This window comes from Panicum virgatum, chromosome 5K (assembly GCF_016808335.1).
Source record: "Panicum virgatum strain AP13 chromosome 5K, P.virgatum_v5, whole genome shotgun sequence".
Lineage (NCBI taxonomy): Eukaryota > Viridiplantae > Streptophyta > Magnoliopsida > Poales > Poaceae > Panicum > Panicum virgatum.
Window position 1 is genome coordinate 48,867,224 of NC_053140.1, and position 280,835 is coordinate 49,148,058.

General features: G+C 48.5%; 21 protein-coding genes, 2 long non-coding RNA genes and 4 pseudogenes across 39 annotated transcripts; 11 read left to right on the forward strand and 16 right to left on the reverse strand.

Annotated features, from left to right (window-relative positions):
- Nucleotides 1-17,645: 17,645 nt before the first annotated feature.
- On the reverse strand, nucleotides 17,646-20,500 carry LOC120708083. Its single transcript, XM_039993191.1, has 3 exons — nucleotides 18,813-20,500; nucleotides 18,635-18,729; nucleotides 17,646-18,033 (listed from the first exon to the last, which is right to left on the reverse strand). Exons 1-3 carry the CDS (start codon nucleotides 20,392-20,394, stop codon nucleotides 17,944-17,946), a joined length of 1,767 nt encoding a protein of 588 aa, XP_039849125.1. The 5' UTR covers nucleotides 20,395-20,500; the 3' UTR covers nucleotides 17,646-17,943.
- Nucleotides 20,501-25,909: 5,409 nt separating this feature from the next.
- Nucleotides 25,910-29,289, forward strand: LOC120708084 (basic leucine zipper 6-like). Of its 4 annotated transcripts, none has more exons than XM_039993195.1 (5): nucleotides 25,910-26,754; nucleotides 26,858-26,948; nucleotides 28,485-28,611; nucleotides 28,814-29,044; nucleotides 29,154-29,289. In XM_039993195.1, exons 1-4 carry the CDS (start codon nucleotides 26,303-26,305, stop codon nucleotides 28,954-28,956), a joined length of 813 nt encoding a protein of 270 aa, XP_039849129.1. In that variant the 5' UTR covers nucleotides 25,910-26,302; the 3' UTR covers nucleotides 28,957-29,044; nucleotides 29,154-29,289. The 4 variants fall into 4 exon arrangements, with proteins under 4 accessions (XP_039849129.1, XP_039849128.1, XP_039849127.1 ...); XM_039993194.1 differs by having other exon boundaries at nucleotides 25,911-26,754; nucleotides 28,814-29,070; nucleotides 29,137-29,287; XM_039993193.1 differs by having other exon boundaries at nucleotides 25,911-26,754; nucleotides 28,814-29,064; nucleotides 29,134-29,287.
- A 1,426-nt stretch (nucleotides 29,290-30,715) lies between these two features.
- LOC120708086 lies at nucleotides 30,716-32,217 on the reverse strand. Its single transcript, XM_039993196.1, has 5 exons — nucleotides 32,098-32,217; nucleotides 31,751-32,023; nucleotides 31,376-31,509; nucleotides 31,129-31,212; nucleotides 30,716-31,049 (listed from the first exon to the last, which is right to left on the reverse strand). Exons 1-5 carry the CDS (start codon nucleotides 32,098-32,100, stop codon nucleotides 31,025-31,027), a joined length of 519 nt encoding a protein of 172 aa, XP_039849130.1. The 5' UTR covers nucleotides 32,101-32,217; the 3' UTR covers nucleotides 30,716-31,024.
- A 7,103-nt stretch (nucleotides 32,218-39,320) lies between these two features.
- Nucleotides 39,321-40,300, reverse strand: LOC120708087. Of its 2 annotated transcripts, XM_039993198.1 has the most exons (2): nucleotides 39,771-40,300; nucleotides 39,321-39,668 (listed from the first exon to the last, which is right to left on the reverse strand). In XM_039993198.1, exons 1-2 carry the CDS (start codon nucleotides 40,187-40,189, stop codon nucleotides 39,662-39,664), a joined length of 426 nt encoding a protein of 141 aa, XP_039849132.1. In that variant the 5' UTR covers nucleotides 40,190-40,300; the 3' UTR covers nucleotides 39,321-39,661. The 2 variants fall into 2 exon arrangements, with proteins under 2 accessions (XP_039849132.1, XP_039849131.1); XM_039993197.1 differs by having other exon boundaries at nucleotides 39,321-40,300.
- A 1,915-nt stretch (nucleotides 40,301-42,215) lies between these two features.
- LOC120708088 (la-related protein 6A-like) lies at nucleotides 42,216-47,891 on the reverse strand. The gene is made up of 10 exons (XM_039993199.1): nucleotides 47,434-47,891; nucleotides 47,193-47,274; nucleotides 44,714-44,808; nucleotides 44,516-44,587; nucleotides 44,361-44,440; nucleotides 44,177-44,261; nucleotides 43,849-43,896; nucleotides 43,505-43,744; nucleotides 43,122-43,215; nucleotides 42,216-42,645 (listed from the first exon to the last, which is right to left on the reverse strand). The coding sequence occupies exons 1-10, from the start codon at nucleotides 47,770-47,772 to the stop codon at nucleotides 42,527-42,529; spliced, it is 1,254 nt and encodes a 417-aa protein (XP_039849133.1). The 5' UTR covers nucleotides 47,773-47,891; the 3' UTR covers nucleotides 42,216-42,526.
- Nucleotides 47,892-51,499: 3,608 nt separating this feature from the next.
- LOC120708089 lies at nucleotides 51,500-55,560 on the forward strand. Its single transcript, XM_039993200.1, has 4 exons — nucleotides 51,500-51,820; nucleotides 53,923-54,090; nucleotides 54,178-54,513; nucleotides 54,664-55,560. The coding sequence occupies exons 1-4, from the start codon at nucleotides 51,712-51,714 to the stop codon at nucleotides 55,254-55,256; spliced, it is 1,206 nt and encodes a 401-aa protein (XP_039849134.1). The 5' UTR covers nucleotides 51,500-51,711; the 3' UTR covers nucleotides 55,257-55,560.
- A 5,827-nt stretch (nucleotides 55,561-61,387) lies between these two features.
- On the forward strand, nucleotides 61,388-64,180 carry LOC120708090 (annotated as a pseudogene).
- A 938-nt stretch (nucleotides 64,181-65,118) lies between these two features.
- LOC120708092 lies at nucleotides 65,119-65,822 on the forward strand. Its single transcript, XM_039993201.1, has one exon. It carries the CDS (start codon nucleotides 65,301-65,303, stop codon nucleotides 65,529-65,531), a length of 231 nt encoding a protein of 76 aa, XP_039849135.1. The 5' UTR covers nucleotides 65,119-65,300; the 3' UTR covers nucleotides 65,532-65,822.
- Nucleotides 65,823-76,589: 10,767 nt separating this feature from the next.
- On the reverse strand, nucleotides 76,590-77,610 carry LOC120708093. The gene is made up of 2 exons (XR_005689221.1): nucleotides 77,317-77,610; nucleotides 76,590-77,242 (listed from the first exon to the last, which is right to left on the reverse strand). It is a non-coding gene; the product is annotated as an uncharacterized LOC120708093 (long non-coding RNA).
- An 11,699-nt stretch (nucleotides 77,611-89,309) lies between these two features.
- LOC120708094 (gibberellin 2-beta-dioxygenase 3-like) lies at nucleotides 89,310-91,539 on the forward strand. Its single transcript, XM_039993202.1, has 3 exons — nucleotides 89,310-89,871; nucleotides 90,005-90,353; nucleotides 90,685-91,539. Exons 1-3 carry the CDS (start codon nucleotides 89,474-89,476, stop codon nucleotides 90,925-90,927), a joined length of 990 nt encoding a protein of 329 aa, XP_039849136.1. The 5' UTR covers nucleotides 89,310-89,473; the 3' UTR covers nucleotides 90,928-91,539.
- Nucleotides 91,540-100,017: 8,478 nt separating this feature from the next.
- On the forward strand, nucleotides 100,018-104,099 carry LOC120708095 (katanin p60 ATPase-containing subunit A-like 2). The gene is made up of 12 exons (XM_039993203.1): nucleotides 100,018-100,311; nucleotides 100,413-100,556; nucleotides 100,670-100,725; nucleotides 101,498-101,563; nucleotides 101,650-101,757; nucleotides 102,092-102,158; nucleotides 102,378-102,462; nucleotides 102,679-102,839; nucleotides 102,992-103,093; nucleotides 103,183-103,405; nucleotides 103,542-103,694; nucleotides 103,773-104,099. Exons 1-11 carry the CDS (start codon nucleotides 100,309-100,311, stop codon nucleotides 103,685-103,687), a joined length of 1,161 nt encoding a protein of 386 aa, XP_039849137.1. The 5' UTR covers nucleotides 100,018-100,308; the 3' UTR covers nucleotides 103,688-103,694; nucleotides 103,773-104,099.
- Nucleotides 104,100-104,743: 644 nt separating this feature from the next.
- On the reverse strand, nucleotides 104,744-107,739 carry LOC120708096 (calcyclin-binding protein-like). Of its 2 annotated transcripts, none has more exons than XM_039993206.1 (5): nucleotides 107,479-107,739; nucleotides 107,183-107,308; nucleotides 106,291-106,530; nucleotides 105,199-105,258; nucleotides 104,744-105,102 (listed from the first exon to the last, which is right to left on the reverse strand). In XM_039993206.1, the coding sequence occupies exons 1-5, from the start codon at nucleotides 107,593-107,595 to the stop codon at nucleotides 104,998-105,000; spliced, it is 648 nt and encodes a 215-aa protein (XP_039849140.1). In that variant the 5' UTR covers nucleotides 107,596-107,739; the 3' UTR covers nucleotides 104,744-104,997. The 2 variants fall into 2 exon arrangements, with proteins under 2 accessions (XP_039849140.1, XP_039849139.1); XM_039993205.1 differs by having other exon boundaries at nucleotides 104,744-105,123.
- Nucleotides 107,740-111,442: 3,703 nt separating this feature from the next.
- Nucleotides 111,443-113,369, reverse strand: LOC120708097 (interactor of constitutive active ROPs 4-like). The gene is made up of 3 exons (XM_039993207.1): nucleotides 113,108-113,369; nucleotides 112,860-113,016; nucleotides 111,443-112,747 (listed from the first exon to the last, which is right to left on the reverse strand). Exons 1-3 carry the CDS (start codon nucleotides 113,119-113,121, stop codon nucleotides 111,755-111,757), a joined length of 1,164 nt encoding a protein of 387 aa, XP_039849141.1. The 5' UTR covers nucleotides 113,122-113,369; the 3' UTR covers nucleotides 111,443-111,754.
- Nucleotides 113,370-120,075: 6,706 nt separating this feature from the next.
- On the reverse strand, nucleotides 120,076-123,640 carry LOC120708100 (pentatricopeptide repeat-containing protein At4g21190-like). Of its 4 annotated transcripts, XR_005689223.1 has the most exons (7): nucleotides 123,475-123,640; nucleotides 123,238-123,358; nucleotides 123,047-123,145; nucleotides 122,605-122,748; nucleotides 122,058-122,270; nucleotides 120,725-121,131; nucleotides 120,076-120,415 (listed from the first exon to the last, which is right to left on the reverse strand). XR_005689223.1 is itself a non-coding variant. In XM_039993208.1 (6 exons), exons 2-6 carry the CDS (start codon nucleotides 123,355-123,357, stop codon nucleotides 120,787-120,789), a joined length of 921 nt encoding a protein of 306 aa, XP_039849142.1. In that variant the 5' UTR covers nucleotide 123,358; nucleotides 123,475-123,640; the 3' UTR covers nucleotides 120,442-120,786. The 4 variants fall into 4 exon arrangements, 2 of the variants coding, with proteins under 2 accessions (XP_039849142.1, XP_039849143.1); XM_039993208.1 differs by lacking the exon at nucleotides 120,076-120,415 and having other exon boundaries at nucleotides 120,442-121,131; XR_005689224.1 differs by lacking the exons at nucleotides 120,076-120,415; nucleotides 123,475-123,640 and adding an exon at nucleotides 120,562-120,641 and having other exon boundaries at nucleotides 123,238-123,357.
- A 114-nt stretch (nucleotides 123,641-123,754) lies between these two features.
- Nucleotides 123,755-128,735, forward strand: LOC120708098 (annotated as a pseudogene).
- On the reverse strand, nucleotides 128,732-133,397 carry LOC120708099 (annotated as a pseudogene). The gene is made up of 10 exons (XR_005689222.1): nucleotides 133,217-133,397; nucleotides 132,915-133,101; nucleotides 132,635-132,765; nucleotides 132,176-132,243; nucleotides 131,991-132,058; nucleotides 130,377-130,530; nucleotides 130,212-130,301; nucleotides 129,992-130,131; nucleotides 129,695-129,784; nucleotides 128,732-129,155 (listed from the first exon to the last, which is right to left on the reverse strand). The product of XR_005689222.1 is annotated as a bifunctional riboflavin kinase/FMN phosphatase-like (transcript).
- A 1,073-nt stretch (nucleotides 133,398-134,470) lies between these two features.
- Nucleotides 134,471-135,512, forward strand: LOC120708103. The gene is made up of 3 exons (XR_005689225.1): nucleotides 134,471-134,608; nucleotides 134,777-134,964; nucleotides 135,406-135,512. It is a non-coding gene; the product is annotated as an uncharacterized LOC120708103 (long non-coding RNA).
- Nucleotides 135,513-135,805: 293 nt separating this feature from the next.
- On the reverse strand, nucleotides 135,806-136,671 carry LOC120708102 (heavy metal-associated isoprenylated plant protein 28-like). Its single transcript, XM_039993210.1, has 2 exons — nucleotides 136,395-136,671; nucleotides 135,806-136,281 (listed from the first exon to the last, which is right to left on the reverse strand). The coding sequence occupies exons 1-2, from the start codon at nucleotides 136,398-136,400 to the stop codon at nucleotides 135,823-135,825; spliced, it is 465 nt and encodes a 154-aa protein (XP_039849144.1). The 5' UTR covers nucleotides 136,401-136,671; the 3' UTR covers nucleotides 135,806-135,822.
- A 22,628-nt stretch (nucleotides 136,672-159,299) lies between these two features.
- On the reverse strand, nucleotides 159,300-160,575 carry LOC120708104 (dof zinc finger protein 5-like). Its single transcript, XM_039993211.1, has one exon. It carries the CDS (start codon nucleotides 160,336-160,338, stop codon nucleotides 159,685-159,687), a length of 654 nt encoding a protein of 217 aa, XP_039849145.1. The 5' UTR covers nucleotides 160,339-160,575; the 3' UTR covers nucleotides 159,300-159,684.
- A 7,507-nt stretch (nucleotides 160,576-168,082) lies between these two features.
- Nucleotides 168,083-174,603, reverse strand: LOC120708105 (phosphoenolpyruvate carboxylase, housekeeping isozyme). 3 transcript variants are annotated; one of them, XM_039993213.1, is made up of 11 exons: nucleotides 174,400-174,603; nucleotides 173,862-174,069; nucleotides 172,755-173,146; nucleotides 172,347-172,431; nucleotides 171,980-172,202; nucleotides 171,742-171,845; nucleotides 171,570-171,660; nucleotides 170,621-170,775; nucleotides 169,419-170,417; nucleotides 168,729-169,115; nucleotides 168,083-168,566 (listed from the first exon to the last, which is right to left on the reverse strand). In XM_039993213.1, the coding sequence occupies exons 2-11, from the start codon at nucleotides 174,027-174,029 to the stop codon at nucleotides 168,270-168,272; spliced, it is 2,901 nt and encodes a 966-aa protein (XP_039849147.1). In that variant the 5' UTR covers nucleotides 174,030-174,069; nucleotides 174,400-174,603; the 3' UTR covers nucleotides 168,083-168,269. The 3 variants fall into 3 exon arrangements, with proteins under 3 accessions (XP_039849147.1, XP_039849148.1, XP_039849149.1); XM_039993214.1 differs by having other exon boundaries at nucleotides 174,304-174,520; XM_039993215.1 differs by lacking the exon at nucleotides 174,400-174,603 and adding an exon at nucleotides 174,163-174,288.
- Nucleotides 174,604-181,316: 6,713 nt separating this feature from the next.
- Nucleotides 181,317-190,471, reverse strand: LOC120708106 (phosphatidate cytidylyltransferase 1-like). 2 transcript variants are annotated; one of them, XM_039993216.1, is made up of 12 exons: nucleotides 190,287-190,471; nucleotides 189,078-189,177; nucleotides 188,677-188,930; nucleotides 188,398-188,549; nucleotides 187,669-187,810; nucleotides 186,860-187,016; nucleotides 184,091-184,138; nucleotides 183,921-184,007; nucleotides 182,737-182,865; nucleotides 182,591-182,647; nucleotides 181,880-181,963; nucleotides 181,317-181,771 (listed from the first exon to the last, which is right to left on the reverse strand). In XM_039993216.1, exons 2-12 carry the CDS (start codon nucleotides 189,153-189,155, stop codon nucleotides 181,685-181,687), a joined length of 1,275 nt encoding a protein of 424 aa, XP_039849150.1. In that variant the 5' UTR covers nucleotides 189,156-189,177; nucleotides 190,287-190,471; the 3' UTR covers nucleotides 181,317-181,684. The 2 variants fall into 2 exon arrangements, with proteins under 2 accessions (XP_039849150.1, XP_039849151.1); XM_039993217.1 differs by lacking the exon at nucleotides 190,287-190,471 and adding an exon at nucleotides 189,631-189,780.
- Nucleotides 190,472-197,848: 7,377 nt separating this feature from the next.
- LOC120708107 lies at nucleotides 197,849-199,328 on the reverse strand. Its single transcript, XM_039993218.1, has one exon. The coding sequence runs from the start codon at nucleotides 198,742-198,744 to the stop codon at nucleotides 198,121-198,123; it is 624 nt and encodes a 207-aa protein (XP_039849152.1). The 5' UTR covers nucleotides 198,745-199,328; the 3' UTR covers nucleotides 197,849-198,120.
- Nucleotides 199,329-230,899: 31,571 nt separating this feature from the next.
- LOC120708108 lies at nucleotides 230,900-233,821 on the forward strand. Its single transcript, XM_039993219.1, has 3 exons — nucleotides 230,900-232,263; nucleotides 232,377-233,264; nucleotides 233,380-233,821. Exons 1-3 carry the CDS (start codon nucleotides 231,184-231,186, stop codon nucleotides 233,416-233,418), a joined length of 2,007 nt encoding a protein of 668 aa, XP_039849153.1. The 5' UTR covers nucleotides 230,900-231,183; the 3' UTR covers nucleotides 233,419-233,821.
- Nucleotides 233,822-241,738: 7,917 nt separating this feature from the next.
- LOC120708109 (plant cysteine oxidase 4-like) lies at nucleotides 241,739-246,900 on the reverse strand. Of its 5 annotated transcripts, none has more exons than XM_039993223.1 (7): nucleotides 246,636-246,900; nucleotides 246,383-246,448; nucleotides 244,912-245,146; nucleotides 244,115-244,278; nucleotides 243,831-243,981; nucleotides 242,429-242,629; nucleotides 241,739-242,336 (listed from the first exon to the last, which is right to left on the reverse strand). In XM_039993223.1, the coding sequence occupies exons 3-7, from the start codon at nucleotides 245,009-245,011 to the stop codon at nucleotides 242,212-242,214; spliced, it is 741 nt and encodes a 246-aa protein (XP_039849157.1). In that variant the 5' UTR covers nucleotides 245,012-245,146; nucleotides 246,383-246,448; nucleotides 246,636-246,900; the 3' UTR covers nucleotides 241,739-242,211. The 5 variants fall into 5 exon arrangements, with proteins under 5 accessions (XP_039849157.1, XP_039849156.1, XP_039849155.1 ...); XM_039993222.1 differs by having other exon boundaries at nucleotides 246,514-246,900; XM_039993221.1 differs by having other exon boundaries at nucleotides 241,828-242,336; nucleotides 246,383-246,531; nucleotides 246,636-246,851.
- Nucleotides 246,901-248,898: 1,998 nt separating this feature from the next.
- LOC120708111 lies at nucleotides 248,899-254,633 on the forward strand (annotated as a pseudogene).
- Nucleotides 254,634-254,894: 261 nt separating this feature from the next.
- LOC120708112 (tubby-like F-box protein 9) lies at nucleotides 254,895-255,652 on the reverse strand (the record flags this gene model as incomplete). The annotated part of the gene is made up of 1 exon (XM_039993226.1): nucleotides 254,895-255,652. A coding segment is annotated over one exon (573 nt), but the record flags the coding sequence as incomplete, so codon positions are not given.
- Nucleotides 255,653-260,979: 5,327 nt separating this feature from the next.
- LOC120708113 (protein DOG1-like 2) lies at nucleotides 260,980-262,440 on the forward strand. Its single transcript, XM_039993227.1, has one exon. It carries the CDS (start codon nucleotides 261,330-261,332, stop codon nucleotides 262,197-262,199), a length of 870 nt encoding a protein of 289 aa, XP_039849161.1. The 5' UTR covers nucleotides 260,980-261,329; the 3' UTR covers nucleotides 262,200-262,440.
- Nucleotides 262,441-280,835: the final 18,395 nt, after the last annotated feature.

Consider the following 280,835-nt stretch of genomic DNA (forward strand, 5'->3'; position numbering starts at 1 on the left):
GGAACACACGATTTAGAGTGGTTCGGGCCGCCGGAGCGTAATACCCTACGTCCACTGGGAGATGTATTGTCTTGGTTGTGTGAATGAATCTATCCTCTGCTGGTCTTGGCTCTTACCCAGCCTGAGGTTTTCTAACGGCGCTCTCCCCTTTTATAGATCAAAGGGGGGGGCGGATACATAGAACGTTGATGCCCCGACAGGTGGGCCCAACGTGACTGTGGCTACAGTGGTAGCGAATCTTTCCTTCGATATGCGTACTGCTGCTCTTCTGACACAGGGGGTCTTCTCTTGTCCCGTCAGCGAGGCGCCCGTTGGAGTAGCGTAGCTTGCGGCGTGGCCTGCTGAGGCTATTATGTAGCGTCATAATGGGTGAAGCCGAGCCGTCGTATCCGACTGTTACGGCAGACTGGCAAACGCGGCATGGGCGGCGCCATCGGCTCCACTGCCTTGGTAATACGCGATCAATAGTGCCCCCTGGTCAGTCAAATGCCTCGGCTTCCACTATATCAAAGTGGACGTCCACCTACCGCAATAAATGCGAAGGTAGGTGGACCTCAATATGGAGACCAAGGGCCTCATACACGTGTCGGCCCCGGACCACCCTGAGGCGGGGCGTCCAAACTTTTCCTTGGAGAGGGGTCCGGTTGCTATCCAGGACCCTATGAGGGGTCCGGGACCCCGCGGGGGTCCGGATTCCTTGGGAGGTCCGGAGCCCTGGCTGCTTGCACTTGAGCGCCTGTTTTTCCTGGGACACGTGGCGTTCCCAGACCTTCCCCGGCCGTGGAACAGGTCCGGACCTTTGTCGGGAGGACAGGACTTCGGACTGCAGGGGTCCGGCTGTTTGGTTGTAGTCAAGGATGACTACAAAGGCTCTTGCCTAGTCACAGCAAGAGGGGGTACCCCAGTCCTGGGGTACCGACAGTGGCCCCCGGGCCCACCTCGGGAGAGGTCCGAACCCGCGGGTGGGGCCACCACCGTGATGTGTTCCTACGCAACTTGATTGCGTTGGTGTGCTCTTGGAGAGAGTGGGCATCCCGGACCCCTGAGGCCGGTATGCTTGTTGCCTGGTTTAGGTACTAGAGTGCTCTCCACGGGGCGACGAAGGTGTAGGCTTAGGGTACGGAACCAAGCTAAGCGGCTACACGGACTTCGGATCGCTCAGGGGGTAGCACTACTTCCCGGACCCGGCTTTTGTCGACCGTGGCGAGCGGTCTCCGCCGGAGCGGGCCACCGGAGTGGACTTGGAGCGACCGGGGCGAGCGGTCTCCGCCGGAGCGGGCCACCGGAGTGGACTTGGAGCGACCGGGGCGAGCGGTCTCCGCCGGAGCGGGCCACCGGAGTGGACTTGGAGCGACCGGGGCGAGCGGTCTCCGCCGGAGCGGGCCACCGGAGTGGACTTGGAGCGACCGTGGCGAGCGGTCTCCGCCGGAGCGGGCCACCGGAGTGGACTTGGAGCGACCGTGGCGAGCGGTCTCCGCCGGAGCGGGCCACCGGAGTGGACTTGGAGCGACCGGGGCGAGCGGTCTCCGCCGGAGCGGGCCACCGGAGTGGACTTGGAGCGACCGTGGCGAGCGGTCTCCGCCGGAGCGGGCCACCGGAGTGGACTTGGAGCGACCGGGGCGAGCGGTCTCCGCCGGAGCGGTCGTTGCTGACAATCCGATGAAGCATGTTACCGGACCTCATAGTAAGGTGCAAAGAAACCAAGCCTTATACTAGAAGAGAGCCCGGGACCTCTAAAGTCAGCAGTCCTGGATACTAGAGTACTTGTAACAGGGTAGTGAAGTACGTAAACTTAGGGTACATTACCAGGCTAAGCCACGCGGAGCTTCTCTACCCCAGGATACAAATACCACTTCTCCAGAGCAGGTCCCTAGGGGTCCGGACTGCCTTCCAGCTAGAAGGGGTGTCTTCACCTGACCACAAGCCAGCAACTCAACTTGGATTGTTAGCAACAATGGTAAAGACTCTGTTTGGGAGGAAGAAATGGTCAACCGAAAAAACAGCCATCCAGAATGAATGAATGTAACCGGGGTGGAGCCTAGATAAGGTCAAGAAAGAAAATCTCCTTTATCATTGTGGTTATCACGGTATACATCAGAGGTCGGGATTACGAGGTCGGACCTCCACCGCTCCGGACCGCTTTTGCCTGTTTGTGTGATAGGGCCAGAGGCCGGGTTTACAAGGTCGGACCTTAACCGCTCTGGACACACACATAGACACCACGCTATTATAAAGGAGAAATTCTCTTATTCCTTTCTTAGGAGTAACCTACGGCTGCATGCTATACAGCGTGTTCTTCGGAGGTGAAGGCACCTTGGACGTGCCTGAACCGCATCATCCAGGATCACCTCGGGAGCTCGGGGGGCCCCTCCTTGCCTAAGAGCTGTCACATGCTTACATGGCATGAGACAAATTCTTTGGCCTTGAATGGAAGAGGCCCCCTCCCCCTGCCGTCGCCGTTGCCGATGGAAACCAGAACCCTTGCGCAGCAGATGGACCGGTGCGACGCGTGGAGAAGTGCGGTCGTTCGCCGGCTTGTCCTTGGTGCTAGCGCCAAGGGCCCCCGCGCGAGGTGGCGGGGTCCTGCCTGCAGCAGCACCGAGCAACGCTGAGGTGGATCTCCGGTGCTGCTGCGGCAGGAGGTCTCAGTCAACTTCCTCCGGGATGGCTGTCGGCTCTAGGCTCCAAGTTGAGAGAAAGCCTTGAGCCGACGTCATGCCATCGCAGAGGGGGCGTGGCCGTTGCTTGAGAGAAAACCTTGAGTCGACGTAGGAGCGGCGGCGCGCAGCGGCGCCTCCGCTGCATGCTGCTACGCCGGCTCTGAGGTGTCGCGGTGGCGACACACAGCAGACGCCGCTGCCGTGCGCCGCCACACCGAGGTCGTCGGAGCGCCGGTGCCATAGCATGCGGAGTGAGTGTGCCTTCCTTCATCTTCAAGTTTGCCGTTGCAGAGGGAGAACGCAGCCCAGAGGCCTGAAGATCCAGCCAACGCCTGTCTTCCCCACGGACGGCGCCAAAATGTCGCGGGGATTTTCAGGGGTACCCACAGCCGGGTGGCGGAGCGCACCCGCCTATTCCCAGTGAGGGAGTACTCGGGGAAGTACTAGGCGATGGGGCTAGATCTACGCTGAGATTGGGACTCAGGAACACACGATTTAGAGTGGTTCGGGCCGCCGGAGCGTAATACCCTACGTCCACTGGGAGATGTATTGTCTTGGTTGTGTGAATGAATCTATCCTCTGCTGGTCTTGGCTCTTACCCAGCCTGAGGTTTTCTAACGGCGCTCTCCCCTTTTATAGATCAAAGGGGGGGGCGGATACATAGAACGTTGATGCCCCGACAGGTGGGCCCAACGTGACTGTGGCTACAGTGGTAGCGAATCTTTCCTTCGATATGCGTACTGCTGCTCTTCTGACACAGGGGGTCTTCTCTTGTCCCGTCAGCGAGGCGCCCGTTGGAGTAGCGTAGCTTGCGGCGTGGCCTGCTGAGGCTATTATGTAGCGTCATAATGGGTGAAGCCGAGCCGTCGTATCCGACAGTTACGGCAGACTGGCAAACGCGGCATGGGCGGCGCCATCGGCTCCACTGCCTTGGTAATACGCGATCAATAGTGCCCCCTGGTCAGTCAAATGCCTCGGCTTCCACTATATCAAAGTGGACGTCCACCTACCGCAATAAATGCGAAGGTAGGTGGACCTCAATATGGAGACCAAGGGCCTCATACACGTGTCGGCCCCGGACCACCCTGAGGCGGGGCGTCCAAACTTTTCCTTGGAGAGGGGTCCGGTTGCTATCCAGGACCCTATGAGGGGTCCGGGACCCCGCGGGGGTCCGGATTCCTTGGGAGGTCCGGAGCCCTGGCTGCTTGCGCTTGAGCGCCTGTTTTTCCTGGGACACGTGGCGTTCCCAGACCTTCCCCGGCCGTGGAACAGGTCCGGACCTTTGTCGGGAGGACAGGACTTCGGACTGCAGGGGTCCGGCTGTTTGGTTGTAGTCAAGGATGACTACAAAGGCTCTTGCCTAGTCACAGCAAGAGGGGGTACCCCAGTCCTGGGGTACCGACACTCTTAATGTAATTAAGTAGCATGTTCTTCCTTTTGATTCCCAAGTCACGGGGAATACTGTAGGAAGAATTGAAGAAGTGCCCAAGAAGGCTGTTGTTGTGGCGAGTACTTCCCAAGTCATATCGGGAAGTGACTTGCCAAGAGAGAAGGTGGAGCTAGCTTTCAAGCTGCTGGAGGTAAGTAGTCGAATACTTCGATTACTTTTAGAGTAGATCGAGTAGTATACTGATCTTTTTGTTTTGCAGGAGGCACTGGGACGAAAGGATGTCCAGTCGTCAGATGAGACAGAGCTAAATGCTCTCAAGGAGAGGGTTAAGACGCTCTCATCTGAGAAGACTGCGCTTAAAGGGAAGCTGAAAAAGCTTTCCCAATCTAAGAAAGGTTAGTCTTTAGCATTTGATATGCACTCGACTAGTAGATTCACTTGGTGTTTATAAGATTTTCTTGTTAATCGAGTACACAGCTTGTGCCAAATCTTTAAAGATTCAGGAAAGCTTGGTACTGGATTTAAAGATTCTTATGTACCGAAACACAGATGAAATAGAGAAACTTAAGAAGATCAAGGAGGACTCTGACCGTGAAGCAGCGACAGTGCTGCAACAGCTCAAGACTTTGTCAGAGTCTCGAGACTCGATGCAGCGTGAGCTCGAGGAGCTGAAAGAAGTCAGAGATGCCTCCCTAGAGGTAGCCGAGGCCATGGATATCCCAGTTAGAGATGGAGATGAACCGCTCACACTGGCAGGGCGGCTTTGCAAAGTTCGCGGAGCTTTTGAGAGGTTTGTTTCAACCATCACCCGCCAGTACGTGGGTCATGTACTTGGGTTGATGAAATCTTATTGGCCAACCACTCATCTAGATGCTCTTGGACGATGAGCCAAGGCTGATAATACTAATGATCAGTTCCGTCGGTATTTGGCGGAAACATCCGGGGTGGCTGATCAGATTGTAGAAGCCTTGAGCAGAGCAGAGTCTCCTTAAGCTTTTATTGTATTTGAGTTGGCGTGTGAGACAGAAGTACTTTGAACAAATGCTGAATGTTTGTGTAAAGTCAAGTACTTGTTAGGATTGTGGAATCCCTTAATGTGTCGAGTAGTTGTACTCGTGGGTCCTGAGTGTAGGCAGCATTGGGTCCACTTAGTCATAATAGTAGATACGATGCATTGTATCCGTGGGTGCCTTAGGAGGCAACATATTCTCGAATCAAATCGAGTTTGTATGGTTCTGAATCATAACCATAGTGCTGACCGGTTAGGATTGAATCCCGCAGGATTAACCAAGTGGGAATAACACTTAAAGGTGTGAGAAGCCATAGCTTAGTATGAATTTTCTTTTTGGAGGAAAAATTTTCAATTAGCACGTGGCTAATATGAACATTGTTGTCCAATCGGGGGGAGAACTCTTATTGAGTATTTTAGGAGGTATAATAAGTTTCTTGATAGATAAGAAGACAGGCAGCTCTCGACAACTACTCAGAGTACTAAGGGAAAATAGGAGTTCTTTTTGTATCTCAAGCAAGCGAGTAGTACCCGTCAAGTACTCGAGGCAAAAAGATTCTATAACGGAGATTCCCATAGTAATCCAAGCAAGCGGGAAATTTGTGTCAACTTATTTTAGAGTATCAAGGGCTTATCTATACTCTTTGAGGAGTTTTTGTAGTTAACCATTTAGGATAGACCTTGTTTGGTTACCCAAATAGTATGCAGCTATTTACGAAAATGGCCCGAACTACTCGATTGTATCGAGTAGTATGTCGTATTAATGGACTTGATTGATTTCTAGAATAGGACTGTTAGGATTGAACTCCGTCGAGTTAACCAAGACATGAATATTCTAGAAACGTCCCAAACTTACTCAAGCAGAGCGAGTAAGGTGTCCTGCCTGAGGACTGGAGTAACTCTAAGGCAAGTCTGTTAGGTACTAACCCCGTCGGGTTGTCCAAGATGAAGGTGCCGAAAGAGTATCCAAGCCCTACTCGAGCCAGCGAGTAGGGTGCCCTTTAATCAAGGACTGGAGTAATCCATAAGACAGAACTATTAGGTACGAACCCCGTCGGGTTGCCCAAGACGTAAATGTCGAAGGGACATCCAAAACTTACTCGAGCAAGGCGAGTAAGGTGTCCTTTAACCAAGGACTGGAGTAATTCTTAAGACAGAACTGTTAGGTACGAACCCCGTCGGGTTGCCCAAGACGTAAATGTCAGAAAAATATCCAAAACTTACTCGAGCGAGACGAGTAAGGTGTCCTTTAACCAAGGACTGGAGTAATCCTTAAGACAGAACTGTTAGGTACGAACCCCGTCGGGTTGTCCAAGACGTAAATGTCAGAAAGATATCCAAAACTTACTCGAGCAAGGCGAGTAAGGTGTCCTGTAACCAAGGACTGGAGTAATCCTTAAGACAGAACTATTAGGTACGAACCCCGTCGGGTTGCCCAAGACGTAAATGTCAGAAAGATATCCAAAACTTACTCGAGCAAGGCGAGTAAGGTGTCCTTTAACCAAGGACTGGAGTAATCCTTAAGACAAAACTGTTAGGTACGAACCCCGTCGGGTTGCCCAAGACGTAAATGTCAGAAAGATATCCAAAACTTACTCGAGCAAGGCGAGTAAGGTGTCCTTTAACCAAGGACTGGAGTAATCCTTAAGACAAAACTGTTAGGTACGAACCCCGTCGGGTTGCCCAAGACGTAAATGTCAGAAAGATATCCTAAATTTACTCGAGCAAGGCGAGTAAGGTGTTCTTTAACTAAGGACTGGAGTAATCTTTAAGACAGAACTGTTAGGTACGAACCCCGTCGGGTTGCCCAAGACGTAAATGTCAGAAAGATATCCAAAAACTTACTCGAGCAAGGTGAGTAAGGTATCCTTTAACCAAGGACTGGAGTAACTCTTAGGGCAAGTCTGTTAGGTACTAACCCCGTCGGGTTGCCCAAGATGAAGGTGCCGAAAGAGTATCCAAGACCTACTCGGGCAGGGCGAGTAGGGTGTCCTACCAGAGGATTAGAGTGTCTTTTAGGACAGAATTGTTAGGTACGAATCCCGTCGGGTTGCCCAAGACGTAAATGTCAAAAAAGCACTCGAGTGAGAACCATAAAAACTACTCGATAGCTGCTCTAATGCTGAGCAATACTTTCGAGGTGGGGTATTGGTCGTGTGAGCGAGAGCCAAGTAGTCGATATAGGAGAAATCAACTTTATTTGGATTTGTCGAAATTACAATAACTGTAAAGTGACGGACTCTGACTCTTAAGACCTACCCCTTACTCGTTGGATGTGAGCAATAGTTTACATAACTGAATAAAACTTATTCGAAGATAGTACTAGTCGATATGGGGGTCGACTAGATTTGGGGTAGAGCTAGTCGATGCAGAGGTCGACTGGATTTATTGGTGGGGTCTCCTTCAGGAGAGGTGCCCCAAGAGCCTTGCGGAGTGAGTCACACCGGAAGATCGTGTGAGAGCTCTTTGGGTGGATAAAACACTTGCATAGCAGTGCTTTATTGATTCTGTTTCTGTTCTGAGACGGTTCAGCTTGATGCTGGGTGCGTGGTTTACCCTGAGGACGGGTAGTGAAAGTTGCCGGCTTGTACTTCTTGAAAGATGCGGAAGCCTTTGGCGGGATGCGGTAGTTGAAAGAAGGGCTGTATGCCTCGACTTCCTCCCGTTCCTTTCTTCTTGAGATGATGACATTGCGTGCATCGCGCCCAATATTGATCACACTGCGGAGGTCGCATTTGGAGTAGTCGTAGTTGTCGCCTTGTTGTTCTTGTAGGGTGTTAGCGAGACGCTGACGCCTGAACGCCCTCTTCTGGTTAAGCTGGCGGCGACGTTCATAGAGATCTTCTGCTGGATGCTGCTCGTCCAGTTGGACGGTGACGGTCACCGCTGGAGGAGGAGGAGGAGCAGGTAGATTCTCCTTGGTAGTAACTTGTGCTTCTATGATTGTAGGAGGAGTAGTTTCCGTGTTGTCGGAAAAGTACTCGTTGAAATCATCAGAATTATAATCGTCGAGGTTAATACGCTCTGTGGGATCGCCCTCAGGTTCTTCGGCGATACGAACCATGAGGATTTCACAGCAGAGGTCTTCAATTTTTTGGTCTTGTTTGCTTGAGGACGGGTCTAAAGGAGTGCTCTATTGATAAGACAGATCCGCTAGCTGTGAGGCAGAAGCGTTGGGATCTTGTGCCTTCCTGAGGTGCACTGTCCGTCCTTGCGGCGTTGCACATATAATCAAATTAGGGAGGGAGTCCTGATCGGACTTGGAGTTCTTAGCCGAGTTAGACTCGACTTGTTTACTATACTCGATTAGGTTGTCCAGCTGTTCCTCCGGACCGGAGGAGTACTCGGATTCGGAATCGGTTAGCCCACCGATTTTTGAGTATATATGCTTTAGGTGAGCGAGAAGCGGTATGCCCATCTCTATACGGAGAGCATTCTCGTTCATCCAGTGTAGCCATGATTGAGTAGGAGTTAGCCCCTCAGGCTCCTTGATCTAGGGTTTATCATAGATTGAGTTGATGAATTGTTCTGGAGCCTTGGCTTTTCGTTTTTTAAGCTTGGCCAGTTCCCAAAGAGCGTCAGCATGCTCGTTTGGTTTGGTCATAGCGTCCATGAACATCTTGACGTTGTCTGACCACTCTTCAAGATCGTCGAACGGTTCAAAGTTCTCGAGACCGTTCATGAAGCGATCAAAGTCCTGATCGAATTTAGACTCCACTAATTTCGGAGTCCGAGAGTGAGCGGATTTCGGTGAAGGGCTCTGAGGTATCCTGGAGATAGAGGGTCCCATCCGAACAAGCCAGGGGTTTATCTCACCTGCCCCTCCGCAGATTTCTCCTCCCGACTTCTGCTCTTTGTTTTGCAGAGTGCTTTCAGTCATCTTAATGCAGTTAGCAAGCTTTGAATTTACCCGATCGATCCCTGAGAGCATGTCGCCCGACCTCTTCTGCAGTGGGTTTAGTGATTTAGGGTTATGCTGTAGCGCAGATGAGCTAAGAGCGGTTTCTGCTAGTTTGATGCAGCTCTCTATCGATCGTGAAACTTGATCCACTCCGGCATGTAGTTCTGAGTTTTTGATCTTGGGGCATTTGATTGTCTTCAGATGGGTTAGGTATTTTCCAAGAGTTTTGGAAAAGTAAGGCTTTTCGGAATCAGAATTTATGTCGAACTCGACCAAACCAAGAGTTCGGTTTTGAGTTGTCACGTTTTCTGGGTTGTCCGAGTCGAGTTCAAGTGGAACTATTTTCTTGTCGAGATCCGCGGACTCGCGGATGTCGGCGAGTTGGGAGCGGGTTTTCGATTTAGACGGGTTAGGCGTGACAAGGTGGCTGGAAAAGCCTCCCATTCCATCAGCCGTGCAAGCCCAGGAACCGAAAACAAAAGTCGTGCCCTCTGGCACGCTGTTGGCGTTGCTTGATCCGGCCATCGAATTTGTTTGTGAACTCGGCAAATCCCCTACCTGGCGCGCCAGCTGTCGGTGTTTACCGCCAAGCCTGCTCAGGGATACCCTTAGCAGTAGGGTTTGTAGGTAGGGATCGACTGCTCTAGAACTCGATGGTACAAAGAACACAAAGATTTAGACAGGTTCGGGCCGCGAGTTTGCGTAATACCCTACGTCCTGTGTGGTTTGTATTGTCTTAGGTGTTGATGATTGTTTGGAGGGGGTCTCTGCCCGCCCTTATATATCCGGGGGGGACAGGGTTACATGGAAAGTCCTAGCCGAATATAGTTGGAGTCCTACTACAACACAATCAGGTAGTTTCCTTTGTACTGCAGCTAGTTCTACGTCTATTCGGGTAGTTACAAAAGAGGTAAGGTACATCCATGAGCTATCCCTTACTCTAGAACATTCTATGTCTATAAGCAGTCCCGCTGTCCTGGGTTTGACATCATCTTCGTGTGATTGTGGTTTTGTAACTATTAATACAAAGGTATATGATGAATTTATAGTCAAAAATTAATTTTACATTGTCAAATTATAAAAGTGAATGGAGGGAGTATTGCGACCTACTTTCCATGTGCCTCAAAATTAAAGGTTTATGTACTTGAATGCTAAATTTTGCCAATCAATATTTTCACGTGATCGCGAAATGGCCTGTAGCCTAGTGGTTACAAGAGTCTCGGTAGCACCTGAGGTCCTGGATTCGACTTCCCATAGGAGCGAATATTCTGGAATTTAACGGTGTTGTGCATTCAGGTCCTGGATTCGGCTTCCCATGGGAGCGAATATTCTGGAATTTAGTGGTGCTGATATACTGTGTAATCTCAACAAAAAAAATCGCAGGATCCTATGGCCTATGGGAGAGGTGTAACAACAAACAACAAGTTAAAAATCCATCTAACGCAACTCGACTACAAACATGCTTCACGTTTGGTGAGTAGACAAATGGTTCGAGATCCCGGACAGTTCTAAGGCCGCTTTTGCAAGTTGGCAGCATTGTGCATGAGCACGACAGCAGTCCCTACATTTTCCGAACCTACTATAGTCGACGCATCTCTACAAAAAAAAAAGGTGCAAATTGCACGTGACGATGATGGTCACATACAATGGCCCTTACTCGCCCCATAAAGCAGTGCTGTCAAATTTTACATTCAGAGATTAAAGAAAACAACAGTGGATGAACATGATGCCGCATTCCGGATAACCTTACTATCGTCTAGAAGCACCACGCATGGAAGGTTTGACCTTCGCGTCAATTCCCCTTTCCTCTCGCGGCCACGCACTCCCCTCCCGTAACCGTTCCCATTATAGAATTCGCACGCGGAGTGACCGAGTGAGCAATCACACTACACGAGTGCTGGTTTCACATAGGACTAGCATGCTCGGAGCTCAGAGGTGTCCACACGAGTCAACGCCAGACCAGCCAGCACCCGCCGGAGCGGGGGCCGGGTCAGCCTCCTCCAGCGCGACGAGAAGACGTCGCGCCCGTCGCCGTCGAACAAAGGACTCCCGACCCGCTGGTTCTCCGCGCACTTGCTCTCGCCGAAGTCTTTGCATCTGCTAGCGGAAAAGCAGGCAGCCGGGAGTGGCCGTCCGACGCAAAAGCTGCGCGCTCCAACGCGAAAGTTGCGGCCCGTGACTTGGAAAGTCGCCGGTGACGTCGACGTACCGGCGGGCCAGGAAAAATTCGGTTGGATCGCCGGAGCGGAAAAGAGATCGACGGGAACGGGATTCCGACCGGCCGGCCGGGCCGGCCACACTAGACTAGCCCCGGGCGGTGCGAGTGGGTAGCTGGGCGGGACCGGCCGGCCGGCCGAGCAGCATCCCATTCGCGCGAGCAATTCGGCTCGAGTTCCATATGCAATATGGGGACGGCGTAGTGCAGCCTCCAGTGAATCCGACTGAATTTTGAATACGATGATCTGGTACAGAGAAACGAGGCATCTCCGATCCGTGTCCGGGAGCCAGAGCAAGATAAACATGCCGAGTTCGCGCCGTGATTTCTAATGACGAGCGGTTTGCTTTGGTTTAGTAAGTAAACAAGCTTTAGGGCATGGAACCTTGCCGGACATGAAAAGTTGTTTGTGCTCAGATGCTTCAATTTGAACCAGTCGATGGCACTAAGCGCTCTGGATTAGCAGGAATCGATTCGACCATCGAAGATTATAGTATATGGATAAAGCTAAGATAATCCTCACCAGCTTCATGCTTCGCATGATTAATACTACCGCCACTCGACTATAGTGATTACTACTAGTATAAAACTATGTTAACCTTAGGTTAGCAGGCAGGCTAGTCCAGATAAGGCGGGGGATAACGACATCACATCAGGAGTTCAGGACTAGCAGTACTAGTAGCCTGTAGGCTGCAGGTAGCGTGAACTACTGGAAATCAGATTGCGGATAACCCTCACAGCATCTGTGTTCATTTAGGCCATAGCTTTTTTTTTTTTCCACCCGGGTGATCACGACTCTTCCTTTTATGGATGGAGAGAGAGGGGTAAAGACTCTCCTTAAGAGAGACAGAGAATCGATAAAGAATGTCCTTAAGAGAGACGGAGAATCAAATAAGCACCGCGAATCCCAGAAAAAAAAGGAGAGAGAGCAGTACCTGAAAGCAGCTTAAAAAGGCACTATGTCTTCTTACTCTGAACAAGTAGAGTTTATCTGAAACCAGGGCTGGAGTTATCTGAAATCAGGTCTCACCGAGTCGGCCAGGTGCCACATCAACAGATCCTGCGCTGATCGGGTGCGTCTTCCATGCACTGATGCACAAGAAAAGGCAGGTTTTCAGAGCATGTCAATGGAGCTCTGTAAGGACAAAATTCTGCTGCAAATGGTAACGCAAATTGGTAGCAGCATCAAAGCGCAAAGAAAAGCTAGATGCTCAAGATATTTTCTACTACACAAAAACAGCTCAACAAAAACGCAGGCTTTATCCGCTGGAGTAGCTGTTTCCGAGCACACAAAGATATTTTATCCGTAATCCACGGAGAGATCTAAAACTAGTACTACGTACTCGATATGCTTTGGGCTCGATCGCCCCAACTTGTTTCATGGTCCCGATTCTCTACTGGGTAAAACGACAAAGAGCTCGGCATGAGCTGGGAGTAGCGAAAGGGAGTGTGGTGTGGGACCGACCCGGTGGCGAAAGAGGAGCAGGCCCAGAGACCGACGTGACGACGATTAGTCGCATCACAAGACCGCACGTATCTGGACGGGACTTTCAGCGCGATCGCCTAGCCCAAGCGGCGTCCTGCTCGTCGGACTCGCGAGCCGGCCGGCGACCCCCCGAAAAGCGGCGAGGCGAATCCATCGGAGATCGGACAGCCGACCGGGATCAACTTGCGACGAGTCGGTCGGGGCCGCATCGGAACGCAACCGTTCGTGTCACCAAAGCCGCCTTGCAGGCCGGCGGTCTCGGGCTGGCCGCCGCCATGGCTCTGCTCCGGTTTCCGTTCTGTCTCCGACAGCGCCACCCGAGCTGGGGTGTGTTTTAGATCTAAATTTTCCAAATTTTCCGTCACATCGAAATATTAAATATAACAAATAATTTATGTATTAAGTACTAAATGTAGGTAAATAAAAAAATTAATTGCATAGTTTTGATGTACGTCGCGAGACGAATTTTTTGAGCCTAGTTAGGTCATGGTATGACAATATTTACCATAAATAAACGAAAAATGCTACAGCGTGCTACAGTGTCCGATGTGACTTTTTCTACCCGTTTTCCAGAAATCTAAACACACTGATCGTAACCTCGCTCGCTCGCTGCCAGGAGGGATGAATCATATGATTCATGGGCCGTGTTTGGATAAAACTACGAAAACTTTTGCAAAAAAGACGAATGTATGCATGAAATATTAAACGAAGTTTATTTGCAAAACCTTTTTAGAAATGAGTGTAACTTTTCGAGACGAATCTAATGAGCCAAGTTTCATCATGATTGGCTACAGTGATACTACAGTAACCGCGTTCAATCATCCTCTAATCGTACGGTCAAAGACCTCATTAGTTAGAGCAACTGCTACAGTACCACAGTTGTGGAGGTAATTTTATAATTAGACTTTATTTAATACCACTAATTAGTGGTCAAAACTTCATTTCTCTCTCATCAAAACTTTTCTACCCTTCAACCAAACAAACATGGCCATGACATGGATGGGTGGCGTCGTTCGTTTTGGTTTTCTATGGTGTCGTGCTGCATGCTGCTCCCGTGGACATGCTCTGCGCCAACGGAAGGCAAGCAGGGGGCAGTAATGCCGGCTGCCGGGATGAGGGCCCCACGCCATTCAGACTCATGTGCATGTTGTTGGGCCCATCTGATTGCTACTCCATCTAGGTTTATTACTTTTTTTACATATCACATTAGGTTTACCCTAAATCAAACTTATTTAACTTTGACTAAATTATATAAAAATATAACATCAATACTACCAAATATATGCACTATCAAAATAAAATATATTCCATAGTGGATTTAATTAAACAACTTTGGTGTCATAGATGTTATATTTTACTATAAATTTTTTTAAAGTTGGACAAATTTAATTTGGACAAAAAAAATGTGAAATGCATATAAAAACGGAGGGAGTATGAACTAGCTAGCTAAAAAGGGTTCTTGGTAGATAAGCAGAGAATTAGGAGGGCTGGGGAGGAAGAACACGGATGGAGCCCGTGAGAGAGGAAGAACATCGAGAAGAGTTCAGGCTTTGGTTTCATTCTTCATCGATGTTCAGTTACCGAGTTCACAGCGCGTTACGCTGGGCTCAAGCGGTCAAGCCCATGACCACACGAGGCCCAGATAAGCTTCAACAACTAGTCTACTACTCACCGTTCTGATTTCTGAGTGTTCTGAACATCTGCAACTCCGGCATCTTTAGTCAGCAAACATTTGGCTTTCCAAGCTGGGCTGTGTTCACTTTCAAAATTTCTCTCTCCAAACTTCACTATTCACCTATCACGTCAAATCTTTTATTTTATGTATAGAGTATTAAATATAGATAAATAAAAAAACTAATTGTATAGTTTTGATGTACACGACGAGACGAATCTTTTGAGTCTAGTTAGGTTATGGTAAAACAACAATTACCACAAACAAACAAAAAGTGCTACAATGTGCTACAGTGTCCGATATAACTCTTTTTACCACTATTTTACGGATCTAAACACAGTCCTGCTCTCTTCTGGTGCTTCTTCCTGGCTCTTTGCTCTTTGGGTCATGATACTGATCCCCCACCAGCTTCAGGTGGAACTATGGGAGGATGCCATTCAGACCCAAACGCCGCAGCTGGACAGTGGACAAATTGCGCCCAACACTTGACTTTTGCGTGCTGACCCCAACAGGAGTACGCGCCAGGCTTCAGCATCCGGTCAGTTAAAATTGCTTTGTTTGGTTTTCCTAGCGCACACAAACTGAGAAAAGAATCTCGCATACATGGAGTGCTAAATGAAGTCTATTTGCAAAACCTTTTTAGAAATGAGTATAACTTTTCGCGACGAATCTAATAACGGTAATTAATTGATAATTGGCTACAGTGATGCTACAGTAACCAACCTCTAATCGCGCGGTAAAAGACCTCATTAGATTCTTCAGGGTTCTTAGCGCAGCGGTTCTGGAGTTGATTTTGTAAACTGGTTTTATTTAATACCGTAATGTACTTCCTAGCGCAGGGAAGCAAACAGGGCCATTAGTACATCACTGATGATGACGTGTGACACGGAGTGGAAGACGAAACATGTTGTAGGATAAACTTTAGCTGAACGCTGATGGTTGCAGTGTCTTCTTTCTCCCACCACCAGATCCCTACCATTCTGCTTTGTGAGTGTAGGCAGCGACAGCAAATGTTAGAAGGACCGGGATAACGCGCGACCTATCGCGCAATAGGCCAGCGCGCGACCCCCTGCTCCACCGCATTTCTTCCCGACAGCGCATGACCCTCCTACCCCTCCGCAATTTCTTCTTCCGGTGCCACGCCCCCCGCCACCTCCGGCTCCGGCGGCCTCGGCCGCCTCCGCCGCCGCCCACCACCAACCGCACGCTAAGCGCTTTCATTCCTCGCCCCCGCCACCTCCGCCGCCGCCCACCACCGTCCGCACGCTAACCACTCTCGTTCCTCGCCCCCGCCGCTCCCGCCGCCCACCGGCCGTCTCCCACCGCCCGCTCCGGTGGCCTCTCGGCCACCTCCGCCTCCGCCCAGCGCCCGTCGCCTCCGCCGGGCCGGCCGCCGCCCCCGACCCCTTTTAGGCCTGCCGGGGATGAAGCTCCCCAGCAACCCCGGACCCTAACCCGGCGGTGGGCCAGCGGCGGCGGCGGCGCGCGCGTCGCAGGCGGGTCGCGCGACCAGTCGGAATGCGGTGGGGGGAAGGGGGGATAGATGGGCCGGTTTTGCACGCGGCCTGATGGGCTGGGCGGTCGCGCGCTCGCCCAGGAGCGCGACTGGTCGCCATTTACCTTTTTCCATGTTAGAAGTCATACATATGTATGATTGGTAATCAAACCATCACACAAGTTGGAACATTTTTTTTTTTGCTGTGGAACATTTTTTTTGTTGCTTCAACTGTTTTGCAACAAAAAATTGTCTCGGCAATAAATTCGACGGGATCACATATATGAACTCACTTGTTGAGTTGGTTTTAAGCCCAAAATATAAAATTCTGATGGGATGGTTGCTGCGATGGCTCTGCTCGGGTCACGCGCGACCCGAACAGCGCTCGGCACCACGGATAAAACAACAGAAGCCAGGTTTTGACTGTTCTGGTGCTTGGCCCAAAACAGCGGGCCAAAATCCACATCTAAAAGAACAATGGCCTACCCTGGAGCTTTAGTTCTACGCCTCCATCAGATCCATACCATACACAAGCTGTCTCGCAGTCACCATCACGACACACAACGAGTGGGGGCATCGCCACATCCGCCGTTGGACTCTTCCTCACTCGTCTCCTCGCCTCATGCTGGGCTCTCGCCCCGCCCGCCTCGGCACTCGCCCCGCCCGCCTCAGCACTCCGAGTCGCAAATCCGTCGACAAAGTCACTGCCAAGATGAAGAACTGTGTTGCCCCATTACCAAGTTTCCCATCAGAAACAAGAGGCATACCCGGCGGACGACAACATCTCGTTGCACCACCCGCGCATACAACCTCCTCCATCATGCCAGCAGACTAAACTGTTGTCCGTGCCATCTTTCGACGATGTACCGCACCAGAATCACCGAGCGAGGCAGAGCAACCCGCCGCAGTCCACTGCAAACCATGTCTTCCCACGGCGCCGTTGTTGCGAGCGCCATCCTCCGACGTAGTACCACAACAAATTGGCAATTGCTAAGCAACGCCAGCCGCCGCGGTCCTCTGCAAACAGCCAGAATCAACACCCATGCGAAGAACCGTAGCTGCAGGCATAATTTTGGACACCGCCACGAGGGCTTGGCAACCCCCTTCGAGCCAACCACGTGCACCAGCTGCATTGCCACGCCACCAGCACAAGCCATCCATGACCACGGCGACACCGGCAATGCCCCAGGCCAAGATGGGTCTATGAAAACGACACCTCCATGGAGGTGATGACGCCGAAGGCGCCACCGTCACCAGAACCCGTGCAACAGGGATGGGGATCCTAAATGACGCCCTCTACGAGGAAACTCATCCACTGCACAAGCTCAGCCTAGCATTTCGGGGCCACAGCCATGGGAGGGCCCACTGCACACGCTCAGCCTAGCATTTCGGGGCCACAGCCATGGAGGCCCTCCCAGGTGCAGCGCCACCACAGTACCTCATCGAGCCGCGGCCCCTCCAAACAGCCGCACCTCCCCCCGCACGCGGCCACAGTCTCGCCGATGGCCACTCAAACTGAATTCGTCAATCACCAACATGATCTAGGAACATTTCTAGTCATATGATCAGTCCTAACTGCTCCCTCCTTCCCAGATTCCCCTATTTCAGGGCAAACCCAAATCAACTTATATGCCTGAAAAGCCCGAACAAGAGAAAAATATGAACCAGAGCCAACTTCAAGCTCCAATACCAAATCCCATCACAAAGAATGCTTGAACTAAACCAATCTACTACCTTTAAATAGAAACATTTCTGCTTTTCATTCAGACGGTCAAGTAGGATGCACCTATGTTGATGGCAATGCCAGGACACATTGCTTGTCAATAGTTCAATACTAAACAGAACTAATACATGATACGTAAACTTTCAGCTGATGTCCAAACCACAGCACCACCCCTGCCACTGGTTAAACCATTCTTACACACTAATAAGTTAGGGATAACCTTGTATAATTATACCACTATCTAAGGTTCACATGACAAAACACTGGTGCAATCTGATCAGCACTTTCACATGATACTAGGTTGCACACAACCAACCGTTTAACCAAAATGCAAGCAGATAACTTTTTTTGCCTAGCTTGTGCCCAGTGAGGTTGCACCAGCATAGCATGCTTCAGCGCTGAACTCCATTGAGATCCACGCTCTCCCTGGTGTCATTTCTCTGATCAGGGTTTGCTACCAATTCAACAAGCTGCTTTCCTGCCTGGACCACAATACCATGTGATATCATGTTACGCCAAAGTGTCAAAAATTGAAAATTTCACGATGAAGCTTCATAGTAGTGAGGTAGCCAAAAATAAAATACAATAAATCCATACATTGGATGCAGAAACATTGGGGTCTGTTTATTAACCAAACTAGACCAAGTAAATTTATAGTGAATATCCAAGTTACAGAACATACATGCCGCGCCAGCAAAACAAATAAAGAACTGCCTAAACCATGAATGGTCAACGGTGCTTTCAGATTTAGTTGCACTGTCAGTATATCCATTGTCACTGCCTTAACTTGGCCACATTTCCAGTTTTCCAAAAAGGCTCTACTGGCCGTAAACAGGATTAACAGACTACACAAAAAAGCAAAGAAGTAGCGAGGCACACATTGTCGATGAATATCTCATTAAGATAGGCACTTCTGCTCTTGCCAAAGCCTAAGAAATCTACCAGAAAGAGTTATTATCTCCAAAAAACTAGCACCCCACATCAAAGGGCCAATTATCATTATAAACATATCAACTTCAAGAGTAAACCCCTAATTTCAGTATTTCACCACCTGAACAGCCGTGTTCACAACCCTCAACTCACCTGTGTGGTATTGCTGACATGACATCCTTCACTTGCCCAAGATCTATCCTCCATCTTGCTCAGGGATGCTTCACCCTCACCATTGTCTTCCACGCCTGTGATAGAATGCATCAGTTGAGATATGAACATTAGCATTTACCTAAAGTGCATATACCAATAATTTATAGTTGGGGCTTGCCATTGTTAAGGTCTGGAATTGATCTGGAATAATTTAGTCTTTGTACTTCATGATTGAGCTTCACCATGCTTGTCTCCACATCTGTAATCTTTGTCGGAAGCTCCGAAAACTTCAAAGAACATGTTTGATCAATCATGCTAATCGTCTGGCGAAGATAACGACGCATTCGTTGCACCCATGCACCATTCTGCCCACCAGAGTCAGCACCTTCCCCACGCATTATCCTATTCGCATACTCCTGAGATTCAGCCAAAGACTTCTTCAGCAACTTGTCATGTTGTTGAACACTGCGGTACGTCAGATCCATGTCTGCTTCAAGTTGGCGCATTCTAGCGCTCCTCACTCTAAACTCATCTTGAATATCACTCATAGTAGCTGCAATTAAGTGGCTCTTTTCCATGACCATTCTCTTAATGCTTTCTGCTTCATCTCGAGTGTCCCTGCAAGCCTTTTCCACATCCATGTATGCACTCTTCATGACAGTTACATAACCTGGGATTTGCTGCATACAGGCTTGGAATCGCGAAAGTGTTCGGTAATTGCAGATGCCCCCCACCTCTTGCGGTTGGGGAAGATAAGACGAGTTGTCCAGACCAACATACGCATTGGCATTGATGTCATTTTCATCTTCAATTTGAATAGTGCGTTGCAGTTTTGATTTAGGTTGATATTGGGTCATAGAGATCACCTGCTGTGGGGTCAAATCATCTTGCTTGGCAGAATTCCGGCTACAACCTCCTTTCCTGTCGTCACACTCCATCTTATGGCCCATAAGCTTGACATCAGAATAGAAGAAATTCCGTGGTCCAAGATCAGCAACCCCTTGGCTCTGCGCATGGATCTCTTCTCCCTCAACAAATGCTACGTTCGTGCCCACACCAAAGATCGGCATGTCCTCCAAGTCCCCAATGTTCTGGCTTCCCCCATAAACCAAGGAGGCATCTTCCTCCTCCTCATCCAACGCAAGGAACCCAACATCATCCCAATGGCATTGCTGTAATTCCTGGCCTCTCCGTCTCCTCCGAAGAGGCAACCTCCCGTCAAGCTCGGCGAAAAGCTCCGGCCTTTGGTGCTCCATGAGATGCAGGAGGTACGGCGCGTACCGCCGCGGCGTCCCGGCCACCACCTCCCCCGTCACCAGAGCCCACACCAGCCTGCCCCAGTCCACCTCGTACGCCTTGCCTTCCTCCACCAACCGCAGCGCCGCGGCGACCTCCCCCGACGCCGGCCCCCCGTACCCTCCGCCTCCCAGAATCACGCGATCGCGGACGAACCCACTCACGGCGGCGATTGCCTCGGCGTCGGAGAACACGGCCCCATCCAACCCCTCGGCGAGGCCAACCGCGCCCGGCGGCAGCTCGAGGGCGTACGCGAGGTCGGCGGGGGAAGCGGAGATGGCGGCGCCGAGGACGGAGACCAAAATGCGGCCCGAGGCGCCGTCGTAGGTGGCGGCGAGCCCGAGCTCCTCGGGTGGGTGGTCGGGGAGGGCGAGCCGCGCGAAGGGCCCGAGCCCCACCGCGCTGAGCACCGCCGCGTGTTCGGGGCCCCCGCCGCCGTCGCCGGCGCTCCGGCGGAGCCGCATGGGGGCTTCTTGGTGCTAGGTTTGGGTGGGGAAGCGGGGGTTTGGGCCGCCGGAGAGGGTTTTTTCCGCAAAGGGGAGGCTGCGGACTGCGAACCGCTGGCTCAGGAGGACTAGATTGATTTGAACAAGAGGTGGGAGAGTGGGAAGGGAAAGGGGCGCCACTCTGTTCCCGGCTCCTGATCTCCTGTTCCACTGTAAGTGGGCCCCAACGCCGTTCACGGACCATCTGTCAGTGTCATGGTATTCTACAGGCGGGTACGTCTAATGAGTTGGGTACCGAGGGATACGGATTTCGGGGCTTTTCTCCAGTCTGACAGGCGGGCGCCACTGGTGGTGGTGCCCGGATGTCAGTGGGCGTGCGTTGGTATGACCGATCCGTACCTCTGTTAATAAAAAGGCTCCCTCTGACACGCTGAAGACGTAGCACGAACCCGGGAAGCGACGAGACGGGAGGGAAGTTGGCTTTCCACACACGCTATCAGTAGTCTGCGCACTAGTAGCCTAGTAGGTAGGAGTGGTGCGGGGCAAGCAAAAATTTACTGCTCCTTCAAGTCGTTCATCCTACACGATTGATGAAAGCTTTTGAATTGTCACGACAGAGTTTTTTTTCTCTATCTTGCTCCGATCACTTGTTCATAAAAAAAATGATTATAAAATTACACGATACCCCTTCTAAGTCCAGGCAGATTATGTGACATTAGCATAACTATCCGCCCGTGTTCCAATTTTTACACTATTAGATGGGCCCATTTCACATGCGACCCGGCTGAGTTAATCCGAACTCTGAGACCAATCTCAGTAGAAGTGCCATAAAAATATCATGTATATTAATTTTGTGACACTCTGTTCTGCTGGCAACAGTATTTTTCTCTCCCAGTAAATCAGCACCAGACACAGCCAGATGAATATAGACATGGAAGCTCCATTATGAAAAGAGAGGAGGGTGAATGTCATGAATGTAAGAGGAGTGCTATCACTATGACACTCCCCTAAGATCGACCTAAGTACCGTCTATACTTTCTCACCAACTATAATTCCAACCCGACTACTCTAGGGGAGTACGTCTCTTTTAATATTCAGTAATAACAACACTAACAATTAAAAGTAAGGTCAATAATACATCGGACTGCTGGTTGTAAGAATTTTTACAGTCTATCTCAACCCACTTATATATTAGTTAACTCTTTACCATTAGATATGTCTCAACCCACTTATATATTAGTTAACTCTTTACATTAGATATGGTTCATTTGTCTCTCTCATAAAGTTTCTTAATTTTTATGTCGAAGCCAGTATAGTGCTCGCTCTTAATGTTTTCAATAGCGGGTATAACCTCACTTGCCAATTCGACCGCTAGCCACCTAGCTCCATCATGTTGTCACATTTTGTCATTTTTCTCCATTGTGAACAGAGGGGTGTGTTTAGAGCATCTCCAAGAGCTCTTGTATAATTTTATTTAAATTTAAAGTTTTACAAGTTTTGTAAAAAGATAGAAAACCTCCAATAGCATGGGTAAACTAACAGATTCTTTAAATCTACACTCTCTATATGTAATTTTCCCAATGGACTCTACATGTCATACTCATTTTCTTATCTTCTTCCCCACCTCCTCTCCTCTCGCTCCGTCGCCGATGAGCTCCAATCACCGGCAAATCCGCCACCACCTACCCCCGCGTGCGGCACGTCTCATGGATGGCCACCGTCTTCCCCGCCCGCCCCGGGCTGCCGTAGCATGGGCCTCTCCCCCTCCTCCCTCTCCGAATCCAGCACCAACTCCCCGCCGTGCCGTAGCAGGTTTCTCTCCCCGATGGCACCGCCGGCGCAGCCGCCAACGACCGTGCCTGTGCAGGTCGCCGCGGGGGGGGGGGGGGGCATCGACAGTTCCTCCTCCTCCTGCCTGTTCGCCCCGCCCGTGCGGGACTAAGCGTAGAACCTGCCCGACGAGATCCTCGCGCTTCTCTTCACGGTGGCCTGCGCGACTGGCCGGCGTCGAGCGTCTCTTCACGGTGGCCTGCGCGACTGGCCGGCGTCGAGCGTCTCCGGCGCGGCGCTCCAATGGGTCACGGGTGTGGGGCGGGAGGGCGGGGTATACAAAGCCGATGGGCTCTTGCATTTTTGCCCAGCGGCACCCCATGGATACAAAATGAGGATAAAAAACGCGGTAGATACAAGAGCTCTTGGATGGATTTTTTTTTGTCTCCTTTTCTTTTTTTTAGCCAACTTAGTCAAAATAAAAGAGCTCTTGGAGATGCTCTTAGTTGGTGAAAAAGTTTGAGTTCTGATACTGTAGCACATTTTATTGTTATTTAACAAACAATATCCAATTATGGACTAAATAGGCTTAAAATATTCATCTCTTGGTAATCATCTAGACTGTGTAATTAATTACTTTTTTCCAACTACATTTAATATTCCATGCATGTGTCGAAAAATTCGATGTAACGGGTACTGTAGAAATTTTTTTGGAACTAAACAGAGCCCAGTGGAGGCAAAACTAGGTTCCGACCCCGTTGCATGACGAAAGTTCTCAAGATCCGATGACCAGTCAAGCGAAGAAGCACCGTGAGTTATCTAGCTTAGAGCATGGCTAATGGTTTAGCCAGCTACCGACAAAATGCAACAGCCACATCACATGAAGCTTTCAAACACAACCCGTCCAATGGTTTAGCCAGCTACCGCATTTAAGAGCAAGCACTTAATATAGCCATATAGATATAATCACTCTGTTCGCTGTTTGGTTCCTCCAGCCAGCTAATAGTATTTTTCTCTCACATAGCTCCAGCACCAGCCTCCAGTCACCAGCCAGCCAACAGTATTTTTTTCTCACACCACTCCAACACCAGCCACCAGTACCAGCACAGCGAACAGAGTGAATCTGATTTAAAGGGGAAGGAGCCACCAGAAGAATCGCTGACGACGGGTTGGGAACGAGCGATTTTGTCTCGAGTCTACCGCTTCGAGCGAGCGAGTCGCGAGCCGCTCATTCTGTCTCTTGCTTCTATTCGGATTGAGCTGACGTGGTGGATTGTATTTACCGGCTGACTGGACCCAATATGCCTGCTCTTATAGCCTCCTGGTAGACAATTATCTGCAATTTGGCCCTCCTTGCTTTTCTATCAGGGTCCGCCACCGATTGTGGATGCATTCTACATGCATGGTTCTATCCGTGAGATAGGCGACAAATATCGATTTCCTTCATCATCTAATGATTCAAATCAGCCTATAATATTTTTTTTGATAAAAAATTCTTGCTTTTATAGGAAGCATATGAAGTACCTCCTAAATAACTATGTGCAAAACTGGATAGTACTCCTTCCATTTTAAATTGTAAGTCATTCCAATTTTTATGGAGAGTCAAACTATTTTTATGTTTGAATAAAATTATAAAAAAGATTAAAATGATTAAAAGCACCAAATAGTATACTATGAAAGTATATTTAATGAATAATCTAATAATACTTATTTGATACCATAAGTGTTAGCACTTTATTAATTGTATAAATTTCGTTAAATTTAAATTATTTTAATTCTCCAAAAAAAGTTGGAGTAATTTGGAGTACTCTTCCGGTGGCTTTTGGAGGTAGTGACTAGTGACTAAGCAGCGGCATGCGGATTTCTATTCATGGAGTCGAGCTCATGTCTGTAACCGGGGTTTGCTCCCATTAATAACGTTGTTGCTTCTCGCGCGTGCTAATACAGTGGGATTACGACATGAGACTATGCGAGCCTCGATGTACCGATGTAGGGTCATGATCTTGGTTGTTGTCGTATAGTTGTAGGTCTGACTATGTACGTGAATGTGATTGAGGTGTGTCTGCAGGGGTAGCGAGACATGATCAGGTACCATAGCTCTCTGCCTACTTTCACTGTGTTCGGCAGGCTAGAGCTGGAATGGTGTGAGAGAAAAATACTGTTGGACTGGCTGGAGCTGGAGCTGGAGCTGATGGCTAGAGTGGTGTGAGAAAAAAATACTATTGAGTTGGAACTGTAGCTGGCTGCCCAACGGAGTGTTTGCCTAGAGCCCAGAGGCGATAAAAAAGCACGTGCGGGCACGAGAGAAAAAAAAGAAAGCAAAGGTGGTCCGCTTGTGATTTGTCGACCCAGGTGCCATGGGGCGCCTGGGCTGCAACCGTGGCCTGTCTAGGTTTTCGAATCAGGCCCAAATGCTACTGCCCATTAGGCTGAAAGAGTTGCATGAAGGGACCATGGGCCTTTTCTTTAGGGCAGCATCTGGGCCTTCGTCGGCATATATAAGGAAATGGTACAGCGGTCCTCGCTAGTGCGTGACCACATCCACTCATCATTTTTTTTCGCATTTTTCTGCAAGTCCTGTGCCAAAGGCTGTGTTTAGATCCCTGGGAAAGGGGGAGAAAAGCCACATCGGACACTGTAGTACACTGTAGCACTTTTCGTTTGTTTGTAGTAAATATTGTCCTACCATGACCTAACTAGACTCAAAAGATTCATCTCGCAACGTACATCAAAACTATGCAATTAGTTTTTTTTATTTACCTACATTTAGTACTCCATGCATGGGTCATTTGCTATATTTAATATTTCAATGTGATGGAGATGTGATGGAAAGTTTGGATTTTGGGGGGGTTTTGGTGGATCTGAACACAGCCAAAGCTAGAAATTACTGTCAGCGCCCGTACAGAAAAGACCTTCGGTTTGATGCGCACAAGAGAAGATTCCCGAGGAAAGCAGAGCAGGCAGCGGGGAATTCGCGAACATGCCGCTGTCTGACGAAACGATACGCGCGCGCAGTGGTTTTTCGGGGGGCGCAAGGCAAAACCGCCACGAGACGGTCCTTTGTTTATCCCGTCCATCTCTGACACGGCCCAGCCGCGCCGCCGCATGCCGCGGCACGGACTAGAAGACGCGACGCGAGCGCGCCACGCGCGCCGCTCCCGTGCTCGGCAACCTCTTCTTCTACCGGCCCGGGCACTTGTGCTCCGTGCCTCCATGTCCGCCGCTTCGATCGGTTCACCTCCGGATGAAGAACGGGCCCGGCGCGGCGGCCTGCTCGCCAGCCACCGCCACCAAACACACCAAGCAGGTCATCACTCGCCCATGGTGGTGGTGGTCCAGGGCGGGCCCTGCGTTCCCGTGACGCCCAGAATGAAAACCAAGCCCAGGTCTCGGCATGTGATCACCAACGCCGTGTGATCAAATCACTCTCCCTAATCACCCGGTCAACAGTCGCTCGGTCTCAGCCTCTCAGGTACTACCCGTGCCGTGCACCGCGGCCGTTGGCGGCAGCAAGCGAGACGCCGCCATTTCCGGGAGACAACGACGGCGAGCTAGCAGGTCCATTCCTAGCGCCCCTCTCGGCTCGCTCTCGCCACGCCCGGCCGCCGATGCCGCGGGCGGGCGCACGGATCCGGGTGCGGCGGCGGGCGGACAGCGGCACGTGGACGGGGGATTCCCTGCCCACCTACATACTGCCTCGCCTCGGCGCCTGCCCCTTTTCAGCTTTCGCTGCCACTTGAAACCGCCGTCCACCACCAACGCCTTCCCCGGGGGCTACGCGTAGCAGCACGCTCCACTCCGCTGGATCCCCACCCCGCTCGCTAGAGAGGAGACGGAGCCGGAGCTAGCTGGCGCAGGCTGTCCTCATGTTCCAAAAGTCTCGTCCCATGTGACCCTCCAATTCCCATCCCCTCCCCTCACCCCGGCACAAGCTACCCGGGGTGCCAGGACGGTGGTGGGGGTGCAGTCTAGCTAGCCACTGATGCAGCTGCACCACTATAAAACAGAAACTCCGGGCGCGCCGGCGCCCATCGCAAGAGCGAGCGCGCACTGGCGGCGGCGGAGGCTGAGTTAACACAACACAAGAGCTGGGTCACTCGCTGCCGGCCGGCGTGCGCATTGCCAGACAGCCAGCCAGCTAGTCGCGCGCGCGCGCATGGCGCAGCTGCCGCCCAGGATCCCGGCCGCGGTGCACCACTGGCCGGAGGGGGGCCACCACGGGGCCGCGGTGGCGTGGGCCGACGACTTCGCCGAGTTCGCGGCGTCGCGGCGGGGCGCGCACCGCAGGTCGCTCAGCGACTCGGTGGCCTTCGTCGAGGTGGCGCCCGCGGACGGCGCGGCCGGCGAGTTCGACCGCCTCGACGACGACCAGCTCATGTCCATGTTCCCCGACGAGGTCGGCGGCGGGTCGTCGTCCGCGCCGGGCTCCGAGAACGGCGGCAGCAGCGACAGCGACGGCGACAAGCGCGGCGGCGGCGGCGCCCCCGCGGGCGGCGCCACCAATGGCTGCGACGACGAGCGGAACGAGGCCGCGGACGCGCAGGCGCCGGCGACGGGGCAGCCCGCCGCCTCCACGGAGCTGATCCGGGACCCCAAGAGGGTGAAGAGGTGAGCCCGATCGAGCCCATGCATGCAGACGCGTCTTCTGCAAGCAACCACGGCTAGCTTGATGTGTAGCCTGAAATGCTTGTCCAATTAATGCTGCTGCTAGGATCCTGGCCAATCGGCAGTCGGCTCAGAGGTCGCGGGTGCGGAAGCTGCAGTACATCTCCGAGCTCGAGCGCAGCGTGACGACCCTGCAGGTATGCAGAATCATCGCATCGATATATATTCAACTTGTGCCAATCCTTGAACCAACGTAATATAAACAAACCAGGCCTGCAATTCCAACAATTGGGACTAGACGATGTCAAGGTAATCTCATATGGAAATGCACTAGTCAAAAAGCTGCCATATGCGAACTGAGCTACTGATCGATCACCACCCAGTTACTCAGAATGGACCTATCGAAATCGTGTTGATAGTAAAACTGACACGCGCTTCACCGATCCCTATAGACCTTGGCCAACATTCTTTCCTGACTCGGTGCAAACAGAGCAGCGCACAAAGCTTGCAGTGCAGGCGTGGAAACTAAAGTAGTAGTAGTGGCCGCAGCAGCATACAGGATCGCGCGAGGAATTACATGCGCATGCACGATGCGATCCGGCAGAGCTCCGTTAAACACACACTCGATCCATACAGACTAGATGCATCATGAGTTTTGCATGCATGATGATCAGGAACATTTTTTCTTACATAAAAAGCTACCTTAGTTTCTAACTCGAAAAAAATGCAGATGCTGAGATGCACTCTTTGATGCACCGGCGCGGCGGCGCCAATTGTCACGGTATCGTAATTCACGGGCACATTAAGCTGGGGGGGGGGGGGGGGGGGGGTTAGCTTGTCACATCCGCACATGCACACAGCTAGCAGGCAAGGTAGACGGATGGATCATGGATGGATAGATAGATCGGCATGCAGCGCGCACAGGCTGGCCAGCAATAGCAACAGCGCCCGCAAGTGATGAGCCCATGTGCGCGCGGAGGCCGCGCCGGCCGGCCTCGGCGTGCACCCACCCGGGTAGATCGATCATGGATGGAAGCAAGCAACCAGGCCGCGGGGCGCAGGCCGGCTCTCCCCTCGCTCCTCCCGTGGCCGTGCGCGCACGCCGGTGTCTTTACCCCTCTCCTCTCCATCCCGCCGGGTACTACCAACCCCACGTAGCGCGCCATGATCCAAGTGCACATGCCTTCGCGCATGGCCGTGGTGGTCCCTGCCGTGCGCGTGAGCGAGTGCTCTAGCTGGATCGATCCGCACGCAGCATGCTGACACACGGATCGATCGTCGAGCTGGTGGTAGGACACGAGCCTTGGCGCCTCCTCCTCCTCCTCGCGCGCGCGGGATCTGGTGGCTGGCTGGTTGGTTACCGAGGGTCTCACGCAAAATAGCAGGAGCAATGGGGGTCCAAGTGTTCTTTATTTATTCACCGCTGCACATGGCGCGCAAGCTAGGTACAGATCAAAGGTTCCGCGGCTGTCCGGTTTCCGTTGGCATGGCATCGCCGTGTTCCAAACCACTGGATTAAGATTTGGCTATTACACGGCTTAAGTTGCACATGTACGTATACGGAATCTGGAAAATGTACTGTTCCCTCGAGGGGGAAATTCAGAACAGTCCATCGGCATCTACCAACTCGATCACCAGCTGCGATGCGGGCCTGAGCTTTCTCGGCGTTGCTTGCTTGCTTGTTTGCCCTGCCAGTACTGGTTTGTAAAATCGACGGTTGAATTGCTTTGCAGAACGAGGTGTCCGTGCTCTCGCCGCGGGTGGCGTTTCTGGATCAGCAGCGGACGATCCTGACCGTCGGGAACAGCCACCTCAAGCAGCGGATCGCGGCGCTTGCTCAGGACAAGATCTTCAAGGATGGTGAGTACCATGCTTTACTCGGGGCAGGTGATCATAATTTTAACTAGTACTGCAGCGCAGATGAGATGGTTCATAATTCATGGAGAGAGAGAACTAATAATGCATGCCACTGAGAGTCGGGCTTCTTGGGGGTTACATCTCATCATGCTTCAACGGACATCACTCATAACTGAATAAACTTTTTTTCTTCCTTTTTTTTCAGCTCATCAAGAGGCGTTGAGGAAGGAGATCGAGAGGCTGCGGCAGGTCTACGAGCAGCAGAACCTCAAGATGTCAGCCGGCGCTGCAGCTTCTGACCACGGGCCGCCACCCCCGGTGCGCGCAGAGAAAGAGCTCATGAGCTAGCTCATCCATGCCTGTCCGCTGTGCAGTCTGCTTATCATTAACTTGGAGGGAACACTGCATCATTTTTTTTTCAGATTCTGTGGATGTTTTCTTCTTCTTCTTCTTCTTCTTCTTCTTCTTCTTCTTCTTCTTCTTCTTCTTCTTCTTCTTCTTCTTCTTCTTCTTCTTCTTCTTCTCCTCCTCCATTGACATGTGCATTAATTCTTTGTACTTTGAGTTGGATTGGTTTACTGTGCAAATTGTGGTAGAGTCGTCAGGAAAACTGAACTTTCATGTAAATCATTTTTGAAGCATTACATCGATCTCTGGCAATCTGGATAGCTCTTGATTTTCTTTATGGTCCATGTTTCTTGTTTGGCCAGATCTCCCTTAATATTGGCAGGTTCAACGTAATTGAATTTCCTTTGTCCAATAACTGAAGTTGGACTGTGTGCCTTCAGGCTGGCAGTTTTAGCAGGTTATAGGCAAACCTGTAAAACAGTACTCATAGTTGTGGGCTTTGTCGCGCAGCGCCATAAAAAAAAGAAGGTTTACTGTGCCCACCGAACCCAAGACTTTGCGACTGGGTATACCATATATAAAAAAAATTCAAAGCAAATACGCAAGACAATGAACGATAAATTATTAATGGTCATAACAAATTCATAATAGTAATCAAAGTATAAACTCTAAACATGAATAATTAAATAATATTATAAAATAGTGGTCCGAGGAGGGCCACCGGTCGGAGGATCGTAGAAGGTGCGCTGCTCAGCACCTTGGCCGCCGGTGCCATGGTGGGCCGGTGGCTGGCACCTTTCGTCCTTTGCAACTTGAGCTAGGAGGAGAGGATGCGAGCGATGGCCAATAGGGGCGAGGATGCGAGGCCATCAGGTCACCGGTCCTCGTTCGCCGGAGTGGGGGAGCGCCCGAGTGGGGAGCCGCCATCCCGCGCGAGCGCTGACCGCCAACAGGATAGGACACGGGTGGTCAGACCGTCCTGCCGAGTGTTGACCGCCGATTGGACGCGACTTGCAGAGTAGGATGCGAGCGGTAATCAATAGCGACGGGATCACGAGATGGGCTTTGTTCGTGGGCTTTATTGTATTGGATCTATGAGCCATATTTTGACAGTATTTTTTCCTCATTGCTAGAAATAGAGATTTTAATAGAAAATATCCCCCAACAACTTCTCTAATTGATTATCCAAACGTAGCCATCGTTCATTCTGCATTTCTCACTAGCCAAAGATAGATAACAAAAATGGCTTTCTAGAATGTACACAAAATATAGAAAATTTAAAAACAATTTTTATGCAGAAAGCTCTCCAAATGATAATTTAGATAGTGTAATTTAGAAAGACTCTTGAATATGCTCTAAATTTGTGTATATTTATTAGTAGTTTCTTTCAAATCTTGGGTATGCCAAGGAATACAGGGGCATACCCCATAATTACATTTTTTACACCGCATTGCATCTCTCATTGCTGCATTGCATTCATGTAGAAACGAGAGCTCCAAGATGCCGTAGGAGCCGTTGTTCAGACCAAGCTCCAATGCAAGAAACCTAACTTTTTCAGGATCCAGGCAAGCCTAGGTGCATTACCCCTAATTTAATTATATCACTATGTAGGTTGTGCATTAAATTTATAGAAGTTGATTGAAATCCACCCACATGGTCCCTCCCAAATTCAATCTTTAGCTGGGATGGATGTTCGGGTACTCCTCTGAGTGCTGGACGGACTACCGGACTTGAACTGTTTTAAGTGCACTAGCTCGAATTCGCCAAGAATATCGATTGGGGCACTAAGCCAGTTTAAGTTGGGCAGTTCCACTACATTACATATCCAAATGAAAATAACTTCAGATTGCTTCAAGCACAATTCGGTACACGACTAATTTACAAGGAACAATACAAAAGCAATATCCGTTCAAAAGTTATATAGAAAGCATCTCAGACAAGTCAGCTCAAAAAACGACTACTTCAGAATGAGTATGTATCCACCAACGTACACGAACTTGCAGCCGCTGTCTAGGACCCTGCGTTCATATTCATCCAAATAAGACTTCTCAGGTTCATCTGGCTCACGTCAATATGGCCGAGGTACTGGCCACCTGTCATTAGTTTGCACGTATTACACAAGTTCATGCCAAAAAAAAAAAATGCAATTATCAGTGAAGATAATCAGCGTACCAGTTCAGACGAACACAGCAATCTCCTTGAACACCTCCTCCACCCACACCATTTGGATTAGACAAACTATCAACTCCACCAGTCCTATTTAACACACAAAAGAACTGATTCAATAGACAATTACGCTCGACTGAGCCTTCTTCTACAAGATTCTTAGAAAGTACGGACCTGACAGCTTCAGTGCAAATTGAAACCATACGTCACTGACAAGCACTTAATAAATACCAAAAAGGAAAGGTAGACATACCATTTTTCCTTGAAACATTCCAGGATATCAACAATATCATTACAAGACACAGCTGGGGTGCCTAATTTCGGGTCATAGAAGTTCATGCCAATGAAATTCCCATCAAAATCAACAAGAGGCCCTCCAATCCCAGCCTAAGAGGGTTACATTGAGAGTTCTCATTCGTAATGCCAAATAGAAGTCAGCCTCATTTTCTGTTTTGAATTGAAATTACAGTGTGCCTAGCCGTTGTGAGGGGGGTGGGTCACTACATGATGCCACATGGTTTTACTGTGCCTATGCGTTGCCAAGGCGCAGAGGGGGGAAGGAAGCCACAATGCCACAAAAACTATGCGCAGTCATATAAAGGTAGGGGGAAATAACAGCAGCTATTACCTTGGTGATTTTACATGTGGAGTAGAGAAGCAATTTGCAATCAAGCGAGCCCGACCAGGCAACCAGTTTCCCACCTGAAGCCATTAATTTGCCCGTTCCAAAGCAACACCCTACAGACACCACCTTAGAAGACTCATATATCAAATTGCGTTTACAAATTGCAAGAGGGCAGGCATTATAATTCTTGACACTGACTAGAGCCACATTATAATCTAGATTATAATGTATTAGCGACCCCTCTAGTAATGGCCCTTTCGAAGGTTGCACTTGAATCTGCAAATGATTCAGTGAGAATCAATCAGAACCTTGTAAGAATCAACAATCACAAAATAATTAGGAGCACCAACCATCAAGCTGTCGATAACCTTATTTTCACCATCGAAAGGATCATAATTTCTAACCAAGCTTGCAGAAGTCAGAATAGTAGAAACATTGCTATCAAGACGTTTGTCATCACAGTAAATAAAAAATCATGTGCATGCAAAAAATCTCTTATTTCCTGGACACAGTAATTTTGATCATTAGGTAGTGATGACCATACAAGGTATGAAATGTTTAAGAAAACACTATTGTAAAATCACCATTGAAAGAAGCAAGGGAGACAACATTTCCAGATATTCCTTCAGAAACTCTTTTCTTTAGTAGCTTCCAGACACCTCGACAAACATCATTATCATATACATCACCAAAAGGCTCTTCGAAAGAATTTACCAAGATCATGTCCCCTGGTTGAAGATGCATGGTAAGTTGTCAGTGGTATGGCATAGGAGAAAAAAGGGGCAATGTAAACGAAAAGACTCACTCTTTGACGGCCTGGGATAACCCAACCTTTTATGAACCTCATATTCCTGGTCAGTGAGAGCATCTCTATATGCTGGTGCAACAAGATGAAGTGTTTATCACTTGTATATGCTAATACAAATATAGTAAGTTCACATAAAATTCCAGACATAATTTCAGCATGTAGGACTTTGAATGGTATAGCAACTTCTGCAATCCCACATCAGAAGGGAATCAATGAACATGATCATGAACATGCCTAAACTTTTAAAAGAGCCAGTGATTGTTTTGGTGTGCTATACGCAACCATGAATATCTTGTGGTTGGTTTTTTCTACACATGTGCAAACTAGTAATTTATTACAAAGCATGCAGCTTAGCCCTATTTGGATGTGTAAACATCACTACACATGGACACAATGCTACTACGAAATAATGTTAACTGGTTGGAGTCAAAACTCCAAATAAAACAATAATCACTACAGAAGTACAAATGTAAAGTTTTGCACCTCTTGAGGACCTTACAAATAAAGTTGTATAATAAAACATCATTAGTGATCACAGAGTGACCACGTACTCACCTTCAGGGATATCATTTGCAAGTCCTCCAACCCTATGGAAGAACATAAATGTGAGTAACTAACAGAAAAGTAAACAGAATAAAAAGGACACATTAATATGCAACACAACCATGAGTAGACTTGTAGGAAAGGAATGAAACAGACGCTTGATGTTGTAGGGACATAAATATTTCAGAACAAAACACTATTGAACAAATGTTAAACGATATCTTAAGTCAATAGCACCACAGTCCCTCCTAGAGTAGTCAATGAAAAATTTCCTTATTAGGCATGTCAATAAGGTTAATATCATTATAAACTGACACATGCCAATAGCACAGCTGGAGCTGGTGCAGGAGACCAAATTCTGATTCAAGATAAGCATTAAAAACTAAAACTACAAATCACGAAAAAGCAAAGAAAAGGAAAAAAGATTAACACTTCAGAATATTGTAAATCCACTGAGCCTCATACATTGTTTGACCAATCCACCGAATCTCATGCAGCAATGGGCAAAGGGATAGCTGAGAGTAGATGAGTAAGGAGAAAAATAGACAAACAAGTTTACATTTGAAGACATACCTCACCATGTTCAAATATTTAACCCATGACAGAAATGCATTCCTTTTCTGAGATGTCCGAAGATTCTCCAGTCATTCGATAATTATATTACTGGGCATGAAAAAAGATCCTTCCATAGATGAAAAAAGGTTCATGCCAACAAAGCTCCCAGAAAAATAAAAAAGTGGCCCACCTTCCCAAACCTGGGACCGATAAGACAAAAAAAAAGGCTAAGGACTTCAATGGAACACAAAGCGATTTGGAACTTTATCCCTGTCACCAAAAGTCTAGCACAAATTTTTAGCAGGTACTACAGTAAATAATTTAAAGTCATAGCGGTCAAAAGTTTTATTTGTCTCATAGAACAAGAATGAAATACTCAAACTATAGCCAAGCCGTACCTTAGATAATTTACAAGTTGAGAACATAAGAGATTCACCATAACTACATCCACTTGGGTCGCAAGTAAGCTTCCCATTTGTGGCCATTATCTTGCCAGAGCTGTCATGCCCAACAGAGACTACCTTAGAATTGAGCAGAATGGATGGTGAGCTATGGAGAAGTACATTTTGAGCATCAAGGCAGGACATGATTTTGACAACTGCAATGTCATAATCTAAATTATGTTCTTCAAGAAAGCCTGTGATAACCCTCCCTTTATGACGCACTTCAATCTATAAAGAAACAGCAAGGAAACAGCTGGGATGATCAATAATATCTTAAATTAAAAAAGCAACATTCATGGTGATTAGTAGGGCCAACCTTCACATTAGCAAGTCCTTTTTCTTCATTGTTTAAAGCTCTAACCAAACTTGCTGAAGTTAGAAACCTTGAAACATTCACATCGCACTCTATAGCTATGCCAGAGGATGCAAATAGCACATTGTGTCCTGAACAACAAAACATAAATCATTCATAGCAAGCAATGTTTAAACATATATTTAGAGTGAAATACGTTGTGGGGCCTAAACTTGTCAAAGTTTGTCACTTCGATCCACAATGTTTAGAATATAATAATTAGGCAACTAAACTCGTTCAGGCAGTTCACCAAAGGCACAAACAAAGCATGCAACAAAGAGCCCAGCATATAGCATGGTCGTTCGGGCTCGCCAGTGTAGACAGGTTAGAGAATAGATAACTTTGATGGTGAACTTCATAATCAACACCTTGCATATCTCTATAGATTGGAGGAAATGAATTAATCAGGCTAGCTATACAGATGGTAAAGAAAAAGTAGATGTAAGCGAGGCAAGGTTACTGACACCTTCTATTGGATTGGCCAACTGATTACATCAGATACATGGTTCTGCTTGTAAGCGTAACTGCATCATTATATTATCTTTTTAGAATTACAGCCAACTGCATCAGATTCATGATTCTGCTCGTAAGCCTAACTGCAGTATTATCTTTTTAGAATCACAGCCAACAGTTTGATGCTTCCAGTGGATGTGCACGAGTCACATCTGCCATGGCTGCATATTATACTTCTGGTGGAAGCGTTAAAACAATCTGATTATGGCTATGAGATCAAGGTATGATTGTTTTATTGGCTTATTATATAAATAAACATCACATGAGGACCAAAATTTTAGTCGAATAGATGAGCCAAATCCTGCCAAAACTTTCATTGGGCGAGACCAAACAGGTACATCAGCAACCAGGTTCCACAAGGCAAGCTTTGGGACCTTGAGTTCTTGACCACTAGTTTAGTGACCTAATTATGCTGTTCTAAACATCATGACCTAAGTAACACCTTGACAGGTTCAGGAATCCACAGCATTATACTTTACTCTATTTTAACTACAAAAAAAAGTGTTATAAGGTACTCACCATCTGATAAAACAAGCGAGACAACACTTTTAGACAAATTCAAAGTAACTTGTTCACTCAGCTTGCCCCATACACCTTGCTTAGAGTCCAAGAAGTCACCTGGGTACACATGCAACTTTAGATTACAGAAATTATTTTCTAAAACTCTTGCAGTATATATTTTTTTGTTCTGTGCCACTCGGCATAATGCTATTAGTAATATTAACTGGTCGAGCCAAAACCTCCACAACAAATTAATAGTCACTAGACAAGTACAGATGTAAAAGCTTTCACAGCTTCTGAGGACCTTAAAATAAAATTGCACAATGAAAAAAAACTAGTGATCGGAGTAGCCATGTACTCACGTTCAAGGAGATCATCTGTGAGTCCTCTGATCCTATGGAAGAACATTGATGTGAGAAACTCACCCAAAAGTAAACAAGATCGGAGCAGTACATTAATATGCAACACCACCATGAGTAGTATTGTAGGGAAGGAATAAACAAGGCACTTGAAGTAGTTGGATAAATATTTAAATAGAATAAGACATTATTGAGCAAATGTTACACAACATCTCAAGTCAAGCACCATAGTCCTATCTAGTGGTCTGAAGTAATAATTTCTTGTTAGGCATGGCAATATGGTTAATCTTAGTATAACTATGAGGCACCGACACATGCCAATAGCACCACTGGCATTGATGCAAATATCTTGGTACAGGAGACAAGTCAAATTCTAATACATGGTAAACATTAAAAACTGAAAGTACAAATATCGAGAAGTTAAAAAAGAATAACAGCTTAAAAATCCAGATTATGGTAAATCTACCAAGCCTCATATATTGTTTCACATACAGAACGGAAGGGGATAGTTGAGAGTAGATCAATAAGTAAAGGGACAAACATATATAAACAAGTTAGAAACATTGTAAGACATACATCACCGCCTTGAAATTTTAGTCCATCCCAGAAATGCATTCCTTTACAGAGATGTCCGAAAATACTCCAGCCGCTCCATAATTATATCCTTTGGCATGAAAAAGGATCCTCCCATACATGACAAAAGGTTCATGCCAAAAAAAATCCCAAAAAAAATAAAAAAGTGCTCCACCCTCCCAACCCTGAGACAGCGAGACAAAAAATAAAGGGCTAAAGACCCAAAGGTTTAATATGAAACAAAATACAGTGATGTGACTTATTCCTGTCACCAATTTTTGCCCCATACAAAATTTAACAGATACTGGTTAATAGTTTAAAGTCAACAGCGGTCAAAAGTTTTTACTTGTTTCAGTGATAGAAAGTTTCTCTAACATAGATCTAACAATATAAATCAATTCATCTGAAATGAACAATGTCTGAGTCAATAGCAGTCAGAAGTTGTGTAGAGCAGTCATTTGCAACAAGTGAAAGGATATAGAACAAAAGAACATCAGCATTTGTATTGAAGGTAAGATAAGTTCAGTGCATATCATAACAGAAACAGATTACATTTAAAATACTCAAATTGTAATGTAAGTGTACCTTAGATAAATTACAAGTAGAGAACATAAGTTCACAATCTTCATATCCCCTTGGATCGCAAGTAAGATTCCCACTTTTGGCCATTATTTTGCCAGAGATGTCATGTCCAACAGCTACTACCTCAGAATGGAGCATAGTGCCCAGGGCGCGGTGGAGAAGTACCTTTTGAACATCAAGGAAGGATGTAATTTTGACAACCGCAATGTCATAATCCAAATCATATTCTTCAAGAAATCCTGTGGCAGCCCTTCCTTTATGACGCACTTCAATCTACAAAGAAGCAAGGAAACAGTAATGATGGTAAATAAAATCTTAAGGCAAATGGCAAGATAAGTGGTGCTTAGCAGGGCTAACCTTCACGTTATCATGTCCGTTTTCTTCATTGTTTAAAGCTCTAACCAAACCAGCGGAAGTCAGAAACCTTGAAACATGCGCATCACACTCTATAGCAATGCCAGAGGACGCAAATAGCACTGTGTGTCCTGAACAATATCATAACATAAACCATTCATAACAAACAATGTTTAAACATAGAATTTGACAACAGGAAGAGTAAAATAGGACAATCACCATCTGATAAAACAAGTGAGAATGCTTTTAGACAAATTTAAAGCAACTTGTTCACTCAGCTTGCTCCAGACACCTTGCTTAGAGTCCCATAATCCATCTGGGTAAAGAAATGTGATACAGCACAACTCTGAGTACTTAAAGCTGCTGAAAGAAAGAAGCAAAAAAGGAAGAGGAAGCAGCAGACCTGAAAGCAATGGCTTGGTTGCCTCTCGTGCGGCAAAGCAGGTTCTGTTATTCCCATTTAAGCTTCTTGAGATCGCACCACCACTCCTTTTATTGGCCACCATCTTTCCAATACCAAAACAGAAGTAAAAGAGGATGAATATGGGTGGTAAACTGTTGAGAAAATTGCATAAACCACCCAATACGTGGCATGGAGTTTGAGATTCACATTAAATGATGAATAAGTCTCATCTTGAAACAAGTGTGACACAGCTAGCTTGATCTTTCCTAACTCAAAGCAGAATCGGCCAAAGTATGTGCGTATTTGGGTGGTTTATGCAACAAAATTCAGTAGATGGGTGGGCATTTGCAACAAGAGGTTACGGGCAGTGTTCGACAAAGGCGGAATTCCAGTCACCTCGTCTAGGGGGGGTTGGCGGTACCCTAGGCGGCGCAGACGCGGGGCAACGCCAGCAGAGGAGGGGACGACGGGCGGCGGAGGTAAGGTCGGCGCCAGCAGAGAGAGGGAGGCGGCGCGGAAGGAGGCGGAAGATGAGGGAGCGCGAGGTCGTTCACGGGAGGGTGACGGAAGGAAATCGTGGGCACTCGCGGGCTTATAGACTAGCGAAAATTAATCCCGCGCCGCTGCCAGGTACTGCTCGACTCGAGTTGAGCGCGGAGCGCCGGCCCTCGAGCGTGAGCTCGCTCGGTCGCTCAGCTTGCTCCAGACACCTTTGCTTAGACAAAGGCGTGGTCACATGTAAATTCCCTCCCTGCTGCTCGCGAACAGGGAACAAAAGAGGGAAGAGCGAAAACACGCTCGAATTCTCGAATTATACTCCATCAAAACTCCATAAATTCAAAAGAATTTGAACAATAAATGCGTGGTCACAAGATTTAAATGAATTTTATATTGACACACTTTAATATTTTTATAATTATATAATTTTGATTCAGATTTAGAAGTTACTTTAATATTTAACAATGATATAATTGGATAATTTATATGCAAATTTAGGAGGTAATTTACATGAAGATTAGATGTTACTTTTGATTTTTTTATAATAGCAGAGATGAGTAATTTAGATACATGTTGAAAATATTATTTTAATTTATTTTCATAATACAGAGGTGAATAATTTATTAGAAAATATAACAAATCCAATGACTATTATGATTATTGTTGCTGGATTGATGGTCCGATGTTTTTACTTTTTTTAGCTTAAAAAAATACTTTTTTAGAGTGCTCATCTAGAATCATAGGTGGCTTCAAAACTTCAAAAGAAGTCTACAGTTAGTAATAGTAAGATAGTATACTTGAAGGCTTGAAGCAGCACACACACATTCATGTAGAAAAAAAAAGAATGTCTACGGACTAGTGAAACTGTATGATTAGATACAACATCGCAAAAAAAAAATACAACCTTCTCCAACAGTTTCCGCTCTCTCATTTTATTTTGAGGCTCGAGCACCCCAACACAAACATAAGTTTTGATCAACTAAAACCAGACAACATTACACAGAGCATAAACCATCTGACCACAGCTCTAGAAAAGCAATTTAAGTACAGGCTTCTGAGTCCCTAGAACAGAGCACAATCGAAAAACGGTACTCATCAAGAGTTCAGTTCTCTATTTCTTCTCTTCAGCAAATTCAGACTCTGCCAAATTCGCAACATGAAGATAGAACACAACAGTGGTGCGTGGTAGTTAGTTACAGGCAGGAGCGGGTCCAACGTGGGGCGAGGGGCTCGAGCTACCCCTGCGCCGCAGAAGTGGAGCCCCCTGGAGCCTCTGTTGCTGGAGATTGAACAAGGTAAAATTTACCCTCCTTTTTTTTTTATTTTCTAGATCCGTCGTGCTTGGTTACAGCGGCAGTGCGGCACACATCTACTGAGTACTGAGCACATCTACTAAACACTGACACGTGGACACGACTCCACAAGTTCGATCACTCCCACAGCGGGCTGCCGTACACCTGCTCCGCGCCAGCCTCGCCGCCGTAGCAGGGCCCAAACGAGAAGGCGGCGCTCCCCTCGCCGCCCTCCTCCTCCCACTCCATGGCCATGACCATGCCGTCCATGTACCAGTCCCCCATGCACCCACCGGTGAACGGGCCCATGCCGGCGTCGGCCGTCTCCGCCCACTCCAGGGTGTCGTCGTGGTCGAAGACGACGTACGGCGCCGGGTAGCCCGGCCGCGGGCTCCCGTACTCCTCGAAGTCGGACAGGATGGCGTCGAGGTCGCAGTCCTCGCAGCCCTGGTGCGTGTGGACGGCGCCGTCCAGTTCGTGGCTGCCGATCCAGCAGTCGCCGCCGTCGATCACGACGTCGGCCGCGAAGCCGAGCTGCGGGTTGCCTGCTGCATCCTCGGCGGCGAGGGACGCGTCCAGGAGCTCGACGAGCAGGTCGCCGTCGATCTCCGGCACCTCCATGACGCGGTCTCCATTCTGCCGCGGCTCGATGCTATTGCTCTCCATGTATGTGTACTAATGGATAGTCGTAGCCAACTTCTAGCTGCTCCTTTTACTGGTGCGGGGAGTGGGGGCGAGGAGGAGATGAGTGACCATGGCAGGGTGCGGGATTGATGCAGCGGGGAGCTCCTGCTTTATAGCCTGAGGTGGGGACGTGCCAGCTCAGGAACAGTAGCTGTGGGTAAGCTGAGTCGGCCATGACAGGAGGACCAGGTCACCAGCCGGTCTCGCACCTACGCGGCATGTGGACCGAATGCCACATGACAGTGACATGCCCGATCAGAGATTGCTTGCTGGGAACATGACAGTGACATGCCCGATCAGAGATTGCTTGCTGGGACTGGGAGCAAGCGTGGATCAAGGAGCAAAATTAAAGACGTTCAAATCAAGTTTCTGTAGCTGGAGGTGTCACTCTGTTCTGTTGGCATGCTCTAGCACTAGTCAACAGTATTTTTCTCTCACACCAAACCAACACCAACTACTAGCCACCAGCCAATAAACAGTAATTTTCTCTCACAACAGTACTGGTCTACATCGTTTTGTACGAGATTCTGCATGCATCGTCCAGGTACAGACAGGGGGGCTGGAGGCGCCTAGCAGCTCCAAGAGCCGGCCTGCTCGCCATGAATGTGGCCGCCGAGCTGGGTTCAGGTTCAGCCGCCCAGGACGTTAGTTCAGTCCTTATCCATTTCACAACGTCACGGCACTGCCCCCACCAAGCAGCGCCAACGGCGGCAGCAGCCAGCCGGCCATTGTTTCGTACTGTTTGACTAGGGTCAAAAGTGAATCTGAAACGGGGAACTGCAGCGTGAATTCAGCAATCAGCATGGTAGGTACTAGATCTGAACACAGCGGCAGGCCTCAGGCCTGTGTTCCCGCTGGCATCAATCCTATCGTTACTGTGCTGGTACTCCTAGGAGGCTAGCGAGGCCCCAGCTGAGCAGGTGCCACGCCAGCAGCCGAATGATCGCTTCCAGAAGATATCATCAGAGGCTGGTGACTGGCGAGGAGTGAGAGACACTGTACGGGCGACGCAGCAGGGCGGGGCGTGGTCCGGTGTCGTCGCGGGCGGGTGTGGCCGTGGACGGGGAAGATGGGGTGCAACGTGGGCGGTGGGCGGGCGAGAACATCTCCCGTGCTCCCCTACTCCCACTTTCAATAGGCACGTCAACATTTTGTTTCTTCTTGCACAAAACTATTTTCATCCTCAAATTTTGCATGGGCATGCATCTTTACATCATCTATGCATTTATATTTTTGGATGATTTTTTCGTACACATTTTTATAATTTTTGAAAGTGGGAGCACGGGAAGGGGTGAGAGAGCACAGTTCTCGACTCGAGACACCAGAACCCCATTCCAACGACCAACAGGGTCAGCCTAGGTTCAGTCGGTCAGCCCCACAGGGTCTGCTCGATCAAGATCTAACATGGCGTCAAAACATGACAGTGACAGTAAATCGCAGTGACTATGCCCGCGCTGTGCAGCTGTGGCTTGATCAGAGGGGCGGTGTCATCAATCACTGCGTTCGGCTGCTGGTTTACCCTCCAGCGCTACAGTATTTTTCTCTCATATCCCTCCAGCTCCAGCCAAGCCAGATAATAGTATTTTTCTCTCACAACACTCCAGCTCCAACCTCCTGCTCCAGCCTGTCGAACGCAGTGATTGACGATTTACAAGAGATACTCCACCATCCCAAATTATTAACCATTTGGCTTCTTTATACATAGTTTTTTCTTTACATCTAGATAGTCCAATATTCATAGTAAAATCTATACATGTTGAAAATTTAAAATAACTAATAATTTGAAACGGACGAGGCGACAGGTAGGACCAAAGTTTATTGGCATATGAACGCAAGGTAAAGGAATCAGGAACCAACGGCCAATAACAGGGTCCCAACTTGTTACACCCTCCTTCCACAGACGGTGCAGGTCCATGACCCCAGGCCACACCCACAGGAAGGGCAGCCTTACTACCTTAAGCAAAGAAAATAAGCGGCATGATATATGACAGCCCGCAAATCAGGATACAACAAGCAAGGTTTAACTTTCATTTCATTCACAATTAAATATCCTAGAGAAAACCTAAAAAGCAGAAACGGGTGCTTCAGAAATGCAAGCGCAGCAAAGTCGTGAAACCAAATTTCCCAGAACGGATGATCGAACGAGTGTATTAAGATCCAACACAAAACTGAAGTTCTGTACAAATCATTCCTTTTGTTTTGTGCTCCATCTCTCATGCAGAAAACAGCTCAGATATTCTCGCGCGAGTTTTTTTTTGTACAAAACGTATGTCTTCACGGTTCTTCAGTTAGGTTTTTAACAGGCATCTTCGGGTAGCTCTACTCTTCAGCCTTTTCAGATTTCTGTAGTGGAAGAGTTCTACCACGCCCCATTGTAAAGCCCTTTGTTCCATCTGGCATTCTTGGTCCAGGAATAGGCTTGTTTAATGACTCAGAACCTGTCATACAGACATTAAAAAAATAAACCATGTTGAATTGTTGATCCCACGCTAGCAGAGTTCCACAACTCATATACGACGTGAATATGCTTTTTAAATGTTTGTTCTGAAGCCATAGGATCACATGGAAGGAGATCAGGGTTCTGTGCACAAGTAACTGGAAGTGTTTTTAGGATAACCATGCTAAAAAAATACTGAGCCTAGATAATCCCAGGACACTAGATAAAGGCGGTAGAGGCTGTGGCTATAATCTTATAGGCCAGGAAATCATCAGGTACATAAATAATCTCGCTGTTCTACAGAAAGAAGTTCACAACTACACTCCCCATGAATGAATATGAGAATTAACTAGTATTGTCTCTCAATGGCACAATATAAGAATACACTTCATGACACCATAAAAGAGACACCTTGTTATATCGCTACTAAGAAAATAGCATACACAAACTCAGTACAACATGTAAGTGTATAAATACCTTGTTTGTTTGTATTTTGCTGAATCTGACCGTGACCTTTGTACTGGCCTTTTCGCCCTCCTTTAGGATTTGGCTTTTGGTGTTGCTGTTCACTCTATATGTACAAACAACAGGCCATAAGAAAACTATATCCAGGATAATGATAGCAACATTCAAACACTATGCAGATATAGTCATAATATTTCAATAAGTAAAATTCTACTAGGAAATAAATGTAAATGGACTTTTCACAGCATTTGTATCGTTCAAGAACAAAGGCCCAAATTATCAGCAAGAAAGCGCATACTTTAAGTGATGCACTAAACAAGCTAATATGCACCATTCTCAATCAGATAACTTTATAGAGCCAACAGAAAAATGGAAGTATATGGAAAATTTCAGACCTCAGTGGTGAAAGCAGAGTTCAAATTTTCCTTGTCCTTAGTACCCTCCACTGAGTCACAGGTGCTGTTCTTTTCCAAGGCTGCTTGCTGGTCTTCTTTTCCATGCTGATTCTGAATGTTCTTTTTGGAAACTGTATCCTGATTTTCTTTTGACGATTTGCTATGTTTTCCTGATCCCTTTGACAGAAGCCTGACTTTCATCCCAGTTCTCCAGTTGCTCTCGTCACTTAAGGTAGTAACCTAATATTACCAGAACATATAAACCAATTGAAGTTGATTATTCTAAACTTAGAGCTAACAATACTTTACCAAATCTATTATTAGACAGGATATAGGTAACTCACAGCCTTCTCAGCGGCCTCAATTGCTTCATACTCAACAAGGGCATGAACCTGTGCAAATCTGCTCCTTCAACAACTTGTTTGGTGGAAAGGATACACCAAAATGATCTAACTGTAAAAAACAATACTGAAATCTAGGGATCCTATTTTGCGTTATCAAATATATCTTGCAATGAATGGCTGTTCGCAACAAGTGGTAATTGGAAAACACAGATTTGCAAATGACCATGGTTAATATCAGTGAGTATGAGTCACAATTTTAAAAAAAATCCAATTAAATTATTAGCAATAGTTTAAATAATAAAAAGACTAAATGATGTTGAGATCATACCTTACTACTTAAAATGAAGGCCGGCTTCTTAGCAGTAGAAGATTCTTTCACTAATTCTGGATCATTAATTGTTATGTTCACAACTCTGAGATGTAGAAATGTAAATTACAGCGTCAGAATATTACAAAATCAGTCTATGACATGTTATAGAAGCACAGACTATTACAATGTCCAGATAACATACTTGCCAACTGTACTGAACTTTTCCTGTAGACTCTCCATGGAGAAATCTGGAGGTAGATTTTCCACCAAAACTGTGCTTTTCTGCAAATACAATATGGTTACAACTCCGATAATCTAATACAATACATTCCAATAAAAAGGGATTCAGCTATTCACCTTTGAATCTTTCAGTACATTCTGTGGCAATGGACCAAACCTCCTGACCCTTTTCCCATCTGGACTTACAACCTAAAAGAGCATAAGTGAAAATTCTGTCTAAAATATATATAACCATGACATATCAGCCGTACATGAATTAGTGACAAACATCCGACATTTCAAATTGCTAAAACAGAATGAAAAGCAAAATATTACCAGCTTTGGTGATGTCCTGAGTGCAGCTGCAATTACTGAGAGGTCTTGAATGAGTTTCTTCATCCTTCTAAATGATGCGATAGTCTCAATAGGAACTATTATCAAAACAATTTTCCATTAGAAGAGAGCTTACATTTGTAATACATGCTGCATATAGAACGTCCTGTGGCAGCACAGTGTGAACTGTGAAGTGAACATAGAGCATTAAAATTGATAAACAATGATTAACTCGTATTATATTGCTCATGCTTCTGATCCAAGCAGCAAACAGCCGCAAGTGTGCAATGGGAGAGTACTAACATATAATGGATTTTATATAAAATTCAAACCTATGTGGAGAAACACAAAAGAATAAAAACCATAACACATAGCCAAAAGGGAAAAAACATATTGTCGGTACCCTGCAACTGGGGTACCCACTCCTACTGTGCCAAGACTCGCGTAGTTATCTGTAACTATGCGCTAAGGAGCTGAGCAGCCGGACCCCTGGGGTCCGACTCCATCTCACCGGACCAACGGTCCCGGACCCGCTTCCCGCTCGGGGACGGGTCCGGTGTCACCACGTGTCCCAGAGGTGGAAATGCTCAGCACCTGTGGCCGCGGACCCGGACCCCCGCAGGTGGGTCCGGGACCTCCACGTGCCATCCAGACTCCCGTAGATGGGTCCGGGATCTCCACGTGCCTATCCGGACCCCCGTGAGCTCTCGGCTCAGCTAGCTGCTCGGGAGGGGTCCGGAGCCGCCACGTGTCACGCAGACGCGGGCGCGGGAGCAAGCCTTCCGCTGGAAGCTCCCTCATCCACCCGCATTAAGTACGAGTGGTTGAGGCATGCTCTGCTGCCGCTGGGCACGGGGCAGCTTTTGTCAGTCCACACTGTGGATCGCCAGTTACCGAGACGGCTCGTCAGTTACCAAGGCAAGCATTAAAGACTCATCGCCGCGCGCATGGGCGACGAGTCATGATGACCAGCTACTGACTGGAGCAACAATGCACGCTGCTACAGTGGACTGAGTCAGTAGTTCGGCGCTTCATCATGACCTCGACGCACGGCTGCAGAGGCTAGACTCTATTCCGACAGGACAGCTCAAGACCATGTCTGGTCAGAAGATTCGTACGTTGTAAGATAATATATCGCCGGGTCCACATGTCGGGGCCCCGCTCAGTGTACATGCTCCCCTTGGACATATAAAAGGGAGAACACGCCCGCTAGAACACAGGTTCACACAGGCCAGACTCTCGGGAGACTCAGCTAAGGCGAGAGGAAGGCAGACACAACACACAAGCTCGGATTCACTCCGAACAATCCCGTTCTCAACCTCTTGAGAGCGCAAGCAATACAACACACAGTGGACGTAGGGCATTACGCTCCGGCGGCCCGAACCACTCTAAACCTGCTGTGTTCATCGTGTTCTTCCACCGAGATTGGGCTAATCCTAACTAACCCCCGAGTACTCACCCTCTGGGTTTAGGCGGGTGCACTACGCTACCCGGCTGTGGGTTTGCACACCACGACACATATGAAACCAAGACCAACAACAACAAAGCATGCCACAAAGGGGAGACATCAGTTTAGTGACCACGTCTAAGTGTCGTTCATTTCGGAGAAAAAATTGCATACAAATTCATATTAAAAGTGTTAGGCCATCAACACTGCAAGGACCACACATAAGTTATGCCAGTTAAATAAAGTTAATACTCTGCATATCTCTGTGAATGGTAACATAGTGCCAATGAAATTACATAGTCATCATAAATTCGCACCCTGTTGGCGATCAATAAGATCTGTTGAACAGCAGTTCTGAAGAATATAAACATCTATACTTTGACACAAGAAGGACAACCACCTCAAATTTAATCAACATTCAGTTTCATCAAATACAGCGAAGGGACAAATCAGATGAGTAAGGGACATATCATTTCCTGATGGCATCAACCAGACTCAGCTACCATGGCAGGGCACCAGGCAACATTCGTCATTACAGGATCAGAATGAAATCTCTTCATGGTCCCACAATCAAGATAATTAAATCTAAATAATGGAGTGAATCAGACACCAACAAATTTGGTATTCATGGAGACCTAAACAAGCTTCTCGGCACAACTTAAAGAAAGCTGCACCAGGAGTACCAATGCAAAGGCCCCATCATAAGTACCTGTCACATTTCATCATTTTCATCTCCATTGCACATGTATGACTGATAGGGCAAATCAAACCAGTGGCATTTTAAATGCAGTAAAACCAAAACGAGAAGCCAGAAATGCATCATGCTCAATGAAGAACCAGATATTTTGATCCAAGCATTTTAGTGGAAAACAATTGCGATGTACAATAAAACAAAAACACATGCTAAACAATAAAAAGGATCCAAGCATTTCATCATAGCTACAGTCCCAGTACACCTTGCACAGCTAGGTAACTAGAATATCTGAGCTATACAGCATGGCATCATCAGTGTTTAGGCTAGGAAACACTACTCACCAAAGCCCTTCTTGTTCTTCTTCACACATTTCAACAGGAACTCGTCGGTAGGAAGATTCTCATCACTGAAATAGTACTCCACCTGCAAGTTTGAAGAAATTCGATTTTCATTTCGCACATTTATCAAATAACCCATCTATGGCTGCACGCCTATACTGTCTACAATCCCTGAACTGAATTACCCATTACAGAAACATCGCGCGAGAGAAGAGAAAAAAACAAGGTCGAAAGAGCGGACTACCTGCTTGACGATCTGGTCACGGAGCTCGTCGGTGAGCTCAACGCCACCTGTGCCAGCCTCGGGCACCCCCGAAGTGGCGGCGTTGACGGTGTCGGGCGCGACGGGTAGGGAGTCCTCCACCTCGCCCGTCGGCGAAGGAGGAGGCGGCAGCTCGTCGGACACGGCGAGCAGACCCGGCGCGACGCCGTCGAGAGGCGGAGCCTGGCCGCCCATACTTGGGGTTGGGGGTAGCACGTCCTCCACCTCGAGAGGAGGCGGCGGCGGCGGCGGGAGCTCGTCGGCGACTGCGAGTGGCTCGCGCGCCACGGCGTCGAGGGGAGGTGGAGCCTGGCCGTCCATTCCCGAAGGGGGGATCAGGGGAGCCGAGGCGCCGCCGCACCCGGGCGCCGCCGCCGATCGTGGTCGTCGGCTGGCGGCTTCGGGGGTGGAGGCGTGCGGCCGCGGGCTCAGGCGGTTCGGTTGGCGATCTGGGCTACATATACCGAGAGAGAGAGAGAGAAGCGCGAGGGTTTCCTTTCTCTCTTGGCGGCTGAACGGCCCACTGGGCTGTGGATTCCGTCGGTTTGGTGTGGCGGGCTCTCTCTGTAGCAACTAAAGCCCACGCGCTTTATGACAATTTGGCCTGGTTCGACGTGGATGGGCCCTGAAATGTGGTTGAACTGGCCCGATTTTGGAGACGCTTCAACAGCCAGCTACTCAATTCCCAACCCAGCAATGCGATTGCTGAAGGGAACGGAGCAGTGCAAGGGCAATGGCGCAATGGTCCAAACGGCCCCAGCTCCGTTGCCTCATCCAGAGCTTGCCGGCCCGGCCGGACGCAAGAGAGACGTGGATCACGTGGACAATCATTCGGCCCCGACCAGCGGCAAACGGCGATCATTTTTACCGACTTTCTCCTTTCACTTTTCCGGGGCTGCTGCTTTGCCTTCCTAACGCACAGTCTTACGGTCACGTCACTAGCGATGGGCGAACCCTGAGTAACAATTGAGCCCAGGCTCTTGGTAAGTTTTTTTTTTAACTCAAGTGAGATGCCATCGGTAAGAAAATCAAGCAAGAAAGAACATCTGAGTAAGTCTTATTCTAGTTTTCTGAACAATTTGGTGGAGGAGACGGAGCATGCATTAAGGCGCACTGGACCAGGCAAGGTAGTCTTGCAACTGAAGAAACCTTTGTGTCGGAAAAGCCGGGCAAGGTCCTGTCCTTCCCAACTAAATAAGAGAGAGCTTGGTCTCATCTCTAATGGGCCATTTATATGTTCATGTATAGACTGTTGGACACCTGTTAGATGATGAGGATTTCGTCCCCATACATTGCTAGCGTAGATTCCTTAAACGATGGAAAAAAGTGCTAGTTTCTGACTGGTCGATTCATTTGTGTTTAATGAAACATGATCGGTGCATTTTAGGTTATGCGTTTTACCAGAGCATTACTGTTCTAAATCCACGGCAAGAGATTGCTGTTTGCAACGGGTACGGACGCCAGCCCCAACCGAACCAGGGCGGGGGGAATCAATGGAGGTGCCATAAGAAAAGGGCGATCAGGGCCGGTAACGCCTGTACCCTCCCGTGTCCGAGGACGGAACGAAAGATCGCGCCAATCCGGCCGTGATCCTTCACCGCGCCGGCACCCTCGCCACCACTGGCCAGCTCGATCGCGCCCGGGAAAACGATGACGACGCGCGCCGATCCGGGCCTCCTTTTTTCAGAGCGGGTCATGTGACCCTCGCTTGGATCCTGTGGTTGGACGGATCGGACTGGCATCATTGGCTGGATGGAGCACGAGCATTGGAGCTGCCAAGTCCCTTGTCTGCCTCCTTGTCCTCCATGGCTGGCTCCGGCTTCCTGGCTCCAGTGCTCGCCGACGCGGCCCAGCACGAGCAGTGAGCACCAACCAGCGGCAGTGCGGCACGAAGACCAAAAGCTTTACAGTGCTCTCATCTAGCTTTCGTTTTCTCTCGCCGTCAACTTTTTAGCAGGGTAACTGTGTGTGTTAAAGATTACACAGTTACCCTGCTAATTACCCACTGTGCAGATTTGCCTGTGACGGCAGCTCTTTTACTGGCAGTAGAAGTCAAATACTTCACATGTGGCGGGGCGTCTGGCGCGTACCCCGCGTCCTGAGATGCCCCCGATACGGAATTACTCCACGCCGCTGGGCGAATCTGCGAGGCCGTAGCCGCCGTAGAGCTCCACTCCACTGCAGAGTCTGACCTGACGGGCGAGTACGGTGGCCACGCGCTTTCATGGCCTGGGCGCTTGGGCAATGGGCAGGACTGCAGGAGCAAGACGAACGCAGCGCCGCTGCCGGCTGCCGCCGGTTGTTCACCATACTGCCTCCATGTGAAAGGCAGGAAATCGTGTCGCGTCTCCTCCTGCCTTCGGTATCTGAACTTTAATTAAGCCTGAACTTTAAGGTTTGACACCTAGCTGCAGGCGCTGGTGTGAGCGCCGAAGCGAACGAGTGCTCCGCGACGCGGCCGCCGCGAGTCCCAAAGATGAGGACAGGACCCTTAACTTGGCCTGTCTGATGATTGGCTTAGCCAGTCAGGCAGTCATCAGTGCCGAGCTTATGATACTAGTTTGGGAGTACTGCCCGTTTACGCTGGCTAGCACGGTGACGCTCTCTTGTGCTTGAGCAATACCCAGCGTCCTAGCCACCACTGCTGCTGCGCAGTTTCGGGAGTGGGCGGCATGATGGATTAAGGATAGCCCGCTGTGGATTACATGAGGGCGGACGGAATCCCCGGCATCATCACTTGTTCGCGCTTAATAGGCGTCGCTTTTGGAGATGCTGATGGTTTTCAGCCGCTTTGTCTCCGCCCACCTTCCTAAAGCGAAAGCGCATACACGGACGGGGCTTACCGGCTTGTCGCTGAGTTTCATAAGCTCGCCGTACGCGCAATCATGCACCTGGGAGAAAGAAAAAAAAAGATCGCTTTCAACCAGCGAAAACACATTTCGCTTCACCGTAAGTGGACATGCAAGAGCTCACTGCATGGGAGATCCTGGAATGCAAGAGCTGAAAGATGGCCAGATTACATGACAAGTTCTTGCTCGCCGAAAAACAAGAGAGTTTTAGACTTTCCGAGTGATACCGGGGGTGAAAGAAAAGACTTCACCTTGGCCACGGACTCGATGAAATGAGCACGGTGCGTGCCCTTTCCCGTGCTCGACAAAGTGGTACCAAAACGGCTGCAAAAAGAGAAAGGCAGCGCACTCTACCATGGCATGGGTCTCTAGAGCCCTGCAGCAGTATTGACCACTGTTGCCACAATCCACACGCAGGGGCCCTGTGAAAAAAAACAGAGGCCTTGTTTGGTTTTGGTTTGGGGTGAAAAAGTTTTCATAAAAACTTTTTGCTCCTTTGATCACTAATTAGAAGTATTAAATAAAATCTAATTATAAAATAAACTCTCCAACTATGGTACTGTAGCATGTGTTGTAGCTATTAAGGTCTTTGATTGCACGATTAGAGGATGATTAGATGCGGTTATTGTAGCATTACTGTAGCCAATCATAGTGGAACTTGGCTCATTAGATTCGTCTCAAAAAATTACACCCATCTGTGAAAAGATTTCGAAAATAAAATTCGTTTAGTACTCTATGCATACATTCGTATTTTTGTGACAAAATTTTCAAGATCCTAACCAAACATGGCCGGAATAGCGGGGAGAGTGGCCATGCCAAAGGCCCTGTCGTTCTCTGCGCGCAGGTGAGTGCTAGTAAATTTTGACTGCCAATTACGATGTTAAATAAAATCAGTTTACAAAATCAACTTCAAAACTCTTACGCTAGGAATTCTGAAGAATCTAATCAGAACTTTGGCCGTGTGATTAGATGATGATTACTGTAGCTAATAATTGATTAATTACCGTCACTAGATTTATCGCAAAAGTTATATCCATTCCTAAATTTTTTTTATAAATAAACTTTATTTAGCACTTCATACATAATTTCTCGATTTGTGTGCGCTAAGGAGAACCAGGCCAAAGGAAAAGGAATCGCATCAGGCCTGTCTGTGTGAGGATGTGACCCCATGAAAAGCAGGGGAAGGTGGGCGGGGGCAGAGCTGCCTCCAACCCAGACGAGACGAGGACGCGGCCCCGGCTCGGCACAGGCCAGCACAGTGCTCTCTTGTATCCTTCCTCTTCCACTCCACTCGGTGGCCGCTCACGCTACCACTCCCCAGTTCCCACTCGCGCCCCCAGCCAAGCTCTGTGCTGCAGAGTCAGAGCTGCTGAGCGGGGAGGGAGCGCAGAGGGGCCGAGAGGGCTAGGAGATGGAGCGGGGTTCGCCGAGGGAGAGGCGCGCATTGCTGGCGCTGTGCTCGGCGCTGCTTCTCCTGGCGGCGCCCGCCCGGTCGGTATGGGCGGCTCCGGTGGAGGATGGTACGCTGCTGCTTCTCTCTGTCTCCCTCTGGTCTCTTCTCTTCTCGCCGCCCTTCCTCCATCGATTGTTCTGCTCCTGATGCGCGCCTCGCTGCCGCAACCGCTCGTCCGCTCGTTTGGGGGCGGGTTGTTTTGATGCACCTCTCTGTCCGCGTTAGAATCTGGGGGGAGATAGATGGCTTTCCTCTGCCCCTGCATCAGATCTCGCCACCTGAGGGAATGGGATTTGTGCCATGCCCCCTGTTTATCTTGGCAATGCCGAGAGTATGAGCATCCAAGGCGCACTAACTAGCAAGTTTTGGGGGGGGGGGGCAACGAAAAGTAGCGTTGGTAGTGTTTGCTTGTTGCGATGTCTGATGTAGGGCAAGCATGCAACTTTGTGCATTTGGGGCATAATACATATGCTTGCACACGCCAGAAAGGTGGAAGGAGATGTGCAAGCTGCAAAGTAAAGTGAAGCCGTTCCTCCCCTCCTTTCTAGCATCGTTCAGTATGACTCGGTATATAATGGTATACCGAAGTAAAGGTTTGCTCATAGGTTGGCAGGATCAACAGGATAGCTAGCTTCAAAATACTGTGTTGTCATGGCTTACATCCTTCAGAGCTCAGAGGAAAAACGTGAAGCGCCTATCTGTAACGATTTGGCCACGTCCTGTTGCTTGTGTCACCTCTGTGTAACTGCCAAACGGGCCTGTCCCTGTGTTTGACCACGCTTGTTTCACCTGTTGCTTGGAAGTGCCTTCAGTTTTTTCAGGCATACCAGTTGGACAAAACTTTCCGGTTTGCAATGCATATGGCGCTTTGCTGCTTCCATTGTGTTACCCTGTTGTCCAAGTGCAGCATGTGTTCTTTTCCAAAGGAACATGTTACTATGGCATGGAATATTTTGATGTGATGCCTCTTATGTCTGAAAATGACTAGTAACCCCCCCCCCCAAATGAGCTGCCCTGTAAGTTGAGAAAGACGTTCTGTTGGGCACAAAACAATCTAAAAGCACACACGTGAGAAAGGCACCTTACAAGAAGTGAATCCATGTTTGTTCTTTTTATTAAACTGAAACACTAACTACTCCCGTTTGAATTGATTTTATATGGAACTACTGCAAAGTCAAGAGGAAACCAGAAATGGTGTAGTAAACCCTGATCCTCACAGAACAGCTCAGCTCATAGCAGCACCCTCAAGGAATCCTCCCATAATGGTCAAATGGCTTGTTTAAATGATGGACGTGCCGTGGAGGTCCATGCCTATATATTTATGTCCGTACCTTCGTCACCTTCCTGGATTCACGCCATGATCTATGGTGCATGGGACATTTAGGTCTGGGGGTCTGGACCAGTACATGGGGTACCCATGGCCATGGGAGGACGGTTGGTAGATGTTTCACTTTCACGGCCTCACCATAGATAGATGAGGCGGAGTCACATGGCTGTCCTTGTGAACAATGAAGCATATTAAAGCGGTCTACTAGTAGTGTGCCCCGATGAACTGCATTGGATGTACAATAGAAAAACTTAGACATATTTTCCTAGTGGTTCGACCTAGGCACTTTTGATTTCACCCATGACAAATGATTCTACAGTTGAGTTTTAACTGACTTTCTACACTTGCATAAGAGACTAATTTTCTCATCCATGTTTAATGATGGTTGATTCAACTCAGCAAACCAAATTTCACCTGAATGAAGTTATAATGAGCACAGAATTGTCCCATTAAAAATATCCTGGGTAAGATCTGTACTGGGTTTCCTCACTTTGATACTGCTGTAATACTTGGCTGTCTGCATTCAGTGTCATTAAATTCGTTATGGTGTTCTAATTTTTTTTTCGCACCTATCACATATGCCATAAAGAGACTCCAGCACATAGTGTACTAGACTTCACTGGGTCAAACCTATGATCCATCATATGCAACAAATGCTAGAGTTAGACCCTTCTTATAATTTCCTCCAAGAACATGGTATACCATGCTGGTGGACTTCAGATATTAAGTTGAGGAGCGTCTTGATTCTTGAGTTGCCGTAGCAATGCAGCATTGTGTTCGTAGTGGATTATTGCCAAAACTTGATACTTACTCTAGTGACTTGGTGATTTCTTACCCAACAGGCCTGCTCAGCAATGGTGACTTTGAGACCGCACCAGCCGGTGGTTTTGTCAAATCTGCATCTGTTGCTGAGGGTGCATCATCAATCCCTGGTTGGACGATCAATGGCACAGTTGAGCTGATTTCAGCAGGCCAGCACCAGGGTGGCATGATCCTTATTGTTCCACAGGGTATCCACACTGAGTCCTTGTCGCTGAATAAATTCTTTGAAAATAGTTGTCCATAGCCATGTTTAAACATCTCAATTTCCATGACAGGGGATCATGCTGTACGGCTAGGAAATGATGCTAGTGTTGGGCAGGTGGTGGAGGTTGAGAAGGGCTCAGAGTATGCTATCACATTCAGCGCTGCCCGTACATGTGCTCAGCTGGAGGCACTGAATGTGTCCGTGCTAGGTGGTGTATCACAGACAGTGGATTTGCAGACATTGTACAACATAGAAGGCTGGGATGCGTATGCCCTCGCTTTTCAGGCAACAGATGAGCAGGCACATATTCAGTTCATGAACCCTGGCATGGAGGATGATCCAACCTGCGGGCCTATCCTTGACAATGTCGCCATCAAGAAGCTCTTCACTCCAGACAAGCCAAAGGGTACGAGATTCTAGACTTATTCAAAGTTTAGAATGATATGTGATCTCAGTTTCAGCTTCCATGTTTTTTTGCTACGTGTAATTAATTTAAGTAAATTTTGGACAGTTAGAAGTTATTCAAGCTTATATGTGTTGTCATTGTTCTCAACAGATAATGTGGTTCTCAATGGAGACTTTGAGGAAGGTCCGTGGATGTTCCCAAACACAAGCTTTGGAGTGCTGCTCCCGACCAACCTCGATGAGCAAACATCCGCCATACCTGGCTGGATGATAGAGTCAAACCGGGCTGTCCGCTTCATTGACTCTGATGAATACAAGGTTCCACAGGGGAAGCGCGCCATCGAGCTTCTGTCAGGCAAGGAGGGCATCATCTCCCAGATGGTGGAGACAACCCCCCAGAAGGAGTACAGCCTTACGTTCACGCTGGGGACGGCGGGGGACTCATGCCAGCCACCAATGGCCATCATGGCGTTCGCTGGCGACCAGGCCCAGAACTTCCACTACTCGCCGATGGGCAATGCCACCAGCCAGGCTGCAAATGTGACGTTCACAGCGCGCGCCGAGAGGACACGCGTGGCATTCTACAGCGTGTACTACAACACGAGGAGCGACGACCACAGCTCTCTGTGCGGGCCGGTGATCGACGACGTCCGCGTATGGGGCTTGAATGCGGCCGCCGGGTTGAAGGCAAGTGTTGGGCTGGTTCTCGGCATTGTTGGTATGGTCGGCATGGTGCTCCTCTGAAATCTGAATTTCCCTGCGCTGTGATCTTGGGTGTGGGTTAAGGATATATATATAACCTCTTCTATAACTCTGAGGAGGCTGCTAGTTTTGGTAGTAAGCTTGAAGTTTCTACGAGTTTGATTAATGTGAGCATAGGCTGAAGCTACCAGAACCTATATGTGGTTGCTTGTGTTACTTCATTTGTGATTCAGGAAGTAGCATGCAATTAATATGGTCTTGTGTGGTCTGTGTGCCAGGAGCTTGTAATGTGAAATCTCAGAAATGTTCCAAGTTGGTCTCTTCAATGTATTAGAAAATTTGAAGAGCTCAGCATCTCCAAATTACACTAGTCAAATCCCATATAGCGCTATTTAGCTACCCATTTATTTAGCCATCTAAAGATATCTGGAGCAGCTACTGTAAATTGCATCGAAGAGGTGCGAAGTGCGAACAGGAAGAAAGTCCAAGTTTAATCTAGAGCGGATAATAATGCCTGCCACTGCCAGCCACAGAGGGCCCATACGACGAATTGCGGCGCAGCAGAAGATCTTGGGCAGTTGGGCTGGGCGGCTGGCCCATACAAAATTGATCCTTTTTAAAGCGAGTAACCTGGCTTCGTTTGGAAACGAAGGGAGAGTTAAACCACTAGGGAATTGGGTTGACCCCTCTACCCGCCACCTGATCCCCGCCCACCTCTTGTCAGGGAAGGGCTTGTAGAATTGCAGTCGAGGTCAGCGAGAGAGTCGGCGGATGCGAAGGAGACACGGTGATAAGAGAACAGACAAGCAGCGAGTCGCAAGACGGAGATTTCGTTCCGGCCTCGGGCGAGGATTTTTTAGCCCCCCATGGTTTGGCGGGGTTTGGATGGGAAGCGTCTATGCCATTTTCACATCTCTTTCTATGTTCTTCATGAGCACTTTTCGACTACACAAAACAGTGATCAAGCAAATAGATATGTATAGAAAGCATTGTCTCTAGAGGGGAGCAGATATACATGATAGAAAACCAGCTAAGGCTGCTTGGGAACTGACATGTTTGCCAAAAAAAAAAGGAGGCTTGTGAGTGTTAAACCTACAAACTCAGAATGATGCTCTGTTGTTAAAAAATCTTCACAAATTTTTCAATAGAATGGACATACCATGGGTCCAACTAGTTTGGGAAAAATATTACAATGATGGATCTCTACCTTCTTCCACCAGAAGACAAGGGTCTTTTTGGTGGAAAGACTTGCTACAATTGGTAGATTCCTTTAAAGGATTAGCAATGGCTAATGTGGAAGATGGAAAAAGTTGTCTCTTTTGGGAGGATTTATGGCTAAGCAGAGTACCAAAAGTATATTTTCCGCAACTATTTTCTTTTGCCAAGTTGACTGGGATTTCGATTCATGCTGCTTGCAATGTTACTGGACCTGATGCACTTTTCCATCTACCATTGACCCAAGAGGCAGCAATGCAATTGCTAGAGCTAGCTCAAGATATGAACAGTCTGTCTGGTAATAATGAGCATGACACATGGTCCTACATCTGGGGTTCTTCATTCTTCTCCACTTCGAAAGCATACAAACATCTTACTGGTCACTTGCCAACCCATCCTTTTTTTCGCAGACTTTGGAAGACCTATTGTCAAAACAAGCACAAAGTTTTCTTTTGGCTTCTACTAAGGGACCGATTGAGTACAAGACAGTTGCTTAGAAGAAGAAATATGCATCTTCCATCATATAATTGCGAATGCTGCTCCATGAACATAGAAGAGTCACTATCACATTTGTTTTTATCTTGCCCTTTTGCTCAGTCCTGCTGGATCAAACTAAATATTGTCTTGGTGGAGATCGACCCTTATTTGGCACTGGAAAAGATTCAGGAACAACTGAACGTACCATTTGCACTGGATATCATTATACTTTTCAGTTGGAGCATATGGATGCAGCGAAATGATTTAATTTTCAAAGGGGTATCGACGTTTCAAGAAGGAATTTTCCTTAGCTACTCTAAGAGCAAAGGCTAGACATAAATCAGCTATGATAGAATGGCTAGAAGCACTTGTGTAATTTGCATGATTTTCTTTATCTCCTTTTTTGTTTCTTTAGCTTTTTGTAAAGACTTTTCCTTCTTTCTCTTTTAAATATATTATAATTAGTAGGGGTTCCCCCTTCTGTTTCATAAAAAAGAAAACGCTATGCCATGGGAATTCTGCCCCTGCGTGTATCTGGTTCCACGGGTGGCGTGGATTGGGGCCTCGTCCGCGCCGATCCACAGCCTCCCAAACGAAGCTTTAGACGTGTTCGATTATATAGGATTAGACAATTAAGCCCGTGCATTGTTACGTACAAAATTGATATAAGTATCAAATACGTATTAGTACCCGTGTGTTAATTTGTAGGGATCTAGACGGAGGGGATTGTCCGACTCATATAGGAGATGGAATAAGACTCACCTGTCAATAACACAGGTGTACCAAACTAACGTACCAAACTAAAATTTTAGGTCGAAACCTTACTCGTTTTAATAATAGGTATAGATATAGATTTTATTCCAGGCCAAATAATAGTTATAACAAAAAAATCATAATATATACAACAAGGGACCAAAATTTATTCTGAATCAGAAACTAATTGCAATAAAATAGACTTATAACTAGAATTCGGAATAAATCTTAATCTCTGGTTGTACTATCATTACATCCCCGACCCGAAATAAATCCTATATAAAATCCACTTGCATCAATTACTACTTCACTAGATACAACCTGTGCCCCGGCCAATTATGCCCTGAATGCATGCTGGTGCGTCGCGGCGGATCTGACGCTACTCTCGAAGCTCACGAAGATCTCGACCATGTGGTGCCACACGACGCGAACCCGACTACCAGCTAGGTGTGCTGACCATGCGCGGCTCGCTATCTGCGGCCAGGTACTCGAGCTGCATAATACTGGCCAGCCAAGGTCTGAGAGGGTCACCAGAGGGAGACGATATGATTGATGTGTTTTTGTGCCGCGCGCGCACGCAACGAACGAGGAGCCAGGCATTCCATTCCCTCGCTCAAAGAAGCCGGCGTGGCCGGGCGGGCGAGCTCTCGGTGCTGTCATTTCCTCGCCGCCACAGGTCGTCGCAGCACCGAGATCGAGCCGGCCGGGATGTGTCACATGCGCTGCCGCGAGGCCTGCGAGCGAGAGGGTTCGATCAAACGGCCACCAACCTAGGACCGGCCGGGGTGGCCGAGTGGGGAGAGAGATGCAGCTCGTGCTGCTGCTCCTGAACTGCACTGGCCGGTCGATCGAGGCCAGTTTGTCAGTGTCTTTGTCCGTAAAAGCTAGCTGCGCCCCTCGGTGAAAATGGGCCGGCATTTTGACCCCGGTGGAGAGGTGGAGGTGCCTCCAGTTGGTGGGAGGAGACGACAGGCTCCGACTGATTTGATTTGATCCATCGGCACGGGCGGGAGAGCTAGCCAAAGCCGGAGGGGAGGGCTGGGTGTTGTGATGGTGCACCGTAAAGGCGCATGATCCTGGGGCAGTTGCCTAGAAGAAAGACGGGGGCACGATTGATCACACGATCCAGCTTTCAGCGTTAGCCATACGTAGCACGTCCGGTGCGCGACGGGTGCACTCCAGGTGGGTCGTGTCGCGTGCACGATCCCGGACGCGCACGGGGGCTTCCAAGTACGCCCCGTTCATGCGACGGCGATGGGACCGGACCCGCGATCATGATGGTAGCTTTAGCTTCAGTGAGCACTAGGCTGGTGGTTACGCTGGCTGTTTCTTCGTCCTTCTCGGTCCTACTGACAGATCGACAGGCCTGAACCTGCTAGTATAGTAGTATCGTTGCCGTGCATCGTTGGTGATGCGTTGGCACATGTGTTCCCAGATGAGGTGCCTGGTCCTACGAGTGAAATCGATTCTGCCACAGGGGAAATCGCAATCGAGCCTGGGGAAAGCATGGATCGTGTCCCTGCAGCGGGGATTTGGAGTCCAAGACGGGCTCGAACGGATGCAGTTTCCGGCCAAGAACAGGGCGCTGGAAGTCATGCGCGATCGAGGAAGACGAAGACCTGCTTCCGCTTACATATGCCGTTGCCGTCTCTCCCTTGGCATTGTCTGCACTGATTGCCGGAGCCGTCCCTTCTCGACGGATAAGAAGCAAGACCTAGTGCGGGATCGATGCGGGGAAAACGGCGGCCGCCATTGTTGATCCTGCACTCGACGAGTCACAGATCAAATATCGCCCCCTGTTCATGCTGAACTGAAATGAAAGAATAGCTACTCTGATGCTGAAGTTTCAGAAACCGGGAAACAAAATTCAGGACTGAAGTCACGATTTCACTGTCACAGTCGTCGACGTGCGTCCACCTGAAGTTAATTGCGAGTTTGTGACCAGATGTCACTGTCACAATCATCGACATGACGGATCTTCCCCTGTCAAATGACGGTCAAACACACAGGAAAATTACTGCAGGCTGCTGTGTGCTGTACTAGTACGCCATCCGTCCAACCGTCCATCTAAGAACGTATTCCTATCATCAGCTCAAGAAAGTGCAAGACATAGCCTCAATGGAATAACAAGATCTTTTTTTCTCCCCCTTTCGTTGCTTAACAAATCCAAAAGTGAAAGCGCTGATCACTTTAGATATTCACCTCAGAATGAGCTTCATGGCTGAAAAAGGGCCAGAAAACACACACAGGGCCCGTGCTTCTGTGCTATGCCGAATGGTTGGAGACGAACTAAAGATCACTTTTCAAAAGCTCATCGCGATCCTCCTATAAGAAATTCTTTGGGGATTCCATGACTAAAGCATTGGTTAAACAACGTGTAGCATATATTTAGGGTGTTGGCTTCCTTTTTTGTTTACTGTTCTTTTTTAATTACAAGTTGATCCGTTGCCTTTAAACAACAACTACTCTGTCCCAATAAAGAATGCAATTCTAAAGTATACAATACATCTGGACGTCATACTGTCCGCATACATAGCCAGAATTGCATACTGCTATTTTTTTCCCCTCAATTCCAGCACAATGATATTCTCCCCTCACTCGAGCCATTATATATGACTGCTAATATCAATTCTGTCCTGGCACTTGAGGCTATAGTTATCCAAAAGCTTTTCCAACATGACATTGATAATATCTTTTGGGGGCATCGAACAAGCATAAACTGAGTCTCAATCGATTTTGACATCCATTTAGTGTCTACTGCATGATTGCGCCGTAGATCATTCTAGTTGGGAAAGTTACCGGGAGGCATCGCTGATTGTTGTTGGGATCGGACAAGCCGACTCCAAGCAGAAATGGGAAACAACTAGCACGATCTCAATGGAGTGTAAAATATATGCTCTAAAATCTTCAAAAAATCCTCCGTTACAGTGGTGAAAGGGAGGGCATTTATACCCTTCCGCCTTGTTTACATAATTTTTAGTGGTAGTGGGACCGACTCGTCAGACCAATCCATCACCCAGACAGCTAACTAAAATATACTATTAATTTATAGTGCTCTTTATTTTGGATTCCAGCATCGGTCCCGTAACGGTTGCCTCGATGCCTGAACCGCCTCTCTCCTTATTCATAGTCTTATAGCAGAAGAAATATAAAAAACCATACCTCTGTCTGCAAGGACCATAAAAGAACCAGAAAAAAGAAATTGTTCACGTCGTTTTTTCTCTCTCTCGAGAATACATTCGCGCCGCTTATCAACAACGCATGGCATTGGAATCACCAGCCTTTCACGAAATACAGATAAGCCCTGGATTTCCACTTGTAAACCTGACTATCACTGGACATCAACTTCATAACTAGCATGCAACTGAAACCGAAAGGTTATGCCTGCCTTTTCTCGCACTGAAAAAAACGTATAGTAATTAACATAACACCCGGCCTCTGCATTCGCCCACTACGGCGATGGCCGCGCCACCAGTGGCCCCCCGGGCGCAATCGGGGATCGACAAGGAAGCACCCGACAATTCCAATTCACCATCACCATGTCTCTGCTAGGAGACAAGACCCAAAGCTGGATACTGTATCGTTTTTACACTGATGTCCCACAGACCATTTGGTCAGAGCCAGAGCACAGAGGCGCACAGGCCGTTTGGACTTTGGAGATGCACGGTGGGCCTCGTGTCCCTCCCGGCCTCCCTCTCCAGTATAAATACGCCATGTTGCCGCGGCGTCCCTCTGCAGAATTCACCAGCACACGATCGGCGACCTGCTGTGAAAATGGCATGTCCTTCCTTTTGCACGAGCTCGTGGGCGCCACGCCTCCCATGCTTCGACGGCGACAGTAGCAGCAGGTTCCGAGGCCGCAACCTCTCCGCCGGCGACCTCCCGCCGTCGCTGGGCGCGACGACGCAGCAGCCTCCCAAGCTCAGGAAACACCTCGTGTCACCCTACGATCCCCGTTACAAGTACGAGCTCTCGCATCGCATTGCTGTATGTCTGTGCGCGATCAAGAACCGAATTTATTTTCTGCCGGCTTGCCCGCAGGGTGTGGGAGATATTTCTGATCCTCCTGGTGGTGTACTCGGCGTGGATATGCCCGCTGGAGTTCGCGTTCCTGAGGTACCTGCCCAGGGCCCCTTTCATCGTGGACGATGTCGTCAACGGCTTCTTCGCCGTCGACATCGTGCTCGCCTTCTTCGTCCCGTACGTCGACAGCAAGTCCTACCTCCTCGTCGACGACCCCAAGAAAATAGCAGTCAGGTGCTAGCTAGCACTTCAATAACTTCTCCGCAGTTTCTGAACAATGGCACGCCCTGCTTCTGAACTTGGTGTGTGCTTGCATTCTTGGGCTGTCTCTGCAGGTACCTGTCGTCTTGGTTTGCCTTCGATGTCTGCTCGACGTTCCCGTTCCACTCCATCAGCCTCCTGTTCAACCGGCACGAGCACAGCCTTGGACTCAAGTTCCTCAATGCTCTCAGGCTTTGGCGGCTGCGTAGGGTCAGCTCCTTGTTTGCAAGGTAAGCACTAGCAGAACACTGCACAGTGCACACTGAACATTCATGACACTGGTCAATGCAAAGCAATTAACAACAACAGTGTCATGCTGTAGGCTCGAGAAGGACATCCGGTTCAACTACGCAGTGATACGCTGCACAAAGCTCATCTCGGTACGCCAAAAGCATTCCTCCTCTGTCTGTAGACGAACCGTGTTCATCATCGCCGCGCAGGATCATTTGATGGGGTCATCGCGCAGGTGACCCTGTTCGCGGTCCACTGCGCCGGGTGCATCAACTACCTGATCGCTGACCGGTACCCGGACCCGAGGCGGACGTGGATCGGCGCCTCCATGCCGGACTTCCGGGAGGCCGGGCTGTGGGCGCGGTACGTGACGTCCCTGTACTGGTCCATCACGACCATGACCACCACGGGGTACGGCGACCTCCACGCCGAGAACACCCGGGAGATGCTCTTCGGCATCGCCTACATGCTCTTCAACCTCTGGCTCACCGCCTACCTCATCGGCAACATGACCAACCTCGTCGTCCACAGCACCAGCCGCACCAGGGACTTTGTATGTGCCCATGCCGCTCGGCGCTTGATCTGATCATGTGTTCATGACCTGACTTCATCCTGACCCGCGTGTGCCTGCTGCGTACATGGAAATGCCGCAGAGGGACATGGTCCAGGCGGCTTCAGAGTTCGCGGCGAGGAACCAGCTGCCGCGGCAGATCGAGGAGCAGATGCTGAACCACATCTGCCTGAGGTTCAGGACGGAGGGGCTCAAGCAGCAGGAGACGCTGGAGATCCTCCCCAAGGCGATGCGCGCCAGCATCTCGCTCTGCCTCTTCTTCCCGGTTGTGCAAGGGTCCTACCTGTTCAAGGGGGTTTCCACAGGTTTCATCCAGCAGCTGGTGAGAGAATCCTGCCAAAAAAATTATTAAAAAAAAAGACAACTAACACGCAACGGCGGAGGGCTCATCACGAAGTTGGCGGAACTGTAACGTACAGGTGACGGAGATGCAGGCTGAGTACTAACGCCCCGAAGGAGGATGTCGTGCTGCAGAATGACAAACCGTCAGACCTGCATCTTCTTGTTTCAGGAGCAGTGGTACGTCGTCAGTGTGTAAATCTCCTTGAGCTTTTGATTACACCACGGTGACAAAAATGTGTGCCCATTTCATCCGCAGGACGTTCTGGCATTCCTTGACGGAACAGAACAGGTAATGTGGCATCCTCTCAGTTCCTCACTTCATTTTTTTTAGAAAATGGATAAAGATCCGACCTCTTGCATGCCACACGCACACTGGCTACTGCTGCATGCTAACGACCTACTATACTCCAGGTCTATGGAAAAGCAGCCGAGGGAGAGCTACTAGGGGAGACCGGAGTCATGTTCAACCAGCCACAGCCGTTCACCTTCCGGACTACAAAGCTATCTCAGGTTATGAGGATCAGCAGGTCCAAGCTCATGGACATCATGCAAGAAAACAGAGAGGACGGTGAGATCATCAGAAGCAACTTCCAGCAAGTAAGCGCTTGAGCACGATCATCGTTCACGTTTAATAAGTTAGTATGAGCTCAGACAATCTTACGGCTTCCTGCATCGGATGTGCAGAAACTCCGGATGGAGCGGAGATTGTACATTACAACGCACCAAGACGATCGGGTCAGTGCGTTTGAACAGAGACTGGATCCCTGAGAGGCTGAGGCGGTCTTCACCGGTCGAAGCGCGCATCATGTTGAATTAATTGTTCCAACGAACTTACCGCTAAAACGCATATGCTAGGGTAAAATCAACAATAAGTTCCAAGTATGTTGCGTGGGGGTATGAATTTTGTTGTATTTTAAGCGCAAACTTTGAAGAGTGTGGTAGCGCCTTCAGTTAAAATAGCAGCCAGCAGAAGACCAAGAAAAGATGGGCGGAAAGTATTGTTAGTTTTCGGCTTTTCGGCCCTGGAATACTGAACGGGCTCGATTGGCGGTTATCGTTGAATAACAAGTTTCATGGGCATCTTGACAACAAAGCTACTAGGCCTACTTCTCAGAAGAAGAAAAAAGTTACTAGGCCTACACGCCAGACATGTCCAATTTTAATCTGCTATCTGCTTCTGGGCTAGGCCCATGATCACGGGGGACGTGATTGGCACGATCTGCTTGGAGGTACATCAAGTTCGCAACCACCGTATACTACAGCTGTACCTAGATGATAGATGAGAGGCATAAAAAAAATTTGCAACCACTGTTGCACTAGTTCATCGTGCCAAAACCACTTTGCTTGTCAAATACTGCAGCCTAGTAAACTTTAAAAAGAGAGAGAGAAAATACTGCAGCAATCCCTTACTCCACCCACCGTCATGATTCTGCAGGGCGCTGCAGGGAACACGTTTGAGTTTGAAAACCAAAAGCGGACCCCTCCGAGAGAGTCCTGGACGGCAGGCACACCACTCGAAGGGCCTGTTTGGGACCGTTTATAATTGGATTCTCGACGGAGAGAAGTGAGCTGACGAAAAAATCCCGCCAAACGCTCGGCGTTTTTCTCGCTTCTGTCAAACGCAGCGGCAGCAAAACGCGAAATTTGTACTGCGGCCGGTGAAAAACGGAAAGCGACTTCTAGCTCGCTTCTCCGTGCCGCGCGTCCCCAGCCAGCCCCCGCGAAGCATTCACCAGGCCAGTGCTGTAGCTTTGGATTCCCTCCGCCGGCACGCGTGGCCGAGTCCCGGCGCAACGGCTAGCTGCTGACCGCTGGCCCCGGCCACCCGCCTCCCCCCACTGCGCCTCCGGCCTCCAAACTTTTAAACGGCTAGTCCACTCTCTCCCAAAGACCAGGCGTCCGGGTAAACAGAAACAGGCAACGCCTGGTCCCCCTCGGCCCCGCCGAATTCGAACGTTTCCGAAGCTGCCGCCGCGCCCGCCCCGCCGCAACGGCTAAATCCCCTCGTCCCCGCTATAAATCCGCCGCTCCACCCCTCGCATCCCCACACAACACTCTCCAACCCCACTCGAGCGCAGCAGCGAGCCCCGAGAAGCCGACGAGAGAAGGGAAGTGGGAGCCGTCCGCCGAGCTCCCCCCCACCTCGCCAGCCCGCGGGCCTCGGTTTTCTTGCTCGCCCAGCTCCTTCTCCGTCCGTCCGACCGTCTGTATCCATGGCCGCCTCCACCAAGACCGCCGCCGTCCTCCTCGCCGCGGTGCTCCTCGTGCTGGTTGCGTCCGCGGCGGCCAGCAGGAAGCTCGAGGAGGAGGACGCCGCCCTCCTGGGCAGCCTCGCCCCGGCGCCCGCGCCGGCCATGGGCGCCGCCGCGGGGATCGCCGCTGCCGCGCCCGGGGCGTGGGCCGTCGCCGCCCTCGTCTCGCTCGTCGCCTTCCTCGCACACTGAGCGACAGATGGAAGGGAAGGGGGCAGAATCCTGTGATCTGGATTGGCTGGGAGAGGAGAGGGGGATGTTTGTGTTTGTTCTAGGCGTTCCGGTGCTGCTGATCTCTCTTTTGCCTGTATAAGAGAGGAATTGTGTCTTTTAATAATATCATTTATTTGTTATTCTTTTTATAATCGGTGTTGTTCTTTTGCGTCGATCTCTTCGATTTGCATTTCTAGTGATGCCACAGCGGGACAGCGGCAAAATTCATGCGACGGCGAAGAGGATTCAGAACGATCTTGTACGTTTTCACTCTGACTGGACCTCGAATTTTCACCCCGCTTTCTTTTTCTTTTCCCCTTGAACTGAGCATTGGGCCTAATCCCACTGGTAGCCTAACTACATTGACCTTTATTCCTTTTAAAAAAACATGGACTTTTTTTCCCTTAGGCCCATTATGTCTTCAAACCCGTAGAAGACAGACTGAATTTGCTTGGTAGGGAACGTGAGATCGCTCGGCCCGCCAGGAGCCTGATGGGAACTCGGACTTTTTTTCATTTTTATATTAAAAAAACAAAATTTTAAAAATAAATGCCGAATAGTCAAATTTTCGAAAATGTGTGCATATCGTCCATTCAGTTGGCGACAGAACCTAAATATAAAAAAAATTTACATTTAGGTCCTGGCACCTAGGACGCATTAAACAAATTTGTAAAATCGATATAAAATTGGAAAAAAAATTGGAAAAATACAAACTCAACTGTTCTGGATTATATGAAATAATATCTACAACTTTTGTTACATAAAGTTTTTTCATTTGATCAATGTATCTAAATCAAGAAAAATAGTTCTTGTACCTAGAAAAATTTAAAATAATTTATTTGATCTAGTTGTGCTTATCTAAAATTTACCGAATTTTTTTTATAGCTCTTAGGAAATAAAATAATGGTACTGGAGAAGTTATGGCTTCTAATACTCAGTATAGCAGCATGGATAAATAACTCATTTAAACTAGACATATTGCAAGATCTAATTTAAAAACTTATTCTAGAAATGTTTTCTGGGCCTACCAATTTTGTACAAGCCTATGCTCACCATATGAAACACTCTGGCCAAAGATGACATGCATCAAAAGGATGGATCTTGAGATTTAAATAAAAGTGCATTAAACTAGTATTTAAAATAGAGCAAAATACATTGATCAAATGAAAAAAAAATTATGTAACAAAAGTTATAGATCTTGTTTCATAGAATCCAGAACAGTTGAGTTTGTATTTTTTTTATTTTTCTACGCTTTTATATCGATTTTACAAGTTCACTATTTAATGCACCCTGGACGCCAGGACCTAAATATAATTTTTTTATATTTAGGTCATGTCGCCAACTGGATGGGCGACAGGCACCCTGTCGCCCATTAGGGGGGCGACAGGCACCCATTTTTGAAAATTTCCCTATTCGGCATATATTTTTGAAATTTTGTTTTTTTAATATAAAAATGAAAAAAAACACTGGACTAAAATAAATGGATAGGATGCAATTTGGCATGAGGAAGTGCACGCGCGCACGCCGTAGGGAAGGTGGACAGCTGTCCAAGCACAGCTGGATGGTGGAAAAAAGGTTGAGACTCCTTTTAGATTGGATCGTACACTTTGCTTTCAATTTTTTTCCAAACCGTAAATGCTTTTCTGATTCCGTTTGAACCACCGTGTTACTTACAATTTATGCAATTAAATAAGATGCAATATGAATATATTTTAGTTTTTTAATATTGTTTTGAAAAATCAACATTCGTAATGCATCTTTCACCAATTTGAATATATATGTTCAACAATTTATATATACTGATTCAACATATACTTTATAAATGTTGAATTAGTTCATTAGAATTGTTGAACTGGTTTTTTAAAATGTTGAGTACAATAGTTTAAAATGTTGACTAGCCTGACACTTCTGCATGTATCATCTTGGAGTATTCTTTAGCAAAGGAAACAATTTAGCATATCAGAAATCGCACCTATGACCTGCTACCTGCTATCTGTATCCACATGCAAATCGTAGTACTAGCGGTTGTCTGTCCAACGTGCTGCTTGTGTACTGTAGACATTGAAAGAGTTATGGATCGTACCTGAGCCGTGCGATGGTACAATTATTCATCTTCCCTAATACAGATAGGAGCCCCCGCCTCCGGCCGCATTCGTCGCAGGGGCGGAGACAGGGGGCGGGCAGGGGCCTGGCCCCCCTATGATCCCCAAATTTGCACTACAAAATTAAATTTTGATTAAATTTTTATATAAGTTTGTATGGTTGGCCCCCCCTAACAATGAAAAAAATCCAATTCTGGCTCCGCCCCTGATTCGTCGTCTCCCTCGGCCGGTCCCTCTCCCCTCGCCGCGCGGCCACCACCCACCAGTGTGATTCCGTGGTTTCTCAGCTCCGCATTGGCTGATTGGCGAAACATTTTTGGGTGCCGCCTCCTCTCCGGCCGGGACCATCCTCCGCCGCACCCCCACCACACCAACGCCCCGACCCTCCTGAGCAACCACCCGCGGGGGCTCCAGGCAATAATTCCGTGACCCGCCGCAGCCTTTTTTCCGTGTCTCGGAGTGAAGGCTGTGGCGCCCCCCTCTCCGTCAACTTGAGAATGAATTCAGATCCAGGCGAAAAGAGAGGAGGCGCTAACAGTGCCGCACGTGCTTTTAATCTTAGGGTGATCGCCGGCCAGAGAGAGAGAGAGAGCTTGCTTGCTCGCTTGAGGTGACGGTACCGCTAGCGCGTGACGACGCGCAATGCGCGTCGGGAGGAAGGAGGAGACGGCCGCCCCGGGGGGTTCGTCTTCATCTCCTGCCGCCATTATCGCCCACGCTACTAGTTGTTGATGAGACACCCCATGTGTTCAGATGAACCTGTGCGGGGTGGAGCGTTTCTTTGGTTTTGTGGCTGTAGTGGCGATCAGAAGAAAATTTCCTTCTCTTCAATTTCTTGCCATGATCATCCTGTGCGGCCCAGCCCTGGGCCAATGACTTGACCAAGTGGAGTATAGTATAGTATAGTATATATATCCCCAAAGTTGGTCACCCAAAGAGTAGCGGCAATAATTTTATTTGCCCCAACAAGTTTGCCAAATTTTGCTGCATTTACACAAGCAAAGCATTGTCGGTTGAGGTCCTGGCGGTGAGGAATTTCGACATGTTACCCGTACCAGCATTCAGACTTTTTTTTTTTGAAAAACCCAGCAAGAGCGCTGCCAAATCATATAAGAAGGCAAAACAAATGTTCACAAGAAAATGCTAGATATTACATAAGACAAAAAGACACACGCAACCGTAAAGAAACAGCAGCTAAACATAGAAATTAAGATACACTCGGTACTCTCAAGGTTGCTTGCCGTAAGCCAAACTCCTCCTTGACAAAAGCAAAGACCTGTGGAGCAGACGCCAAAAAACCTTCAAAAACCCTTCAATTCCTCTTCTTCCATATGTTCCAAGCTGTATATATTAGCAAAGCTGCTACAGTCCTGCGTTCATCCTTCGGCAGATTTTTGAGGGAGTTCTTCCACCAGTCCTCGATCTCCGCTCCCGGCTCTGGTACTTGCACAATCCCTGCTGATCAGTCCCTCACCATGGGCCAAACTTCCTGTGCGTAAACGCATTCCAAGCACATGTACACAACCGTCTCTTGTTCTTGGTCACAAAGTTGGCAAACTGGATCACACGGCCAGTTCCTCTTGGTTAACTTGTCAGCTGTGAGTATTTTGCTTTGCACCCAAAGCCATGCAAAGAATTTGTGTTTTCCTTCTGCATGAGCCTTCCAGATGTCATTTCCTTGAAATGTAGCATAAGAGCCTGTGAACCGTGCCAAATAAGCTAACTTGGATGAGTAAGCTCCATCCGCACTCCAGCTCCAGCTAATTTCATCGTTCCTATCAGTAAGCACTACTTGTTGCACTAGGTCCCAAAGAGTCACAAATTCTGCCATTTCTTTTACGGTGCTCACACGCCAAAGCCCCCTCGTCCAGCTTTGATCTTGCGATTCATCTTTCACCTTTCTATTTTTCCTCCATGCCCGCTTGTATAGACCAGGTGCAATATCAATTGGAGCTCTTCCTCCTAGGGAAGAAGAGTTCCAGAAGGAAGCTTTTCAGCCATCCCAATGGTGACAAGAGTACTTGTCCTGAATAGCTGTCGATCAACTGCATCCCAAGGCATTGTTGTGCCGGCCCAAGGTCGGTCCTCATCAGTCCACTCCAACCATAACCAACGTAATCGCAATGCCCTGCTAAACAGCTCTACGTAATCGCAACCACCATAACCAGCATTCAGACTTGACACCGGTATATATGTACACACAACAGTTTTCACGTATTGCCTGCGTCCCTGCGCCTCCAATCAGATAGCAACAAGTGTCCTTTTCCGCATTGGCCTGCAGGAGCAACTTACCCTCCCAGTCTCCCACACTGCTGTCCCACCGTGTCCTGACAACTCGTCACTCGTGGCTGGGGCACGCCGAGCACATTGCAAATGGCACGGCGCATGATTGGTCGACGCTGGTAGGGCGCGGGCGCGGGCGCAGAGGCAGCACAAGCAGGAGGCCGATGCGGTGATGATATGACGTCGATCGGTCGGCTCCATCGAGCTTATCTTTGACACCACCCCGCCGGCCGGCCGGCCGGTCGCCGTAAATTAAACGTGGTGGATCGGATATGCAGATGCGCGTGGCACTATCGGGCCACCATCCGATCGCCGGGGCAGCGCTCGTACTGGCTGTTCGCCTGTTCCTCCTGCCCCCGCGCAAGTTGAGAGTTGAGACACCCACTTCTGACGAGACATGGCGCGCAACGATAATACTGTCCGGACTGATGACAGGTGCTTTACCCGGCGGACGCCTGAACCAATGGGTGTAACACCCCGATATTTTGCCTCTATGCGGGAACTCGATATTCTGCTCCTGTGCTTGGTTGGTTACTGTGACCAATTTGGCCACGGCAACGCCAGAGCGCTGTGCGCGCCGCGCGTCTCGCGCTGCTGCTCGCCGCTGCTCTCTCTCCCCCTCCATCGCCTTTCTCTCGCGTGCAGATGCCGCCAAGGCCGCGCCGGCTGAGCCTGCCTACGCCGCCTGCCTGCGAGCGCTCGCCGCCGCTCGCCATGGCCGCCAGTCGCCGCCGCACGCCGCGCGCCGGCACCGCCCGACCGCGCTGGTGCTCGCCCCGCCCCACAACGCCGCCATCTGGCCCTGTGCCAGCCGGGACGGCCACGCCGCCACGCCCGCCACGGCCGCCGCCCGCACCTCCACGCCGAGCCGTCGACCGAGCTCGCCCCGCCCTCCACCAACCCCCGAATCCGCTTGCTCTCGTCCCAGCGAAGCTCACGGGCCCGGCCATCACCTCCACGCCTCTCCGGAACGCCCCCGCAGCGGCACAGCACCGCCGCCTGCTGTGGAGCCGCCGCCACAGACCACCTCCTCGGCTCCTCGCGCTCCATGGCCACCTGCAGGTCCACGCCGATCTCCTCTCGCTCCTCCACCCCTCCCTCGCCGCCAACAAGCCCCCCCATGGCCGGAATCGCCGTTCCCCGTTCTCCCCTGCTTCAAAATCGCGACCAGGGACCTTGTGCGACAATTGAAACAAGTTCAGGGGCCTATCTGCACAACCGTAGACTCATATGAATAGTGCTACGAAGGGTTATTTTGCAATAAATTGGCTGAAACTTTGAAAAATCATAGTAAATCATAGAAAAATCAGAAAAATGCAAACTAAAATTGGTTGTATTCCTTGTTCTAAGATCTACAACTTTCCTTACAGGTTGATCTTTAGTTTCTAAATAGTTTTTGCTCTAGTTTAAATATTAGTGGTGGTAAACTTTGAAAATGCATAGTAAATCATGGAAAATCATAAAATAGAAAATAAAGATGTTTTGGAATCCTTGTGATTAGATCTATGCAATGAACCTATAATATGATATGTGTTGATAGAAAAATATTGTCCTAGAATTTTATTTATATTTGTTAGGAATAAATTTATATTTATAGTTATATTGCTCCATTTGCTATGAAATTTTTTATGGTAGGCTGTTCATGTGATGCATATGCTGTGGCAAAGGTGTTAGATTTATTTGGTGCATGTATACATGAGTTAATGATTTAATGTTGATGCTTTATCGTTTCTTCTATTAAAAATAAATCCCTATGGATAAAAATCATGAGACTTAGTTCAAGACTTTAATTATGTAACATACATCAGTTTTGCATCTTTACAGGATCATAGGAGCTATAAGTGTTATCCGGTGCATTTCATTCTTTTTGGATCAACGATGTTGTATTTAACAATAGTACTTTATAAAAGCTATTAAAAATCATCCAAAATATAGGCTCTGTATTTATAATCAAAACCCCACTTTAGAGTAGTAGTATTTATTTTTGAACCAAAGCACCTGTGTTTATGGAATGTTTGCAAATTTAGCTTGGCTTTGTAATTAAAATGACCGTTAAGTAGTAGTAAATATGACTTTATTTTAGTCTGACAAAATAAACAGTGCTATAGCTCAGAGCAATGTCTGTAAGTGCTGGTTTTAGATGATCATTTATTGATAAATTTGTTTATGATAATTATATTCTTTTCGAAGTGTGATTCATCTTTTCTTTAATATCAAATGATATATTGTATAGTGTGTTGCACTTTTATGAATGCTTTGCGCGTTGTACTTTCATGCATTTATACATATGCATTATTGCACCTCATTTAGGAACGATAGATGAACCACGTGAAGGACGTGATATTAGAACCGAACACGAAGACGATGTTTGGTGGATATATCCAGAAGAGGCAAAAAACCAGGAGTACATGCTTGGACCGGAATACTCGCCAAGCGAGTGTCATCAAACAAACACTGACCTAGTGTTAATCCCAGGCAAGCCCCGGTGCACATCCTATTATTTGAAATTATGATACATATATATGTATTTATTACTTGTGCATTACGTTTCAGGAGTTGAGTGGAACCCTAGTTGCATGATCCCTAGGTTTTCCTGAGTTATACTAGCATGTATAGGACGATAGAAATGCTATGTTTAATAGTTCTCGATAGAAGTCGAGTGCCTTCTTGCACTCGCGAGATATAGGATATTTAGAAGTCGAGTAATTTCTAGTTACTCGCGAGATATATGTTATATACTTATCTACAGTACATGAATTGTTGAAATTGATATGGAAATATGAGACCGGGTGGGAAATGATGATGATATATAGGTATGACAGCAGGACAGGGTTCCTGTGTGTCTTAGTCCCGTCTGTGTCGGTTAAGGACCGTCCGTTGTCTGGCCCTGCTGATCATGTTTGAATTGTACTAACCGCATGCCGGGGGTAGGAGGTAGTCGAAATCGGTAAGCCGAGTACTGCCTTGTTTCGAAAATACAGAACTTCTACCCACCCCTTAGGGCAGTCGAGTGGCTGCGGAGAAGTGGGATGCATATGTTTACTTTATGTGATCTCTCGTAGGACTCGGTTGACTATATGCAGGTGGGGCGGTTCTGTAGTTCGAGGCGGGGAGGGGAATTGTTGGTTCGTGTTGTCCGACGGGGTAAATACGTACCGTGTTGGTTAGGTCCACCTTGCAAGGTTAAATCGGATCGATTCGCCGTCAGTCGCTCTCGGATATGAGCACCTTGATCGTAGTACCACATCGTAGTAATGAGATGGAATATTAATATATATGTTGAAGGAAATATTGAGATTACTAATTGATCTTCTATTATGTTTGTTTTAGAAAGGGTTCTGCAAATGCCTAGAGGATATTAATTTATATAGAATGTGAGCTAAAATATTGAAATTAAGGATCCACCCTTAGACGCTTTTCTGCAAATAATCCACAGTCAGAAAGTCTTGCATGTCTAGATAATGAGCTATGTATACCCATAGTCGGGTAAGTCTTGCTGAGTATTAGTATACTCAGGGTTTGTTGTTTACCCTGTTTCAGGTATAGAAGCTAACTAGAATTCGCATCAGTGGCCTCGATGTGACGTCCTCACGTGTTCATAGTTCTCGTTTTGTTTTATTGGTTCTCAATCAAATTTCCTTCTCTCAGGTCATATTCTCTTCCGCTGCTATCATTTATTTTATGTAAATTCTAAATTTAAAACTGTTTTGTAAATATTTATGTTATTATCTATTTTTGTGAAATTATATTATGCTGGTACCGTCTGTACTCGCCGTCGCGCGAGACTTCTGGTGTGTTTCGATCGGCCTGTGGGTTGGAAACAGGCTGTCAGGTTACACTTAATTAAGTTAATGCGTCTGATGTGTTTAAATGATGGTCATTACGCTTAATTAAGCCGTTTAACTTCACGGTTCTGTCACAATGGACAGATCTGAGCTAGGCCGAATCGGATCTGGCCACTGCGAGCAAATAAAGGGATTAGCCGATTAGGACATGACGGAGCCCTGCGAGAATCCGGCCTCAGCTGTCACTTTGCACCCGTATCTGACCGCAATCAGAAGCGCTGTTACCGCGTCTCCTCCAAGCAGCATGGAGCGAGCGAGCTAGCGTGGTGGATCCGCCCCGACGAGTTACCGCACTCCGCGTGATCGATCTCTCTCAAAAGCGACGGGCCGGACGATCAGCTGGTGGTAGATCGCGCGCGATCTCTTTTGCTTTTCCAGGAGGATTTGCATGCGTTGCCGAGGAATCGGCTGCCTCTTCTCGCGGGCACGCACCACACAAGTACGCGGCCGCACCACTCGCAAAAGGTGAACACACAGCCACGAAATGGCAAGCCTATCGTTCGATCGGAATTTAAAATCGCTTTTACGTACGATCAGATTAGCCTAAAGGCCACCCAGCAGGAGGAGTGATAGATACTCCGTGTCCGAACACAGGAATGCAGCTCCGTGTATAGATACCGACCACGCTGAGAGCTAACCGAGAGTCACCCAGTGCGTCACCCCTAGGCCCTAGCTATACCTAGGCTAGCTTGGCATCGTCGTACACAGCTCGCCAGCCGTACGAATCGGGTACTAGGTTGAGGTATCTGAATTCATATGGAACAGCTCACCTTGCGGTCATGTCAGCTCGCGCTGTATGCCACAAACTGGCTGTGCTTTTGTTCGCTCGGTGCACGCAGTGTGCGGCGGTGGATGCGCTTATTCCACTGTTGCCACAGGCCACAGATGTCCCTGTTCAGTGCTCGACACGGCAGTTCCGTAGACGGCCGGATGATATACGGCTCGTGATGATATAGTCCTGGTGCTGGATTCGGCGGTTCAGATTATTTCAGACAGCGAGACCCCACGTACTGTTTCAAGTGGACGTCAGAGCTGAGATTATATATTATTCTAGCTAGAGAATATTTGGGCGCGCCGGCGCGCACAGCTTATTTTGTCGCTGGGGAAAGAAAAACAATCCTGCGTCTGTGCTTGATTATTGGCCGTCGTTGCATGATCATATTATCATGTGTCTATCCCCCTATCAGGCTCAATAAAACAAAGGGAGAGCCGGCGGTGCCTGTGGTGAAGATGCGTACACATCGCTAGCTGCGAGCCTGTAGCTCGTGCCGCCTTGTTGCGGGGATTATTGAGGCCATAGATGGATAATTGCAGGAACAGTGGTGCAGTGCCCGTCAAAGAGTTTCCGCTTCAGCTAGCTAGCCCAGATACTCTCCTACCTAACGCGGGCTGATCCTTTCAGCACATGATGATGAGGGCCTCAGTGAGAGAGAGAGAGAGAGAGAGAGAGAGCAGATGGCTTATGTCAAGAACTAGAAAGATTGGCGCGCTTCGCCGCGCCGGTGATGCCTGTGTGCGCTAGCGTGTCATGTAGTACCGACGGAAGGTACAGGCCTGCGCTGCTGACATACTGGCTTGTGCAGTCCATGCAACAAAAAGCAAGACCTTTTTTCAAACGGCCGGCAAATGAGTACTTAGCACACAGGTAGTATCAAGTGACTCCGAAGAATAGAACTCTAAAATTGACCTAAAGCCGTGCAATCATTGGTCTTAACTCATAAAGACAAAATAAAGATAGGTCAATTACAAATGTAGAAATGATAAAGCACAAATAACTGCATACTCGTTCGACGTTGGCCGCCCTTCTTTTAAACTGATACCTGAAAATGTAGTACTCAATCTCGAAGAGCAGACACATTATAGCATGAGACAACATTGATACTTTCAGCAAGAAGACAACAATAACATGAGATGAAAAACTATAGCATTGTGCGAGATATGTAACCGTTCAAAATATCAGGAACCAAGATTGCTGCCTTAGATCTTAGAACCCAAAAAATCTTGCAAGAAAGACAGCAATGAGAAAAGAAATTGAACTTTTAGAATCAAAGGCAAACTAATACCACATACCAATTTCATTATTGCACCTAAATTTTTTAAAAAATGAACTTCTTTATCATTCTCGCTCTTTGGAATTGCAACTCATGGGGTAAAGTCTATAAAGGAAGATATATACATGAAATCAGTAAGTAACCCCTTAATGTAATAATCAATACGAATAAAAACACATTGCTACATATGGTTGATGCCTTGTTGGGTGCCTTGAGCAACATTTGAAATCCAATGTGTTTTAAACATATATAATCTGGCACTACCATGGGTGAACAAAATAATACAAAAAATAGGAGAAGAAATGATGAGGAAAAAAACAAATTTATCGTGGTTTGAAATGAAAATTTGAAAGAAAGAACAACTGACTGTACCTTCCTATCTTATGAATTTCTACTATTCTAGTACACTAAAATGATAGAAAATTGAGATGGAGCTAACACTAACTTGAGATGGAGCTAGCACTGCAGAAAATTAACTTGAGATGGAGCTAGCACTGCAAAAACAAATTGAAATGAATATTCTACTATTCTAGAACAACTAACTTGAGATGGAGCTAGCACTGCAGAAAATTGAGTACCACAAATTGAGAGAGAATTAGACATGTAATGTTTTTGCTGTCTTGGCTACTTCAGAACATTGAGTAGCACAAAGAGCTGAAAGATATGTCCAAGTATATCATGAAATGATTTTTTAATAAAAAAAACTCACTGGAATTCGTAATTAATAAGCTCAAGTCAAAGCAGGATCCACTCAACTACGCAAACATTTGATATCTGCAACTTTTTCTTATGTAAATGTTGGTTCTCCCTGTTCGGCCAAACAGAGGTAAATGAAATTATAGGGATCAAAATTATGGGCACACAAAAGGCTACGGATAAGAATTGCAGATTAATTTGAGAAACAAAAGAGGGTACATGAACTATTTGAATCCACTACTACACCATTTGAGGAGGGAGGGGGGCTAATTGTACCCAGAACTGGTAGCGGACCCGTGAGGAGCAAATATGATCGGTTGGCACACGCCTGATTAGCTGAATTGAGGCAGACAGACTCCACCAGCGTGCGTGGAGACGTTGCTGCTGGCCTGCCGTAGGATGTTGCTCATGGGAAGGAGCTTGACGGTGATAGGTTGAGGCAAATGCGAGCAAATCGAGATGATGCCGACGTCAATTGGCAATGGCGGGGTTGCCGCCAGATGGCTCGCCTGCTGAAGACGAATCTATGACCATGCAGAGCATGTACAACATTACGGCCTATTATTGGAGCGAAAAGAAGACTGCAGCTGCGGCACCTTCGTCGTGCCCCTCCGGCCCTTCCCCCTTACACGAGCTGCCGTTGTGTCTTCTCTGCGTCCGTCCAGTTGAACGGGTCCACCAATGTGCACTCACATGTCAAGCGCCACTGCGAGCTGCTGGCGCAGGAGTTACTGTGTCCGATTTGGATGGAGATGGAGGCGCTGGCAGGCAAATCAGCAGGACTAACCTGACGCGAAGAGTAGACGCAAGCTTCGTGCGACGCTCCAAGCAGGGGAACCACCACGCAGAAAATCCCACTTCACAGACCGCCGGGGACAGCGCCGGCGCGGAGAAGAAGGCACGGAGGCCCGGCACGGAACAGGAATGAAAGGGTGAGCATCAAATCTGAGAACGGCTGCGCAATCTGAAGGATTTAATCACTGAGATCTGGAACGTACCGCAAGGACGGAGCGAACAGGAGGAATCGCGGCGGAAATCCGAGTGGTCGGAGTAGGACTGCGCCTGCGGCGGCGGCCGCCCGGCGCACCACCGGCGTCGGCGCCGGCGAGCTGGCCTTCTACCGAGGCGATCCCCCCCCCCTTAAAACCCTAAACAGCCTCCACAAGATGAAACCAAATAAAATTTCCTTCTCTCCTTCTTGTTTCTTTTGCTCTGCCCGGCCACATCTCCTCACTGTTCTCTGTTTTCTCGGCCCCGCATGGTTCTGTTCCGCCAGTTCCTCCTCCTTCCTCTTCTCTCTCCTTTCTCTTGCTTCCAGGTTTCTACCTGAATATGCTTGTTGTAGTTTTTATTTTAGTTAGTCGTCACCGTAGATCTGCTTGCTCGTGTTGCGGATTTGCCTATGTTCTTCACATGAATGAATTTATGCGGTCTTTGCTTGCTAATTTTTGTTGTGATTCCGGTTTGCTTCACATCTTTCCTTGCAACTTTTTTTATTGAAGCAGCTTTGAGCCTATTTCTTTCCAGGTTCTCATGGATCTCAACCGTTTGTTGTGTTGGAAGCCTTCCCATAGATTTAAGGACTTTGCTTTTCTTCTCGCTGGCGCGTTTTCATCTGCATCCTTGGGTCGGAGGTGTTGGTCTTCGTCGATGGGATCTTCCTCTTCAAGCCTCCTGGCAAGCTTCAACGACACTGGCCCAAGCATTATTATGGGCCAGTTTGGATGTCGGTTCCTCTAGTAGCCTTCAAGGCGAGCTTCATGGTAGTGATGACAATGTTTCGCAGCTTATTTATGGATTCATCTAGGTTTGCGCTTCTGTGATGTGTGGAGGTGTTCATGTGTGTCTGGCCATTTGACCGGGTTTGTAATTGGCTCCTCTTTGAGGTGCCTTTATATAAGACCACAACTTCTATAATATATGTTATAGGTTTATTTTCTTAAAACCGTAGCATAATACAGTCAATCCTCATCTTCATCAATTTCTTTTCATTATCAGATGAGGTTGCGACTTGACACATCTGGTGTCTAGAGGTTATGCTTCCCCTATCATCTAATTATACTTTGCAACAATGAAGTGTTGTCTAATGTTTAATTTTTTATGGAGTTTTATTAAATGTAGATCAATAGCTCATTGCAAATTTATCTATTTACTAATCATACTTGGCATAGACTCCTTGGTCATATCCTAATTTTCTTAATCCTTTTAGTTCTGAAATTATCTATTTATTAGTTGTATTTGATATTCACCCTTAAGTTTTCTTCTTTTTCTAATTCCAAATTTATCTATTTATTAATCATACTCAGTATGGACTCTTTGGTCACATATCCTAATTTTTCTTAATTTAATTCCAAAATGAGCTATTTATTAATTGTATTTGATATGGACTCTTAAGTTACTATATACCGTTAGCTAATCATATTCAATATGTACTATTTTATCACGGGCTAATTTTTCTATTCTTTTATTATGAATTTAGGTATTCCAATCATATTCATCATGTACTCTTTGATCAAGTCCTAGTTGTTATTTTTTAAATACCAAATTTAGCTAGTTATCAAGGACTCTTAATTATTAATCAGATTTGATATGGACTCTATAAGTTAGTTTAGATTGTTAGATCTTCATAAAATCCAATAACATATATTTTTCTCCTTTTTAGATAATTTTGAGTAATTTTAGACCCTCTCGGCAAACATGGTGACTTCTAACACTGAATCTGTTGTCGCCTTTTGACTTGTTATTGGTCTTGAAGTTACATTAGGATTTTCGTCATCTTTAATCTACAAATTTGCTAGCTACTTCCAGTAATGTCATGTCATGTCATTCCCCTTGTGCTTGCAAATGGAAAGCGTTGAAGGTGGCCAGTGATATAAGGATAATAAATAGGAAGATACATGATGCTAAGTCTTTTTATGAACTTTGCCGGTTTGTTAGGTTGGTTGGGTGAAGTTGTCCACTCGGTGCGAGTATTTGACTCAGCATGGATGCTTGTATTTTCTTTAGATTTATGCTAGGCATTAGCAATGATATCTTAAGTGTGCACAGCAAGTCTCCTAAAGTAATCTTTCTTAATCTCAAGATCAATCGGCTCAGTCTTTCCGAGAGTGCACATAGAGTAGTGTCAAGCGCATATTCGTAGAATTAATTAATCGTGAGCATATGTGTGCTTCTGTGCTTTTACTTTGTTTTATAAAATTATTTTTTATAGCTGGTGGATAAAATCAAATAAATTAGTTTGTAAAAGAGAATCATAGGCAGCCGAATTCCATAATAAGCTATTGACGTGTATTACATAAGGTTTACACTAAAAAGGTAGATTACACGCTGCTAGTAGAAGAATGAAGTTACGTAAATTAGAACCCACCTGAAGTCCGTATCTTTGCAATTTCTAAATTGGTAATTTAGCATCACATATTTCTAAATTGCTAATTTAATATCTCATACCATAATAAGCTTCTCATACTAAATGATATGAGATACAAATTTACTTCTTTTAAAATTTCTAATTGTCTAGTCGTATTTGATATGGACTCTTTAAGTAAGTCTAGATCCATCGTATTTTGTATGGACTCTATGAGATAGTTTAGACCGTTAGATCTTTATAAAATCCAACGGCTTAAATCCTTCTCTTTTTTAGATTAACGTGGGAATTTTTTGTTCCTCTCGGCGAACGTGGTGGCTTCTTCTAACACTCAAATATGTATATAATGACTTAAATATGACTTGACACATCTGGTGTCTAGAGGTTATGCTTCCCCTATCATCTAATTATACTTTGCAACAATGAAGTGTTGTCTAATGTTTAATTTTTTATGGAGTTTTATTAAATGTAGATCAATAGCTCATTGCAAATTTATCTATTTACTAATCATACTTGGCATAGACTCCTTGGTCATATCCTAATTTTCTTAATCCTTTTAGTTCTGAAATTATCTATTTATTAGTTGTATTTGATATTCACCCTTAAGTTTTCTTCTTTTTCTAATTCCAAATTTATCTATTTATTAATCATACTCAGTATGGACTCTTTGGTCACATATCCTAATTTTTCTTAATTTAATTCCAAAATGAGCTATTTATTAATTGTATTTGATATGGACTCTTAAGTTACTCTATACCGTTAGCTAATCATATTCAATATGTACTATTTTATCACGGGCTAATTTTTCTATTCTTTTATTATGAATTTAGGTATTCCAATCATATTCATCATGTACTCTTTGATCAAGTCCTAGTTGTTATTTTTTAAATACCAAATTTAGCTAGTTATCAAGGACTCTTAATTATTAATCAGATTTGATATGGACTCTATAAGTTAGTTTAGATTGTTAGATCTTCATAAAATCCAATAACATATATTTTTCTCCTTTTTAGATAATTTTGAGTAATTTTAGACCCTCTCGGCAAACATGGTGACTTCTAACACTGAATCTGTTGTCGCCTTTTGACTTGTTATTGGTCTTGAAGTTACATTAGGATTTTCGTCATCTTTAATCTACAAATTTGCTAGCTACTTCCAGTAATGTCATGTCATGTCATTCCCCTTGTGCTTGCAAATGGAAAGCGTTGAAGGTGGCCAGTGATATAAGGATAATAAATAGGAAGATACATGATGCTAAGTCTTTTTATGAACTTTGCCGGTTTGTTAGGTTGGTTGGGTGAAGTTGTCCACTCGGTGCGAGTATTTGACTCAGCATGGATGCTTGTATTTTCTTTAGATTTATGCTAGGCATTAGCAATGATATCTTAAGCGTGCACAGCAAGTCTCCTAAAGTAATCTTTCTTAATCTCAAGATCAATCGGCTCAGTCTTTCCGAGAGTGCACATAGAGTAGTGTCAAGCGCATATTCGTAGAATTAATTAATCGTGAGCATATGTGTGCTTCTGTGCTTTTACTTTGTTTTATAAAATTATTTTTTATAGCTGGTGGATAAAATCAAATAAATTAGTTTGTAAAAGAGAATCATAGGCAGCCGAATTCCATAATAAGCTATTGACGTGTATTACATAAGGTTTACACTAAAAAGGTAGATTACACGCTGCTAGTAGAAGAATGAAGTTACGTAAATTAGAACCCACCTGAAGTCCGTATCTTTGCAATTTCTAAATTGGTAATTTAGCATCACATATTTCTAAATTGCTAATTTAATATCTCATACCATAATAAGCTTCTCATACTAAATGATATGAGATACAAATTTACTTCTTTTAAAATTTCTAATTGTCTAGTCGTATTTGATATGGACTCTTTAAGTAAGTCTAGATCCATCGTATTTTGTATGGACTCTATGAGATAGTTTAGACCGTTAGATCTTTATAAAATCCAACGGCTTAAATCCTTCTCTTTTTTAGATTAACGTGGGAATTTTTTGTTCCTCTCGGCGAACGTGGTGGCTTCTTCTAACACTCAAATATGTATATAATGACTTAAATATGACTTGACACATCTGGTGTCTAGAGGTTATGCTTCCCCTATCATCTAATTATACTTTGCAACAATGAAGTGTTGTCTAATGTTTAATTTTTTATGGAGTTTTATTAAATGTAGATCAATAGCTCATTGCAAATTTATCTATTTACTAATCATACTTGGCATAGACTCCTTGGTCATATCCTAATTTTCTTAATCCTTTTAGTTCTGAAATTATCTATTTATTAGTTGTATTTGATATTCACCCTTAAGTTTTCTTCTTTTTCTAATTCCAAATTTATCTATTTATTAATCATACTCAGTATGGACTCTTTGGTCACATATCCTAATTTTTCTTAATTTAATTCCAAAATGAGCTATTTATTAATTGTATTTGATATGGACTCTTAAGTTACTCTATACCGTTAGCTAATCATATTCAATATGTACTATTTTATCACGGGCTAATTTTTCTATTCTTTTATTATGAATTTAGGTATTCCAATCATATTCATCATGTACTCTTTGATCAAGTCCTAGTTGTTATTTTTTAAATACCAAATTTAGCTAGTTATCAAGGACTCTTAATTATTAATCAGATTTGATATGGACTCTATAAGTTAGTTTAGATTGTTAGATCTTCATAAAATCCAATAACATATATTTTTCTCCTTTTTAGATAATTTTGAGTAATTTTAGACCCTCTCGGCAAACATGGTGACTTCTAACACTGAATCTGTTGTCGCCTTTTGACTTGTTATTGGTCTTGAAGTTACATTAGGATTTTCGTCATCTTTAATCTACAAATTTGCTAGCTACTTCCAGTAATGTCATGTCATGTCATTCCCCTTGTGCTTGCAAATGGAAAGCGTTGAAGGTGGCCAGTGATATAAGGATAATAAATAGGAAGATACATGATGCTAAGTCTTTTTATGAACTTTGCCGGTTTGTTAGGTTGGTTGGGTGAAGTTGTCCACTCGGTGCGAGTATTTGACTCAGCATGGATGCTTGTATTTTCTTTAGATTTATGCTAGGCATTAGCAATGATATCTTAAGCGTGCACAGCAAGTCTCCTAAAGTAATCTTTCTTAATCTCAAGATCAATCGGCTCAGTCTTTCCGAGAGTGCACATAGAGTAGTGTCAAGCGCATATTCGTAGAATTAATTAATCGTGAGCATATGTGTGCTTCTGTGCTTTTACTTTGTTTTATAAAATTATTTTTTATAGCTGGTGGATAAAATCAAATAAATTAGTTTGTAAAAGAGAATCATAGGCAGCCGAATTCCATAATAAGCTATTGACGTGTATTACATAAGGTTTACACTAAAAAGGTAGATTACACGCTGCTAGTAGAAGAATGAAGTTACGTAAATTAGAACCCACCTGAAGTCCGTATCTTTGCAATTTCTAAATTGGTAATTTAGCATCACATATTTCTAAATTGCTAATTTAATATCTCATACCATAATAAGCTTCTCATACTAAATGATATGAGATACAAATTTACTTCTTTTAAAATTTCTAATTGTCTAGTCGTATTTGATATGGACTCTTTAAGTAAGTCTAGATCCATCGTATTTTGTATGGACTCTATGAGATAGTTTAGACCGTTAGATCTTTATAAAATCCAACGGCTTAAATCCTTCTCTTTTTTAGATTAACGTGGGAATTTTTTGTTCCTCTCGGCGAACGTGGTGGCTTCTTCTAACACTCAAATATGTATATAATGACTTAAATATGACTTGACACATCTGGTGTCTAGAGGTTATGCTTCCCCTATCATCTAATTATACTTTGCAACAATGAAGTGTTGTCTAATGTTTAATTTTTTATGGAGTTTTATTAAATGTAGATCAATAGCTCATTGCAAATTTATCTATTTACTAATCATACTTGGCATAGACTCCTTGGTCATATCCTAATTTTCTTAATCCTTTTAGTTCTGAAATTATCTATTTATTAGTTGTATTTGATATTCACCCTTAAGTTTTCTTCTTTTTCTAATTCCAAATTTATCTATTTATTAATCATACTCAGTATGGACTCTTTGGTCACATATCCTAATTTTTCTTAATTTAATTCCAAAATGAGCTATTTATTAATTGTATTTGATATGGACTCTTAAGTTACTCTATACCGTTAGCTAATCATATTCAATATGTACTATTTTATCACGGGCTAATTTTTCTATTCTTTTATTATGAATTTAGGTATTCCAATCATATTCATCATGTACTCTTTGATCAAGTCCTAGTTGTTATTTTTTAAATACCAAATTTAGCTAGTTATCAAGGACTCTTAATTATTAATCAGATTTGATATGGACTCTATAAGTTAGTTTAGATTGTTAGATCTTCATAAAATCCAATAACATATATTTTTCTCCTTTTTAGATAATTTTGAGTAATTTTAGACCCTCTCGGCAAACATGGTGACTTCTAACACTGAATCTGTTGTCGCCTTTTGACTTGTTATTGGTCTTGAAGTTACATTAGGATTTTCGTCATCTTTAATCTACAAATTTGCTAGCTACTTCCAGTAATGTCATGTCATGTCATTCCCCTTGTGCTTGCAAATGGAAAGCGTTGAAGGTGGCCAGTGATATAAGGATAATAAATAGGAAGATACATGATGCTAAGTCTTTTTATGAACTTTGCCAGTTTGTTAGGTTGGTTGGGTGAAGTTGTCCACTCGGTGCGAGTATTTGACTCAGCATGGATGCTTGTATTTTCTTTAGATTTATGCTAGGCATTAGCAATGATATCTTAATATGTATATAATAGATAGATGTTTTTTTTGAACGACACGGAAAATAATGTAAAATTATCTTTAGTCGCCACCCACCAGCATTTGTTTCCCTTTTTTTGTAAAGGCATATCTATTTAATTTCCAACCTGAGCATATGTCACAAGTGACTATATTTTTTATAGCTAGTAGGTGTCTAGTAGGACTTAGATCAGTAATGGTCTAATAATGGAGACCGAGCTCGATCAACTCAGCTCAGTCAAAAACTAACCTGGATAATCAGAAGTTCTTCAGAACCGGGCCACTTCTTTCTCGAGAGCACGCTTAAGCTTGCGTGTCCTCGCTTTCCGTCGAAGAGCCGCAGTGTCACTTCCAATCAACAAAGGTTGCCCCACTGAGATCAATTATACATGCTTGGTGATGACCAACTGACCTTTGAAGGGGACGTCCCGTCAACAAATAAGCACGTCAATCCATCCATCCTTCATTATTTGTTGGTTTTTGGCAGGCTTTGTCAAGCCCTCCATATTGCGCTATGCTCGATGCTCCTTCCGGTTTCTAAATATCTATAGATTTTTTCCTATTTTTTTTAAAAAAATTTCTACATCTTCTGATGCGCGTATTCAACATATTTTGATTTTTCACCTCAACATCTACTTAAATATTCAAAATTGACTTTCAAAAATGGCGCGGGTAGATCTGCCGCCTTCGATAGTACAGTATACATTTTCTACATCTTAATTGTGTTTGATATAGAATAATATAGTGTTTGGTAAAATTTGTGCTCGACCCGTGAGTGCTGAGTGGTGACCATATCTCGCTGTCCGACACGACAATTATTTGAAGGCCGGATGGAGGGAGAAGATGATTTGGACGCGCAGGCGTGGGGGCGCCGTGCGTGCATGGTTCGAGACCCCCCGCCGGGCGAGCTAGCTTTACTTGCTGGCCGTCCGTTCCCATTCGAGACCCAAGTGCTAGTTGCTAGCTGGAGAGATATGGTGGTGTGGGTGTGGTGCGCGCGACTTTTGAGGCGACATATATTCCCACGTTGGCTATTCGGCCATGCACGACACTGACCGCCGGGGGTCACTTTCACGGATGGTCGTGTTCCTGGTTGAACCACAGGCCGGCCGGCCAGCCATCGTGAGCAGTTGGTGGTGCCTTTGGTGCGATCTGTGGGCGCTGCCTCGGGTCATGTACGCTAGCACCCTAGCTGCTACGACTACACTAGCTATAGCAGCTGAACCCCTAGCTACTGCTGCTGCTCCGTGCGATGTGGCCTCCGTAGTGGACTGCGTAAAAGCGACGACGCGCCATGCCCATGCACATCGACCGATCTCCCGTGTGTCGCGTGGGTCATGCGATGGCACGACAGCGCGCGCGGGAGGGCACGATGCGCAGTGCACAACTGTAGCGCCCGCCGTGGTAGTGCGACCTGCGACGCGTTCCGCGAAACATCCAGGAGGCGCGCGGGTAGTAGTTTAAATTTTATTTGTTCCCGCGTCCCTTCGACCGAGAAATTAAAGGTGCCGGCCGGCCGCGAGCTGGTTTGACCAGCGAACCAACATTCCCCTCCCTGTCCCCACGAGAGCACGTAGAGTACGAGGCCTGGTAGTACACAGTGCTGCTGGATTCCTTTTGAGCATCTGGATCGCTTTACAGTTTCGGACGGAATAAAGAAACGGCGGAGAACGCCCGGGGGCTCCGGCATACACACCCCGATTTCCTCCGGCATAAACCTTTTTTTTTTCTCGGATCCTGAAGCGGCGATGCTTCCTGCTGCACGTTGCAACTTGCGGCATGCTCCGCGCCGTTCTTTCTTTCTTCTTCGAGTTTCGCGCACCGGTAAGCTTGCCCCCTCATCAAGATCGTAGTCTCCCCCCGGGAGAGAGAATCAGTGAATCACAGATCAAGCTTCTGCTTTCGGTGATGGCAGAGTCAGATTTGTTACAGGAGTTCACGAGAGAGCAGCCCTAAGGCTTTGTTTGTTTCCACCGACTTTTTTAAGTCGCTGTCACATCTTGCTATTTTAGAGTATTAAATAAATTATTTTATAATTTTTTTATAGCTAAGTGCTAATTCGAGAGACGAGTCTAATGAACCTAATTAATCCATAATTTACTATAGTGATGCTACAATAACCATTCGCTAATCATGGATTAATATACCTCATTAGATTCGTCTCGCAGTTTAGCCCAAAATTCTGTAGTTAGTTTTATAATTAATCTTTATTTAATATTTCTAAATATTAAAATTCTCTTTGATATAGTATGAATTAAAGTTTAGCCCCTCAAACCAAACAACCCCTAAAACTAGCTCGACGATCGAATTGAACCAGCTAGACGAAGCACATGCCATCGCCAGGGCGCTCTAAGCCCTTGTTTGGGACCGAGTCTGCGTCGCTTATAAGCACAAGAAGCAAAAAAAATCCCGCCGAACGGCCTGGTGTCTAACACGCTTCTTCCCGCCGCCACCGCAGCAAAACGCGGAAAATAAACTGCGTGCGACAAAATCGCAGAAGCGTCCCCTAGCCCACTTATGGCTTATAAGCCTCGCGATTTTGTGGGTCACGATCCCAAACAGGCGCTAAGTCCAACATCTCCACGTCAGGAGATATTTTTTTGGAGACTGCAAGTACAGTATGGTACACAATTATATTATTGCACCGAGGTGTACCATGGGTCCAGCTCTATCCTCAAATGGTCGGATCTGGTGACTGGTGTTCCTTCGGCAACACACGGTCAATGCGACCGGCCCGGTCAGCCTCTGTAGTCTCTAGTCCGTGCCCTTGGAATCTCAGAGGAAGAGAACTGAGCGGGTCAGGTGAGCGGGGGCTCACGCTGACCGCCGCGGTTCGAGCGCCGTCTCGACGGGGTGTCTCATGTTCTTCTTAAACAATCAGCCAGTGCTCCTGACTTACTTCAAAAAAAAAAATCTCAGAGGAAGGCGGTTTCGGGATCGGAATGTCTGTCGCGCGCCCGTGCATGTATGCCAGGGCGCCAGCCACCAGGCATGCATTTCTGGCAGGTGCGCAATACAATAATTGGGGAGCAGCAAGCACCACCACCAGTCCACCACGCAGATGATGTTTATGAGCTGCGGTAGCAAATGCCAACTTGTTTTTGCGCGCCCAGCACGCCGGGTACGGAGATGTTTATTACAAAGCTGTCTGAAACCATGAGAAAGATTTGACCACGGCGCGCTTGTTGCAAAGTTGTTTATGGGATGGGATCGCAGCGCGCGCGCGCCCGCTGCGGCGCTGCCGGTTGCCCCGCCCCCCAACCGCCGTTTCAAGCAAGCGTCGCGCGACCCGAGGCCAACAACCCGCCGTCGCGCCGCCTGGCACCGTGCCTTGTCAGCCTTGCCGGCGGCGCCGCGCGGCGCCGCTGCTCGACTGCGGTTTCTATGTGCTCGTCCGGTCGGATCGGCGGAACATGCGAGACGCGGACGAGGATTCGAGCGAGCTCACGAGAGTCCTGCTGTATGGCCGCGGGCAGGATAGGACCATCGAGCCGCCGATTATTGGTCGAGCTCAGCAAGGCCAAGCATTGCTTCCCATTTCCCAATGCTGCGGTGGCCTAGGCGAGCTCAGCGCATCGCAGCTGAAACTACGAGAGATGCGCTGTGGGCTGGACAATGGTCGACCGGGTCTACCTCTGTTAAATGAATTTATTTTTCACTGCTCCGTAGGACAGTAGGAGTGTACTCTCTTTTTACCTGCTCTGGCTCCGATCTTATCACTTACCCACTCTAATTACCTGGCGACCTCTTCTCCAGCTAGCAGTGCTTATCCGCTAACTAGGGCGTCAAACAATGCGCGCCTGGGTTTGAGAACATGGACATGGACGGTGTGGAGTGCGGCGTGGACTAATGGGGCACGTATCGTGTGGACTGTGGGGACCCGACCCGGACCCGGAGCGCCACCACACAGAACCGCCTTTTCGCGGCGACACAGCCGCCTAATTCCCGGCGCTGGCTGCTGCTCCAGCGCCGATCGGTGATCCCCCAAGGCGACAGCGGGAATAATTCAGGGAGGCGCGGGAACGGGTTGTGAGGAAAAGCCTGACAGCGTCACGGCCGGCGCCGTTCGGACCCAGCCGTGCCGGTTATTGATGGGCCGAGTCACCGACCTGCCCAGAAAGGAACCGGGATCGAGGGCAGGTTCATCTCATCTGAGCTCGTGCATGCGTCGCCCTAACCGAACGCCACCTGCGACGCTACACGCGCCCTGGTCTGATCCGATCGGTGGCCGGCGCCGGTCCCTACCGCGGCTAACGGGAGGAGCAGGAGCTAGGGCTGTGGAGGGTACGGCCATTGGTCGCCCCGTATGCGCTTCTCGTTGAGCCATGCATGCCCCCCGGACGCTGCCGGTGGATCGCGTCCGGACACGTCGCGGCCCCGGCCCCCGACCGCCCTGGCTCCATCGCCACCATGCACCCAGCGCGAGTCCGACCCGGTCCCCCCCCCCCCCCCCCCCCCCCGACTCATCCTTTTCCTCCCCCTGTGAGCTGGGCCCCCGCCGGGCCACGGCCAGGCGCCGCCCCTTTGCTCCGGGCGGGCGCTTCCCCGTCCGCTCCCCCTCCCCCCTCCCCGGCTGATCTATATATACTCCCCCACGAGCCCTCGCACTTCTCCCCCACATGCACTTGCTGCGAGCAGCCGCAGTACACACACACGCACACCACCTCGACTCGACCTCTCCCCTGTTCTCGGCGTGCCTGCCCTGTTTCGAGCTCTGCTCCGGCTCGCCTGCGCGCCGTACAGACCAAACTTTACCAGACAACCATGGTGGTGCTCGCCAACCCGCCTGTCGTCGACCAGATCCCGCTCCTGCGGTCCCCGGGGCCCAGGGACAGCTTCGCCGCCGTGCCGGTCGTCGACCTGTCCAGCCCCGGCGCGGCGCGGGCGATCGTCGACGCCAGCGAGCGCTTCGGGTTCTTCAAGGTCGTCAACCACGGCGTCGCCGGGGACACCATGGAGCGGGCCGAGACCGAGGCCGTCAAGTTCTTCGCGCAGGCCCAGGCCGACAAGGACCGCGCGGGCCCGGCCTACCCGCCGTTCGGGTACGGCAGCAAGCGCATCGGCCTCAATGGCGACATGGGGTGGCTCGAGTACCTCCTCCTCGCCGTCGACTCCGCGTCGCTCTCCGACGCCTGCACCGTCCCCGCCGCCGCCGCGTTCCGGTGAGTTCTCACGCCGGCTTTGTGCGGTCGTCTATGTACGGCCACCGGCCACAGAGCTCTTGAGCCTTCCGGCCGGGCGACAGACAGACATCGATTGACCCCTTGCTGCTTGCTGCTGCTCTTGTCAATACAGGGCCGCGCTGAACGAGTACATCACTGCGGTGCGGAAGGTGGCGGTGCGCGTGCTGGAGGCGATGGCGGAGGGCCTGGGCATTGCGCCCGCGGACGCGCTGAGCGCCATGGTGACGGAGCAGGGGAGCGACCAGCTGTTCCGCGTGAACCACTACCCGCCCTGCCCCGCGCTCCAGGGCCTGGGCTGCAGCGCCACGGGCTTCGGCGAGCACACCGACCCGCAGCTCATCTCCGTGCTCCGCTCCAACGGCACGTCCGGCCTGCAGATCGCGCTCCGCGACGGCGCGCAGTGGGTGTCCGTGCCCTCCGACCGCGACGCCTTCTTCGTGAACGTCGGCGACTCCCTTCAGGTGTGCGCTTTGACACGTGACACCGCTATTTCTTTTTCTTTTTCTCGGTGTGTGGCCCTCGAGATTTGTGGCACTCGCTTTCTACAGTCCTGCTCCAGCAAGCTAGGTTCTGCGGTGATGTGGATACTATTAGAATTTAGTGCCCGCGTTGTGAACAAGTCAAACTGAAACGGCCACACACGGAATGCCGGCCAGTCACTGCAGAGCCTTGAGCTCAGATCACCATTATAAAATAAGACAACCTTTTGCTCATCGCCGCACCAACGAACACATCGTTGATGGGCTAGCTTGATCTGTCTGACAGATTACATGCTGGTCGCTGTGTACGCAGGTGCTGACCAACGGGAGGTTCAGGAGCGTGAAGCACCGGGTGGTGACCAACAGCCTCATGTCTAGGGTTTCCTTCATCTACTTCGGCGGGCCGCCGCTGGCGCAGCGGATCGCGCCGCTGCCGGAGCTGCTCGGGGAGGGCGAGGAGAGCCTGTACAGGGAGTTCACGTGGGGCGAGTACAAGAAGGCCGCGTACAATACGAGGCTCGGCGACAACAGACTGGCCCAGTTTGAGAAGAAGTAGCGGCAGCGGCAGCTGCGCGCGCCGCTGGCCGGCGGGCCGGTCAAGCACCACCAGCTTTTTTACGAGACAGCCAGGCAGGCAGGTAGCTAGGACTAGCAGCTCCAGCAGGCGCCGGCCGGCAGCAGCATATGCCGCGCACCATGGGCGTGTGGAGACGACGAGGAAGTTACCTGCACTGCGGGTTCGGGATGATGGCGAGGTAGAAGAAGATGCGGATGTGTACAGCTGGGGATCGGCCAGTGTAGTAGCTAAGCTAGTACAGTAGTAGATCTTTGTGGTGGGTGCAGGGTTCCCGCTAAGATGCTAACGACCTGTGTTGGTGAGGCGGGGCTACTTGCCTGTTTCGGCATCTGCTGCATGGCCAGGGCGGGCGATGGGCGGCCGCCGGTAGCTAGCGCTAACCGAAATGGCATGGAGCTAAAGCTAAGGGACGAGGACGAGACGATCATCTCTCTCTCACACACACACACCAACTTTCACATTAGGTTTCTGCTTTTGTGTGTTTCGTGTTCGTTTCTCTCTGTTTTCTTCTGTACTTGGGGCCGGTAGTGCGTGTATCGTGGTGTAAAGCACTGTAAATGGAAGGATCTGTGTGCGCCTATGTGGACCTCCTGTTTGCCTCTCACCAACGCGGCCCCGATCACTTTCGGCCAGTGGACTTCCCTGCGAGCTTTTCGGCCTTGTTTGGGTATGCTAGAAAACTAGCACGCACGCATCCTGAAAAAAAAATCTCGCATGCATGAAGTACTAAATGAAGTTTATTTGCAAAACTTTTTTAGGGATGGGTGTAATTTTTCGCGACGAATCTAATTGCGGTAATTAATCGATGATTTGCTACAGTGATGATACAGTAATCATTCTCTAATCGCCCGGTCAAAGGCCTCATTAGATTCTTCAGGGCCACTAGCGCAGGGGTTCTGAAGTTGGTTTTGTAAACTGGCTTTGTTTGACACCGTAATTAGCGGTCAAAGTTGTTACTATTCACTAGCGCTACAATTGGAGCACAAACCAAACAAGGCCATGGTAACATCTCTGTTGGAGCTTAATGGGCTCCTTTAAAGCGCCCTCCTCTTTTATTGCTTCTCTCGACGCAGCACTTGATGTCGTTGCCACTTGCCACGCACTGTGACTGTAACCCGCGCACGTATATGCCGATCTAGCTGATGGCACCCCTGCAATAATACTTGTAGGCGCGCAGCACCATCGGCGTTACGTACGTGCTGCAACGCATCGTACGGCTCCCCCTCGACCGATCGAGAACCGGAGGGGACGGGGTGCCTGCGGGGAGGAGAGGCGGGGGAGCCGCGGCCTCCGGGATCGGACAGAAGCACAGAAACCTCGAGCCTGGACTGGACCCGGACAGCGACGCGCTGCCTGGCCGCTGGCCACGCCTTCTCGGCCCCGGCCAAGGCCAAATGGCCAATAGGCAACTGCGGCGACCGGGCACGCGCATGTGGCGGCTCTGGTGGAGTGGTGGTGCCAGCACAATCCCTGCACCCGCGCGCTGCTGCCCCCTGCCCCGCCCTGCCCGTGCCCGTGCCCGTGCCCGTGCGGTCAAACGCTCGAAACCACGCGGCTTTCAATTCGCGAACGTACTACTTTTACCGCTGGTGGCATGGCCGGCGGCACGAAGGATTACATTACCAGCAATACAGCATTAATCAGTGTCCTCCGGTAATAATACTCGGTTGAAAATCGGTGAAAAATCGTCAAAACCGTCGGTAAAGAGACCCAAATTCAAAAAAACGAAAATCGATATTTTATCGTCGATAATCGATGCAAACCGAACAATTTATTGTTTCGCCTACTGAAAATATGTTTTGGCAGTGGAAAAAATATAAAGGTTTGATAGCATTTAGTTTTTTAGGTTATGTATTGTATTATATTAGATAAATTACACATATATGCATAATTTGGCATATGGAATTGCTTAAGAAATAAACATGTTTACATATTTTGCCTATGAAATTGCATAAAGCACATGAATTTGCACATGTATACAAACCACAAAGTGCATAGTCCATATAAACTTCATAGTTCACATAAACAAAAGAGTGCATAGTTCATACAAACCTCATAATGCATATAAAACAAGAGTACATAGTGTATACAAGCCATATACAAACTAGCAAGCACATAGTCCATATATGAAGGCATTCGGCATATCAATTTAATCATTCTTCGGTCTTTTCTTGCTGGTACGTGTGATATCCATAATAATATTCCTAAATATTGAAATGAACTCAAATAAGAGGGGAACACATAATGATAAAATTGTAATATAGGTACATACATACCTATAATTCACCAATCTGACCACTAGTGCTCATGCCAAGATGTACCGATAGTTGAATGAAATGGCTTGGATATGGTGGTGGGTGTGAATATGGCTGTGGGTACGGATATGTGCATGGTTGTGGGTATGGATATGGGTAGGACCAGGTATACCCATATAGTAAGGGTCCTAAAGTAAGGGTCATCTAATTTCTTGCCAGGTATACCAGTCGCATGTCAAAACTTCGCCCACGCTCTTCCAATCTTGCTCTTGGCCCCTCACCCCTTTTCCGTCCATGGGCATGTATCAATTCGTGGTTGTCTTGGGCCAGAGGCAGAAGCAAGATTGTAGTCCCTCACACGGTCTGACACTTGTGTCTTGCTCCTAGTGAGCATAGATGGGAGCGTACCTCTCGCTTGCCCCGATCTGGAACCACCACCTCTCTCATATCGTTGACCAGCCCTCTCTCTATACTCATGCTCTTCTCTCGACTGTCAGAGAGCAGCTTCCAAATCATGGTCGTCATTCTCAGTCTCTAAGTCCACATATTCGGTTCTAGCTGCTTCATCTTCTCTTAGCTTTCGACGATGTCTTGCTTTCGTTCTTTGCTTGTTATTGTCAATCTGAAGCCCGAAGTACTCCTTCACTTCTTTAGGAACATTGGGACAATACCTCACATTCTTCTCTCGGTGTGCCAAATGCTCATTTAGCCGTGTTGCCCCTCCACCATTTTCAACACGACAATACTTGCACTTGAAGCCAATGCCAATCTTCTCTCCATGTTCCCAAACTAAGTCCTGATTATCAGACATTCACTTGCAAGAGGGAAATCGAACCATGTCTGTGTCAAAATTTTGCTACGAATAAATGATACTCACTCTTAATTTGTACCATTTAGGCATACAATATAAAGTAAATGCATGCACCTTGTTTTCCTATTTAACATAGCATATTGTACAACAATAAACTTTTCTCCGGGACTAATATCTAAAACTGTAGCCTAGATTTTAGATCTGTGATACAACCAACCATCCAAGGAATATTGTATACCAATGTAGTATATTTGGCCAAATCGGTGAGTAGAAATACAAAAGAAGGTGACCTGAACTGAAAATCATCCAATACAAATCGATAATCAACGATTTACCTTGATTATCGATGCCACGATCACAGCTCCCTCGCTCCGAGCTGCAGCATCATCGATAATCGATGCATATATATCGATTATCGGCCTTAATCGCACGAAAATCGGTGAACGGAGCTGAAATCGCCCACTCTCTTGCTTTGTGCTTGCGCGTGTGAGGAAAGGGACAGGCAGGTTGGGAAAAGTGAGCTGGGGCCTGGGAGAGAGAGTGGTTGTGGTCCTCATGAGGCCACTGACAAATATGAGTGGTGAAAGAATTAACATGTTAACGGGTTAGTGGATGGTAACGTGGGTAGTTAGATAAAAATATTTTTTCCCTAAGCAAACAATTATTGCTTTCAACATGTGACAACACTCTGGAATCAAGAGAAGGACTAGTTTTTTATAAAAATAAATTCTCTACTTTTTATGAATTTTTTTAAACTTTTGAATTTTATATTGAAATCCATCGAAATTCCAGTCGGTTTACGTTTTCAGCTATCATCGGTAACGATAAATTTCACCGATAATTGTGATTATCGAACGGTTTTGTATTCCATGGCCACGACCCGGCACCAGCGGTGCGCGGGCGTGCAGGCGTGCAGCGCGCGCGGCGGCCATAGGACACGCCCGGATCGACTCGAGCGGTGGTATTCTGTTGTATGGGATGGGAGGCGGCGCTGCCGAGCGGGGCTATTGCTACAAGGTTTTCTTGATGACGGCTGGCTCTGGCCGCGTCGTGAACTCGTGATTCGGCCGGCGGGCGGGGCGGGCGGGCCGGCTAGGGAGAGGGGCCCCCCTGTGCCTCGAAGAGTTTCGGATGGATTCGGACGGGGCCACGGGGACTTACTGCCGCTGGCCCGCTGCCCTGGCATGGCACTTGCAGTAGCAGCTGCTGTAGGAGCGCGACGGGGCCGGGGGCTAGTGGGGTAGCGCGGGGCCTGTGACATGCTGGTCTTATTACATCCACAATTAATGAGCCACTGTTGCCATACCGTTTTCAGCATTTTTGGGTAGCGAGCAGTATATTTTCTCCTCTCGCCGTCGCCGGCGCCGCATGAGCCACGGATCTCCGCGAAGCCGCTGGGCCCGGGCCCGGCGGCAGCTTGTGCCGCCGTGTGCCGTCTCGCGCGTTTGGACATTGGCGCCGTTGCCAATCCGAAGCTTGTGCACCTGGCGCAACGCGAAAAGAGCAGACCGGATCCAAAATCCACATGCTTGGACCCGTGCCTGCCGTGCATGATGCTTGCGCGGTTCGATGTGCGTGCGCTGGCGCCCAAATCCAGATCACCAGCGCACCTGAATCAGCAGCGGCGATCCATGGTCGATGGATGATGATGCATGCACTCATTATTTCAAAATTTTCATTGCACACGTACAACCACCGTGTTCTACTCTGGCGCAAACGCAGCTGCCGGAGGTCCGATCGGGCGCCAGCCAGTCCACTGCTGCTGCTTCTTCTTCCAGATGGGCCACGACGACCACATGATCAGGCTAGCCACTTGGGCCTCTTCATGTTTCGTGCGATCGGGGACCCGTGTGGGCCTCCAGCGTTGCACCACACGCCAGAACGGAATGGATGGATGCTGTATAACCCAGCAAAAGACCGGGCCAGCCCTTTTTTGGTGGTGGGACGAAGGGGCGCTACTGGGCCACGAGCCCAGGCCTTGTTCCTTCCCCCTGGCCGCAACAAATCAGATCCTCTGAACCTTGCTTCTGAAACGGCAAGGGAACAGTTTCCGTCGTCATCACATCTCAAGTCTCAACCTCCCCGTCTAGATTAAGTTCATGCCCCTCCTAATCAGGTTCATGCACCTTAATCAAGCTCATAATCACGGCCCACGCCTTGGCAGGAGCAGTGATACGGCTGCCTTGTCAGCTGGGGTCTGGTTTGCATCAGGTTAGGGCCCGACTGGGGGCTCTGTTCAATTATCATCTGAAAAAATCGTCTCGGGGAAAATGGTGCAGGTGCATGCATTCTCTGAACCACCGCTGAAGCAGCGAAGCCTGCCTCTGCATCGCAGCACAGAGCAATGCTGCAGGCCATGGACCGAGCAAGACCCCAGCAGAGAATATCTGGTTAACTCTTAATTATTCTTGAGGGCTGCAGCCTGCAGCCCAGAGCGTGCACAATAAATTATGGGCTGGCTGTCAGGAGGAGAACGTGCACAATAAAATTATCGGGCTGGCTGTCAAGTGGAGTCTAATCTCTGGTGATCTGCCCTACCGATCCCTGCCTGCCCAGCTATAGAATAGAAAAGGTACGGTATTCGGCATTTGTAACCACGGCGCTTCAGCGTATTTGCAAAGCTAAACTCTCGGTTGGCAGGTGAAGCGTTTTCCATCTCGGCTGGAGCCGCCTGCCTCCTTGCCTCCGGCGGCTGCCTGACGCCCTCCGCCAAGACACCGATGAGGTGTGACCAGTGAGCAGCCTCCGGGACTAGAGATCAGAACAGATTGTGGACTTTCGAGGTACCGAATGATATTGCATACTTTTGTTGTGAATTGAAAGGTACTTAAAATAAAATTACGTTGTTAAGCCCCTTCAGTTCCATCACTGCTCCGAAAGCGTGTTTGCCTCACAATTCCTAGCGACAGGGACGGAGGGAGTAGGTGTGAGCAGGATTCACCTAACCGGTGGGAACCGGTCCGGTTTGACCGGTTACCGGTCAAACCGGTCCAGCCCGGTACCAAACCGGCCCAAATTCAAAATTCAAATTTAAATTTAAAAAATGAAAAATTCTAAAAAATCCTAAAAATACTTCAAGGTGCAACGAATTTAATGGTGTCAAATTTTCTCAAAAATTCGTTCATTTAGTATAGTTTGCGGGGATTTGAAGTTAAAAAAAAAACATGCATACAAAAGTATACAAATACAATGTAAAAGTAGTACAAAAAGAATTGGAGGGTTCATTTAGACTAAAACATGTTATACAAACATTCATTTAGTATACTTTGCGGGCATTTGAATTTAAACAAAAAAACATTGAATTTGGCTGGTTACCAGTCAAACCGGCCGGTAAACCGGTCAAACCGAATGGTATACCGGTCGGAACCGTTTGCACTGCGAATTTTGAATTCAAATTTGACTTCGACCGGTACCGACCGGTTTCCGGCCAAACCGGTCTGGTATACCGGTACCGGACCCGGCCGGTTTGGCCGGACCGGTCGATAAGAGAAACCCTGGGTGTGAGCCGGCACTGAGCCTGCCCGGTGTGGCTCCTATAAGCCAAACGCTACGCCATACTGCAGTATGTGTTTAGCGTTTTCTATGCCGCAACGGAGTAGTGGAAAACGGACGATAAAATAGCCAATGATAGCGTTTCCGCAATTCCCAGCACGGTGCAGGACGTCCGCCATTGGCAACGTGGCGCAGGGCCCGGCGCCCGCTCCAACCACCTCGACCTCCTCCGCGGCCATACCCGGAGAGGGTGGCTGCGCCGGAGTCCACTACACTCTGGAGAGGAAGGTCGACGTCGAGACCGCGTCGCCATGAGCCCTGCTCCTCCGAGCCGCCCGCCAACACGGGGCTCGAAGTGCTCGGATCTGGTGCCGCCGGAGCTCGGAGCGCCACGGCGCGTCCGACCGTCGCAGAACCCGACCTCCGTGCCCCGTCCGCGCCTCGCCGAGCCATCTGCTCCTCCACCATCGCCACGTCAGGAAGCTCCACGACGACTCCTGCTTGCCTGGGGCCCCTGCTCCTCCTTATTCCCTGCTCCTGCTCCACGGCGAGGAGCCGCCGCCGCCGCGCCGCAGCCATCGGGAGGCGGAAGCCGCCATCGCGAGGCCCGATCGTGCGACCCAGTCGTGCCGCCATCCCCGCCCAACAGCGGCGCGCGCGAGCTCGATCCGAGCTCCCCGCCCCGCGCTGCAACAGAGGGAGAGGGGGAGAGGGAGGCGCCGGCGGCAAAGGCCGAATTCGGGTCGCGAGGAGGGGCGCCGACGCAAGGAGATAGGAGGGAGGGAGGGAGGGAGGGGAGGGGAGGGCAGGGTTTCAAAAACCGGTGCTACTGTTCAAAACCGGAACAGTAGCAAAAAAATAACTTTTGTATTTTTGGATTTAGAAACATAAAATATAAAAAAACCGGACCCGGTTTACTATCCCGGACCGGACCGGAAACAGGAAAAAAATCCGAAAACCGGCGGTTTCCGTCCGGTTTTTGAAACCCTAGGGGAGGGCGACGGGTGGGTGGGATAAAAAATGAAGTAGTTTATGACATGTGCGGGAGCAATTGCATACGCTAGGTGGCGAGAGCGAGATGCCACGCTCCCCTTCCAATTGGGGATATTTCGCAGGAGTGTCGGAGTCTTCTGCTTCACTCTTGACTGCTGCTTTGCCCAACGCCGCCGTGCAATAGGTCGGGCTGGGCAAATATAACCGAGAACCGAGTACCGAACCGAAAAGAACCAAGTACCGGAATCGAAAAAACCGGAACCGAGAAATTTCGGTTCTACTTCGGTTCCACATTCTGAGGAACCAAAATTCCTCGGTAACTTCGGTTCTTGACTTCGGTTACCCGAAGAACCGAACCCCTATGCCAAATCCCAAATTAGCCCAGCTGGGAAAGGCCCAAGTCGGCCCAATACAAACCCTAGAACCCCATCCTCAGATCCCCTCCGCCCTTCCGGCCTCCAACTGATTCTTTCCCACCCGACCGACACTCCCATCCCCGACGGCGGACGCGACAGCCGCCCCGCCCCGCCCCGGCGCCCACCGAGCAACGAGCGCCCCTGCTCGAGGCCTCCAGGCTTCAGGTCCAGGGTCGAGACCGCGCCGGCCGCGGGCTGCCGGCAAGCTGCATCGCCGCCCCCGCCCCCAACCCCCGCCGGCAAGGTCGTCGCCAGGCTGTCGATCCCTGCCCAAGCCGCCACCGCCCGCGCCCAGGCTCGACTTCCTCGTCCGGCCGCCAGCCGCCAAGCTGCCCCCGGCACGGCGGCCCGCCCGCGTCCGACGCTCGCCCTCCTGCGACTCTGCGAGAGCGTCACGGCTGCCAGCTGGTGTCCGGCCACCCCTGCCTCGGCCCCGGCCACCTCTGCCGTAGGCCAGCCCCTGCCCGGCTACCCTGTCTGGCGTGGCGGAGTGCCTTTCCTAGCTCCGGCCGGCGCTCGTCCCCAACCATCTTCTGAGATTTCGGTTCCTCGGTTAGAACCGAGAACCGAATTTGCTCGGTTCTTAACTATATAAAGTACCGATCGGTTACTGTTTTTTGGGAACCGAACTTTTGTGAGAACCGAGGAACCGAACTTTTGTGAGAACCGAGGAACCGAACCGATCGGCTCGATACTAACTGAATGCCCAGGCCTAGCAATAGGCAGCATGTCTTCGTCTCGAGCCAACGGCAATATTTCACGGGCTCGGCGCGCGGACGAGCCTCCGTGCCGCTGCTCCGGCACGACCCTCCCGCGGCTCCGGCATGACGCGCGAGTGGGCAGGTGGCAGGTCGCCATCCGAGATCTCGCTGGTACAGGACAACCAAGGCGGCAAGGCCACCGCCCCGTGCAGTCACCCAGAACAGTGAAAATTGTGGCCGGACCTTGCACACGTAATGGCGTCGACGGCTCACTGCCGTTTCGCTTTCACCCCCAAGTCTCCATCCGATCGAACGGCCTTGCGACCTGCACGAAGGTTTTTGCAATTTTGCCTGTTCGGTCGGGCCATGAAGCTTGCCCTAGCGGGGGGAGTTTGAATAATCCCCCATGTGGCACGCGTGTGCCGGTCCATGGTGTGGAGGCGACGGCGATTGGCCGGATCTGATCGGATACCCTCCGATCTCGTCGGCATCTCGACAAAGTCCGGCGGGTCCCACCCTCCGATTCCCGGACCGGTACTAGTCCCCGTACCCCTCCTTCCCGAGTCTCCGGGGAGGACCGGGCGAGAGGACAGGACACCACTCGTCGGCTCCGCTCTCTCTCGCTCGCTCTGTCCCCCAGGCCCCAGAGGCAAGGCAGCCGGCGAGCGAGCGAAGCGCGCCGCCGCGGAGCAATGGCAAGTACCAGCGAGGATTTCCTCCTTCACGGCCGCCGTCTCTCGCTTCCCTCCTCTCTCTCCGGCGCGGTCTGCTGACTCGACTCCCTCCGTTTCCTCAGGACTTCAAGGGGTTCTGGGAGTCCAGATTCGGGGGCAGGAAGGAGCGGGAGCCGGAGCAGAACGGGAGCGCCAACGGCGAAGCCAACGGGAGCGCCCCGAAGAGGACCGCCGATCTGGCGGTCTACGAGCAGTTCGAGCAGCAGGTGCGCGCTGCCTCCCCCGGCTTGTTTGCGATCCTCTCTGGCATCCCGATGCATGCGGGTGTTGCTCGCTGGTTCTGGTCCGCTGATTGACCCCGCGTACTGTCTCGTTTCAGGCCAGGCAGACCCAGGTCCGAGCCGCCGCGATTAGCGATGGGGCTGCCAATGTGATGTGAGAGCTCTGGATTACCTTACTTTACACTGCCGGTGCTGCGATCTTCAAGCATTGCGCCTTTGACGCTGCATGTGATGCCGGGTTGCTAAAAACAGATCTCGAGCCGTAGGTTTGGGCAATTGCTGTAGCTTGCTCGGAATGGGGGGTTTGACTTAGTGCAGTGTTTTTTCTCGAAATGTTCTCGCTGGGGAATGGGCAGAGCGATATATCTGTGATGTAGTTGACCACCAGATATAGATAGCGAGTGTCAAGTGGGGTGCCGACTCAACCCAATTTTGGCTAGTTTGCTGAATGCATGAATGGCTTGAATGCACAATGCAGTCCCTTTTAGGCCGTAGCATCGTGTGACAGATATAGTTCAAACGGGATTCAAAGATTGTGGTCCTTTCCCCAGTTGCCTTACTGCTTGCCAATTCCATACTCCGTGCCATACGAATTAATCTGTAGAACATGCAACATATCTGGTGACGTATAGCAGATTTACAAGAACCTTTTCAATTTAACTGGGAAGGGGACAATTTCCACCAGTATTTTTGTGCTGAAATGTATTAGCTAATGAAGAATTTAATTTGTTCCCAAGTGATTAATTCGTAAGGATAGCATAGTAAGCAGAACTAGCTAATATGGAAGTTACAGTGTTTCTACTTTCTTAGTTTTTTTATCATGTGTATTTCAGAATTTCTATGCTTGAAATAATGTTTTCTCATGGATAACTTTGAATTGTTCCAAACACATCTTATTGAACAGCTTTTGGTGGTCACTTTTGCAGCCAGAAGCCCCTTCTACCTCCATTCGAGTCAGCTGAAATGCGTAATCTCGCGGAGACATTGTTGAGGTACTCTAACTTCGCTGTGGCTTCAAGAATCAGGGAAGGTGTCGTTTAGCTACGGAAACATTTTATCCCATCATTTGACCTTACAGGGATATTATTCGTGGGAGTCCAGATGTGAAATGGGAAAGCATCAAAGGATTAGAGAATGCAAAACGCCTTCTAAAAGAGGCAGTTGTCATGCCAATAAAGTACCCAAAGTAAGCTAACTGTTTCGTGCTGAAAGAAATTTTTTCTTCGTCTAAGGATAATATTAGTCTCTCATCATAATTTTTACAACAGTTAACCCATTGCTACTGGGAAGAAGTGGTAAAGTTGAATATAATCATTCTTGCCTTCTTTTATCTAAAACAGCGATCTTCTATTTTGGAACAGTAATCAAATTTAGTGAAGAATACATAGAATATGCTAATGCGTATTATTGTATGTTTTGGATGATAGAGATACCAGAAAAAATGGAAATTCATATGAATGAGCACCAGTCTTTCTCTCTTTTTTCACTAATTATACATTTTCTATTTGTCCTGTCTTCAGATACTTCACTGGCCTCCTGTCTCCATGGAAAGGAATCTTACTTTTTGGGCCCCCAGGGACAGGAAAGGTTTGTATATGAATTACCTGTTTAATACGCTAGGCCGCTAGCCATGTATAGTAAGGTTATGCCTTATTTTTCTTTTCTTTTTCATCTATAGTGATAGTTCTGTGGTTCAGTGTTTCACTATTTGTTGATCATTTGGGTATATGTTATCAGACACTCATGCTATTGTATTGTTGCTAAAAAGACATACCTCTCAATTTAAACGTATTCCTGTTCTTTTAGACAATGCTAGCAAAAGCGGTCGCTACTGAGTGCAAAACCACCTTCTTCAACATTTCAGCATCGTCAATTGTCAGCAAATGGCGTGGTATGGTTTCTTGACACCACCCAATATCCCAACTCCTGATTCTACATCCCTCCCCCGTTTCTTCACATTCGCTTTTGTCGCTTTGACCTATGTACTTCAACTTTCAGCTCTAAGTTGATAGCACATAACTTGCGTATTGTTGCAGTGCAATTTTTTAATGTCAACACGCCTTGTTTTGACAGGGAAAATCAAGTCTTTTTTTTTATGCAAGTGCAGGAGATTCAGAGAAGCTCGTTAAAGTTCTGTTTGAGCTTGCCAGGCATCACGCACCATCCACAATATTTCTTGATGAAATAGATGCCATTATCAGCCAGCGTGGTGAAGCTCGTAGTGAGCACGAAGCTAGTCGTCGCTTGAAGACTGAACTACTTATTCAGGTTTCTGCTTGTTTGAAGATGTCAAGTATAAATTAGCTAGCCAATACCTGATTTCTTATTTGTGTCTTCTTGGCTTGAAATTGTGCCATTAAACAGTCCTCCAGGTTTAAATGTATCATTTGTTCATATGCCGATGACAATGTTTATTGCAGATGGATGGTTTGACAAAGACAAACGACTTGGTATTTGTACTAGCAGCTACAAATCTACCATGGGAATTGGATGCCGCTATGCTGCGCCGGCTTGAGAAGCGGGTAAGTCGACTGTCTAGTAGCAAATTTACTCATGCAAAGCTATTGACAAATGGACTGATGTGACCTCTGTTTCTGTCTTTGTTCATCAGATTCTTGTACCACTTCCTGAAGCTGAAGCAAGGCAGGCAATGTTTGAGGAACTTCTGCCAGCAATTACCTCAAAGCTAGAGGTCCCGTATGATGTACTAGTTGAGAAGACTGAAGGTTACTCCGGTTCAGATATTCGTCTTGTGTGCAAAGAAGCTGCCATGCAACCACTCAGACGTCTCATGTCGGTTCTTGAAGCCAGTGATGAGTTGGTGCCGGAGGAAGGTAAGTTTTGGTTCTTACCATTTTTACTGCAATTTATCCCACATTGACATTGGTTAAAAACTAAAATATAGATTCTTAGAGTTCCCCCTATCGTCATCTACGTAACTCATTTCTGTGGTTCTTTCTGAATGTGCAGAACTGCCGGAGGTTGGTCCTCTGAAACCTGAAGATATAGAAATTGCTTTAAGGAACACTAGGCCATCAGCCCATCTCCATGCACATCGCTACGAAAAGTTCAACCAGGACTATGGGAGCCAGGTTCTATGTTCAGAGCAAGCTTGATTATCAGGTAAGATTTGCACGAAATCTACCCAACCTGAATGAAAACTGTGATTCCCTTTTTCTTATGTTCAGCGCATCTCTGCAGGTTGATGTTCCATTCAACCATGGGAGTGTGGAGTGGAGCTAGTTCATTTGTTGATGTGGGGTCACATTGTGTCGAAATGGTTGGACTAGTAACTAGGCTCCACGGCAGATTGCAATTGCCCATCATTGGTTGAAGTGTTGGCTGCGCTCGTATCTGCAGGCGCCTTTAGCCAGGCTGAGATTTTCACGAAGCCTCTGATCTTGCAACAAAAGGTCGATTCGTTGTTTGGTTGCGTGTCAAAATAAATGCTTGGTACCTTCAGAGATGTAGACTGGTTAATAGTTATTGAATGCGAGCAGGTCTAGATTTTTTTTTTATTGTTGACGATATCCAAGCATCCAACTCGTTAACCAAGTCTTTTTTATAACAACCAAGCTTTAAGATACTCCTACGCGCTGTTTGGAAATGGTAAGGTGCAAGGTATCCCCCGACGACCTTCTGCTAGTCGTCCGGGTTCCCGGCTCCCGGCCTCACGCGGCGTCCCCTGCTGAGCGCTGATTCCTTGCAGTCGCTTGCTTCAGGGCGCATGGACCTTTGCCCTGACCATCCAGAGCCTTTGCTGGTTTCCCCATGGCCGTAGCTGGTTGGGGACTGTCAGCAGTCGTCATTCGCCACGTCTGACGAGTGCTTGCACAGGCAACACCAGACCAAAGGGAAGCGAGGCGCACGATGAGTAAGCGGAATGAATCAGCTGCGCGTCACACATTCACAAATAGTACGGCATTGCAAACAGCGAGGCATAACACTTTCACCGGGGCCTTGTTTGGTTTACCTGATGAAAAATACGAATGTATGTATGAAGTACTAAACGAAATTTATTTGCAAAATCTTTTCACTTTTCGTCGATAGAAATCTAATAAACCAAATTTTGACTACAGTAATACTACAGTAACCGCGCCTAATAATCCCCTAGTTGCGCAATCAAAGGCCTCGTTGACTACAGTAGTGCTACAGTACCATAGTTTTGGAGGTGATTAGACTTCGTTTAATACCTCTAATTAGTAGTCAAAACTGCTAAAAGTTTTCATTAAAAATTTTTCACCCCCTAACCAAACATGGCCCAGGCTTCACGTTTCCTCGTTCAAAAGGAGGAGATATTTAGATATATCTGGCATGACAACCTTCAGATAATAACAATCCAGCACTAGCACCTACACATTGTAAACGCTGTTTCAACCATCAAAACACACTTGCAGGGGCTAGCGCAGTCTCCATTTATACCATCTCAACGTAGTCCACTCAATGAATCAGTGGTTTTCCCAGATCTGGCGTCGGTCCAAGCTTTGGCTATTGTGCGCTTCATATCCTCGTCACCTTCCTCGTACATGTTCTGCACACGCAAATCCATGCACTAATTCACAGAATGTTCACACACACACAAAAAAAAATGTTGGTCTAAGCTATGATAGTGGGGAACAAAGTGTACCTTCATTAAGTCCATGATTCCAGACATTGGATCCTTCTCCTTGTCCATGCTTGGCTTGAACTGTTAACAAAAACAGACTTTAGCCTGACCAGTTCTAACAAACTCAATGTTTTGTAAGTTGTAACCAGCCAAGCAGTATCCAGACAGGTGCTATGACAAACTAATCCATCTATGTTTTAGGATTTGCACATATTGCTCTAGTTCCACAGATTGAACCAACAAAAGTGAGCAAAAGCACCAGTTACTTTTCACTAGCAACGGCGAAAGGAGAAATAAATTATTTGCTGGTATGAAATGCAGAAAAGGAACTTCAAGAGGCCAGATAACAAGGGTTGGACATGGTAGAAATTCATAAACAAAACATATCTTCAAGTATTCAAAAAAAAATGAAACATTGCCCAGCTCTAGGCAGGTTTATGTTCCACATGTATGCAAAAGTTAGTTTAAAGTTATTAAATACACAAATTTCGTCTTTTTATCCTTGTTTAAAGATTATAAAATTTAAACTTGAAAAATTTGCATCAATGTAGAACATAACCTCACCTAGAGATGTATAAGTTTCAAAAAAGGTAAAGCTTCTAACTATATTTCTTTCCCCAACATTTGAGCCATTTTCACCAGAGATGTAAACAAATAAAAGACTGAAATAGAAGAAGATATCATAGTGATCCAAAAGAAAAATGTAAACTGAACTTGACAGGTTGTACCAGCAATCAAGATAACACAAAACTCGAACATGCACAAGAGTTTATCAGTTCCTTATGATAATCACTATCAGTCAGTAAGTTTTTTGTTCCTAAGTCCAAGATCATTTTTCTTAAGTGCCTCCATGGGAACAGGATACTCAATTTAGGAGTAGAAGTAAACATGGCTGACTGAATTGACTGGACTATCCATCCATGTGATTTCTATTAGGCATTTGCTAATGTCTAACTACAAAATTTCAGAGTCCTATAAACAAAATCAATAAAAGAAAATTAATGTCCCACAGAGCATTTTTCAGTCGTTCAAGGCAATCCAATATCAGACAAACTAGAATTATCTGAAACATGGCTGTCACAAAGAAAATTAGATTTTCAAGACAGTCAGTACCTTGTCTTCCTTGAAGTGCAGGTCTAACCAGTTCCCTTTAGAAGCTTTACAGAGGGTAACAACAACCTTTGTAGGCTTCACCACAACTTTACATTTCTCAGGAATAATTTCCTTGTTCAGCTTTGGTATGGCACACCGATAATTCTTTCGGTTAACATCGTGAAACTTTATATCCACTGACATTGGCTTAAAAATAGTCTCCACCTTCTCTTGCTCAACCCCCTCCAGGAAAATATAAATCTGATGATGGGTACAATCAAAGCAAAAATATCATCAAAACACCAAGACAAGACATCAGTGAATGTACATTGGTTTAGCAAGTTAAATAGCAGACCGACATTGTTATGCACAAATTTTACTACATTAATTGAGCTGAAGAAATCGCTGGAATTGATTTGAATTTACTTAGTATGATATTACTTCAGCATAATCATCATGATGCATCAAGTAACATTATAAGGTAGTAGTAGCTTCAAGACAACTGCAATGTGGCTTATGTTACTAGTAGCCTTTTGCACTTGTTACAATCATTATTTAGAGCCAAGACTACTGGACGAATACTAAAAGATGAGCACGGTTTCTTTAGAAGACAAGAAATATTTTTTATAAAAAAATTATTCACAACAGTTTTTGCTACAGATAAGATGGATATTGTTGATATCTAATCCATGATACTGAAAAATACTGGCAGGCAATTTATCGTAGTTAAGTTGCTCCGCTGTAGTTTTCACATAATGCACAGTTTCTCTTCTTGATCCGAAGTAAAAGCTTTGCCACCCAAACAAAGTGTATTATTTCTAATTGACCAATGCCTTGGGAGATTCTACGAATTTGTAAAAGAAAACGCAATGCTGGATTATACAATCAGGCTGTCTCCTCATGAACAACGTACCCTGATCTTGTCATTGTCCTGATCCCAGCTGAACGACCCCAACGTGACGTAGTTCAAACCAGGACGTGCAGGCGCAGCGGTAGCCGCCGCGTGCGGCTCGGGCGCTGGTGCAGTTGCCTTCGCCAACTGCCATCGCACATCACAATCAGACATCGCAAATCGAGGACCGAAAGAATCGAATCGGGAATCCACCGATGAGCCGAATGGGATCGACGGGGACTCGGGGAGGCTGAGAAAATGGGGAGAAGAGAATGGATGGAAGAAAAAAGAAAAGAAAAGGAAGGGGAAGATGCAACCTTGGCTTCAACGTTGCGGATCTCGTTGGCGAGGAGGGACTGGACGCGGGGGCGCTTGGCGAGGCCCTCGAGCCGCCTCAGCTCGTCCAGCTCCAGACGCAGCTCCTCCGCCGACATCTCGGGGGCGCTCTCGGTTCTTCCTGGCGCTCGTTCTCGCAGCCTCTCGTCTTTTCGGTGCGGCGCGGCCTGTGGGCTGGTGGCGAGGCGTAGGCTGCCGCTTGTTTCTGCCGCCGGCTTTATGAAGTGTTTGTGCGGGTTTGGAAGCAGGGAGAAGGTTCCAGAGGTGTGGGGAGACAAGGCGACGGTTTCGTAAATGGGCCGGAGCGGGGAACAAGGCTGAGTGCTGGGCCTCCGCGAAGGCCGAGAGCACGGAGCAGAGTCTGTGCGAGCCCGAGTTTGCAGTAACGGGCCGCATGAGCTCCGCTGACGGGATGGCCACCGGGCCGACTAGCCCAGCAGCATCCGCTGTCCCTGTAAATGCTGTCAACGCCTGGCCCGGGCAGCACCCTCGAACTCCTTTTTTTTCTTCTTTTTTTTGGCAGCACCCACGAACTGACGAACAGTTCGGGCAATCATTTCTCGAGCAGATCCGGGAGGCGCCCCCCGATCCCTGCTTCCACTTGAATCAATCAATGTGTTACCAAAGCCAGACGAAACAATGCGCTCTCGGCGGCGGCCGCTTCAGCTACACCGGGGCCGGGCGGCATTAACACCGAGTGCTGCTCGCTCGCAAGAACTGCTGAAACATACAGCCGCGGCCATGTATACTGTGCCCTGCGATGCAAGCTTTGTCTGCAACAGGTGTTGTGTGTACAGCCACCGGCGCGGCGTCCATCGGCAGTAAAGCGAAAACGGATAGCGCTAGCGCCAAAACGATTCGATTCCCGGCCCGCGCAGCCTGACGCGTTCGTGCCCACCGGCCGGTCCTCAGCCATCGCAACGCGTCCATGGATGCCATGCCAATGCCACGCCGCGGCACTGCCAACCGGTCTCGGCAGGCAGGCAGCAGGCTAGAGGTGGCAGCCCCGTCTCCGATCTCGGAAGGCCATGCCTGCGACGCGCGCGAGCGCGACAGCCCTGCGCGGGAGCAGGCTGTCCTCATCAATGGCAACAGCGCGGGGCGGGTCGCTGTCCAGCCCAGCCAAAGGTCCAGACTTCAGACACGTCGAGCTCATGGGACGAAAAGATAGGAGGGAGGGAGGACCATGCGCGGCGACGCCGGCGAGCGGCGAGGGCCGGAGGGGACGTACGTTCCCGCGGGCCACGGAGGCCGGGGAAAGAGGCCTCTGCAACAGGGCGCCAACAGCTAGCGACATGCCGCTCTGCCCCGCGCCACCGCACGCGACGGGCAAGGAAGCAGGGCGCCCCCCCCCCCCCCCCGGCCGGCCCCCGCTTTTGCATTCCACTGCACGCCTGCCCGGCTGCACCTACGCTCTGCCCGGCTCTGTTCCGCTTTTGCCTTTTCCCCCCTCGGTCCTGTGAGGCCACAGTTCGTGCGTGGAGGGTGCATGCAGCATGCCAGCATTGCAGATGCAGCTCGCGAGCTTCCACAGTCCTCACTCCTCAGTCCTCAGTCCTGGCCGAGGCAGGCAGGCAGGCAGCTGCCAAAAGGCGTAGCCGTGGCAGGGGAGGGACGGGAAAAGCCAGGGCAACGGCGAGGTGTTGTGCTTGTGCAGCGTGCAATGCATGCACACACATGCTGTCTCTAGGAAGGAGCTGGGTGTGGACGTGTGCTGTTGGTATTTCAAAAAAGGAAACAAAGAGCTGGGTGTGCGACTTTATTTGGATTTGGTCCATGATTTTCGCTAATGTTAGTTATGGATGGCATGCAACGCAGTGACAGTGAGCCCTGATCAAACCATCAAATACTTCTTTGCTACACTACACAATGCACTTTTTTAACCTACGGCACATCATCGATGCCCCCACATGACTTTTTCCAAATCTCGTGCGGTGTGGCCCAAACAAATCCCCTTCGTTTTGCTCTTTCAGAATTTCTGCACGCTCTCGCCCTGTGGAGAAATGCACGGGTGAAAAAGGAGGCGCTTTTGTTCGTCTTTTGCCTGCAACTCCACGTTTTCAGCCGGCCAGGCCTTTTTCCAGTCATCAGATGGTCAAGGCGACGACATTTGTTGCTGCCGGTCGTTTTCGAAACGAGTCGTCCGTATCGCCTCGTAGGGGGTGTTTTGTAATGGAGACTTAAAAAAAGTCACAGAGACTTTTTAGTATTTAGAAGTATTAAATAAATGTTAATTATAAAACTAACTGCAGAACCTTGGGGCTAAACTGCGAGACGAATCTAATGACGTTTCTTAATCCATGATTAGCGAATGGTTACCGTAGCATAACTATAGCAAATTATGAATTAATTAGACTCATTAGATTCGTCTCGCGAAAAAGCACTCAGCTGTCAAAAAACATTTATAAATAGATTTTATTTAATACTATAAAATAGTAAGATTCCTTTTAATGTGATAGAGATTTCTGAAAAAAGTTGGGATCCAAATAAGCCCCTGGTACTCTCTTGGTGCTGCCCCGTATCTCAGGCTGCATCCCCGAGAAATCCTCTGGTCAGAAGCAATCATACCATGAGCAACAACCGCGCAGAAGCCCAGCCATCCCTGGCTGTTTGATTCGAATGAAATTTGCTCCCTGGTACAAAATTTCAGCAAAGATTTTCTTGGTCTGCACTATTCAATGATGCGCAGGGTACCAGTATGGGAATATCATGTTATGAGAGTGCTGCATCCCTTCTCATGTTAAGCTAGTGCTCTGTGTTAAGAAATCAGTGGCTGACCTAAGATTTCAGGTCAGCGCGGCTCGATGATCCTGTATACACAGAAGCAAAAATGTCCGCAGTTTTTTTTTTTAGATAAAAAAATGTCCGCAGTTGAAAAAGAAAACGAAAAAATGTCCCAGTCCACGATGGCTATCCGGCCCACGCCGATACGGGCCCACTGACGCCCAGCGAGACGGCGTGGTTCCGGAGCGGGTTCAGCTTCCATGTCGGCGACCGCCGCCGTGGTCACGTCAGTCAGCTCAGCGACGTTGGTTGGTTGCCTCCACCAAGCAGTCCTCGAGCCGGCCATCGAGGATTGTGGCTTGGCGGGAGCGCTGCCGGAGTGGGAAAAATGGGCGCGGCGCAGCATGATCGGCTGGGTCCCGTTTTTGCAGTGACACAACGAGGATTTTAGCAACAGATATTTTGAGCCCGGATTACCAGGTGTCCGTATGTACATCACCAAAATCGCCCCCCCGTTCAGCTGGCAACCAGCAGCGTTGTTTTTCTCTTGCACCAAATAAACACCAACCACCGGTCAACTTTTTTTCACCAGCTATGGCCGAACAGAGTGAGTTTGTATTGCGGCTCGAATCTCTCTGGCTCTGTCCCCAACAATCCTCTCATGGGATGCAATCATATCCCCTTAGCATCATGAGCAACCACCACGCAATCAGCAGGTAAATGTTGGACCTCGTTTTGATCCAATCCAAGGAGCTGTTTAGTTCCCATCCCGTAAACGTAAAAAAGCCGTAAACGTAAAAATTTTCGAAGGAATCTTGCTAATTTGAAGTACTAATTGAAGTCTATTTACAAAATTTTTTACATGGATGAGCTGTAAATCACGAGACGAATCTAATGAACCTAATTAATTCATGATTTGCAACAGCGATGCTACAGTGACAATCCGGTAATTATTGCTTAATCATGGATTAATTAGCACCATTAGATTCGTCTTGCGATTTACAACCCATCTGTGCAAAAAGTTTTGTAAATAGACTTCATTTAGTACTTCAAATTGGCAAAATTCCTTCGCAAAAATTTTTTGCGTTTACACGTAAAGAGAACTAAACAGGGCCCAATTTTTCTGAAGACTAGTGCGCGTAGCAATGATACACTGCGATTGGTCCGAGGGGCAAGAGGTATTTTCAGATGCTGCAATCAACCATTCCACGATTCCACCCATGAAAAATCTCAAAAAAGAAAGATTACTGCTCTATCATCAACAGCACAGCAATGCAGGAAACACACCAAACCATCTTGGTTGCTCCTTACAGTGAGGTAGCAGCAGCAAGTGCAGCGTCGGTCGTTACAGACATAGTTCAATCTCACGATGGAGCATCATCTCATCATCATACAAACATAATCCGAATCCGAACCAAAACGCGGTAAAATGATGGCGCTAATCTAGTGCGAGGAAGGCATGGAGTTCAAGCTGGCGGGCCGAGCGAGCTCACCATTGCTGAATTTGTTCGTGATACCGATCCCATGTTTCCATCACTTGCTGTAGCCCTTCTTCTTCCACAGGTCGCCGAGCATCCGGATGCCGGCGCCCTTGCGCTTGCCGCCGAACCCCTCGTCGTCGCCGTCGTCGGGCATCGTGGCGGGGGAGCCCCACCCGTTGCCGTTGCCGGCCAGCCCGGTGAGGTGGTTGTCCCCGCCGAGCACCGCGGCCGCGGCCTCGGCGGCCTTGCGCCATTGCTCGGTCTGCACGCGCAGGCGCCGCATCTCGCCGTCCAGCGCCTCCCGCGCGGCCTCCGACGCCCGCAGCTGCTCGCCCATCCGGGCCTCCCGCGCCGCGCCCTCCTTCAGGTCGTGCTCGGCCCGGGACGCATTCGCCGCCGCGTCCTCCTCGGCCTTCTTCGCCGCCTCGGCGGCCTCCCGGGTCTGCTTCTTGAGCTCCGCGTTCTCAGCCGTGAGGGCGGCGATCTCCGTGTCCTTCTCCGCCAGCTTGGCCTTCAGCTCCTCCTCGATCATCTTCTTGGTCTCCTCCGCGGCGTCGGTTTCCGCAGCTGCATTTTTGGTTTCCTCCTCGATCATCTTCTTGGTCTCCTCCACCACGTCCTCCTTCTCCGGCAGCGCCGCCTTCTCCCCGCAGCTCACCGCCTCGCAGTCATCCGCGGCGGCTGCCGCGCTCTGGTTCTCCTTGTCCCCCGACTCGGCCGGGACGACCTCAAACACGTCGGTCGCCGGCGAGTTTATGCTGCTGTCCTCCTCCTCCTCGGCCGCCGGTGGAGGCGCCTTCAGCTCCTCCGTCTCCTTCGCGCTCTCAGCCCCCGCCGAGGGGGCAGGGAGAGGAGAGGTCGCCGCGGAGGCGGGGCTCCCCCCTTTGGCGCCGACGCGCTTCTTGGCCTCCTCGAGCGCGACCTGCGCGTCCTTCTTGGCGGCCTCGGCGGACGCGAGCTGCTCCTGCAGCTTCTTGAGCTCGGCCTGCACCTTCCCGAGCTTGGCCTCCAGCTCCGCCACCCGCGTCCCCGCCGCGCGCTTCTTCTGCGGAGGCACATCCCCGCCGCCGGCGAAACAGTGAGCCACAGACCACCCCCAAGCGAGCAAACAACACTCCTCACAGGAACGGGGCGAAACGGGAACGAGAGCAACTTGCCTCGGGCAGAGGGCTGCGCGGCGAGTGGCGGTCTCCGACCTTGGGGCTGGGCCGGTCGGCGGCGGGGCGGTGGTGCGCGCCGTTCGCCTCGGAGCAGGCCGTCGTCTTGAGGTGCAGCGGCGCGCGCGGCGACGCCCGCTGCGGCGGCTCGGAGCCCCTGCAGCGAAATCGGAAGGCACCCGTCAGGAGACCCGGAAACACACAACGCCACCGCGGGGTGGGGCTTCGAAATCCGGCTCCGCGCGCACCTGGATCTCGGCATGGTCCTCCTCCGCGTGGCGGCGGCGGCGGCGGCGGTCGTGGTCGAACGAACCTCGCGTCCCCTCCCGGCGTGCGCGCAGGCAGGCAGGCAGGCGGTTCGGGCGGCGTGGCGTCCTAGGATGAGAGCAGGGGCGAGGAGGAGAAGGACGTTGCGGTCTTGGAAAGGCGGAGGTGAGCGGCGGGCGCAGACAGAAGAGAACAGAAGAGGCTTTGAGCGAGCCCTTTCTTCTCGTGGAAACGGGCGGGGGAATTTGTTTGGGTATTAATAAATGGGGGCCGGGTCGAGGCCGCGACCGCGAGGCGAGCGGCGCGCCGGCGCCGGCTCCCATGACCCGACGCGACCGGGCTGGGCTCCCACGAGGTGCGCGATTCAAATTCGAAAAGCAAGCCAAGCCAGGCAGGCACAGCCAGCGCCCAGCGGCGAGCGGTGCCACCGCCCGCCCAGGCCAACGTTACTCTCGCTCGGGGCGGGCGTTGGCTGGCTGGTTGGTGTGCGCCGCCCGCGCGGGCGTAAATGCTCGTGCCCGCGCTTGGGGTTCGGACACGGCTGCCTGGCTCCGCCGAGCGCCGAGTTCGGGTTGGGCCGTCGCGGCGGGCATGGCATAGCCGTACCGAGTTGGGGAGGCGGGCCACATGGGCGGGGGGGGGGGGGGGGGGGGGCGTTGTCAAGTGGCTGGCTACCCTGGGCGGGCGCCCCCGTCGGAGTCCCTGAGCGAGCGTCACAGTTGCTCGGAAATGTTCCCTGCACAGCAAGTCTGCACGTAGGCGTACGGGACGAGCACCAGCAGATGCGCGCGCGGCACACGCAGCTGGAGCTGGCGAGCAGGGGACGGACCTGTGCTCCTGGATGCTAGAGCCGATGGATGCTCCGGAACACACACAGCGCCGGCAGCACAAGCTGAGTTTGCTGTGTGACCGAGAGATCCTCATCAACCGCCTCCCACCAGCAGGGAGTGATGGGACTGGATATCCCCCGCTTTTGAAGCAATCAGGCGGCAATCTATGGGCCTGATTCACTCCCGGCGCTCGATTACAGGCTACTACTCTTTAACTTTTCGCGTCTAGCGTTAGACCGTCCACAGTGGAAGGAGCAAATGAAGGAGCAAATACACTGTTTGACACTGTAGATGCATACACTGTTTGACACTGTAGATGCACTGTTTGGCACTGTAAACAGAGAAGACGTGGAAAACGAGGAGGGAGCAAATTTGCTCTGGCTCCCTCCGCTGTGGTCAGCCTTACTAGAGCGGGCAGTGCGTGTGAAACCTGCTGCCGTTCCAACAAGGCTCTGAAGAACGCTGCCCATGGATGCTGAGAACGCTGAAGAAAGAAAGCTTCGTGCTTGTCCATACTCCATCCTCGGTTGTTTTTGGCTTTCGCAAGGTTTACTGCAGCACGAGCTTGAGCAAACCGACGAGTGGTCGTGGGAGTGGAAACTGTATGTGGAGTCCAGGGTTTGAAATTTCGGCGAAATTTTGTCGAAATTCGGCGAAAAATTTCGTTTTCGCTACTTACCGGGAAAAAAAATTTCGGTATTTTTCGGAAAATTTCGTTTGAAAATTCAAAATTTAAAAAAATTCGGCCAAAAGGCACCGAAATTTACCAAAATTTCGTTCCGAAATTTCGTTTCCGCTAAATACCGGGATTTGCAACGAAAACGAAATAATTAACCCTGGTGGAGTCCGGCAAGAAGTGATGGGGGACGAGCGAGGGAACTGGGCGAATGGGTGGGAAATCAATTGAGGCAGATGCGGCAGGCCGGGGGCGGAGCCGCTTCCCATAATTCGCGACCCAGGCGGTCGGCACGCCACCGTGCGGTCCCACTGGCAGTTAACTACTCCGTATAGCGCCTTAGCCTAATCTAATCTTGGCTTTTATAAGCAGGTGAAGGCCCCGTCAAGCGCGCAAGAGATGGCCGTCCAGTTCATCAGAGACTGGCAGTAGTGGCTGTAGGTGTCAGGGTCAGCTCGAGGCTTCGAGCCATGGAGTCACTCCTCCGTTTCCTCTTAACAAGGCCAATTTTTGGACGGGGATCAGACACGAACACGAGAAGTATAGGGTTGTACAAGTCCCACCGAGCTCGCGGATGTGTGCGCCCTAAAGGTCCATGCTGCGAGGTGACCGATCGCGGTCTCTGCTTGACACACATGCTCTACACGATGAACACAGCACACTGTAATTTTTTTTCAGAAAGTAGAAAAAAAACAGATCACACTGTGGGGGTGATGTCAGTGTGAACCGGTCTACATCTCGCCGCTCGGAGTCGTAGACACCACCTGCCCACCTAATCGCAAATGCATCCAACAGGAAGGAAGCACCGCAACCGACTGCGACGCTTGCACCCACTCCAACTGGGAGCATGGCACAGCACGAGCAATGAAAGATCACCAAAGGAGTATGCATCACCAAAGGAGTTTGCACCACACACACACAGTCACACAGAGGCAGCGTACACAATGAAAATGATACAATGGGCATGTCTGGCCGGACTGATTGCCAGAGCGCCCAAGATGCAGGGTGCCTGCCAGGATGGCAGTACCACAGCGGTGAGCAGGTGCTCTCTCTCTTTTCCTGGAGGAGCCTCTTCCTCTTGGCTATCGAGCAGTGTGGCCTGGTGTGGGACAGTGGGAGGTGGTCGATCGGATGGCGGCAGGCGAGGACAAAGGAGAAGGGTGCGGTACAGATAAAGCTGTCGGAACTTTTTTTTTTTTTTTGCCGGTGTAGGACTGCTAATGAGTTGGGTTGAAATGAGTTTTATGGGGTGTGTTTTGAAATGGAGTGTATTTAGATGAGTTAAAATGTGTTGTATTAGTTAATGGGGTGGGTCATGGCAGGTTCTATATAAATGCGGGTTGAGGTGGGTTGGGATGGGTTGAAATGAAATGCGGGTTGAGATGGGTTGGGGTGGGCTGAAATGGATACTTTTTATAAAATAGTATAACTATATATAAATGTGGGTCCCACGTGAGAGCTGGACTCTAAAATTAAAACCACGTGTTTATATCAGAAAATTTTATCGAAATTGACTGAATTTTGTTGGAGATGACTCAGTACGACTGGCAGCTATTTTGTGCAAAGCAGTGTGGCTAGAACTACCTGTGGGCCCCACATAAAGAGTCGGACCCTGGAATTAAAACCTCGCGTTCACACTATAAAATTTTATCGAAATTGACTGAAATTTGTTGGAGATGACTCAGTACGACTGGCAGCTACTCTGTGCAAACCAGCGTGGCTAGAACTACACGTGGGCTCCACATCAAGAGCCGGACCCTAGAATTAAAATCTCGCGTTCACACTATAAAATTTTATCGAAATTGACTGAAATTTATAGAGATGAGTCAATATGACAGACAGATTCTCTATGCAAAGTAGCGTGGCTAGACATATATATGGTCTCCACATTAAGTGTAGAACCACTTAATTTCTATGCATAGTAGAGACTATGGGTTTTTATGGGTTACCCACTTATAATGGGGCGGGTTGGTTAGAGTTGAGAAATTAACTAATTGGGTTGGGTGGAGTTAGATATCTAAATATATTAATTTTAAGTGGGATTGGATATGGTGCGGGTTCCAAGGCTATGCCGGTGGGAATGGGAGTGCACGCCTACCCTGCGAGCAGGGCAAGCAAAGCACGGGGTCGAGCCGAGCCGAGCCGAGACACGCGAGGCCCATGAAAGGATGCGCCGTCGTACGTGCTTGGGTCCTCGTGCTCGTGTGCTTCGTGGGCACCTGCTTGCTTGGGAGCTTTCCTTGCGCCGTCTTGGAAAGCTACAAACAAAGTTCAGTTCGAGTTCGTCGCGACACCAGGAAGAACCGGGAATTAGTACATGCTGGGCTTGGTGCACAACTATGCCACTACCACCAAGGCCGCCGTGAAGAACTGAGGATGATGCGTGCACTTGCAGTTTCCAGTAATTTTTTTTCTGCAGGATTCCGCACCCTTGCGACTATCTTCAGCTTTCTTGAGAGGTAGTACCCCGGCAAAGCCACCAATGTCCTAACACTGATTTGCACCGTTCAGCTAGAATTCACAGCATGCTTGTTCAGGGAAAAAGATCGTGATAGTGCCTGGAACGTTGTACACCTCGAAAACGCCCCGGTCAGTAAGCAGTAGTAACTTAGGATCGACTCAACGCGCTTAAGTCAGAGACGATTAGTCAGTAACCGGAATGGCAAGGCACCGGGCTCGTGAAAGAATGGCAGTGGTTAAATCCCGCGCACTGTTTTCTGAAGGTCTTGATGTCCTTATGATGTAATCAAGTGTAGACTCAAACCTTTGGGAGATCAACAGTTGCTGCTACCGTGTCATGCCCAGAGTTTTATTTCCTGACCGGTAACCGGTAACCGCCGGGCTCCGGTTTCGGTTTACCAGACCGGTTTGACTGGTTACCGGTCGGAACCGGTTGAATTCAAATCCAAATTCAAATAAATTCAAAAACTCCCGTGCAACCGGTTTATCGGCCGGTTTTACCGGTTTACCGGTCGATTTGACCGGTTTGAATTCAAATCCAAATTCAAAAGCTCCCGTGCAACCGGTTTACCGGCCGGTTTGACTGGTGGGCCTTAATGGGCCGGCCCATTTTTTTCTTTTTCTTTTTTGATTTAACTTTAAATCCCCGCAAACTATACTAAATGAACGAATTTGTGAGAAAATTTGATACCATTAGATTCATCGCAACTTGAAGTATTTTTAGGAATTTTTTAAGAATTTTTCATTTTTTAAATTTAAATTTAAATTTTGAATTTTGACCGATTGGGTACCGGCCGAAACCGGAACCGGCCCGGACTGGTCAAACCGGACCGGTTCCCAGTGGTAAGGTTAACCCTGGTCATGCCACCGTTCCTTCCTCCAGTATTAAGAATCAGGACAGCTTTCTGTAGCTCCCAAGTTTCTGCCAGAATGCAGAGCAACTCCAGTGAACTTTGACTGATTTGAGCCTGTTTCCTCAGCATGATCTTTGGGTACTCACGGACGGTATATTGTTCGTCTGCTATGGCAAACTTCGCATTTTTACAGCAAACACAAGTGACAAGGGTATCGGCTCCAACAGCATTCCAACTGCCAGAATTCCAGTACAAACCGGCCTCTAAAATCCTGCGTCTCGCTAGCCTGACGCTGCCAATGCTACTACTACCTCCTACACCAATCGACAATCATTGGGGGCAAGATCACAAGAGCCTGTTGATTAAAGAAAACGCACCGTCAGTGCCAGTGGCCACCACACCACGCGGCTCTCCCTCATTTTTATTCGAGTTAAAGTATGGTACTAGTAAGACTGATTGGCCTCGGAACACGAGCTGAGCCGTGGCAGGAAACAGTTCTGCAAAGCCGCCCTTGTTAATCCTACACTTGTACTGCTCCTGCTAAAGCGGAATGCTGGCAAGCAACAGCGGCGCAGAGGTCAAGAGAAACGGATTTGCTCGCCGGGGCCACGGCCCACGCCCGCCACCCCGTGCCTATCGTGCTGCGGCCGGCCGCGGGCAGCGGAGCCACCCCAGCTTTGCGGTTTCCCTCGGCATCCGCGGCGGCGGTCACGCATGAGTCGTCGTGCGCGCCGATAGTTTTTACTGCGCCGCGCCGCGCCGCACCGCTCCACTAGTTACTGTTGGCGGCGAGCTGAGCTCGGGGCGTAGCCTTTCTCTACAAAAGAGAGGCCGGGGGGGGGGGGGGGGGGGGGGGCAAAGGCTGGTGGACGAGGCGTGGCGGGGCGCGGCACGGCACGGGGCGTGGTCCAGGCCTGAGGCTTGGCCGGGTCGGGTCGGGTCAGGTGTGCCGAGAGCAATGGCTGTGCTGCCTTCGCCTCATTTGCCTTGGTCATGGTGGTTGGTTGAACGCAGCACAGAATGTGGCGTGAATGGGCGCGGCGGCATCGGGAAGGAGGCGAGAGAATGGTTGTCCTGTGAGGCTGGGACAGAGGCGGGGAAGGCGTTCGCGCCGCGGTCGCGCTTGTTGCTAGTGGGCGAGGCCGCACGGGCCAGTGCTAAACTCGTAGGCCGCCGACAATGGCCTGTTTGCATGGGCCCAATGTCCCGGCCCATCCATGGCGTGAACGCCTTCCGGTGGATCATAGACAACTAGAATCACGCGCGGCGTTGCCGCGCTAAATAGCCCTTCTGCGAGACTTCGAAATGTTGACTGTTGAGTATGAAGACCTGTATGAACCAGGTTGGAGAGCGTTGATGAGATGTATTGAAAAGATGTAAAAAAATATTACCTTGCAAATCGATTTCAAACTGATTTCTAGCTGCACTTTGAAGGTTTGATTCGTGGATATAGGTTGAATATAAGATGCATGAGAAATTCTTTTTCTTTACACTAACCATCTTATCAGTTGGGTTGGTGATTGTCACTCCTTCCGGTGGTGTTGGTCGTTGCTGCAAGTAGTTTGGGCGCAGAAATAAGCTTGGACAAATCTTTTATAGTGAATTCATCTTCTTTTAGGCCGTGTAGATGATTCGGCAGCCGGAAGACTATTTTATTGAAGTGAAGATATAAATGAATCCCCGTTAGTGTATGGAAAAGCATCTTATTTTTAGAGATTTTTAATTCAAATTTAGCTCAGGTTTTGAGCTGAACCCAACTAAAAGAGGTTGCCCATGATCTATCTTATTTTTAGCACAAGTTTGTCGAATTCCAAAATAATTTTAAGTACTCAAATCCAATAGAGAAATAGAGGTGGAATATTGCACCTTTGCGTATTGCATCTTTGTGCATTTTCAGTTCAACAGACTCTTTTTCTAGCTTTTCTCTGACAAGCATCTTATCAGTTATTGCCAACCGTACTTCGGATGCCACGAGGCTGGATGCCATCAGCAGATAGGAGAAGAGTCTAGAACCAGAATGTATTTTACCATGAGATTTTAATCTGACGGTGAATGATTTTTTGTTGACGTGGCTGAATCCCTACTCGCTACTGCGACGAGGTTTCAGTCAACAAAGATGGCCCTCAAACTAAGCCAAACTCTGCTTCCTATTAGTTGATATGGGCCTGGGCTTCAGATGACTCTTTATACAAAGAGATACAGAGCTCTTGCGCGATCTACTATGGCAAAGATATCAATGGTACTGCCCTGTCTGATGTCCAGTCCAGGATATCAACTTTAACAATCAATCACAAGTTCTTCGTGAAGCAATCAGGTACAGCTAGCCATGGAATAGGATCACCAGATCATTTGATGAATATACGATGCTAAACCGCTGGACATCCATTGAACACGAGAGCTGCTTTTCCATTTCCAAATATGGCAGCAGCAGCAAACTGGCTATCACCAAAACTTCAAGCTGCAGGGCAACTAAGGAAAGCAGAAATATGATCTCATTACTAGCATAAAGAAAATTATATCGATTTGTACTTAATACCATAGTTGTTATATGTATAGCATTCAAACAAAGCATGAGCCTTATGAAAACAAATCAGGTAAATTTATTAGCCAAACTCTGAAGAAGATATCCTGCTATAGAATCACCATAATGTCATAAGAGCACTGTTGCCATCAAAACTAGACATGTAGGTTTCATCTAAAAAGATTTGAAGACATCAACACCCATGATTTAGAGTATAACAACACAGATCGAAACAAATAGAGTGAGTACATTCTTACCAGTTCATTGCTCTTGCCTGCTTTGATTAAGCAGGCGCAAAAATACCAATGGAAGGTCTGATCTATACATATTCAAGGTCTCCAGAAGATGCATCATCCAATCCATTCCTGTCGAGGCCAGAGCTTGCTTCTTCTTCCAATTCACTATCAAGGTGTATACTTTCTGCCTCTTGCAGTTCATCTGTGCCAGGGTCTCCTTTTGTCGCCTCTTCGGCTTTACTATCAGGGTAAACCCTCATCCTGATGCGCTTGCCTTTAATGTATCGATATTCCCATTTTGGTGGCGGGTATTTCTTCTTTAACTTTTCATATTTGTCCATCATCTCTAACTTCTGAAATGCATCACCTAGCATCCGGACAATTGAACCATCAGGTCTAACACCTAGTTCCTCCATATCAGCAAAAACCTGGAGAATTTACAAGGAATATATCACACAGTGAGAAGAGAACAGCTAAATGATTCTCCCCTACTCATGTTTCTGTTTAGTAAAGATTTTGTACCATGGGAAAAATGTTATGAGGCCAAACCTCAACTTTAATTAAAACCAAATGCACAGGGGTTAGCCTTATGCTATCATGTTAAACTAATCCAAAAGTCTTGAAGTTGGAATCTGACACAATCATTTATATTTCTGTGCTAACAGATCAAAGTCACCACTCACCACTCACCAAAATCATCTGCCTCAGAACTACATCTGCATGACATTGCTTCATAATTTATTCACTTTCCTCTCCCATGAAGAAATTCCACATGTAAAAGATATTGCTATGGCCCAAATTCCCCTGAGAAACCCAATACAGTACATCAACCCCCCCTATTTGGAGGGCTAGGCTTGTAGCGGCTTTAATTTTTTTAAGGTATCAAGTGGCTTTATGTAAGACAGGGTCCAAGGTACCGAGTGAGATTGGCATAGGAAAATGATCCCATAAAAATTTCACAATGAAAAATACATCTTGCAGTATTGACTTGGAATACTGACCCTCCTCAGAAAAGAAAAGCTTGTATATGCATCAGCGTGGCGTGGTATAAATGCATAGGAGCCATGAATGTGATTTGTAACATAATGGATGACCATGTATATTACGCATTGCTGAAGCAGGAGAAATTATCAACCCAGACCTCTACAATGCTATGTGGGCAAGGAAAGTAACATAAAAAAAACATTGGCATAATGATAACGATAATGGTATCCTTGATATATCACTACTAGCAGACAGTTTTCACTTCCCTGAAGATTACTGGCCCTCGGCCTCAATGCAACTGGGACCAATTAGGTTCAAATGCATATTTATAAGATGGCATGCTAAATAATTAAAAAACATCATTTCCTACCTCAAACATCTTATCGTATGCTCCCACACTGTAATACAAAGAAATCATTCTCATGAAAAATGTACGAGGCAAACCCTCCATATATCGTGAAAATATCATTCCAAATAATTCTTCTGCTTCCTCAATCCGTCCATCCTCGATCAAAGCATTCAACAAGGTGTAATAGCTTCCCATTGTCTTCCCTTGACCTTTGTTGAACATCCATTTAATAACCTAGATCAGGAATCATGCGGTCATTGTTTTGATTCATAATAAGGGTTTGCTATTATAAAGGAGAAACTAATCCTAGCTGTAGTCTTGAAACAGGAAAAGGGTTTATACTATTAAAAGGGAGCAGCTAATTCTATTCTCTAGAATAGGGAGCAGCTAACTCTTGACTTGTCCAAGGGCAAGATTACTAGCAACATTCTTCGAGGACGAGGAATTTGTGTATATTTACATTTTACAATAAAATTTCACTATAAATCCATGAAAATGGATAGCAATATGTAGGAAAAAGAATTTAGACCAGACAGTTCAAACCAAAACTAGGAACTTCCATCAACACCTGAATTATTCGTTTCCATTCCTTTTCATCCTCAAGTGTCTTCAGTGCCTTCTTTACTACTATCAAGGGAAACTCCAGTTCCCATGCAACAAATGAGTCAAGTGCGCCATAAACTTCCTCCTTTACATTAGACAGACCTTTAATCTGCACGAGATGATAAAATATTGATAGTTTCAGACACTTGATTCGACAGTGTACAAGTACAAAAATGTGTATTTGCAAAAGGCATCCTACACAAGCTATATTTCGCACCCTAGTTAGCATAAAGGCATCCTACACAGCTGAGATTTCTACAAGTACACAAAATAGAAATTTTACTGCAAAAACTGAACCAAAAGATATTTCCCTGATTGTGGGGTTGTGGGAATGGCCTTAAGTTAACTCAACAACTAAAACAGGACGATGCACAGGAGTATAAACAGAGAAACTAGAAGAACCTCACACATTCGACAAGCTTCTGTGACTTGGAAATAGTCCCAATTTTCTTACGAGTTTTCCACACACGGGGATATCTCGGTCTTGGACCCCTGGCACCGCAAACCTGTTGCATATGTAAATAAATAAGAATCAGGATAGACCGCACAGCCAGTACTAAAACAACCAACGCATGCCACAGAGTAGAATTAAGCTCACCACTACAGAATTGAACTTTGGAGGATGTCCAACAGTAGCTCCTTCCCCAGGATATCGAACAGCAGCCCCTTCCCGTACTAAGGCAAATGCAGGCGACCAATAGTTCCTCAAGCACAACATTCTACAAAGGAGCAGAAGATCAAATTAAGCGAGCAAGATGAAATGGTATTTAGTAGCTAGCTAAAATTCAAACAGAATAACAAGAAATCGAATTGTCCCTCATCCTCTCTCCCCTACCTTAGTCAAGAGTAGAAGAGCAGGAGAAAACGGAAAAGAATGGACAGCCGCCACCGCGACTGAGTGGAGTCTCGACTGCTGCCACCGTCGTTTCTTCTCGCCGGAGTCCTGGGATGGGAGCGACCGCACGGCTGCAGCTTGCAATCCCTATCTCCCAGATTTTTTTTCCTCTTCGGGAGAAAATCACCCACAGCTAATGGTATTAATCTCGGTCTTGGGCCCTGTTCTCAGTGGGCCGTAGTCTGTTCCAGTAAATGGGCCTTTTTGTAGTTGTCCACCCATCTTCTTCCTCTTGCCAAATGACTGCCGCCGGCTGCCATGGCCGCCGTCGACCGGACCTAGGCTAGGGGTTGCTACCTCCCAGTCCGACCTGCCGTGGCGCTTGTTTACTAGCCCCACCCTGTCAGCCGAAGAAAAGGGTAGGGGGCGGCGAAATAATTGGGATTTGGGAGGCGAGGCAGAGTCCGGCGGTTATTTTTTAACCCCGGAGAAGAGGATTGGGGATGCCGGTGGCAAGGCCGGAGCCTCAGGAGCCCCGGGTGATCGCCCATGTTGACATGGATTGCTTCTACGTCCAAGGTCCGTAACTTCCCTTGCCCCTCCCTCTCCCACCCCACCCTGCCACCCATGTCCAACCGTTCTTCGACTGAAAGAGTGGCTTGCTTTGCCGCAGTGGAGCAGCGGAGGAACCCGGCACTCAGGGGCCAGCCGACCGCCGTGGTGCAGTACAACGACTGGAAAGGCGGCGGTTTAATCGCCGTCGGCTACGAGGCTCGCGGGTTTGGCGTGAAGAGGTCATGATCGACAGTCTCGTTTCCTTGGAATTTGGCAATTTGCTGAGGCCCTGACATCGGGACTCCTGGTGCTTATTCAGGTCCATGCGTGGAGATGAGGCCAAGAGGGTCTGTCCTGGTATTAATCTGGTTCAGGTCCCTGTGGCGCGTGGCAAGGCCGACCTTAATCTCTACAGAAGTGCTGGCTCTGAGGTAGGTTCGCCAATGTAGGCTAGTTTACTACTAGTTAACAGCGCCGGACTTGCATGGCATACATAGAATTATAAGTCTATGTTTTGCATCTGGACTTTCAGGTTGTCGCAATCCTTGCAAGCAAAGGGAAGTGTGAGCGGGCATCCATTGACGAAGTTATTTTAGGTCATTATATGTTCAGGATGCCAGTGATAAGGAAAAGAATGTGAGGGCCTGGCTTTGTCGACCGGATGCTGATTACGAGGATAAGTTATTGGCATGTGGAGCTATAATTGTTGCACAGCTACGAGTCAGAGTTCTGGAGGAAACCCAATTCACATGCTCTGCTGGGATCGCTCACAATAAGGTTTATAATGAGTCATAATAGTGAGTAGATATTTTTCTTTCTGTCGATTAAAATGTTTAATAGTTCATGGTTATTAATTTGTCTAAGTTCGCCATGCTCAATATATCAGCTCAAATTCCTGTATTTCTGTTTTCTGTGTTATTTGATTCCTTGCTCTTCCTATCACAATCCTCCACTCATTGTTCTTATGCCGCACAGATGTTAGCTAAACTTGTCAGTGGAATGCACAAGCCTGCTCAACAAACAGTTGTTCCTTCTTCATCGGTTCAAGATTTTCTAGCATCACTACCTGTGAAGAAAATGTAATTATCTAACATGATGCCTCTGTCCTTGCTGGGTTCTTGGCTTTTTCCTGGGAAAAGTCTTTGACACTTCACATTGCTATTTAGATCACATAACATTATGCTTTACTTGAAACTATGCATGGTGTGACACTGAACGGTGAGAATAACCATTATTATTCAGGAAACAGCTTGGTGGTAAGCTTGGAAGTTCCTTGCAGGATGATCTTGGGGTCGAGACCATCGGTGATCTTCTAAGTTTTACAGAGGAAAAGTTTCAAGAGCAGTATGGTGTAAATACTGGGTAATTATATTATCAACGAGTTATAGTTATATGATATCACATTTTAAAGATTAAGTGTTCTTATTCCCTTTAACTTTTAGTGGATGACATAGCTTTTAACTTGATAGTAGGTACATTGTATCAAACATGGAGAAACCATGCTTCCTTGCATCCATCTTTTTATCATTGTGTCTAATACTGTCATCTTATAAGCCTTGACTTCATGCAGAACATGGCTATGGAAGATTGCTAGGGGCATTAGTGGAGAAGAAGTTGAGGATCGTCTTCTACCAAAGAGTCACGGGTGTGGAAAGACATTTCCTGGACCAAAAGCACTGAAGAACTGCACTTCTGTAAGAATGTTTACTCTTGTTATTTTCGTTGTTCTCAAATATTTTTGGCTGCTTCAGAAACAGGGTATCTGAGAGGTCCATTGAAGACCTTATGGATTTTGGTTACTTGCAATGAGCATAAGCATCTAAACATTTACATGTTTTGGTTTGTGAAAAAACAAATGTGATAATGGTGCAGGAAGAGCCAGGCTTAATTAGGGTGAAACAAATTGAAAATATGGTACCTTGTGACATTGTAGGTCTAGAATCTGGACCCCCACATGCCATTGAGATGATCAGCGGCTACTTAAGAAATCTTGGCAGTTCCATATTACAAACTTATGCATCATGTCGTCCATGTCAGCGACATTTGTAGAGCCTACGCCAGGCTCATTGTAAACAAGCACTGCACTTGATTACTTACTACATTTCATCAAATAATATTTTGGTGAGCAGCATGTTGTACACATGGAATTATGTTGGTGCTTTATAATGCTGCACTTTGATAGTTTGATGACCTTGGGATACTAGATGCATTCAACAGTACCTTACCTGACTTAAATAAGTTTTCAAGCTGCCTGAGTCAGATCCCATATGTATGGCTAAAAGATAAGATCCCATCTGTGTAGGAGACTGCGAGTTTAGGAAAGATAGTGTTAAGATTCAAATTCTGTTGATTCAATCAGTCTCATAATGTTGTAGGTCAAAGGCTGGCTGGATCAACTTTGTGAGGAATTAAGTGAACGAATTCAGTCTGACCTGAACCAGAACAAGAGAATTGCTCAAACACTCACTCTTCATGCCAGAGCATCTAAGGTATTTTGTGTAATATCTTTTCTTTTACGTTTTTTTCATTTGATTAATTTAGCATATCTAGAGTATTTTCTGATAAAATGATCAGCATGTATCTAGTTCAATTTCACATTATGCACCATAGTGTCCTCATTTTTCTACCTTTGCTGCAGAAAAATGAACATGATTCAATGAAGAAATTCCCTTCTAAATCATGTCCATTGCGCTATGGGACTGGGAAAATTCAAGAGGATGCAATGAAGCTATTTGAATCTGGCCTTCACGATTTTTTAGAATCTCAGAACATTGGATGGAGCATAACATCTCTTTCTGTCACTGCAAGCAAAATATTTGATATACCAAGAGTATGCTTACCATAACTTTCTTACTAATTGATGATTTGATACATTTGCCATTTTAAATGTCCAGTCACCTTAAAGAAACAAGGCAACACAGCAACATCATTGATTTTGATATCCTGATAAGATATATTGGCAATTTTAAAATCTCTTCCTTCAAACAAAACATATGATATTGCACTACCTTATACTGACAAATATGCCTTTTTTATATGGAAATTTTGCCAGCTTCTGGAATCGTGAAATATAAATGAACTTTGAGAAAAATGAAAAACTAAATTATTATTTAATCTGCGCTACCATGTATGCAGCCTTATTTTCAATTATTTCTAAATTTTGGTGTCTTATTCTCATATTAGCAAATGCTGCCAGGGTTGTGCAATTTGTCATTATTCATATTTAGATTGGACACATGTCCCACACAAAAATCACAAATGCATTTTGTTAACTTCTTATTCCCTACTTTAGTTTATTTCATTCTTTAGGGAACTAACTCGATCCTGAGATACGTTAAAGGTCCTAGTTCTTCTGCATCTTCGGCTATACCTGATTCTTCATCTGTACCAGAGGATCCATCTCTCGGTGATGTTCCTAAGTTCAAGTGTGTCTATTGTTTGCAAAAATAAATTTTGCTCTTACTTTACTGATATGCCAATGTGCTTCTGTAGATAACAATGTATATGTGACGCCAATTCATGAAGAACAATGTGAGCCATCTACCTCAGAGAAAGAAGACGGTAAAAGATATTCAGCGATTTCAGCCAAACAATGTTCAGCGAATGAAGAAAAAAGAATCCCAAAGAAGTTGCCTGAAGTTAAGATCAGTTTGTCCTAGTCTCCTCTGTGGACACTGGATACCATCAAACCGATTCCTTGTGGGGTAGTATTCTTCAGCAGTTGGTCAATGAAACACTTTGTTTGTGTTTAGTCTTTTGCTTGTTTGGTTGCTTAATATTAATATTCAAGTTCCTAGTTCCTAGATGACAAACATCCCAGAAGTTAGTGCTTGTATGAGTAATGATTAAAACATGGCCTTTTCACACCCCATGTTACCTCTGGCTTCGTAAGTCTCTGATTTTAACATGTCCTAATTCCGTTCACTTCATTAATTTTTGAATCTTTCACTCTTGTATTGGCAGTATAGAAGTTTCAAACTAATTCTTAGCTTCCCTGTCTGTAACTCACACAAGATTTTTTATTCTGATAGGGAACTTCCTCGATATTGAAGTTTTTTCACAAGGTCAATCTGCCCTCCATGAGAAAAGAAAATCCGACGGACTAATTTGCAGTCATCCAGGTTTGGTGGACTACTTTTATACGGATGCAATGATGTTAATGCCAATCAAACCACTGACGTGTCTCTCTGTTTGCTGAATACTCATGGTGATGTTAGGTCCAGGGAGTTCCTCGGAAGTAAACAGAGCAGATAGAAGCAGCACCAACGGTGGTGCTGAACCCTCTGGCAGTAACACATGGATGTTCAACGTTGAAGATATCGATCCAGCAGTAGTGAAGTAGCTACCGCCGGAGATCCAGAGGGAAATACAGGGTTGGATCCATCCATCGAAGCAGCCGAGCACAAAGAGACGGGGTTCTACCATTTCTTCATACTTCCCACCCGCAAAATCTTAGAAGTGTTGATATGCCAGTCCTTCGATTGTTTGTGTATTGTAAACAACGGCCTCACTCAGTGTGTATTGTAAACTGCGTAGAGGCTCAAGTTCAATCGCGATACGTGAACAGTTAGATGGTAGGTTGTCAAGAGAAGGGTGAATCCATTATTGTTCGCCTCTGTTTTTTTTTTCTTTTTTTTGAAAGACTCGCCTCTGTAAATATGATGGAAATCTGAATATCATTGCATGTGTAAACAACGATTCGTACATGTCCCATCTAATGCCTGTGCAGTTCATTTATACCATTCGTTCATGCTTACAAATTTTTCTATCACTCTGCCCAAGTGCAGATGCAATGATATTTTTTATAAGACATGGAGACTAAACCATTATTACAACATATGGTAACATCGAACCATGTTTTCTTTTCTCTGTACTTTTTTTCCTTTTCTTCGAGTAACACGTATTTCATGGAGTTTCCTGGACGAAAATGTGGCTGTCATCATGCTAGTGAGCCAGCAATAACAATGCCAAACCTGAGGAAGTGGTGTGAGAGCTAGCAAAGATACGGTCACTACTCAGGAAAAATGAATGTCGTGGGCGTATTCAGAGAAAGTTTGGAGGTCCAATGCGTCCCTTGCAATGCTCCTGTCTTCGTCAGTTACACTTAAAGCTTGCAATATATCATCCTGTAAAAAAGGTTATGTTTGAGTCACTGTAATCATATTGTGAGCTTCAACATGAAAATATGCATAATCCATGGTCAGTCATATGTCGAGATGTGATGTGTGCTTGACTGCTTGAGGAAAAGAAATATGCTTGTTGATAAATTAGGAACTCCAGAATCGCATGACATATTGTCAAAGGGTATCCGTAATGGAATAACAAATAGAAATGTCACATAAAATAAAGACACCATACTCGGCTATGAGAAGCCAATGTAATGGCAGACAGAATCTCCAGGAAATGGGCTATTTTGTTCATGCTTGGGATGAGCCGTTTGGTTAATTAGCTTTCTCATTCTCCGGGTTTCCTAGTAGTCTATTTCCTTGTACTATTAGTATCAGTTGTCACTCATATATTTCCATGAATTGAAATAATCTTAATGTATTCTCTCATTCTACTCCATAATATATAAGCTATACTGTTGGGCATGAAACAATATGAAAAAAAAATCGATGCTGTCAGATTCTTTAATTTCTAGTAAAATTTAAGAGACGGTTATTACTGTGATTTGTAACTTCCGGATGTAACCAATTACAAGAAGCTTCACAGGCTCTGTTTCAATCTTGCCAGTATAATCAAGAAACTCTACTACCTGCAAAAGGAAAATAATAAATCAAATAAACATACAAGAAAGAAAAGTGCAGAAACCTTGATATGCATAATCTGTTAGTCAATATTACTGGATCACCAATGTTCACAGATCTTGTGCCAGAAAAGAAACTTAGAACTATAGGGGAACGTTTAGACAACTGGCCTCCCAGATGAAAAACAACCACAAATACGAGGAAAAAGTACCAACCATCACTCTTTCAACGGTCTGCTGTGAAAAGTCCCACCCAGTACCTATGACCACCTTATAAAATCCATGCACTTTCAATTTGGCCCAACCCAAATAAATTCCTGATATTTGGTCAGCAATATAGTTGTAGGTACGTTCATCTGTTTGCAAATAATCAAAGTAAAAACATGGGTATCTAAAGAATAGCATAGTATATAAGAGTAGTTGGAAAGAGTTAAACCTGAAACTACCCTATGAAGATTGTTTAGAATTCTATCGCCTATTTGAGCAGTTGAAATTAAGGGATCAATGGGCAAAACACCTTGAACGCCTACAATAAGTGTCACCCATAAGATTTTAAATAATGATAAATAACACAAAATCAGTGGTCAATGAAGAGAGTTACGATCTTCAAATGGAGGAAGACCCCACAGCTCAGGATCAAAGTCCAAAAGTGAATAGAGGATGACATCGGCAATATTATAGTGCTTCCTTTGACTTTGAAGTGATGGTACTGCAACCGCCTTTGCCCAGAAGCCTTGGCACCCTTGACTCCAACACTAAGAAATACCACCAAGGAAGCAGAAAGTGTAGCTCAATAGCACAGAACAAGTGCATTCTTTTCAATGCATCAAAATTGGAAGCATACAATTTACCACTTCAGCACAGTTGATAGGGTTATCTGAGGGCACAAATACAAAAATCTTTATGATTATTTTGTGATCCTTATAATTTCCACTGGATCAAAAGAAGCGCATCATACAGACATCACTGATTTTGAAATGTCATGACACTTGGAAACAGTTAAGAAAGATAAGTTGTGTGGGGGTAGTGATTAGGAAAAAAACAACAGAGAGGAACTTTTCTTATGAGAATCATGGACATTCATTCATCAAGGATATAACAAGAGCAAATGAGAAGATTGTGATTCAAACTTGCTGAAGGACCTTTTTCCATAGAAAAGTGTACGTAACTTAAAAATGCTACATTTGTAAATGTAGGTACTGTAAAACATGCTATGAAGTTTTACATAGAAAATAGAATGCAGCTGAAAACGAAAGAAAATCATTATATAAATGATTTGCATATGAAAATTTCGAACCATTTTTACTAAGAAATTTCAACCTTCAATGCCTTAAATTTGTGATTTGTGAGGCTGAGCCCAATGGAAGCTATATGGGATCCGCTTTAAACATACTCGTCATGGCATACTGGAATCGACTTAAAATTATATGATTTGGTTACACAGCGAAGGCAACTTTTCTTTTTCTTTGTGAGGGCACAAGATAACAACTCGTGGAAAGATCTACAAGCTTGCCATCACCACGGGCAACAAGTGTGAGTACTATCAGTTTGTTTGGAAGAATCATGCTCCACCCAAGGTGAAATTCTTTGCTTGGCTGCTGCTCCAGGAACGCATCCAGTGCAAAACGAACCTGAAACGGAAAAATGTTCTCGACTCGGATACTTGCGACCTCTGCGGTCTGGCACCTGAAACCCCGGACCACATCATCTCCCAGTGTGAGTTCACACGACGTTTCTGGCTCCATCTAGGCTGGGACCCCGCCAGCATCCCGCCGGTGTCCAAACTGTGGGAAGTGCAGGGACAAGCAGGAGCTCCAGCTCGCTCTCTCTCTCGACAATGTTCCTCCTCTGCTGCTGGCACCTGTGGCTTCACCGACATGGAGTCGTGTTCAGACATCAAGCTATGAACCTCCACTACCTTCTTCTGGAATGTCACAATGCAACTCAGCTTTGGCGTTGGCGCCTACCTGTCCAACTTCGTGATGAAGTTGAACACTGGAGCAACCTCTTTCTCATGTAATAGGGTCTTTTAGTCCCTCTCTTTATCTCCTGCAGGCTTACACCCTACTTTGGCCCAATGTCTTGTAACTCCACACTTTCACCCACCGGCTAGCCGGCATCTATGAAAGTCAATTCAGGTGGGGACTGTTCGTCCCCCCCGGTGTTTCCCTCAAAAAAAAAAAACTCGTGGAGAAGAAGTTTTGCTTGTACATACACAGAATCTTCTATGACCAAGCATGATGATGGATTTACACCAAGTCGCTTTGCAGCTTCCAGAAATCTATACAAGATGCTAAATATAAGTATATAGTTGCACGGAAACAGCACAACAGCTGTGCACTTGAGATAGCAAGTTAAATAGCAATAACAACGGATGATTGGTGAGCCGTGCTAAAGAGTGTCAGGGGAAGGCTTTCCATTAGGGACTTGATCTCCACCAAGAATAACAGAAAAACACTCTCCCCAATCTGGAAGACAATAAAGGAGTTCTGTAGTAAATGGATTAAGCAAGTAATGCCATACATAAGAAAATGTACCGACTAAAGATAGATAAGAATGCTTATTAATTACTATTTCGAAATTCGTTTTTTCACATGTCTGAATCATGCTGCATCGGGACTAGCAATGCTTAGTTACTTACATGATCATGTTGTCTGAAATTGAATATGGACGCCCAGTCAATGAGTAAAGCAGTATACATAACATATTTCACCATAATAAATCCTTAAAATCACATCGGAAGACTTTGCATTCCCTTCAGTATAGGTATACTTATTTGCTCCAAGAGCGGTAGATCAAAAGACATATCTAGTTATGCCACTGATAAAGTACGACCGAAGCAAACAGTCATCCTCGTACCTTCTAGTTTCGGAACTTTGTGATCAATGTTTCTCCTGACGGAGTTCGAAGCAATTGCGAGTGGCACTCTGTTCTTGTAAAGATGCTTAACAAGCCTCTTCACTCCCGGAAGCGGTTTTGCCTTTTGCCACCTGGGGAGAAAGTAACAGCAACACAACATAAGTGCTGGCAACTGGACATCGACACATGATGAAGGAAAAAATTGCAATATTAGGACTGCAAACATTGACCACTCATGATGAAGCGATGTTTTACAGACATGTTAAAACCGAAGAGAAACCTTTTCAGGTAGAGCGGATGCATCGCCTTGGAGTACTCCTCGACGGTCAGCGGCAGCCCGTAATCTCTGATGATCCCGCTGGTGGATTCCAGGTACATCTGGCCCAGCCTCTTCTCTTCCTTCTCCGGGTCAGGGACCTTCCCGTACGCCGCCAAGAACTCGTCCAAGACATCCCTCGTCGCCCTCTCTGCGCCCGGGCAATCAACACTTCACGCCGAGAAAACAGGCACAGCGACGGTGCCAGCCAGTGGAACGGGGCGCGGGAGGGACGGCGAGGAGGCTGGATGGGTCCGCGCGCGTACCTGTGTCCAGGATGGTGCCGTCGAGGTCGAAGATCACGGCGGAGACCTGGTGCGCCGCCGCCATGGTCGCGGCGAGGGGGCGATGAGGAGGCGAGGGCGCGGGATGGGGCGGAAACGGGGAAGGCGGCGCGGGGATTTGAAGTGCGTGGGGAGGCGGAGGCCACTGACCGTGCCCGCCGAGGGGGGATGATGTGCCACTATGCCAATTGCCAGGGTCGTGTTTGGTTTGGCGTGAAAACGTTTTCATAAATTTTTTTGATGCTTTGATCGCTAATTAGATGTATTAAATAAAATCTAATTACAAAATTATCTCTACAACTATGGTACTATAGCAGTTACTCTAGCTAATGAGGTCTTTGACCGCACAATTAGGGAATAATTGAGCGTGGTCACTGTAGCCAATCATGATAGAAATTGACTCATTAGATTCGTCTCGAAAAATTACACCCATCCCTGAAAAAATTTTATAAATAGATTTTATTTAGTATTCCATACAGATATTCGTTTTTTTATGAAATTATGATATGACACCTAACCAAACATGGCCGAGAATCGGGTGTGTTTGGTTGGCTCGCGGGGTAGAACCGAACCGGGTGCTTTTGGCCGTGTTTAGTTCGTGAGGCCTGTAAAGGCCAAATTTTTTTCGTCAGAATCTTCCCAATTTGAAGTAGTAAATGAAGTCTATTTACAAAACTTTTTGCATGGATGGATTGTAAATCGCGAAATGAAGCTAATGATGCTAATTAATTCATGATTAATTAATAATTAGTGGTTTGTTACTGTAGCATCACTGTTGCAGAATCATGGATTAAGTAGGCTCATTAGATTCGTCTCGCGATTTACAACCTAACCATGCAAAAAGTTTTGTAAATAGACTTCATTTACTACTTCAATTTAGCAAGATTCATTTTCACTTTAATGCGTTTACGGCTTTTTTGTGTTTACGGGGTGATAACTAAACAGACCCTTTTTCCGTGCCTGCCTAGCTGGCATCGTCGAGACGTCGACAAGCCCGTGGAGCGTGGGCGGTGGGCCGACGCCGTGCGCGCTCGGCTCGGGTCACCGCGCCGCCGCTTGTCCGGCGCACCGGTGATGACTGATGCTGCTAGCCCAGCGTGGAAGCGGCGAGCGGTGAGGTTTAGCACGTTCACCGTTCGGTTACTGCACAGGCGGAATAAACTATTCGAGCACGGAATATTACATGATCGCCGAGCCCGGCCGCGTCCTCTGCTCGCATCGCTCACCGTCGGTGCCCTCTGCCGCCCGCCAACAGCATTCAATTGCTGCGCTGTTTCTTGTTCTTGGGTGGACAGGACGCGAAGGGGAGGGTGGCACGCCGGGGCGATCGCAGCGACTGTGGACAACGCGTGCTCCGCGGTGGCGCTCACGTGCGTACGTGGAGAATTTTCGATATTTGACATTAAATTTGCACGTCTCACTTTTTTGACATCCAATACCTTTCGAAATATAATCATATTTATGCGAATTGTTTCAATTCGAAAGATTTCTTCTCTTTTTTTTCTTGATTTCATAATTTTCATTTTCATTTTTGTTTTACAGGGCACTTGAATTTCCTATTTTACCTAACCCAATCAATCAAAGTCAGATTGGATCGAATCGAACCAATCCAGCTGGTCTTCCTCTCCTCCTCCCCCTCGGACGCAAGAGGAGGTGGAATAGGGGCTCCGCTGCCGGCTCAAACTGTCTCCCAGCAAGGTCACTGGACGCCGGGAACCGAACGGCTAAGGGTTCCTCCAACGGGGCACCGTAAAGCGCCCCCCACCCCTACGTAGGGGGGTTTTGGGGGAGCGAGCGGTCCAACGGCTCTCCCCACAGCTCCCCCTATATACGGGGGGAGTTGAAACTCCCTCCATATATAGAGTGAGTTTCAACTCTCCCTATATCTTTAATCACACCGTTTTTTCATGATATTAATCTCGTTTGAGCCCCGTAATATGATGATAATGCGTATTATGACAGTACAAATATTGTATGATTTTTTTAAATTAAAAAATGATAAATAAATAGTTAGTTAATGAGTGATAGTATATAGAGGGAATAGATATGAGGGAATTATTGGAGAGAAAGAGTTATAGGGGGAAGAATTTTTTGGAGGGAGATAGTAAAATATAGTAAATAGTACGTTTGGGGAGAGTTGGACGGGGGGAATGGTTGGAGATAGCCTAAAGTGATAATCCAATCCAAACGCATCTGGGGCCGAAAATTTCCGACGTCTACAATAGATTTCCTGTGGAAACGCCTCACAGGAGGATTTCGCAGGAGGAGTATCCATCTGGTCGCGGGTGGTGAGCCGGAAGGGCAAAGCCAAACTCGCGGCTGCAGCCTGCACCGGTGGTGGTGCGCGAGGAGTCCGGTGGTGGCCTGCACCTCAAATTAGAGGGCTAGTATTTGTAAACTTTGCAATGTAGAATTTCGACCTAGCCCCCTGATTCGTACGGGTACGGCTTCGGCTTCGGCTTCGGCTCCGACCCGTCCCCCCGCGAACGCCGCCGCCGCCGTCTTCCCCGTCTTCCCTTCCAGCCGAAAGAGCACAGACACAGGAAGAACAGTCAACGAGCGGCGACGTGCGATCCTGCCAGCCACGCTCACATGACGGCGCACCCCTGCGCGTTCTCGTCGCTGAAGTAGTCGGTGGCCCTGGTGCCGGCGACGGCCGAGCTGGCGCCGTGGTGGTAGTAGGCGCCGTACAGCCGCGAGTCGTCGTAGCCGTGCTTGTGGTAGTTGTACGAGGACCCCGGGCGCGCCGCGTGGGCGGCGTGCGCCGGGCCGGCCGCGCCGGCGGGGTCGTACAGGAGCTGCTGCTGCGCCAGGACGTGCGCGGCGCCGGCGGCGCCGCCGGCGAAGGGCTGCGGCCACAGCACGGCGCGGCGGCCCGTCCGGCGCACCGCCTTGAGCACCTTCTTCTGCTCCACGTCCCCGTTCACCGTCACCTTCTGCTGCGCCATGTCGATCTCCACGTCGTGCACGCCCTCCAGCCGCAGCACCGCCTTCCGGATCTTCTTCTCGCACCCCGGGCAGTCCATGTGCACGCACATCTCCACGAGCTGGTAGTTGCCGGCCGGGATGACAATGTCCATGTCCAGCAGAGATGAATCGGTCAGATTGAATGAAAAAAAACAAATGCACGCACATTGTAGCATAGAGGGACGAAACTCACCGTCATTTTCGTCTTTCGAGCTGGATCGATAACTCCCTGCAGTTCTTTAGTCTTCTTGTCAGGCAGTTGACAATGGCGAATGGCGGTGCAAGTTCAGATTGTGATGTTTGTATTCTGTCGAAGTTGTGTGGATCCGATCCCCCATATATGTTCGTGTCGTGCGCGTCAGAGCATGTGGGTGTGCCGTACGTGTAACGGCTGCCGCGCCCGGGAAGCATGTGCCAATGGCAGTTGGGCCGCGAGCTGAGGTCGGCACCAGGGCGAGGAGTTGACTAGCGATTTTTCAGTGCAGCTCCTGCACCGACTGCTTGCTTCGCGCTCCACGGTCAGTCCCGGTGCGTAAACACCAAACAACGACGCCGATGCCGACTTGGAGGCAAGCGCCGGGAGCACGCACGCGCGCAAGCAAGCAGCCGCCGGCCACCTCGCTGGCATGCGCGTTCGAGGACCAACCAAACGCGCGCGTAGGGAGGAGCAAGCGCTAGGCTGTGGCTTCCCATGCCGCGTTTCGTCAGAGGAAAGCGCGGCGGAAATGGAGGGCGCCGAGCATGCGGGTGAAGGATTGCAGGGTACGCCTGGGATCTGCCAGTGGCCAGTCGGCTGGGCTGGTTGGCAGCGCCGGCGGCGGGTCCCGCTCCGCCCTGCCTTGCCTTCCGGTGGCGGCTGCGACAAGTTGACTTATTTATTCGGCGGGCCGGACCGCCGGAATGGTTAGTGGTATGTGTAGTGCAGGGCCGCGCGTCCAGAGCTAGCTACTACACTGCCATGCTAAAGCCCATCATCAATCTTTATAGCCGGCCCGACACTGGAGGCTCTTGCATGCAGGGAAGCGCCAAGGACTTGCATCTTCAGTCTGGGGTGCTGGCGAGTGATTGCGCCAAGGCGTCCAGAGTATCAAGGGCGAAGCGATGAGACGTATGGTCAGATTGTGCGAGAAATCAAGAGGATCGTCCACTTCATCCACGACGAACCTCCGTACTGTAAATAAAGTTGTTTTGAATTTATCTTAAGTCAAACATTTTACACTTTAACTATAAAATAAATAAACTGAATTTGAAAATACGAAAGCGGTGTAAGTAGATTCATCTTGAAAAATGTAGTATCGTAAAAGCATATATTGACTATTTTATAAATTTTTTATAGCAAAAAGATTATGATCAAATTTGTTTTTGGAGACCGTGTCAATATCTGCAACGACTTCCTTTACAGTACGAAGGGATTAGATGCTCATAATCTGGTTAGATCCTTTTTGTATAAAGATTTACTAAGTCGTCATGTGTGGTTCTTCAATCCGCCGGCGGGCATATGTAACACTTATCATATCCATGATCATGGGCATATGTAACACTTATCATATCCATGATCAATAAAATCTGGTGGCGATTGTAAAAAAAAACTACCAGTTTTCTGATAACTTGTTCATTCATCAGTTATTAAAGATTAGGTATCTACTATGCATGAACTTCTCCTTCTACTTATATGATTTGGCAGCATTCCTGCCGTTAGTTTCAAAAACAAAAAGATAAGGTATCTACCTTTACATTTATTTATTCACAATCAAGCTTCGGCGCCTTCGGGTGCTGCTGCAACTGGTCCCTTTTTCCTCTTCATACGAATGGTATTACCGTTACAGCCTTTAGATGCCTGACGCCTCGTGTCTGGTCAAATGGATCACGCTTGACGCTTGACAAGTTGACACAGTGTGTCAGTGTTTGGGCTTGGCTGCCTTAAAGTTACTCAAACGAGCGAGTTAAGCCAACTGATCGATCTTGTAGTGCTAGAAAGAGCGTATGAAAGGAACATGTAGCGTGCCGTGTATTTCCGTGGCAGTTCGTCTAGACAGTTTTGACTGCAGAAACGGATACAGAATTCGGGCTGGCCCTAAAGCCTCGTCTGCGGCATTTGGGCCGGCAGTACTCAGGGTGCGAAAGGTGTCGGCTCCCCACGTCAGAATTGTGTGCCTTTACGCAATTTCAAGCTGATCGCCAAGTTATCAAAAAAAAAAAAGCTGATCGCCAAGATGCCGTCATAAAGGAGAACCTTTCCGTACAGTAGCACACAATGATCAATCAAAGTACTCCAAAGTGCACTTTCCTGTCCATCTTTCAGCTTTGGTTCAGCGCTTCTACTTTTTTTTTCTCCTCTGAGAAAAAGCTCCACTGCCGGTCGGGGGGGGGGGGGGGGGGGGGGGGAGAGTTTGGTGATAATCAGAGCGGAAGAGTTGTCGTAGCCCTAGCTGCTCATTTTTTTTTTTAATTTGGATTGGACCATTATATCCTGATATTTTAGGAGTAGCATCATATTTGTATATATATAACTTGACGAGTACCTATGAAACAGGATTTGCCTAGTTACTCCTGAGTTGGTAGAGTGTTTCTTTAGCGACCAAACAGCATTGGTGTGGTTCCTTGGTATCATAGAGCATGTTGCCCACTGAAAAAAACCACTTATTAGTTTCCTAAATTGAATTGAGGATAATGCGAGCACACGTGATAGATGAACTGAGTACCTTCAAGCCGGTAGACAAGTTAAAGCAAGTATTATGATGGGCGATGAGCCGGCTCGTATCTACATGGATGAGAGAGAAGGAAATGGGTGTCTCGCAAGACGCTCATCCAACCGGCGAAGACAAGCTGTGGTTGTTGGCATTGGCTGAGCAGCAAGCGCTGCATTGAATACCAGAGTGGCCCGTCACCATTAGCGCCAGCAGCCGGCGAGGAGCTGGCGAATCTTTAAACTTGCTTCTAGGCCACAAGGAACCCTATGCTCAATTAACATGCATATGCATTACTCCTAGCTAATCAGCAGGCCATCGTTTCCTTGGGGTTGCATGTATCTTCCTTTCTAGGGCTCTTCCGCATGATTGCAGCGCGGTAATAAAGCAACTGGGTCCTTGTCCCCTGCATTAACAAAAAAACGGCCGGTTAATGGCTTCATATATGGTACCGGGCCCCTGTCCCCAGGCTAGTAGTACCAAACTAGCAGACCTCCAAAGCCCGTCAAGCCACGTTCCATCCCGATCAACGGGAGACTCCCGGGAGACGAGGGCGAGACCAGCACGCATGTACCAGGACCAGGACGCGCCCCGTCCACACGTCGTTTTCCCCGATCGGTGCCGCTGGGGAGCGTAGTTTTGTTTTTTTTTGAAAGAAACTGGGGAGCGTAGTTTCCCTTGTTGCTTTTGCGCCGTCGGCCCCATGCTGCCGCCGCGCCAGTGACTGGTGTAAGTTTACCGCAAGCTTCGCCGACCTTTTTGCGTTCAGAGTCGTCGGAGTCTTTTTACAGTGGGCCGGGGAAAGAAAAGGGGAAAATTCGATTCATGCCACCACAACTCCGTGAAATTGGGTTTTATGTTCAAAATCATGCCACTTAATGACATGGATTTCAACATGAAATCCAATTTCAAAAAGTTGGAGTGGCATGGATCCAACTGACCCAAAGAAAAGAGGAACGCCAGTCGGCCGGCCGGTGCCCGCCGTGCGGGATGCGCTTTTGGGCTGGCTGGCCGTCGCCAAGCGGCAGGAATTCGCTACGATGGCCGCCCGGGTAGCAGGAACAGCGCGGGCACAGCTTGTATTAATGGATCGGCGCTTTTGTTAGTTAATTAACTCCTCCACTGCAAAAGCGCATGAAACTGAAATAGTAATCGTTTCGGCGTGTGCAGGTGAGGAATGATCAGTACTCACTCCTGGATGTGATGAGTGAATTGTCAACCGTACGGTGTGATAGTGTGCTTGGTCTTTGGTTGCAGGTACACGGGCGTCGAGTGTCGACGGTGAGCTGCCGTGGAGGTGCTGTGGCCGATGGACTGTGCGGTGGACGGCGGTGAAGGGCAGCCGGGACCGGAGCTCGTGCCGAGCCGCAGCTTTGGCGTCCACTCCTGGATCGAGGGCGCAAGCACCGGTAGATGACATGTTTCTTGGTTTACGCCACAAAACCAAGCTGGCGGACGGCGGTTGAAGACGCCAAGTCGTGGAGGCACGGGCGTCGGTCTCGGGACTGGCGGAGATGACGGGCATCGACGGCGTCTAGGGTCTCGCTGCGGGCGAGGAGGTGACGGGCGTCGGGCGGCGTCTAGGGCCGTTAGAAGGCCGAGGCGGGAACGGCGTCCAGGGCCACGACGTGGAGGCGGGAATCTTCCCATGCGTGGAGTTTTGGCGGTTTTCACAAAACTGGCCACCTCACTGGGTTTCGCAGACCCCTCAAAACCGCGGATCAGATCTGCATCGACGTGGCGGCATCGCAGAGAAGGCTTCGAGTCGAAGAAAGAAACTCCGCCGTCGGATGAGATCTTGTACCCTTTCCGGTTTTGCCCCTACGGGCGTTTTTAGTGTACGAGTCAGGGTGGAGGTCATTTCTGGTAAGGGACCGGTCTGACCGGTCTGTGAGACCGGTCTGACCGGTCGCCCCTGAGGTCGTATAAATACATCTCACCTGCCCCCTTGGACAGGTGAGCCTCCAAGCCACGAGTCCTTTTCTGTTTTTCCTTGCTCCTCTCTCTGTTCTAGGGTTAGGCCAAGGTCTCCATGGAAAACGTGGTCTAGATTATAGCTAGGTCCACAAATCTGAGAGGGTGGATGAATGGGTGGAGGTCTAGCTCTTGTATAGGTGAATTCCTCTGTAAATCACGATGAATTTGAATGAAATTGAGGACCCTTTTGAGCAGCTCTCTTGTGTTCCCGTTCATCTTTTGTTCATGGATTGATTTCCTCTCTTTTGGTGGTTTTTTAGATTAAAGCTTTCTCTTGGTGGGTTTAGCGACTCCGTGATTTGCTTCTCGACCATCTAGCCTAGAGCTAAACCCCCGAGAATCACGAGTCCCTCGGATTGAGGTTTTTGGAGTTTTTTTAAAACCCTCTTTTACCTCTTTCCCCCACGAGATTCTTGTGATCCTTTGCGTTTTGGGTTGATTCCTTTTGTGGAGAGCTTCGTCTCTATCCCAGGAACCTCCCTGCTAATTTTGAGTCCATCTGGTGATGATTTGAACGAGTAATCTTGAAATCACCTCGAGTTCGCGGGCTGGAATTCTGTTCTGAGCAGAAGCGGTCTGACCGGTCGCAGCAACCGGTCTGACCAGTCGGAGCAACCGGTCTAACCGGTCTGGAATTTCAAATCCAGCCCGACCGGTCTGACCGCCCAGAGCAAGCGGTCTGACCGGTCCCTGACTGCTATATCTGCAGTTTTTCTCGATCGCTTCCGTGCTTTCTCTCGCTTGTTCCAAGGGCTGGTTTGTGTTGGTTTAGCTCTTCTATAGCTACTCCACACCTCATCTAGGATTTGAGGGTTTGTGGTGATTTTCGGGATATAGGCCGACGGATCGATTTCGAAAGAAATTTTGATCGGCTCCCATTCACCCCCCTCTGGTCGCTAGTTTCGGTCCCTCAATTGGTATCAGAGCTTGGTTGAAGTTTTCAGTACCTTAACCGGTTCGAAAACCACTCGGCGACCATGGCGAGTCTGGGTAAGATCCCAGTGTTTTCCGGCGAGGACTATACTTATTGGAAGGTTCGCATGCGTGCCTGTTATCGCCATAAATTAACAGGGTTAATTAATGGGCCGCGATTGAGTTGGGCTTAATGAAGAAATTGAAGGAGGCTTACGAATCGGCTCCTGCGAGAGCATTTGGGCCATATGGGCCATGTATCCTTAGATTTAGTTCAGATTAAGTTAGAGATAAAGTCCGATATGGACACATAAGTTTAGATTATTTTCCAAGTCTCCAGACTATAAATATGTACCCTATGATATTTGTAAAGAAGAACGTCATCACGTTTCGCAAACAACAACTCTCGGCGCACCGCCACCCCTAATTCTAGGGTTTCATCCAAGTAAGCGTCATGCTGCCCTGATCGCTTCTTGCGATCAGGGCAGCGTTGTTCTTGCTTTTACCTTGGTATTACTCGTACTGAAGTGTTTTTTATGGCGAGTAGTGCTAGTTATCCTGATTTTCGTAGCATGATCTTTAGTAGATTCATCGTGCTTTTATTGCTTATCATCTACGAACTTCATGTCATCTCTGCGCGATTATGTTTTAATCTTATACTAATTCTTGTTGTATGGAATTAGTCGCGTAGAAATGACACCCTACTTCTTTTCCATCTAGTAGATCTAATCTGTTATGGTTTGTTCTTATATTTAAGAATCGGCGTAATATCTGATAGGTTAGGCCTTGCAAACGGGTTGGATGATCCGGTGATGTATTAGATGCTTTGCCTTAGTCTTAATAGGGAATTGATCCGGGAATCGGCTTTCGCTTGTTCTTAGGCCTCTATTCTGGTTAAGGTTTAGTTATTTATTACGCTCATTAGGCCCAATTACGTGTAGGATGTTCCGATTTAGCAGTGAAGCTTTTACCGTCGTGGATTAGATTAGCTAGATTCAATTGAAGCAACTTTACAGTTATTTGCTTTATTCATTACCATCTGGATATGCAGATCCAATCTGACACCGGGACTCGATCGGCTCTTTAAAGCCGATGCAAGAGTCGTCCCGGGGAGCCGACCACGGCTCGGACTAATGTTTACACGTGTCTGTGCTTGTAAGCAAATCATCGCAAGCACGTTCGCACCTTCATGATCGGGTATAGGTCAGGTGGCACGCCCTGCGTCTTAGAAAGCCGCGGCGTGTGCCAGGATTGCGGGCCGTTGATGAGGGAGCAGTGCCTGCCAGCGCCCCGGCGACCTCCCGGCTCTTCGTGTTCCTTGTCGCTACTCGCCGGTGGGTTTTGACTGACAACAAATTCTAGCACACCCGGTGGGACCCTCATCAGCAACAACGCCCACCGCAGAGATGACAGGACCTCAGGACCAAGCACCGATTCCGTCGGTCACCAAACCTGTCACGTATGAAGAGCTGACTCCAGAACATAAGCAAAAGTATGATGAGGTCAAAGCTCAGTTCATAGCCGATGTCATCGGCTCTTTCGAGAGGACCCACAACCACGACATCAGGTGGAAGGGGTTCTCACCCGAAGGCGCTCTCGACAACGTTGACCTGTCCGTACCATCAGAGGAGCGCACCAGAGCCCTGCGCCAGGAGATGAACTACATGGTGGCTCACACGCTTCATCGGCACTCAGAAAGCCTGGTGAATGAGCTCGAGCGTGTGGCACATCGTGTCGTCCAGGAGGTGATCAAGAACCAGTACTCCCCATCAGGACCAATTCTGGGGAGTCACATGGGAGAGGCCTCACTTCAGTCTAGGCCATCAGTATCGTACTCGCTCGCGGCCCCAGGACCGCAAGGTTCGCCGATCTATGTCGTCTACAAGATCGGCGGTGACCCTGGAGAAGGCCAGTTCCTGAACGAGCCGCCTAAGGAGATCCCGCATGGCTACACATGCGTGTACATACCTAACAGCATCAGTCCAATGCGTGCGGGACATCTGGCGGGTACAGGATCTTCAGGAGCAGATGCGGAGAAACAGGCATGGCTAGCGAAGTACGCTACCGGGCCGAGTGCCGAGCCCTCGGCCCCAGGAGTTCTGAGTGTGGAGCAGGTCAGTGCAATATTAAGGGACCAGTTCGGCATCCTGCCCAAGAGAAAGGCGATCGGCTATTCTAAGCCGTATCCGAGTGATTATGACTTGATCCCGTTGCCACCCAAGTGTCGGCTCCCGGAGTTCACCAAGTTCAACGGGTCAGAAGGAGCCAGCTCTATCGAGCATGTGAGCCGATACCTAACGCAACTCGAGATGATCTCAGTGTCGGATCCTCTAAGGGTCCGTTTCTTCTCCCAGTCTCCCACGGGTTCAGCCTTTGGGTGGTACACGTCACTGCCCCCAGATTCGATCCGGACTTGGAGGCAGCTGGAAGATCAGTTCCACACCCAGTATCATTCAGAGGCTGCTGAAGCCGGGATTGCTGACCTCGCCCAAGTCATGCAGAAGCAAGGGGAAAGTGTGTCGGAGTACGTGTAGTGCTTCAGAGAAGTTAAGAATCGATGCAACTCATCGTGCTTCACAGAGGAGGTAGTCGATTTGGCAGTTTTGGGGCTCGCTAAGCCGATCAAGGATCTGGCTTTTTAGTTGGAATTCACTTCTCTGGCGCACATGGTGCAGAAGCTCACGGCGTATGAACACTATCACCCGTAGTTATACCAGAAAAAATTCAAGCGCCACGTGAATATGGCTCAAGCAGGTGATTCCGATGATTCTGGCGGGGAACAAGAAGTGGCTGTGGCAGAGTGGACCCGGGGGGCAAACCCCGTCCCGTGCAAGTGGGTCAAACAGAAGGGGCTTGTGAAGGGCTTTGACTTTGACGTGGCTAAGGCAAAGCAGATATTCGACTTACTGCTCAAGGAAAAGCAGTTGAAGCTCCCAGAAAATCACAAGCTGCCGACGGCACAAGAGCTGCAGGGGAGGCTGTACTGCAAGTGGCACCACTCATTCACCCGTGCCACGAATGATTGCAAGGAGCTGCGTCAGCAGATCTAATCGGCTATCGAGCAAGGCCGATTAATTCTGGCCCAACACACGATGAAGGTGGACAGTCAACCGTTCCCACAAGCTAACATGGTGGAGCTGTCGAATTTTGGACCTGAGGGCCGGAACTTGGCATTCCAGATTAACATGGCGGGACCCATGCGCCGCCGTGACGACCAGAGGAAAGAGGCCACTTCTGGCAAACGCCCCCAGGATGAAGACGAGCCGGAGCAGCGACATGTTACTGAAGAACAAGTGCGTCACGTCCGTAATCAACTCCCAGCTTCCAATCGGCTTCTGGAAAAATACCAGTATCAGTACAAGTTGCGCCGCCGATATGAATCGGAAGAGGAGGAGTATGAGCACCGCACAGGGAGGACGCTGGGGAGGCGCCATGCTATACGCGACCACTGGCATTGCCCGTTCTTCAGGTACTGTTGGAATTCCGGCATGAGCCAATTTCCTACTATAGATGATTGGTTAGAGTGCAGGCCTCGGGGATGCCAGCTAGGCGAGACGTCGGTGTTCCAGTGCTTGGGGCCCAGAGCACATCACGACGGCCAGGTTAAGCGGCCATCCAGGGATGATCTTGAGCTAGAAGAGGAATACAGGTATCATCGTCCACGGTGGTGCCAGACGGGCTCAGCCGCTCACAGAAGCACAGAGTGCAACGCCTACACAATCTCGAAGAGGCAGAGACAAGGTACCTCGACGTGCTTAGGAAAACATGTCCGGATCTCGCGGAGCAAGTCAGGCACCCGCGAAGGGTGGAAAGGCGCCCTCCAAGGAAGGAGTGGCGCCCCAAGCAGCAAAGAGATGATGAAAAGCCATCGGCTGATGTGAACATGGTGTTCGTGCTCCCGTCGGAGTTTTGGGCGCCCCAACCGGAGGAATTGGCCGTCGCGCAGTTGGATCTTGGCCCACAGCCGATCATCATCGAGAAGCCCAAGGAGAAAAGCTACAAGCACCTGAAGGGATTATATCTCAAGGGATTCATCGACGGCAAGCCGGTGAACAGGATATTGGTCGACACTGGCGCAGCGGTCAATCTAATGCCGTACTCAGTACTGCGCCGATTTGGTCGTTCTGCTGCTGATCTTATCAAGACCAACGTGATGCTCAATGATTTTAACGGCCAGCCGTCGGAGGCACAGGGCGTCCTCAATGTGGAGTTGACAGTTGGCCGCAAGACCGTCACAACCTCGTTCTTCATCGTCAACAGCAATAGTACGTACACAGTGCTGCTTGGGAGGGATTGGATTCACGCCAATTGTTGTGTCCCTTCCACGATGCATCAGTGTTTGGTCCAATGGGATGGCGATGAAGTGGAGGTGGTCCGTGCAGATGATTCCAGCGAGGTTTCACTCACAGACATGAACGCCTGGGATGCGGAAGGGCAAGAGCCGATTTCAGGGATCGCGCTGGAAGACTGTGATCGGATCGAAGCGACAAAAAAACGGATTGAGGCTGGTCTTATCCACTGGCCTCACAGAATAAATACATCATTTCAAGCTACGGAGCCTAGCAGGCTTAGAGAGGCCGGTCCCAGCGACCGGCCCCAAAAAATAGACAATTATTGTTTAGAGTCGAAACTGTTACATTGTGGACAGACCTTAGCCTGCTCTGGCAGTTGGTTAGTTAATGAGCATTCAGTTTCGAGGGGTAATATAGAGACGGCCGGCCCGTGCGGTCGGCAGAAAATTTTCTTTTGTCATCTCCCCGTGTTTGCTGTCGACGTGGCAGATGATGACGAGTCGCCTGCGTCCACAGTCGATTTTACTGGCGATGGCAAGTTGGGGTACGGGTTTACATCAGCTGACGATTTGGAGGAAGTTGATATTGGTCCCGGGGATAAGCCGTGGCCAACATTTATCAGCAAGAAGTTAGACCCGAGTCTGCGTGAGCCGATGATAGCACTGTTCAAGGAATTCCGGGATTGTTTCGCGTGGGATTATACTGAAATGCCTGGTCTGGACAGAAGCATTGTCGAACATCGGCTCCCGCTTAAGAAAGGATTTCGGCCGTTTCAACAACGAGCAAGGCAGACGAAGGCTAAAGTCCTGGAGGAGGTCAAGAAAGATGTGCAAAAGATGTTGGACGCTGGGTTCATCAGGCCATGTAGGTATGCAGAATGGATCTCCAGTGTGGTCCCTGTATAGAAGAAGGATGGCCGATGGAGAGTCTGCGTGGATTTCAGAGACCTCAACAGAGCGACGCCAAAGGACGAATATCCGATGCCCGTGGCAGAAACATTGATCAACGCCGCTGCCGGTCACAAAATGCTGAGCTTTATGGATGGTAACGCCGGCTACAACCAGATCTTTATGGCCCTAGAGGATATAAGCAAGACCGCGTTCAGAGTACCCGGTGCGGTCGGCTTGTTCGAGTACTTGGTTATGACCTTTGGATTGAAAAATGCCGGTGCAACGTATCAACACGCCATGAATTACATTTTTCATGATCTCATCGGCAAGCTGGTAGAGTTCTACATTGATGATGTCGTGGTCAAGTCCACATCGGCTGGGGGGCATCTGGAAGATTTACGTAAGGTTTTGGAGCGGACTCGAAAATTTGGGCTTAAAATGAACCCGAAGAAATGTGCCTTTGGCGTATCGGCTGGTCAGTTCTTAGGATTCCTGGTACATGAGCGAGGAATCGAGATCGGCTTGAAGAGTCAAGAAGCGGTAAAGATAATGAAGCCGCCTACTATGAAGAAGGAGTTACAGAAGCTCATCGGCAAAATCAACTTCGTCAGACGATTTATCTCCAATCTGTCTGGGCGTATCGAGCCGTTCATGGGTCTGGTGAAGATCAAGTCTGAGAATGAGTTTCACTGGGGGGCAGAACAGCAACAGGCTCTTGATGAAATCAAGGAATATTTGTCGAAGCCTCCAGTACTGGTTCCGCCTCAACAGGACAGGCCTTTCTACGTGTACTTGTCCGTGGGTGACAATTCCATCGCCTCGGCTCTGATTCAGAAGCATGACGATCAGGAGAGGATTGTCTTCTACCTCAGCAGGTGCAAGTTGGACGCCGAGACCAGGTACCCTGAGATCGAAAAGCTTTGCCTTTGTTTATTCTTTACATGTATAAAGCTTCGACATATTTTGCTCTCGGCGGAAACGATCGTCATATGTAAATCGGATGTCATCAAGCATATGCTGTCGGCTCCTATTTTAAAAGGCCGACTTGGAAAATGGATGTTTGCATTGTCAGAATTCGATATCCGATATCAACCTGCAAAGGCAGTCAAGGGGCAGGCACTAGCGGATCTCATTGCAGACAGGGTCAACACTGACGTGTCTGCACTTTTTGTACGTGCCTGGGCCATGTTTTTCGATGGATCGGCTTGTGATGATGGGTGCGGCGTAGGAATTCTGTTGGTATCGCCTCGTGGGGCGACTTATTCTTTTTCCATCAGGATTACTACTTCATGCACCAATAATTTAGTAGAATATGAGGCCGTTCGTAAGGGGATGGAATTACTCCTGGAAGCTGGTGCGGAAGCAGTGAAAATATTTGGGGATTCAAAACTGGTGATTTCTCAGCTCACGGAGGAATATAGATGTGAGAGTGAGGCTCTTTTTCCGATATGGATGCAGTGCCGTGAGTTGATGTCACAATTCAGGTATATTAATTTCCACTGGATACGAAGGACTTTGAACAGTGAAGCCAATGACTTTGAACAGTGAAGCCAATGACTTGGCACAGATGGCTTCTGGATATAAGGTAACAGCCGATGGGGTCGATGTAGAGGTTCAGTTTCTAGAACCTGGAGACTGGAGGGCCGATATCTTCAATTATTTGAAGGATTCGGCTCGGGGGGCACCCAGAAGGATAAGACTCAAAGCTATGAAATATGTTCTGATAGGGGACGATATGTTCTACAAGACTTTGGAAGGACTGCTGCTTAAATGTTTGGGGCCTTCAGAGTCGAATCGGCTCTTGCATGAGGTTCATGAAGGAGCCTGCGGTACTCATCAATCGGCTCATAAGATGAAATGGCCGATTAGGCGATCAGGATATTACTGGCCTACCATGCTTGAGGATTGCTTTAAATATTACAAGGGATGTCAGGCATGTCAGAGATTCGGCAAGATTCAGATGGTGCCGGCATCAGTAATGAATCCTATCATTAAGCCATGGCCGTTCAGGGGTTGGGCCATGGATATGATTGGCCAGATTAACCCGCCATCTAGCAAAGGTCACCAATGGGTGTTAGCTGTTACGGATTATTTCACAAAATGGGTGGAGGCGGTACCCATGAGGTCGGTGGCATCGAAAGATGTGATCAGTTTCGTTAAAGAGCACATCATTCATAGGTTTGAGATTCCTCAGACCATTACGACCGATGGAGGATCGGTCTTTATATCAGAGGAATTTAGAAAGTTTGCCGATGATATGGGGTTCAAGCTGATCAGATCAACCCCATATTATGCCCAGACTAATGGACAGGCTGAAGCATCCAACCAGAGCCTTATCAAGCTGATCAAAAGAAAGATCGATGAATATCCTATGTATTGGCATGAGGTGTTGTCAGAGGCTTTGTGAGCATATCGTATTTCATGTCACGGATCCATTAAGACATCACCATACCATCTGGTCTACGGTCAAGACTCTGTGTTGCCATGGGAGATCACGGGCGGATCAAGGCGTGTTGAGTTTCAGAATGATCTATCGACTGAAGAGTATGCAGTCTTGATGAGCGATAATGTGGAGGATCTTACAGAGCTAAGACTTTGGTCACTTGAGAAGATCAAGGAAAACAAGTCTAAAGTTGCTCGTGCATACAATAAAAAGGTCAAGCCGAAAGAATTCCAGGTTGGAGACCTAGTTTGGGAGGCAGTGGTACCATTGGGAACTAAAGACAGGAAATATGGTAAGTGGTCTCCTACTTGGCATGGACCATACAAGGTTGATCAGGTCCTGCCTGGAAGTGCCTACATGCTCGAAGAATTAGATGGTGTCAAGTTTCCTGTAGCCGTCAATGGCCAACACCTCAAGAAGTATTTTCCGAGCATGTGGGAAGGCGACTAACAAGAGCCGATGAGATCCATCTGGCTGCATTATGATAGGCCAACACGTTGAGTTGGCCAGTTAAAAAAATAAATATGATAGGCCAACACGTTGAGTTGGCCAGTAAAAAAAGTGGAAATGAGATAGGCCAACACGTTGAGTTGGCCAATAAAAAAAAGAGAGGCAAAAGTAAGAGAGGCCAACACATTGAGTTGGCCAGCAAGAAAAAATTGTATGAGAAGCAAGGCAGTCGATGTGTAACCATCGACTTAAGATGTTTTTAATTGATACGAGTTTCAGTTTAACAGGCAACACTAAATGTTTTCTGAATTATTCTACTAGTTCAGGAATCCTTCTATGGCATGGATGGCTTCTGTGCGTATGGCGTCGGCTCTTGCTATGACTGCTTGGTCATCTTTGTCATCGCCTGTTACTATCTGTTGACTCAAGGTGTTGATTTCTGCAAACTCTGCCCGTATTTGCTCGGTTATTTCATGGGCTTCTTGCTTGGAGTTTGCAATCGAGGCTTTCTCCTCTTGGATCAGTCTCTGTGTGGTGCGGACTTTTTCTTCGAGTTCTGCCAGTTCTTTCTCCAGGAGGCTGAGTCGCCTTGTATTCGCTGAGATATCGGCTTTGGCATCCAGAGTTGCCTTCTTCTGATTTAGCATCTTGCACCTTTCAGTGATGTCGCCTTTCAGAGGAACTTGAGAATGCCTCAGTTCTATCATCTGTTGCGCTGCTTTCACCTCTGCCTGAAAGAAGGGAAGATGGCCGCCTGGCCAGAGCTTGACCCGAAGTGACTCTGGGAGTTGGGTTTCTATCTGCTCGAGGATTTTCTGTATTTCGCTGGAGTCATCGACCAGGGTACTGATTGGAGCAGATAGCAGAGTTTTGATGTGTTGAAGCTGATTCGCGAGGTCAATTGGCTAATGTGGTGGTGGTATCTTCGCTCCAGGGGCGATCAGACCCATTGATGCTGGGTCAAAGGAGAGCAAATCTGAAATATTGAAGCCCTGTGGAGATATCAGAGTTAGTTTTGGGAGTAAGGCATACCAACAGAGTCATCGGCTGATTTAAAATCGACTTATGCGGTGTTACCTAGTGTGAGGAAGAAGTGATGATCGGTCCGAGTGTGACCGGCTCAAATAGGGCAGCAGCAGTAGCATCGACTATGTCAGCTTGTTCGTCACATGCCTCTATTGGAGCATCGGGAGTTCCGGGTTGGGCTTCCATCGTCACGTCATCTGTTGCAGTTTCTTCGCTGCGGGTTTATGCTTGGACGATGGTTGATTCTTGTTGTTCAGGGATTTCAGTTGTTCTAGTGCTGACTTCATGAACGACGGTTCTCTGTTGTGATGGGCTTCCAGTGCTAAGGATTTCTTCAGTTGTGGCCTGGAGAAAGGATTATAATCCACCAGAGTATATGTGCATATATAAAAAAAAGCATTCAGGAAATTTCAGAAAGATGAATTACCTGGTTGGTGTTGGAGTCTGATGGACTTGGGGAAGGTTGTGCTGTCTTCTTGATGATCCGTCTCATGAAGATCTTCCTTTTCTTAGTTGGGACTCGCGGGGCAGCACTTCCAAAGGTTTGTCTCCGCTTAGAGGCCGACTGGGGTGAGTCTAGCTGAATAGTCATTATCACTTTCTTCATCGGCGGTGATCTCTTACAAAAAAGGACATCAGGGGCAGTTGGGAGAAAGTGGAATGGCTCCCCGTTATTTGTCATGGGATCTGGACCATCTTGTTGCTGCAAGCAAGGTGAGCAAGGTTAGCTAAGAGAAGTGGGAGAGGGCTTAGAAAGAATAAGAGCACGGATTCAGTACCTCTTCCTCGGGGATTGCATATTCAGGATCAATTTGTTGCAGTAGAGGGCCTAAAGCTTTTCTGAATACATCAGTTTTCCACATTTCCCACCAAGTGTTAAAGCCAATTGACGAGGAAGTAAAAGATAGATCGGCTGGTATTCGAATGTGGAGATTGTCAAACATGATGTAGCATCTTGAACTGGTAAGATCGTCAGGTAGATCGGCTCTACTCTCCACCAAGTGGTGAATATGGAAGTGGGGAGGGACTTGTCCTAGGCCGAATTGCCGAGCTGCTATGACTGGTTGATAGGTTTCAAAACCTGGTTTGATGATTCTGTTGGAAGTGCTTATGCCGACAGGAAGGAAGCCAGGTCGGATCATTAGAGAATATAGATGCCGAGTGCTGTTGTCATCGGCAAAGCTATCCAGCCTGAAGGTAGATGGATTTTCAAAGGCTTCAGATTCAGTGAATGGAAAGAAGAGGGGATTCTCTAGGCCTTTATAGAAAACTCTGAACCATTTTGCTGCATCTGTTGAGTTCAATTTACTGCCAGGGAGGCTGAATAGGGCTTGGCCATAGCTGGTGCATCTAATTGGTCTGCCATTCTCGTCAAGGAAGGAATTCTTGGCTAAGCTTTGAGAGTTTGGAATTTGATACTAGAAGTAGAGTTGTGCCCATAACTGAATGAACCACCAAGGGCCTCCAGTTCTGAGTTTCCTTTGGCTGAGCAAGCTAGTTGTCATCAAATGGAGACATCTGTATGTTTCTCCGAGGAGAAGCTTGCCTAGGCCGGTGCGGTTGCCATGGGCTAGATGGTAAGTCAAAGGAAGATAATTTTTGGTTGGGGCTAAGGAAGGACCACAGAAGATGAAATGTTCTAACCAAAGATTTAGAAAGGCTATGTGTTCCTTTTTACCTACTAGACCTTTCGTTTTCATGTGCTGGTTCATGTAAGTGCTCCAGTTTGTGCAGTCTGTTTTAGATGAAAGTTTAAAGGAGACTTCTGCCATTCTGTGATCTGTAGGATCAGGGGATCCCATGTCATGGCCAGTGATCATGGTAACATCCAGCAGAGTAGGGGTCATGGGTCCATGACCAAAGAGGAAACAGTTCAGAGCAACGGACCAGAAATAGCTGATGGTCTTCAGAAGGTTTTCACCTTTATCAAGGGGGGATAATGATAGACTGAGTACATCAGCTATGTTCAGTTCTTGCCACAAGGGCATATAAGTTTTTGATACTCTGCTATACCATGTAATCCAGCTTTCAGGTGGATTAGGCCATGCTCTTAAGCAGTCGGCCCAGGAATTTAAATTAATGCCTTGACTTAAGAAAGGGATTCTATTCGTTTCACAGGAGATTAAAACTGTGGTATTTTCATAAGTTCGTGGGCCAAGACAAAAGGATTTGGGATTGGAAGGATGCGGCAGAAGGATGTCTGACACCTGGAGTTCAGAGATTCAGAAATTTATGTATGGTGTCATATTTCAGAGTTTGATTTGTCAGAGGCTTAATGAGCTGAAGAAAGTTAAAAGAGCAGGCTGAAAATTACCTTCAGGCCACAGATTGCCGCATCGTCGATTGAAGAATTCGCTGTTTGAGTTGCAGAGTCCGCCATGGCTCAGATCAGCTGACTTTGGGTTTGGTCGGTTTGCGGGCTCTGGTTCGAATTTTGGATGCTTTGCGAGTCTTTGCTTGAATTTATGGAGCGGGATTCTCGAATTACGCTCGGATTTGGAGTGTCTATTTCGAGTTGGATTCAGAAGTGGAAGTGGTGTTCTGTTCTTATACGGGTTGCTTCCAATTTTGAATTTCGTCGGCTCTTGGGTATTAGTAAAGCCTGATGCGATGCTATCGGCTTTTTTGGGCGAAGTCCGAGCAAAAGAGTTCAAAGATAAAAGACTTTATTTAAAATGTTGGATTTTTACAAGGGCCGATCGTACGAAGGATGAATCCTTCGGCTATTCCTATAGTACTACCTACATCTACCGCTCGTAGGTACGTAGTACCTACGACGCTTGGGGCTTCGCGCCGGCACGTCTCCGCCGCTGCTGTCGTCGTCATCATCGTCGCTGCAACTGCTCTCGTCGACGCTGCTGTCGTTGCTGGTTTCGTCATCGCCGCTCCAGCCGCCACCGCCGCCATCGTTATCTTCCTTGCTTTCCTCCTCGGAGGAGCCAAGGAACCGGAAGGCCCTTTCGGCCATCGGGTCCTCCTCAACAGAGGAGGAGTCGATTTCCTCTTCTGAGGAGGAGTTGGCTCCGTCCCAGGAGAAACAGTCGTCACTGCTCTCCTCCGGCTCTTCCTGGAACAGGAGCCGGAGGTCTTCATCGTCGGTTTTTGGCTCGTCGTCTTCGAAGATGATCCCGAAGTCGAACTCCTCTGCATCCCAGTGCAGAGGAGCGAGCGCCTCGAACGCTGCCGCCGGGTCGTACTCCGGTGTTGGCTCCCGACTCTCAGAAATAGGGTCGAAGGAGGAGGCGGAGGAGCTTGAAGAAGAGGGGGAAGAAGGGTAGTCGATGAAGTTGGAGCCGGATGAGGAAGAGATCGCCATGGCTACTGAAGGTTTGGGGTTTTCTGGGCTGTTTGGCTTCGGGAAGAAGATGGGCTTGTGGTGAAAGGATTCAATTCAGGGGGGATTAAATAGTAAAAAGGTGGAAGACGGATCGGCAGTTTCACATTCTACGAGGAGCCAGTTGCAGAGACGTTGTGTCTTCCATGGCGGTTGTTGTGCGTTTTAATGAAGCCTCAACGGGAAGGTGAAGCGACAGAGTGGTTTTGGAATTATCATTACCAAAACTAGGGGGCATGTGTTGTCACCATAAATTAACAGGGTTAATTAATGGGCCGCGAGTAAGTTGGGCTTAATGAAGAAATTGAAGGAGGCTTACGAATCGGCTCCTGCGTGAGCATTTGGGCCATATGGGCCATGTATCCTTAGATTTAGTTCAGATTAAGTTAGAGATAGAGTCCGATATGGACACATAAGTTTAGATTGTTTTCCAAGTCTCCGGAATATAAATATATACCCTATGATATTTGTAAAAAAAAAAGAACGTCATCACGTTTCGCAAACAACAACTCTCGGCGCACCGCCACCCCTAATTCTAGGGTTTCATCCAAGTAAGCGCCATGCTGCCCTGATCGCTTCTTGCGATCAGGGCAATATTGTTCTTGCTTTTACCTTGGTATTACTCGTACTGAAACATTTTTTATGGCGAGTAGTGCTAGTTATCCTGATTTTCATAGCATGATCTTTAGTAGATTCATCGTGCTTTTATTGCTTATCATCTACGAACATCATGTCATCTCTGCGCGATCATTTTTTTAATCTTATACTAATTCATGTTGTATGGAATTAGTCGCGTAGAGATGACACCCTGCTTCCTTTCCATCTAGTAGATCTAATCTGTTATGGTTTGTTCTTATATTTAAGAATCGGCGTGATATCTGATAGGTTAGGCCTTGCAAACGGGTTGGATGATCCGGTGATATATTAGATGCTTTGCCTTAGTCTTAACAGGGAATTGATCCGGGAATCGGCTTTCGCTTGTTCTTAGGCCTCTATTCTGGTTAAGGTTTAGTTATTTATTACGCTCATTAGGCCCAATTACGTGTAGGATGTTCCGATCTAGCAGTGAAGCTTTTACCGTCGTGGATTAGATTAGCTAGATTCAATTGAAGCAGCTTTACAGTTATTTGCTTTATTCATTACCATCTGGATATGCAGATCCAATCTGACACCGGGACTCGATCGGCTCTTTAAAGCCGATGCAAGAGTCGTCCCGGGGAGCCGACCACGGCTCGGACTAATGTTTACATGTGTCTGTGCTTGTAGGCAAATCGTCGCAAGCACGTTCGCACCTTCCTGATCGGGTATAGGTCAGGTGGCACGCCCCTGCGTCTTAGAAAGCCGCGGCGTGTGCCAGGATTGCGGGCCGTTGACGAGGGAGCAGTGCCTGCCAGCGCCCCGGCGACCTCCCGGCTCTTCATGTTGCCTGTCGCTACTCGCCGGTGGGTTTTGACCGACAACAGTGCCTTTCTTGAAAAGCATGGGAGCTGAGGTCTGGGATCTCACCAAGAACCAGACGTACGGGGTGCTTGCCGTTCGGACCACTCCTCTTCAGGTGTCCGAGCACGAGGCGAACGCCAAGGCTGTCAATGCCTTGTTTGCTGGCGTTTCTCGTGCAGAGTTCTCACGCGTCCAAGGTTTTCAGGAAGCCCACAAAATCTGGACGTGCCTTGAGAACTACCACGAGGGCACACCTCAGGTGAAGGCTAGACTGTTCGAGACTCACCGGCGTGAATATGAGAACTTCACACAGGGGCCGGGTGAGAGCATTGGCGACATGTTCAGTCGGTTTCAATCGATTGTGAACAAAGTCAGTGCGAACAGATCTGCTGATGCCCTTGACTACACAGAGCACGAGAAGGCCCTCAAGTTGCTCTACGCACTTGACCGCTCTGTGTGGGATCTCAAGGTGAACACGATTATCGAGTCTGCAGGTTATGAGACTCTGACCGTGAATGAGCTTTTCAGCAAGCTCAAGGCCACGGAGGTGGATAACCAGACACGAGCCAAGCTCAATGGTGCCCCTCCTTCCAAGAGCATCGCTCTTGTGACTGGCCCAGGTGGATCGAGCTCTAACGCTAACTCTGCTCTTGGCTTTTCTCTTGCCTCTTTGCCTTCTGTATTAATGGACGGACACAGCTTGTATTAATGGATCGGCGCTTTTGTTAGTTAATTAACTCCTCCACTGCAAAAGCGCATGAAACTGAAATAGTAATCGTGTCGGCATGTGCAGGTGAGGAATGAGCAGTACTCACTCCTGGTTGTGATGAGTGAATTGTCAACCGTGCGGTGTGATCGTGTACTTGGTCTTTGGTTGCAGGTACACGGGCGTTGAGTGTCGATGGTGAGCTGCCGTGGAGGTGCTGTGGCCGAAGGACCGTGCGGTGGACGGCGGTGAAGGGCAGTCGGGACCGGAGCTCGTGCCGGGCGGCAGCTGTGGCGTCCACTCCTGGATCGAGGGCGCAAGCACCGGTGAATGGCGGGTTTCTTGGTTTACGCCACAAAACCAAGCTGGCGGACGGTGGTTGAAGACTCCAAGTCGTGGAGGCACGGACGTCGGTCTCGGGACTGGCGGAGGTGACGGGCGTCGCCGGCATCTAGGGCCTCGCTGCGGGCGAGGAGGTGACGGGCGTCGGGCGGCGTCTAGGGCCGTCAGAAGGCCGAGGCGGGAACGGCGTCCAGGGCCACGACGTGGAGGCGGGAATCTTCCCGCGCGTGGAGTTTTGGCAGTTTTTACAAAACCGGCCACCTCACCGGGTTTCGCGGACCCCTCAAAACCGCAGATCAGATCTGCATCGACGTGGCGGCATCGCGGAGAAGGCTTCGAGTCGAAGAAAGAAACTCCGCCGTCGGATGAGATCTTGTACCCTTTCCGGTTTTGCCCATACGGGCGTTTTTAGTGTACGAGTCAGGGTGGAGGTCATTTCTGGGAAGGGACCGGTCGCCCCCAAGGTCGTATAAATACATCTCACCTGCCCCCTTGGACAGGTGAGCCTCCAAGCCACGAGTCCTTTTCTGTTTTTCCTTGCTCCTCTCTCTGTTCTAGGGTTAGGCCGAGGTCTCCATGGAAAACGTGGTCTAGATTAAAGATAGGTCCACAAATTTGAGAGGGTGGATGAATTGGTGGAGGTCTAGCTCTTGTATAGGTGAATTCCTCTGTAAATCACGATGAATTTGAATGAAATTGAGGACCCTTTTGAGCAGCTCTCTTGTGTTCCTGTTCATCTTTTGTTCATGTATTGATTTCCTCTCTTTTGGTGGGTTTTTAGATTAAAGCTTTCTCTTGGTGGGTTTAGGGACTCCGTGATTTGCTTCTCGACCATCTAGCCTAGAGCTAAACCCCCCAGAATCACGAGTCCCTCGGATTAAGGTTTTTGGAGTTTTTTTTAAAACCCTCTTTTACCTCTTCCCCCCCCACGAGATTCTTGTGATCCTTTTGCGTTTTGGGTTGATTCCTTTTGTGGAGAGGTTCGTCTCTATCCCAGGAACATCCCTGCAAATTTTGAGTCCATCTGGTGATGATTTGAACGAGTAATCTTGAAATCACCTCGAGTTCGCGGGCTGGAATTCTGTTCTGAGCAGAAGCAGTCTGACCGGTCGGAGCAACCGGTCTGACCGGTCTGGAATTTCAAATCCAGCCCGACCGGTCTGACCGCCCAGAGCAAGCGGTCTGACCGGTCCCTGACTGCTATTTCTGCAGTTTTTCTCGATCGCTTCCGTGCTTTCTCTCGCTTGTTCCTAGGGGTGATTTGTGTTGGTTTAGCTCTTCTATAGCTACTCCACACCTCATCTAGAATTTGAGGGTTTGTGGTGATTTTCGGAATATAGGCCGACGGATCGATTTCAAAAGAAATTTTGATCGGCTCCCATTCACCCCCTCTTTTCGCTAGTTTTGGTCCCTCATCAGTCCCGGGTATGAAGCGATGATTAGGCGAGTCATTAAGTGGCTAGCCGCTCGTTGTGAAACCGAAACAGGCACGCCCACGGACGTCAGCGGCTGTGGCCCACCCCTGTGGCTGTGGGTGAGCTGTCAGTGTCAGCAGAGGAGCAGGCCGCGCGCGAAAAGGTCCCGCTGCCACTGCTGCCGGCCGCGCAACTCCCAACCACTCTTGACGGCGGGGAGGGGAGCGCAGTGTAAACCTGCGGCAAAGCCAGCGATCTCGCGGCCGCTACCGCGCAAAAGGCAAAAGTAAAAGCCCGCAAAGCGGTGGCCGCTTCTCCCTTCCCTGGTGCCTGGTGGTGGCCGGCCTTGACTCGTCTCCAATTCTCCATGACTATCCCGACCTGACAAGTTGACGATTGGAATATTTATCTCCCGGCGCTTTTAGTAAAGGCCGCGCGATCTTTCGCCGGGGGAGCCGCATTGATGGCCAGTAAAAGCCGCTCAGGTGCCGTGCGCCCCCGTCGCGATGAAACTTCCCAAAAAGGGCGGTGAAAAGCGCTGGGCCACCCACTCACGGAAATGTCACCGCGCCCATGCAGCAGACGGATGGAAACGTATGGGATTAGGATTGGCATTGATACGAATTCGGATATATCGAATAATTATATTTATATTTTTTTAATTTTATTTTTTAGGATAAAAACGGATCGAATTCGCACGGATACGAATTCGGATATCTCAAATATTTTCGGATATCTATTTTTCTATTTTTTTTACCGTTTCCATCTAGTAGCAGCAGCGCCGGGGGAGGCTCCTTTTGCGGTTTTGCCTCGCCCCGCCCACCGTCTTGTCCGCCGCGGTCAAACAGCAGCTCCAGTGGCGGCATGGCCGCGGCCGCATCCACCCCCTTATCCATGCTGCAAGCTGCGACTGCGAGGCACATCAATGTCTGCGAGCTCGAGATCCGCAGAGCACACCGTGCGTTCCAGGGTTTGCCACTTTCACCGCCGTTTACCTTTTCCCAGGAATGTGATGAGGAACGCGCAGGTGAATCGGCGGGTACCCCGTGCCCATCCCTTTGGGTCGGGCCGCGGGCGAGCCGAGGGTGATGACTGATGAGATGAGGTGAGCACGGCAGCATGGGATCACTGATCGCATCACACATTCATCAGCAGGGGTCACGCACGCACGGACACATTTTCGCTTCGCTTCCACGGAGTTCGCAACTCGCCGCCTCGCTGGTGCTGTTTACATTGCACTACACACATCTGCAAGACTGCAGGATAGCTTCGAGCTCTATCCAAAGCATACTGCAGGAAACAACAAAAGGAAAGGAAACGGACGAGCTAGACACGGAGAAAGAGAGGGGGAGAAGAAACAAAAGGCCATTTTTCCATGTCCTCCCATCCATTGCTCCATTGGTGATTGTGCAAGGGCGCACGTACAGCAAGGACGCAGGCAGGCAGGGCAGCCTCCCCCACCTCAGCAGCAAGTTACGCGGGTCAAACCAGCCTAGTAGCTCCCTATCCGCGAACCCAGCCGGATGGCCCGCGAGGCTGCTGATCGGATGGCGGATCGTCGTCACGTCATCAGAACCGGCGGTCGGGGCAGACCGGCCACCGGTCGGCGTAGACCGGCGACGGGGAGGTCGGGGAGGAAGGGCGCTGGCCGCCGGGGAAGCCGAGGACGAAGCCCGCGGCGGCCACGCGGTGCTGGTGGTGCAGGTGGGCGCCGGCGGCGACGACGGGGCCGAGGGGCCGGTTCTTGCGGCGGCCGGCGCCGACGGGGACGTTGCGGAGCGCGCCGCCGGCGGTCCAGTAGCGGTGGCAGTCCTTGCAGAAGTGGCGCGGCTGGTTGACGTTGTAGTTGTTGAAGTAGCAGAACTTGGTGTTGCGGCTCCGGCAGCGCGGGCACGGCAGCGGCGGCGCCGACGAGGCGGCCGCGGCCGCGCGCGCCTCCGCTGTGTCCTGGTGCGGCGGCTGCCGCGGGCGCGGCTGCAGCCCTTTGCTCTCCCCGCCGCCGCCGGAGTGCTGCTGCTTGTCGGCGGAGTCGTGGTCCGCCGCCTCCCGCTTGACCATCGGCTGGTCCCGCTCGTCCGGGTCGTCCCTCTCCCGCGCGCCCCTCGCCGGCGGCTCCCGCGGCTGCGCCGGCACCGGCGGCGCGCTCTCGGCGCACTGCGTGATGACCTTGCCGAAGAGCTTGAACCCGCCGGCCGCGGGGGCCATCTCGACGTGGGACAGCATCCGAACCGCCTCACCAGGACAGCAAAGAGGAAGGAAACACTAGCTAGAGAGAGAACGGGCTGGAGCTAGCGCCGAGAGCGAGCGATTGGAGGGGGGTCGCTGCTACTTAAATGCCCGGAGCTCATAGGGCCCGTCCCGTCTCACACATACGGGAGTGGGAGCGGGAGCCGCAGGTGCATGGACGGATACACACACGCACGCCCACGCTTATGATGAGTCGGCCGCCGGGCTGCGGGGAAAAAGGTCACGCCGCGGGTGGCGCCGTGTCGGCTTCCTTCCTTCCTTCGGCCTCGCCCTTTATTACGTATCAGCTAGCGGCAGCGTGATTTTGGTGGGTGGGGGGATTTTGGTGCTGGTTTTTCGGGCGGCGATGATCGATCGATCGGGCGTCGGGGCATGTGGAGTTTGTGATTCGAGGAGAATCTCGCGGTTTTTGTACAGCACTGTTGCGCGCGTGTGCGTGGGACGGCGAGGGCAGTGGACCGGGGGTAATCCGTTGCGGAAAAGCGAAGGGATGGGGGGCGCTTCGCCCGAGCGTGGTGGCTGGCGCCGGATCCTCTGCGCGCCGGGACACCGCTTGTCGTCTCGTCTGGTAACCCGCAAGCTGGCCTCGGGTTTGCCCGTGTTAGCTGCAGAGTACAGCAAGGGCATCTCGTCAACGGTGGAGTCGGTCTGACATAACACCCATGCTACCAATAACGTCGATCCGAGAACCACCTAAAACTAAATCTCCGTGTTGTGCGCGGAAACAATTTTTATTTTATTTGATCCAAGCAACCATTACAAGTCAAAAAATTTTGGGGCGATGTATGAAAGGTCTATACAAAAGAACACCCGCTGGATATAAACGTTGAAATGCATCTTGCATTACAATAAAGGCACAAATCGTAAGCCTACCAATTTATATAGCGAGGTCCACCACTGTTGAGCATTTAAGTTTTCTTCATATCTTGCAAACAAGTTACTAAAGCTGCCAGGTACTTTCCAAAGAAAACTAGAAGTGCTCAATAGGAGTAGTACACAGTAATAATTCTAACAACAAGTGGCATATAATAAAGTTCCATTTCCAAACTCCTTTTGTACTTGTTGCACTCCTGAGTTTTTTAAAAAAAGCTCAGGTACTCCAATTCATCACTGTTTGGGGCGCAGGGTACTCCACGCCATTCCGGAACCGATCGCACTGCAACAGATTTCGCCGGCACCCTGTCGCCGAAACCCGTCCCATAAATCGGCTCCCCACCGAGCATCAAAGGGAGGAGTACGTACGTTTAACCAACCCAAAAGTTGCTGATGAATGATGATGGTGGGCGCCCCAGCGAGTACATGCTGTTTTTTCCTTGCTTTTAACAAAGACCCTCCGATTGGGTGCCTCTGGGCGCCGCAGACCCGCAGTGATGATCGTGATCCTCTATGCAGGAAAGGCTGCCAGCACCCCGGCTCGGCGTAGGAAATCCGCTGGGACAGCGCAGGAAAAAGCGAACCCGAAAAGTACTTTAGAGAAAGCCTCGTTCTGGGAAAGAAAAGAGGGCTTCAGTGAAAGTCCCAACTGCCTTCCACACTGTACTAGTGATGCCTGAAAAAAAAGTAGGGTCCACAGCTGAAAAGGAAACATCGATGCTGCAGTGTGCAAAATTTTTGGCTCCGCAGCTTAATGGAGTAAACTATCATTTCTAGACTCCATATCAAGTAAATTATTATTACTTTTACTGGCCATCTGTTGCTTCTCTCGCTTGTCAATACCAACAAAATAGTATTTTAATAAATGGGCACCGCTGTCTCTACTTGCCTCGCTCTATCTTTTCTGAGCTGGCACCGCGAGCCCCAGCGTTGGGAGCAGCGCTAGATGAAGAGAGAGAAGGTTTTGGGCATCGCTCAAAGGTAACACTGTGGAGGGCCTAAGGGCAACTTGAAAAAGCTGAGCCGTATGGCCTTTGGCCTTTTAGCCAGGGTTTTAATATCCGACCGTTGTCTGGTAACCGCCGGCCTCCGGTACCGGTATATCGGTCCGGTTTGGCCGGTTACCGGTCGAAACCGGTGGAATTCAAATTTGAATTCAAATGACGCAGTTCAACCGGTTCGTACCGGTATACCGGCCGGTTTGACTGGAAACCGGCTGGTTTGCCTGGTAACCGGTCAAATTCAAATTTTTTTTGGTTTAAATTCAAATGCCCGCAAAGTATACTAAATAAATGTTTGTATAACATATTTTAGTCTAAATGAACCCTGCAACTCTCTTTTGTACTACTTTTACATTGTATTTGTATACTTTTGTATGCACGTTTTTTTGTTTAACTTCAAATCCCCGCAAACTATACTAAATGAACGAATTTTTGAGAAAATTTGACACCATTAAATTCGTCGAACCTTGAAGTATTTTTTAGAATTTTTAGAATTTTTCATTTTTTTTGGATTTAAATTTTAAATTTAGGTCGGTTTGTTACCGGCCCAAACCGAAACCGGACCGGACCGGTTCAACCGGACCGGCTCCCACCGGTTAGGTAAACCGTGCTTTTAGCTCGGAAAGTGAGCTGAAGCGCAGATTCTCTACGACTGCCCGGCTACACAGCGAGCAGCGGAGCACACATGAGCAGGAACCCTTCCGGTGAAAGTGAGACGCAGCTGCCCAATAGTACAGCACACTACAATGCTCAATGCTATCGACAGCACCCTGCAGCTTTTTGATCTCTGAAGAAGCTTTTGGCCGTGTTTAGTTTTAGCGGAAATTTTTTTCATTGGAATCTTGATAATTTGAAGTACTAAATGAAGTCTATTTACAAATTTTTTTTTACAGATGGGTTGTAAATTGCGAGACGAATCTAATGATGCTAATTAATTCATGATTAATCAATAATTAGCGAATAGTTACTGTAGCATCACTGTTGCAAATCATGGATTAAGTAAGCTCATTAGATTCGTCTCGCGATTTACAGCCCATCCATGCAAAAAATTTTATAAATAGAGTTTATTTAGTACTCCATACATGTATCAAAACATTCGATATGATTTTTTTTTTGCGTTTACGGGTTTATGGGTGGGAACTAAACATGACCTTTCTTTTCTTTTCTCGCCACCATTCACTTCTATCACTCATCTCTGAGTACATCGTGTCGCATCGATCCGTGCAATTAGCAATTTTTTTTGGACCCGGATTCGTACCGCCAGGTTGAAGATTGTCGATACGGTTGTGGTTGCACGACTGCGCATGCTTGATTGTGCTGGGGGGTACGGTCTGCAGCCTCTGCAGGGTCCCAGGTCGGCTCATCTCAGGCCCTGTTTAGTTTCTTTAAAATTTCAAAACTTTACAAGATTTCCCCATCACATCGAATGTTTCAACGCATGCACGAAGTATTAAATGTAGCTAAATAAAATAACTAATTACACAGTTAGATTGTAATTTGCGAGACGAATCTTTTGAGCCTAGTTAACCCATGGCGGGACAATAATTATCAAATACAAACGAAAGTGCTACAGTGTTTTACACCCAAATCTTTACGCAACTAAACAAGGCCTCAATTGCCATTTGGGTACAGTCGTGGCTCAACAAATTAGCGCGACGCAGAAGATAAAATGGTCACCGAATTTCTCGCAGTAGGAATGGCTTGCCCCGGAATTCCGAGCTGACGTGCTGCTCACTTTTTGGGGCGTCGACTTAAACTAGTCTCCCGGGCCTTAAAGCAAAAGGGTGAGCACGGCACTGGCCTTTCCCTGTCCTTTTTTATTTCTCCTCTCTCTCCAGGGTCCTCCGTCGATCCCACCTCTACCGCGTCCGAGCATGTGCCAGTATTTTACCCAAAAAAATCCACTTTGTTATGCTGGCTGCTTCTCCAGTCAGTTAATAGTATTTTTTTCTCACACCAAATCAGCATCGGCTACCAACCACCATCCAACCAGCAGTAATTTTCTTTCACAACAAACTAGTACCAGCCACCAGCACAGCCAGCAGAACAGAGTGTCAATGTGGGTGCATGCTTATCTCCGAAATGGAAACGAAAAGGTTGGATCAAGTTATAGGCACATACTCCCTCCATACTCGTAAAGGAAGTTGTTCGGGACAAGATTTAAATCAAACATTGGAAATATAAATCATGAATAACTCTCGAGTTGTTGAGTTTGAAAATATGAAAATTATATGAATAGATTTGTCTTGAAAATACTTTCATAAAAGTATACGTATATCACTTTTTGATAAATATTTTTATAGAAATAAGAAATTAAAGTTGTATTTTGGAGATAGTGTCGCTGTCAAAACGACTTACTTTACGAGTACGGAGGGAGTACTATGTGAGCTATATCCCCAAAACTCTAAATGTACAGCATATAAAAGCAGGTATACTATGTTACTGAAAATCCTATTATAGTCCATAAATGTTTATCCCAAACCATATATGTGGCTCACTTTATTTTTGGAAATAACTAATGGCATTTCCAGCCTGACAAGAATATTTATCTGGCTTATACTATATGTTTTCTTCGAATCAAATTGTATACAGCTTTGTTCTGTTTCGGCTACAACGTTGGCTTCAAGCGTCAACGCGAACGTGACTTGTTTACTAAGAAACCAACCTACTAAGAAAAATGCAAAGGCACCTTCCACGCTTTCCAATCGACCGGTTGCTTTTGGGGCATAAAACAATCCAAAACAAGAATCTATCCCTTGCTTCATCGTGGGAAGAGATGAGCTTTTGGCGTGCGTTTTGCAACTCTGGTCGACTGGCCCGATAAAAAAATGGCAGCAGCTTTTGGTGCGGACAAAAGAGGGGTGTTGCTTAGGTTGGAAAAGCCAAACCTTGCTGCCTTTTTCATTTTCTTGTTATGATCCTAAAGCGACGCTTTAGGATTTTGCCCCGTGATAATAAAGCAGAGACCAGGGGACACAACAGAGAATCAAGGGAAAACAAACTACAATCTAAACTCCATCCGTCCTGAAATATAAGTCATTTTAAAGTTTTTAGGACAAATTATGACTGTGTAGAAAAGATTCGCCTACCACTAATTATTAAGCATTGTGAATGTGCTAATTAAACTAGCATGCACTTTTCCATACACATCTTCCTACATGGTTCTATGCACATCTTTCTATTAGAAAAGATTAAAAAACGATACATAATTAAGATGGTTGGGTTCACACTTAACACTAAAATAGTTTATATTTGAGAATAAATTTTGAAGCCTAAAATGTCTTATATTTATGGACGGAAGGAGTACGTGGTGCATTGGTTCATACAGGAAGACTGCGTTTCCATAGCCAGTTGTTGATCCAAACTCCAAACTGGTTCTGCACAGCTGCCCTCCCGTTTACCCATAGGAGTCATACTGTTTACTACAAGACACTGAACGCTGGTAGCCTGCTATTCGCAGGCCGACCCGCAATCTGCATAGCCCGTGGCATTAAGGTGGTGTTTAGTTCTCACTCCATAAACCCCGTAAACATAAAAAAAAAATAACATCGAATGTTTCGACACATGTATGAGTACTAAATGAAGTCTATTTACAAAACTTTTTGCATAGATGGGCTGTAAATCGCGAGACGAATCTAATGAGCCTATTTAATTCATGATTTGCAACAGTGATGATATAGTAACCATCCGCTAATTATTAATTAATTATGGATTAATTAGCATCATTATATTCGTCTCGTGATTTACAACCCATCTGTGTAAAAAGTTTTATAAATAGACTTTATTTATTACTTCAAATTCGCAAGATTCCATCGCAATTTTTTTCGAACAGACTAGTACGCGGTGGTCATTGTTGCCGGCAATTCAACAGCGCTCCGTGCTACGGCCTACGGCCAAGCAGAGCTGAGTGCTCTCCCCGTCCGTGGAGTGGAGCTCGAGCCGCTGCCGCGGCCGCGGCTCCAAACAAAAACCACCTCTCCAACAGTGAACAGTCACCTCCAACCCCCGGCGTCGTCGTCGCGCGTGCTCGCGCTGGCGAGGGAGTCCATTGGATCCGTCCATCGATCCCGCACGCGGGCAGGAGAACGTGGGCGCGTCACCGCCGATTTAATGGAGATCTCCGCCGCGGCGGGGTACGGCCGGCGTCGGAGCGCGGAGAGCAGAGCGGAGCAGAGCAGAGCAGGGCCTGGCCCGGTCCCCCTGCCGCGCCTCTGCCGGTCCGGCTGGCTCTTTTTGCCGTGCGCGCCAGCGCCCCCCCCCCCCCCCCCCCCGGGCACCGTCAGGGCTCGCTCGCAGGCGCAGCGCAGGCGCAGAGCTAGCTGACGGAGTGAATGAGTGAATCAATGAGTGGTGGTAGTGCGGTGGGAGCGGACGCGAGCGAGTGAATGCGCGGACGGAGACGGAGGGGGGGGGGGGGCACGCGGTCAACAGCTGGGGCTCCCTCCGCCCGCGGCCCGCCGGTCCGGTCGGTCTCGCCTCGCCTCCCGCACGGGTCACGATGCCGCGATACGATCCGCGCGCGATCTGCCTCGTCGGCCCGGCCCGGCCGCGACGGGGCCCAGTCGGCGGCAGGGCCAGAGCGCGCCGCTGCGGCCCTGCCGCATCGGCTACCTCGGCTGCCGCTCGTGCCGGCGCCGGGAGACGCGACGTCCATCAATCCGTTTGGGAGGGAGCGGCAGCCGCGGCGGGCGTGTGGTCCGTCCGTGCGCGCGCGAGGCGAGAACGCCCGTCGTCCGGTCTGCATGCTCGTTTCGTTTCGTTCGTTGGGAGCGGGAGCTTGTCCGGACCGAACGGGACGGCGCGATCCTTCCTGGGTGAGTCGAGTCGCTCGCCGCACCTACCTCGCCAATGATTTGGTCGTGCTCGCCGCGGCCTCTGCCGCAAGTGCGACCGAACGCCAGGGAGTTGGGGGGGGGGGGGGGGGGGGGGGGGGTGGCGAGTACGGGCAGGGGCTCGCCGGGGACCCCCGAGAGGCGAGACATGGAGGCGTGCGAGAAGGGCCCCGAGGCAGGGGAGGCGGGGACAGGCCGCATAAATTCGCGAGCAGCAACGGGAGCGCACGGCGTGGGCATCATGGATTCATGGGTCATGCGTAGATACGGCTGCTCCCAGTGTGCTCAAACCGTAAAGTACGCTGATCAACTTGGAGTACTAGTGGAACTAATTTGAGCTGCAGCTGGCTTCTGTTGTGTTTAGAAGAAAAAAAACACGGTTTGAGCAGAAAAAGAGGTGCGAGTTGGATTGTGCTTCTTTCTTCGTTTTTTTTTGATGAAAAGGGATCGTGCTTCTTGCTCAAGCGACGGAGAAAAGAAAATGGCATCTGTTCCGTTCCGTTGCGTAAACGCCTTGACGCGACAAGCTGTCGGCCTAGCCATATCAGGCGAAAGTGAGAGACCTAGATCTCCGCGTGCGCGCCACGTCGATATTCCGGTGGACCTGTAGTAGAGCATCATCCCGGTCGATGCCCCTCTCTCGTCCCGGGCACGGACGCGCAGCACCGCACGGCGGCCGGGCCGCCGGAGGCCAGTGGTCGAGCGGCGGAGGCTGCCGCCGCGCTTGCTGCATCGCCTCTCTCGCCGCCGCACCTGTACGGCTGTACGGGGACGACGGCGGCACCGCCCGCCCGGTGCTCGCGACGACCCGCAGCGTGCACCGTCCACGCTCCACTTGCCGTGGCCTCTCTTGCCGCGGCTGGTGCTGCACGCCGCGGGGCCACTCTGCAGCCTGCTCCAACCTGCCTTGCGGCAGTGAAGACACCATGATCTAACCAAATAGTATACACTAGACTAGCTCCTTGACACAAACATACCAGCACCAAACGTCTCACGACTTGAAATAAGGGGTGATGATCGAGTAGGAATATTGGGTGAATTTATTATGGATAAGCATGCAGCATAGCATACTAAAGAGTAACATGCAAATGGTTCCGCGCTGGCAAAGCAAGTGCACCAAGACGTCCATGATATCCTTCTGCTTCAGCCCCCTACTATGGCTACGCCAGCTCAAAATAACAAGGCACTGGATTCTTCTGCTTCAGCCCGTGTTCTGCATGCCGGCGGCGATGCCCTTCATGGTGAGAATGAGGGTGTCCTCCAGCCCCGGGGCGTACTCGCTCGTGGTGTTGAGCTTCACCAGCTCCGCGGCTGGCTTCCCGGAGTCCATGATATCCTTGGACAGGTGCGGCCGCGGCTTCACCTCGAAGCCGGGGTCCCTGATGCGCTTCAGAGTGTAGGCCTGGCAAACGTTCAGCGCGGTGATGTAGGAATCACGGATGCGCAGCCTCTGCTTCAGGTAAGGGTCGCCCTCCAGAAGGTCCTTGTGCCCGGCGACCTGAAATCCAGCAAATCACGTTGCAGTGGGTGAGGCAAGATGCAGTGAAAATCATATGACTGATTGTTATGGTTCGTTTTAACTTGTTTACGGTCAATCCTATTCAGTTTCTATTTCCTATTAAGCAAGTTTAAGGAATGCACAAAGGCGCAAGACAATTACCTGTAGAAGAAGCTGCTTTGTCTCTTCATAGTTGGCTCTAAGGCGCTCGCCAAATGACCACAAATCCTCAGAAACTAGAAGCTTGTCGTAGAGAGCAGCTATACCAGGATCACCTTTGGCAAACACCATCTCAACCAAATCTATTGTGACCCTGAAAAAGGGCCACTGGTTGTACATCTCTTGAAGGGTTTGAAGATTCCGTATGTCCTTATCCAAGACATGCTTGAATGCTGCACCAAAACCAAGCCACACAGGTAGGTGGAAACGAGTCTGCGTCCAAGCAAAGATCCAAGGAATAGCACGCAGAGATTCAATGCCTCCACTTGGCTTTCTTTTTGATGGTCTACTTCCAATGTTCATCCTTCCGTATTCCATCTCTGGTGATGCCTATTCAAAAGGAAAACACAATGCCAGGACTAGTTATGCACACAACTAGAATCATTACAACAAAATAAGAAATTTAGAGGTTAACAAGGAGTAATGACATAACAGTAGATGTACTGTTTGGAACAATATTGTATTTTTAATTAATCTTCTGGACTATGTTGTAAAATATCCAATTCACAAAAACAAGAGTGAAATGCCAGACTCAATAAAAGCTGCAATAAAAAAATCATAGTATTTGCATGGCAATATAAGAAAAGTGAAGGTATGTAAAAGGGACACAAGCAAAGAAAATTGATGACTTACAAGACGGAAATATTCAACAAAGCGAGGTTCTTCAAATACAATAGATCGATATTCCTTTGTGGCAACAATAGCCATTTCATCCATTAAAGCACGCCATTCTGGTTTTGGTGAAATTGGAGGATGCATGCCATGTTCAAGACTAGCAGCTGTAAAACGTTGCAGGGTTCTAAAGCATAAATGTTCCTCTCCAAAGGATTGTTCGATGACTTCACCTTGAACAGTTACCCGAAGTGATCCATGAATAGTTTCTGGAGGCTGTGACAGTATAGCAAGATGGGTAGGGCCCCCACCTCTTCCCACAGTCCCACCTCGCCCGTGAAACATAGTCAACTTAACCCCATACAACTTAGCAACCCTGATAAGTTCCTCTTGAGCTTTGTACAGTTGCCAAGCAGCAGAGAAACGACCAGCATCCTTCCCAGAATCTGAATACCCGATCATCACTTCCTGCTTGCCACTGATCCTGTTTCTGTACCACTCAACAGAGAACAACCGGGCTAGTGCTGCGGGTGCCGCCTCAAGATCTGCCAGTTTTTCGAACAATGGCACAACTCTCAGTGGCTTTTTCACATGACATTCACGCTGCAAGAGCTCAACTGCAAGAACATCTGAGGGAGCTGTTGCCATAGATATTACATATGCACCAAAGCTGTCCGAAGGAAGTTCAGCTAACACATGGAAAGTCTCTAGAACATCAGCAACCTCATCTGATTTGGGAAGGTCAGGCCCAAATAATGGCCTCTTTCCATTAAGTTCTGAGAGTAGCCATTCTTGGCGTTTCTCCTCTGGCCATTCACGGTACGATCCGATTCCGAGGTATTCAGTTATAGCATCCATAACATCAGTATGCCGGTCAGATTCTTGCCTGATATCAAGTCTAACAAGAGATAGTCCAAATGTGGACACTTGCCGTAAGAAGTCAAGAAGGTTTCCATCTGCAACAGAGCGATCACCACAGGCACAGAGAGATCTGTAACAGAGCTCAAGAGGCTCCAAAAACTGCAAAAGAAGAAAGCTTCAATCCATAAGACACATAATATGTTCCAAAACAATTACCATGTCCATTATCTTGGGAAAAGTTTCAACCTATTACCATACATCATAGAATCTGATCTTAATACATACTAAAAGTGTATGGTACTGAGATTTTTTTTATCCTAGTCAAGCAAATCAAATGAAAACCACTATTTCACTTTAGATACCTGTTCAACATCAGTGAAGGTTGCCTCCTCGGGAATTTCAGAAAACCCACTTGCTAATAAATGTCGAGCTCGCTCACGTGTGTTGTAGAGTTTATCTCTGACATCACTGAGAATCACACGATAAGGTTCACTAGGGGGAACTTGTTTCCAGAATTCTGCATCCAAGAAAAGCAATGTCAGCATGTATTAACTTGAACTAGCTATGCATAAACTGCAGAAATATGAAGGAATATCACACAAAAGCTTAAGAAGTATGCATTAAATTCATGTCAATTGCCTATGATGCCAAGCTAAATATTACAGGCTGCATGAATATGGAAACAATCTCTCAGAAAATACTTCCACAGTGATATGATTCTAAATTTCTAATCGAGACTAAACATTGTGGAAGTCAGAAATAGACATCCACATATATCACAAACTAGAAAGAGAGGAACATGATTTAGATTTCACATGTACCGCAAATCCTGATGATATCTAGCTGTTTCTTAATATAGCTTCATACCTGATACCCTAGTTTAAATGCATGTTTCAAATCCTTAAAATGCTTCTGATTCTTAAGGTCTAAACTTTTCATAATAAAGATTTGCCCTGTCTTCTCCTCTTTTTTTGGAAATACCCAATTTTTTCCAATTACTAATAAGACTAGGATTTTATTGTTTAAAGTTCCCCCCATATTGACTTTGGTTAGAACCACTTAGGCTACATTCCTAATCTGCATGTCTCATATCAGCATTCAGCAACTCAGAATCATGTGGTTAATAATGTTCGATTCATAAACCAATAGAATTGATGAGGATCTATAATACTCATAAGCAATATGACATATAAAAGTACAACAGTTTCAATCCCATGTGAAAGCATGGGTTAGCAACTAGTTTTAAATACTTGGCAGCAGATTATAGACAATGTGTAAGATATTACATAAGATAGTTAAACAGAAAACTACCTATATAGTGTTTTGTTGTATCTTTCTTGGAGGATTGGTGTAGTTGGTCGACCTTGACACGTAACTCATCGCTGCAGCGCCACATAGATAACTGCATGTATAAAAAAAGTCATCGTGAGACTAATATAACTACAGTATTCTATTCTAATATAAAAATATATCCTACTTTTACCTCAAACATAAGGTCCTCTATTTGGGCATTGTACAAATTAGCAGCCATCATTCTAGCCAACAGGCACACATCCCTTGTAACCTCTGGTGTGACTCTTGGATTCCCTGTGGTGGATATCAGATTAGAATTGTACTCCACTCCATTTTGCAAACTTTTATTTGCATGATTCAACACATTATCAAAAAGTATCCAATAGACCAGAGAGAGAGAGAGAGTGCATGCAATAGATGCCATGTACCATCACGATCACCCCCCATCCAAGAAGAAAACTGAATAAGAGGGGCATTATAGGGCACCCGCTCATTTATGCCAATGTTCTTAAGGGCAGTGTCAACCCTACGTAAGAACTTGGGTACACCCTTCCATATAGTCTCATGAAAATAACTCATCCCAGCACGCATTTCATCCTGAGGAGTAGGAGGCGCCCGCCTGATTTCATCAGTTCTAAAGGCCGCTTGAATCTGTAGATAAGAAATAATATGTGATATTTGAACCATTTAAATAATTTTTTAGTAAAGATGACAAAGTTTTATTGATTAGCTATTACAAAGATAGAACTATACAACACTAATAACATATAAAAGTATCTAAAATAAGGAAATTACCTCTCTTTGAAGTGCTTCATCGAGTTCCTGTTTCTCATCTGGAGTGATGTCCTTTGCGTAAAGTTGGCTTAAACAGTCTCTTATCCTGCAGATTGAAAGGTAAAGCATTTAAAGCTTTGAAAAGGCACATATGATTCAACATGACCCAAAAATATCAAATAATTTTTCGATTTCTGTTGTTTCTAGAAGGGTGCTCTACCATAGAACCATGCAAGGAAATATTTCTATTTACAAAAATGAAAAGGAGGATTGAAAAACAAGGGGAAAACATCATGCTTTCTAGAAAGACCTATGTATAATTCTATTGAACACAAATAACAAACATAACCCACAGTTCTTCATAGAAGAATTATAATTCCATCAAATAAATCTATCATCTCTAATAATTCAGCAAGCTTTAACACTAACCTGCCATGCTTCTGTAGTAGTGACCTCCTGACTGACTGAGTCGGATGTGCAGTCAGGACAAGGTCAACGGTTTGATTCTTCAGAGCATCAAATACCTCCATAGGGGGCTTCTTAAGCTGATGCACAAGCCTCTTTAATGTCTCCTCAATGTCTGATTCAGTTGTTGCCGAGTTCTCATCAACAAAGTCACCCTTCTTCAGTTTTATCCTCCTGCGGTATGCAATCTGGACCTCCTCAGCCAAGTTTGCCAGGATAAGCATGTGTGAGAATGACTTGGTTATGACAATGGAGTCTCCAGGATCCAAGCTGGTCAACACAGTCCCAATCTCATCCAGCATTTTGGGGTCAAGCTTACTTTCATACTCAGCAGCTAACTCATAACATTCTTGCACCTATTTACACAAAAGGAGACCTTTACAGCATTGCAAGCTATAAATTACCACTGAAAAGTAGAGTGGGTTGAAGAACAAACTTGCAGCATTGTAAAGATATTTGAGCAAACAGATATCCATAAGCAGCCAAACAGAAGCGGCATACTGTTTGTGGTACAATATAATCATGTAAAATAGTGTATTGATACACTGATGCATAAAAAATGTAGCTTTCAATTCTATTATGGTACGTACGTACTGAAAAGGAAATAAATCCAACCCGCAAACTACCTTGTATCAGCAAACAGTTCAAAGGGCATATATAACTCTAAAAGATTACCAGAAGGCCATAATTATAGTGCAAGTGATCCGCACACCATGGCAGCCCACTAGTTTCGAACATCATGATAATATACCATAGAAAAACACAAAGTACAACCTGTACAAAAGTGATCATCAACTGGAGAAAAAATGGTGTTTTGTTAAACGCAGCACTGCCACTACTTTCCACCTCTAGAGTGAGTAACAAATTCATATGTGAAGAACATCACCATTGAAACCCACAAGGCCCAAATGCCCTATCTGATTCCTCTGCTTTCGCGATCCATGCATGCACAATTGTATAAACAGATTTCCGAGCATGATCGTGCTATCTACCTCCTAAATCGACAACCAGCACCAAAAAGAAGGGAACAAATAGCATCACGGGCAAGAATCAAGCGGAACATTAATGTACCGTCTCCCTGATGTCCTCGCCGTGCAGGTCCTGGAGGATGTCGAGGAACCGGTCGAGGAGCAGGGCGTCGTACTCGACCAGCTTATCGTCATCGGAGAGCTTCTGCGGGGCTAGCAGCCGCAGCTGCGCGTCGATGGACGTCGCCTTATCCACCGCATTGCGCGCCATCTCCGTCTCCCCAAGACCCTTCCTTTCCCCTCTCTCGCCCCTGCAACAGAAAGCATACAGATCAAAACCCCACAATTAACATAGGAACAGAAAACCCCCAGAAATCCATCGAATCCCACGGGGTTTTGACAACCTCTCGCTGCGAGAGGACGATCCGCCGGGACCTAACCACGCGGATTCCCAGAAAGCACAGGGCTTTCCCTTTCTCGAATGCAAAAATAAATGGCGATTAAAACCCACAAAAATCACCCATTGTACGAACTAGGGACTGTACCACTCCAAGAAGGACGGATGCCCAAACAAGATCTAGGAAATAGACTAGTACAATCCTACTGGATCGAACTATCGGAGGGGGCCGAGAGGAAAGCACCTCTCCTGGAAACAGGCTTCTTTTTCTGGCGAGGCCAAGACCGGGGGCGGGGTGAAGGGAGATCAGCACGACAAAAAACGTTCCTTGATGCTATAGCGGGTTTCCTGCGACGGAGAGAGACATCCTCTCTCAGGTGTGATTAGGTATTTATAGGACGGGGCAGGACCATAGAGGCTGGCTGGCTGGACTATGGTGGTGCCGGCCCAAGTGGAGCGTTATCCTCTCGCCTCCTGGTTTCATGTTGGAGGCCCGCCGATAGTTTTTGTTTTCTGTAGAAGAATTTTGTTAATTTATTCAAGAGTAAAATGCATAAATAGCCATTATAGTTGTTAGCGTATTTCAGTTTGGCCATTGTATTTTGAAAAGTGCAAATCGTGGCCACTAAAGTCGTTTAACAGTATCAATACGATCATTACCTCTATAGCCAATACGTATTTGATGACATGGCATCCAATGTGTTCTTTTTTGCAAATTGCTCCCTCTCATTTGAGTTATTTGAGACACGTAAATATCAAGCTGATAATGGACCTTGCTATCTAAATCAAGCACCGGTTTGACCTGCGCCACCGTCGTCACCGCCGCAATGCTCCAATTCCACGGGGTGTTGAGCTCGAGTCAAGAGCACTTCAATAATTTGTGCATACATGGAATTATGCAGGTACAAGTTTATTACTTCCTAAAGCTCGGAAGCTTATTTTTTCCAAAATTTTTTATTTGAACTGTAGCACAAAGATGAATCGCTTCACTCTGCATCACTTGGCAGTCAAAATTAATAGGTTTAACCTCTACTTTTTGCAGATTTAACTCAAATGAGAGAGTAATTTGCAAAACATAACTACACTTTGGACGCCACATCATCCAAATATGTATGGCTACAGAGGTAGTGACCGTATTGATAGAGTGAAACAACTTTAGTGGCCGCAATTGGCACTTTTCAAAATATAATGGCCAAACTGAAACACGCTAACAAGTATAATGGCTATTCATGCATTTTACTCTTTATTCAAACCTCCTAGAGCGCAGTGTGTTTTCTAGAGAGATTTATTTGATTCCTTCTAGGATTATTAGAGAGAGGCTGAAGGTACGGTGGCGGTGGCGATGTGGAAGCAGATCTGGTGGTCAGGTGGTGAAGGAAATAGCATGTTGATGCAAAACATCACGAGCAAGAATTGATCAGAAAATTCCTCGGGGATTCAGTTTTTTGGAAAATATTCGGTGCAAATCACCCTCATGGTGGAAATATGAAAAACCCTTAAAAATTATAGTTTCAAGTATAAAAAATTCAAATGATGCACATCTATAGTGCCTCATTAGATGTACTTGTTGATACGAACAGCATCACGGGCAAGAATCAATCGGATACTTCCTCGGGGATTCAGTTTCCATGAAAAATATTTGATGCAAACAACCTTCTCGGTGAAAACGTGAAAATCTTTTAAAAAATTATAGTTGCAATTATCAAAAAATTTCAAACAATGCACATCTATAGTGCATCATTAGATCTACTTTGTGTCAAAGTTGAGATGCAAAATCATTTTGTAAAAATTCATATGAAAAATAACAAATTCCATATGCAAGTGCACTACAAGACAAAATTGTCTTCTAGTGTCTTCTAGTCTATTATCCGCTTGCAAGTGTATGCAGTGGGAGGACTTCACTTCCACAAGTGCCATGAGCAATGGAAAAGGATATGCTTTCTTACAATGATTATTACTCTCTCATTGAGTGTCCGCTTTTTAAATTGGTTTGCACCATTGTACCTTTTTTTTGGAATAAAATCTACAAAACAAGATTCATATTTGATATGTTTTGAAGTTGTTTTAGGCGCCAGTCAAGTTATATTAATTGCAAGTAGTAACTTATGTACAACTATGGAGCAACTTGTGCATAAAACTTATGTACAAATTGATAATAGTATACTACAACTTAACAACATACATAGATGCAATGTATCAAACTTAATTGCAACTTATGTTGTATGCCTATTTTTTTTTCTAGTGACAACTTTAGACAAATATATCAACTTGTAAAGATTGAGCTAAAAAATTATGTATACACAACAACTTATATAGAGATAAGAAAGTTATTATTTTTTTGCTCAAACAATGTAAAAGTAGGTGGGCTGCGGCAGGCCCAGTTTCTTCCTACGAGGACCTCAGCAGGCCGCGCGGGGTCACGCATTCCATACGAGAGTGACAGGTTGTTAGATAGATTTTTCCTTTTCGAAAGTTCCTACCAAACAGGGCCTTAGGTTGAAGGATAGGGCAAGGGAGAAAGTTGTCTCTAGAAGCACAAAAGAAGTGAAAATGCACTGCTACAGACTTAGAGCAACTCCAACAGCCTAGCAAAAGCAATTTGGATAGGTAAAAAAAGCAAAAATATCCGTAAAACATGCATCCAATAGCCTCTCCTTGGTCCTCGATAATCTTAACAGAATAAAATATGATCGCAGGTGAAATTCCGCGAGAGGAGGGCTTGTTGGCGGAGGGGAAGTGGCGGGGGAGCATGAGGGAATCATCTGCAATCGATTTGAGGCAAGAGCCGGAGTCGAGGTGGTCGGAGGAGGGTCGTCAGCGTACAGGAGCTCGGGCGGCAGGGACGGACGGCGGGAGCAGAGCAAGAGCGCGGGAGGGCGAAAGAGGTGTGTTGAGCGAGATGGTGAGTCCGCCCGCTCGGTATAGATTGCAAGCTACGATCAGGGGATGCCGACCGGGACAGCGAGCTGAGCAATATGGATTGGATGGAGAGGTTGTTGAATGCTGGTTTCTAGGGAATTTATTTATTTATACCTATTTCATCGGAGATACGATCCTTAGTTTTCCAGGTTGGTGGGATTAAAAGATGGAATGATTTTTATCTTGTATTTGGATTGAGGGATTAGGGTGGGTCAGTTCAAAAAATGGAACCAAACACATGCTAAGTGATTGCCCAGTTTTCTCCATTACTCCCTCTGTCCCAAAGTACTTAGTCATCCTAGCATTCAAATTTTGTCCCAAAAAACATGTCATTCTACTCTATTTAGAAAGTGCATGTGCATGCAAGAATCAATTAGTGCCAAATATGGATAATAAATAGGGGTAAACATGGTCATTTTATCTTTTTATTAATTTATCCTAGAATTCCTAGGATGTCTTGTATTTTGGGATGGATGGAGTAGTCAGTTGGTGACCAAAGTTACACACATTTTCAGGACACTCACAGCAGTTAATCGATAATGCAACTATGGATACATTTCCATTTAAGAACAATCCTCATGCATATGGTGTTTTTCCTCCCGCTAGAATTGTTTGCCCTAAGTGGACGTATCAATGGAAACTTTATACGACACCTCCGCAATTTTGTAGTTGTAATGTGGCCATGTTCAATCAATAGAAAGCTATCTGCCAGATGCTTACACCAACACATCATAATCGATCGCGTATCATGCAATAAGATATCATGGCCGATTGCCATGATTTGCAAGAGATGCTTATCCTGGATCACAAGGCATCACAACTGTGACGGAACCGCCAAATTAAATCTCTAATTAAGCGTAATGACCGTCATTTGAACACATCGGACGCATTAGCTTAACGGTTTAATTTGGCGATCCTTTCTCAACCCACGGCCCGATCGAAACATCACCAGTAGTCCCACGCGAAGGTGGACGCAGATGGTACAAGCACGGCATATTACTTGAAAATATAAACTCAATGAAAACGAAACAATAAGTTTTACAAACCGAGTTCAAATATATGCAATTAATTTACAAAACTTTACAATAGATGGTCTGAAGTTCGAAAATCAAAAGGTCCTACATCTATTCTAACTATCACCAGTTATGATCCTTCTCGACCGGTCGGACCGGTCGGCACCATTCTGCCGCCTCCACCGGTCAGACCGGTCCCACGGGCCGGTCAGACCGGTCTGCGCAAAACAGAGAGGCTGAACACTCTGCCTCGAGTGTACAACCCGACAATCCCCTAATCTAAGGGTCTCGCTCCACCACCCCCCACCCCTCTGCATTCCGGCGGATGATCTTGACACAGCATGGGCAGAAGTCGACGTCTGGGTGCCCTGAAATAATAATTATGGCAACAAACACTGAGTATACTAATATTCAGCAAGGCTTACCCAACCAGTGGGTATAACTTAGCCCACATACCTAGACTTGCACGACATTTGGCTGGTGGTTTGTTTTGCCGAAATAACAACTAGAGGTGTATCCTTACTTTCAATGTTTAGCCGCATATTCTATATAGATAGACTGTCACTAATGTTTGCCTATCTACACACGCATTTCGAAGCATCCAATTAAGATTCAAAATAGTATCCATTTTTATATCTCTAATAACTTAACTCATTTGCTACGAGGTGACAAATAGATCAAGGCCCTCATATCCGCGAGACACGACGAATCGATCCGATTTAACCTTGCAAGGTGGACCTAACCAACACGGCACGTATAGGCCCCGTCGGACCACATGCACCAACCATTCCCCTCCTCACCTCGAACTACAGGACCGTCCCACCATCATATGGTCAGCCGAGCTCAACGTGAGACCACCAAAAGTAAACATGCATCCCCATTTCTCCGCGACTACTCGACTACCCTAGGAGGTGAGTTGAAGTCCTGTACTTTCGATGCAAAGCAGTACTAGGCTTACCGGTTTCGACTACCTCCTACTCCCGGCATGCGGTTAGTACAATTCAATCCCTAATCAGCACTGCAACAATGACCGGTCCTTAATCGACACGGACGGGGCTAAGACACTCAGGAACCCTGTCCTGCTGCCAAACCTAATACCATCATCCCCGCCCGGTCTCACATCTCCATATCTATTTCAATCCATTTCTCAAATACTGAAGTATAAAGATAATAATGTATCTCGCGAGTAACCGGCAATTACTCGGCTTCTAAAGTTTCCTGTGTCTCGCGAGTGACATGAAGTCACCCGACTTCTACCGGACTTATTTAGCCTGGCACCGCTATCGACCTAGACATACTAGTAAAAACTCAAGGAAACCTAGGGATCATGCAGCTAGGGTTCCAATCAATTCCTAATACGTAATGCGCAAGTAATAGATAAAACATATACATAGTGAATCATAATTTAAAATAATAGGACATGCACCGGAGCTTGCCTTGAGTCTGCTGCTCAACACTAGGGTGAGTGGGGCCTTGGGCCGACTCCTCGCGACCCTCCTGCTGCGGGGCTTGCCCCTGGGGCCCCTGTGGCTCCGCAACCACCTCGTATACGACCTCCTCCGCCGCGGCTGCTACACGTATGCATATGCATATGACATGAGAAATGCATGCACGATTTATAAAAATTACAAGTAATCAATACCCAAATAAATTTCCAACTAACTGTGTCAACAACCACCTATTTACCCCTGCTCAGCTCAGCTATACCGGTCAGACCGGTCCACCCGACCGGTCCACCCGACCGGTCCCCCTTAGCCTACCGTGATACCGGTCAAACCGGTCCCTCCGACCGGTCAGACCGGTCCTACCCAGACCACAATCTAGAAACCTTGGCACGGCGAAAATCGCCCACCAACTCCAAATACCTTCTAGGATCTAGTTCAGGGGTTTATGTGGATGCTTTTGATCAGAGGAAACCACATAAAACCTTCTAGAACAAGAGATCGATCCAACCCTAACCTATTTACCTTGAATGGCTCCTCCCCCACGAAGAACTTGCGATCCCGCGTTACCCCATGGAGGAGAATATGGGGAAGTTGATCCTCCACCGATTTGAAGCTCTCCCCGCCCTTGGAATCCAATGGAGAGGAGAGATTTGGAGGTGAGGGTTTGAGGGAGGAGGGAGCTCGGGAGAGAGACGGGCTGGGCGCTGGGGAGGATGAATGAGTCGTTGGGAGAGAGAGGAGAGTGATTTAAATGATGTGGGGCCCAAAACCGCTAACTCGGTTTAGACCAGTCAGACCGATCCGGGCTGAACTGGGCAGAATTTGTTAAAAAGTTTTCCTCCAGTGGTTTGTGACGCTAATGACTATAATTAGCCTTAATGATAAGTAATTAACACCTGAGGTGTTACACCAACCAGATAGCAACAACGTCAGCCCGGAGCGGATATCCAAGGGTAGAACCGTTGCGTGTCGATGATCGTTGATTCGTTACTAACCAATAACCTTGGCTCAAACATAAGCATCGGCGGGTTCCTCCACTTCCGGATTCTTGTACTGATGAACCTAGACACCGGTTATTCGAGCCATGATGATGTGCCCCGCCTGCTTTACTTTCTCCGATGATGTTTCCGTATGCACGAAAGGAAGGTATCCGAGTCTTGTAGCCACTAGCCATGATAAATGGATCACTGTAGATGTCATCAACGCTTCTAATGATCATGGCTACCTCTACCTGGCTTGTGAGCATTCACTTCAACGGCGCATGCATGATTGTAAATTGTCATTCCCTATGGCACTGTAGAAAAAAAACATTTACATTGGACTTGTTTGGATCCCAGAGCTATTTTTTTAGGCCTAGAGAATTTTACTATATAGAAGTATTAAATAAAGTCTATGCATAAAACCATTTGCAGAACCCCTAGACTATTTTGCATGACGAATCTAACAATGTAGGTTAATCTACGATTAACGTTTAGTTACTGTAGCATCAATGTAGTAAATTATGGATTAATTAGACTCATTAGATTCGTCTCACAAAATAGCCTAGGGTTGTGGAATGAGTTTTGTCGGTAATCTACGTCTAGTACTCCAAAATAGTAAGATTCTCCACTCCAAAATAGTAAGATTCTCCGGGGCTATTTTTTTAGCCGGAGGATCCAAACATGGCCATTAATGCAACACATGGATGCAGGTTAAGGGAAACAGTAACACTTCTTTTTGCTACGCATGCTAACTTACAATAAATATGCAAGGAAGAGCCTGATGGCAGAGAAAATGCGAGGAAATAAGAATTTGCCCTGCTCTCTCCTTATTCTATGCATCCTCGAACATTTGGTCCGGAACAAAGTGATAAGCAAGAATACAGCTTTCCAGGTCCCTTTGTCACAATATAAGAGGGAAGAAAAGATGATAAGGGGATAGAATCAGCACGGCGTATATGATAAACTGCAGAAGGCAGCGTCAGTGGAGAGCGAATAAAGCAACTAATACCCATTCATTCTCTCCTTTCTACCATTCTGTACAATGGTTTAAACAAGGACCCGCTATATCATCGTGCATTCGGGCGGTGCTGCTATACACGAATCTAGAGCTACAGAATGAGCCGAAGGCTTAAATACACAACACATCATGCTTCTCATAAGCACATTAACTCTCAGCTTTGCATCTGCCTCTCATGGAAGATTCCGCCAAGCTGCTCATACAAGTATTTTTGCTCCTCATAGGTTAGGTTTCTTATAATCTGAATGACAGAGGGTAGATACTTGTTAGAATCACACAAGATAAATTGCTGAAAAGAAGAGAGCCGCTCAAGATAATGGAATAAATATTAGGGTATAATGATCCTAACCTGATCCAAGATTATCTCAACAGAGAAATTCTGGGGCGCAATGAATGATTGGTGGTATATGTACGCAAACACTGCCATAACCATCTGAGAAGAACAGCACAGAAAATTTTTCTAAGCTGTAACATATTGATCATGATATTAATGCATGAGATTTCTTCAGTTTGGAGCAAGGGAAAATGCAAAGGGCGGAATTTCCCCTTCATTTTATTTATTTAATAAGAAATAAACCGCTGTGTGTTTATCAACACAAGAACAAGACAATTACCAGCAACATATGTATTTTGAAATGAAGCTTTCGCATACCCATTCTTGTGGCCCCAGTTGCACTTACCCAAGATTTCTTTTTACAGCAATGTATTTAGTCATATACCAAAAGGTTCATTTCCATTTCTACTTTCTCAACATAATTTTGCTAGCTGGTTTACGGGTCAATCCATAAAGACACATGAAGATCAAGCCCAGACAAATTGAGCAGTACAAAATGTAGCTAAATGGAGGAATGACATATAATATGAAGTTGCTACTCCTGCCATCATCAGATTAAACATTTGGTTCAAATGATAGTTTTATAACTCATTGTTTGGACTATCCAGTAGCCACAGCTCAAAGGCCTGTTACACTATATCAATAGAATGAGGATGCTAAAAGCTTTGCAAAAATATAGGCCAGAAACATATCCATATAGCCAGAATGTTTCTCAGAGATACTTACTTGACAATCCATTCTGTCAGTAATCCCCCCATGCCCAGGTATGCTGTCACCAAAATCCTATATTTTTTTTTGAAAAAAATTATCTATCAATTGAAGTAAAATAATACAAGTAACCCTAAAGTTAGCGAAATAATGAAGTATATTACCTTTATTTTAAAAGCCCTCTTGAAGCCACTCGCAAAAAAACCTCCAAATGGTGCTATTATTGATGCAAACAGACCTAGGGCTAAAGCATGCCACTGCACAGGCATAATGGCAACTTCTTTCCATGGGAACTGTTGAGACACGTGCAATTAAATAAAGTTCAATAATCAAAGATCCAGAAACTCTAGAAAGATAAAAACAAAACCAATGATGAAGCAATAGATGAAAGATAACTAATTCTAAGGTATGTAATACTACACAAGATAATATAGGGATGGGAAAAAGAATCAAGCTAACTTTAATCTACTGTTTGGATCGAGCTCATGCAAAAAGACTCAAGCAATCAACTGAAAGAAAAAGGAAAGACCAACACAATGAACTAGGTGGCATTTCATATAAGAAATATGCACCCAAGTTTAGGTTGAACACGACATGAACCTGGGTGGTGGCTATGTACACCTATACAACTCCCACTACCTCAGGCTCAGATCTCCTACTCAAACCATGTGTGCCATGGCATACAGATATCACTGTTTTGCCCGAGGTCTAATTGGATTCCTTTACAAGATTCAAATGGCTAGCTACCTTTTGAACCAAGTATCCAAATTGCAAGCAATTTAAAATTATCATGTTCCCCACAGCAACAACAACAGAACGAGATCAATCATGGCTATGTTGACTACATAAATATGGCATGTCATCTCATGTAGCAGCCATATAAAAGGAGACGATATATGTTAAAGTCTCGATCTGACTATTCTTCTACTGAGTGTAAGTGTACTTATTTGATGGTATCTCAAAAAAGGATTGAAGTTGAACTCATAATACCATCCCCATCTTTTTTTTTCTGTTCAAGTTTAATATACACAATCAGCCGTTTCTGCATCAATGAGCTAGTTTTACCAGTATTCTTTCCTTCAGCTCAACAAAAACAGAACCAGGTGTTTTTTAGGGCAACCACCTCTTGACTTGGATGTAAAATTTTGTTCCTTTTGGAACAATTTGTTGGTTAGGCATTACTATCAATATCCATGGAAGAAGCTTTACTGCAATAAGAGCTCTAGGGTTTAAGAGATCATCACAGTAATTTTGAGATAACCTTCATGGTTGGGAACATGAAGACACCATTTTAGAGTACAAGGAAAATATTAAAATAATTAAATAGAGCAAAAGACTTTTTCCTCACCCAGTGTGGTACCCATTCTCCCAGCGAGTAATGCTCCGGCTTAAACATTGGACCAGGATCACAATAAAGCCACCCAGTTGATAGATCCTGAAATTATTTGCATGAAAAATTAGTAACACAGTAGCAACTTGGCCATACAACAATCATAATCAGAAGAAAATTTCTGTCACCTTTCTTGGGCATGTCAACCATTGGTAATGGCCCATTACATTTGCTAACTGCCACAGGAAAAAAGCAAAATGAACAACATATCATTTAGAACTAAAAACAAATAGCTATATTTTTACAGACAAAAATTATAGTGGATTATTATTTGAAAACCCAACCTTCAAAGGTTTGTATACAGGTGTATTCCCAGGATAAAATAAACCCTGAGGGACCAACATAAATCTTCACATTGCAGAATGTTTTTGACTTGTAAGGTTGATAATTGTAGGAAGGTAGGATGCGTATAATGTGGTCGATGTATTGCATTGAGCCTATAGGGCGAATATATAGGAGTACATGGCTTAGAGGGCAAGTAGTCTCTCCTAGAGATAAGGAAAGTTATCCCGGAATTACAATCAATCCTAAACTAATCATATCTGAAGTTGCCTAATATACTCTAACATCCCCCCGCAGTCGTAGCGGTAGCAACACGAACGGTCAGACTGGAGAACGATGGAGATGTATCCCCCTGCAGTCGGAACGCCGGTGCGAGAAAGCTGTGACTGGAGACTCATGTAGATGATAGCCCTTTAGTGCCATAGTAACCGAAGTCGAGGTGGACGTGGTCGAAGCCGTGGAGGGGGCGCGGGTCGATGCATTGTCGAGGTGCTCGAGTACACAAACTCAGCAGCTTCTTGCCGAAGACAGCAGCAGGACGGTGCGGCGGATGACGATGGTAGACGGTGCGGTTTGCGACTTAGGTCACGCTCAGGACAGGGGTGGCGACGGCGCAGGTTGCAGCAAGTCGCGTGCTCAGATCAGGGGTGGCGACGACGTCTTCCAGCAGGAACATCAGCGGCGATGTCCGCGCGAGAACGGCTCGAGGCGCGGAGGTGGATCGAGCGCCTGCTTGACGAAGACCGGCGGCAAGTGGCGCCACCGCCTGAAAAGGCGACGACACCGGTAGGGTGGCTTGATCACGAACGTCGTTGCTGTAGCCTGGAAGGGCGCAGCAACAACCTCGTCCTTCGGGGGTGTCGACGATGAACGGCGACGAACGGCAGGGCAACGCAAACCGATCTTAGACCGGAAAAGAAAAACAATAGCAGCAGAGTAGACCTCCGGGTACAATCTCGGGTGCATCTAGCTGGATGCCCCCCACCTTATCCTCATCTCTTCCCACCGTCGGTCAAAAAATAGAGAGGGAGAGAGAGGCATAGCAGAGGGGTCGAGCCGGCGAGGTGCGTCTCGAGCGGCATCCTCCTCCAGCTGCGCGGTGGGCTGGCGGCCCCATGAGCCCCCGCAGCCGCGTCCTGCGCGCATGGCGGCGGCGGAAGCGGGGCTGAGGGCGAAGGGGACGGTACCCGACAGCGCAGAGGAGAGAGCCGGCGAGGGAAGGGGCGCTGCGGCCCGGCGGCGATGTCAGTCGGCGGCGCAGTGGCCCGATGGCCCCGACGGCGCGGTGGTCTGGCGGACCCACGACTTCCTCTGCAACCGCGCACTCGTGCTCAGGGGTAGCGGTGCGGCGACGCTGGTGGCTGGGGGCGCCTGGACGTTGCGCGGAAGGGGCGACGGGTCCTGATGCGGAGCCAGAGGAGCGACGGCGCGTAGGCAGGGCAGGCCCGGCGGCGGGCCCATGGCGACGCAGTGCCTGACGAGGACGACGGCGGCGCAGCCATGGATCCAATGGGTGACGGGAAGAGGTAGGTCCCCTGCTGCTTGTTGACGACGACGGCGGCGCAGATCAGAGGGATCCGCGGCGCATCTTAGGAGGGCGCTGCCCCCAGTGGAGATCGATCTCCCCGGGGGCGGCGCGACGACAGTGGAAGCGGCGGCGGCTAGGTCAGGATCTAAAACCTAGGCGTCTGATGCCATGTAGGAAGGTAGGATGCGTATAATGTGGTCGATGTATTGCATTGAGCCTATAGGGCGAATATATAGGAGTACATGGCTTGGAGGGCAAGTAGCCTCTCCTAGAGATAAGGAAGGTTATCCCGGGATTACAATCAATCCTAAACTAACCATATCTGAAGTTGTCTAATATACTCTAACAATAATGAAAGAACGCTTGCCTTGGGTATTTAGCCCTGTAGTGCAGGCTCGTCGTTATACCTTTGTAGTTGGCAGTTGGCACCACCATATTCTAGTTCTGTGTGATGGGGTGTGTTTTGGTAGGGTTTACACCCTTCCTTGTATCTTATATTTTCTTCTTAATGGGAGCAGCACAAGGGATGATGATATGAAAGCTGGAAAGGAAGTATGTGTTGCAGTCATTGCTTGAAAGATGGTTAAACAACATTGAGTCATGGAGAAAGCGCTGAGGGTTTTCGTTTTTCTCTAGAGAATGGACAAAACATATCCTTATACATATAATTCTGTTATCGAGGTCCGCATGGGAAAAGCGCCTAGTCCACTACAAATATATGAGTAACACAACCGATGTGCAAGGGATCAACGAGAAGGGGGTCAGAGTTTTGGTGGTGAATAATAACTAACAAGAGAAAAGGTGGGTGCCAGTGCAATTAGTAACCTGAAATGCTGTCTCTAACCACACTTCCATACAGAAAAACACAAGTGGACAATAACACATCAGTAAGACCAATGCAACACTTAATGTTCAAAGATAGAATTAAAGGCTCTAATTGAAATGAGAGACGCCAACATAAGTAAGATTATACTTCAAGACAAGGAGCCGTGTAAGAGGGAGGCTGCTAGCAAATTTCATCATTTCAAAAAAAAAATCAAATGTTGCTGTAAAAAGTAGTCTGATGGGGAATTTAACAAAGTCTCACCAGAAATGCAGAGATGATAGTTGTCACTGATGCACCAATAAAACCTTCCCAAGTTTTCTTTGGGGACAACTTGATCAATGGTGTTCTCCCAAGAAAGAACCCGAATAAATAAGCAAAGATATCATTGATCACAATGAGCGAAGCAGGCAGAAGAAACCTAAGTAGACATAGTATTGTAGAAGCACGGAGTTCATCAGTTTCAGTTGTAGCATAATGCCAATTACTTAGTAAATTAAATAGCACACATCTTCCGCAATATGCATCATTGGCATAAAATAGTTCAAACTCAACTCAAAAGGAAGAAACAAAACAGAACAATATATCTTCCAATGAGAAGGAAAGTGCAAGAACTAATCAAAAGGCACAGAAGTCAGACGGGTGCAGGGAATTATACCAACATTAGTAATCATAAGATATTCTGCAGTATCTAACTAGAGCTCATACAGGTCGACAAAGCTAAACCAGAGCACGATACTAATGTTACTAAAGTAACAAATGTGGATGCTAATTACTGTACAGAGGCACATAATGTTGGAGAGTGGAAGTGCAGAAAATTTCCTTTTATGGATGTACAAAAAGTAAGGCAGAATGAAATCCAAAAATTTAATTAATCTGCAAGTTTAGAATAGATGGAGATAAAATATTAGGATTCCTTTTCCGGAAGACAGGGAATCTTCTGGATGCCAACCACAATACCATATAAATACATGTCCAATACCTAAAAACTGAATAAAAATGGCGAAGCGCTCCACATATCCCAAAAAGTTGCAACTCTGAACAAGGTATTAATAAAGAAACAAATCACTTACCAGAAAATCCCTTCAAATATGTTTGCCACAGTGAACGAGGACTGTCCAAAAACTGTTAAAAGTATCATGTGCGTCCACGCATACTGTTTGAATTGATACTTGTATGTCTTTTTCTTCAGAGTCAAAATAAACCATACAAACCCTGGATCAAGGGAGCCACAAATATTACCTTTTGCCAGATATGAACTAGAAATTAGAGATAAGCAGGTTATCCATTGTTAAAGCATGACCATCAACACATGCAATCAAGTGAACGAAAACACTTCAAAGGTAACTAGTATGTACGTAATGGTAACCACTTAGGCAGGCATGTAAAGTACAAAAATTGGGCACTGGACTTTTGCAGATTCTAATGCTTAATAATCAAAACTACTGAATGTAACGTTTCCACCGACTGATGTTAATATGAATAATAACACCAAACCCAATGGTAAATTTTCCCAATTTAAATCAACTGAGCAGCTATCAGCCAAACAATGCCTAGCAAAAAAATACAGAGTAGCATTGAATCACCATCTCATTCCTCTAACTAAACTGAAGAATAGCAGACAGTAATATATTAATAAGTTATCAAGAGGATATAGTCCGTTTGGATAAAATCTTTTAATGCAAGAATCAAGATCATAATTAGAACAGAATCACATCGCAACATTATAAATGCAGAATGAAGTTTTTGTAATGTATTTACTAGAAGAAATCATTACATGTTGCAAGAAGTACTGAACCTACCTGCAATATAAAGAAAATAGCAAATAAACATCTGGTATTTTATTAGGCCGCTGACAACCTTATACAGTAAGTGATCTGAAGTTACTGTATTCACAAGCTGCCGACTAAGAAAGCGCCCGTAAGTGTACAGCATCGCCGTGAAAAAGAAGTGCCTACAATGGGAAATAACCTTGTACATAAACGACAAAAGGGAAAAAGGTACTGTTGAAAAGCATGGAAACTGTGGGATTGACAAATTCATGTTTGAAGTTAGTAGAATCAAAATGACCCAAAGCTTACCAGTTCAGGAGCCTGAACCCTGGCAGTTGTTTTTCTTCACTGGATTTTATGAGCAGGTTGAAAAGCTCTCTTGCCATGTATATTTGAATCACAACAACCATGGCCCAGATATATAGATGACCCATGTAAACAATCAAGGCAAAGCCTCCAATCATCCATACTGTTGAATATGTACGGATAAGCATTGATTTGTACTTGTTCCGATCATTGACAAGCAATGGCTGTCCATTAGCTCTATTCCCATCCGCGGTAGCCTGAATAAGTTATCATGATTAGTTACGAAAAAGAGCACCTGAAACAGGCTGATAGTCAAGCTTTGTACCATGCAGCAATGTAAGTATTATCTGAAATATATTTTGAAAACAGAATGTGATAAAGAGCAAAAAGAAGAAATTGCTAACCTCACTTGGCTGTCTCCGACGTCTAACACGCCCTGTGTGAGAAGCAGAAGCATCGCTAGAGCTGGTGTCCCTTTGCATCACTGGTGCTTGAAAGTCAAATCTATATAGAAATGAAAAGGAAAAACAGGCAGGCGGAGCAGATTTGATTATGAGACGAATACAAATAATGTAGCAATTAATACACATATGGATACATCAATGGGTGTTGATAACTGATTCTTAAAAAGGGTCCTTGAAGCAGAACCCCTGTACTATTAATTGGTCTAACAAAATTCAGTGGTTAACTGATTGAACACCAGGCAAGCAAAACTCAATCTAGCAATAAGCTAGCATCCAAAGTGGGTTCAAACACGGAGCGGGGGGGGGGACTGGGGTTCAACTGACTGAACCCCAAACAGTTTTGGAAAAACAAACACGAGCCAGTACTCCCCCAAAAGGCAAACTGGTCGGATTGGAGGACCCATCTCGGGAAGGAAGGTTTGGATTTCGGGGCTCACAGCAAAACGAGCAACCCATCCATCCATCCAACTCAAAGCAGGGCTAGGGTTCTCACCAGCGAGGTGCCGCCGTTTGGAAGCCGAGGCGGCGCGCAACGGCGGGGGGCGCCGTCAGCTGGCCAGCGGCCCCGCGGCGGCCAGGGACTAGGAATGAAGGAAGGGGATTAGCGAGGTGGGGCTTTGCCGTTTAGGGCTTGCCGAGGCGGGGTGATTTTTTTTTTCCTCCCGCAACCCCAACACATGCGTATTCCTTCCTGTGGCGCCGGGACGAGCCTTGTCATTGTCAAGCCTACTGCTGCTAGTAGCAAAATAGTCTATGGGCTGCCAGCGATCCGCGCAACGGACAAGCGCATCGCTCTCGCAATTATTAATTGCAGCTCGCAACCGCTCATCCAGAGCCGTCCCAAATCGTCTCAATTAACAAACCCAGCCTCGCATCCCCCAGCTAACAAAATTCGACGGGCGGACAGCTAACACTCGCGGGGCGTGATTGATACATATTCCCCCCGAACCACCCAGCCGCCGGCGGCGAGAAAACATCGCCGCGTGCTGATCCCCTCGCAGTTCGCACCAGCAATCCAGACTTCCAGTTATAGAGCAAGCACGCCGCAAACTCGAGCGCACGCGCGCGCTCCACTGAAGCAGGAACTCCCGACGGCGTAACAGCGGAGGGAGCGGCCGGGAGCAGCCTCACTGGGGAAACGGGAGGTACCTCGAGGTTGGCGGAGGAAGAGGGCGGCGCGGTCCGGAGTCCGCCTGAGCACCGCCGCCGGCGGCGCGCGCGCGGGAGCGGGGGCTTTGTGGAGAGAGCGCTGCGGCCTCCCGACTTGTGGAGAAGGGGAGGGGGGGAAGAGGGAGCGGGAGTTGTGGTTGTGGCGCTCGGGTTCCCACCTGGTGCGTGTCGCCTCCCCGCTGGGGAATTCCTTGCTTTAATTCCGGTTGGCGTGGTGAGGCTGCCTTGTTTGGCTCCAGTACTTTTTTTCAGAAGTCCCTGTCACATTAAAAGGAATCTTACTATTTTATAGTATTAAATAAAATCTGTTTATAAATGTTTTTTGACAGCTGAGTGTTTTTTCGCGAGACGAATCTAATGAGCCTAATTAATTCATAATTTGCTACAGTGGTGCTACAGTAACCGTTCGCTAATCATAGATTAAGATATCTCATTAGATTCGTCGCGCAGCTTAGCCCCAGGGTTCTGCAGTTAGTTTTATAATTAATATTTATTTAATACTTCTAAATACTAAAAAGTCCCTAGGACTTTTTTGAAGTCTCTGTTTCTAAACACCCCCTGAGGGAAAACAAAGCTTGGGGGGTTGGGAACGCCGTGGAACTTAACGGGTGGGCGGCAGGAGATCAAGTACGCACACCATACTTAGGGAGATCAAGTACGCACACCATACTTAGGGGCCGCTTAGTTCCAAAGTCAAAAAAAAATTTGGATGTCTCGTCGTGTGTTTGACCAGATGTCGGGAGGGTTTTTCGGACACTAATTAAAAAACTAATTTCAGAACTCACATGGAAACCACGAGACGAATCTTTTGAGGACTTTGACCGCAGCATTAGCACATGTGGATTACTGTAGCACTTATGGCTAATCATGCACTAATTAGACTTAAAAGATTTGTCTCGTCGTGTACATCCAAACTGTGTAATTAGTTTTGTTATTTAATTATATTTAGTGCTTCATACATGTATTTAAAGGGGAGGTGAAAATTTTTAGTTGAAAATTTTTGGAAACTAAACGGCCCCTAAATTGACAGGGTGTGTGTGGGGGTGGGGGGGCCCGGGAAGGGGCCCAAGGGCCCCTCCTTTTGAAATGCACATGTATTCATTCCTTCACGTTTTTTTGTACTACTACTAGTGCAAGTCTGCAGCCTCGCGCTACCAGCACGGTAGCAGGGTTTCCCGAACGTTTGTCCGGCGTCTCAAATTTGGCTTGGGACCGGCTGCAGCAAATGTGCTGGTTCATTGGCTGTTTGATGAAGTGAAGAAGAATGGGCTGAGCAATCCTGTTCGTGCGTGGCCGATCAGCCGACCACGCCCACCGGGTTTCGGAGCAGCGATCAGCCAATCACGTGGGGGCACAGCACGGCTGCGGTGGGCGGCTGGGCGCCGATCGGTTCCAAGGAGACGGGGAACCCCAGCGTTGATTAATTAATGATTAAGGTTAAAGCATGGGGGCATGGGGGCATGGGGCCTAGGCGCCGTTGACCGCTGAAGCGTTGCGTGATGTCTGCGACTGCGCAGCTGAACTCTCACTCGCTTGTGATCAGGGCGGCGGGGCGCGGCCTGGTGCCAGTGCGGCGGTGCTCCGGTCGCGAACCTGCTGCGCAACCTGCGCATCTGACCGTGGCCAACCGTTCCGTGCCGAGCGCCCCCCGAGCCATGGGAAACTCAGGATCATGGAGCCATCGACGCGGCCTAGACGTCTAGTATTATACAAGCTGCACTGAACACATACTACTGCCTTGCAACTAGGGGTGGTAATGGACCATAGTCCTAGTGGCTTCTTCACAATCCAACAAAATCTTTAATTTTTTTAGTTTAAAATTATATAAAATTAGAGTCTGATCCTTTTAGAACTCGACCCTTAGATTTTCTAGCTCAAAATGTTGAACATTTTACCACCCCTACTTGCAACCCTGGCCGCCGCTTTAGCCCCGGGTTTGCAAAGGAGGTGGAGCTTTCGGGCGCTAACACATGGGGCACAAGCTCCCACAGCTCAAAAGGCGTGGCATTATCGGTGGGGCGCCGAGGTCCGGCCGTCCGGGTGCTCAAGGAAAAGACCCTGACAGCTTATGCTCTGCGTCGGTTCTCTGCTTTCGGTGTGGAGTGGAGCGCGAATATGCCGGTGGGTGACCGACGGGACGGGGGGGGGGGGGGGGGGAGGACGTGGTGCGGAATCGAAGCGATCCCCATGTCCCATGGCACACGAGCGCGCCCTCTCTTTTTCTGCTGCTTGCTCTGCCAGTGCCATGCCCATGATGCGAGCGCAAAGACTATATGGGCTGGATGGGCCGTGATAAATCAGGAAGGGCCCACAGACCAGCCCACGCACGGGCTTTTAGATATACGAATTTCTGCCAACCAAATATTTGGGCCTGACTTCGTATGTCCATCGTTCCAGCAGACTACTCAATTCATGGGCCGGAAGTTCAATACTTGGGCCTAACCATAACGTTTGCACGCATATGGTATGGCATACGGCAAACAAAAAGTGTGTCAATTTTCGCCTCAAAATAGCGTGTCAATTGGCATTTGTTCGATCTGTTTTCTCGATTTACATTACTAAATTCTTTAGCGTCGCGTTCGCCCCTTATCTCTATCGATTTCTGACGCCGTGTGTAGGACGACGGGAAGGATATTTTTGAAGCGAAATCTGATGTTCCTCTGACAGAACCTATTTTTTTCTGAAGCTGCCTCTGACAGAAACTGTTGCCTTCCATAGTTCACGACGACGATCTGCCGAGTGACGAGGGCACCACGCCACGCGGTAAGCAGTTCGCTGACAAGAACGCAACGGGCGTGGCACAGTAAAATAACAGCATCTCTTGGACTGCTATCTTGGGTGTCAAAACCTTCATCAAACAATAATGTGCTGGATGGACACGCCGGTGAGTGCTATACTATATATAACAGTATAACACTAGCCCACAGCTGTTGTTTAATGTTTATTAGAATTGTGCTTGGACGGCGACTGTTACGATCAGTGCCAGAGAGAGGAACTGAAATAAACAAGTGCAAGTAGGGGGTGGTAATGAGTGATGACTCTAGTGGCCTCTTCATAACTCAATAAGACTTTTAAATTATTTAGTTTAAAATTATATAAAATTAGAGTCCGCTCTTGTTAGGACCTGATCTTTAGATTTTTCTAGTTCAAAATCTTGAATCCTTACCACCACTGTGCAAGTCTGATCTGACGAGGATTACGTACGCTAATTAGCGGCACCGGCATGTCAAATCCATCGCTAGCTACGTGCTGGTGGCAGCAGGTAACCGTAGGCTCCGCGGCATCACCCTGAGTCCCTGACCCAGTCGTGTCGTTGCTCCGAGTCGGTTGGGCGCCCCCACTACCCTGGTAGAAGCAGTTGAGCCCTCCAGCTTTTCGCCAAAAGGCCGCCCGTCCGAGCACATGAGCTCCATCCAACTCGGCCACCGGACGGGGAATTGAATCGACGCCAAAAAGGTACGGTGGCCCGTCGAGTGAGGGAGACGAGACGACCTAGCAGCTGCCTATAGCTTTGCTGCGATGGAGCGCTAGCTCGTGCGCCGCGGAGGCATCGCCATGATGGTGCCTGTGGTCCACGGCTCTTCTGCGCGCCTATATAAAGATGGGTTTGGCCCACGCCGAGGCGAGATCAGCACAGCTTTTGGGGGGGCCCGGCCCACCCACACGCCATCTTCTCTTCCGCACTCCCTCTCCCATCTTCCCTCGCGACGCGCACGGAGATCGCTTGCGCTCTCGCACACCACACCACACACATGCGTGCACACGAGCTGCAAGCTTTCTGAGTTGGCAATGGCCTCTAAACTAAAGCAAGCCCCCGGGACTCCCTCTCAAGATCTCTTCGGAGTTGGCAATGGCCGTGACCGGCCGGCCAGCTAGTTAATTAGGTCGACATCTTCACGTTCCGGTACATGTCGCTGCAGGCACGAGCTATGTCAGGCTAGGGTCGTATGGTATACATGGCAGTACAACTAAAGCCTAAAGGGCGCCTACAGAACAGTTCGGTTAGCGCATATCTATCTTAAAAAAGGGTTCCCGGGACACATGCAGGCGCCCAATCAATTCTTTTTTTAACCAGCTTGCATTGGCAGTTGCTTAAAGGCCCCTTTCTAGTATTAATCTGCAGATCAAGCTACCGCACCACCACCGCTCCATGCATTCACTTGCCTCCTTTCCAAATTAAAACAGGACAGCACAGCTTCACAGCGGCTTATCTATGGAGCAAGCTAGCTCGTGCCACCATCATGGACTGGCCTCCTAATTCCTAACTTGTTAATTAACTTCTCGACGATCTTCCTCATGTTAATTAACATGAGGAAAATGCTGAAATAGTAAGCCTCGATAGTCACCGCCGCTCGGTCATGGTTACATGATCAGTTTTTTTTAGGAAAGGTTGCATTGTCAGTTAAATCGATCTATTAGGCCAATCATCACAAGTAAAAGTAAAGCGCAAGAAAAAGAAGAAGAAAACTAACTATAAGTAGTGAGCTGAAAAAGCTCCCTTTTCCTCTATACAGAAGATAGACGTACTAAAGGTGCTCGTAGCTTTGTGATTGGCCAACAGGTGACTTAGTGACGGCCAAAGTATATCTGGCAATCATCATTCCGGCGAACCCCGGAGCCATGATCGCGCAAAGATTTCTCGCATTCCGGTTATGGGGGGCGGTCGAGCCGAGGCGGCCGCGGCGTCGTGCTGCCTACGGCGGCCCGGGCTTCTTTTTTTTTTCAGAAGGCGCGGAGCTACTGATTGTGCGCCCCGTTAGGGCAGCAAAGCGAGCTTCCAAATCCAATAGTAAATCGATCGAGTAGATTTGCTCGCACTAGCTCTCCTTGGGGAATGAAACTGAAGGATTGATAATTAAAGGGAGGGATAAGTCTATTTTACAATCTCGAACTAGTCAAGAAGTCCGTTTTTCAACCTCCAACTACGAAACCGGGTAACATAGGCCCTCGAACCGGCAAAACCGTCCGAATCACCCCTCGATCACTGTAGCAAGCTGTTTTGAGGGCAGTTTTGCTACAGTAACATTTCCGAATTTCTGGAATTTCACACCTCTCAATTAAATAATAAAGAAAGCATAGTTAATATTGTCTAAAAATCATGATATTTTTTTGGGAGGTAGATAAAAAGACAAGGAATCTATTTTGGCTAGATGTGCTACAATAGACATAAAGGAATTTGAATTATAAAATTTTAAAAATAGGTAGAATTCAAAATTCCTTGAATTTTTAGGTCACCTAAACCTATGATAAAAATGCATTAAAAATATGATAATTCATAATTTTTTATTTAGTTTAGTTAGGTACTTTTTATTGGCCCAAGTTCTATAGAATATTTATAAATTAAAATTTGAGGAATCAAATTTGAGCATTGCGAAGGAATTCAAAAACTTTCTTAAAAACTTGGGCCAATAAAAAATATCTTATTAAACTAAATAAAAAATTATGAATTATCATATTTTTATTTCATTTTTATCAAAGGTTTAGCTGACCCAAAAATTCAAGGAATTTTGAATTCTACCCATTTTTAAAATTTTATAATTCAAATTTCATTATGTTTAATGTAGCACATCTAGCCAAAATAAATTCCTTGTCTTTTTATCTACCTCTCAAAAAAATATCATGATTTTTAGACAATATTAACTATACTTTCTTTATTATTTAATCGAGAGGTGTGAAATTCTAGAAATTCGGAAATGTTACTGTAGCAAAACCGACCTCAAAACAACTTGCTACAGTGATCGGAGGGGTGATTCGGACGGTTTTGCCAGTTCGAGGGCCTATGTGACCCGATTTCGTAGTTGGAGGTTGAAAAACGGACTTCTTGACTAGTTCGAGGTTGTAAAATAGACTTATCCCATAATTAAACAAACTAATAGCCGGGTGCGTGTGGGGATGGTTGAGAGATCTATAATCATGCAAATGTCGGCAACCCCCGGCAAAAGCAATCTCCATTCGGGCCTCCCGCAACAACTTGCGTTTATATATTCTAGCATGTGTATGCATACTCTAGTGCTAAACTATACTGCTGTGGCTAGTGGCAGCTAGTGAGTAGAGATGATTCAAAACCATACATATAAGCAAGCATACTACTATACTAATTGCTTCAAACTAATCCATCAACAAAGTTTTTTTTAAAAAAAGGGCTGATGCTGATCAACTAAAAGAAAGCTAAAGGAAGAGAGTAATTCTGGTGCTCTGTTGGTTTCTCGTGGCATACCAGTGTGATAATATCCGTTCGCAGCACTGTCCACGCGTCCCGCGCCGATTCGTTGGAGGAACAGACCAAATGCCCTCAGAGTTCAGATAAGGGTGGTGAGCTGAGTGGTCTTGGGACGTCTGATTGAGAGAAAGACCAGGACGGAAACGCATTGTACGTGCGTGTGCCCATCTTTACGTCAAATCCATACTCCATTGCTCCTCCGAGGAGGAGGAACCTTTACTTTGCCATTTTTTTCTTTTCAATTCCTCCTACTGTAAGTGAAAACTGAAAAGAGCATCGGCACTAGCTATCTGCTGCGGATATCTATAATAAGCTAGCCAACCAACCAACAAACCATAAACCCCTACGGAGATGGACGAAATCATTAAAGCCAAAGCGAAGCTCCTAACGCATCAATGCGATTGGGCCCGGGCCAGGCCAACCCAAGAGGATTTGGATGCATATATGCATCCTCGATCATGTCAGCTCCATTAAAAGCGTTCCAGAGCCGGGGCGCGAGGTTTATCCTTAATCCCCGGCATAATTAGCGTTGTTTAATCCTCTCCTCAGCCGGTTGCTGCGACTGCGCGCCATGCGACGACGGTTGTTGGGTGATGCGCGTCAATGGTGCCCGGGCCGGCCTCTAAAGCTGCTGGAGCTCCGTCCATCCATGCCTCCCTGGACTCTCTCCGGTAGTGGAGGAGCGCGGATGCATGGGGCCTTGCCGGCAATGATTGGTCTACTCATTGAGTGCTAGCGCCTCTCAGAACTTTCGCATGCTCATCATGGACGGATGGCCAGGACAACATGCACGCACAGGCGCAGCAGCAGCAGCTGCTGCTCTGCAGGTCTCTACTCTCTTTCTCTCTCCTGCCTGCTGCGGCCTTGCAGCACAAAAGGGCGAGAGGGAAATATGGAATGTAGGCCGCTGCACGGAATTCTAAATATTTTCTGGAGGAATTTACAATCCGGGGCGCGCCAGTATCAAGGTTACTGCTCCACTTTCTAGAAGAAATGAATAGAATTTGGAGCTCCTAGTGTGGACAATTGAGCATGGGGTTGAGCGGAAAGGGAGGGGAGAAGATCCATGATGCCATTTACACCTCTTACTTTTTGCTAGACATTTACTCACACAACCAACTCGGAATCAATACTAGTGTTGATACTGTACACTTCATCACCTAATCATGGGACGAGGCTCCGCTGCAGTTGGCCGCCGTGCAGTTGAGTCACTGCGTGTGGGGCCTGCACGCGTGGGGCCCACGTGGCAGTGACCCAACTGCAGGGGAGGTAACTGCAGCGGATCCGGTTCCCTAATCATGTACTGTAAAGAGAAGGAGCATAGCAAAAATTGTATCTTTTTCTTCACAAAGACATGATTCACCTTGTAAAGGAGGTGAGCAGGGAGATGAGGGCGATGATGGTGGCGCTCTAAAGGAGGCGCGGGCCGGGGAAAAGATGGCAAAAAATAAAGGCCAGAGGGGAGGCAAAGCAGGAGGAATTAACAAAAGAGAAAGCCAAGAGAACTACCACTACTACTCCCGTAGCAATGAAAACCAAAAGAAATGGAGAGAAGAAGGGGAAAAGAAAAGGGAAACAAGACACCTTGCTTGATTACAAGTCATCCTCGGTGATGCTCTCCAGGTGCGGCCGCCACACGGCGACGCGCCCCCGCCGCCGGTCCCTCGCCGTGGACGCCTTCTCCTTCATGATCTCCGACAGGTACCTCTCGTTGGCCAGCAGCCGCTCCTTCTCGCCCTCCGCGCCGCCGCCCGCCGCCGCTGGCCCCGCGGCGGACGCGGACGCGGCGCTGCGGGCGGGCGCTCCCTCCCGAGCCGTGGAGTGGTCCTTCCTCCTCCGTCGCCTCCTGGCCGCTGCGGCCGCGGAGGCGTGGGCATGAGCGGCTTGCGCCGCGCTCTTCTCGGGAGCCGGCGCCGGCGCCTTCTCGGTTGCCGGGGCTGCCATGACCGGCATGAGGAAGTAGATCTTGCCCTTCTGCAGCTCGGCATTGGGCGGCAGGATGACGGGCTTCTGCACGACGATGCCGCCGCCGCCGTCGGCCGGGCACGTGGACGGCGGCTTCCGGAGGACGTGCTTGGGGTACGCCTTCATGATCTCCCCGGCCAGCACGGGGCCCCCGCTGATCTCCTCCACCCGGCCGTTGGAGTGCACGATCCGCACCACGTCCAGCGCCCCGCACGGCAGGATGCACGCGATGCAGCACTTGATGGTCTCCATCGATGGTCGATGCCGACACGATCGTTCCTTCCTTCCCTGGCCTATCCCTCGATCTCACCTCCCGGCGGCCGCGTGCTCGCTCATATGGCGGCGGCAAGGGGACGAACGCGAGCTGGGCGATGCGCGCACGAGGGAGCTGACTGCTGAGCGAGCGAGCTCCCGAGGCTCGGCTGGCCTGGGTCCTTTTGGTGCGGGTATCCGAGCTGCTTGCTTTTATATAGCGGCACGCACCTTGCTACTTGCTAGGATACTAGCCGAGAGCCGAGCTAGCTGGAGAAGGGGGTGCGCCGGGACACGGGGTATTTGTACCGGCCACGGGCGGAAGAGGGGAACTGGTTCGATCTTGTTCTCTCTCACGAGATCAGTTCACAGCACAGCCGCCGCCCAGCAATGCAGTGGCAGCACTGCAACTACTACTGCTAGTCCACTCCACAGTGGCGGGAGCTGCAGCTCCCCCTCTTTTTCCTACTGTTTCCACTGCTCAGTCTCTCGACCTCTTCCCTTGTTGGTGGTTTCACTCATTCAAACAATCAAACGTGGTGTGGATGGGAAGATGTACACAAAGAGGCGGTGGTGGTCTGGTGGAAGCGAAGGGACCGACGAGTAGGAACTGTGAATTCAATCCGGCTCCTGTTCACTCAGTTTTGCGTTTCATGCACCTTATCCTCGGGCTGGCCCGCCGGCCCTGGCAGTAGTGGAGGTGTGGAACCCCCCGGCCCTAAGTCATTGCCACTCCTCTCCCAACCTTGTACTTGGGTCATCTAGGCCGAGCGAGGTAGGGGACTGGGCGACTGGCTCCGTCTCATGGGCGCGTCATGTGCGCCGGGGGGGGGGGGGGGGGGGGGGGGGGGGGGGGGGGGGGGGTGTCGCGGGATCCTCTGTAAAACTGGGGCCTGCTGCGCGCCTTGCTGCGGACCTGCACTGCGAGAACCGAGTAGCCTAGAGGGGACCAATCGTATGTGTCGCGGCTCTAGAAGGAGGGCCACAGCCGGGTGGCGTAGTGCACCCGCCTAATCCCAGAGGGTGGTTACTCGAGGAAGCGCAATCGATTCGTCAGATCTACTCATGAAGCAAGAACACAAAAACATTCGGGGGAGTTAGAGTGGTTCGGGCCGCCGGAGCGTGATACTCTACGTCCACTAATAGTAGTATTGCTCTTGTGTCTGTGGATGAGTCTATCCTCTGCCTCTAAGTCCCTTTCAGACTTGAGTCCTTCTCTAACGCGCGTCTCCCTTTTATAGTGCAAGAAAGACGCATACAAAGGCGTTGGACCCCGACAGGTGGGCCCAATAAGGATGTATAGTATACCACGGAAAAAACATTAATGGTGCTACAGTGGTTGAGAATATTTCTCCGGATACGCTTCATCGCAATGTAGACTCTCTGACCGAGGGGGGTTTTCACTTGTCCCATCGGCGAGGCGCCCGTTGAGGCAGTGTAGGTTGCGGCGTAGACTGTTGGGTCTACCGAGTAGGCGTCATGATGGGCAAAGCCAAGCTGTTGTGTCTAATTGGCGTAGCAGACTGACGCGCGTGGCGTGGGCGGCACAAGCGGCTGCACTGTGTGCCTTGGTAATGTGCGATCAACAGTGCAGCCTGGCAACAGTCGCATCGAGCTCTGTTGTAGCAGAGCGCACTTACGTCTCCCGTATTGAATGCGGTAGGTGGGCGAATCTTCCTGTGGAAGCTTTGCGGCCGCGCGCGTGTCTGCGCCTGCGGACATGTGGCGGCTCCGGACCTGCCCCAGGCGGGGTGTCTGTTCCCTCCATGTTGAGGGGTCCGGATAGTGTATGGGGGTCCGGGACCCCGTGGGAGGTCCGGGGCCCCCGGCTGTTAAGGCGCGGAGTTCCCCTCCTCAGAGACACGTGGCGTCACCGGACCCATCCCAGAGCGGGGAGCGAGTCCGAGGCCGTCGGCCCGGTGAGGTAAGAGCCGGACTCGTGGGGCCCGGCTGCTCCGCCCCTTATGACGTAGTTACAGATGACTACGCCCCTACCTGGCGCGCCAAATATCGTGGTGTGCAAACCCACAGCCGGGTGGCGGAATGCACCCGCCTAAGCCCTAAGAGAGTATGAACTCGAGGGGTAGCTGCACTTAGTTCGATCTCGCTCTAGAACACAATGAACACCAGCGTTTAGAGTGGTTCGGGCCGCCGGAGCGTAATACCCTACGTCCACTGAGAGTTGTATTGCTTGTGCTGCCCAAGAGCTTGAGAGCCCGTGTGTGGGTGTTGTCCCCCTGTTATAGCGAGCGCCTCCCTTTTATATCTCAAGGGAGGTGCGTACATGACCGTTGAGTCCCCGACAGATGGGCCCAACGATGCAGTGTAAAATAACATATTGTACAGAGTATTATGGCGCTGCAGGTAACGGAGATCTTATTCCAGGATTTTCCTGGTTTGTCCGCGGGAATCTTCCGACCGGCGTGCTTTGCCTTGTCTTGTCGAAACGGTGCCAGGCGTAGCTTGCGGCGTAGCCTACCGCGCAGCTGTAACGGCCGTGTAGTTTGCGGCGTAGGCGACATGATGGAAATGGTAGTGCCGTCGTATCCATTTAATACAGCAAGGCGTGCTCTGCGCGGCGCTGCGCCTGCGGCTGCACTGTGTTCCTCGGTAATATGCGGTGTACAGTGAGGCCTGACCAAGGCTGTCCCGCGTTCTGCGGCGTCAGAGCACGCATCGACCACCCGCATTGAATGTGGTGGGCGGATGAGTCTTTCAGCGGAAGACTTGCGCCCGCGCCCGTGCCAGCGGGACACTTGGCACCCCCAGACCCTACTCCGGCGGTATGCTGGTTCTACTCGCGTGGGAGGTCCAGACGGACGCAGGGAGGTCCCGGACCCCTATGGGGGTCCGAGCCCTCGGCTATTGGCTCGGAGCTTCCCCTCCTCAGGGACACGTGGCGTCACCGGACCCGACCCAGAGCGTGGAGCGGCCCCGGGGCCGTTGGCCCGGTGAGGTAAGAGCCTGACTCATGGGGCCCGGCTGCTCCGCCACTTATGGTGTAGTTACGGATGACTACGCGGGTCCTGTCTTACTGCAGTAGGAGTGGATATCCCTGCTACATGGTACCGACAGCATGGAGCAGCAGTAACACATGTGTCTGCGGCGGCATATGATGTGCTGGCTCGTGCCGTCGCTGTTGCGATGAATGGAGGCCAGCCGATCGTGCCCTTGCTCCGGCGACCTGCGCGTAACGCCGTCGACAGGTGCTCGGCTGATTAGGGGGGACAATTAGCATTTAGCATAGCCCGGGGAATGATTGTGCTCTGAACCGAGATAACACCTGGGCCTTCATGTCGCTGATCGTTCTGCAGATCCACGCAGGGGCCGCGCGGATCACGCATGTGTGCTGTGCGGCCTCCAAGCCTTCAACAGAGTCGGGAGAGGCCGCTGATCGCTGCTGGGAATCTGGGATGCTAAAGGTCCATCCAAGACTCGCAAGACACAAAGTCCGGAACCCAATCGGCGTGCATTGCTCTCACTTTCTCAGGGCAAAATGAACCCAATCGGAGTATGCTCGTATTTCTTCACCAGTATTAGAACTGAGGAGTCATACGACGTCGCTTCTTTTAAAAGAAAAGCCGGGGCGGGGGGGGGGGGGGGGGGGGGGGGGGGGGAGGCAAAAAGGTATGAAAAGGCCGTCGCTAGCATCCAGTGCATCCATCCGCGTACGAACAATACATTACTTGGCGGTGGCAATCTTGTGATATTCCGATACCGTCCAATACGTCCGCGTAGGAGGCCGCAGCAAGGCCTGAGGAGGGGTTGCCAGGCGCCGGACACGCACGCTGGAGGCCCCCGAGGCCGCACGCGGCGCACGCAACGCCACCCGCGCCGCGCCCGCGTCCATGTGCGTAGTGTATGTCGATCCCGCCTGGGCCCGGGAACAGCTAGCGGCGCCAGTAGCAGCACCAGCACCGGTCGTCGTTGATCTCCTGCACGGCTGCACCTCCTCCTGCCGCTCGTGAGCGGAGCGTGCGGACAGGGCTCCGGGGTAGCGCGCGAGGCGGAGCGGCGCGGGACGGGACGGGACGGCGAGACCGCTCGGGGATGAAGAAGAACGAACGGGACGGGATCCTCTCTGCGACTGCGAGCGCGGGCGATGGGGGCAGAGGCAGCCGGGCAGGTGTGTGCACGGGCCTTGGATAAAACTACACCCGCGGCTCACGTGCCGCGGCTGGATAGGCTTGACTAGCTCTGCTAATGAGTTGGAACCCGCACCATACCCAACCCCACCCAAAATTAACATATTTAGATATCCAACCCAACCCAACCCAATTAGTTAATTTCTCAACTCTAACCAACCCGCCCCATTATAAGCGGGTAACCCATAAAAACCCATGGGTTTTACTATGCAGAGGAATTTAGTGGTTCTACACTTAATGTGGGGACCACATATATGTCTAGCCACACTACTTTACACAGAGTATCTATCAGTCATATTGACTCATCTCTAAAAATTTCAGTCAATTTCGATAAAATTTTATAGTGTGAACGCGAGGTTTTAATTCCAGGGTCCGGCTCTTGATGTGGAGCCCACGTGTAGTTCTAGCCACACTATTTTGCACAGAGTAGCTGCCAGTCGTACTGAGTCATCTCCAACAAATTTCAGTCAATTTCGATAAAATTTTATAGTGTGAACGTGAGATTTTAATTGTAGGGTCTGGCTCTTGATGTGGAGCCCACGTGTAGTTCTAGCCACGCTGCTTTGCACAGAGTAGCTGCCAGTCGTACTGAGTCATCTCCAACAAATTTCAGTCAATTTCGATAAAATTTTATAGTGTGAACGCGAAGTTTTAATTCTAGGGTCCGGCTCTTGATGTGGAGCCCACGTGTAGTTCTAGCCACGCTGCTTTGCATAGAGTAGCTGCCAGTCGTACTGAGTCATCTCCAACAAATTTCAGTCAATTTCGATAAAATTTTATAGTGTGAACGCGAGGTTTTAATTTCAGGGTCCGGCTCTTCATGTGGGGCCCACAGGTAGTTCTAGCCACACTGCTTTGCACAAAATAGCTGCCAGTCGTACTGAGTCATCTCCAACAAAATTCAATCAATTTCGATAAAATTTTCTAATATAAACACGTGGTTTTAATTTCAGAGTACAGCTCTCACATGGGACCCACATTTATATATAGTTATACTATTTTGTAAAAAAATATCTATTTCAACCCACCCCAACCCGCATTTATATAGAACCCGCCCCGACCCACCCCATTAACTAATACAATCCATTTTAAATCATCCAAACACACTCCATTTCAAAACCCACCTCATAAAACTCATTTCAACCCAACCCATTAGCAGACGTAGGCTTGACTGCTTGGACGGCTGGGCGGAGCCCCGTAGGGCCCGCATCCGGACTCGACAATTTGCACATGAGACGAGACCGTACGCTACCACTAACCTCTGGTTAAGTTCTGGGGGGCGTTTGACACCTGTTCCGCACGGATTAGGAAATGTCCGATTACTAGCAGTAAGCTTTGATCCTCGCCCTTGCCGTGGCGCCAAGTCAGAGGATGTCGCGTCGACCAGGTGCTCCGCGGCACTAATCTACTCCTGTCCACGACACGTGGCGCGCGCAAGCAGGGCAACCCGTGCGCGGCTACCACCAGCGGTAGTAGTGTACCCGTGGCGTACGTGTCGGCTGTGGGAGTCGGGACGGTGTGCAGGACACGGGCCGCCGCCGTCTTGGCGTGGTCGGCAAGCGAGACAAAACCCCCCGCGTCGGGCGAGGAGCGCGCGGGCTCGCGAACGTGCAGCTGCCCCGCTGCCGCCGGCCGACGGCCGGTGGACGGCGGCCGGCGGCGCGCCCCCCGCCCTCCTGGAACCGGATGTGTAGATCAGCGAGTGCCCTAGCTTAGCTCGAGATCAGCAGCCGGATCGGATCGGATCACACGCTGTGCCTGTGCGCGCCGCGTGCGTACGAGCGCTACGCATGTGCATGTGCTTCACGACAGCGACGCGAGGACTACCGGGCCGCCCCCGTAGCCGTCGTCCTCTTTCTTTTTTTCTCCTCTGTCGGTATCCTGTAGCAGAGGTACCCACTCTTACCGCAGCAAGACAGGACCCTCGTAGTTATCCGTAACTATGCATAAGGACGGAGTAGCCAGGCCACACCGGTCAGGCTCTTCCCTCACCAGGCCAACGGCCCCGGACCCATTCCCCGCCTGGGGATGGGTCCGGAGACGCCACTTGTCTCTAAGGGATGGAAGCTCCGAGCTGACAGCCAGGCCTCGGACCCCCCATATGGGTCCGGGACCTCCTGCGCCGTCCGGACCCCCTTACCGTGCGGGGGTCCGGAGACCGGGGGCGCGGGCGCGGGCTCGTGCGCGAGTCCTCCGCAAGGGGGACTCGCCCAACCACCACATTTAATGCGGATGGTTGACGCATGCTCTGCCGCCGCAGCACGCGGGACAGCCTTTGACAGGCCCCGGTGTGCACCGCGTATTACCAAGGTGCACAGTGCAGCCGCCTGTGCCGCGCCCGCGCAGAGCTCGTCAGCCGCATTAAATGGATACGACGGCACGGCACTTTCCCATCATGCCGCCTACACCGCTCCCTACACAGCCGTTCAGCTACGTGGCAGGCGACGCCGCTGGCTACGACGGGCGCCGTTCCGACAAGACAGCGCCTAGACACGCTGAACGGGAGACTCCAAGAGCAGGCAAAGATATCCAGAGAAAGATCTCCTTTGCCTGCAGCGCCATAATGATGAACAGTACTATATTTTATACCGCATCGCTGGGCCCATTTGTCGGGGTCCCGGCAGCCATGTACGCGCCTCCCTTGGGATATAAAAGGGAGGCACTCGCTGTGCACATGACACATGATTCAGACGGACACAAGCTCTCGCAGCTCTCACGCTCTCGTGGGGGTGGGAATACAATACACAGTGGACGTAGGGTATTACGCTCCGGCGGCCCGAACCACTCTAAATCTTGCTGTGTTCATCGTGTTCTTGAGGGAGATCGTTCTGGGACTAGCTAACCCCCGAGTACAAACCCTCTGGGCTAGGGCGGGTGCCTTCCGCCACCCGGCCGTGGTTGCAGCTCCACGACATTTGGCGCACTAGGTAGGGGAGTCTTTAGCTGGTCACAGTTCATCTCCTCATCGTCCCCATGGTTCGTGTGGACGACGTAGAGATGACGGCGGGTGTGGCGTCCTCTACGCCACACGCTCCTCGTGTTCCTGCTCCAGGGGCAACTGTGCCTGTGGAGCAACCACCGTCGGCAGCAGCGCTCGCTGCTCGCCGGCAAGAGTCAAGGCGCCCATCAAGGGCCCCCTCACAAGCTGCGAGCGGCGGAGCGCTGGCAGCGGCTAGGGAGTTGCTTCGCAACCCCCCGGCTGGGGCAGTCTCGCCAGACGCCCTGAAGCAGTGGCGGGATGATGTTGACCGTCTCCTCCACCTGGCTCAGGCCTCCCCCAGTTCTGCAAGGACTGGGCAACGACCTCCTCCCGGCAATGCGGTGGTACCTTACCACCAGTGTCAGGGCGGTGCGTCGGCGTCCGTGCGCTCCCCTACCGTGAGGGGTGCACGAACAGAAGACCTGCGGGCGGAGCTCAACCGCCGGCGCGCGGGAGAGGATGCCCGCGTCTCCGTTGAGAGGGCGTGAGAGCGCCGTCTTAACATTGAGGGCCGTAACCTCAACGCCGACTTGGATGTGGTGGCACCCAAGCCCCCGGTGAACGCCCGGATACAGCCAGGTGCACCAGTTGCCGGGGTGGGCTGCGCTGCACTGGCGGACCACCTCCGAGCGGTGGCGTGGCCATCCAAGTTCTGCCCCCATCTACCGGAAAAGTACGACGGTACCACTAACCCGTCGGAGTTCCTGCATGTGTACGTTACTGCCATCACAGCGGCTGGTGGTAACGGCGCCGTCATGGCAAGCTACTTTCATGTAGCCTTGTCTGGGCCAGCCCGGACCTGGCTCATGAACCTCACGCCTGGGATGATCCAGTCCTGGGAAGAGCTCTGTGCAAGGTTCACAGCAAACTTCGCCAGTGCGTACCAGCAGCATGGCGTGGAGGCGCACCTCCACGCCGTGAGGCAAAAGCCCGGAGAAACGCTCCGGGCCTTCATCTCGCGCTTCACCAAGGTACGGGGTACCATTCCTCGTATCTCAGATTCATCTATTATCACTGCTTTCCGCCAGGGGGTACGTGACGAGAAGATGCTCGAGAAGCTGGCGACGCACGAGGTGGAAAGCGTCACTACGCTCTTCTCCCTGGCAGACAAGTGTGCCAGGGCCGCTGAGGGTCGTGCATGGCACTCAGCCCCCCAAAGCGGAGACGCCAAGGCTGCCGGCTCCAGTGCTATCGCTCAGGGCGGTGGCAAGAAGAAGAAGAACAAAAACCGGAATCGCGGGGAACTGCAATCTGGTGGACCAGTCGTTGCAGCGGCGGCGCCAGCGGCTGCGGCAGCAGCGGCTGGGGGCCAGAATGCACATGGCAAACGCCCTCGCCCGCAAGGTGGAAGTGGAGGTTCATGCCCAGTGCATCCCACCGCTCGCCACAGCGCCGCTGACTGCCGTGAGATCCAGAAGCTCGCGAAGCGGGTCAGTGGGCGGCGTGAGCAGTCCTCCAAGGACGGTTCATCCCCTCCTCGCCAGTGGGCCGGCAAGGAGAAGGCCTCCGACAGCGGGGCCGCCGCCGGGGAGAAGGAGCTGGGGTACCAATCCCCCGCTCGAGAGCTGAAGGGCGTCTACCACGACGACGACTCCGATTCCGACAACGGCGACCGCCGCAAGAAGCTGTATGTAATGTACGGCGGAAGCTGGGAGCTTGTCTCCCGACAGGATGTGAAGACCCTTCGCCGGGAGGTCCTCTCGGTGAAGCCAGGGGTCCCGAAGGCGGCGCCGCATCAGAGGTGGATGAACACCACCATTTCTTTTGGGCCATCTGACTGCCCGGAAAATATGGCCGGAGCTGGTGTACTACCTCTAGTCACCGCTCCTGTCATATCCAACGTAAGGTTCTATCACGTGCTGATTGACGGTGGGGTAGGCCTCAATGTCATCAGCTATGCGGCGTTCAAGCAGCTGCAGATCCCGGAGTCCAAGCTGACTCCCTCTCGCCCATTCTCTGGAGTGGGCCCACACCCGGTGTTCCCCCTGGGGAGCATCACACTGCCGGTCACGTTCGGGACCGAGGAGAACTTCCGCACAGAGAGCGTTCTGTTCGATGTTGCGGAAGTAAACCTCCCGTTCAACGCCATCATTGGCCGGCCGGCGCTCTACCGCTTCATGGCCATTGCTCATTATGGGTATTTGGTCTTGAAGATGTCTTCTCCTGCCGGAGTCCTCACCGTGCAGGGCGACCGCACCGCTGCCGTCGCTGCAGTTGAGAGGCTGCATGCTCTGGCGGCAGAGGCTGCGCGTTCCGAGGAGGATCCGTCCACCTCGCAGCCCAAGGCGCCTGCAAAGGCTCCCAAGGTCCAACCGTCCGATCCGGGCCATGTTTCCGTGAAGACGGTGCAGATTGGAGCGGACTCCACCAGGACCACCCATATCGCGGGGAACCTGGAGGAGAAATAGGAAGACGCGCTCATCGCTTTCCTCCGGGCAAATGTCGACGTGTTCGCCTAGGAACCGTCACAGATGCCCGGGATCCCCAGGGAAGTGATCGAGCACAATCTGAGGATCTACCCCGACGCCACGCCGGTGCGCCAGAAGCCTCGGAAGCAGTCCGTGGAGCGACAAAACTTCATCCGCGAAGAAGTCCACAAGCTCCTACACGCCGGCTTCATCGAGGAGGTCCACCACCCCGTGTGGTTGGCCAATCCGGTCGTCATCCCAAAGGCCAACGGAAAGCTTCGGATGTGCATCGACTACACCAGCCTCAACAAGGCATGTCCTAGAGAGCCCTATCCTCTACCACGTATCGATCAGATCGTGGACTCCACCTCCGGGTGTGACCTTTTGTCTTTCCTAGATGCATACTCTGGTTTCCACCAGATTCAGATGTCTATAGAGGATAGGAAGCATACTGCCTTTGTAACAGTAGATGGGCTTTATTGCTACATTGTCATGCCGTATGGTCTAAGGAATGCCTTACCCACGTTTGTACGAGCTATGAACAAAACCTTCTGTAATCTGATTAGAGATGTTGTTGAGGTTTATGTCGATGACATTGTGGTCAAGACTAAGGTAGGGTCAACACTAGTGGAGGACCTATCCCTCGTCTTCGACCGGCTCCAGGCCACACGCACGAAGCTGAATCCCGAGAAGTGCATCTTCGGCGTCTCAGCAGGGAAGCTGCTGGGTTTCCTGGTCTCACATCGAGGCATCGAGGCAAACCCAGCCAAGATCAAGGCGATCGAAGCAATGAGGCCTCCTGGCCGCATCAAGGATGTCCAGAAGCTCACTGGATCTCTCGCTGCTCTTAGCCGCTTCATATCGAGGCTAGCTGAGAGGGCCCTCCCCTTCTTCAAATTATTGAGGAGGTCCGGTCCATTTACTTGGACCGAAGAGGCTGAATAGGCCTTCCAGGAGCTGAAGCAACACCTCACCTCGCTGCCAGTATTGGTGGCTCCAGAGCCCGGTGAGCCGTTGTTTCTGTATCTTGCTGCGTCTGCGGAGGCAGTCAGCATGGTGCTGGTCGCCGAGAGGGCGGAGCAAGCTCGCCAGGGGGACACCAGGGTCTCCCCGGCCAAAGATGGTGAGCCGGACCCCGGACACGGGGGCCCGTCAGCCTCACCTCTGCCTGAAGCCCCGGGCCCCGCACAAGGGGGTCCGGACGAGCCTTGTGCCAGTGGGAGCCCGGAGCCGCTGGGGGCCCAAGGACCTGATGTGGTGGATAAGGGCGTGCCGGACCCGGTAATCGGGATCCGGACTGTCCAAAAGCCGGTTTAATACGTCAGTGAAGTCCTCCACGAGGTGAAGGCCAGGTATCTTGAGACGCATAAGCTTATCTATGCGATACTAATAGCGTCCAGGAAACTGTGCCACTACTTTCAGGCACATCGAGTTGTCGTAGTGACCTCTTACCCGTTAAGAGCGATCCTGCACAACTCCAACGCCACAGGCAATATCGCCAAGTGGGCGGCAGAGCTGGCAGAGGTCCAACTGGACTTCCAGCCACGCCATGCAATCAAGAGCCAGATCCTGGCCGATTTCATAGCGGAGTGGACTCCCTCCCCAAGCAATCCTGGGGGTCCGGTCGTCAACGCTGGACCCCCGGAGCCGGAAATCAGGGCACCAGTCTTCACCGAACCCCACTAGACACTCTTCTTCGACGGGTCCACCCGCGAAAAGTGGGCCGGAGCTGGTGTGGTCCTCATCGACCCGAATGGAGATCAGCTGAAGTACATGGTGCACCTTGAGTTCAAGGCCACCAACAACATGGCGGAATACGAGGCGCTGATCTTTGGCCTGACGCAAGCCCTCTCATTGGGGGTCCGGCAGCTCCTGGTGAAGGGGGACTCCCAGCTAATCATCAAGCAGGTCCGAGGGGATTGCAACTGCAACAATCCCCAGCTCGCGGCATACCTCATACACGTGAGGAAGCTCGAGAAGGACTTCGACGCCTTGGAACTACAACACGTTCCCCGCGAGCACAACTCAGCAGCAGATGATCTCTCTGCGAGAGCATCAACCTGGGCACCCGTGCCTGAAGGTGTCTTCGAAAGACGGCTGCAGAGACCTACCGCCCAGCCTGTCGAGCTGGGTGAAGGGGATCAAGCTAGCACCTCAAAGCCAGCGGTCCCGGCAGCACTCCACCTGTGGTGCCCAACCTGGGCCGTGTGCCCTGTAGAGGATCCTGGTGACCTCGCAGAGCCACAGCCACCTACTCAGGGAGCTCCCGATGCATGGATCTCCGAGATCCAGGACTACCTGAAAGATAACATCCTCCCTGATGACGATGTGTCCGCTGAGCGCATAGTCCGGTTGGCTAAACACTACGCGGTGGTAGAAGGGGATCTCTACCGCCGTGGCGCCAACAGTGTCCTCATGCGGTGCATTTCCCAGGGAGAGGGCCGCGAGTTGCTCGCGGAGATCCATGGAGGCGAGTGCGGAAGTCATTCCTCCTCTCGCACGCTTGTTGGCAAGGCCTTTCGGCATGGCTTCTACTGGCCAACAGCACTCCAGGATGCGGCTGAGCTGGTAAGGTCCTGCAAAGCATGTCAATTCCATGCAAAGCAAATACACACCCCGGCTCAAGCTCTACAGATGATTCCGCCCTCATGGCCATTCGCTGTGTGGGGTGTGGATATCCTGGGGCCATTCCCCCGGGCTGTCGGCGGGTACCGGTTCCTCTATGTCGCCATCGACAAGTTCACCAAGTGGCCGGAAGTTACCCCTGTGGTGAATATCACTAAGAAATCAGCAGCCGCCTTCCTCAGGTCCATTGTGTGCAGATTTGGCGTCCCAAGCCGCATCATCGCGGATAACGGGACCCAATTCAAAAGTAGACTCTTCCAAGAGTACTGTGAGGACATCGGAATCCAGCTATGCTTTGCGTCCGTAGCACACCCCCGCAGCAATGGACAGGTTGAGAGAGCGAATGCAGAGATCCTCAGGGGACTCAAGACCCGCACCTACAACTGCTTGAAGAAGCATGGTGCCAAATGGGTTGACGAGCTTCCATGCGTACTATGGGGCAACCGGACCACACCCAGCCGAGCCACCGGGGAGACTCCGTTCTTCCTGGTCTACGGGGCTGAAGCATGCCTTCCCCTAGAAATTCACCTGGGCTCACCACGGGTCCAGGCCTTTGACGAATCCATGTAGGAACAGCTGCGGCGCGACGACGTGGACTTCGTTGATGAGCGAAGGTGGCTAGCAGCAATCCGAAATGCATGCTACAACCAGGCGCTCCGGCGCTATCATCAACGGTTCGTGCATAGCAGGGAGCTCTGGGCTGGCGACCTCGTCCTCAGATGAATCCTGAGCCGAGCAGGGCTTCACAAACTCTCCTCCAGCTGGGAGGGGCCCTTCAGGGTTACAGAGGTATGCCGGCCCGGATGCGTTCGCCTCGCCACAGAAGATGGAGTGCCGCTGCCCAACCCATGGAACATAGAGCATCTGCGTAAGTTCTACACCTAGGCAGAGCCGGAAAATAATCCTTTCCTTTGTAATAAGATAGAGTTACCGTGCGGCCCAGAGCGGTTGGGGACCACCCTCGTAAACCCGACCTCTGGCATCCATCGCACCGTCGGCTAACGCGCGGCCCAGAACGGTAGAGGTCTGACCTCGTAAACCCGGTCTCTGGCATCCATCGCGCAAGCCATGTACAACAAGATTGCAAAGGAAATAATTTCTCCCAGTTCTGTCTTTGTGTTAAAATTTAAATTCACATGCCGATTCTCAAAGTTTTTACCTCTCTAACCCCCGCGGGGACCTCTGCCCTTGTTGCTACAACTAAGATCTGAGCTGAGTTACTGGACTGTCGTACAGATCCGGACCCTCTTGCTGCTGGAGAAGAGTCCAGACCCTTAGGGACCTACTCTGGAGAGCGGGTGCTTGTTTCCTGGGGTGGTCCGGAGTCCTGTGTAGCCGCTTAGCTGGTTCCGTACCCAAAAGCCTACACACTCCACCACCCTGTAACAAGTACTCTAGTACCTGGAGTCAGGTAATTAAGGGCCCGTACCCCGTTCCAGCTCAAGAGTTGGTTTCCTAAATCCAACACGGCATGCCCAATCCTATAACTCAAAAGATCGAGTACAGCGAAGTGACCTTGCCACTGCTGCCAGAGGCCTGGGATGATGAAGCCAGGTCCGGGAAGATCGTGTTGTTTCCTGGAATGGTCCGGAGCCTTGTGTAGCGCCTTAGCCTGGTCCCGTACCCTAAGCCTACACACTCCACCACTCTGTAACAAGCGCGGAACAACCTGGACCTGCGCATCTAGAGCCCGGACCTTGTACAGCCTGGCACTGGTCACGGACGAGTCCCGCGAGCCTGTTACTAAGCTGTAAATTTGAAGTGGTACACAGGTTAAGCCCTGATTGGTGGTAGCCAGCCTCAAACCATTGAGCCTACCTACCAGGGGGTCCTAGCATCTGCTTCAAAGCCTTCATGCAGATCAAGATCCAGTCTCAATGGTAGACAGACTCAAAATAACTGAGTCTATATTCTAGGGGGCCCGGAGCATCCGCTTTGTTCCACACATCACGGACGGATTCTGCATGCGTCAAGCAGCTAAGTTGCAGTATCATTGCTACTATATAAGTGAACTTGATTCTTCTATATGAAGTCCTGAATATTACACAGGGAGCAAGGCGCTAGCTCGTCTTATAGACTATGCTACCCTATACCAAGGAGGTCCAGAGCATCTCCTACGGCTCACGTGGCAGACAGGTCCAATCAATTGAACCTATCCGCCAGGGGGCCAGGGGGCCAGGGGGCCAGGGCGCCGGGGTGCTGCATACCGCAAATCAACAGACAAACAGCTAAGTTGAAGTTTCTTCTACTTCAAAAATTTCAGCTAATACAAAGTTTGTTACATAATGCAAAAGGAAAAAGGTACAATGCCCCGCTCAAGGGTCCGCAGGTTCCCGCTTGAAGTAGGCGGCAACGAAGTCAACGACCTCTCGCACGCTGTCCCGAGCGGCGGCCTCCATCTCCGCTACAGGGCCATTGACCACGGGCGCCAGCGACATGGCCGGGTCATGGCTCCGGAGGCAAGTCAGGATGTGCTCCGCCACCATCCGGATCAGCTCGCGACCCTCGGCTTCAAGCTGACCAGCAAGGACTGGCTCCAGACGATGGAGCCTATCCGAAGCAGAGCTCAGCACTGGGAGAGCGTCAGCTATCGAAGCTGGCGGCTCCGCCACCTGGATCGGGCTCATTCCCAATGGCACCAGTGCGAGGCTCGCTTCGGCCGCCCAGTCAGCGATCCGCTGGGCTCCCGCGCGCTGGTCCTCCTGGTGCTTCCGGACCACCTCTTGCACCCGGGTGTCCAGGGCCGCCTTGGCCACCTCCACCTCGCGGGACCTCTCCTCGAGCACGTGGGACCTCTCCTCGAGCTTGGCCTCCCTCTGCTCCGCCCACTCCTTTAGCTTCTTGAGCGAGTCTCGCTGGCGCCCAAGTTCTTTCTCTATGCCGGTGGCGTGAGCCTCTAAAGCGCCCCGACCCGAAGATCAAGGCTAAACCATGTATTAATTACCGAATAAAGTCTCCGGCATAATACATGTTACATCAAGTGGAGTCCAGAGTCATACAGAGCTTTATTTAACACGTACATGAGGAGTAAAGTGACAACACAAAACTACACAGAACAACCATAGGATAACAACTAGCATAGCGACATGTAGGACTAGCTCTTCATCCATCACGGCTCCACTCGATCAGCTTGGGTGCGGACACGATCTACTCGTAGTCTTCTGGCACAAAGTCAGGATCCTCTGGAGAAAAATCATCAAGGGTGAGTACAAAAGTACTCAGCAAGCTCCACCTCACCCTACGGGAGGGGAATGACATGCACGACGCACATTGAGCACAATGCATTAGCAATGCAACTAATGGTATGAAACTCTTCCTAACACAACCCACAATAGGTAGCTCACTAGTTGTCAGGACCACACCATAGCCTGCTCATACCGTGGGCACGGACCATTCGAATGGATTATACACTCTGCAGAGGTCGTACACTGTACCCACACGCTCGGCTGCCCGAACGGACAACCGACATAGCCGACACCCAGCCGTGGTCACGCCCCAGCCCGGCCGCACAAACCCTCGGGCCCTGACCCCAATGGTCTATACCCGTAAACCATCCCTGCGACCGTCAGGCTAACCAGTGGGATTAGGCTAAGTCCGGCCCATACCGGAACCTGTGGTCGTACTAAAGTAAGCTAGGTGAGATGTCAAAACAACTCGGTCCTTATGGTTCACCAGGGCAGCAACCATCCCTCAACATATCAACTCGAGCCTACCACCACGGTAGCACTCACCTGCCAGTCTACCACCACGGTAGCGCTGGCTCCAGCACACCCAGCTGCCCTGGTCTCAGCCAGATCCCTTCGTATCCTATTCTCAGTTCTGGATATGCATGACTACTCAGATGCATGCATGAGCACACTCAATCACTCAAGTACTGGTATATGTAATCGATCCTAGACCTAGGCTATAGCTAAACGTCCTCTCGTGGAATGCAACCGCTCACGTAGGGGTCGATGAAACTTGCCTTCGCTTGCGTACGCGTCGGCGGCGGCGGCTTCCTGCTCGTGGTACGGGTCTTCTGGCTCCTTGGCGGGCTCCTCCTCGGTCACTCTATGATCTACGGGCGAGAACGGCACAACCGGCAAACAAACACAAGCAAGCAATAAGCTCAAATGGAGATGAAAATAGGAGGAAAATGAGTTACGTGAAAAGGAGTTGATATGAAGGAGATTTTGAGTTTACAGTATTGATTGGTAGAATGATTTGGATTAAGTGCTCACGGCCTGGGGGTGTTTTGGGCCTTTATTAGTGGAGTTAATGGTCGGGGGAGCTGCCTGCCATCTCACCTTGGCGTGGAACAGCTCGAGGAAGAGGATCAATTATTGGAGCTTCGTTTCGTGAGTGAGCTGGGCTCGGGAGGAGTGGTTCAGCTGGTGGAGCGAAGCGGCTCGGTGCGCTTGGGCTGGTGACGGGGCTCGTCGCGGCCTTGCTCCTTTTATAGGCGAGGAGAGCAGCAGCGGCGTCGCGCAAGGACGGGCGACGGCGTGGGCTGCGGCAGCTCGTCGTCAACGCGAACAGTGGCAGCACTGAAGGCGTGAGCGCCGAGGCGGCGAGGGCGCTGCAGCGGCGTGGGTGAGGTGGGGACGCGGGAGTGGGCGGCACGGCATGATGCCGGCGGCAGTACGCGGTCCCGTCGTGGGGCCGGCGTGTCGCGCGTGCGCGAGCGAGGGCGAGCGGGTGAGGCGGTTCGGCGGAAAAAAGATCTCGGCCGGCACTGTTCGTGACGACCCCGATTTTTTTAGCGAGGTGGGTGCTGCCATGATGGGTCTTTTCAAGGTCAATGGTGTGGGTACTCTATGGCTTCTAGGGAATGATGAAGTTATGGCAAAGGAGGTAGGCGCTGTCATGATTGTCTGTTAATTATGGCATGCTACGGTGACTCGAGAGGCTTCTATGGAAAGAGACGAGATGACTTTTGTCGTGGGTGCAAGCATGCGTATGCTGGTTACTGGAGGGAACGAATGTACTAACGCAAGGCAAGAGTATAAAATAGTTTACCTAGTAGTTATGTAATACCTCGTATAACGTTAGTATTATTTTACGTTACTAGTTTAATTGCAACATAAGTTTTATTTTAGTGATTGAGGCAGCCCTACTAAGTTAAGGATCTACACCAACTCACTTCAGAGTCGGTCAGCTTCTAGTTACTTAGTGTACCGGGTCCTTTTGACAGCAGAGCCGCCTTTTGCTTCCGGGAGGCAGAGCCTACCAACAGATGAAGCTGGCTTCCGGGTGGCAGAGCCAACCTTCGATGAAGCCCAGACCCTTTTGTGATCCCGGGTGGCAGAGCCAACCTTCGATGGATCACAACTTATACACTAAGTACTTAAATTTAACCGGGAGACTAACACTTATAAAGACGCTTACCTTAATGAAGCAACAAAGGAACACACACCTAGCACACTCTACCTATGCTCACTTCTACCATGCCCTTGGATGTGTGTGGGATGGAGTGGAGTAGTATGGCATGGCAAGGGGTGACACCCTCCTTATATAGGCACTCATAACCTCTTGGATGAGTGACACATGTCACACTCTAGGAGGTTCCCTACAAATATCTAAGTTCCCTACAAATATCTAATTCTAGAAAATTCTAAATTTTACCATGGCAAGAAAATATCCAAGCTTCTTGTCTTCTTATGATTTTTGTGGAACATTCTAGAACCTTGTCATGGTGAACAAAATTACGCCATGGTTTATCCTTATTTTTATAGAACCTTCTAGAAGTTTGCATTATAAATTTCAACACTCCCCCTTAATCATGATGAAAACTGGGATGTTACAGCCTCCTGCTTGGCGAGGGACTTCCGGCCCTCCTCCAAATCCGCCTCGTCGTCAGTTAGCTGGCGGGCTCTCTCCTGCAGTTGTTCACGCCATCCCTGCAGAGTCGCAGAGAAGACGTCGAGCTCCTGCCTCCGGACCTCGAGGTCCCCCCTGCGAGCCTCCATCTCGGACTGTTGAGCTGCGAGGTGAGCCTCGAGGTCGGACCGCTGAGCAGCGAAGCCAACAACCTCCAGGGTGAAGTCCTGCTCCCGCTGCGCCAAGGATTTGTCTCGGTTTGACACTGCGAACTCTCGGTCAAACACCTTCCTAAGGTTGGCTCGGTAGGCCTCTTGGTCCGCCTTGAGTTTTGACCGAGTTTCCGCAGCGAGGGAGGCTTCAGCCTTCGTGCGCGCTTCCAGGCGGGTGTGCCAGTCGGAGAGGCGCTGGCGCTCGCTCTCCAGGGCAGACCACTCCCGCCGGAAGGCCACCTCAGCGGAAGAGGTTGCCTCCTCGATCGACCGCCGAACCTGCAACAGCACCTGGGGAAGGGGAGTCGCGTCCTCCTCCGGGAGTTGGAGCTGCAGGAGCCGCCGGCCAAAGACCACCTCCAACTCCTCCTCTGCAACCGGACCGGAGCTGGAAGTGGGGGCTTCCGCTGCGGCACTTGTCTCCGGCGCCTCCGCTGCCACCGCGTCGGGTGCGGCTGTGCCCAGCTCCGGCGCCCCCGCTGCCGTCGTGTCGGGCGCGGCCGAGCTCAGCTCCGGCGCCCCCGCTGCCGCCGTGTCGGGCGCGGCCGAGCTCAACTCCGGTGCCTCCGCCGCCACCGCGTCGGGTGCAGCTGCGTCCAGCTCCGGTGCCTCCGCCGCCGCCGCGTCGGGTGCGGCTGCGCCCAGCTCCGGTGCCTCCGCCGCCGCCGCGTCGGGTGCGGCTGCGCCCAGCACCGGCATCTCCACCACCGCGTCGGGTGCGGCTGCGCCCAGCACTGGCGCCTCCGCCGCCCCCGTCGCCGCCGCCGCGTTGTGCGCTGCGGAATCTAAAAATGACACGCCAGTCAGCATCACGTCATACGCCACGAAGCTAGCAGCAGGTCGCCGTACCTGTGGATCCCGCATTTGCTGTCGCCGTCGCTGTCGACGCCAAGGCCGCCGACGCCTGGGCACATGCCGATGTGCCGGCGAGGGTAGAAGAACCGCTGGGGCGAGGAGCCCTGGTAACAAAGCAGAAAAGCCTTCAAAAAACAAAACAGAGCACCGGCGCAAGGGAAGAGAGCAGGATGACACTAACCCAGAAGTACCGGGTACCCAGCGTCCCCGGAGCCCGGGCCTCTTCTCTTGCGGCTGCTGCTGCTGCTGTTGCTGCTGCTGCCCTTGCAGCTGTGTTGCAGGTGCAACCCGGGCTTGCTCCCGCTGCTGCTGTCCCTGTGGCTGCGACATGGGCGCAACCCGGGGTCGCACCTGTTGCGGCTGTTGCCGCCCGCGTGCCTGCTGCCGCTGCTCTTGCGGCTGTTGCCGCCGCCGCTGCTCTTGCTGCCGGCGGGAGGAATTCCTCGGCGGCGATGGTGGTGGTCCAGTCGCCCCAGAGGGCCCGTGGGGGCCGGCAGCCCGGGAGCTACCCTGGCCCGCACCCTCGGAAGACCTCTGGCGCTTCGCGGCGGGCTCCGAGACCAGGGTCCCGTCGCCCCGGAGTAGCCTGCGCCGGCCTGCGTCGCCCGACGATGCACCGGAGCTGCCCTGTGCCCGGCTGGAGCCGGCTGCGGCCGCGCTGCTAGCCGCGGCCTGCTTCCCCTTCGTGGTGGCGCCGGACCCCGCAGCACTCAGCGTGGCTTGATCCCCGGACGCGCCAGGGATCCGGAGCCCACGGTTCGCGTCGCCTCCGGTTTGGCGTGGGGCCAGTCCCCCGTCGTCCAGGGTTGGCAGGGTGGCCAGCACCGCCGTCCTCGCGGAGTCCTCGCAGAGGGGGACTATGCTCTGCGGGAGGATCAGGTTCTCCGGGATGAAGGCGTCCCCAGTCACGTTCCGCACCAGAACCTCCAAGGCCTCCTGAGTCAGGTCGCTCCCTTCACCGCGTTGGGTCCTGCTGCAGTCGTTGAGGCCGGTGAAGTTCCACGCAGGACGCGGCCGCTGCTTCAGGGGAGCGATCCGGCGCTTCACGAAGTCTCCGAGCACGTGCCACGAGGTGAGGCCGCTCTCCGCCAGTGACCTGATCTTGTCCAGCACGGAGTCGAACTCCGGCTACAGCGACGGCTTGGCCCTCCAGGATGCCTTGTCGGAGGCGGGCCCCTGGGTCGGCAGGGCGAGGCGCTCGTTGGCTTCAGTGGTGACGATCACCCAGTCCCTGCGCCACTCCTCCCACTTTCCGCCAGCAAGGCCGGGAATGTAAGGAGTCGCCAGGTCACTCCTCACCTGGAAGTAGTACCCCCCACCTCGTCCTTGCTCCTTCCGGACCTCACCAGAATGAAGAAATAGCGGAAGAGGATGACACAGGGCCGAACTCCCACGAACATCTCGCATAAATGCACGAAGATGGACGTCAGGAGGAGGGAGTGCGGCGTCAGATGCTGAAGTTGGAGGCCGAAGTCTTCCACCAGCAGCAGCAGGAATGAAGAAATCGGCAGTCCTACGCCGGTGGAGATGTGCGAGATAAATAGCACAAACTCCCCGGCGCGGAGGTCGCCAAGGGGAACCGAGCCTGCTCGCACCCCCCAGCCAGTCTCCTGAGCACTCCATCCCAGCAGACGGCGCACTGTGTTCAACTCTCCCTCGGTCTGGTAGCGGCGGGGATGAACAAGGGACGCCATCTCTCGGTGGAGTAAGAAGCAACCTGTGTGGGGGAGAAAGGGGCGAGGAAAGCTCGAAGGCAAAGGGGCGCAAAGGTTGGAAGGAAGAAGGCGAATGCGGGAAAGTAACCGCGGAATGCGGATTCATCCCATTATAAGCCCGATTCAACCGGCGCACTCCGGAACCGTCGCCGGAACCCAAGCGACGCCCGCGCCTGGAGTTAACCGCCCAGTCCATGACATAGGGGCCCAGGCCCACCTGGCGGGGTGAGCGGGTAACGAACAAGGGTGCGAAAAGACGGGATCTGAACCGTTGCCCACGCGCGCGCGGAGCGAGGCGGAAGCCGAGCTGACGTGCGCGCATTAAGCGTTGGCGTGGCCGAGCTTTTCGGGAACTGCGCCGGTGGTAAATGATCCGTTTACTCTGGCCGCAAGAATGCCGAGCGTCGCGCGCATGACTAGGGGTACCACTGTGCGTGGGGGCCACGAGTCAATAAGCCGTTGCGATGTGATGAGGCAGCGAACAATCCGATGGATGGTCAAGGCCGGTCAAGACCTCTGCAGCAAGAAACTTCAAGCTATGCAGAACCAAATCGCAGTAGTGGCCCCACCTGCGGGTTCGTACCTCCCCCATGGTGGGCCCGGGGGCCACTGTCGGTACCTTGTAGCAGGGGTACCCACTCTTACCGCAGCAAGACAGGACCCTCGTAGTTATCTGTAACTACGCGTAAGGACGGAGTAGCCAGGCCCCACCAGTCAGGCTCTTCCCTCACCAGGCCAACGGCCCCGGACCCATTCCCCGCCTGGGGATGGGTCCGGAGACGCCACGTGTCTCTAAGGGATGGAAGCTCCGAGCTGACAGCCAGGCCTCGGACCCCCCAAAGGGGTCCGGGACCTCCTGCGCCGTCCGGACCCCCCTTACCGTGCGGGGGTCCGGAGACGCCACGTGTCCCGGGGGCGCGGGCGCGGGCTCGTGCGCGAGTCCTCCGCAAGGGGGACTCGCCCACCCACCACATTTAATGCGGATGGTTGACGCATGCTCTGCCGCCGCAGCACGCGGGACAGCCTTTGACAGGCCCCGCTGTGCACCGCGTATTACCAAGGTGCACAGTGCAGCCGCCTGTGCCGCGCCCGCGCAGAGCTCGTCAGCCGCATTAAATGGATACGACGGCACGGCACTTTCCCATCATGCCGCCTACGCCGCTCCCTACACAACCGTTCAGCTACGTGGCAGGTGACGCCGCTGGCTACGACGGGCGCCATTCCGACAAGACAGCGCCTAGACACGCTGAACGGGAGACTCCAAGAGCAGGCAAAGATATCCAGAGAAAGATCTCCTTTGCCTGCAGCGCCATAATGATGAACAGTACTATATTTTATACCGCATCGCTGGGCCCACTTGTCGGGGTCCCGGCAGCCATGTACGCGCCTCCCTTGGGATATAAAAGGGAGGCACTCGCTGTGCACATGACACATGATTCAGACGGACACAAGCTCTCGCAGCTCTCACGCTCTCGTGGGGGCGGGAATATAATACACAGTGGACGTAGGGTATTACGCTCCGGCGGCCCGAACCACTCTAAATCTTGCTGTGTTCATCGTGTTCTTGAAGGAGATCGTTCTGGGACTAGCTAACCCCCGAGTACACACCCTCTGGGTTAGGGCGGGTGCCTTTCGCCACCCGGCCGTGGTTGCAGCTCCATGACATCCTCCTTTTTATCGTCACGACCCCGGGCCCGCGCCGGCCGTGAGCCGTTTCAAACTGCACAGTGCGCAGGCAGGCCAAGACGCCGCTTGTCCACTGCGCTCGCGATTCGCGAAGCATCCGGCCAGGGAGACGCGATTTGTGATTTGTCCTCGCAGCGCTCTTGTCACTTGTTGCTGCACGCAGCTGGGCTCCAATTATTCCAGGAGAATTTTTCCTCGCCTGCTTTAGGGGCCAGCAGGGAGAGATGACGCTTTTGTGAGACGACGGCAGACACGTTGGGGACGGACGAGAGCGGAATCACGTTCGGTGCTGGGAAAAGGCGCGGGGAGAGAAAGGGGGCGCTCCATCCGTGTCAGGAACCACGATGCACAGGCCATCCACTGCCGATTAGGGAAAGCAAGTAGTAGTTAAAGACGCGCGCGCGCGTGGATAATTGAGGCGTTATCCACCGTCGTCCACGATCGTTCGTGGATGCGTCGAGTCGCCACGGCGAGCATGTTGATGTGCTAGCTAGCTAGCTTGGAGGCGGCTGAAAAGAGACTGAGAGCTAGGAGGAGAAAGTGATCCTCCTCGACGCTCGAAAGTCGACGCGATAAGGCCCGAGCTCGGCGCCACTGTTGCGGGCACTGTCGCGCGCGGCACGGCCGTTCGGCGGCAGATCCACTGCAGCTGTTGCTGTTGCTAGCAGATCCAAATCTCCCTGGCTCCGAAACGCGACGTCGTCGAATTCCAGGATGAAAACTCCTACGCGAGGCGCGTGCTCCAGTCTCCAGAGACGATGCAGGGTTGGGACCTCAAGAAAACTAGCGTCGTCATAGCGTGCAATTCCGACCACTGATAGGCAATCAGTAACAGGGGCCCGGTCTCGTCTGCAACGGGTCAATTCTTTTCGGGCGGCACCGCCGAGATCGCCGAAGATCGCCACGGTCTCGACGAGACAGGTGAAGCTGCATGCGGCGAACTCAGCTAAACGACGCGCGCGCGCGCGTAGGCAACGGCAGATCGGTCTCGAAACCGCACGTTGTGAATGTCCAGCGACCGGCCACGCACGCAGGAACGCACGGTCCTGGTCCTGGTGCCGGTTCGCTCGTGCACAGTTTTCTCAGCTCGTCCTGCGTCAGAGAGCTGAAGCGACAGGAGGAGGGTCCGATCATCCGAATCCGAGCCGGTAACCAGTGTCTTTTCTGCGCGCGCGATTCGCCTTTCCGCCAGGGGACGATCACGATCTGCCGTGGCGAATCGCAACTCTCTCTGCCCGACGCTACGCTTCCCCCATCTGATCGTACGAACACTAGCTAGTAGAGGCTATCATCCGAAACCTTTCTTTTTGTTCCTCGTCCTGATCCGGACAAATTTTCCGCAGAAAACGTGAATCCTTGTGGTGTCCTATAGTATGACCGGCCAGATAGATCGGCTGATTGGCGTGGGGTGTTGATCTGCCAAGACTGACCGGCCAGCGAGATGATCTCTGCATATGAGCTTCCTCCTCGTCGTGGTGCTGGAGCGACAATAATCAATAATGGCGCAGATGGGAGATGATTGCGCGCGTCCGGTTTTCTTTTCTCTATCTCCCTCTTTGTTTCGTCTTTTCTAGTGCAAGTTGTCTATGCCCGGGGCCTTTAATTTCCTCCTTTTGTTCTTTCGAAACTGGCGGCAGCAGCCGGGCAGCACTGAGCCCTTGAATCCTTGATCTCTGAATCACCCAATGTGCTGTCCATGTCGATGGTCGAGCTCATTTTGGCCGGTTGTGGCCGGATCACTGAATCATCCATCCATGCCCGCTACCTATTATATATATGTACACACATATGTATACGTATACGTATATGTATATCCCAGAAGCACTTTATTACCCGAGACTTTACCTTACGCAAACTGACAAGTTTTAGTGCGACAATTAGGGTACCAATCCTCGTGGCATAACACAACAGGCCGGACCACCTTTGCTGACGGGGTCGATCGACAGATACATGCATCTTGGCGCGCGTGCGTCAATGCGGGCACGTACTGCGCGTCGAGAAAGCAATACGTACTGTGCCTGGGTCTCGAGGCACAGTGCCGTCTGTCTCCGCCCTAGGAAGGGGGCCGATCGAGAGAGCTATAGGCCATAGCTAGCGGTGGCCGATCCGATCGAATCAGACAGTTAGGTGCCGGCGGTGGTGGTCACAGGAGGAGGAGGAGGAGGAGGCGAGAGGAGCGGGAGATACCCATCAACTTGCTTGTTGCGACAGATTGGTCGCATGCGTCCGTTCATTCACTCGATCGACCGGTGTGCCTGCCTTCAGTTATTGCATCGCATTGGCTGCTGCGATGAATACAAGCTGTCGTGCATCGCCGTCCCGGACCGACCGATCGAGACTGGCGTGGCCAGCCGGTCGGCTCGTCGATGTGCAACCAGTACCAGCCTAAGCAACGGGGCACCAGAGCTGGTGGTGCTGGATCATCCACTCTGGGCCCCTTGGAATATCTCCGGCGGCCATGCGTGGAATGGGGACGCGAAGAGAGACTTGCTCTGGAGCTTTGGGTGCGAGGTGGAACGTCTCACTTCTTGGTCACGGCGCTGAACTATTTGGTGAGAACGAGCTGGACTTGTATGGTTGCTGTAAATCTTCTCGTCCTGTTTAAGTTTATACTACTTTGCTACTGCTGATTCCCCCCTGACATTGACAAAAGAGTAATATCGCCTCTTCTTGGAATCTGATGGCAGGCTACGTTCCAAACAGTTGTGCAGTGGGGGATCACAGAACATCTGATACCGAGACAACGCTTGTTCTTTGATGTCAGCGTCGCCGCGCGCACAAAACCTGAACAGAACAGGTCGCACTCGTAGCAAGGACTAGTACTAGATAGGCCAAGATAAGTAACGGCGTGCGAATTGCAACGCGCCGAGAGCCCGATCGAGACGACCGTGCGGACCTGGACCTGACCAAGCTTTAGCCACGCCCGCGGCATGGGCGCATGGCAACCGGGCCAGGTGGGCATCAGCGCAGAGCGGAGAACGCGCGCGCACCGCGCATGCCGCGCTCGGCCGGCAGGCATCAGGCTCCAGGCGCGCACAGGCGCGCGCGCGCACGATGCAAGACTACCAATGGTTCCTGGCTCGATCTGATCCCCCGGTTGCGCCGTCGCTGTCACCGGAAATTAAGCTGGAGACCCATGACCGGTGGCGTCCGTCCAGTGAGTCCAGCTCACCTCCTCGCCAAGTATCTCGCCGGTGGGATGCATGACGCGCGGCGACACGCATACACGGCCCCCCTCTCCCTAATGACGCGACGCGCCAATTATGGGTTCCAGAGATCACATCCCCAGGCCGGCCGCCGTCGCAGAGATCACACGCCTGGGCGCCCTGCCGCCACTGCGCAGCCGGCCCGCCGGCCGGCCGGTCAGGGTCCCACCAGCCTCACGATCCGATCTTATCCGGCCTGGGCCGTGGTACCCAGGCGTAGAGCTCATTTCTAGCGTCCGAGAAAGAGAGCACCACCTCGCCACCCCACTTCATCCGCTAGACGCTAGGATACGCGGCGAGCGAGCGTGCGTGGGGGACCGCGCCGGACTCTCGATCGCGGTGGATCATAGTACCACGTACCCCCGGCCCGGCAAAAGTCAAACGGCCGAGCAAACGCCGGCGGGGCTCTCTCCCTCTCTCTTTACAGCCGGGTTAGTGCTCCGGTGTCGCGATCAATTGCCAGTAGAGATCGCAGGCCAGACGAGACGAGCTGCTTTACATCAAGTCGAGGTCCACTTGATCACTTCGGCACTCGGGCGACGACTGGCCGAGAGCTAGTGATGGAGCCGTGCTGTTGCTATATGGGGCATTCCAATGTGGCCTGCGAGGAGCTGGTGGCGCTGGCAGAATCTCCTTTTTATGGCGAGTTGAAGTGTTGTCCTTTTATTAAAAAAAAACTTTCGTGCAACTCCCCTGCTCGGTGCTTTTCGCCGAGAGCGATGGCATGGAATGGACGTGGACTGCAAGCCTCGAGTAGGCGATGATGATTCCTCCTTTCCTTTCACTCATCCGAGTAAAGCTCGATGCCTGATTGCCTGTCAGGGCCTTTTTATCTTTCCAGTATCCAGATTTAGATAGGGCGGTCGGCTTTCTCCTCCTCGTTCGTTCGTGCGCCCCCTGCGTCGAAAGGCAGGCAGGCTACTGTGGTTTTTTCCACTCGAGGTCGGGGGCGATCATGGTGGGGGCGCGCGCTGGCGCTGGGGTTCAATAGGGAATTGGCAGCGCGAGTTCCGGCTTTCCAGTTTCCATGGCGTCGGGCGTCGGCCCTACCCCCGTGACACCCGCATGTGGCCTTTGTGTTGTGGAACCAAGACCAGAGACTGGCAGTCCATTTTTGTGGCTTCCTCCTTTCGACTTACCGAGTGGCTGCTGCTGCTGCCGTGTTACGTTTGCACCTTTGCAAGGTGGATAAATGGGCTTAAGTTTTCTCGAACACGTAGGAGAGAAGAGAGATGAGTTTTGTCGGGCCGGGTAAAAGTGGTAAAAAACAGAGGCGGCGAGCAAGCGCCTGTTCCATCCACACGCGCCGAATAATTTCCGTGACGGGAGGAAAACATATCCGTGACTTCGCAAAGTCCTGATTCTGGCCGCTTGCCTTATGTCATGAGCTGCTCCTTCAGACCTTCAACGTCCGATTCTTTTAAAATATAAGAAGAATGGCATCTCTCTTTTCGGCACTTCTTCTTCTTCTCAGTGTGCACTCTATCTGCATCTTCCGGTTTCTTTCTTTAGGCATGCACACATCGGCGTCGACCTAAAGACAAAGCCGCAAAGGAAATGCTGTACAACATCGTATCTGTAGAGGCCTTTTAGGATTAGATCTGGCGGGCCTTCTTTTGGACCCGCTTTCATTCACCAAACAGTGAAGCCTCTTTCGTTGTGTGGGTGTTGTTAAGCCACAGAGTTCATTTGCCGAGTGCGCATGAGCCCCGCATCAACGCATGGGACCAGAATCACACAATTCTACAACGTGGCATCCTGACCTTAAAGTTTTTTTTCCTGATAATTACCTAAAAGGTGACCAACAGGGTTGAAGATGCAGTGTCTGGAATATCATTCCAGTTGAACATAAGGTATTTGGGCCAGAGTAACTTTGGAGACGCCTTCGACGATTAATCAAAAGGGCCCATTTGAACGGCCCATATAAAAAATGTAACTCCTTGGGCCTACCTATTTGGGACCCACGCGTCATTAGACTATGGGCTTCGCAGACTATGGCCCAACTTCCGAGAGATTTCTTGCCAAAAAAAATATGAACATGGGCCAACGGAAAGGTCCAACTGGGATTACAATTTATAAGCCTATATTCTCAAAAAAAAGAGTATAAGCCTATATGTATGATGTATCTATGTATCGCCATTGATTTATGCTCTGTCTCTCATGATTTGTTTGATACTCTCTCCCTTTTAAAATGACAAGATGTATATTCCATTTTGTTAGGAAAAATCTTCTGACTAATAACTACTCTGCATCGTATAAATAAAATATTAATAGGGTAATTGTTCATTAAGGTTTGTTTTAATGAGAGAAACAAGGCCTTGTAATTTTTAGCAGCGGGAGTTCGTCGATACCTCACATGCCCTGTCGCCTCCACAAAACCATCTGAACAGAACCTTTAATAATGCAGCTCCCTCACAGCCTGTAGCGCCAGTCTCAGTACATGGGGTCTCCTCTTTGCTTCGACGTTACGTGATGAGGCATCATGAACCGCTCGGGCCCGGGGAGCGCTACGCTGCCGGAACGACGGTTGCTGGAGAACAAGAGCGAGAGCGACGTCTGGAATCTGGATCATCCAAGGCTGACAAAAAGAAGCACGCACGCCTTCAACCCGATTCGATCAGGCGAAAAGGTATAGCGAGCTGAAGACAAGAGCGAGTAAGTACGGTCCGGGCAACGATCGTCGTTGATATGATGGAGATAGCTTGATGGAACCGTTTGCAAAAGGGCAATAACGTAACGCATGGTGTACGAGACGATCTGAAGCCTGAGCCTTTTTGCCCGGCCGGCTCTGGATTCGTTGGTCGTTCAGCGAAGTGCCTGGCGTCCGTGCTCTTCTAGCACTGTAGCTAAGCTCTTTTAATCAATAGGCAATAGTAGTCAGTACTAGTAGTGAAGCACCACGGAGCAGAGTAGACAAAGTCGTGTCAGTATGTACACGAGCCGCAGTGGGCACGCCGGGACACCCACTGCTAACCTTGCTGCTGGTACCCACGGTAGCTAAAGTGATCCATCTCCTCAACCACCGAACACTGCCCGGTACCACTCGTACCTGGCGTACGGACTCTAGTAGATGCGCGCAGTTACGCATACAGCCGTAGAGAGGAAACGGTCGAGACTGAATGAAAGCAACGACCAGTTCAGACCACGGATCGCCCCGGAGGCCGATCGAAGCAGCCAGCGGGTTGGAGTCGTCGGGACGCAGGCGCACATGGCGCGGATGCCCTGCCGGTGCCGTGACCGGCCGGGCGACAGGAGTAACGGGCGCCTGGAGGTGGCGAACGCCCGCTCGCTTTCACAAATCACACGGCCCGTGCCCCATCTATGCCCCCGCCCCGATCTTGAATTCGCTCCCACGCCACCGCGATCATTCCATCCCTTTTCCCCGGGCATGGTGCGCGCCCCGGCACCGGCAGGGCTCATGCGCGGCGCGGCCGTGCGCTCGTGCCTCCGATGTCCTATCACAATTCACACCCCTTGGATGCCGCCTCGCCCTGCACGGCTGCACCGCACGGACCATCGCCGCCTGCCCATCTCTACTCCTAGCCAGTGCTGGACCGTGCTAGTAACACCGCCCGGGCTCCGACCGTCCGACGTACGCCATGCATCAACAGGCGGCAAGATCTGCCGAGTATACAATGGCGAGGATTGATTGCCGTGCCTGTACTACAGTGGGCTACGGTGCCTTGGGTTGGTGTTCAGATGAGATCCGATAGATCCAGCATTGCTCCTCCGTCGTCCTGTGCAGTTAAGCCTGTGTTCATGATCGGTGCTGCTTTTACCGTCTACAGCCACTAGCCCACTACAGCACTGCACTCACTTTGCAGGCCTGTGGTTTTCAGTACGGTCGCCCCAGGCCTTTGCTGACGACCGCCGGCAGCACATGAGCCGTGCGGTGCTAATGTTAGGAGTGGCTTAAAGCGTCAAACCGTCAGGCGCGTAAGTTACTTGGATCGGAATCAGGCGCGGTTGGCTTCCTTTTTCTTGACGTCTCATCAGTTTCCAGGCCAAGCATGAATGCATGGTCAACGCCTACCGAAGGCAGCACGCCATCACCTCATCTGTCATGCTGGAATTGTTGACCATGCAAGCGAGCGAGCGACGCCTCTCAGAAACTCCAACAGATTCATCATCCCCTTTCCCCTTTCTCACTATATAGGGAAATCCTCTTTTTTAATTTCAACATATATAGAAGAAGTGCTCCAACAGATTGATTTCTCCCCTTTCTATATGGAAAGGGAGATGTGATGTCTCCCTTTCTATTGGGGATTGGAGAGAAATTATTAGGGATTGAGAAAAAATAAAGTGGAAAGGGAAATGAAAAATCAATCTGCTGGAGTAGGTTTTTTCAACATCAATCTCCTATATTGAGAAAAAGTGAAAATGAAAAAGGGGAAGATCAATCTGTTGGAGTTGCTCTCACTGGAGTATTTGTCTGAGAGAATGCTACTACTATTGCTGGTCTACTACTAGTAGCAGTTTAATCTAGGCAATTCAACCGCTCCTTGAGGCAGGCACAACCACAAATTCAATTTCCAATTCTGATGAGGTTAAAGGATCCGTATGCTGTTTGAATTGTTGGGCTATCCTTCCATATGGAGATGATTTGGAGCCCAGTAAAAACATCAAAATAGCCCACAAGTTCAGTGCTTGTGCACCGTTGATTGGATGCTTGATCCAACGGTTGAGGTCACTTCCAAAGGAAGTATAAAACATAAGCAAAACACTAGCTCCTCTACCAGCTCTAGCTCTGGTCGTCACTTGAGAGAGGAGCAGCAGCAGAACACACAACACAACTAGAGAGGAGGAAGAAGGAGACTGCCCAGATTTGGTAGCTACGACCGATCTGCTTCGATCTATTGATTAGAGGCCCAAACGTGCTTGAATTTATACCAAACTTTGTGAGCTCGTTCTACACTTAGAGTACCTTGATCTGATTATTTGGTTTGAGGATTGGTTGGGCAGAGCATCAGATTTGAGAGGGGGTTTGTCAGTTCGGGTGAATGCAATTTCAACACTGAGCAGTTTTGATACATGAGCAGTTTGGGTAGTGACATGGTGTCCGATTGAGCTGAAACTTTGTCAGTGGTTAGGAGACTTGTGGATCTACTTGCCTAACCAAAATTTGTCCACAGTGGACCTATGGTTTGAGAGATACGAACTGATTACCGAATGGACAAAATCAGTTACTTCTCTTGTTAGATAGTTGTGGTTATTGTTGTTGCATCATGGTGAATTTATTGCTGCAGGTGTAATCCTCTAGAGATCATAGAGAAGATTTCTTGTAACCATTTGTTGATTATAGTGAAAGTTTGGAGTGGACCGGTTGGTCACGTGGGTTTTTACTCCCCGCATTGAGGTTTTCGCACGTAAATTATTGTGTCTTTGCGCATGTGATTGTTATTGTTCCGCTGCATATCTGTTGGTAGATGTTCTCCTTAATGTTCATCACAAGATGAGGGATTAAGTCGTTCATTGTTATTGTCTTTATCCCAACATGAATTTGATGCCATCATCTCCTGATCCACTGAAGCCCCAGCTGCGGCAATGGTCGCCGCAGAGTCGTACTTGGTGGCCATCCCCCGTCGTCCTCGCGGTGGCTGTCGGAGAGAGCGACCTGACTGGACACGATCTGCATGGGTGACGACGCGTAAGCGACGAGCCGACGATGACATTGCGCCCGCTGCAACGAAGAGCGACAACGACGCACCTGCCCAGGTAGTTTAGCCGCTGCAGCAGGTCCCGCAGTAATGGCGTGAGAGGCCACCACGATACCCCAATCCCCAGGGGCGGCCGGCCGATCATCCCACATGCAGGCAGCCATGCATGACGCTGCTGGTGATCCCGCGAGGAGGAGGAATGGTGGCCGTCCAGTTGGCAGCGGAGCGCATGCGTTCCCCGTGCCGTACGGGGTCTCTCACTTTGTTTTTGTTTTTGTTTGTTCCTCTGCAAAAGCAGCTCAGCTGCTCGCTCGTTAGGAATCCAAAGAGAGCAGTTGCTCCTAATGCAGAGTGGATAGTAGTAGAAAATTAGTGCTCCGTGATGCACCGTACCGTGGAAATGATACCTTACTGTATCCCCGGCGGCCGAATTTCGGTTGACGGAGACGGCGGCCAGCACCTGCCTAACTCGGCCCCTCCCTCCCTCCTCCCCGCCGGGCGTGGCAACGCTGACGCGACCAGCCGGTCACGTCGTCGCCCCCTCGCCCGTGTGAACCCTGAGGCACGGCGGCGCTAGTACCAGTGGTAGTAGCAAGTCAGAGGAGGGATCCACCGCCGGGCCGTGCATGTGCGGAGCGGCCATAGAATAAGAATACTACCGCGGGGGCAGGGCAACCACCTTTTTAGGCGGATGCGGATGAGCGGATCGCCCCCGGAAAGTCTACCGCACTTCCGAGTCGCGCAAGACGGTCTGCCCTGCCGACGCGCCAGCCCGAGTCGCCATCCCCGCGCCGCACGCGCAGCATTAACCCTGCGGGCGGCGCCCCACCCCCCACCGTGTCGCTCCGCACTACTAGACCACTAGTGAAGTGGAGCCGCGCAGGCGGCTGGCTGGCTGGGCGCCTGGGCCTCGCCCGCGGCGGAACCGGGCCGGGGCGCCCCTGCTGTTATTACCATCGGCCGCGGCACGGCAAAGGCGGCGCGCGGCCAGCGCAAGCGCAACGCGACGCAGGCAGGCAGGCAGATCCCTCTCGCTCGGTAGCTTCCAACGCTCGCGAGCTGCGGAGGAGTTTCCCCGCCCATTCCCGGCGGCCGAAGCGAAGCGGGGCCTTTTCCTGATCTCCATTCGGGCTCGCTCCAGCGCGCGGGCGATGAGGGCGGACCGCGCGATGGGGGAGCGGGGCGGCGACCCGCGGCGGATCGACCTGGGCGCGCCGCTCCGCTCGGCGCGCCGGGGGGACGCGCCGCCGCGGTACAAGCCCGACCTCAACTCCGGGCCCCTGCGGCACCCGGGCGCCGTGCCCTTCGTCTGGGAGCAGCGCCCGGGGCAGCCCAAGAGCGTCCGCACCCGCCGCGCGGCGCCGCCGACCCCACCCCGGGAGGACGTAGGCTGCGGCGGCGCCGGCGGCGGCAGCAGCCCCTACCACGACGCCCTGGCGGACCTCGATCTCCAGGCGCTCCACGGCGCCGCCGACCGCGGCTCCTGGGCTGCCCCGGTGTCGCGCGAGGTGGCGGCGGTCGAGGCGACGAAGGAGGCGAGGAAGCAGGAGGCGGTCTCGGTGGCTGCGGTGCTGCGGAAGCCGCACGGCGACGGCGAGGAGGAAGACGAGGAGAGGTTCTCCGACGCGCTCGACACGCTCTCCCGCGCCGAGTCCTTCGCCATGAACTGCAGCGTCAGCGGCCTCAGCGGCGCGCCGGACCCCGGACCGGGCGCCGGGCCAGAAGCGCGGGGCCTCATGATGGACCGCTTCCTCCCGGCCGCGCAGGCCGTCGCTGTGGGCTCCCCTCAGTACACCTTCCGGAAGGCCGGTGGCACGGGCAGCTCCGGCCGCGACCACGCCCACGCGCGTGCGGCCGCGGCCAAGGCAAGCGCGGGCAGTGGCGACGATCGGTTGAGGAGAGCGCCTGTCCAGCTGCCGTACCAGCACCTGCCGCCCAATTACCTGTCCTGCGCCTATCCCAGACGCGAGGAGCATCAAGAGGAGGATGAAGAGGATGACGATGACTATGACGTGCATAGTACCCGGGGGTTTTCGGCCAAGGGATGTGGGCTGCTCCCTGGATTGTGTGTGAAAACTTCCTTGCTGCTCCTGAATCCAATGCCGGCGATGAAGCGCGGCAAGGCCCAAGGGCGAGGAAGGCAGTTTCCATCCAAAGGAAGGGGCCAGATGCCACAGAGTCCGCTTGCCCGGAGCTCGCAGAACAAGCATCTAGGATGCGATTCCAATGGGGTACTAATACTAGTGCACATTGCATGCTATTGAATTCAGTTTTATAGTTATGTCTCTTGTTCTTGGTGTTACCAACGATTTGTTCTAACCTTCTGAACTTTATTTTGTGGCAGCAATCCTGGGAGGACGTGTATAAACATAAGTTGGAGCAGAAATATCTTGGTCAAGGAGAGGATGGTAGGAGCAAGGTGACAAGTGAGTCGAATCATCTGACTTTCTGGAGCGATTCACAAACTGGGGATGGATCTTCACCATATCACCGCTCCATAGCTGGTGGCATGTCGCCGACGCCGTATCAGAACTATGCTGTGATGTCACCATCAAGTAAAGCAAATGGGTCATCTAGAATAGGAGATAGGGATGATAAGACAAGTAGGAGCAATGGTTCTGGTTCGCTTGGGAGAGACCACGACCGAACCTCGTTGGTTGGATCAGATCATAGTAGTTTTAAGGGATCAAGTTCTATGAGCTCAGGACCAGATTTAGCAGGGCGTGAAGATTCAATGGACCACCATGGAGATACTGATTCAGAAACATGCCACTTGGGTGTGCTTGCGGATACAAGGGCAGCTTCGAATGCAAACATGTGTGATTCTCAGCTTGGTGAGCAACAAATTGTTGGAAAGAAGTCTATCGTGAAAGATCAAGTCAATGATCCGTTGACTGAAAAGATCTCTGAAGTTAGAGAACCCACATTCCCACCGCATGATGGAAAAGATTTGTCGCGTGATGCTAATCAGGAGGTTCCATCACATTTAGAAGACAATAATGTTGCTAGGAAGGAAATCATACCATTGCAATCTCTGCTCCCTTTACCTGTCCCGAAATCACCTTCAGAATCATGGCTTTGTCGCACTTTGCCATCCGTGACGAATAAGCCACCTCCACCATCTTTTCTTGGAATTCAAGTACACTCGAAGAAACAAGCTCCCTGGGCCACAGTGCACCCAAAGGAGAATGATCATAAACCTTCCAGGCCACGGCAAATAAGATTTGCAGATGTAAGACTTCATTTTCTTCTATTCTGCATGTCTTGTGTTATTTCATTAGGTTTTGCTTATGTGTCCACGCGTCATGAAGCCATTGTTCATATGTTTGTGTGCATTTCTTGTCTAGGTGGTAGAAAAGCCAATTTCAATGGATTCCGAGATATGATGTCTTCACGTAAGACCAGTATTTATCCATTGATGCATTGAGGGGCCATCAGGGTCATATACCTCACCAGCACTCAAACGGCTCCCAAGATGCGCCTCCTCTTTTTGCTGATACAGTCACTTGAAGCAGCTGCTGGCTACCATGTTGTTGGCAATTAGAATTCGCATGCCATGTCTGGTAGACTGTGCTCTGTATGTTTCTCTGCAAGTCTGGTGGTGGTTTCGGTTTGATGTAAATCTTATATTTATACAAGATGACTTCTGCTTGCTTCTTTACTGTCCATAGTGAAATATGTAATAGTACTCAAACCAATGAAAAGGTTGAGTTGTTCACAAAATGTAATTGCATCAGATGCACCATAGAATAAAATGTCAAAACAGGTCAGCCTTCCATTCCTGAAACATTTTTTCCATGCATAACTGTATCTCCTGACATACTGTGTTCCCAGCAGTCTTGCCATTCCTCTTCTGGATATGTCAGTAGTTGTGCTTGATGCCTTGACACAAACGTAGAACTGCGTCTACTATTGCCATATCATGTGCGGTAAGGATTGTGTCTAGCAGTAAGTTTGTTCATCCTATTTCATATCTAGTTGTTGCATTTGCTAGTTGCTATATATTGTTATCATTGGTTGGCGTTGATCGAGATGGAAGGTACTAATACAGCAGCAACAAGCCTTTTTCATGCAATCCCTTGGCGTGTGTATCGCTGCCTCCTGTTTGGTTCTGTGATGCCGATAGTGTTAGGCCTTTAGCCCTGTCGGGTAGGTACCTCTCTCTCATCTCTGTTTCTAAACCAAAACGGTCTGCATTTCCGCCACTGCAATGGAAATGGTGTCGGGCCTCGTCTCGGGGAGAAAAAGAAAAACCAAGCTTCCAACTGAAGGTTTTAAAGGTTCTCCAGAAGGTGTTGTCATGCGATGAGCAAATCTACCTTGGTGGATTGATGGCTGATGCATGCACGACCTCAACATATGAACACCAGAGCGAGGAAGTGCGTACATCTATCTATCTATTATATAAATATTTGAGTGTTAGAAGAAGCCACCACGTTTGCTGAGAGAGGCTAGAAATTCCCACGTTAATCTAAAAAAGAGAAGAATTTAGACCGTTGGATTTTACGAAGATCCAACGGTCTGTATTATCCCACGTTTGCATATTATATTAAAAATATACACACACGATAAAATTTGTGTATTTGCTATTGTAGTCGGACACCTGAACTAGGACTCAATTAATATCGAGAAAGGTAGCATAGTTCGATTCTAGGCAGGGTCATACTAGGACTCGATCAAAGCAAAATCGTAAAACAAAGGTAGCTTGCTTACGTTTCTAGGCAGGATTAAAAAAATAAGGAAAAGTCACATCATAAAATATGTCCATTTTTAAGTACATCAAAGTTTGGTTCCTCAGCTCCAAGGCCACCTCTGCCACGCATATTCTCACGCTCGGTATATAAATATAACCCTAAAACAATTGGTACAATTAACTTTGTCTTGCATAGTTATTCCTAGCCGAAAGAATTTCTCCATTGTTTCTCAACTAGATCTCTCAAACAACTGGCCTCAGGAATTCATCAACTGAATAACAAGTATAGTGTTAAAAGAAGCCACCACGTTTGCTGAAAGAGTCTAGAAATTCTCACGTTAATTTAAAAAAGAGAAAAATTTACACCGTTGTATTTTATGAAGATCTAACTATCTGTATTATTCTAAAGAATCTATATCACATAAAAAACTATATTAAATTAAAATTTTGTACTTCCTATTTCTTATTAGACTCGGGCTCCATTGTTTTATTACACTCGGACTCTATTGTTTCCGATCTAAAAAAAAGACTCCATTATTTTCGTGGTGTAGAATTCGTAAGGCAGTGTGCTTTTCTAGATGGGAACATGTGTTGTAGCATTCACTCACTGTCTCTGACTTTTACAGTCTATCAATCTTAAATTTGATTAGTAGGCTTTGCAGCCCTAAATCTGGCCATAGCAGAGGATTACATGGCATGCTCTCGCTCAGCAATACGATTTGAATACGACTGTACTCCATGGCAAATATGGCGGAACAAAATTAACTATAATTTGATAGATTGAAGACCCACTATTTACACAATAGGATAAGAGTCTTATCAAGCTGAGGGCATCGATGGTGTGCTGCTGTGATCAGCGGCGCCACTAGAAAAACAATTGACATCTATCTATAATATTAATACGAGAGTGTTAAAAGAAGTCACTATATTTGTGGAGAGGGTTTAGAAATTCTGATGTTAATTAAAAAAGATATGGATATACTCCCTCTGTATAGAAAAAGAATGTTGTTTTGGATAAGCTCTGAGTCAAACATTGGGAATATAAATCATGAATAACTTTTAAGTTATTGAGTTTGAAAAAGTAAAAGCCATATGAATAGATTTTTAAAAAAAGCACTTTCATAAAAATATACATATATCACTTTTGAACAAATATTTTTATAAAAATAAGCGGTTAGAGTTATGCTTTGGAGATCCTGTTGCTATCCTTAAAGTCTTCTATTTTCTATATGAAGGGAGTACACCGTTAGATTTTATGAAGATCTAATGGGCTAGATTAACTCGAAGAGAAATTTCCACGTTAATCTAAAAAGCAAAGGATTTACACAATTAGATTTTATGAAGATCTAACGGTCTAGACTTATTTGAAGATAAATTCCATGTTAACCTAATAAAGAGAATGATTTAAATGGTTAGATTTGTAAAGATCTAGCGGTTCATATTAATTTAAAAAATCCATATTTAAACAGCCAAATTAGAAATTAAAAAAATAGGATAGACCAAGCTTATAACGTCAAAGATTTTTCACAAAAAGATATGGAAATTCATCTTTCATCCATGTACTATTCAAGTCAAAATGTATTGTGTTAGGAAATAGTATTATTGGTTTTTCTCAGCGCCATGGGAATGGGTCCCCTTAGCTCTAGACACATCGGGGGTAGATAGACACAAGGCCATTCAAATATATATATCAGTGTATATTAGTATTAGGAAATAATTTGATTTGCAATTTTGTGGACAAAAGGCATAAGCAAAAGGGGGAAAAATATCAATCATGCAAAAGGTTTTGAAGGGAAGAGCAACTGTACATGAGTGGTGATATGATCTAAAGAAACCAACTCAGAATCAATATTTGACATGGATATACCTATTTATGGGTTGTCCAACATGATGAACCTTACCCGTCCGTAAAATGTCATTCCAACTAATATGTTGACCCGGTTTGGATAGAAATTTTCGATCGGCAATAAACAATAGGTTGGATAGAGGTCGAATTTTCTTACCCAAAGTCCAAAAAAAAAACTGGCCCGACCTGAAAATTGGGTTTAACCCAAGCCTGATCACATATCGGGCTGGGCTTGGATTAAAAAAAATCTAGCCTGGTGGTCAAGTCGGGTCGAGTTCGGGCTGAAGAGAATGCCGAGCTTTTTTAGACCCAACCCTTGATTAGATATGTATGACCCCTGATCAGGTATGTATATTAAGTTGCGGACCATCTGAGATGCATCTTCATTGACTAAAGTGTGTAGTGGGCAGAACCTTCTTGGGTCTAAATGTAGCAAATGGAATGAGCACAAGGGGCTATACCTTGCTTGCATAACAACAAATTTATTGATGCAGCCGCCGCAAAACAAGGTGAGCATGTTTAGATCTGTTGTAGCAATTGGAGAGATTGGATATGAAAAACAATGAAGACAATGCATCCACCACTCATTAAGTTTTTGACTAATATTAAAAAACTAATTCTAATGATCTCAGGGTAGTGTATATTAAGTCACTCATCTAAATCTTATTCTTAAAAAAATAAGAGTAATTTTTAACCGTAACTAAAATTTTTAGACAAAAATATTCACTACCAGTCAACCAACAAATATATTTCTATTGAAAGCTTAATTTTTATATTCCTTTCAATAATACCAAAAATATGTTTCTATGTGAGGTATTCTAAAAATTTATATGCCACAAAATATTATGGTGGGAAAAAACATAGATGCTACCTTCGTCTAGGATATTGGGACAAAACAAATACAATGATGTCACAAACAATGCTATTGGCATAAATTTCTTTTAGAGTAGAATACAAATGTGATTACATCCATTCAAAATTATTTACAAGTTTAGTTTTGTCGTAAGTGGAACATTTCTATTCACTGACCAGGATAGTAAAATATATTAATTTTCATAATGCCAAAAAAATACACTATAAATATATATTTTATGATAGATTTAATGAAACTAATTTGACGTTATAGATGTTGGTACTATTTTATATAAATTTAATTTGAATTAGATTAGTTTCAATTAGAACAAAGATAATATGTACCTAATAAAGTGACTAATAATTTAGAATAGAAGCAGTGATATAGAAAATATCAAATATCTAGCTACCCACGCTATTTGCGCTATTGAGTGTTAGAAGAAGCCACCACGTTCGCCGAAAGGACAAAAAAATTCTCACGTTAATCTAAAAAAGAGAAGAATTTAAACCGTTGGATTTTATAAAGATCTAACGGTCTAAACTATCTCATAGAGTCCATACCAAATACGATGGATCTAGACTTACTTAAAGAGTCCATATCAAATACGACTAGACAATTAGAATTTTTAAAAGAAGTAAATTTGTATCTCATATCATTTAGTATGAGAAGCTTATTATGGTATGAGATACTAAATTAGCAATTTAGAAATATCTGATGCTAAATTACCAATTTAGAAATTGCAAAGATACGGACTTCAGATGGGTTCTAATTTACGTAACTTCATTCTTCTACTAGCAACGTGTAATCTACCTTTTTAGTGTAAACCTTATGTAATACACGTCAATAGCATTTACGTAAATAGATGGATATGGAATTCGGCTGCCTATGATTCTCTTTTACAAACTAATTTATTTGATTTTATCCTCCAGCTATAAAAAATAATTTTATAAAACAAAGTAAAAGCACAGACGCACACATATGCTGACGATTAATTAATTCTACGAATATGCGCTTGACACTACTCTATGTGCACTCTCGGAAAGACTGAGCCGATTGATCTTGAGATTAAGAAAAGTTACTTTAGGAGACTTGCTGTGCACGCTTAAGATATCATTGCTAATGCCTAGCATAAATTTAAAGAAAATACAAGCATCTATGCTGAGTCAAATACTCGCACCGAGTGGACAACTTTACCCAACCAACCTAACAAACTGGCAAAGTTCATAAAAAAACTTAGCATCATGTATCTTCCTATTTATTATCCTTATATCACTGGCCACCTTCAACGCTTTCTGTTTGCAAGCACAAGGGGAATGACATGACATAACATTACTGGAAGTAGCTAGCAAATTTGTAGATTAAAGATGACGAAAATCCTAATGCAACTTCAAGACCAATAACAAGGCAAAAAGGCGACAACGGATTCAGTGTTAGAAGTCACCATGTCTGCCGAGAGGGTCTAAAATTACTCAAAATTATCTAAAAAGGAGAAAAATATATGTTATTGGATTTTATGAAGATCTAACGATCTAAACTAACTTATAGAGTCCATATCAAAACTGATTAATAATTAAGAGTCCTTGATAACTAGCTAAATTTGGTATTTAAAAAATAACAATTAGGACTTGATCAAAGAGTACATGATGAATATGATTGGAATACCTAAATTCATAATAAAAGAATAGAAAAATTAGCCCGTGATAAAATAGTACATATTGAATATGATTAGCTAACGGTATAGAGTAACTTAAGAGTCCATATCAAATACAATTAATAAATAGCTCATTTTGGAATTAAATTAATAAAAATTAGGATATGTGACCAAAGAGTCCATACTGAGTATGATTAATAAATAGATAAATTTAGAATTAGAAAAAGAAGAAAACTTAAGGGTGAATATCAAATACAACCAATAAATAAATAATTTCAGAACTAAAATGTGACGGAGCTGCCAAATTAAAACTCTAAATTAAACGTAATGGCCGTCATTTGAACACATCAGACGCATTAGCTTAATGGCTTAATTTGGCGATTCTTTCTCAACCCACGGCCCGATCGAAACAAGACCGGTAGTCACACATGAAGTTGAGCGCAGATGGTACGAGCACAACACAATACTTAAAAATACAAACATCAAATGCTCTGAAACATTTAGTTTACAAACCGAGTTCGAAATACATAATATTATACAAGTGTATCTGCCTTTTATACAATTTTGATAAACATAGAATCTGCCACTACAATATATAAGAACGGAAATGAATTACACACTCAGCCCACGAGTGTGCAATTCCATACACTCCAAAGCTACGCGCCTGGGTACTCAACGTTCCACCCATCCACGTCCAGTCGAACGAACTTGGCGCAACACGGACAGAAGTCTACGTGTGCGGGTCCTGAAATCATTTTTCCAACAAAACTCTGAGTATACTAATACTCAGCAAGACTTACCCGTCTAATGGGTATACTTAGCCCACATATCTAGACATGCAAGGCTTTCTGGCTGGTAGTTTGTTTTGCAGAAAAAGCACCTAAAAGTAGATCATTGATTTCAAGATTTTAGCTCCAAATTAAATCAATAGATTTGCTAAATATCTATGGTTTGCATGTATATGACAACCAACGTGAAAACACAATTGATTAAGAAATATCAACATTTATCATATCATTCCGTTTCACTTCCTTACTACGATGTGACTCGAAGATCAAGGTGCTCATGTCTGAGAGCATCTGACGGCGAATCGATCCGATTTAACCTTGCAAGGTGGACCTAACCAACATGGCACGCAAAAGCTCCGTCGGACCCCACGCACCAACCTTTCCCCTCCCCGCCTCGAACTACAGAACCGCCCCACCTGCATATAGTCAGCCGAGCCCTACGAGAGACCACCAAAAGTAAACTCATGCAACCCAATTCTCCGCGGCCACTCGACTCGCCCTAAGGGGTGGGTAGAAGTTCTGTACTTTCGAAATAAGGCAGTACTCGGCTTACCGGTTTCGACTACCTCCTACTCCCGGCATACGGTTAGTACAACTCAAACATGATCAGCAGGGCCAACAACGGTACGGTCCTCAATCGACTCGGACGGGGCTAAGACACCCAGGAACCCTGTCCTGCTACCATATCTATACATCAACATCATTTCTCGCCCGGTCTCATATTTCCATGTCAATTTCAACAACTCAGGTACTGTAGATCAGTATATAACCTATATCTCGTGAGTAACTGGAAATTACTCGATTTCTAAATATCCTATATCTCGCGAGTGCAAGAAGTCACTCGACTTCTATCGAGAACTATTAAGCATAACATTTTTATCGTCCTATACATGCTAGTTCTTATTTAAAAGAAAGACATAAACTGATGTCAGACACCGGTGGCACTAGAATTTATCTGGATATAGTGCGCGTCTGTTTACCAAAGTGGCGAGGTGCTACCCACATCAGTCGTGTTCGGTCTTGACTTCGTGCACTGAGATGACTAGTCTATTGGTTTTTGGATAAGGGTCCTGAGTGGATTGTAGTGCTGTTGAGCTAGAAGGCTCATGTGCCTTTTTTATTTTTGGTTTCTAAAGATATTTTCTTATGCTCTGTAAATATCATATGGATCGTGTGGTTTCCAAACTACTACTCTTCCTGATTCCTGGGCCTGAACTCTTGCTACATATACCATGTCCACTACTAGGTTTTTTTTATCCGTGCCATTGCAATTTTCGAAGCTCTGAGATATACCATTGCAATTTTTTTGAGCTCCATCATATCACCACAGGGCACAGACCCAACCGAATTCAAGGGATCAGAAGGGCCACACACGGTAAAACTTTGCTCGCTCGATCCTCAATATCCAGACGCCCGGATGAATTCTCGCCTCACGATTATCTTTCAGAGCTGCAGTTTGGGCTGTCGAGCAAGGCCTACTCCACAATCTCTGCGTCCGTCCATTTTAGTTTTGTGTATCGTTTTGCGGATCTTGACTCCACAATCTTTTTTAACCAAAAGTTTGGTAATCTACACATAAGTACATAACTGTAAATCTGTAACAAACATGATTGCTGTTACACGAAATATCTCAAAGGCAGGGAATTTGAAACAGGAGTGACTTCTATGTTCTAAGATGTTCTATTAATTATTTATGGGAACGAATCAAACACCAATGCACAGTAACATAGTATCACAGCATAAATTAAAGGAGACACAAACAAACATCAATCGCTAACGGGGAACAAGGGCGATGCCATGACTTAGGGTGCATAATGGGCAACATTTTCAATGAAAGTGTTGTCAATAGACGAAACCGGAACTTAAAAGGGGGAATGATAAAGGACAGCCATGCGACTTTTTTTTTTTCCAAACTGTATAGACAAGATCCCAGAAACTACTAATAATGCTATTACACGCCGGGAGACAAAATGGGGCCCCCACGCCATCAAGTGAAAAAGCATGTTCCATGGATATCCTTAGTACAGCATGACAACTGATATGCTAGACTAAGCTCAAAAGTATGTACGCCACGGTCTTGATCTGATAACAGCTCCATATCTAGGTCAGAGATACTACAGCGGTGCGGCACATAATTAAAGTTCTGATCAAATCATAAACATCCATTCTTGTTCTGTAAAGTTGCTGTTAAATTATCACAGATCACTTTGTCATGTACAAAGTAAACCATGGACTGCACAATGACCATTTGGTGCTTGCCATACTAGAACTCACATGCAATGGATACTAGAAGCCTGCATCCTCTTTCAGGTGATTCATAGTTCGCTGGATACGATGCTCCAACCAAATCATCTCCTTATTACAGGGCCTTTATACAGACCTCTCGCGACCACAAAGCCTTCTGGGGGCTGATGGTCCTCCAACTCCTCCAACCAGACTACTTGTGAGCTATCTATCTCAGTAGGCAAAACAACTGGTAGGGGAAAAATTTAACAAAGGTCAGAAACCTCGGCATGAGCATTAAACATACAAATTGAGAACTGAAGTTGCGAGGGCTCCATGTACCAGGTTGTTGATTCACTAGAGACTTTCGGAAGTAAGAACAATGCCGTCCGTCCTCAGCAGAGTATGGTGGAGAAAGGACGTCGAAGAGAGCACAAGGTGTGATGGCTCTGAAAGTGTGGATGTTACCACCTCTATTAGGGTAAAGAATGGTCGTCTCTGGTGCAGTCATTTCACAATCCCTGACAAGCTTTGCTGGTCTTGCTGCAAATTTCAATGGACAAACTCTGAACTGCCGGTAACAGGCTAACATAGGGGTAAAAGGAAAATAAGGTGGTAGAGTAGAAATGAACAGCCGCCGACATAGTTTTCGGTGGATGATACTGGTTTTTCTAGCAAATCAAAGCCATTCTTGGTGACGCCAGTTCAAATGGAATCGAGTCCGATACAAAAAATACAGAGGAATTAAGCTAAATAAGTTGAAGAAAAATGAAAGTAATGCTTATGCATTGTAAACATGAAAGACCTGAACTATGGAGAACCTCATTTTGGCTAGACATCCTGCAACATGTGAGATAGCCTAGGCCTACTAAGGGCGCGTTTGATTCCCTGTCCAGGGGAGTCTGTCTTGCACAGGGCCATGAAACAACCTGAAATTTGGTTGACTGGATTGATTTGAACAAGATGAGTACAAGAGCAGTTTGGTTGGCTGCATTAGCATATGTCATATTATGATATTAAACTGAATTACAAAGAAAATTTTACTAAGGTTATAATTATTTTGTTTGAATAGGTTGTATAGTACTTGTTTTAACATCTTATGTTTTAATCTACCTCGAAAAATACTAATATGCCTTAAAATATGCTAATAATTTCCTAATACCATCACTAACTTACTAATATATTGCATCCCGCGAGCCTGGCTCCAGAGAAACGTTGGCTGAGAGGCAGGCGCGTGCCTTCACCCAGTCAACCAAACACCATTCTTCTGCATCCCTGGAGCCTGGCGTGTCTGTGAGAAACCAAACGCACCCTCATATGATAGGTGGCCAGAGATGTGGGTCTGTACGATCTGGGTCCTATTGGCTAAAATTTAGGTGCCTACTTCTTCTTTTGCAGCGCCACCAAGTATCTCCTAGTTTGGTGCTGACCACATTGCTGTTCTTGGCATCTATAAATTTATGCACTATAATTTTAAGTTTGTGACATCGTTGCACTTGACATTAGTTTGACACATCCTTGGATTGCTATTTTATCCAATCAATAAACACAACGATGTGCAAGAAACAAAAGATTGTGAGTTTTAGGGACAAATGTATCACCTTCAAACTGCAATGTTTGTGTTTTCATTATCTTATCAAAACTATTAACTTTGTGCTTCCATTAAGCATATTCTCATGGACAAAAAAAAGCAATAGACAATGGCACACGGAACAAAGGAAATAATTCAAATGACAGAACACACCTTGTAATTGATCACTTGGATGATCAGGTACGTTAATCCAATCATAGGATTCAGCATGTAGTCTTCCATAAAGAAGCTTGCTAAGTACAGTCATTCCAGGATGATTATGAAGTGGAATAACTGAAGAAGGTGGCATACAAAATATACCCATCTGCAAAATCACAAGTACATTTAGTAAATACTGAACGGTGAGCACCACAGCGGGACCAATTTATCTATCCTCCTGAAAGCCGCACATAGTTAACATAAGAAAAATGAAATAATGAATGGACAAGAGACCTTACAGAGAAACTTTCACATTCGTGAATGTGCAAATATTTGATTGGAGCAGTGAACTGGTTCGCCCCATTACGTCCCCGTCTCCCATTGGATGGACGTGTAGAACTATTCCAATTGCGTGCAATTTGTGCTTCATTATCTAGGCCAACATCTAAAGGCCTTATCTCATCTGTGAAAAGGAACATGAGTGATACTTCATGTCTGCTCATGGTTTTATGTCATAAGAACCAATCTGAACTCTATATCGAACTGAAATAAAGTCTATAACAGCAATTTTATATCAGACATGCAGGTAAAACAACACATTCCTGAACTATGTAAATTAACCCAGCTAAAGGGCAACACCGGCACTGCATTATTTTTGTAAAATCTCTAAAATGCACACCCATGCATGTTTGCAGTTAAAGTTCAAAAGTTTAATTCAGTTTCTATATCAGTTATTTTCAGAGGGTAATAGTTGAATTCAGTTGCTATATCAGTTATTTTCAGAGGGTTGGAGTATCGCAAAGATATTCATGGAGTAATAATCAAGCTGACCCACTGAAAAAACAAACTAGATCAAGTGAATATTGCCAGTAACTGAAAGCTATTGATATAAACAGGAAAAGTGGAAAATATCACTGTTTATAGAAACAACATTGTTTAGAAAGAAACATACAAAGGACGAGATCAAGAATTGCACCATCAAGAAACTAGACAGTTTGCCACCAAAAATTGACATCAGAGCCACAAGTGTGTATAGACTTCCAAAAAGAGTAAATAGAAATGATTACTGTCTGATTTCGAGTTAAATTTGACTCACCTAACAGTGCACGGACTCTCTCAAGTGCCTCTTCAGATATAGGCCCGTCTGGAGAAAATGATACTTTACACGCATTGGAGAGATTCTTTATTTTTGGCATCTTGCACTTCAATGTATTCTTGAAAAGATACCAACTGTCAAACTTCTTCACCTCTACTTCAATCCACAACCAGAAGACTAAAATACAGCTCAATCGATCCGCCGATGTATTGTTCAAGCATGCCTATCCTTGCACCTGCCGAAGTAACAAGAGTACATTTCATGAGATTGCCCAGGACAGTCTCCTCAAAGAAAAGATTATGAACAAAAAAGGAACTTATGGTAAATTCAACAGATTGATTGATATGTAAATCATATACAGTGTGGTTTTTTGAGAATGGTATAGCAAATGTGCACTTTGTATGAGATGGGATGAGAATTAAGTAGACTGCAAAGTAAAAAGGCAACCACAAATCAAGATCATATGAATTACTAAATTATCCTGCAATATCATTCATAGTAGGAGCTGCTATACATTCAAGTCTACAAGCCAGTAGATACCACAGAGATTTGGTTGTTTTAAATTGACACCATTCTCCCACCTGTAGAGGATACACCAAAAAGCTAGCACCACTGAGCACATTTTTATTCTGGAAGATGGTTAACCTATAACCCCCCCCCCCCTCCAGTCAACAAAATATAACTTCTATAGATTTTAGGCACATATTTGTGCCGGCTATCTTAATAAACGAAAATACTAATCTCTAAAACAACAATACATGAGGATAAAAACAAAAGGTCTCATGTAGAAAAATAAATGGAAAACTCCAAGAGCATATAAATTAACAACTGCTCTTGGGTAGCTGATGATCACCCTACAAGTACAAGGTGCAATCACTCGCTTTGAAATATACGACCAAGGTTCAGCTAAAGACCACAGGAGCACAATCACTACCACTACAAACCATCATCATTATTCATTAACCATGTAACACCCATCTCTGATCAAAATCATTGTAAAGATTATTGTGACATGGTTGGCATTTAGCCAAAGACCATACCGGCAGGATTGCATTAGACCAAAAATGACAAAAAAAAAACGAGACAGATCCATCCACGTGCCCAGAAATGGTGGCACATATATATAAATTCCTATGGCTGTAGACAACCCACAGCCGAATGCCAAAAAAAACATTCAGTTAGACAACACGCAGACGAATTCCCAAAAAAAAACATTCAATTTATACCAAGACACATTCACCGCATTAATCATAATAATTTAAATCAGGCTAGGATACAAAAATCATATGGTTAGTTGACTGGAAGGATACAAAACAGAAGTTCATAATTCAGGAAGTGCTTGATCAGGTTATTAATACAGATGGTAGCGTTGGTTAGCCCAATACTCTGGTGTAGAAAACAAATCCCTCATCAACTAATCGACTAACCTAAGGACACATCATCAAGGAGAGGATACAGGGGAGGCCAATACCTAGCCGCCGGGTGAACTCGGGTGTTCCCTTGCTGCACGGCGGTGGTCACTGAACCGCCGCTCCGTCTGCAGACAGGGTTAGCGTCAGCGCGCGCGCACGGTATCGACGCCACGCCACGCACGCACGCTACCTTCAGGGGGCTGGGCACCTGGCCAGTCGAGTGGGTAGCTGCTCGAGTATGGGCTGTGCGGTTGCGAAGACACGCAAACGGATGCAGATCCCCTCAACGCACCCAGAGGGCTAGAACCTCACCTAGAGGCAGCACGAGACGAGACGAGCCCCGAATCTCGCGGGGGAGGATCCGCGCCGGCGGATTGGGCGTCGGGGGATCGGCGAGCGCCTCCGCACGCGGCTAGGGTTCGTGGCCGCCGCGCCCGATCCGACGCCGCGCGGCATCAGCAGCGCCGCCTCGCCATGGGGGGCGCGCGCGTCGGGGAGGTAGGGCAGGGGCTTACTGCTCTCTGGGGTGGGGGACGACGCGGAGGGAGGAGACGCGAGTTTAAGGATGCCCCGGCCCGAAACGGGTCATTAAGGATGGAGAGCCGGAAGCAATTTCTGCTGCTCTTGCGTCATCTTTTTTTTTATGAGCCGAGAGCCCGAGAGTGTACTAGGTGGTGGCGGTGTGGGCCCCAGCGCGCAGCGGCGCGGGCGCGGAGGCCAGCAGAGGCCAAGTGCCATGTACCGGTCGACATGCGCCGCCCACGCCGGTAACATGACACGCGGGGCCCGGTCTGGGATCGCGGTCCTCCCGTAGGCGCGGTGCATGCGGCTGCGGGCCTGGGAGAGGGGAAGGCCGAGCAGGTCGGCGAGGTGGCGCACCGAGGACCCGGTCCAGGAGTAGCCGCCGCCGCCCGCGCCCCGGGCCCCCCCGTACGCCGAAGGGGAACGGTGGGTGGCGTACGTGGGGGCAGGGCGGGTGCGGCCGTGCGGCACGTGAGCCCACACTGGGAGGCAGCCAGCGTGTCGGTCCATGACATGTGGGACCAAACCCGAATGGGGCCAGAGGGTCACGGGCAGCATGGATCCAAACCCAACACAAACGCTGGGCCACGTGGAACCTGTCGGGGCTTATTTTACAATCCGAACGTGTTCCTCGTGCAGCCGTGGGCCGTGGCCGCACCACCACTACCATCCAGCGGTCCAGCCCGGCCGGCCACCGGGCGGGGCCTCGTCCAGGGCGCGCCCGCCGCCGCCCCGTCCTTCCCATACGGCAAGCGAACCCCACTCCCCGCCCGCTGCTCGTGGAAAAGAGGACGACATGGCATCTGGCATCTAGGCGAGCGGCTCGAGTGGAGCACACGGTACGATGCCGAGCTAGAATAGCCGGCGGCAGCGCGTGCGCGGGGGCGAACAGGTGTCGCGCGGCGGAAACGGACGGCGAGGAGCCCTGCGTCGTGGCGCCCCGCCTCGGGTGGCGGGCGGCCGGCCGGCCGCCCGGCCGGCCAGGCGGCCTCTGGTTGGGCCGCCAGGCGCCGGGGATCTGTGGAGCAGTGGAGGTGGGATTCGGCCAGGCGGCCTCTGGTTGGGCCGCCAGGCGCCGGGGATCTGTGGAGCAGTGGAGGTGGGATCGAGATTCGAGGGAAAGGGGCGGACGTGCTTCGTTCGTTGAACGTGGGCGCCCGGGACGGCGAAAATGTGCGCTCGGCCCCAGCGGCAAGCCGGCGACACCCGTACCTCCGGCTCCGCCTCCGTGGCCCCGCCGGCCGCCGGGCCGGTTCGTCGAATCGGGATGGCGCACTACTGCAGCCGAGGGGGTCAAACAGTCAACACCACGAGGCCGAGGGGAACGTCGAATCTGGAGTGCAGTGCGCTCTGTTGTGAGATTGTGTCTGCCATGTACTTCCCGAAAGTATCTTGGCGATCCATATTTGAGATTATATAATAATAACAGTATCATTGTCATTTTTAACAAAAATGAGAAAAAAGGTATGTCATGATCCTTGGCAGGCGAAGTTAGTCATCGTGGTGTTGGCACGTGACTGTCATGAAAATGGCAGCAATACCAGGGGGTAAAATAGCTCATTAGTTTGTTTTAGATTACACAGTACAACGTAGACACTCACGACGCATGCACACTCACACCTTTATGAACACACGTACGCAAACCCTACTTCTATGAGTATTTTCGAAGACTAAGCCGTCAAATCTTCGAGATTGACGAAATCACCACAGACTGCTCATGAATTTGTTTGTCAATCTTGAACGCGTAGAAGGACCTGAGACCTGGAGCTTGAGGCGCCGAGGTAGACATCACAGTGACATGCTCCATTGTGCGTTTGTTAATGTGCATTTTTTTTAAAACGTTTGTACTGGCGCATAGCTATTATTGTCTGATGACATGTGCTTGAGCCATGACTTGAGGCTTGAGCCCAAAACAGTGTTGGCTTGTTCGGATTGCTTCCTTGGCTCACCATGCCGCGTGTGATCCTTATGATTTCCAGCTTTTTCCTTAGCTCATCAAAGCGAAGCCGAGTTCTCTCTCAATCCCTTGCGAGGCTTAGCCTCATTCATTATTCAGCACGACGAGCTGAATGAGCCAAATGAACACATTCAAATAGACATGAGAGCTACAGGTGCTCGGGGAATGAACAAGACATTGACACAAGCGCCCGTGTCTTGCACCGGATCTCAAGTCACACCGCCGGGCTTGACGAGGAAAGACGGGCCCGACACCCGATCCGCAGCCGTCCACGCCGCCCCGGCTATGGAGTCCGACACCGAACGAAACGTTCCGCTCCTCTCCCCCGCCCCAAACCCTAGCAGCCACCACCCGCAATCCCTCCGGCCAGCCAAGTCCACGGCGTTCAAGCGCGAGGAGCGCCGCAAGCGCAAGGAGCGCAAGCGGCAGGAGCGTCTCGCCGGCGAGCTCGCGCGGTGGGAACCTCTCGGCGCCCCGCCGCCCCGTCCGGCCGCCACGGGATCCGCCAGCCCGCAGCCCGACATTCCGTGGCCGTGCGACCCCCCCCCCCACCTCCGGACCTGGCGGAAGCCGACTCCTGGAGCTGGAGCTGGGGCCCGCCCGCGGTCGAAGTGACAGCGGCGGTTGTAACACCCCAGGTGTTAATCACCTGTTTAATATGATCATTAGCACTAACCGTTCATGTATAAAGCTATTAAACAATTTTTTTCTAGCATTTTAATACATGTGATGTGAATTTCCTTTTAAAATGTTTCCTAGTAAGAGTTATGTAATTCCACAGTTACGTAATATTAAAAAAATGCATAAACATGAAAAGTAGCAAATTGATGTTAAAAATTTATTTTGAATACCAAATTGACATATCTATTATCCTTGAACAAGTTCCAAAAAGAACCAAACTCAAATTTTTGTTTAGGCATCTAAATCATGACATGGTGAAGTCTTGGTTTAATTCGAAGTAACGTTGTTTGGATTAGATATTTCCTTGCGGTCACTGTTCACCGACCCCACCTGTCATCCTCTTTTTTCTTCTCTCGTACCTTCTCCTGTGCTCAGCACCGACCGCGGTATGGCCGCTTGCCGTCGGGCCTCTGCCTACTCGCCACGCCGCTGCCGCCCACGCCGCGCCCATCCCTCCGTGCCGCATCCACGAGCTTATCCCCTCCCTGGCACCTCCCTTCTCCTTCCTCTTTCTCTCTGCTTCCTCCCGCACATGCTTGAACTCGAGCAGAGCCGCTGCAATCGCCGCTCCGGCCATCCTGGGCCACCGCGCCCCGATTCACTCCGCAAGGAGCCGCACCACATTCACCGCACCTCCTCCCGCAACCCCAGCCCGGCCGAGCTCTCCCTAGTCGGAATCAACACCAGCACCATCGGCCTCCATTAAAGTTTCGTCAAGACTCAGGCCGCCGTCGAACTCCGCCTTCCGGCCATCATCTTCGACAACCAACGGCTTGAATCGACTTTCCTTGACTCGCCGAAGCCCATGCTCTCCTCGTTCTTGCGCGTTAACATTGTTTCTGCGCCCGTTCCCGAGTCATGCCGCCGCCGGCATGCTGCTGCTCGCCGCGAGCCGCGCGCACGCGCCCCTGCGCCGCGCCGCCGAGCGCCCCTACTCCGTCCGACCCTGATGAATTCTCCCATGGCTTCCCCTTCGTCGACCTGCCTCGCCGTCGGCGAGACCGCCGCCGCCATCGCCGCCCGTGGTACTGCTCCCATCGCCGGCCCTCTCTGATCGCCCCCAACCCCAACCAAGCCCACCTACAGGTAGTCCTCGTCGCCCTCATGCTCCTCCACCCCTCCCTCGCCGCCAGCAAGCCCCCCATGGCCGGAATCGCCGTTCCCCTTTCTCCCCTGCTTCAAAATCGCGACCAGGGACCTTGTGCGACAATTGAAACAAGTTCAGGGGCCTATCTGCACAACCGTAGACTCATATGAATAGTGCTGCGAAGGGTTATTTTGCAATAAATTGGCTGAAAATTTGAAAAATCATAGTAAATCATAGAAAAATCAGAAAAATGCAAACTAAAATTTGTTGGATTTCTTGTTCTAAGATCTACAACTTTTCTTACAGGTTGATCTTCAGTTTCTAAATAGTTTTTGCTCTAATTTAAATATTAGTTTAAGTGGCTGTAAACTTTGAAAATACATAGTAAATCATGGAAAAATCATAAAATATAAAATAAAGATGTTTTGGAATCCTTGTGATTAGATCTATGCAATGAACCTATAATATGACATGTTTTGGTAGGAAAATATTGTCTTAGAATTTTATTCATGATTGTTAGGGATAAAATCATATATGTAATTATGTTGCTCCTTTTTGCTGTGAAATTTTTATGGTAGGTTATTCATGTGATGTATGTTATGTGGTAAAAATTTCAGAATTATTTATGCATGTATGACTGAGTTATTGATTTAAGTTGGATAGTGCTTAATAAATTGTTATGAATAATAGAAAGGTGTAAAAATAGAAAATGTGCTAAACTTGTTTAATGCCTAGTAAATTATAGTTTGAACCATAAGTGACGAAATTTATTATTTTATGCTCCTCACGACTAGATATATGCTTTGGGTAGATAAAATGACATGCTTTAGTTTAATGTTTTGTGGGAAAACAATAATTGCTTGTTAATGCTTTATGTGGATAATTTGTAATAATTCCTTAAATGAAGTTGTAATAATTCAAATGCTTTAGCAATTTCATGGTAAACTAGTGATAATGTTTGTAGTTTAAGGTAAGAATTTCATATCCTGAGTTACTAATTTACCTCATAATAGGCTTGTTTAATATTAAGAACATGGATATTAGGTTTAGAAGAAAATAAACATTTGTTTTGTACCTATGATGTCATGACTGGTGATTAGTCATCGGAGCTAGCTTTCATGGGCTGTCTAACAAAATTTTGAAACACTTTAATTACCTCTGACCTGTTGGTTGTATGAAGTGCTTGTGTGTTAAGCTAGTGTAGAGTTGATGCAACTATTGATAAGCATCTCTCTGTATGTTGCCTGTGTCTGCTCTCTAGTTGTGCAAACTTCTTTATAATACTGTACTGAATGATAAATTCAGTTATTAAATTCTTGTTCATGTATAAATTATATTAAATCTGATATATCATAATGTGGTTTGTCTTTATTTACCTTGCTTATGCTTGCTCGCTTGTTACATCAAGTTCTAGTTTAATCATTCTTGCTTTTATCGTATTGCTTGTCTTTTCTAAATAGGTTTAGTAATACTTTCTAGAAGGAAATACTTCAGGCTAAAATAAATTAAATGAACTCTAGTATTTCAGCACCAACCCAATTGCCTTTGAGTTTGTTTGTTGTGTTTTCTCGATAAATGATTGCCTAGTCATGTCTTTCTTTTAATCGTATCGCATTACATGGCATTATGCTCGTGTCCATGCAATCGTGACATTGTGCCAGCCTCGCTTGTCCTTTTTGCTGTATCATCTACTACACTGCCATGCATTCAGACATCCGCATTGGTGCATCTTATTTAGGTACGCTAGATGTACAACGCATGGAGATGAAGTACATGATTTTGGAGCCGAGTCAGAAGACGGTGAATGGTGGACACATCTAGAAGATGGATGAATGGATCCCGATGTGCATGACCGAAGGAAGGTACTTTCCAAGCGAGTATCATCTAACTAACACTGATTCAGTGTTAATCCCAGGCAAGCCCCGGTGCATAACCCACTATTTTAAATTATGAATTATTATATGTGTATTACTTGTGCATTATATTGTTAGGAGTTGCTTGGAACCTTAATTGCATGATCCTTAGGTTCCTTTTGTCTTATACTAGTATGAATAGGTCGATAGCACTGCTATGCTTAAATAAGTCTCGGTAGAAGTCGAGTGATTTCCTGTCACTCGCGAGCTATAGGGCAAAAGTCGAGTAATTTCTGGTTACTCGCGAGATTTATAGTTATCTTTATATTCCAGTATATGAGATATGGAATACGATATGGAATGAATGAAAATTTGAGACCGGACGAGGGAATGATGATGAGATATAGGTATGGCAACAGGACAGAGTTCCTGGTGTCTTAGCATCGTCTGTGTCGATTGAAGACCGTACCGTTGTTGGCCCTGCTGATCATGTTTGAACTGTACTAACCGCATGCCGGGAGTAGGAGGTAGTCGAAACCGGTAAGCCTAGTACTGCCTTGTTTCGAAAGTACATAACTTCATCAGCACCCCTTAGGGCGAGTCGGGTAGTCGCGGAGAATTGGGATGCATATGTTTACTTTTGGTGGTATCTTGTTGAGCCTGGCTGACTATATGTATATAGGGCGGTTCTGTAGTTCAAAGTGGGGATGGGAATGGTTGGTCCGTATGGTCCGACGGGGCTAATACGTGCCGTGTTGGTTAGGTTCACCTTGCAAGGTTAAATCGGATCTATTCGCCGTCAGTCGCTCTCGGACATGAGCACCTTGATCTTCGAGTCACATCGTAATAAGGAAATGAAACCAAACGAGTTGCTAAATGTTGATGTTATCTAATTAATTATGTTTCCACCTTGGTTGCTATAGATATGCAAATCATAGATGTTTAGCCAATTTATTGTTATAATTTGGAGCTAAAATTTTGAACTTAAGGATTTATTTTAGATGTTTTTGGCAAAACAAACCCACTAGCCAAAAGCCTTGCATGTCTAGATAATGAGCTAAGTATACTCTTAGTCGGGTAAGTCTTGCTGAGTATTAGTATACTCAGGGTTTGTTGTTTACCCTGTTTCAGGCATAGGAGCTAACCTGGATTCACATCGGTGGACTCGATGTGACGTCCTCACGTTTCCGTAGCTATCGTTTTATTTCAATTTATTTCAGTTGGTTTCTAATTAAAATCTTCCTCAGATTAGACTCTCTCTCCCGCTGATATTATCTATTATGTGAACTTTAATTTGTAAAAGTCATTTTGTAAATATCTTAATATTGTTTACTATTTTGTAAAATTGTATTATGCTGGTACCATCTGCACTCGCCGTCGTGCGAGACTTCTGGTGTGTTTCGATCGGCCTGTGGGTTGAAAACAGACTGTTAAGTTATGCTTAATTAAGCTAATGCATTTGATGCGTTCAAATAATGTCAATTACGCTTAATTAAGCTTTTAACTTGAGGTTCTGTCACAGCGATCCCCTTGCACCCGCAGGTCGCCGCCGTGAGGTCCTGCCGCGCGTTCTTCGAAGCGCAGATCCAAGACGATGAGGAGGATGAGCCCGGAGGCAATGCGGCTCGGTTCTTCCGCGAACTGTTGGGCGGCGACGCGGCGCTGAGGGGATTCTACGAGGCGGAGCGGGAGAAGGGGCAGTTCCTGTGCCTGGTGTGCGAGGGGACCGGCGCCAGGGCGGGCAAGAGGTTCGCGGGCTGCGCCGCGCTCGTGCAGCACGCCGGGTCCGTCGCCCGGACCAAGAGGAGGCTGGCGAACCGCGCGTTCGCCGACGCCGTCGGCCGGCTGCTCGGATGGAGCGCAAGCCAGACCGCGCCTCCGCCGGTAACCATTTGTATCGGGGTCCCGTCCCCTTGGAGGCTGGACCTTGCCTGAATGATTCGGTGTTCTTTATTTTGAATGCAGGCAAGCTCTGACAGCGATGGCGCTTGTGATCAAGTCGACAACTCTCAAAGCGTAGAAATGGAGGTGTCCTGATCGTAGAGTTTCGCCCCCTTGGTAAAGGGATACAATGTGTAACATGCTTCAAGCATATTGACCTCAATGATCATCACATTGTTGAATATGTCGAGTTCTTCACTCGAAATCATGGATTGCTAGTTTCCTTCTATTAGTATTTACCTTTTGAATTGTCAGGAGTTTGGAGCCCATTTTGTTTCATATTTTAGATTCGAAGTGACATGAGATTGCCTGAAAAATTATAATTTGCGAGCTGCGCTCGGTCCATGGAGCCTAATTACAGAAGTTGACTAGTTAGAAAACCGGAAAAATAAAATTTGTGAGCTGGTCCACCCAGGTATTAATAGAAGTTGACTGGTTCCATGGACTGCAAAGTGCACAGTGCAGAGTCGATGAGAACTGAGAAAACCATTCTGGACAAATACACAAAGAGACTCTCGAAAGCTGCCATCTGATCTAATCAAACCTCATTATTGGACCACTCTCGTCAGAATAGAGGAAGATGTCCCTTACAGACCTACAGTAAACTGATAGGGAGACCATGAACTGATTTTCCCTTTCTCTAGAATCAGCAGGCATTCTAGTTCTGTTGACGGCTATCCGTAAAATTCAGAAGGATGATAAAATGCATAGACACCTATTCACAAGCCAACTTTGAGCCAAAACTGGTGAGGCAGATCGCAAATGCCTGGAATGCGGACAGTGGCTGCCTATAGTCCATCGTAAAAACATCGTCCTCAATTTTTCCAAACTGAAGTATCGCCGTCTCGTCATCCTGAACACCCCATGGCTCCCTGGTGCCCGCAGGAGCAATAAGCTGGAAGTTCTTCACAGAGGCAACCAGAACCCGGCCATGAAAGTTCAAACACCAGCACTGCAAATGCTCATGCCATCGTGGAAGCTTATTGTACAACACCAAAGGGGTGCTGGGTTGATTAGCCTCTTCTGGATCTAGCATGGTACCATCAGTGGCAGGGCACTGGACACTGCAGTGTATTCTTCTGGGTCCTCTTGATTTGAGAAGATTGTATTCGTAGGACACTTCTCCAGTGTCAACAATGCCAGTGGAAACGAGTGGGTTTATTTGTTTGCTTGCAAACCAGCGTCGGCATCTGCTGCTTGGCAACTTAGCACCTTCATATTGTGGCTGCTGATCATAAATGACGAACTTTGTTCTCTTGAAGTCAGACCTACAAGTGCAGTTACTTGATCAATATAGCACATGGGTGTTTGACCTATTTTCACCTATCGCAGATGAAGGTAGTTTCTAATATGCAGTTAGAATTAGAGGTCAAAATAATATTACATCTGGGGCCATTTGGACAATATTGTGTAAAGCACATCAAAAGGAGCATCTTACATGATATCCTGCTGAAAGAATTATAGATAGCGGGTAAAGTTGTAACTGCAGGCAATTAGAAGGAATTACCTATGCAGAAGCATGGCATGTGACCATTTTCAGAACTAAAGAAAACATGTATACAAGGCAATCTGGCCATGCACATCTTGTCTGATGAAAAAAAAACTAGGTGATATAACCATGAGAATATATTAATTAGTAGATATAAATATATAAAGTTGAAAGCCATTTCTTGAAATGTTATTGTTTCAGCAATGTTGTGATAGCTAACATCTAAGATTCTACGCCCAGCGGGGACCTCCGGTGAGACCCTCGCGTTGCCTCCGGCGAGCGGCCTCGCGGGCTCCGAGGAAGGTGCTCCGGCGGCGGAGAGGGTGGCGGCGCCGGCGCCACCGCCACGGGGGCATCGCGAGACGCGAGACGCCGGCGCCCGGCGGGCACGCGTGATGAGAAAGAATGCAACCGGAGAGTGCGTGCGCGGGGCAGAATCCACGATTCGCCGGTGGATAGCGGAGACAAATGGACTGAAATCCGAGATTCCGTTGCGCCGCACGAATACCTTTTCTCGTAGAATTTGCGAGATAGACGGATACGTATATAGTACTCCGTTTTGAGCGAAGCCACACCTGCACTTACCGTTTGAGCAACGGCTGGGTGAGCTGCGCGGCCCGGCTGGGGCTGCTTGGCGAACAGAGCTCCAGCCCAGCCAACCATAAATGCCCAGCCGAACAGGGCAATTAGTTTTCGGGATCTTCAAAGGGCAAATGCTCTTGAAAGCTAGAAGCATCTTGCTACGAGCTTTCTAGCAGTAAAAACTTTCAGACGCTTAAACAAACAGAACCGTAGTTTGATGGATGCGTAAGGTAAGACAGTGCGAGGCTATATATACATCACTCAAAGAGTTGAATAATATTGTAGTTCGCTGTATACATCACGCTTTTGCAATCTTCAGATGGAGAGAAAGAGAGAGCACCAGTCCCTGAATACGGGAGCTAGGTAGGAATTGATTTGCTTTTAAAGAAATGTTTGTAAGGCGTGAGGCGAGTTTACCCGCACATTTCTATGCAGTCCTATATCATCCATTCGAGGTTTAGTCGTCTTTTTAACTGGCGCAACTAGCCGCAATTATAAGTTTATAACCCTACTCTCGAGATTTGCCTAAAAAGAGAAGCAATTCTTCTACGGTACTGCAGAGAAGGCTCATCCTAAAAAAATGGCATTTGGAAATTGACAGCTTGGTAGGTAGTATTAGATTGAGGTACAGGCAGCCAAAGGTCGAGCTTATGATGATGTCTTTGGACTGAGGTATATCTTTACCTGCCAAAAGTGTGATATGAATGTCACTTCTTATTTCTATGTTCAACTGGAACAAAATATTCTACTTTATCCCCCCATACACACTATAAGCTCTGTGTTCAGGATAGTTAAAACAACAGAACCTGATTATGAAATGGTGGCCAAATTAATGAAAAGTGGAGAGCCACCCTCCTTGTCGGGTACCACGATTAGGGACGTCCTAATCGGGGTACTAAGGTCACACTAAAAAACGCAAACACACGTTAAGCCAACTGGGCCCACGAAGGCCCACGGCCTCCTTCCAGACTGGAAGAAAGGAAAGGACTCAAAGAAGCCCAGCATGCGGCCCATTCGCACCCTCCTCGGAGTCGTGGGCGATCTCCGCCTCGCTCGAGGGCTCCCGTCAAGACCCTCAACTGCACCTCGCGTCTCTGCCTCGCTCGAGGGTAGCGAATCTGCCCTCGAGCGGGCAAAACATCTCCGTCTCGCTCGAGGCCACCCCTCGACGTATAAGAGACAAACGGCCCTGCCGCTCACCTGCCCATCGTACGGAGGCATTAGGTGCCAACCACTCCTCCACAGCGCCTAGGATAGACAGTGTCAGGCCACCATTCCCCACAGTGGCTGTGACCGGAGTCCCATCCGCCAACTCCGGTCACTGCTCTGCCATCCCGGGCGCTGTGGCAACACTGTGGAACCTGCGACACGGGACGAGATGGGCTCGGCACTGCTCCCGTTATTATTCCGCCAACTCCGGACGTCCGGACTCCACCTCATCACACGTATGGCCCCCGGACCCGCCTCCTGCTCGGGGAGGGGTCCGGTGTCGCCACGCGCCCCCTCGGGGTGGGATGCCCAGCACTAACGCCCGGGGACCCGGACCTCCCTCCTCGAAGGGTCTGGGACCTCCACGCGACCCTCGGACCTTCTTAGTGCACGCGCCAGCACTCCGTCTAGGGGGTCCGGGATCGCCACGTGCCCCGCTACCGCTGGTGCACGCAAGACCCTGACCTGCATGGCCCACGGAACACCACCACGCCACATCTGGAGGACTGTACACCCTACAGCGACGACCACGCCGCCTGCTGGGGCTGGCAGGACGCCGGCGCGATCTCCGCGATGTCAAGACGACGCCCAGGACGACCGCAATGCCCGATGCCATACCCCACAGTGTACTTCCTACAGTGTTCGACCACTGCACCCCCACGATTCGGGGGAAAACAACGACTTCCACACTCCCCTACGCATGTACACCGTCCCTCCTTGTGACTATAAAAGGAGAGGCGGGCTTCCTTCAAGGGGAACGTTAGCTGTCATCGCCACCTAGGTCGGTCGGCTCTCTAGGCATTACACCGCTCGGAGCACACGCACTCGCTTCTAGTCCCAACATCGCCATTCGCCATTCGCCACTCGCAACCCCTCTTCTAGCAGAGACTTGGGAGCCTCCCTCCCTCTCTCGCTTCGCTTGTACCCCCTACTACAAGCACTCCGGGTGCAAGATAATACAGTGCCCTCGTACACCTTCTTGCTGGACGTACGACCCCGCGGCCGGAACCAGGGTAAACCCGTGTGTTACTGTGTTGCCTCTTGCATCAACATCTGAGATGAGAAAACACACAGCATTCACTAGTTGGGATCCGGACCCTCGGGTCAGGACACCGACACTACTATAAATAAAAAGTCTCTTTCATCAGGTGTAACTCATCACGTGTAACTTAGTGAATGAAAAAACAATACATAAAGAACTCTTCCTCTCTACATGTTTGTGTCCCTGCTGTTTGTGCAACAGAGAACTCAATTTCTAAGATTCTGGACGCACTTGACACACTGCTTGGGCCGTACGCGGAAACCGGGAAGCCAGAAAAATATTGGGCCTTGGCCAACGGCCGAAGCAGCCAGGAACGAGCCAGCGGCCTGCCTATTATCGAGTTATTAGGCGAAGGCCGCCCATATGATCGGTCCCGGTTATTATTAACATGTTTCTAAAAAAAAGTTATTATTAACATGCCCCTCTCAAAAGAAAATTATTAATAACAAAAAAACTATAATAGCCCGAGTGTCCTGAGGAAATACTCCTAGTGTTATTTTATAAAATTTCAGACGCATTACTCATCCAAAAAAATAACTTTGCTACCCCTAACTATTTCTAGCAATTGTAATTGAAAATCGTATTATTTATTTGGTTTCTAGATCCCCAATGAATACATATGCACTAGAACTAGAAAAATAGTATCTACAAATATTTGATTGGCTCTATGTGTTTTTCTATAAAATGCTTTCCTGGTACTTGGTATTGCTTTAATGAGATAGATCTCATGAATCTCATTACAAGCTAAAACTACAATTTTTGTGGGATAAAATTTGAATGCTAAAATTATACTTATTTTAGGATGGAGGGAGTATTTTTGAGCGGTTTAGGTACTTTGGACATGTGAGTCCCACAATCTTCAGCGAGCACAACAGCCTTTGCGCACGCGGCACGCCATTGCTAAGCTATCGGGCATACCATAGTACTCTCTTCGTTTCAAATTATAAGACTGAGTGGAAATATGTAGGCCCGTCACAGTGGTAGTGTCATCGACACAGTTATCTAGACTGGAATCTTAAAAATTGCGCCAGTGGAGTGTCATGATGATGACACTCTTAGATTTTATGACACGCATCTCTTCTCTCTCCTCATACTATTGCTACATGTTAGCAAATTTAATTTCCATGACACTCTTATGACACTTCCACTGAGATTGGCCTTAGGGATTTGATAAAAAAACTGCTGGAAAATGCCAGTCATAGTAGGAAAAATATTGACCACTCGAGACAAGTGCCGGAGGCTTATATAATACAATTGGGGAAATGGCATTTCTTCATAGATAGTTGATTTTGTGACATGATGGAGAAATATATCAAAATGCAAAATGCAAAAATAAAAAATAAAAATAAAAATGGAGAAGCAACCAAACGGTTCATAGGAACTTCTCTGACCTCCATAGGGACTTCCCAATACTCTCCGACTTTAGAAGACTGGTTGCTGAGAAATGTATTTATTAAGCATTGCTACTATGGCTATTTATGTTTTCTTTTTGTTTTTTGCTGGCTACGATTGTTGGAGGGTGATCCATTTATTAGACGTTGTTCATGCACAAATTTATGACCTAAGACTGGTTGTATGAAAATAAACAAATTATTTCCCAAATAGATTAAATTTGTAAAAATTCTACAATACGAATAATTTTAGATCTTTTGATCATCAATGGGTTGTACAAAAGAAATAGTAAATTACCTTCATACAATTAACTGGCTGGCCATTCTAGTAGTAAGGTTAAAACTGTTTTTAAATAGAAAAAAATACTATCTTCTTATCCTGCAACAGTACAGCTCGTCAACTCCATGGATGCGGAAAGCCATGAATTTATCCGACGACTGACTGTTACGGCATGACGGCATGTACACTAATTCTGGCATGTACAGACGAGACGACTAGACAGTCGACACATGCCATCTATGGAAAAGGAAACCAGTTAAAATTCATCGAGCGGAAGTGGAGACCGATGGACAAAATCCAAGCCGGGAGCCACGCGCGCGTCGCTGTCCATGCCAGAGCCAGAGCCAGAGCCAGAGCCAGGCGGGACGCACACACGAAACGGCCGTACCTGCACGAGGAAGCTCTCCGCGGCATGCACCGGCTTTTTGCTACCTTGCTGTGAGCACGTCTCCGGCTTGCACCTCTCTGCCATCCCCCCCGGGCCCCGTCCTCCGCGCTCCGGCCTCCGGTTCTCTTCCTCCGCCCACGGGAAAACATCTCCCCTGTCCACTTGCTTCCCAAAAGGCTTCGTCGCCGTCATCAGATAGAGGATGATCAAATCCACAGCAGAGCAGCAGGGTCCATGTATGTACCCGTCATCAGATAGAGATCCACATCAGATAGGCTACAAGCCCTCCTCACTCGCATGCATGCGCATCCCCGCCGTCCCTGCTTACATACATACATACTCCTACTCCTTCCTATTCCAGAGTGCAGAGAAACAGATGAGCAAGATCGGACGAACCAGATTGAAGGATCAAACAAGCAGCCTTCAGTACAGTGTCAGCCGTTAACCGAGACGAGGGAAAGGTCAGAACAGGAAGGGGTACTAGTACTACATATAGTGGGAACAGAGAGGCCCAGGTGCTTGCTGGTCATCACCATTCATCATCACTCAGAGTCCAGGTGCCAAGCACGGACACCTCGGCGGGGATGGGCACGGAGCCGAGCGTCGCGCTGTACCGGCGGTGGATCGCCGGCCAGGAGGCGGGCCTCGCCGAGCTGGAGGCCGCGTCGGCCAATGCAGCCGCGGGCAGGGCCACCGACGCCGAGCTGCGCGCCGTGGTGGCGCGGTGCCTGCTCGGGTACCAGGACTACGCCGCCGCCCGGCGCGCGCTGTCGCCGGGCGACGGCACCGCCTTCGTCGCCCCGCCCTGGTGCACCGCCTTCGAGAGGTCCGTGCTCTGGCTCGGGGGGTGCCGCCCCGCGCTCGCCATCCGCCTGCTCTACAACCTCTCCGGGGAGGGCCTGGGCGCGCAGGTCGAGGAGTTCGTCAACGGCCGCGGGCCCCTTCCCAGGGGCAGGATGGGGATCACGCCCGGGCAGCTGGTGCTCGTCAACGACCTCCACCGCCGGACGCTGCACCAGGAGCACGCCCTCTCGGGCCGCCTCGCCACCCTGCACGAGGACGTCGCGGACAGCCCGCTCTTCCCCATCGTGCGCCAGCGCGCCGCGGCTACGGCGGCGGCGGCGCAGCTGGCGCCCGGCTGCGACGGCGCGTTCGGGAGGCTCGGGGTGGCCGGGCCGGGGGGCGTGGACGCCGAGGTGGACGCGGCGCTGAGCAGCTACAGGGCCGGGCTGGCGCAGCTGGTGGCGGAGGCCGACGCGCTGCGGATGGAGACGGTGCGGGCGATGGCCACGGAGATCCTGACGCCGCGGCAGGCGGTGGAGATGCTGGCGGCGGCCAAGCAGCTGCACCTCTCCGTCCGCGACGGGACCCGCCGCACGGAAGGCGCCGCCGCCCAGCAGGCGCGCGCCGTGATGGCCAACAGCGCCGCCGCCGCCGCCCGCCGGACCCCATGACAGGCTCGCCCTTCCTCCTCACACTTGCCTGCTGCCCTTCTTGCAGCATCCTCCCGTCCCCGTGTCTATACCCCTGAAACAACCACCTCTAGTACCGCCATCTTCGTTCTTTTATAGATCGATCGCCCTAGCTAGTACATATTACTATCCTCCATTGATCTGTACAAAGCTCTTGCATGCATGTGTTGTGACAGAACCGCCAAATTAAAACTCAAATTAAGCTAAATGGCCATCATTTGAATACATCAGGCACATTTGGCTTAACGGTTTAATTTGACAGTCCTTTCGAAACCGACATTCCGATCGAAACAAACACCAGTAGTCCCACGCGAAGGTGAGCGCAGGCAGTACAAACATGACGAGTACATAAAAATATGATTACAATACCGAGTATAGTACATTAAGTTCTACAAACCTGATTTAATTACATAACAATATACAAGAGTAACTTTATTTTAAAACAAGGTCCGATATAGGAAACCTGACGACTATACTACATAAAACACAGTATCGAATCACACACTCAGCCCACGGGTGTGTGATTTGGAAACTAGCACTGACTAAGCATCTGGTCCGGCCACCTCCCAACCATCCGCGCCAAACTGGATGAACTTAGCACAACAAGGGCAGAAGTCTACCTCATACTGATCTGAAATAGTTTGAGCCACAACCCTGAGTATACTAATACTCCGCAAGACTTACCCGACTATGGGTATACATAGCCCATTATCTAGACATGCACGGCTTTTTGGCTGTGAGTTGTTTGCAGAAAAGCGTCTAAAGGTGGATCCTTACTTTCAATATTTTAGCTCACATTCTATATAAATTAATATCCTCTAGCCATTTGCAGAACCCTTTTTAAAACAAACATAATAGAAGATCAATTAGTAATCTTAACATTTCATTCCACATATACGTTAAAATTCCATCACATTACTACGATGCAGTGCTGTGATCAAGGTGCTCATATCCGAGATGCGACGTACGGCGGATCGATCCGATTTAACCTTGCAAGGTGGACCTAACCAACACGGCACGTATTTGCCCCGTCGGACTATACATGCCAACCATTCCCCTCCCCGCCTCGAACTACAGGACCGCCCCACCATCATATGGTCAGTCGAGCTCAACGTGAGACCACCAAAAGTAAATATATGCAATCATATTTCTCCGCGACTACTCGACTACCCCAGGATGTGAGTTGGAGTCCTGTACTTTCGAAGCAAGGCAGTACTCGGCTTACCGGTTTCGACTACCTCCTACTCCCGGCATGCAGTTAGTACAATTCAAACTCGATCACAGGGCCAGACAACGAACGGTCCTTAATCGACACAGACGGGCTAGCCTTTCCCCGCCCGGTCTCCATTTTCTTTTCTTTCTCCAACCTATTCCATTATTCCATATACTCAAAATAACGATACATCCTATATCTCGTGAGTGACCAGAAATCACTCGACTTCTACTGAGATCTTATTAAGCATAGCATTTCTATCGTCCTATACATACTAGTATAACTACAGGGAACCTAGGGATCATGCAACTAGAGTTCCAAATAATTCCTAAACCTAATGCACAAATAATAGAAATATATATAGATGTCATAAATTGAAATCATAGGATGTGCACCGGGGCTTGCCTGTGGGCTGCTGCTCAGCGCTAGTGTCAACTGGGCCTTGGGCCGGGTCGTCACGAAACTCCTGCGGGGCTGGCTCCGTCTGCTCCTGCGGCTCCGCGATCACCTCGTACACGACTGCCTCAGTCGCGGATTCTATATGTATGCATATGAGACAATGAGTAAATGCCAACTCGACTTTGTAATTAGAAGATAAATATTAAACAAATTAATAATTTACATAACATGACGCAGGTATGGTGATAATTAAGTTAAACCCTAAGTGCTAGGAACAACTAATCTACCTAAGTATCAACTAGAGCACCATTTAATATCAACAGAACATGACTTGCAAAGACATTTATTAAATTACTTCTCATGATTTCTAAGGAATCTTATATATAAAGATATTATTTATCCCTATGCAAATATACTAGCTAGGTACAATTTATAAACATGTACTAAACTAGGTCCTATGAATACAAAATTTTTACAGTGGATCACTCATGCTTAAAGTAAGTTACTACAAAAATTTCATAATTTTTAGATTAACAGATCTATAGAAACTAATTAAGCAAGACTAAACACAATTTAAATTCTTGTAGGGGTAAAAAGGTCATTTTGGCACTGTGGATATTTTTCCTCTATAGATCTTACTCTAACAAATCCAACAAAATTTATTTCATATTTTTCGCATTTTTCCTTGAATTTATATGGAATTTACAATTCACAGCCGAAATAAACACAAAATAAATAAAAGAAAAACCCCTCTTAACTCCCCCACTGACCAGTGGGCCCCACTGGTCAGTGGGACAAAACAGAGGAAGGGGGCGACCCAGCCAGGCGCGCACGCCATGGCGCGGCTCGCCGGCGCAGGGGAGGGGGCGAGGCCCGCGGCGGCGGCGGCCGGCGGCGCCCTGCGCGACGACGCAACAGCAGCAGCGCGGTGGGTCCCGCGCGCGCGGCCCTAGGCGGCGGGGCGGCCGGCGCCGGCAACCCTAGCGGCGGCGCTACGCAGAGGAGGCGGCGGCGTGGCTTGGGCCGGCGGCGGTGAGGTCCGGCGACGGCGGCGCGGGGCGGCTCGAGCATCAGCGCCCCCAGGCGGCTCTGGTGCGCGTGCAAGGGTGGCAGGGGGGCGGCGCGAGCATGGCGCGCAACGGGCGGCGGCGGCAAGCACGACGGCCGGCGGCGACATGGCGTGGAACCAGCGCGGAAACAATGCGAACGTGAAGGAACGTGGAGAGCACGAGCATCAGTGGCTCACCTAGGGTCGATTTGAGCTATGGGGCGAAGAAAACGGTGACCGGAGGTGGGAGTTCGACGGCGAAGTGGAGCTCGGGTGGCTTTAATGGCTGGCGGCCGGAAAAGCTTCGGTACCCGGCGATTTGGTCGATGAGGCTCGCGAAGGAGGGGTCGACGAGGAAGCTAGGAAGGTTGTCGAGCTTTGGTTGCGGTGGATTTGAAATCCGCGGAGCGGAGCTCGCGAATCGGCTGGAGACAGTGAGCTTGCTCACTCGCCGTTCATGGCGACCAGGGAAGGAGAAGGGGAGGGGAGCGAGGCGTAAACAGGAGTGAGGGTAGGTGGCGAGCTCGGGAGACGTCGTGGGCGACTTGGCGGCGTCACCGACGGCCGGGAAACCGGGATCGGCCTCCACGACGACACGCACGGCGGGGAGCTTCGGGAGACCGCCATTACTGCGACGTGCAGCACAGGAAGAAGGGAGGTGGGTGTATGACAGGTGGGGTCCACGTGTAAGATTCTTCTTTAATTTTTGAATTTCCAATTGAATTGAATTTGGATTGTTACAATCCTTCCCCCTAAAAGAAATCTCGTCCCGAGATTTAGGAGAAAAGTGTCGAATTGAAAGGAAGTCGGAAAATCATATACCTGGGTATAATTGGAGCAACTCAGGACATTTGGACTGAACAAATTCCTCCGTTTCCCAGGTAGCTTCTCGTTCTGAGTGATTACTCCATTGTATCTTATAGAAATTGCTGGTTTGATTTCGAGTGACCCGAGTCTTGTGATCAATAATTTTCACTGGATGCTCTGGATAGCCAAGATCGGGCTCCACTTGTAACTTTTCTATGTCCATTATCTTGTCTGGAACACGGAGGCATTTCCTGAGCTGGGAGACATGGAATATATTATGAACAGCGGACAATTGGGTAGGAAGTTCCAGGCGATATGCTACCGTCCCACATTGTTCAATGATAGGAAAAGGCCCAACATAGCGAGGGGCGAGCTTTCCCTTCACACCGAACCGTTGGACTCCTCTCATTGGAGATACCCGTAAATAAACATGATCTCCCACTTGGAATGAGATCGATTGACGTTTCTTGTCCGCATAGCTTTTCTGCCGGGATTGGGCTATTTTCAAGTTCTCCTGTATAACCCGGACTTGTTCTTCCGCCTCACTGACCATATCAGGGCCGAATACATTTCTCTCACCGGCTTCCGACCAATTCAATGGAGTTCTACACCTTCGCCCATATAATGCCTCAAAAGGAGCCATTTTGATGCTTTCCTGATAGCTGTTATTATAGGAGAATTCAGCTAAAGGTAGACACTCATCCCATTTATGACTATAGGTGAGTGCACAGGCTCTAAGCATATCTTCGAGAATCTGATTTATTCTCTCTGTCTGACCATCAGTCTGAGGATGATAAGCCGAACTGCGAATGAGTTGAGTACCAAGGGCTGCATGGAAGTGCTCCCAAAAACGTGCAACGAATTGGGTACCACGGTCAGAAAGGATAGTCTTGGGTACTCCATGCAAACTCAGGATACGACTGATATAAAGCTCAGCATAATGTTGTGCCCTATAGATGGTTTTTACGGGAAGGAAATGAGCTGACTTCGTGAGACGGTCTACAATAACCCAAATAGAATCATATCCTTTAGAAGTCTTGGAAAGTCCAACAATGAAATCCATACTAATATCTTCCCATTTTCCTGATGGAATAGCCAGCGGTTGAAGAAGACCAGCTGATCTCAAGTGGCTCGCTTTAACTCTTTTACAAATGTCACACTCAGACACATATTTGGCAATTTCCCGCTTCATCCTTGTCCACCAAAATCGCTGCTTCAAATCTTGATACATTTTATTGCTGCCCGGGTGGATAGAATACCTAGAGAGATGAGCCTCATCAAGGATTTGTTTTCGGAGCTCTAAATCTTTAGGTACCACCAAACGATCCTTGAACCACAGAATTCCAGCCTCATCTAAATGAAAACACTTCACCCCCGGGTCATTTTCAGCAAGTCTTTGGCGAATCTTTTCCATCCCGACATTATGTTTTTGAGCAGAAATAATCCGATCTCGAAGAGTAGATGAAAGGACCAAATTATTAAGACTGTCGTGTGTGATGATCCCCAAGTTTAATTTTTCCAGTTCATAACAAAGGGTCTCATTGAAGGGCACAATAGACAGGCAGTTGCACTGAGCCTTGCGGCTTAAAGCATCTGCAACCACATTGGCCTTACCTGGGTGATAATGAATTTCCAGATCATAATCCTTAATCAATTCCAACCATCGCCTTTGGCGTAGATTTAGCTCATTCTGGGTGAAAATATACTTGAGACTTTTATGGTCCGTATATATGTGAACAGGATTGCCCAGAAGATAATGACGCCAGATCTTCAAAGCATGAACCACTGCTGCTAGTTCTAAATCATGAGTGGCATAATTTTCCTCATGTCGCCGGAGTGCTCTGGAAGCATAAGCAATTACTCGACGGTCTTGCATGAGGACACAACCTAAACCCGTACCTGATGCATCACAATATACATCAAAGGGTCGAGTAATATCAGGTTGGGCTAAGATAGGAGCAGATGTCAAAAGTTTCCTCAAGGTCAGAAAGGCCTGATCACATTTATCATTCCAATTAAATTTCACCCCTTTCTTGAGCAACTCAGTCATGGGCTTAGCAATTTTTGAAAAATCCGGAACAAACCGCCGGTAATATCCTGCTAGCCCAAGAAAACTCCGAATTTCCGGAACAGATGTAGGTGCTTCCCAATTCAAAACATCTTGGATTTTACTAGGGTCAACAGAAATTCCATCTTCTGATATAACATGACCCAGGAATGGAACCTTCTTTAGCCAAAACTCACACTTGGTGAATTTGGCATACAATTTGTGTTCCTGTAGACGCTGGAGAACAATGCGAAGATGCTCAGCATGTTCTTCTTCATTCTTGGAATATATAAGAATGTCGTCAATGAAAACCACGACAAACTTATCTAACTCGGGCATAAACACCGAGTTCATGAGATACATGAAATGAGCCGGGGCATTCGTCAATCCAAATGACATAACGAGATATTCATAAAGCCCATATCGTGTAGAGAAAGCCGTCTTTGGGATATCTTCGAGCCTAATTTTTATTTGATGATAGCCCGATCGAAGATCAATTTTGGAGAATACCTTGGCCCCGACTAACTGATCAAACAAAATATCAATTCGGGGAAGTGGATATTTGTTTTTGATAGTGACAGCATTCAAAGGCCGATAGTCCACGCACAACCTGAGGCTTTGATCTTTCTTCTTAACAAAGAGCGCTGGACAGCCCCAAGGTGAAGTGCTAGGATGGATATAACCCTTATCAAGCAACTCCTGCAATTGCTTCTTTAGTTCTGCTAACTCATTGGGTGGCATACGATAAGGTCTTCTAGCAATTGGTGCCGTTCCCGGTTGCAATTCAATGGCAAACTCTATCTTACGGTCAGGTGGCATGCCTGGTAAGTCATCCGGAAAAACATCCGGGTATTCACACACCACTGGTATTTCAGCCAGACTTTTGGCCTCAACCTGATTCACTGTGGATATCGAAGGTATATGGTCCACCAGATTCAAAGTCATAGAACCATACAGAGGGGAATCAATATGCACATATTGTGAAGTAGTGTCTAAAAGAACCCCGTGATCTCCCATCCAGTTCATACCCAATATAATATCAACTTTTTGGGTTGGGAGAACTATAAGAGACGTGGTAAAATATTTTCCTTGCAGCTGTAGAGGCACTCGTCTGGCAACTTGATTGGTAATTATTTGCCCCCCAGGTGATTGAATATTGTATGATATTGCCATGCTTTCTATCTCCAACCCAAGTTTCATAGCACACTCTTTACTAATAAATGTGTGTGATGCACCCGAATCAAATAATATGGTAACAGGGTGATTATGAACTGAAAACGTACCCGCCATCACTTGAGCTCCCTCAGAAACATCCTCTAGTGTGGTATTGTGCACGCGTCCTGGCTTGAAATGAGCCACTTTCGGCTTCTGATTGTGCTGATTAGAACCCTGAACTTGTTTAGGTGGCATAGGGCATTCGCGTGCAAAATGGCCAACTTGACCACAATTGAAGCAGGGAGGGAAATTAGGGCGTACACCCTGCGGCTGCACCCACGTCTTCTGCACATTCTGCTGAGGCACCGGAGATCTGGCTACACCTTGAGGCTGTGGGTATTGAGGGGGTCTATATCCAGACTGGTACTGTGTTGGCCTATAACCCGACTGCTGTTGTGGAGGCCGATATGTGGCCTGATACTGTACTGGTCGGTACACCGGCCGATGCTGATAAGGTGCACGAGGGGGTCCGGTCTGAATTATACGAAACCTCTGGTTTGCTTGACTAGAAGATCCACCCACCGGTGCCTTCCTCTTTTTCTCTGCATGGTGAGCTATACGGGCGTCCTCTTGAGTGATAGCCCCATTGACCAGCTCACTAACAGTGTTGAATTTGAACATGATCAAGCGCTCTTGGAGCTTGCTGCTAAGCCCCTGCCTGAAACATGCTTGTTTCTTTTCATCTGTTTCCACATGATATCCAGCATATTGAGACAAGGTGTTGAAGGCTTGCGCGTATTGCGTCACAGTATTATTGCCCTGTTTCAGAGCCAAAAACTCATTGAGCTTCCTGCGAATCACCCCTGCAGGGATATGATGTGCCCTGAAAGCTTCCTTGAACTCATCCCAAGAAAACCGAGTGCCAGCAGGGAACATAGCTACGTGATTATCCCACCACGTACGTGCAGGACCTCTGAGCTGCTGAGCTGCAAATGATGCCTTGTCATTGTCATCATACTGATATAGAGTGAACTTGGACTCAATGGTCCGGAGCCAACTGTCAGCTTCCAGTGGCTCATCCGCCTTATGGAAAAGCGGTGGCTGAGTACCCAAGAACTCCTGATACCCAGGGACAGGCGGCTGGTGATGATTATGATTTCCATGTCGCGGTGCAGCACCTTGATGAACGAGCTGACGGAGCAGTTCTGTCTGTTCATCGCGCCCAGTCAACATGGCCGCGATTGCCTCAACCAAATTGGGAGGCGGTGGCAGCGCATTAGCACCATTGGGCGCAGAGGAGTCATTATCGGTGTTCGGCATTCTGCAATTAATCTTGAATTGATTAGTCCCAATATCTGATTAAATTAAATAATCATGATAGCAACTAATATTCAATTCATGAAAAATGCTGAATTTAGAACACTGATTAAATAACTCAATAATTGTATCACCACTTTTATGCCCCACAATTGCAACAAGAATAACTGGATCATGCATGAGGGAGGCACAACCATTTTTGTATCAACTAGTGAATACAAAATAGGCCCCAACTAAATCTCAAAATCACAAATCTTCGCGGTATAGATTTGACAATATCTCCCAAACTATACGGCCAAAAGTTCATAACTTTTGCAAGTGAGTGGTTATCGAAATACTCTACATCTTTTGTATAACGCGCGTTTACCGCATGGACTGTCTTCACGAATTTTTACGTACTAAACTTCGGAATTACCATAAGTCGAACGCTAAGATGATATTTTACAATGGGATTACACACCTACAAACTCAGTCCAAACATATACAAACCACAGTCCTTATCTTACATCAGAGTTATTCTAGTCATACTACCAGATCTAGTTGTCTCTCATACATTTACCAAACTACAATACTATGTTAACCCTAACTACATCCAAAGTCCAACTACTCAACGCGGCGGCTGGTACTCGAAGACACGCTCAACCTCGATCCCACGCGCGCGTAGCTCCTCCTGCAGGCGTCCCACGTTCTGCTCGTTCACTAAGATGGCTGTGGACCCTGCCTGAGGTGGAACGTCGTTCTGACCGACGGAACTCGCTGCATCAGACATCTCCTGAGGCCCAACTCCTGACTCAACACCTGACACCTGAGGTGGTGGCTCAGGTGGGGCTGCGGCCTGCTGCTGCTGAAGCTGCAACTGGTGCACGTTCCCTAGTGCAACCTGAAGCGCGTCCTGTAAGTGGTCAGCTAGAGCCTCCTGGTCATCCACCTGCTCAGTCAACTCCTCAATCTGCTGAGCCTGCTCCGCTAGCTGCTCTGTCTGCTCCGCTAGCTGCTGTGACTGCTCCTCTAGCTGCTGTGACTGCTCCAAAATCTGCTGAGCCTGCTCAACTATCCTCTGCTCCTGCTCCCAGAACTGCTGTGCCAACCCCACTACCTGCTGACTCTGCTCTGCGAGCTGCTGGCTCTGTCCTAAGATCTGCTGAGTCTGCTCCTGTGCTGTGGCGTGAGCTATCCGAAGTCCCTGCCGGTAGAGTGTGTTCTCACTCCTAAACTGGTCGCACACACCCAACATACCGGCGGCGTAGCGGGCGATCCTGGCCAAGGCTGGGGCGTGGCCTGGAAGAGTAGAGTCCAACAGAAGAGAAAACCGCTGCCTCGAGTACTCAGAAGTCACTCTGACAGGAAAACCAACCGTCGAGGCAGAGTAACTCGCAAAGATGGGCTCCTGCTCACAAAACTGGGTAATAGCCATCGCAGCTGCACGATCCCAGACGCTAAAAATCTCAGCACCCTCAGTGTGCACCTCCCAAGAGTCTGACGGAAAGAGACCGAGGCGTGCCGGAACTCGCAGGCGAGCCTCCCAACCAGAGATGCCCCCCTCGGAGGACACGCGACCGTAGTACTGGGGAGACTCAGTGTGGCCAAACTCCTGGAGCACCTCCCATAGCAGCACGGGAAGGCCCTCACGGTGAAGACAAGTGGAACGCACCCACCCGTCCTCGTCAAAGTGGAAGTCCGACAAGGCTGCCATCTGCGAAAAACGCCGACAGCGGTAAGGAACATTCCCAACAGAAAATACGAACTCATAACTCATAAAACTGTAAACATTTACAGCACTCTAGAGAAACAAAAATTCTTTTAATTTCAAACTTCCAACAAAAACTCACAACACAAATCACTCGCTAATCCACTCTTATAATGCAATGAATGGTATTATGCATGATCGTCCTACGCCACTCTTCCAACAAAAATCGCCGACAATAATAGGGCAATATACGTGGTCTTTCGGTGGCAACATACGCTCTCAATTATATAATCGATTTCTACACGCCTTAACTTACGCGTTTGTTTGTTAGTGTACCTGTAGAAATCACATGATATACATATATATGCATATATCCACGACTGGACCCTTCGTGCCAGCACACACGAACGGCCCCCATGTGTCCTACGCCACATGGGTAACGCATATGCAGTTGCCCACATATTCACACATACATCAACATCCACTATAGAGATGGCGCCCATGCGTTTAACGCTGCATGGACAGCGCTGCATACGTTACCGAGGCAACGTATTCACTTCCCGTACAAATCGCCTTACGGGACATCCAAGGGTACACGTGTCCCAAGGTACACGGTCATAACCAATCGCATGACAGATTTACATCTCGTAACATTGCCTTACGAAATGGCCGTGCTCACAATCACACGGTGGGAAGTCCGCGCTCCATATCAGGCGGCAGATAGCGACAGGCTCATTTGAATGGAGCCTTATCACCTCCTCGTATGCTCATCATACGGGACCCGCGCACGTATGAAACACGTGGGCTATTCTAAGGACTACCAAGAATGCTCACCTTGCTTACCTCAGCGTAGGTGCGTCGTTACAACATTAAGTAAAGGTTATGCAAGAAATTAAGGTTTAACCGAAAGAAATATGCTGGAAGTCAGTGAATATAAATATTGCCACCAATTCATAAATAACCAAGTACTATGTAGGGCTTAATACGGATTTAATCGTAAAGCGCGACTGAAACGATTTTCTTTATAACCTAGAAATTCGTTTTTACTTTTGAAAGTCTAGAAAATAGTCACATCCATACCACCCCTGGTGTATTTCGGCTCTGATACCAGCTGTGACAGAACCGCCAAATTAAAACTCAAATTAAGCTAAATGGCCATCATTTGAACACATCAGGCACATTTGGCTTAACGGTTTAATTTGACAGTCCTTTCGAAACCGACATTCCGATCGAAACAAACACCAGTAGTCCCACGCGAAGGTGAGCGCAGGCAGTACAAACATGACGAGTACATAAAAATATGATTACAATACCGAGTATAGTACATTAAGTTCTACAAACCTGGTTTAATTACATAACAATATACAAGAGTAACTTTATTTTAAAACAAGGTCTGATATAGGAAACCTGACGACTATACTACATAAAACACAGTATCGAATCACACACTCAGCCCACGGGTGTGTGATTTGGAAACTAGCACTGACTAAGCATCTGGTCCGGCCACCTCCCAACCATCCGCGCCAAACTGGATGAACTTAGCACAACAAGAGCAGAAGTCTACCTCATACTGACCTGAAATAGTTTGAGCCACAACCCTGAGTATACTAATACTCCGCAAGACTTACCCGACTATGGGTATACATAGCCCATTATCTAGACATGCACGGCTTTTTGGCTGTGGGTTGTTTGCAGAAAAGCGTCTAAAGGTGGATCCTTACTTTCAATATTTTAGCTCACATTCTATATAAATTAATATCCTCTAGCCATTTGCAGAACCCTTTCTAAAACAAACATAATAGAAGATCAATTAGTAATCTTAACATTTCATTCCACATATACGTTAAAATTCCATCACATTACTACGATGCAGTGCTGTGATCAAGGTGCTCATATCCGAGATGCGACGTACGGCGGATCGATCCGATTTAACCTTGCAAGGTGGACCTAACCAACACGGCACGTATTTGCCCCGTCGGACTATACATGCCAACCATTCCCCTCCCCGCCTCGAACTACAGGACCGCCCCACCATCATATGGTCAGTCGAGCTCAATGTGAGACCACCAAAAGTAAATATATGCAATCCTATTTCTCCGCGACTACTCGACTACCCCAGGAGGTGAGTTGGAGTCCTGTACTTTCGAAGCAAGGCAGTACTCGGCTTACCGGTTTCGACTACCTCCTACTCCCGGCATGCAGTTAGTACAATTCAAACTCGATCACAGGGCCAGACAACGAACGGTCCTTAATCGACACAGACGGGCTAGCCTTTCCCCGCCCGGTCTCCATTTTCTTTTCTTTCTCCAACCTATTCCATTATTCCATATACTCAAAATAACGATACATCCTATATCTCGTGAGTGACCAGAAATCACTCGACTTCTACTGAGATCTTATTAAGCATAGCATTTCTATCGTCCTATACATACTAGTATAACTACAGGGAACCTAGGGATCATGCAACTAGAGTTCCAAATAATTCCTAAACCTAATGCACAAATAATAGAAATATATATAGATGTCATAAATTGAAATCATAGGATGTGCACCGGGGCTTGCCTGTGGGCTGCTGCTCAGTGCTAGTGTCAACTGGGCCTTGGGCCGGGTCGTCACGAAACTCCTGTGGGGCTGGCTCCGTCTGCTCCTGCGGCTCCGCGATCACCTCGTACACGACTGCCTCAGTCGCGGATTCTATACGTATGCATATGAGACAATGAGTAAATGCCAACTCGACTTTGTAATTAGAAGATAAGTATTAAACAAATTAATAATTTACATAACATGACGTAGGTATGGTGATAATTAAGTTAAACCCTAAGTGCTAGGAACAACTAATCTACCTAAGTATCAACTAGAGCACCATTTAATATCAACAGAACATGACTTGCAAAGACATTTATTAAATTACTTCTCATGATTTCTAAGGAATCTTATATATAAAGATATTATTTATCCCTATGCAAATATACTAGCTAGGTACAATTTATAAACATGTACTAAACTAGGTCCTATGAATACAAAATTTTTACAGTGGATCACTCATGCTTAAAGTAAGTTACTACAAAAATTTCATAATTTTTAGATTAACAGATCTATAGAAACTAATTAAGCAAGACTAAACACAATTTAAATTCTTGTAGGGGTAAAAAGGTCATTTTGGCACTGTGGATATTTTTCCTCTATAGATCTTACTCTAACAAATCCAACAAAATTTATTTCATATTTTTCGCATTTTTCCTTGAATTTATATGGAATTTACAATTCACAGCCGAAATAAACACAAAATAAATAAAAGAAAAACCCCTCTTAACTCCCCCACTGACCAGTGGGCCCCACTGGTCAGTGGGACAAAACAGAGGAAGGGGGCGACCCAGCCAGGCGCGCACGCCATGGCGCGGCTCGCCGGCGCAGGGGAGGGGGCGAGGCCCGCGGCGGCGGCGGCCGGCGGCGCCCTGCGCGACGACGCAACAGCAGCAGCGCGGTGGGTCCCGCGCGCGCGGCCCTAGGCGGCGGGGCGGCCGGCGCCGGCAACCCTAGCGGCGGCGCTACGCAGAGGAGGCGGCGGCGCGGCTTGGGCCGGCAAATTTTTACAGTGGATCACTCATGCTTAAAGTAAGTTACTACAAAAATTTCATAATTTTTAGATTAACAGATCTATAGAAACTAATTAAGCAAGACTAAACACAATTTAAATTCTTGTAGGGGTAAAAAGGTCATTTTGGCACTGTGGATATTTTTCCTCTATAGATCTTACTCTAACAAATCCAACAAAATTTATTTCATATTTTTCGCATTTTTCCTTGAATTTATATGGAATTTTCAATTCACAACCGAAATAAACACAAAATAAATAAAAGAAAAACCCCTCTTAACTCCCCCACTGACCAGTGGGCCCCACTGGTCAGTGGGACAAAACAGAGGAAGGGGGCGACCCAGCCAGGCGCGCACGCCATGGCGCGGCTCGCCGGCGCAGGGGAGGGGGCGAGGCCCGCGGCGGCGGCGGCCGGCGGCGCCCTGCGCGACGACGCAACAGCAGCAGTGCGGTGGGTCCCGCGCGCGGCCCTAGGTGGCGGGGCGGCCGGCGCCGGCAACCCTAGCGGCGGCGCTACGCAGAGGAGGCGGCGGCGCGGCTTGGGCCGGCAAATTTTTACAGTGGATCACTCATGCTTAAAGTAAGTTACTACAAAAATTTCATAATTTTTAGATTAACAGATCTATAGAAACTAATTAAGCAAGACTAAACACAATTTAAATTCTTGTAGGGGTAAAAAGGTCATTTTGGCACTGTGGATATTTTTCCTCTATAGATCTTACTCTAACAAATCCAACAAAATTTATTTCATATTTTTCGCATTTTTCCTTGAATTTATATGGAATTTTCAATTCACAGCTAAAATAAACACAAAATAAATAAAAGAAAAACCCCTCTTAACTCCCCCACTGACCAGTGGGCCCCACTGGTCAGTGGGACAAAACAGAGGAAGGGGGCGACCCAGCCAGGAGCGCACGCCATGGCGCGGCTCGCCGGCGCAGGGGAGGGGGCGAGGCCCGCGGCGGCGGCGGCCGGCGGCGCCCTGCGCGACGACGCAACAGCAACAGCGCGGTGGGTCCCGCGCGCGCGGCCCTAGGCGGCGGGGCGGCCGGCGCCGGCAACCCTAGCGGCGGTGCTACGCAGAGGAGGCGGCGGCGCGGCTTGGGCCGGCGGCGGTGAGGTCCGGCGACGGCGGCGCGGGGCGGCTCGAGCATCAGCGCCCCCAGGCGGCTCTGGTGCGCGTGCAAGGGTGGCAGGGGGCGGCGCGAGCATGGCGCGCAACGGGCGGCGGCGGCAAGCACGACGGCCGGCGGCGACATGGCGTGGAACCAGCGCGGAAACAATGCGAACGTGAAGGAACGTGGAGAGCCGAGCATCAGTGGCTCACCTAGGGTCGATTTGAGCTATGGGGCGAAGAAAACGGTGACCGGAGGTGGGAGTTCGACGGCGAAGTGGAGCTCGGGCGGCTTTAATGGCTGGCGGCCAGAAAAGCTTCGGTACCCGGCGATTTGGTCGATGAGGCTCGCGAAGGAGGGGTCGAGGAGGAAGCTAGGAAGGTTGTCGAGCTTTGGTTGCGGTGGATTTGAAATCCGCGGAGCGGAGCTCGCGAATCGGCTGGAGACAGTGAGCTTGCTCACTCGCCGTTCATGGCGACCAGGGAAGGAGAAGGGGAGGGGAGCGAGGCGTAAACGGGAGTGAGGGCAGGTGGCGAGCTCGGGAGACGTCGTGGGCGACTTGGCGGCGTCACCGACGGCCGGGAAACCGGGATCGGCCTCCACGACGACACGCACGGCGGGGAGCTTCGGGAGACCGCCATTACTGCGACGTGCAGCACAGGAAGAAGGGAGGTGGGTGTATGACAGGTGGGGTCCACGTGTAAGATTCTTCTTTAATTTTTGAATTTCCAATTGAATTGAATTTGGATTGTTACATGTGTGCTCTAAGAACCTATAACCGCCGTAACTATTTTGTCCAATGTGTGTGCGTGGTACAAAGCTCTTGCATGCCCTGGCTCGTTTCTTCTTCGTTTTTGGAGTGCGATGCCTGTGGTGAACCACGCTCTTATATACCCGGCGTGATTCCTTCCTTCTTGCAAAATCCTTGGGAAGAAGCCGTGGACGTCTCGTCCTCTCCTTGTTTTTATCTTTTGTTGTTAATGGCCGCCTGGGCTGCGTTCTGCGTGCCCATCAATGGCAGTCTAGCTGGCCCGCCTGGCCGGCTTTGCAATAGCGCGAGTGGGCGGCGTTGGCCTTTCAGGCGCCGCACCGGCGCTCGCCTTCCCAGTTCAATGTACCGCCCGGACACGAGGTGGACGGACGGGGACGGGCCGTCGGGCAGCGGCCGCGAGCTGGGACGTGAGCACGGAGCAGCCGCCGCGGATGCGCTAGGGGGCGGCGGCCTCTCAGGGCCGGCTCGTCTCGCTCGCGTCGCTTTCGCTGAGCGTCCCCCGGGCGCATGGCCGACAGCCGAGAGTGCCGGGGCAGCCGGCAGCTCTCTCTCCCGCGTGCCTGCATGCGCGCCGCGTGGATCGTGCTCATCGAGTCGCGTCTGCTTGCGGGCAGCAGTGAGAGTGGTGCCAGTTGGCAGTTGCCACTTGCCCGTAGGACTGACGAGGCGAGTTACTCGTTCACATGGCACTCTGTTCCTCTTTTTCTTGGGGCCAGTTTAGTTCCATCCAGTTCTCCGATTCAGACACGAAACTTTATGGGATTACTATTTCAGATTTAATTGTTGTCAGCAGTGTTTATCAGACTGAATCTATCTATCTTTATATACATATTTGAGTGTTAGAAGAAGCCACCATGTTCGCCAAGAAGACCAAAAAATTCTCACATTAATCTAAAAAAAAAAAGAATTTAAACCGTTGGATTTTATAAAAATTTAACGGTCTAAACTATCTCATAGAGTCCATACCAAATACGATGGATCTAGACTTACTTAAAGAGTCCATATCAAATACGACTAGACAATTAGAAATTTTAAAAGAAGAAAATTTGTATCTCATATCATTTAGTATGAGAAGCTTATTATGGTATGAAATACTAAATTAGCAATTTAGAAATATGTGATGCTAAATTACCAATTTAGAAATTGCAAAGATCTATTATATACATATTTGAGTGTTAGAAGAAGCCACCACGTTCACCGAGAGGACCAAAAAATTCTCACGTTAATCTAAAAAAGAGAAGAATTTAAACCGTTGGATTTTATAAAGATCTAACAGTCTAAACTATCTCATAGAGTCCATACCAAATATGATGGATCTAGACTTACTTAAAGAGTCCATATCAAATACGACTAGACAATTAGAAATTTTAAAAGAAGAAAATTGTATCTCTTATCATTTAGTATGAGAAGCTTATTATGGTGTGAGATACTAAATTAGCAATTTAGAAATATGTGATGCTAAATTACCAATTTAGAAATTGCAAAGATACGGACTTCAGGTGGGTTCTAATTTACGTAACTTCATTCTTCTACTAGCAACGTGTAATCTACCTTTTTAGTGTAAACCTTATGTAATACACGTCAATAGCATTTATGTAAATAGATGGATATGGAATTCGGCTGCTTATGATTCTCTTTTACAAACTAATTTATTTGATTTTATCCTCCAGCTATAAAAAATAATTTTATAAAACAAAGTAAAAGCACAGATGCACACGCTCACGATTAATTAATTCTACGAATATGCCCTTGACACTACTCTATGTGCACTCTTGGAAAGACTGAGCCGATTGATCTTGAAATTAAGAAAAGTTACTTTAGGAGACTTGTTGTGCACGCTTAAGATATCATTGCTAATGCCTAGCATAAATCTAAAGAAAATACAAGCATCCATGCCGAGTCAAATACTCGCACCGAGTGGACAACTTCACCCAACCAACCTAACAAACTGGCAAAGTTCATAAAAAAACTTAGCATCATGTATCTTCCTATTTATTATCCTTATATCACTGGCCACCTTCAACGTTTTCCGTTTGCAAGCACAAGGGGAATGACATGACACGACATTACTGGAAGTAGCTAGCAAATTTGTAGATTAACGATGATGAAAATCCTAATGTAACTTCAAGACCAATAACAAGGCAAAAGGCGACAACGGATTCAGTGTTAGAAGTCACCATGTCTGCCGAGAGAGTCTAAAATTACTCAAAATTATCTAAAAATGAGAAAAATATATGTTATTGGATTTTATGAAGATCTAACGATCTAAACTAACTTATAGAGTCCATATCAAATCTGATTAATAATTAAGAGTCCTTGATAACTAGCTAAATTTGGTATTTAAAAAATAACAATTAGGACTTGATCAAAGAGTACATGATGAATATGATTGGAATACCTAAATTCATAATAAAAGAATAGAAAAATTAGCTCGTGATAAAATAGTACATATTGAATATGATTAGTTAACATTATAGAGTAACTTAAGAGTCCATATCAAATACAATTATTAAATAGCTCATTTTGGAATTAAATTAAGAAAAATTTGGATATGTGACCAAAGAGTCCATACTGAGTATGATTAATAAATAGATAAATTTGGAATTAGAAAAAGAAGAAAACTTAAAGGTGAATATCAAATACAACTAATAAATAGATAATTTCAGAACTAAAAGGATTAAGAAAATTAGGATATGACCAAAGAGTCTACGCCAAGTATGATTAGTAAATAGATAAATTTGCAATGAGCTATTGATCTACATTTAATAAAACTCCATAAAAAAATTAAACATTAGACAACACTTCATTGTTGCAAAGTATAATTAGATGATAGGGGAAGCATAACCTATAGACACCAGATCTGTTAAGTACTTAAGTCGCAACCTCATCTGATAATGAAAAGAAATTGATGAAGATGAGGATTGACTGTATTATGCTACTTTTTTAAGAAAATAAACCTATAACATATATTATAGAAGTTGTGGTCTTATATAAAGGCACCTCAAAGAGGAGCCAATTACAAACCCGGTCAAATGGCCAGACACACATGAACACCTCCACATATCACAGAAGCGCAAACCTAGATGAATCCATAAATAAGCTGCAAAACATTGTCATCACTACCATGAAGCTCGCCTTGAAGGCTACTAGAGGAACCGACATCCAAATTGGCCCATAATGATGCTTGGGCCAGTGTCGTTGAAGCTTGCCAGGAGGCTTGAAGAGGAAGAAGATCCCATTGACGAAGACCAACACCTCCGACCCAAGGATGCAGATGAAAACGGCGCCAGCGAGAAGAAAAGCAAAGTCCTTAAATCTATGGGAAGGCTTCCAACACAACAAACGGTTGAGATCCATGAGAACCTGGAGAGAAAAAGGCTCAAAGCTTCTTCAATAAAAAAAATTGCAAGGAAAGAGGTGAAGCAAACCGGAATCACAATACAAATTAGTAAGCAAAGACCAC

Coding starts and splice junctions, on each gene's coding strand:
- LOC120708083 (XM_039993191.1), bottom strand. CDS start 20,394: ATGCGGCTCCGCCGGAGCGCCGGCGACGGCGGCGGGGGCCCCGAACAC. Junction 18,730..18,812: donor AATTCCAGACCTTAACAATG/GCAAGCCCCAAC, acceptor ATTCTATCACAG/GCGTGGAAGACAATGGTGAG. Junction 18,034..18,634: donor ATGTCAGCAATACCACACAG/GTGAGTTGAGGG, acceptor ATTGTGGTCCAG/GCAGGAAAGCAGCTTGTTGA.
- LOC120708084 (XM_039993195.1), top strand. CDS start 26,303: ATGGCGCAGCTGCCGCCCAGGATCCCGGCCGCGGTGCACCACTGGCCG. Junction 26,949..28,484: donor GCAGCGTGACGACCCTGCAG/GTATGCAGAATC, acceptor ATTGCTTTGCAG/AACGAGGTGTCCGTGCTCTC. Junction 28,612..28,813: donor GGACAAGATCTTCAAGGATG/GTGAGTACCATG, acceptor CTTTTTTTTCAG/CTCATCAAGAGGCGTTGAGG.
- LOC120708086 (XM_039993196.1), bottom strand. Junction 31,510..31,750: donor CCACATGTAAAATCACCAAG/GTAATAGCTGCT, acceptor TAACCCTCTTAG/GCTGGGATTGGAGGGCCTCT. Junction 31,213..31,375: donor GAATGTTTCAAGGAAAAATG/GTATGTCTACCT, acceptor TGTGTTAAATAG/GACTGGTGGAGTTGATAGTT.
- LOC120708087 (XM_039993197.1), bottom strand. CDS start 40,189: ATGGAGAGCAATAGCATCGAGCCGCGGCAGAATGGAGACCGCGTCATG.
- LOC120708088 (XM_039993199.1), bottom strand. CDS start 47,772: ATGGACGGCCAGGCTCCACCTCCCCTCGACGCCGTGGCGCGCGAGCCA. Junction 44,262..44,360: donor AAGTTCAGTACAGTTGGCAA/GTATGTTATCTG, acceptor TCTACATCTCAG/AGTTGTGAACATAACAATTA. Junction 42,646..43,121: donor GCAAAATACAAACAAACAAG/GTATTTATACAC, acceptor TCTGTATGACAG/GTTCTGAGTCATTAAACAAG.
- LOC120708089 (XM_039993200.1), top strand. CDS start 51,712: ATGGAGCGGGGTTCGCCGAGGGAGAGGCGCGCATTGCTGGCGCTGTGC. Junction 51,821..53,922: donor GGCGGCTCCGGTGGAGGATG/GTACGCTGCTGC, acceptor CTTACCCAACAG/GCCTGCTCAGCAATGGTGAC. Junction 54,091..54,177: donor GATCCTTATTGTTCCACAGG/GTATCCACACTG, acceptor TTTCCATGACAG/GGGATCATGCTGTACGGCTA.
- LOC120708092 (XM_039993201.1), top strand. CDS start 65,301: ATGGCCGCCTCCACCAAGACCGCCGCCGTCCTCCTCGCCGCGGTGCTC.
- LOC120708094 (XM_039993202.1), top strand. CDS start 89,474: ATGGTGGTGCTCGCCAACCCGCCTGTCGTCGACCAGATCCCGCTCCTG. Junction 89,872..90,004: donor CCCGCCGCCGCCGCGTTCCG/GTGAGTTCTCAC, acceptor TTGTCAATACAG/GGCCGCGCTGAACGAGTACA. Junction 90,354..90,684: donor ACGTCGGCGACTCCCTTCAG/GTGTGCGCTTTG, acceptor CTGTGTACGCAG/GTGCTGACCAACGGGAGGTT.
- LOC120708095 (XM_039993203.1), top strand. Junction 100,726..101,497: donor GATGGGGCTGCCAATGTGAT/GTGAGAGCTCTG, acceptor TCACTTTTGCAG/CCAGAAGCCCCTTCTACCTC. Junction 102,159..102,377: donor GGCCCCCAGGGACAGGAAAG/GTTTGTATATGA, acceptor CTGTTCTTTTAG/ACAATGCTAGCAAAAGCGGT.
- LOC120708096 (XM_039993205.1), bottom strand. CDS start 107,595: ATGTCGGCGGAGGAGCTGCGTCTGGAGCTGGACGAGCTGAGGCGGCTC. Junction 106,531..107,182: donor AGGACAATGACAAGATCAGG/GTACGTTGTTCA, acceptor ACCCATCATCAG/ATTTATATTTTCCTGGAGGG. Junction 105,124..105,198: donor GAATCATGGACTTAATGAAG/GTACACTTTGTT, acceptor TCTGTGAATTAG/TGCATGGATTTGCGTGTGCA.
- LOC120708097 (XM_039993207.1), bottom strand. Junction 112,748..112,859: donor CGCGCAGCCCTCTGCCCGAG/GCAAGTTGCTCT, acceptor GTGCCTCCGCAG/AAGAAGCGCGCGGCGGGGAC.
- LOC120708100 (XM_039993208.1), bottom strand. CDS start 123,357: ATGTTGTGCTTGAGGAACTATTGGTCGCCTGCATTTGCCTTAGTACGG. Junction 122,271..122,604: donor AATGGAAACGAATAATTCAG/GTGTTGATGGAA, acceptor TTCCTGATCTAG/GTTATTAAATGGATGTTCAA. Junction 121,132..122,057: donor CATACGATAAGATGTTTGAG/GTAGGAAATGAT, acceptor TAAATTCTCCAG/GTTTTTGCTGATATGGAGGA.
- LOC120708104 (XM_039993211.1), bottom strand. CDS start 160,338: ATGCTGTCCCACGTCGAGATGGCCCCCGCGGCCGGCGGGTTCAAGCTC.
- LOC120708105 (XM_039993213.1), bottom strand. CDS start 174,029: ATGGCGCGCAATGCGGTGGATAAGGCGACGTCCATCGACGCGCAGCTG. Junction 170,776..171,569: donor TACAACAAAACACTATATAG/GTAGTTTTCTGT, acceptor TCTTGGATGCAG/AATTCTGGAAACAAGTTCCC. Junction 170,418..170,620: donor CCTTCACTGATGTTGAACAG/GTATCTAAAGTG, acceptor CTTCTTTTGCAG/TTTTTGGAGCCTCTTGAGCT.
- LOC120708106 (XM_039993216.1), bottom strand. CDS start 189,155: ATGCAAAGGGACACCAGCTCTAGCGATGCTTCTGCTTCTCACACAGGG. Junction 187,811..188,397: donor CTATTTTCTTTATATTGCAG/GTAGGTTCAGTA, acceptor CCCTTGATCCAG/GGTTTGTATGGTTTATTTTG. Junction 184,139..186,859: donor CTATCATCTCTGCATTTCTG/GTGAGACTTTGT, acceptor TTCCTGTGGCAG/TTAGCAAATGTAATGGGCCA.
- LOC120708107 (XM_039993218.1), bottom strand. CDS start 198,744: ATGGAGACCATCAAGTGCTGCATCGCGTGCATCCTGCCGTGCGGGGCG.
- LOC120708108 (XM_039993219.1), top strand. CDS start 231,184: ATGAGGGCGGACCGCGCGATGGGGGAGCGGGGCGGCGACCCGCGGCGG. Junction 232,264..232,376: donor TAGGATGCGATTCCAATGGG/GTACTAATACTA, acceptor ATTTTGTGGCAG/CAATCCTGGGAGGACGTGTA. Junction 233,265..233,379: donor GGCAAATAAGATTTGCAGAT/GTAAGACTTCAT, acceptor TTTCTTGTCTAG/GTGGTAGAAAAGCCAATTTC.
- LOC120708109 (XM_039993223.1), bottom strand. CDS start 245,011: ATGCCAAAAATAAAGAATCTCTCCAATGCGTGTAAAGTATCATTTTCT. Junction 242,630..243,830: donor TCCAAGTGATCAATTACAAG/GTGTGTTCTGTC, acceptor TGAAATTTGCAG/CAAGACCAGCAAAGCTTGTC. Junction 242,337..242,428: donor TCTAGTGAATCAACAACCTG/GTACATGGAGCC, acceptor TTCCCCTACCAG/TTGTTTTGCCTACTGAGATA.
- LOC120708113 (XM_039993227.1), top strand. CDS start 261,330: ATGGGCACGGAGCCGAGCGTCGCGCTGTACCGGCGGTGGATCGCCGGC.